We start from the raw sequence: 288,358 nt of genomic DNA, 5'->3' as shown, positions 1-288,358 counted from the left end.
ATGGCAAACGAGCCAAAGGTGGACAGCGGAAACATTACAAGGACACTGTCAAAGCCTCCCTGATAAAGTGCAACATCCCCACTGACACCTGGGAGTCCCTGGCCAAAGACCACCCTCAGTGGTGGAAGTGCATCTGGGAGGGCGCTGAGCACCTCGAGTCTCAACGCCGACAGCATGCAGAAATCAAGCGCAGGCAGTAGAAAGAGCATGCGGCAAACCTGTCCCACCCATCCTTTCCTTCAACAACTATCTGTCCCACCTGTGACAGGGAGTCTGGTTCTCATATTGGACTGTTCAGCCACCTAAGGACACATTTTAAGAGTGGAAGCAAGTCTTCCTCGATTCCGAGGGACTGCCTATGATGATTGTGTCGATTTGAGCTCCATGGTTTCTGCCGATGTGAGCTCGGTGGTTTGTGTCTGTGAGCTTGGTGGGTTGTGTCTGTGAGATCGGAGGTTTGTGTCTGTGAGTTCGGTGGTTTGTGCTATATATGAATAAAGAGTCTGACTGGATACTGTGAGCTCAAAGTAAAGTGTGACCTTAAGCTTTTATTGCAGATCTCCAAGTGCCTCTCCAGCCTGTGAGGCCTCCTTAAGTACCTGTGCTCCCAAGAGATTGTGGGAGACCTTGGACATCAGCGGATGAGCCCTCTGGTGGCTTTACAAAGTATATACAAGTTTACATACATAACAGTTTGTGTCGATGTGAGCTCAGTGGTTGGATCAATGTGAGCTTGGAGGTTCATGTCTGTGATCTCAGCATTTGGTATCTGTCAGCTCAATGGTTTGTGTCGATTTGAGCTCAGTGGTTTGTCGATGTGAGCTTGGTGGTTGGGTCGATGTCTACTCGGTGGTTTGTGTCGATTTGAGCTCAGTGGTTAGGTCAATGTGAACTCAGTGGTTTGTGTCTGTGAGTCGGAGGTTTGTGTCGATGTGAGTTCACAAGTTGATGTTGATGTGAGCTTGGTGGTTTGTGTCGATGTGAGCTCAGTGGCTGGGTCGATGTGAGCTCGGTGGCTTATGTCCGTGAGCTCGGTGTTTGGTATCTGTGAGCTTGGTGGTTTGTGTCGATGTGAGCTTGGTGGATTGTATCGATGTGGATTCGATGGTTTGTGTCAATGTGAGCTCGGTGGTTTGTGTCAATGTGAGCTCGGTGGTTTGTGTCGATGTGAGCTCAGTGGTTTGTGTCAATGTGAGCTCGGAGGTTTGTGTCGATGTGAGCTCGGTGGTTTGTGTCGATGTGAGCTCGGTGGATTGTATCGATGTGGATTCGATGGTTTGTGTCAATGTGAGCTCGGAGGTTTGTGTCGATGTGAGCTCGGTGGTTTGTGTCAGTGAGCTCGGTGGTTTATGTCTGTGAGCTCGGTGGTTTGTGTCTGTGAGCTCGGTGGTTTGTGTCAATGTGAGCTCGGTTTGTGTCAATGTGAGTTCGGTGGTTTGTGTCGATGTGAGCTCGGAGGTTTGTGTCAATGTGAGCTCGGTGGTTTGTGTCAATGTGAGCTCGGTGGTTTGTGTCGATGTGAGCTCAGTGGTTTGTGTCAATGTGAGCTCGGAGGTTTGTGTCGATGTGAGCTCAGTGGTTTGTGTCAATGTGAGCTCGGAGGTTTGTGTCGATGTGAGCTCGGTGGTTTGTGTCAGTGAGCTCGGTGGTTTATGTCTGTGAGCTCGGTGGTTTGTGTCTGTGAGCTCGGTGGTTTGTGTCAATGTGAGCTCGGTTTGTGTCAATGTGAGTTCGGTGGTTTGTGTCGATGTGAGCTCGGAGGTTTGTGTCAATGTGAGCTCGGTTTGTGTCAATGTGAGTTCGGTGGTTTGTGTCGATGTGAGCTCGGAGGTTTGTGTCAATGTGAGCTCGGTGGTTTGTGTCGATGTGAGCTCGGAGGTTTGTGTCAATGTGAGCTCGGTGGTTTGTGTCGATGTGAGCTCGGTGGTTTGTGTCGATGTGAGCTCGGTGGTTTGTGTCAATGTGAGCTCGGTGGTTTGTGTCAATGTGAGCTCGGTGGTTTGTGTCGATGTGAGCTCGGTGGTTTGTGTCGATGTGAGCTCGGTGGTTTGTGTCAATGTGAGCTCGGTGGTTTGTGTCAATGTGAGCTCGGTGGTTTGTGTCGATGTGAGCTCGGTGGTTTGTGTCGATGTGAGCTCGGAGGTTTGTGTCAATGTGAGCTCGGAGGTTTGTGTCAATGTGAGCTCGGTGGTTTGTGTCGATGTGAGCTCGGTGGTTTGTGTCGATGTGAGCTCGGAGGTTTGTGTCAATGTGAGCTCGGAGGTTTGTGTCGATGTGAGCTCGGTGGTTTGTGTCAATGTGAGCTCGGTGGTTTGTGTCAATGTGAGCTCGGTGGTTTGTGTCGATGTGAGCTCGGTGGTTTGTGTCAATGTGAGCTCGGAGGTTTGTGTCAATGTGAGCTCGGTGGTTTGTGTCAATGTGAGCTCGGTGGTTTGTGTCGATGTGAGCTCGGTGGTTTGTGTCGATGTGAGCTCGGTGGTTTGTGTCAATGTGAGCTCGGAGGTTTGTGTCAATGTGAGCTCGGTGGTTTGTGTCAATGTGAGCTCGGTGTTTTGTGTCGATGTGAGCTCGGTGGTTTGTGTCGATGTGAGCTCGGTGGTTTGTGTCGATGTGAGCTCGGTGGTTTGTGTCGATGTGAGCTCGATGGTTTGTGTCAATGTGAGCTCGGTGGTTTGTGTCGATGTGAGCTCGATGGTTTGTGTCAATGTGAGCTCGGTGGTTTGTGTCGATGTGAGCTCGGTGGTTTTGTAAGAATTTAGCCAAAACAGACTTTTGGACATTGCTTGGACACATTTTATGTTTCTGCAGAGAGCAGACAGCTCTGACTTGGGGCAGGTCCAAACGTGCCCCACAGGAATACACATCAGGTGGACAAGGAATCATTGATGGACAGGCCCTTTGTCTAGCAATCAGTGAGACGTTAAGTAAAGTGGCCCGTGTTCAGGCCATTAAAAGAGAAAGGAAAGCTATTCGACCACAGACTTGTCAGAACCACACATCGAGGTAGAGCCCAGTTGACAAAGTAACAAGCCAAAGACTTGATTTTGTTTTTCAGTTGCACCACCTCAGGGGATGAACAGTTAAACTTTTGGCGCGAGAAGAAGCATTTTTGCAAGTATAAGAGACGGCAGTTGCAGCCATCTCTCTCTCTCTCCCCTCTTCTATACCTGCTTGCCTCGTTCAATGCACAAGGACTGAACACTCTGTCTGGGACGGAGAGAAGAAACCACTATCTATGAGCAAAGAGAGCCTCGCTATTTCGACTCGGAAGCTGACCTTGAGACTAGAGTTGAATACCACAGATTGGTACAGACCCAGAAGATACGCCTCATTGGGAGAAGCAGCGAGTAAACCAGAGGGGTAATTGGTGAGCATTTATCCCAGCCCACACATCTTTAAGACCACCGCATAATGTGAAAGGGTGTCGTGTATCCCAACCAAGCCTTAGGGGTTTTAGTGGGGAGATTTTTGCAAGGATCATAAGCGTACGCACAATTCTGTTGGCCAGATTCAGTGGTACTTTTGAATCTGGGCAGGGGTGTTTTAGACATGGGTACTTCACGTTAGGGGCCTATTCAGATGCACCAGAGTTGTGTGTTGTACTGTGTTTTTTTATTTTACACTACCAGAGTGTGGGTGCAGGTGTGTGCTTTAACTTGAATAAAAGCATTGTGATGGTGGAGACCTTAAAGATCTGTCTATGACTGTACATTACTGTTCCGGTGTCAGAGGGGTGATTCGAAACCACCAAAGGACAAAACCACTTACAGTTTGTGTCTACGAGCTCGGTGGTTTGTGTCGATGTGAGCTCGATGGTTTGTGTCTGCGAGCTCCGTGGTTTGTGTCGATGTTGTAATATATGTATAGCTCCACCCAGTGTACTACTGCACCACCTTGTGGACTATTATGCCATTGCAGCCATTGCTGTTTACAACAATAAACAGTTCAGGTCACCTGACATGGCTCCCTGATGTTATCAGCCAACTTATAGCCTTTATGTTTGTGATGTCGTACTAAAAACTTAACATTTGGTGATGAGAATGGGCTAATCGGATAACAAAGCTGGAATGTTTCTTGGTGGATGATTCAGCCATTTGACAGAGAGACTTTGAGAGTTTCTCTGTTTATATTGACAGCTAAAAATCCAAGGTAAATTACAAGCACACTTGGCTGAACTGCCAGAGTCCAGATGGCCGCGCCAATGGGACTAACATGGCACTTTGGGGAGTTTCAACATGACCGTGAAAGTTTTGGTGCTTATGTGGAGCGGCTAGAAATGTCTTTCACCGCAAATAATATCATTGAAGTCCCCAGTGATGAAAACCATAACTGGGTGGAGTTAGAAAGAAAACGTGATGTATGAACCCTGAAAAATGTGCTTGTGCCTGTCAAGTCAAAGGACACATCACTTCAGCACATTACGCACTACAGTCTTGAGCCCCTGGAAATTGCTGAAAATCATCGTTTCGGAATACGAGATCAGTTAACCGACGAGAGTATCAGTGAGTACATAGTAGCATTAAAAAAGCTTTCTATTCACTGTAATTTCGGAAACTTTCAGGACCGAGCATTGCGTGACCGCTTTGTTTGTGTGATGAAAAATGAAGTAATCAGAAGAAAATGACTGACAACTCCTAACTTGACTTTTGATTTAGCTTGTCAGACAGCTATGTCAATGGACATGGCCAACAATATTCCCGAGAATTTCGTACCATTTCCAGTCATCACACAACCGAGGTGAATCGCCTGCAAGTTAAAAGTAAAAGACAGTTGGGCCCCAAGGTCTCAGTAACTGGCAATGGTAACAGAGCATTGAAGTCCTGCTATCGGTGCCTGGGAGAACACATTGCTCAAAGTTGCCAATATGTGAAGGCAGAGTGTTTTATCTGCAGGAAAACTGGGGATCTTGCGAAGGCATGCCAACTGAAGGGTAAACCAACTTTTAAAACTATAAGTAGAAATCCCCAAAGACTACATAACATGGAAGAAAATCAACAGGATGAGGAGGTTTTAGAGCTAAACATCATCAGGTACAAGAGGGTATCTAACAGCGATTCAAAAAGTATCATCATCCATGTAGGTGTTGCAGGAACCAAGGTACCCATGGAAATCGACACTGGATCATCCGTGAGTGTAGTACCGGAATTGCTATACCTCGATAAATTGCGTGATTTCCCACTGGAGATGGAGCTGCGAGGCTACTCGGGAAAGAACATTCCTGTGGTGGGTCGTATCACCGTACCGGTGAAATACAAGGATCAGTTTCAGAGCTTGCCTCTCTTAGTAGTGGCAGGAGACAAGCCTGCCTTATGAGGAATACATTGGTTGGGATCACTGAAGCTAGATTGGAGTGAGATTTTTTGTGTTGAAATGAGATTTGCTTCAAAGGATGATGTCAAGAAGTATCCAAAGGTGTTCTGAGAAACAGGCAGTCCGATCCAAGGCTTCAAGGCGAGTGTCAGGGTACAGAAGAACGCAAGACCAGTTTACTGTAAGCCATGTCCCATACCATATGCACTCTAGGAGAAAGTTGAGCAAGAACTCAAAAGACTAGAGACTGAGAACATTATCTCTAAGATAGACCTATGTAATTGGGCTACATCCATTGTTGTACCTAAGTCCGATGGTAAGGTAAGGTTGTGTGGTGATTATAAAGTAACCGTAAACCAGGTTCTCGAGGGTAATCTCCCCTCTACATTGCCAAATGTAGATTTGTTCACAACAGATGGTCAGATCTTCTCAAAGTTGGATCTTACGAATGCCTACTTACAACTTGAACTAGATGAGGAATCCAAGTCATGCTTGACTATAAATACTCATCTAGGCCTATATCAGTTTAATAGGCTACCATTTGGAGTGTTTTCCGCCCCTGCCAAATTTCAAGGGGTGATGAACCAGATTTTGCAAGGTATTGAAGGGGTAGTATATTATTTAGATGACATACTAATTTCAGCATCAAATAGGCAAATTCATAATAACATATTGAATGAAGTCCTCAAATGGTTAGAGAAGCACAGAGTACGAGTGACTCCTCGCAAGTGTGAGCTTTTTCAGAACTCAGTGGAGTACTTAGGGTACAGAGTAGACAAAGATGGTTTACATCCAAGCAAGGGAAAGCTGGATGCAATCAGAAATACACCCACTCCCAAGAATGTTACTGAACTTCGATCATTTTGGGTCTTTAGAACTATTATGGGAAGTTCCTCCCAAATTTAGCTACAGTGTTACATTCACTGAATGAACTGTTGAAAAAACAGGTTTATTGGAAGTGGTCAGAAGAATGTGACACAGCATTCAAGGAGTGTAAAAGCAAATTGGTAGAGAGCACCATGTTAGTTCACTGTGATGTATCTAAGGAGATACGTATTCATCTATATTCATAGTCGACGTATTTACTGAGGCATATGAAAGCATGGGCCTTACGCTAAACATCAGTAAGACAAAGATCCTCCACCAGCCTGTCCTCGCCACACAGCACTGTCCCTCAGTCATCAAGATCCTCGGCGTGGCTCTGGACAACGTGGACCACTTCCCTTATCTCAGGAGCCTCCTATCAACAAGAGCAGGCATTGACGACGAGATCCAACACCCCCCCAGTGAGCCAGTGCAGCCTTCGGCTGCCTGAGGATAAGAATGTTTGAAGACCATGCCCTCAAAACTGTTATCATGCTCATGGCCTACAGGGCTGTAGTAATACTCGCCCTACAGTATGGCTCAGAGACATGGACCATGTAAAGTAGACACCTCAAGTCACCAGAGAAATACCATCAACGATGTCTCTGCAAGATCCTACAAATCCCTTGGGAGGACAGACGTACCAATGTTAGTGTCCTCATCCAGGCCATCATCCCCAGCATTGAAGCACTGACCACACTTGATCAGCTCCGCTGGGCAGGCCACATAGTTCGCATGCCAGACACGAGACTCCCAAAGCAAGCGCTCTACTCTGAACTCAGCCATGACAAATGAGCCAAAGGTGGGCAGAGGAAATGTTACAAGGACACCCTCAAAGCCTCCCTGATAAAGTGTGACACCCCCACTGACACCTGGGAGTCCCTGGCCAAAGACCACCCTAAGTGGAGGAAGTGCATCCGGGAGATTGCTGAGCTCCTCGGGTCTCGTCGCCGAGAGCATGCAGCAATCAAGCGCAGGCAGCAGAAAGAGCGTGCGGCAAACCAGACTCCCTGCCCACCTTTTCCTTCAACCACTGTCCGTCCCACCTGTGGCAGAGACTGTGGTTCTCGTATTGGACTGTACAGCCACCTAAGAACTCATGCTAAGAGTGGAAGCAAGTCTTCCTCAATTCCGAGGGACTGTCTATGATGATGAGGATCTAAGGAGATCAAGCTAGCATGTGACGCCTCTCCATATGGAGTTGGGGAAGAGTGATCTCTCATGTACTATGTAGTAGGGAGCAGAGACCAATTGCTTTTGCTTCATGCACTCTCAGTGCCAGTGAGTGTAATTTTGCACAAATTGAAAGGGAAGCTTTGGCATTAATATTTGAGGTCAAGAAGTTTCACAAATACTTGTATGGTCATAAGTTTACTCTCGTTACGGACCATAAGCCCCTAACAGCAATCCTCCATCCAAAGTCCCCAGTTTGTACATTAGCTGCAGCCCGAATGCAGTGATGGGCTTTGATTTGTCAGCATATACATATGATATTGAATACAGACGATCAGCTGAGCACAGTAATGCTGATGCGATGTCTAGATTACCTTTCCCATCACAAGTTACACCCAATAGAGAAGAACTGCTCCATTTTTCATACATTGATGATCGGTCAGTCACAGCTGAAGAGATTGTTGGAGCAACTAAACATGACCCAGTTATGTCAAAGGTATATGATTACATCAGAAATTGCTGACCAAACCAGGTAACAGACAAAGATATTCATCCATTCTTCAATGGTAGGAATGATTTATCAGTCAATAAAGATTGTATCATGTGGGGTGCAAGAGTGGGTCTACCAAATAAATTCATGTCCAAATTATTAGGAGATCTCCATGACCAGCACCTGGGAATGTGCTTGACCAAGAGTTTTGAACGCAGTTACTTATGGTGGCCAGGTCTCGATAAATATATCAAGTACATTGTCTGTCAGTGTACGACATGTCAATTGGTAAGCAAGAAATCACCATCAGTACCATTACAACCACTTTGAATAGCCTCCCAGGGTGTGGCAAAGGCTACATATCGATTTTGCTGAGTTAGAAGGACCTGAATTCATTGTGATTGATAGCCATTCAAAGTGGTTGAGGTGTTTCCTGTCATGTTTGTAACCGTCACATAACTGTAACCAAACTGTAACCAATATGTCACTGTATACAACTGTGAAATACACACCTTGACCACAGGGGGTGAACTTGTGGGAGACACTCCTTACCTGGTCAGCCAGGTACTTAAAGGGAGGTTCCACGCAGGCTCAGACTCCTTGGTCTGGGGAATAAAGGCGCAGGTCATAAGTGACCTTGTCTGCAGTATATGCCTCGTATGAATATGTTCTAGAGTTGAGAACTCTACATCTGGCAACGAGAAATGGGAATCACTGAACCACAAGGATGGCCACCGGTAGCACAGAGGAACGTTACTGTGTGGGTGAGGACTGGGATGATTTTGTGGAGCGACTCCAGCAGACCTTTGTCACAGAGGACTGGCTGGGAGTGGAAGCGGCTGACAAGCGGAAGGCACATCTACTGACAAGCTGCGGGACAAAAACATATGCGCTGATGAAAGACCTGCTTGCACCTCTCAAACCGACCGACAAGTCCTTCGAAGAGTTCAGCCGGCTGATCAGCGAAAATCTGAAACCGGCGAGCAGCGTACACATGGCCCGGCACCGGTTCTACACACACCAGCGTCGGGAAGGGCAAAACATCTTGGACTTCGTTGCAGACCTGAGGTGCTTGGCCAGCTTCTGTAAGTTCACAGACATCTGCAGGGGGGAGATGTCAAAGGATTTTTTCATTGAGGGCATTAGTCATGCCGGTATTTTCAGGAAGCTTATTGAGGACAAGGACTTGATTTTGGAAAGGGCAGCTTTGATAGCTCAGACCTTCTTGGCGGGGTAAGAGGAGACCAAGATAATTTACGCAAGCAGCCCTGGGGTTAACGTTGCGATGAACTAGGGAGTTAATGTTGTAAAAGTGATAAGCACCCTGCAGGCAGGCAAGGGCAATTTGACACCGACCAGGCAGGCAGGCAAGGGCAATTCGACACCGCCCAGGCAGCAACAAACTCTAGGGTGGGACAGCAACAGAGACAATGGCAGGAGGATCGGCAATTCAAGCCATCAAGAGGAACAATGCCTCCCGTGATGGGGCAATTGACACCCACCACTAGAGTGCTTAGAAACTATCAAGGGGACAATCAGAGAGGAATGCCTGGTAACAGCCCCTTTGTGAACAACAATCTCAGCCAATGCTGGAGATGTACTGGATGACATGATTATGCATTCTATCCACTTTGAATAAGCATCCACCACCACTAAAAGCTGCAAGTTCCAGCAGTTCACCTGCAGGAATTGTAATGCCAGAGGACATTTGGCTAGAATGTGCCGAAAGGCTGCAGCGAGGCTAATCTATGAAGCAGAGGAATCAGACGAGGGGTCTGCAATGCAGGATGATGCCTGGGGCAAAGCCATGGATGCTGAGGTTCAGAGGGTTCATGTGGCTGACGTCCACAGCTCATACACCAAAACGCCACCCATGATGATGAAAGTTTTATTGAATGGCATCCCGGTGTGCATGGAGCTGGATACGGGAGCCAGCCAGTCCCTCATGAGCATCCAACAATTTGAGAGACTATGGCCACACAGAGCTAGCAGGCCCAAACTGAAACGCATTGACACGCAAGAGATCATCCCAGTGCTAGGCAGTGCAAACCTGGTGGTAACACACAATGGATCACAGAACCGCCTGCCACTCTGGATTGTTCCGGGTAATGGCCCCGCGCTTTTGGGAAGGAGCTGGCTAGCCGAGATGAACTGGAAATGGGGAGATGTGCACACCATTTTGTCTGTGGAGCGAAGTTCAAGCTCGCAGGTCCTACAAAAATTCGGGTCACTGTTTCAACCCGGTGTCGGAAAGTTCAAGGGCACCAAAGTAGTGATACACATCACCCCGAATGCCAGGTCAGTGCACCACAAAGCCAGAGCGATGCCGTATGTGATGCGTGAGAAAATTGAGAGCGACTTGGCTAGGCTGCTCATAGAGGGCATAATTTCGCCCGTTGAATTCAGTGACTGGGCAAGTCCCATCGTTCCTGTCCTTAAAGCGGATGGCTCGGTCAGGATCTGCGGCGACTACAAAGCCACCATCAACCGAGTGTCGCTGCAGGACCAATACCCGCTCCTGAGAGCGGAGGACCTTTATGCCACGTTGGCAGGTGGCAAGCTGTTCACTAAGTTGGACCTCACCTCGGCCTACATGACTCAGGAACTGGCTGAAGAATCCAAGCTTCTGACCACCATCACGACGCACAAGGGATTATTCATCTACAACAGGTGTCCGTTTGGCATTCGTTCAGCGGCCGCAATCTTCCAGAGGAACATGGAATGTTTGCTCAAATCCATTTCCGGCACAATCGTATTCCAAGACGACATCCTAATAATGGGTCAAGACACCGAGGAACACCTCCACAACCTGGAGGAGGTGCTACGCCGACTGGACTGGGTAGGCCTGCAGCTGAAAAAGGCCAAGTGTGTGTTTTTGGCCCCAGAGGTCGAGTTTTTGGGCAGGAGGGTTGCCGCAGACGGGATCCGGCCTACCGAATCCAAAATGGAGGCGATCCGTCGTGCGCCCCGGCCTGGCAACCTGCCTAACTTAAGCACATTGTTGGAGCCATTACATGTGCTCCTGCGTAAGGGTTGTGACTGGTTCTGGAGGGACTGTCAGGAACGGGCTTTCAACAGGGCATGGAACCTGCTTTGTTCTAACAAACTGTTGACTTTGTATGACCCCTGTAAAAAACTAGTTTTAACATGCGATGCATCATCATACGGGATTGGGTGTGTGTTGCAGCAGGGAAATGACGATGGCTGACTACAACCGTTGGCTTATGTCTCCAGGTCGCTCACACAGGCAGAGCGTGGGTATGGCATGGTCGAAAAGGAAGCACTCGCTTGCGTTTACGGTGTGAAAAAGATGCACCAGTATCTTTTTGGCAGACCGTTCGAGTTAGAAACAGATCACAAGCCGTTAACATCCCTGTTGTCCAGCAGCAAGGCTGTCAATGCCAATGTGTCAGCTTGCATACAACGATGGGCTCTCACACTGGCTGCATATGACTACACCATATGGCACCGGCCAGGCACCGAAAATTGCGCTGACGCACTCAGCAGGCTTCCACTGGCCACCACTGAGGGGGCAGCGGAGCAAAGCGCTGAGATGGTCATGGCCGTTGAGGTTTTTGACACCACAGGCTCCCCCATCACAGCCCGCCAGATCAAACTCTGGACCAAAAGGGACCCCCTCCTATCCATGATAAATAAATGTGTCCTGACTGGGGATTGGGCACCCACATACGGGGTGTACCCCGAGGAGGTCAGACCGTTTCAGAGATGGATGGATGAGCTCTCCAGCCAAGCCGACTACCTACCATGGGGCAGCCGGTAGTCATGCCCCAGAAAGGAAGGGAAGCATTCATCAGAGAACAACACAGCGAGCACCATGACATTGTGCTAATGAAGGCCATTGCCTGGTCACATGTATGGTGGCCGGGGATTGACTCAGACCTGGAACACTGGGTTTGCAGGTGCACGACGTGTGCCCAGCTGGGCAATGCCCCCAGGGAGGCCCCCTCAGCCCGTGGCCCTGGCCCACCAGGCCATGGTCACGCATCCACGTGGACTATGCGGGGCCGTTCATGGGAAAAATGTGCTTGATTGTAGTCGATGCATACTAGAAATGGATCGAGTGCATCATATTAAACTCGTGCACGACATCCATCACCGTGGAAAGTCTGCGCACGGCTTTTGCGACCCACTGCTTGCCGGACATTCTGGTCAGTGACAATGGCCCGTGTTTCACCAGCCATGAATTCCAGGAGTTTATGTCGGGTAATGGCATTAAACACATCCGAACGCCGCCGTTCAAGCCGGCTTCCAATGGCCAGGCGGAACGTGCGGTCCAAGTCATAAAACAGGGCATGCTCCATGTCCAGGGATCCTCTCTTCAGTACCGCCTATCGCGCCTCCTGCTGGCCTATAGGTCCTGCCCGCACTTGCTCACGGGAGCGGAACTCCTCATGAAATGCAAGCTCAAAACGCGGCTGTCCCTCATTCACCCAAGCCTGGAAGACATTGTTGAGGGCAAGCGGCAGTCCCAAACCAAGTGCCATGATCGAAACTCAAGGGGGAGGTGTATAGAAATGGATGACCTGGTATTTGTGCTTAACCATGCACTAGGACCCAAGTGGCTTGAGGGTACTGTAATTGGTAAAGAGAGAAATAGGGTCATAGTGGTCAGACTAAACAATGGGCAGAGATGCCGCAAACATCTGGACCAGGTAAAGAAAAGGTTCAGCATGGACACTGAGGAACTTGAAATAGACCATGGGATGTCAACCACACCACTGCCAGTGAACGAGCAACAAGGACAGTCAACAGCATGCAGTCTCTGCAGCCAGCCCGGAACCAACTCAGGCCACAGAGACGCAAGCCACGGCTCAAACACCAGAGCCACAACTGCGGCGCTCCACAAGAGAGCGTTGACCACCTGAAAGACTCAATCTTTGACCCAAAGACATGAGGAGGGAGGTGATGTCATGTTTGTAACCGTCACATAACTGTAATCAAACTGTAACCAATATGTACACTGTATACAACTGTGAAATACACACCTTGACCACAGTGGGTGAACTTGTGGGAGACACTCCTTACCTGGTCAGCCAGGTACTTAAAGGGAGGTTCCACACAGGCTCAGCACTCCTTGGTCTGGGGAATAAAGGTGCAGGTCATAAGTGACCTTGTCTGCAGTATATGCCTCGTGTGAATATGTTCTAGAGTTGAGAACTCTACATTTCCAATGTGGAAAATAACAACAAGTGAAACACTAGATATTTTGCGAAGATTATTTTCTTCATTTGACCTCCCAGAAGAAATCGTTTCTGATCATGGACCACAAATTTGTTCAGAAGATTTTTCACAGTTCATGAGAAAACTGGTGTGAAACATACTAAGGTTCCACCGTACCACCCTGCTTCAAATGGTGCAGTAGAGCACACTGTACAAATTATAAAATGTGCCCTCATCAAACAGACGTGGATCCAAATCCAAGGAAACGACAGTTGTCATTGGACCACAAATTGGCTAATTTTCTAATTATGTATTGTAATACTCCTCACACAACTGCTGGTAGAACACCAACAGAGTTGTTTCTCAAACGACAGCCACAAAACAAATTCTCGTTGTTAAATCCAAACTTGGCACAGTCTGTAGAAGAGAAACAATGAAGACAGAAAGAGAATCATGATAGAGATAGAGTAAAAGAGAGAAGTGTGCAATTAAATCAGAAGGTGAAAGTGAAGAACCATCACTATAAATGGGTAAAGTGGTTACCAGGAGGAGTGGTGAAGATATGTGTTCCTCACACATATTTGGTCAAGATGTTTGATCATGGACAGACGGGTGAGGTTTGTTCACATTGTTCATATTTTAACTACAGACATGGAAAGAGTTGAAGGTTGGAATGATTTGATTATTTTAACTCATCGGATAGTTTTGATACAAGTAAAGTACCAGTAGAATATCCCACATCAAATGTAATGGAATCAAGTCCAAGAGAAAGTCAGAATTTAAGTCAGAGTTCGAGTCATGCAGACAAACAGTCTGAAGTTATAGGGAGTTCAAATGTAAATCAAGGGCATCCCTTGGAGCAAAACTTTCCTTTGGATTAGTCTCAAATGAGTCTAAGTTCAACACCATGTATGGAAGGTTCCGTTCGAGAGCGAAGATATCCTCTTCGAAACAGAAAACAAATGGTTAAGCTTGATTTGTAAATACGGCAAAATAGGTCCACATCCTTTGTTATGTATAACCATGCAAGTTATGTAGGATGATTGTTTGTTAAAATTACCTCTTCATTAAGGAGGGAGAAGTGTAATATATGTATAGTTCCACCCAGTGAACTATGGCTCCACCCAGTGGACTACTGTGCCATTGCAGCCATTGTTGTTTACAACAATAAACAGTTCAGGTCACCTGACAAGACTCCCTGAAGTTGTCACCCATTTTATAGCCTGTGTGTTTGTGATGTCGCACTAAAAACATAACAGATATGAACTCGGTGTTTTGTGTCGATGTGAGCTCAGTGGTTTGTGTCTGTGAGCTCGGTGGTTTGTGTCAATGTGAGCTCGGTGGTTTGTGTCGTTGTTTGCTCGGTGCTTTGTGTCGATGAGAGATCAAAGATTTGTGTCTGTGAACTCGGTGGTTTGGGTGTGTGAGCTCGGTGGTTTATATCTGTGAACTCGGTGCATGTGTCGAAGTGAGCTCGGTGGTTTGTGTCGATGTGAGCTTAGTGGTTTGTGCCGATGTGAGCTCGGTGGTTTTTGTCTGTAAGCTGTAAGATTACTAATCTTCAGAAAAGCACAGAAGGAGACCATGAACTAAAAATTGATTAATCCAAGCTTTTGGAATTTAATCCAAGCTTTTGGAATTAAGCTGGACAATTAAGGACATTCTGTGGTCAGGAACCAAAACTGACTTCATGCATAACAACAATGGAGTTGTTACATGAGACCCTGAACTTGATTGACCAGGATGGGGAAATCAAGCCCACTGGAGACATCAAGTCTGTAAAAAGACCAGACAGCAAAGGAACCACATCAGCTGCACATTTTTGGGGAACGAGGTGTTAAGATGAGAAATCAACTTGAGCTTTGCAGACTCAGTGTGCAAATGGGAAAACAGATGAGTTCATTATTGCAGTCAGTCAACCAAGGGGATCACAAAACAATGTATCGATGCAAACACATTATCAAAACCGCAGTGGCAGGAGATCAGTCAAAACCTGGATATAAATATGCGAGCTAGAAGCAGCTTAGCAGAAGAAAGACAAGAAAAGACAGAAGAAGAAGCACACAGAAGAAGTAAAAGGAAATGCGTACAGATGGACAGAGGTCGAAAGAATGAACAGATGAACGGACAGAAGGACATGTAGCACGGAACGTACATGAAAGGAACAGCACTGCAGAGAATGGCCAGAAGAAGAACCAACCGGTCACGGAACTAATGACCATGGACCTACAATATCTATGGCCAGGAAGGGTGATTGTATGTTTTCAGTCGATTTTTCTCGAAGTGTTGTCCTGTAGTTTTAGTGGGTTTTCGTCTGTAATAAAACTGACACTGGGTTAAGCCTAAATTTTGTGCCATGTGTTGTCCTTTCCCACTATAAGTTCCGAGGTCTAAGAATCAAAGTAGAGTGAAAAACAAACAACCTACAAAGCTCGGTGGTTTGTGTCGCTGTGAACTCGAAGATTTTTGTCTGTGAGTCAGTGGTATGTGTCTGTGAGCTCGGTGGTTTAAGTCTGTGAGCTCGGTGGTTTGTGTCGATGTGAGCTCTGTGGTTTGTGTCTGTGGACTCGATGGTTTGTTTCGATCTGAGCTCAGTGGATTGTGTCATTGTGGACTTAATGGTTTGTGTCGATGTCAGCTCAAAGATTTGCGTCTGTGAGCTCAGTGGTTTGTGTCGATGTGGGATGAATGGTTTGTGTCGATGTGAGCTCGGTGGTTTATGTCAATGTGAGCTTGGTGGATTGTATCTGTGAGTTCGGTGGTTTGTTGTTATGCATGAAGTCAGACAAAAATCTTTGAGCTGACATCAACACAAATCATTGATTCCACATTGACACAAACCATCGAGCTCACAGACACAAACCACAGAGCTCACATCGACACAAACCATCAAGCTCACATTGACATAAACGACTGAGCTCACAGACACATACCACTGACTCAGAGACAAAAATCTTCGTGCTCACATCGCCACAAACCACCGAGCTTTGTAGGGTGTTTGTTTTTCACTCTTCACTGATTCTTAGACCTCGGAACGTATAGTGGCACAAAATTTAGGCTTAACCAGTGTCAGTTTTATTACGCAAGAAAACCCACTAAAACTACAGGACTAGATTTCGAGAGAAATCGACTGAAAATATACAATCACCCTACCTGGCTGTTGCTATTGTAGGTCCGTGGTCATTGGTTCCATGACCGGTTGGTTCTTTTTCTGGCCGTTCTCTGCAGTGCTGTTCTTTTCGTGTACGTTCCGTGCTACATGTCCTTCTGTCCGTTCATCTGTTCATTCTTTCGACCTCTGTCCATCTGTACGCATTTCCTTTTACTTCTTCTGTGTGCTTCGTCTTCCGTATGTTACTGTCCTTTTTCTGCTAAGCTGCTTCTAGCTCGCATATTTATATCAAGGTTTTCACTGATCTCTCGCCACTGCGGTTTTGATAATGTGTTTGCATCGATACATTGTTTTGTGATCCCCTTGGTTGACTGACTGCAATAATGAACTCATCTGTTTTCCCATTTGCACACTGAGTCTGCAAAGCTCAAGTTGATTTCTCATCTTAACACCTCGTTCCCCAAAAATGTGCAGCTGGTGTGGTTCCTTTGTTGTCCGATCTTTTTTACAGACTTGGTGTTTCCAGTGGGCTTGTTTTCCCCACCCTGGTCAATCAAGATCAGGGTCTCATCTAACAACTCCATTGTTGTTATGCATGAAGTCAGTTTTGGTTCCTGAGCACAGAATATCCTTAATTGTCCAGCTTAATTCCAAAAGCTTGGATTAAATTCCAAAAGCTTGGATTAATCAATTTTTAGTTCATGGGCTTCTTCTGTGCTTTTCTGAAGATTAGTAATCTTATAGCTTACAGACAAAAACCACCGAGCTCACATCGGCACAAACCACTGAGCTCACATTGACACAAACCACCGAGTTCACTGCGACACATACCATTACGTCCACATCATGTTCACAGATATAAACCACCAAGCTCACAGACCCAAACCACCGAGTTCACAGACACAAATCTTTGCGCTCACATCGACACAAAGCACCGAGCAAACAACGACACAAACCATCATGTCCACATCGACACAATCCATTGAGCTTACAGACACAAACCACTGAGCTCACAGACACAAACCACTGAGGTCACAGACACAAACCACTGAGCTCACAGACATAAACCACTGAGGTCACAGACACAAATCACTGAGCGCACATCGACACAAAGCACCAAGCTTACATCTATTATGTTTTCAGTATGACATCACAAACACACAGGCTATAAAATGGGTGACCACTTCAGGGAGCCTTGTCAGGTGACCTGAACTGTTTATTGTTGTAAACAGCAATGGCTGCAATGGGACAGTAGTCCACTGGGTGGAACTATACATATATTACACTTCTCCCTCCTTAATGAAGAAGTAATTATAACAAACAATCATCCTACATAACTTGCATGGTTATACATAACAAAGGATATGGACTTATCCATACATGGTATCGAACTTAGACTCATTCGAGGCTGATCCTGAGGAAAGTTTTCCTCCAAAAGATGCCCTTGATTTACATTTGAACTCTTCTGCATGACTTGGACTCCGATTTAAATTCTGACTTTCTCCTGGACTTGATTCCATTACATTTGATATAGGATATTCTACTGGTACTTTACTTGCATCAAAACTATCTGATGAGTCAGAAATAATCGAATCATTCCAACCTTCAACTCTTTCCATGTCTGTAGTTAAAATATGATCAATGTGAACAAACCTCACCTGTCTGTCCATGATCAAACATCTTGATCAAATATGCATGAGGACCACATATCTTCACCATTCCTCCTGGTAACCACTTTAACAATTTATAGTGATTGTTCTTCACTTTCACCTTCTGATTTAATTTCACACTTCTCTCTTTTACTCTACATCTATCATGATTCTCTTTCTGTCTTCATTGTTTCTCTTCTACAGACTGTGCCAAGTTTGGTTTTAACAACGAGAATCTGGTTCGTGGCTATTGTTTGAGGAACAACTCTGCTGGTGTTCTACCAGTAGTTGAATGAGGAGTAATTAGAAACTTAGCCAATTTGTGGTTTGTGTTGATGTGAGCTCGATGGTTTATGTCGATGTGAGCTCGGTTTTTGTCGATGTGAGCTCGGTTTTTGTCGATGTGAGCTCGGTTTTTGTCGATGTGCGCTCGGTGGTTTGTGTCCATGTGAGCTCGGTGGTTTGTGTCGATGTGAGCTCGAAGATTTGTGTCTTTGAGCTCGGTGGTTTGTGTCTGTGAGTTCAGTGGCTTGTGTCGATGAGAGCTTAGTGGTTTACTCCTTTAACATGAACTTCTGGACCTGGAGCGTCAGGACCCTCATGGACAACTCCAGCAGCGACAGGGCGGAACGCCACACCATCATAGTTGCCTGGGAACTTGGAAGCTTTGATATCGACATCGCCGCCTGTCATGTATGTACATGCTGTTTGTAGCCACCAGATGGTGTCATTGTTGGAGGCCACTGAGCAGCACGCACATGGTGCTGCTCTGGTATAAAAGGCCAGCCATTTTGTGAGTCAGGTCTTTTGGGCCATAAAAAAGCAGAGCCAAGGGTGCACCTTGTTCAGCTAAACAGTACTCAGTTTATAGCTTTATTGAATACATAACATTTGGTAACGAGAATAAAAGAGCCTTTGTTTGCCAAATGAGCACGATTGGATTTTTAGAGCGATTCGTGGAGGGAGCAGATTGGGAAAGCTTTGTGAGCCATTTGAACCAGTACTTCGTGGCCAACAAAATGAAGGAGGTCGGCGATGAGATCGGCGCCGGGCCGTGTTCCTCATTCCGTGCGGTTCAAAGATCTACAGTCGGATAAAGAATCTACTCATGCCTAGTGATCCATCGGAGAAAATGTACAAGAAGTTGTGTACATTGGTATGGGAGCACCTCAAGCCAGATGATGGCATCATCATCTTGAGATACAGGTTTTATACACACGTTCGATCGGAGGGCCAGAGCACGGCGGAATTTGTTGCAGACCTGAGATGTCTAGCAGGACCGTGCAAGTTCGGGACGGTGTTGCCAGACATGCTGCGGGACTTCATTGCTTTCGGTATCAACCACGAGCTGATCCTGCAGAAACTTCTGGCGGTGGAGGAGTTGAATTTAAAAAGGGCCATCCAGATCGCTCAATCATATATGACGACAGACAGGAGTTTAAAGCAAATATCGGTGAAGAACCGAACCTCGGCAAATACTGTAAATGCGATTGATTCGGCGTTCGGTAGAGCGGCACATGGCAGGGCCTATCCGGCTGTGTTCACGAAACCTGTGGTGGCCCAAAGCCCACCAGTGGGAATGTATCCGACTTCTCCGTGTTGGCATTGTGGGGGAAATCATCGGCACCAGCAGTGCGGATTTAAGCAATATAGTTGCAAAGGCTGTCTGAGAGTGGGGCATCTCCAGTGCAAGTGTCCGCAGATGAGCAAACGATCTGTCACGCCACGTGGAGGATGAGAGTCAGACTAGCGCCGATCTGGATACACAATCCGAGATGCCAGAGAAGGAAGTATATGGACTGTACTCTTTCATAACCAAGAGTAAACCAATTTTGATTAAGGTGAAGTTTAACGGGATATCGGTATCGATGGAACTGGACACAACGGCGAGTCAATCGATCATGAATGAGAGAGCATTTAATAAGCTGTGGGATACTAAGACTGTGAGGCCCAGGCTGAGCCCTATTAACGCCAAGCTGCACGCGTACACCAAAGAACTGATAAAGGTGATTGGCAGTGCACAAATTAATGCGTCGTCTAACGGTGCGGTTTACGAGTTACCGCTGTGGATTATTCCGGGCAATGGCCCAATGCTACTTGGCAGGAGCTGGTTGGAGAAAATCAGATGTGACTGCAACAACATAAAGGCGTTGTCATCGGAGGAAGGTACATGTGCCCAAGTATTGAGCAAGTTCCCCTCGCTGTTCGAACCGGGTATCGGTAACTTCACGGGAGCCAAGGTGCAGATCCACGTGGACTCAGATGCAAGACCTGTCCATCATAAAGCTCGGGCAATGCTGTATATGATGAGGGAGAAGGTCGAAATTGAACTGGATAGACTCCAGTGTGAAGGCATCATAATCACCGGTTGAATTTAATGAATGGGCCAACCACATTGTTTCTGTGCTGAAAAGTGATGGCACAATCGGAATCTTTGGAGACTACAAGGCTATGATCAACAGGTTTCAAAACAAGATCAGTACCTGTTACGGAAGGCTGATGACTTGTTTGTGATGCTAGCTGGAGGGAAGTCGTTCACAAAACTGGACTTGATGTCAGCCTATATGACGCAGGAGTCGGTCGAGACGTCGAAGAGACTTACGTGTTTTAACACGCACAAAGGACTGTTTATTTACCACAGGTGCCCATTTGGAATTCGCTTGGCTGCAGCAATATTCCAGAGGAATATGGAAAGTCTACTGAAGTCCGTTCCCAGAACCATCGTGTTCCAAGGTGGCATCCTGATCACCGGTCGTGACTCCAAAGAACATCTGAACAACCTGGAAGAGATTCTACTGCGTTTGGACAGAGTGGGATGCAGGCTTAATCACTCGAAGTGCATCTTCATGGCACCAGAGGTCGAATTTCTCGGGAGGAAAGTCGCCGCTGATGGCATCAGACCTACTGAGGTGAAAACCAAAGCCATCAAGAATGCACCCAAGCCACAGAATGTGACGGAGCTGCATTCGTTCCTGGGTCTACTCAACTACTTTGGTAACTTCCTACCTAAATTGAGCACGTTACTTGAACCACTGCACATGCTATTGAGAAAAGGCGACAACTGGGTGTGGGGCGCATCGCAAGACAGAGCTTTCGAGAAAGCCACCAATCTGCTTTGCTCGAACAAGCTGCTGGTACATTATGAACCATGTAAACATTTAGTTTTGGCCTGTGACACATCGTCATATGGAATTGGTTGCGTGTTACAACAAGCCAACGAGTCGAGGAAACTTCAACCTGTCGCGTAGGCATCCAAAAGTTTGTTGAAAGCAGAAAGAGCCTACAGTATGGTAGAAAAAGAAGCTTTAGCATGTGTGATCAGTGTTAAAAAGATGCATCAATACTTGTTCGGTCTGAGGTTCGAATTAGAGACTGATCACAAGCCGCTCATTTTGTTGTTTTCTGAGAGCAAAGGTATCAATACCAAGCGTCACCCTTCATCCAAAGGTGGGCGCTGACATTATCTGCCTATGATTATGTCATTCGCCACAGACCTGGCACAGAGAATTGTGCCGATGCTTTGAGACAGTTGCCATTGCCCACACTGGAGGTGGAAACGCCACAACCGGCAGATTTAATGTTAATCATGGATGCTTTTGCGAGTGAAGGAACCCCTGTCACGGCTCAACAAGTTAAGGACCAGCCAGGACCCGATATTATTGGTGGTAAAGGGTTGCATCCTCAAAGGGGATTGGTCTGCCATACCTAAGCAAATGTGCGAGGGAGCCAAACCGTACATTCATCGCAAGGACAAACTGTCTATTCAAGCAAATTGCATATTGTGGGGCAATCGAGTTGTAATGCCCAAGAAAGAGAGAGAGAAATTTGTGCGTGAGTTACACAGCACACATCCTGGCATAGTGATGATGAAGGCCATCGCCAGGTCCCACGTATGGTGGCCAGGAATTGATTCTGAGCTGGAAGCATGCATGCATCAGTGCAACACTTGCATGCAGCTCAGCGGATTCGCCGCTGAGTCTGTAGTCATGGCCATACAAACCTTAGTCCAGGATACATGTAGATTTTGAAGGTCCCTTCCTGGGCAAGATATTTTTAGTGGTGGTGGGTGCTTATTCGAAGTGGATAGAATGCATAATCATGTCATCCAGTACGTCCATAGCAACCATAGAGAATCTCAATGTCATGTTAGCGACACATGGTCTACCTGACATAGTGGTGAGCGACAATGGGTCGTGCTTCACCAGTCAGGAGTTTCAGGAGTTTGTAAAACTTAACGGCATAAAACATGTAAGGTCAGCACCATTCAAGCCTGCATCCAACGGGCAAGCTGAACATGCAGTACAAATTATCAAGCAAAGCATGAGGAGAGTAACCCAAGGGTTACTGCAGACCTGCTTGTCTTGCATACTGCTGAGTTACAGGACAAGACCCACACACTCACAGGGGTCTCGCCTGCTGAACTCATGAAAAAAGACGTCTTAAGACCAAGTTATCGCTTGTACACCCGGATTTAAGTAATCATGTTGAATACAGAAGACAGAGTCAACAAGGGTACCATGATCGTGCAACTGTCATGCGAGATTTCTGTGAATGATCCTGTATATGTGTTGAATTATGGCCAGGGTCCCAAATGGATCGCTGGTACGGTCATGGCCAAGGAGGGCAACAGATTATTTGTTCAAGAATGGGAAAACTTGCAGGAAACACGTAGATCAGACAAAGCTGAAGCACACAGACGAGCCAGAGCAGTCGGACAAAGAAACCGTCGACGACCAACCAACCTACCAGCAGCCTTCAGTGAACTCAAGGGTCATCAATGAATACGGAATTCCCAACACGGACTTGTTCAATAAAAATGGACTTGCAATTCCTGACATGGCCACTGCCACCCCCAACAAGTCAGCCATCCAGCCACCAGCCACATAGAAACATAGAAACATAGAAAATAGGTGCAGGAGTAGGCCATTCGGCCCTTCGAGCCTGCACCGCCATTCAATGAGTTTATGGCTGAACATGCAACTTCAGTACCCCATTCCTGCTTTCTCGCCATACCCCTTGATCCCCCGAGTAGTAAGGACGACATCTAACTACTTTTTGAATATATTTAGTGAATTGGCCTCAACAACTTTCTGTGGTAGAGAATTTCACAGGTTCACCACTCTCTGGGTGAAGAAGTTTTTCCTCACCTCGGTCCTAAATGGCTTACCCCTTATCCTTAGACTGTGACCTCTGGTTCTGGGCTTCCCCAACACTGGGAACATTCTTCCTGCATCTAACCTTTCTAAACCCGTCAGAATTTTAAACGTTTCTATGAGATCCCCTCTCATTCTTCTGAACTCCAGTGAATACAAGCCCAGTTGATCCAATCTTTCTTGATATGTCAGTCCCGCCATCCCGGGAATCAGTCTGGTGAACCTTCGCTGCACTCCCTCAATAGCAAGAATGTCCTTCCTCAAGTTAGGAAACCAAAACTGTACACAATACTCCAGGTGTGGCCTCACCAAGGCCCTGTACAACTGTAGCAACACCTCCCTGCCCCTGTACTCAAATCCCCTCGCTATGAAGGCCAACATGCCATTTGCTTTCTTAACCACCTGCTGTACCTGCATGCCAACCTTCAATGACTGATGTACCATGACACCCAGGTCTCGTTGCACCTCCCCTTTTCCTAATTTGTCACCATTCAGATAATAGTCTGTCTCTCTGTTTTTACCACCAAAGTGGATAACCTCACATTTATCCACATTATACTTCATCTGCCATGCATTTGCCCACTCACCTAACCTATCCAAGTCGCTCTGCAGCCTCATAGAATCCTCCTCGCAGCTCACACTACCACCTAACTTAGTGTCATCCGCAAATTTGGAGATACTACATTTAATCCCCTCGTTTAAATCATTAATATACAGTGTGAACAGCTGGGGCCCCAGCACAGAACCTTGCGGTACCCCACTAGTCACTGCCTGCCATTCTAAAAAGTCCCCATTTACTCCTACTCTTTGCTTCCTGTCTGACAACCAGTTCTCAATCCACGTCAGCACACTACCCCCAATCCCATGTGCTTTAACTTTGCACATTAATCTCTTGTGTGGGACCTTGTCGAAAGCCTTCTGAAAGTCCAAATATACCACATCAACTGGTTCTCCCTTGTCCACTCTACTGGAAACATCCTCAAAAAATTCCAGAAGATTTGTCAAGCATGATTTCCCTTTCACAAATCCATGCTGACTTGGACCTATCATGTCACCTCTTTCCAAATGCGCTGCTATGACATCCTTAATAATTGATTCCATCATTTTACCCATTACTGATGTCAGGCTGACCGGTCTATAATTCCATGTTTTCTCTTTCCCTCTTTTTTTAAAAAGTAGGGTTACATTGGCTATCCTCCACTCCATAGGAACTGATCTAGAGTCCATGGAATGTTGGAAAATGACTGTCAATGCATCCGCTATTTCCAAGGCCACCTCCTTAATTACTCTGGGATGCAGTCCATCAGGCCCTGGGGATTTATCGGCCTTCAATCCCATCAATTTCCCCACCACAATTTCCCGACTAATAAGGATTTCCCTCAGTTCCTCCTTCTTACTAGACCCTCTGACCCCTTTTATATCCAGAAGGTTGTTTGTGTCCTCCTTAGTGAATACCGAATCAAAGTACTTGTTCAATTGGTCTGCTATTTCTTTGTTCCCCATTATGACTTCCCCTGATTCTGACTGCAGGGGACCTACTTTTGTCTTTGCTAACCTTTTTCTCTTTACATATCTATAGAAACTTTTGCAGTCCGTCTTAATGTTCCCTGCAAGCTTCCTCTCGTACTCTATTTTCCCTGCCCTAATCAAACCCTTTGTCCTCCTCTGCTGAGTTCCAAATTTCTCCCAGTCCCCAGGTTCACTGCTATTTCTGGCCAATTTGTATGCCACTTCCTTGGCTTTAATTCTATCCCTGATTTCCCTTGATAGCCACGGTTGAGCCACCTTCGCTTTTTTATTTTTACGCCAGACAGGGATATACAATTGTTGTAGTTCATCCATGCAGTCTCTAAATGTCTGCCATTGCCCATCCACTGTCAACCCCTTAAGTATCATTCGCCAATCTATCCTAGCCAATTCATGCCTCATACCTTCAAAGTTACCCTTCTTTAAGTTCTGGACCATGGTCTCTGAATTAACTGTTTCATTTTCCATTCTAATGTAGAATTCCACCATATTATGGTCACTCTTCCCCAAGGGGCCTCGCACAACGAGATTGCTAATTAATCCTCTCTCATTACACAACACCCAATCTAAGATGGCCTCCCCCCTAGTTGGTTCCTCGACATATTGGTCTAGAAAACCATCCCTTATGCACTCCAGGAAATCCTCCTCCACCGTATTGCTCCGCACATTCACCCAAGGCCGGAATCGAACTGACGGTCAACCTGGGAACGTAAAGCACCGGACAGTCGCAATCTGTGAAAGACTGTGATAAGATCTCAGAGGAGGGTATTGTCATGTATGTACATTCTGTTTGTAGCCACCAGATGGTGTCATTGTTGGAAGCCACTGAGCAGCACGCACATGGTGCTGCTCTGGTATAAAAGGCCAGCCATTTTGTGAGTCAGGCCTTTTGGGCCGTAATAAAGCAGAGCCAAGGGTATACCTTGTTCAGCTAAACAGTACTCAGTTTGTACCTTTATTGCATACATAACACTGCCCTAAGCGAGACCCGGTGGGCAGGGGAAGATCAGCTCAAGGAACAAGGTGGAGGTTACACCTTCTTCTGGAAAGGCAAATCAGCGGAAGAATGCCGCCCCACGGAGTCGGTTTCGCCATCAAGAACTAGCTGGTCGACTGCCTCAAAGACTTCCCCTGCGGGATTAATGAATGTCCCATGACTCTCCGACTCACCATATCCCGGAATCAATGCGCCACAGTCATCAGTGCGTACGCCCTAACATTTAGTGCAACAGATGAGACCAAAGAGGGTTTTTACTCCAACCTCGAAAAATCCCTGTCCCGTGTCCCTATGGACGACAAACTGATCTTCCTCGGTGACTTCAATGCCAAGTCGGCAAGGACACAGACCTCTGGGGAGGTGTGATTGGCAGAGAGGGGGTAGGGAAAGCTAACTCCAACGGTACCCTACTCCTGACAAAATGTCGAGAACATGAACTTGTCATCACCAACACCTTGTTCGGCCAGAGGAACAAACAAAAGGCATCGTGGCAACACCCTCGCTCCAAACACAGACACCACCTGCTCGACTATGTCATCGTCCGAGTCAAGGATCGCAAGGATGTGCGCATCACCCACGCCATGATCGGAGCTGACAACTGCTGGATGGACCACCGCCTAATCCGATCAATCATTGACATCAACACAGCCCCAAAGCGGAGGGGGCAGCAGAAGCAGTGCCGCAAAAAAGTCAATGCTGGAGCACTTAAAGACCCAGCTAAGAGAGCCCTCTACAGCCAGCACCTCACAGCTAACCTGGCGTGCCCTGATGACCCCGAGACGCAGAATGCCCACAGCGCTTGGTCTGCCCTCCAGGCCTCCATAACCAGTGCCTGCGAAGAGACGCTCGGTCACTCAACCAGGAAACATCTGGACTGGTTTGATGAGAATGACCAGGAGATCCAAGAGCTAATAGATCACAAGCACAGGGCATTTCTGAGACTTAAACAACAACTCAACTTGGGAGCAGCAAGGCAGCCTTACAGACGGCTTAAGGCTGAGGTCCAACAAAACATCCAGGACCTAAAGGTGGTGGATGGAGAAAGCACAGGAGATACAGCAGCTGACCGACAGCCATGATGTGTGAGGATTCTTCAAACACCCAGGACCCCATCCCAATGCTGGCCAAGAACGGGGAAACACTCATCAACGACACCGAGGAAGTCAGGGCCCGCTGGAAGGAACACTTCGAAGATCTCCTCAATTAAGATTCTGGCTTTGACTCGAGTGTTCTCGATTCCATCCCGCAGCATGCTACCCACCACCACCTCAGTAAAACCCCAGCACTGCACGAGGTAGAAAAAGCCATAAGACAGCTTAAGAACAACAAGGCTACGGGAGCGGATGGAATCCCTGCTGAGGCACTGAAGAATGGCGGAGAGACACAATTGGCGCGAATACATGACCTCATCTCTCTCATCTGGAGGAAGGAGAGCATGCCGGGAGATCTCAGGGATGCAGTGATCATGACCATCTTTAAAAAAGGGGACAAGTCCGACTGCACCAACTACAGAGGAATCTCCCTGTTACTAGCCACTGGGAAAGTCATCGCTAGAGTCCTCCTCAACCGTCTTCTCCCTGTGGCTGAGGAGCTCCTCCCGGAGTCACAGTGTGGATTTTGTTCCCCATGGGGCACAACGGAAATGATTTTTACAGCGTGACAGCTGCAGGAAAAATGCAGTGAACAGCGCCAGCCCTTATACATGGCTTTCTTTGACCTCACAAAGGCCTTTGACATTGTCAACCGCGGGGGTCTATGGAGCATCCTCCTCCGTTTCAGATGCCCCCAAAAGTTCGACACCATCCTCCGCCTGCTCCACGATGACATGCAGGCCGTGATCCTTACCAACGGATCCATTACAGACCCAATTCATGTCCGGACCAGGGTCAAACAGGGCTGCGTCATCTTCTCAATCTTCCTCCCTGCTATGCTTCACCTCACAGTCAACAAGCTCTCCGCTGTCGTGGAACTAAACTACAGAACTACTGGGAACCTGTTCAACCTTCGTCGTCTCCAGGCCAGGTCCAAGACCATCCAAACCTCTGTCATAGAGCTACAGTACGCAGACGACGCCTGTGTCTGCACACCGACAGAGGCTGAAATCCAAGTCATACTCAACGTATTTACTGAGCATACGAAAGCACGGGCCTTATGCTAAACATCCATAAGGCAAAGGTCCTCCACCAGCCTGTCCTCGCCACTCAGCACTGCCCCTCAGTCATCAAGCTCCACGGCGCGGCCCTGGACAATGTGGACCATTTCCTGTTGTGTATGGAGAAAGAATCAGACTGAATACTGTGAGCTCAAAGTAAAGTGTGACCTTAGTCTTTTATTGCAGGTCTCCAGAGTGCCTCTTCAACCTGTGAAGCCTCCTTAAATAACTGTGCTCCCAAGGGATTGTGGAATCCCTTTGGACTCCAGGGAATGAGCCCTCTGGTGGCGGTACAGAGTAAATACAAGTCCACATATATAACATTTCCCATACCTCGGGAGCCTCTTATCAACAAGAGTAGACATTGATGACGAGATTTAACTTCGCATCCAGTGCACCATGCTGCCTTTGGTGGCCTGAGGAAAAGAGTGTTTAAGAATTAGGAACAGGAGTAGACCATCTAGCCCCTCGAGCCTGCTCTGCCATTCAACAAGATCATGGCTGATCTGGCCGTGGACTCAGCTCCACTTACCCGCCCGCTCCCCGTAATCCTTAATTCCCTTATTGGTTAAAAATCTATCTATCTGTGATTTGAATACATTCAATGAGCTAGCCTCAACTGCTTCCCTGCGCAGAGAATTCCACAGATTCACAACCCTCTGGGAGAAGAAATTCCTTCTCAACTTGGTTTTAAATTCGCTCCCCCGTATTTTGAGGCTGTGCCCCCTAGTTTTAGTCTCCCCGACCAGTGGAAACAACCTCTCTGCCTCGATCTTGTCTATCCCTTTCATTATTTTAAATGTTTCTATAAGATCACCCCTCATCCTTTGAACTCCAACGAGTAAAGACCCAGTCTGCTCAATCTATCATCATAAGGTAACCCTCTCATCTCCGGAATCAGCCTAGTGAATCGTCTCTGTACCCCCTCTAAAGCTAGTATATCCTTCCTTAAGTAAGGTGACCAAAACTGCACGCAGTACTCCAGGTGCGGCCTCACTAATACCCTATACAGTTGCAGCAGGACCTCCCTGCTTTTGTACTCCATCCCTCTCGCAATGAAGGCCAGCATTCCATTCGCCTTCCTGATTGCCTGCTGCACCTGCAAGCTAACATTTTGGGATTCATGCACAAGGACCCCCAGGTCCCTCTGCACCGCAGCATGTTGTAATTTCTCCCCATTCAAATAATATTCCCTTTTATTGTTTTTTTTCAAGGTGGATAACCTCACATTTTCCGACATTGTATTCCATCTGCCAAACCTTAGCCCATTCGCTTAAGCTATCTAAATCTCTTTGCAGCCTCTCTGTGTCCTCTACACAACCCGCTTTCCCACTAATCTTTGTGTCATCTGCAAATTTTGTTACACTACACTATGTCCCCTCTTCCAGGTTATCTATGTATATTGTAAACAGTTGTGGTCCCAGCACCGATCCCTGTGGCACACCACTAACCACCGATTTCCAACCTGAAAAGGACCCATTTATCCCGACTCTCTGCTTTCTGTTAGCCAGCCAATTCTCGATCCATGCTAATACATTTCCTCTGACTCCGCGTACCTTTATGTTCTGCAGTAACCTTTTGTGTGGCACCTTATCAAATGCCTTTTGGAAATCTAAATACACCACATCCATCGGTACACCTCTATCCACCATGCTTGTTATATCCTCAAAGAATTCCAGTAAATTAGTTAAACATGATTTCCACTTCATGAATCCATGTTGCATCTGCTTGATTGCACTAATCCTATCTAGATGTCCCGCTATGTCTTCCTTAATGATAGCTTCAAGCATTTTCCCCACTACAGATGTTAAACTAACCGGCCTATAGTTACCTGCCTTTTGTCTGCCCCCTTTTTTTAAACAGAGGCGTTACATTAGCTGCTTTCCAATCCACTGGTACCTCCCCAGAGTCCAGAGAATTTTGGTAGATTATAACGAATGCATCTGCTATAACTTCCGCCATTTCTTTTAATACCCTGGGATGCATTTCATCCGGACCAGGGGACTTGTCTACCTTGAGTCCCATTAGCCTATCCAGCACTACCTCCCTAATGATAGTGATTATCTCAAGGTCCTCCCTTCCCACATTCCCTTGACCAGCAATTTTTGGCATGGTTTTTGTGTCTTCCACTGTGAAGACCGAAGCAAAATAATTGTTTAAGGTCGCAGCCATTTCCACATTTCCCATTATTAAATCCCCCTTCTCATCTTCTACGGGACCAACATTTACTTTAGTCACTCCTTTCCGTTTTATATATCGGTAAAAGCTTTTACTATCTGTTTTTATGTTTTGCGCAAGTTTACCTTCGTAATCTATCTTTCCTTTCTTTATTGCTTTCTTAGTCATTCTTTGCTGTCGTTTAAAATTTTCCCAATCTTCTAGTTTCCCACTAACCTTGGCCACCTTATTCGAATTGGTTTTTAATTTGATACTCTCCTTTATTTCCTTGGTTATCCACGGCTGGTTGTCCCTTCTCTTACCGCCCTTCTTTTTCACTGGAATATATTTTTGTTGAGCACTATGAAAGAGCTCCTTAAAAGTCCTCCACTGTTCCTCAATTGTGCCACCGTTTAGTCTGTGGTTCCAGTCTACTTTAGCCAACTCTGCCCTCATCCCACTGTAGTCCCCTTTGTTTAAGCATAGTACGCTCGTTTGAGACACTACTTCCTCACCCTCAATCTGTATTACAAATTCAACCATACTGTGATCACTCATTCCGAGAGGATCTTTTACTAGGAGATCGTTTATTATTCCTGTCTCATTACACAGGACCAGATCTATGATAGCTTGCTCCCTTGTAGGTTCTGTAACATACTGTTCTAAGAAACAATCCCGTATGCATTTGAAGACCAGGCCCTCAAATCTGCCAGAAAGCTCATGGTCTACAGCGCTGCAGTAATACCCACCCTGCTGTATGGCTCAGAGACATGGACCACATACAATAGACACCTCAAGTCGTTGGAGAAATACCACCAACGATGTCTCCGCAAGTTCCCACAAATCCCCTGGGAGGACAGACACACCAATGTTAGCGTCCTCAACCAGACCAACATCCCCAGCATTGAAGCACTGACAACACTTGATCTGCTCCGCTGAGCAGGCCACATATTTCGCATGTCAGACACGAGACTCCCAAAACAAATGCTCTACTCCGAACTCCCTCAAGGCAAATGAGCCAAAGGTGAGCAGAGGAAACATTACAAGGACACCCTCAAAGCCTCCCTGATAAAGTGTAACATCCCCTCTGACACCTGGGAATTCCTGGCCAAAGACTGCCATAAGTGGAGGAAGTGCATCTAGGAGGGCGCTGAGCACCTCGAGTCTCAATGCTGAGAGCATGCAGAAATCAAGCGCAGGCTGCAGAAAGAGCATGCGGCAAACCTGTCCCACCAACCCTTTCCCTCAACGACTATCTGTCCCACCTGTGACAGGGACTGTGTATTGGACTGTTCAGCCACCTTAGGATTAATTTTTAGAGTGGAAGGAAGTCTTTCTTCATTCCGAGAGATTGTCTATGATGATGGATTTTGTTGATGTGAGCTCGGTGGGTTGTGTCGATGTGAGATCAGTGGTTTGTTTCGATGTGAGCTCGATGATTTGTGTCGATGTGAGCTCAGTGGTTTGTGTCGATGTGAGCTCGGAGGTTTGTGTCAATGTGAGCTCGGTGGTTTGTGTCGATGTGAGCTCAGTGGTTTGTGTCGATGTGAGCTCAGTGGTTTGTGTCTGTGAGCTCGGTGGTTTGTACCGATGTGATCTCGATGGTATGCCTCTGTGGACTCGGCTGTTTGTGTCTTTGAGCTCGGTGATTTGTATTGAAGTGAGCTCGGTGGTTTGTGTCAATGTGAGCTCGGTGGTTTGTGTCTGTGAGCTCGGTGGTTTGTGTCTGTGAGCTCGGTGGTTTGTGTCTGTGAACTCGGTGGTTTGTGTCAATGTGAGCTCGGTGATTTGTATCGAAGTGAGCTCGGTGGTTTGTGTCAATGTGAGCTCCGTGATTTGTATCGAAGTGAGCTCGGTGGTTTGTGTCTGTGAACTCGGTGGTTTGTGTCTGTGAGCTCGGTGGTTTGTGTCAATGTGAGCTCGGTGATTTGTATCGAAGTGAGTTCGGTGATTTGTGTCGATGTGAGCTCGGTGGTTTGTGTTACTGGTGTAAGTATAAATGTTCCTTCTTGGTGTGATAGGGTCCTGTGGAAATCCTACCCAGAGACATATATTCAATGTACTTCATATGGTGAGTATTCCCATTTATTATTGAAACAAATGATGCCTTTGCCGCTTGGGACAACAAAGTAAAGCTAAAAGGAATCCCCACAGTGAGCTGGCCATTCCTGCACTGGTGAACAAAGGCACATCACCTACTGAGTTTTGGAAAATGCACTGCTTCGACTTTCCAAATTTGAGCAGTGCTGCTTCTTGCACCTTTAGACACACCCAGGTCAGCTGATACTGAGAAAACATTTTACAAACATGACCACATCCAAGATTTAAAACAAACAAACACCATGTAGTCTAACACAACTGCTGCTTGTCAGAACTTTTTCAGCTGGCACTGAGGTCAATAAAAGTGAGGTTTGTGCACTATTTAAATCATTGTGGGTTATCATCGTGGGACACCCCAACCTACGAGGGGACACCACCGAAGGTTGGAGTATAAAAGAGCTGGAGCGCGGGCCCTTCAACCTCATGGGCGTGTCACTACAACTTCCAGCGCAAGCTGCTCCAAGTGTGCGATGGCTTTGAGGTGGGCGACTGGGTGACATCATCAAAACCTAGGTCGTCGTTTGGAGTATGAGCAGGAACATCAGCAGGGCCCAGGTACAGCAGAGGAATGGGAAGGTCGGGGCGGATGAATGGCGAGAGATCATGGCGGAGGTGTGACGAATGATTGAGGCAGAGAAGCGGCAAGATATCGGGGTAGAAATGTGACAGATGATCGGGGCGGAGGAGCGGTGAGGGATCGTGGCTGAGATTCGGCGAGTGATCGCGGCAGAGCTGCGGCAAATGTTTGGTGCGGAGGTGCGGTGAGAGATCGTGGCAGAGGTGCGGCGAATGTTTTGTGGCAATGGAGCTCTGAGTGATCATGGTGGAGGAGCGGTGAGAGATTGTGGCGGAGGTGTGGCGAATGTTTGTGACAGAGGAGTGGCGAGAGATCATAGAGATCATGGTGGAGGAGCGACAAATGGGGTACGGGGCCCAGAAGAACCGAGGGCCCAGGAGCAGTATGGGCCAGCCCAAACTGCAATATGTGTGCGCACTAGGTCCGTGCAGCAGAGCAGGTCTCCAGTCGTCCTGGTCAACACTTGCCATTGGATAAAGACCTAGCTCTGTCAAGACTGCGTGGTGGCTGATGTGCAACGGTTACCACACGATAAAAAAATCCACGCACAGGCATCTTCCACCTCTCGAGTTCAGGACCGGAATATCGAGTACTTCATTGAAACATCTGTGAACTCATTCCTTTTGGTGTGGAAGTAAGTCATCCTCGTTCGAAGGACCGCCTATGATGATGGTTTGTGTTGGTGGGAGCTTACTCGTTTGTGTTGCTGTGGACTCGATGGTTTATGTCGATGTGAGCATGGTGATTTGAGTCGATGTGACCTCGGTGGTTTGTGTCTGAGCTTGGTGGATTGCGTCGACGTGGACTCGATGGTTAGTGTCGATGTGAGCTCGGTGCTTTGTGTCGAAGTAAGCTCGGTGGTTTTTGTCTTTGAGCTCGGTGGTTTGTGTCTGTGAGCTCGGTGGTTTCTGTCTGTGAGCTCGGTGGTTTATGTCTGTGTGCTCGGTGGTTTCTGTCTGTGGTTTATGTCTGTGAGCTCGGTGGTTTATGTCTGTGGTTTATGTCTGTGAGCTCGGTGGTTTATGTCTGTGGTTTATGTCTGTGAGCTCGGTGGTTTATGTCTGTGAGCTCGGTGGATGTGTCGCTGTGAGCTCGCTGGATGTGTCGATGTGAGCTCAGTGGTTTGTGTCTGTGAGTTCAGTGGTTTGTATCTGAGGACTCGGTTGTTTGTGTCTGTGAGCTCGGGGGTTTGTGTCTGTGAGCTCGGTGGTTTATGTCTGTGAGCTCGCTGATGTGTCGATGTGAGCTCAGTGGTTTGTGTCTGTGAGCTCAGTGGTTTGTATCTGAGGACTCGGTTGTTTGTGTCTGTGAGCTCGGGGGTTTGTGTCTGTGAGCTCGGTGGTTTATGTCTGTGAGCTCGCTGATGTGTCGATGTGAGCTCAGTGGTTTGTGTCTGTGAGCTCAGTGGTTTGTATCTGAGGACTCGGTTGTTTGTGTCTGTGAGCTCGGGGATTTGCGTCTGTGAACTCGGTGGATGTGTCGATGTGGACTCAATGGTTTGTGTCAATGTTTGTTCAGTGGTTTGCGTCTGTGGACTTGTTTGTTTGTGTTTGTGAGCTCACGGGTTTGTGTCGATCTGAGCTCAGTGGTTTGTGTCGAAGTGAGCTCGGTGGTTTGTGTCTGTGAGCTTTGTGGTTTGTGTCGATGTGAGATCGGTGGTTTGTATCGATGTGAGCTCGGTGTTTTCTGTCTGTGAGCTTTGCGGTTTGTGTCGATGTGAGCTTGGTGGTTTGTGTTGATGTGAGCTCGTTGGTTTGTGTCAATGTTAGAGACCATGAGGGTAATCTTTGTGTGGAGGCGAAAGACGTTGGTAAGGTTCTTAATGAATACTTTGCATCTGTTTTCACAAAGGAAAGGGGCAATGCACATACTGCTATTGAGGAGAAGTGTGATATTCTGGATGAAATAAATATAGTGAGAGAGCAAGTATTAAGGGGTTTAGCAGCTTTGAAAGTAGATAAGTCCTCAGGCCCGGATGAAATGCATCCCAGGCAGTTGAGCGAAGTAAAAGTGGAAATAGCAGAGGACTTGACCATCATTTTCCAGTCCTTGTAGGATTTGAGCATGGTGCCGGAGGATTGGAGGACTGCTAATGTAGTACCCTTGTTTAAGAAGGGAGAAAGGGATAGGCCGAGTAATTACAGGCCTGTCAGCCTAACCTCAGTGGTGGGAAAATTATTGGAAAAAAATCCTGAAAGACAGGATAAATCTACATTTGGAAATGCAAGGATTAATTAGGGACAGTTAGCACAGATTTTTAAGGGAAGATCATGTTTGACTAACTTTATTGAATTTTTGGAGGAGGTAACCAAGAGGGTCGATGAGGGTAGTGTGTACGATGTAGTGTATACGGACTTTAACAAAGCTTTTGATAAGGTCCCACATGGTAGACTGGTCACGAAGGTTAAAGCCCATGGGATGCAGGGCAAAGTGGCAAGTTGGATCTAAAATTGGCTTAGAGTTAGGAAACAAAGGATAATGGTTGATGGATGTTTTTGTGACTGGAAGCATATTTCCAGTGGTGTTCCGCAGGGCTCAGTACTGGGTCCCTTGCTTTTTGTGGTACATATTAATGACTTAGATCTGAATATAGAGAGTATGATTAAGAAGTTTGCATACAACATTAAAATTGGCTGTGTGGTTGATAATAAAGAAGAAAGTCATGGACTGCAGGAGGATATCAATCTACTGGTCAGGTGGACAGAGCAATGGCAAATGGAATTTAATTCTGAGAAGTGTGAGATAATGAACTTCGGGAGGACTTATAAGGAAAGGGTATACACAGTACATGGTAGGCCATTTAATAGTGTAGATGAACAAAGGGACCTTGGAGTGCTTGTGCATAGATCCCTGAAAGTAGCAGGCCAGGTGGATAAGGTGGTTAAGAAGGCATATGGAAAGTGTAGGATGGTTGATGAACAGTGGCATACATTTAAGGAGATATTTCACAACTCTCAAGGAAAATATATTCCAGTGAGGAGAAAAGGATGTAAAAGAAAAGATAGCCATCCGTGGCTAACCAAAGAAATAAAGGATGGTATCCAATTAAAAACAAGGGCATACAAAGTGGCCAAAACTAGTGGGAGGACAGAAGATTGGGAAGCTTTTAAAAGCCAGCAAAGAATGACTAAAAAAATGATTAAGAAACGGAAGATAGACTATGAAAGTAAACTAGCACGAAATATAAAAACAGATAACAAGAGTTTCTATAGGTATATAAAAAAGAAAAGAGTGGCTAAAGTAAATGTTGATCCCTTAGAGGACGAGAACGGGGAATTAGTAATGGGGAAAATGGAGATGGCAGAAACTCTGAACAAATATTTTGTATCAGACTTTACGGGAGAGGATACAAACAATATCCCAACAATGGGCTATAGAGGGGGAAGAACTTAACACAATCACAATCGTTAAGGAGGTGATGCTCATTAAGATAATGGGATTAAAGGCGGATAAATCCCGTGGACCTGATGGCTTGCATCCTAGGGTCTTAAGAGAAGTTATGGCAGGGATAGTGGCTGCATTGGTTGTAATTTACAGCAGATTGGAAAACTGCAAATGTAACCCTCCTATTTAAAAAAGGAGGCAAACAAAAAGCAGGAAACTATAGACCAGTTAGCCTAACATCTGTGGTTGGGAAAATGTTGGAGTCCATTATTAAAGAAGCAGTAGCAGGACATTTGGAAAAGCATAATTCGGTCAGGCAGAGTCAGCATGGATTTATGAAGGGGAAGTCATGTTTGACAAATTTACTGGAATTCTTTGAGGCTGTAACGAACAGGCTGGGTAAAGGGGAACTAGTGGCTGTGGTGTACTTGGACTTCCAGAAGGCATGTGGCAAGGTGCCACATAAAAGGTTACCGCACAAGATAAAAGTTCATAGGGTTGGGGGTAATATATTAGCATGGATAGAGGATTGGCTAACTAACAGAAAACAGAGAGTTGGGATAAATGGTTCATTCATGGGTTGGCAATCAGTAACTAGTGGGGGCCGCAGGGATCAGTACTGGGACCCCAACTATTTACAATCTATATTAACGACTTAGAAGAAAGGACCGAGTGTAACGTAGCCAAGTTTGTTGATGATACAAAGATTGGAGGAAAAGCAATGTGTGAGGAGGACACAAAAAATCTGCAAAAGGACATAGGCTAACTGAGTGGGCAAAAATTTGGCAGATGGAATATAATATTTGAAAGTATGAGGTCATGCACTTTGGCAGAAAAAATCAAAGAGCAAGTTATTATTTAAATGGAAAAAAATTGCAAAGTGCTGCAGTACAGCGGGACCTGGGGGTACTTGTGCATGAAACACAAAAGGTTAGTATGCAGGTGCAGCAAGTGATCAGGAAGGCCAATGAAATCTTGGCCTTTATTGCAAAGGGGATGGAGTATAAAAACAGGGATGTCTTGCTACAGTTATACAGAGTATTGGTGAGGCCACACCTGGAATACTGCGTACAGTTTTGGTTTCCATATTTACGAAAGGATATACTTGCATTGGAGGCAGTTCAGAGAAGGTTCACTAGGTTGATTCTGGAGATGAGGGGGTTGACTTATGAGGAAAGGTTGAGTAGGTTGGGCCTCTACTCATTGGAATTCAGAAGAATGAGAGGTGATCTTATTGAAACGTATAAGATGATGAGGGGGCTTGACAAGGTGGATGCAAAGAGGATGTTTCCATTGATAGGGGAAACTAGAACTAGAGGGCATAATCTTAGAATAAGGGGCCGCCCACTTAAAACTGAGATGAGGAGGAATTTCTTCTCTCAGAGTGTTGTAAATCTGTGGAATTCGCTGCCTCAGAGAGCTGTGGAAGCCGGGACATTGAATGAATTTAAGACAGAGATAGACAGTTTCTTAACTGAAAAGGGGATTAAGAGGTTATGCGGAGCGGGCAGGGAAGTGGACCTGAGACCACTTCCCTGTGATCGGGTCAGCCATGATCATATTAAATGGCGGAGCAGGCTCGAGGGGCCGTATGGCCTACTCCTGTTCCTATTTCTTATGTTCTTATTGGTCGAGGCATAGAATATAAGATCAAGGAGGTTATGCTTAAATTGTATTATACTTTGGTTAGACCACAGCTGGAGTACTGTGTGCAGTTTTGGTCATCGTATTATAGAAAGGACGTGATTGCACTAGAGAGGGTGCAGAGATTTACTAGGATGCTGCCTGGAATGGAGAATCTTAGTTATGAGGACAGATTGGATAGGCTGGGTTTGTTCTCATTGGAACAGAGGAGGTTAAGTGGAGCCCTCATTGAGGTGAACAAAATATTGAAGGACCTGTACATAGTGAATAGTGAGGGCCTACTTCCATTGGTGGAGGGGTCTATTACGAGGGGGCATAGTTTTAAGATGGTTGGTGGAAGGTTTAGAGGGGATTTGAGGGGGGGGGCGGCTTCTTTATGCAGAGGGTTGTGGGGATCTAGAACTCACTGACTGGAAGTGGTGGATGCAGAAACCCTCACCACTTTTAAGAGTTGGTTGGATGGGCACTTAAAGTGCCGTAACCTGCAGGGTTACAGACCTCGAGCTGATAATTGGGATTAGACTGGATGACCTTTTGTTGGCCAGCACAAATATGAAGGTAAGTAGTGCAGGGAATCGAATATGGCCAGGGTGATTTCCTGGACTAGTTTCAATCGCCTGGATGGATCTGAGAGGAATTTTCCCAGATTTTGTTTTTCCTCAAATTGGCCTGGGCTTTTATCTGTTTTTTGCCTCTCCCAGGAGATCACATGGCTCCGGTTGGAGTGGAGTGTCGAATGTTTTTAGTATAGGGGGTGTCGCAGTTGTGTGGGATGGACTGGTTGGGCTGGGTGCTCTTTACCTTTCCACCATTGTCCATTGTTCATAGGTTAATATGTAATCTTCAGGGATGTTGACCAAGGGCCGTGTGGCTCTTTGTCGGCCGGCACGGACACGATGCACCGAAATGGCCTCCTTCTGCGCTGTAAATTTCTATGTTTCTATGTGAGCTCAGAGGTTTGTGTCTGTGAGCTCGGTGGTTTTTGTCTGTGAGCTCCGTGGATTGTGTCGATGTGAGCTCGGTGCTTTGTGTCGATGTGAGCTCGGTGGTCTGTGTCTGTGAGCTCGGTGGTTTATGTCGATGTGAGCTCGGTGGTTTGTGTCGATGTGAGCTCAGTGGTTTGTGTCGACGGGAGCTCGAAGATTTGTGTCTGTGAGCTCGGTGGTTTGTGTCGATGTGAGCTTGGTGGTTTGTGTCGATGTGAGCTCGGTGGTTTGTGTTGATGTGAGCTCGGTGGTTTGTGTCGATGTGAGCTCGGTGGTTTGTGTCAATGTGAGGTCGGTGGTTTGTGTCTGTGAGCTCCATGGTCGGTGTCGATGTGAGCTCGGTGGTTTGTGTCGATGTAAGCTCCATGGTCGGTGTCGATGTGAGGTCGGTGGTTTGTGTCGACGCGAGCTCGGTGGTTTGTGTCGACGCGAGCTCGGTGGTTTGTGTCGACGCGAGCTCGGTGGTTTGTGTCAATGTGAGCTCCATGGTCGGTGTCGATGTGAGCTCGGTGGTTTGTGTCGACGCGAGCTCGGTGGTTTGTGTCGATGTAAGCTCCATGGTCGGTGTCGATGTGAGCTCGGTGGTTTGTGTCGACGCGAGCTCGGTGGTTTGTGTCGACGCGAGCTCGGTGGTTTGTGTCGATGTAAGCTCCATGGTCGGTGTCGATGTGAGCTCGGTGGTTTGTGTCTGTGAGCTCCATGGTCGGTGTCGATGTGAGCTCGGTGGTTTGTGTCGATGTAAGCTCCATGGTCGGTGTCGATGTGAGCTCGGTGGTTTGTGTCTGTGAGCTCCATGGTCGGTGTCGATGTGAGCTCGGTGGTTTGTGTCGATGTAAGCTCCATGGTCGGTGTCGATGTGAGCTCGGTGGTTTGTGTCGATGTAAGCTCCATGGTCGGTGTCGATGTGAGCTCGGTGGTTTGTGTCGACGCGAGCTCGGTGGTTTGTGTCGACGCGAGCTCGGTGGTTTGTGTCGACGCGAGCTCGGTGGTTTGTGTCGATGTAAGCTCCATGGTCGGTGTCGATGTGAGCTCGGTGGTTTGTGTCAACGCGAGCTCGGTGGTTTGTGTCGACGCGAGCTCGGTGGTTTGTGTCGATGTAAGCTCCATGGTCGGTGTCGATGTGAGCTCGGTGGTTTGTGTCAACGCGAGCTCGGTGGTTTGTGTCGATGTGAGCTCGGTGGTTTGTGTCGATGTAAGCTCCATGGTCGGTGTCGATGTGAGCTCGGTGGTTTGTGTCGATGTGAGCTCGGTGGTTTGTGTCTGTGAGCTCCATGGTCGGTGTCGATGTGAGCTCGGTGGTTTGTGTCGATGTAAGCTCCATGGTCGGTGTCGATGTGAGCTCGGTGGTTTGTGTCGACGCGAGCTCGGTGGTTTGTGTCGATGTAAGCTCGTTGGTTTGCATCTGTGGACAAGGTTGGTTGCGTCTGTGAGCTTGGTAGTTCGTGTTGTACGGTTACATAATTTCATGATCGAGGCACAGCAAAAGGCTATGGACTAAAATGGTTTAAAAGATACCTTTGGAACTTTTGGACTGGAAAAAGCTGCCAGCCTGGGGCAGGTGATGACTCATCACCGATTAATGCAATTTCTGCAGTCAGGAGCGAGACCTGATTAAACATCGAGACAAACTCCCACTAGCATTTTCTGCCCTTTGATATTCCGTAGCTCCACTCATACCGATTCCACATTATCCAAGCTAATGTCCTTCCTTACTATTGCATTAATTCCTCTTTAACAAGCAACGCCCCCCCATCTCCTTTTCCTTTCTGTCTGTTGAATATCCCTGGATGTTGAGTTCCCAGCCTTGGTCACCATGGAGCCATGTCTCCATGATGCCAATTATATCATATCTGTTAACTGCTATCTGCGCAGTTAATTTGTCCACCTTATTTCAAATGCTCCTCGCATTGAGGCATAGAGCCTTCAGGCTTGTCTTTTTAACACACTTTGTCCTTGAGAATTTTGCTCTAATTTGGCCCTTTTTGCTTTTTGCCTTGAGTTTCTCTGCCCACCACTTTTACTTTTCTTCTTTCTATCGCTTGCTTCTGTCCCCATCCTACTTCCCTCTGTCTCTCTGCATAGGTTTCCATCCCCCTTCCATATTAGTTTAACTCCTCCCCAACAGCATTAGCAAACACTCCCCCTAGGACATTGGTTCTGGTCCTGCCCAGGTGCAGACCGTCCGGTTTGTACTGGCCCCCCCTCCCCCAGAACTAGTTCCAATGTCCCAGGATTTGAATCTCTCCCTGCTGCACCACTCTTCAAGCCATGTATTCATCTGAGTTATCCTGCAATTCCTACTCTGACTAGCATATGGCACTGGTAGCAATCCTGAGAGTACTACTTTTGAGGTCCTACTTTTTAATTTAGCTCCTAGCTCCTGAAATTCATCTTATAGGACCTCATCCCATTTTTTACCGATATCATTGGTACCTATATGCACCACGACAACTGGCTGTTCACCCTCCCCCTTCAAAATGTCCTGCACCCGCTCCGAGACGTCCTTGACCCTTGCATCAGAGAGGCAACATACCATCCTGGAGTCTTGGTTGCGGCCAGAGAAACGTCTACCTATTCCCCTTACAATAGAATCCCCTATCACTCTAGCTCTCCCACTCTTTTTCCTGCCCTCCTGTGCAGCAGAGCCACCCACGATGCCATAAACTTGGCAGCTGCTGCTCTCCCCTGATGAGTCATCCCCCTCAACAGTACCCAAAGCGGCGTATCTGTTTTGCAGGGGGATGACCACAGGGGACCCGTGCACTACCTTCCTTCCACTGCTCTTCCTGTTGGTCACCCATCTCCTATCAGGTTGTGTACTCTTTACCTGCAGTGTGGCCAATTCACTAAACGTGCTATTCACGTCATTCTCAGCATCGTGGATGCTCCAGAGTAAATCCACCCACAGCTCCAGTGCGGCAACACGGTCTGTCAGGTGCTGCAGATGGATGCACTTCCCGTACATTTAGTCGTCAGGGACTCTGGAAGCATCCCTGACTTCCCACATAGCACAGGTGGAGCATAACACTTGTCCGAGCTCTCCTGCCATGACTTAACCCTTAGATTGACTTAATTTGGCAACAATAATGCTAAAGGTTACTTACTGATAAAGAAAAGAAAAAGAAAAAGTACTCACCAATCACCAGCCAATCACTTACCCCCTTGGCTATGGCATCGCCTTTCGATTTCTTTCTACTTCTTTTTTGCCTCCCTGCTGCAGCTGCACCAGTTGGCCTCTTGTCGACCTCACCACGTTGCCGCTCCGCCTCCTCGACATCCCACTGGCTCCCGACACTGCTCCCCGACTGTTGGGCCTCTTGCAGGCCTCATCGCGCTGCCGCTCCGCCTCCTCGATGTCCTGCTGGCTCCCAATGCTGCTCCGCGATGGTTGGGCCTCTTGTAGGCCTCACCATGCTGCCGAATAATGTCTCTGGGTTTATATTAAACAGACATTAAAGGAGGGAGTGTAAGGTTACAAATTTTCCAGAAAGCACAGAACGACGCCACGAACCTGTTTACGGCGATGTTACAGCAAACGTTTCAGGGAGGTCTTACTGCAGTTGTACAGAGTCTTAGTGAGGCCTCACCTAGAATATTGTGTTCAGTTTTGGTCTCCTAATCTGAGGAAGGATGCTCTTGCTATTGAGGGAGTGTAGCAAAAGTTCACCAGACTGATTCCCGGGATGGCTGGACTGTCCTATGAGGAGAGACTGGATCAACTGGGCCTTTATTCACTGGAGTTTAGGAGGATGAGAGGGAATCTCATAGAAACGTATAGATTCTGACTGGGCTGGACAGGTTAGATGCGGGAAGAATGTTCCCGATGTTGGGGAAGTCCAGAACCAGAGGACATAGTCTTAGGATCAGGGGTAGGCCATTTAGGACTGAGATGAGGAGAAACTTCTTCATTCAGAGAGTGGTTAACCTATGGAATTCTCTGCCGCAGAGAGTTGTTGATGGCAGTTCATTGGATATATTCAAGCGGGAGTTAGATATGGCCCTTACGGCTAAGGGGATCAAGGGGTATGGAGAGAAAGCAGGAAAGGGGTACTGAGGGAATGATCAGCCATGATCTTATTGAATGGCGGTGCAGGCTCGGAGGGCCAAATGGCCTACTCCTGCACTTATTTTCTATGTTTCTATGTTTCTATGAACTAAAGGTTGATAAATTGATTTGATACAAGCTTTTGGACTTAGCTGGAGAAAGGGAGCAAAAGGGCACCAGCCTAGGGGCAGGTGGTGACTCACCACCAATTAAGGACAATCTCTGTGGTCACATACCAGACTGGTTTTATGCATAACAACAATGTGGTTGTTACATTTTCATAAACTAACTGATTGGCTAGAGGGGGGAAAAACAAATTTCGCTGCCGATATCAAGTCCGCAAGAAGACCAGAACAACAAAGGGATCCCATCCGGTGTACATTTTTGGAGAATGAGGTACTTCGGATGAGGAGTCACCTTTTGCCTGGTAGACTCTAACTGCAAATTGGAAACATTCGGGTCCATTATTGCAGTCAATTAAACAAAATCACCGGAAACAACATATTGATTTAAACACGCTTTATCGAAAACTGCAGCAGTGGGGGATTATTCATAACATGGATATAAATATGCAAGCTAGAAGCAGCTCAGAAGAGAAGAGAAGCGAAGCTAAGAGTGGTACTGAAGCGAAGTATGGAATGAACACGGAAGGTACAGAACTGAGAAGAACGGCCAGAAGAGGAAACATCCGGGCAAGGAACCAACCACCACGAACCTATGATCCACGATTACAGCGATAAAGTGGACAGGTGATTGTATGTCTTCAGTCAATTCTCTCAGGAATCTAGTTGTGTAGTTTTAGTTTGTTTTTGCTTAATAAAACTGACACTGGGTTAAGCCTAAATTTTGTGCCATGTGTTGTCCTTTTTCCTATAATTCCCGAATTCAAACGAATCAAGGTAGCGTGTAAAAACAAACACCCTATAGCTCGATGGTTTGTGTCAATGTGAACTCGGGGTTTGTGTGTGTAAGCTCGATGGTTTGTGTCAATGTGAACTCGGGGTTTGTGTGTGTAAGCTCGGTGGTTTGTGTTGCTGTGGACTCGGTGATTTGTGATGAGAGCCCGGTGGTTTTCTCCTTAACACCTATCTTTTCGAGCTTTTGGTCATATGCCCCAACTTCACCTTCTATGGTTCAGTGTTAAATTTTGTTTTCTTTTGATAATGCTCCTGTCAAGTAGCTTGGGACCTTTTAGTATTTTAATGTAAGTAGTCGTTGTTGATCTTTTTGATCCCGATGCTCTCTACCAATTGTTAAGGAAAGCTTAACCTAGGTACGCAAACTGTCCTTGCTGGTTCCTCATGGAATGGCAAGTATTACATTGAACAAGAACCCCAGAAATGAGAGTTTTCCGACAAAATACCAGACGCTAACTTGTTTACCATTCTGTCCTAACGTCCCACTTCCTATCTTCAGACTGTCTTGGTTATCTCATTTCACACTGTGGTGACCGGCACGAGTCACACATCCTGCACTTTGCATTTTGTGTCACGCACGCCCAGGTGAGATTCTGGCAAAATTTATAGAGAAGTTAAGTTCTCGTCAATCGCCCTTCCAAGGCTGAGCCTTATTGCAGCTGTTAATCAACTCTGAGTAGCTGACTCTTGCCATGGCCAAATCCTGACTGAACAGATTCTTAGTAGAGTTCCTCACCTTTCCAATCATTGTTGAAGCTTTCTTTGTTTATCCCGTCTTTGACACTGGGGGTCATGGTCCCACTAAATCTACATTGTGATCCCAGCCACAGTTATGCATTTCCAGATAGTGTAGTGATTCAATTTTTCTCTCTCTCTCTCTCTCTCTCTCCACCTTCATGCAATAATACTCGCTCCAGGAACTTATCAACAGAAAAATGATTCGTTAAGTCTACAATTTGTAACTGGATTACAATGAGCCCATTTTTGTGACTTTCATTATATGTAATTTGAATATAATTACAATTAATGACATTTATTAAATTACATACTCAATAGTAAATTGTTCTTTTCATTCCTTTGCCCCAGTTATCGGGGCTAAACTCACTCCAGTGTCAGCTGTCACTCCAGCTCCACCCACAGTGATATCTCACTGATGATGTGTAACCAGGGGCACAAACCTGTCTCAAGGTGACATCACAAAGGAGTCAGGAACCAATCACACAGCAGTCAGGAATGATGTCACAAAGCAGCCTTAGCCCCTCATACATGAAATGTTACAGGGTCACATAACCAGGCTCTGCTTCTGATGTGCAGCTTTACTGGGCATGAACACAGGTAGTACAATCAGTCCTGTCTCTGACCCCACTTTCATGTACCAAGAGACTTCAGGCAGGGAACATATCCTCCCAAAATTACTCCTCATAGATCAGCCCTCCCATCCACATAATGTGAGGACCCACTATTCAATGGCCCCCATGTCCACCTCTTGCTTTATACAGCCCAAATTCTCCCTCTTTATATATCAGGCAATGTGTCTCCCTCTTGTTTTGGAAGTTTGAGCAAATGATGTTGGGATAAGGCAGGGATATTACATCTAGGATCATAGCATATTATAGCACAGAAGAAGGCCCTTCAACCTATCGAGTCTGTGCTGGCTCTTTGGAAGAGAAATCCAGTTAGTCTCACTCCCCCGCTTTTTCCCATACCCATAGAATGTTTTCTCCTTCAAGTATTTATCCAATTCACGTTTGAAGGCTACTATTGAATTTATATCCACCATCCTATGAGGCAATGCATTCCAAATCCTTGTGTAAAAATGTTTTCCCTCATGCCATCTCTGGTTCTTTTGCCAATCATCTTAAATCTGTGCCCTCTCGTGATTGATTCTTCAGCCGTTGGAAGCAGTTTCTCCTATTTACTCTATCTAAACTTTTCATTATTTTGAACACCTCTATCAAATCTCCTCTACTCTAAGGAGAACAACCCCAGCTTTTCCAATCTATCCACATAACTATAATCCCGCATCCCTGGAACCATTCTGGTAAATCTCTTCTGTACGCTTTCCAAAGCCTTCACATCCTTCCTAAAGTGTGGTGCACAGAATTGGACACGATACTCCAGCTGGGGCCAAACTAGTGTTTTATATAGGTTTAGCATAACTTTCTGGCTTTTGCACTCTATGCTCCCATTTATAAAGCCTAGGAGCCCATATTCTTTATTAACTGTTTTATTAACCTGTCCTGCCACCTTCAAAGATTTGTGCACAAGCAACTCCAGGACTCTCTGTTCTTGCACTCCCTTTTAAAATTGTATCATTTAGCATGTATTGTCTCTGCTCATTATTCCTACCAAATATATTCATCTTTTCTGTGTTCTGAAACCAGTCTGTTCCAAGCAACAGGAAAGGACGTCAAGAGGCAATAAGTGGAGGGAGCATCAGAGTTATCAAGTGGTAGGACAATCGGAGCATTAAGTGGACGGGATATCATGGGCAATAATGGGGTAAAGCTCCTCTACACTGTCCCATCAAACACTCCCCTACCAGATACAGCATTGGTTAGATACAGAGTAAAGCTCTCTCTACACTGCCCCATTTAAACACAAGGCAGGTACAGCTTAGGTTAGATACAGAGTAAAGCTCTTGCTACAGTGTTCCATCAAATATTCCCAGGCCAGATACAGCATGTGTTAGATGCAGAGTAAAACTCCCTCGACACTCTCTCATCAAACACTGCCAGGCCACATGCAACACTGGTTAAATGCAGAGTAAAGCTCCACTTCATTGGCCGTCAAACATTCCCATAATAGATGCGGAGTAAAACACTGAAGACTCTAATAATTCTAATAACCTCATTAAATATTTCTCAATATTAAAACATATTGGGCTAAAAATTAGCCAGCCTAATGCAAGCTTTAATGTGATTTTTTGGCGTTAAAAGTGCTTTTTTTGTTGTTAAAAGAAACATAACAAAATTCCCCAAAGGTTAAGAATGGCAGTTTCGAAATATCGCCAAAAAGCGGATCGCCATGCGTAAAAAATAGGACCGCCTAAATTTGGCTGTTTGCCGAACCAGTACGAGGGTAAAAAACACCAGAAACGTCGGTGAGTAGGAAGACCTATAAAAAAGGTAAGTTGATGGTTTTTTAAAATTCTTTTTTAGCGATTGATTACTTAAGGGTATTGTTAATGTTTTCTGATTTTTAATTTTATTATTTTTGGAAAGAAAATGTGTTTTCTCCCCTGTATTTTTGGCGATATCGGCCTTGCGGTAAAGTTAGCGAGGATGACGGTTTCCAACATGAATCCTCCAGCAACGCTGATTTTTATTGATGGCCGTATTTTTGGCCAAATTTACCCCGTTAAAAAATAGCAAAATTTTAATTCTTATTTTTGAACAAAAATGACATTAAAAAAAACAAATATCGACAGGCTGGCAAATTTCCATCCCATTAAAATTAAGATTCTGCAATATCAGCATGATTTCAGAACTCATATTCAGGAGAAGATGAGAATCTGAACAAACTATACCAATAATCTACATACACAAGTGTGGTATGTTCTAGGCTCTGAGCCAGATAGTCAGAAGACTGACTAACTACGAGAGATTAAAAGTAAAGTTATCAGAGAAGATGAGATAGTGAGGTACAACCCGTTTAATTAACAATGGACAAAGACTAGACAACGTCGCAGAGACTCATAGAATGAAATAATTTACAAGATGATTTAATGAGTTAATGTGTTACACATTAACTCAAAATGGAGCAGATCTGATGGAACTAGGAACCTCAGTGTCGTATTAATCCAGTAACATGGATTGTAGTAGCAGCTCATGTGGCTGGAGGATTTTTCAATGTTAGACTCAAGAATCGATCTGTGTACACATTTTTAAAAGTGGCTCCATTTACATAGGAAACAGGGATTGGCACAAAACAGGTTCTACTAAGATTGGAGCTCAGAGCGCTGGATTCAGAGTCCAGAGTGCTCACCATTACACCATGGACCCACAGAGGGATTGCATTGAGCACCATCATTCAAAGAAAATTGTCTCAGGAACATAAGAAATAGGAGCAGGAGTAGGCCATTTGGCCTCTTGAGCCTGCTCCGCCATTTAATAAGATTGTGGCTGATCTGATCATGTCCTCAGCTCCATTTATCCAAAGTGGATAAATGTGAGGTTATCCACTTTGGTGGCAAAAACACGAAGGCAGAATATTATCTGAATGGCGGCAGATTAGGAAAAGGGGAGGTGCAACAAGACCTGGGTGTCATAGTACATCAGTTATTGAAAGTTGGCATTGCAGGTACAGCAGGCGGTGAAGAAGGCAAATGGTATGTTGGTATTCATAGCTAGGGGATTTGAGTATAGGAGCAGGGAGGTCTTACTGCAATTGTACAGGGCCTTAGTGAAGCCTCACCTGGAATATTGTGTTCAGTTTTGGTCTTCTAATCTGAGGAAGGACGTTCTTGCTATTGAGGGAGTGCAGCGAAGGTTCACCACTGATTCCCGGGATGGCAGGACTGACATATGAGGAGAGACTGGATCGACTGGGCCTGTATTCACTGGAGTTTAGAAGGATGAGATGGGATCTCATTGAAACATATAAAATTCTGACGACACTGGACAGGTTAGATGCAGGAAGAATGTTTCCGATTTTGGGGAAGTCCAGAACCAGGGGACATAGTCTAAGGATAAGGGGTAAGCTATTTAAGACTGAGGAGAAACTTCTTCGCTCAGAGAGTTGTTAATCTGTGGAATTCCCTACCGCAGAGAGTTGTTGATGCCAGTTCATTGGATATATTCAAGAGGAAGTTAGATATGGCCCTTATGGCTAAAGGGATCAAGGGGTATGGAGAGAAAGCAGGAAAGGGGTACTGAGGTGAATGATCAGCCATGATCTTATTGAATGCTGATGCAGGCTTGAAGGGCCGAATGGCCTACTCCTGCAACTATTTTCTATGTTTCTAGGTTTCTATTCCCCTGTCCACTCCCCATAACCCTTTATTCCCTTATCACTCAAAAATCTGTCGATCTCTGCCATAAATATATTCAGTGACCCAGCCTCCACAGCTCTCTGGGGCAGAGAATGCCACAGATTTACAACCCTCTGAGAGAAGAAATCCTTCCTCATCTCAGTTTTAAATGGGCGGCCCTTTATTCTGAGACTATGCCTCCTAGCTTTAATTTCCCCTCTGAGTGTAAATATTCTCTCTCCATCCACCTTGTCAAACCCCCTCATTATCTTATATGTTTCGATAAGATCACCTCTCATTCTTTTGAACTCTTAGAAGTATAGGCCCACCCTACTCAATCTATCTTCATATGTCAACCCCCTCATCTCTGGAATCAACCTAATGAACCTTCTCTGAACAGCCTCCAATGCAAGTATATCCTTCCTTAAATATGGAGAACAAAACTGTACTCAGTACTCTAGGTGTGGCCTTACCAATAGCCTATACAGTTGGAGCAGGACTTCTCTGTTTTTATACTCCATCCCCCTTGCAATAAAAGTAATCATTCTATTTGCCTTCCTGATTATTTGCTGTACCTGCATACTAACTTTTTGTGTTTCATGCACAAGGAGCCCCAGATCCCTCTGTACTGCAGCACATGCAATTTTTCTCCATTTAAATTATAATTTGCTTTTCTATTTTTTATGTCAAAGTGGATAACCTCACATTTTCCCACATTATGCTCCATCTGCCAAATTTTTGCCCATTCACTTAGCCTGTCTATATCCCTTTATAGATTTTTTGTGTCCTCACAATTTGCTTTCCCACCCATCTTTGTATCATCAGCAAACTTGGCTACATTACACTCGATCCCTTCATCCAAGTCATTGATATAGATTGTAAATAGTTGAGGTCTCAGCACCTATCCCTGCAGCGCACTATTAGGCACTTTTTACCAACCGGAAAATGATCCATTTATCCCGACTCTCTGTTTTCTGGGGTTGGTTAACCAATCCTCTACCCATGCGAATATATTACCCCAACCCCGTGAACTTTTATCTTGTGCAGTAACCTTTTATGTGGGACCTTATCGACTGCCTTCTGGAAATCCAAATACACCACATCCACTGGTTCCCCTTTCTCCATCCTGCTCGTTACATCCTCAAAGAACTCCAGCAAATTTGTCAAACATGATTTCCCTTTCATAAATCCATGCTGGCTCTGCCTGACCGAATTTTTGTTATGCAAATGTCCTGCTATTGCTTCTTTAATAATGGGCTCCAGCATTTTCCCAACAACAGATATTAGGCTAACTGTTCTATAGTTTCCTGCTTTTTGTCTGCCTCCTTTTTTAAATTGGGGCATTACATTTGCAGTTTTCCAATCGACTGGGACTTCCCCAGAATCCAGTGAATTTTGGTAAATTACTATCAATGCATCCGGTATCTCTGCAACCATTTCTTTTAAGACCCTAGGATGCAAGCCATCCGGTCCAGGGGATTTGTCCGCCTTTAGTCCCATTATTTTACCGAGTACTACTTCTTTAGTGATAGTGATTGTATCCCTCCCTATAGCCCCTTGATTATCCCCTATTGGGATGTTTTTAATGTATTGTACCATGAAGACCAATACAAAATATTTGTTCAAAGTCTCTGCCATTTCCTTGTTCCCCATTATTAATTCTCCAGTCTCATTCTCTAAGGGACCAACATTTACTTTAGCCACTCTTTTCCTTTCTATGTACCTGTAGAAACTCTTTCTATCTGTTTTTAGATTTCGTGCTAGTTTATTTTCATAATCTATCTTCCCTCTCTTTATTATTTCTTTAGTCGTTCTTTGCTGGCTTTTAAAAGTTTCCCAATCCTCTGGCTTCCCACTAGTCTTGGCCACTTTGTATGCCCTTGTTTTCAATTTGATACCATCCCTTATTTCCTTAGTTAGCCAGGGACGGTTATCACTTCTCTTACAGTCTTTCCTTCTCATTGTAATATATTTTTGTTGAGTGTTATGAAATATCTCCTTAAATGTCTGCCATTATTTAATCTATTTTCCCAGTCCACTTTAGCCAACTCTGCTTTCATACCTTTACTTAAGCTTAGGACACTGGTTTGAGATCTAACTTTCTCACCCTCCAACTGAGGGGGTCCAGCTAGGGATCAGGTGATAGAGGATTGGCTGGGGGGTCGGAGGATCAGGATTGCCACTGGAGGATAGTGGCCGGGCTCATCATCATCGTTAGGGAAGGGAGGCCTGGGAATGTGATCAGTCGCTGCATGGTGGGGTCTGCGATCATGGTGGGATGAGAGGTGAGGTATGGTAGGGACCCTGGAATGAGGAGATAGGTATAAAGCTACTGAACTCAGCACTGCAATGGCGCTACAGTGCTGAACCCTCAAGCCTACTTGTAATCCTCTCCCACTAGTAACACTGCAAGCACTGGACAATTTTATCTCCACCATTGCACTTTGGCTTGGCCCTTTAGAGTCATAGAATATAATCATATGATATAATCATAGAATCTTACAGCACAGAAGGAAGCCATTTCCCCCAGAACCGTAAATCAGTCCAAGTACATATCCGAATGCCTTTTGAATGTTCTTGAGGAACTTGCTTCTTCCATCCTTTTAGGTAGTGTGTTCCAGATCATAACAATCTACTGTGTGATGAAATCTATCCTCATGTCCCAACTGGATCCTTTAACAATTATTTTAAATCTATGATCCCTGTTTGCTCTATCAAAAGAGGTAAGTAGGCAATGGAGACTTTATGGGTAGAATTAAGAAATAGTAAAGTATTTAAGACTGTAGTGAGAGTACTGTATAAGCCCCTGGTAGCAGCTGTGAAGTGCTAGATTGTATAAATCCAGAGATTAGACAGGCACAGTGTTTTAATGGGGGATTTTAAATTTATAGATTGGGATAAGCAGACTTGCACATGTCAGAAAGGTACTGAATTTCTTGAGTGTGTCCAGGATAGTTTTCTGACATAATATGTCCTAGAACCAACAAAGGTGCATGCCATATTAAATTTAGTAATCAGTAATGAGCCAGATTGAGTTAACAGCCCAATAGTGCATGATCATAACATAATCGCGTTCAAGGGAGAAACGTGAAACAGCTACTAAGGCCGGAATTTTTTTCAGGGAGGTTGGTTTGGGGCGGAGCGGGTGGTCCGAGGTGGGTGGGAAACCAGAGAGGCCAGATTTCCCGCAAGCCCCGCTGACTTTACCGGCAGTGCATCATTTGAATATGAGGCCTCGGTTTCTCGCTGGCAGACTGGCTGACTGCGGGTGGGTGGGGCTCAGTTGTGACGGGTTGGTCCGGGGAGAGGGAGAGAGGATCGACGGGGGGGTTGCAGAATGGGCAGGGGATCAGCAGGTGATGTGGGCTGGTCAGGGATCACCAGGTGATGGAGGGGATCGTTAATCGCGGTGGGCCAGCCAGGGGTCGGAGGATTGGTTGGGGGGCCGGAGGATCGGGGTCGCCACCGGAAGATAGTGGCTGGGCTCATTATCATCGTTGGGGGAGGGAGGCCTGGGAATGCGATCAGACGCCTCATGGTGGGGTTTCCAATCATGGTTGGGGGGTGGAGGGGGGGGAGTGGTTTTGGTAGGGATCCTGGAACGAGGAGCTAGGTATAAAACTACCTGGATGCAGCAGTCCCCATCTCTGTTAAGCTGCCGGGTTTCAAGAATTCTGTGAAACTTGTTCCAGGCAGTTAACTTCAATATGGAGAGGAAAAAGAGAGTTATAGCCTCATTACTTCTCAACCTTCTTGCTGTAATGCTCCATCTCACCCTCAGTAAGCTCCCTGCTGGAGTGGAGCTAATCTACAGAACAAACGGGAAACTGTTCAAACTCCGTCGTTCAATTTGTTGCCCGACGACTTTCGAGAGAGATCCGCCATGAATACCCCGCCCAAAGTACCGTCCGGCACCCCAAAGCTTTGGAGATGTACCACCAACTCTGCCTCCGCAAGATACTGCAAATCCATTGGCAGGATAGGCACCCCAACATCAGTGTTCTCACTCAGGCCAACATCCCAAGCATCGAAGCATTGACCACGCTCGATCAGCTCCGATGGATGGGCCACATCGTCCACATGCCCAATACGAGACTCCCAAAACAAGCGCCCTACTCAGAGCTCGGACATGGCAAGCGAGCTCAAGGTGGGCAGAGGAAATGCTTCAAGAACACCCACAAAGCCTCCTTGAAAAAGTGCAACATCCCCACCGACACTTGGGAATCCCTGGCCCAAGACCGCTCAAAGTGGAGGAGAATTGTCCGGAGAGGTGCCGAACACCTCGAGTCTCTTCACCGGGAGCAAGCAGAGGCCAAGCGTAAACAGCGGAAGGAGCGCACCCAACCCACCCATCCCTTCAACCACCGTCTTCCCCACCTGTGACAGAGACTGTAGGTCCCGCATTGGACTCATCAGTCACCTGAGAACTCATTTTTAGTGTGGAAGCAAGTCATCCTCGACTCCAAGGGACTGCCTAAGAAGAAGAAGCGCTAGACTAGACAATAAACCAGTTTCCGAGGGGCTAAATGTGTGCTCAAAGTAGATACATCGATGGATCAAATGAAGGATTCTGAGTGGCAGGTAGCCATGGAAACAACACCTGTGAAAAGGCAGGGACAAAGCACACAGACGACGGAACAGCAGCCCGCAGTCATCAGAAAGGGGTAACATGGTCAGTCATCAGAAGTTGTGCTCCACAAACCCGTCAGACCACCGGGTTGATCGTGAGTGCGCAGGGAAACTGAGACAGAGACTCAGAAAAGACGAGTAGGAACATGGCTGCCGTTAAGGAGGGGTGCCCCATTCAGTCATCATAAGACAAGTCAGTGCACCCACTGGGACAATCGTGAGCATGCAGGGAACTGAAGAACTAGTAACTATAATGTAGCTCAGCAGCACAAGGGACAGACTGATTGATGTAATGTTGATAACAAATTGATCAATCCTCAGTAAAGGCCACGCACAGTGGGAACTATATTTATTGGTGTCTTGTCATTATTTTGCAGAGTCGAACTCTGAGAAGTAATCGGTAGTGTTAACTAATTGTTCTTACCCGCTACAAATTAATCCGGGACGAAATCATCATCCTACACTTTTCAGTTTCCTATTTTGTAGCATTTACTATCTGTTTTGTCACCTTTTGTTGTTCTTTGTATCGCTCCCAGTTGCCAGGATCTGTGCTATTTTTTGCATTTTTGTATGCTTTTTCTTTTAATTTTATAGAAACATAGAAACATAGAAAATAGGTGCAGGAGTAGGCCATTCGGCCCTTCTAGCCTGCACCGCCATTCAATGAGTTCATGGCTGAACATTCAACTTCAGTACCCCATTCCTGCTTTCTCGCCATACCCCTTGATCCCCCTAGCAGTAAGGACCTCATCTAACTCCTTTTTGAATATATTTAGTGAATTGGCCTCAACAACTTTCTGTGGTAGAGAATTCCACAGGTTCACCACTCTCTGGGTGAAGAAGTTCCTCCGCATCTCGGTCCTAAATGGCTTACCCCTTATCCTTAGACTGTGACCCCTGGTTCTGGACTTCCCCAACATTGGGAACATTCTTCCTGCATCTAACCTGTCTAACCCCGTCAGAATTTTATATGTTTCTATGAGGTCCCCTCTCATTCTTCTGAACTCCAGTGAATACAAGCCCAGTTGATCCAGTCTTTCTTGATAGGTCAGTCCCGCCATCCCGGGAATCAGTCTGGTGAACCTTCGCTGCACTCCCTCAATAGCAAGAATGTCCTTCCTCAGGTTAGGAGACCAAAACTGTACACAATACTTCAGGTGTGGCCTCACCAATGCCCTGTACAACTGTAGCAACACCTCCCTGCCCCTGTACTCAAATCCCCTTGCTATGAAGGCCAACATGCCATTTGCTTTCTTAACCGCCTGCTGCACCTGCATGCCAACCTTCAATGACTGATGTACCATGACACCCAGGTCTCTTTGCACCTCCCCTTTTCCTAATCTGTCACCATTCAGATAATAGTCTGTCTCTCTGTTTTTACCACCAAAGTGGATAACCTCACATTTATCCACATTATACTTCATCTGCCATGCATTTGCCCACTCACCCAACCTATCCAAGTCGCTCTGCAGCCTCACAGCATCCTCCTCGCAGCTCACACTGCCACCCAACTTAGTGTCATCCGCAAATTTGGAGATACTACATTTAATCCCCTCATCTAAATCATTAATGTACAGTGTAAACAGCTGGGGCCCCAGCACAGAACTTTGCGGTACCCCACTAGTCACTGCCTGCCATTCTGAAAAGTACCCATTTACTCCTACTCTTTGCTTCCTGTCTGACAACCAGTTCTCAATCCATGTCAGTACACTACCCCCAATCCCATGTGCTCTAACTTTGCACATCAATCTCTTGTGTGGGACCTTGTCGAACGCCTTCTGAAAGTCCAAATATACCACATCAACTGGTTCTCCCTTATCCACTCTACTGGAAACATCCTCAAAAAATTCCAGAAGATTTGTCAAGCATGATTTCCCTTTCACAAATCCATGTTGACTTGGACCTATCATGTCACCTCTTTCCAAATGCACTGCTATGACATCCTTAATAATTGATTCCATCATTTTACCCACTACCGATGTCAGGCTGACCGGTCTATAATTCCCTGTTTTCTCTCTCCCTCCTTTTTTAAAAAGTGGGGTTACATTGGCTACCCTCCACTCCATAGGAACTGATCCAGAGTCAATGGAATGTTGGAAAATGACTGTCAACGCATCCACTATTTCCAAGGCCACCTCCTTAAGTACTCTGGGATGCAGTCCATCAGGCCCTGGGGATTTATCGGCCTTCAATCCCATCAATTTCCCCAACACAATTTCCCGGCTAATAAGGATTTCCCTCAGTTCCTCCTCCTTACTAGACCCCCCGACCCCTTTTATAACCGGAAGGTTGTTCGTGTCCTCCTTCGTGAATACCGAACCAAAGTACTTGTTCAATTGGTCCGCCATTTCTTTGTTCCCCGTTATGACTTCCCCTGATTCTGACTGCAGGGGACCTACATTTGTCTTTACTAACCTTTTTCTCTTTACATATCTATAGAAACTTTTGCAATCCGTCTTGTCCCTTACCTCATTTGGCATCCATGGCTGGGTTTTTTTGCCACGTAGAGCTCTTGCCCCTTCGGGGGACAATATAGTTCTGCATCACGTTAAATGCTTTTTAGAACACCTCCTACTGATCTCCTGTTGATTTATCTACTCATTTTAGTTAAACTAATCTCACATGTCAGGAAAGAAACTGAATTCATAAATCTGCCTGATTCCAAATGAAATATTCCAACCTTACACCCACATGAAATGCTATGCATAGTTGCAGTCGTATCTCAGTGGTAGCTATATTTCCAGAGAGCCCACAGCGCACACAGCTTTTAAGATGGCAGAAGCTTCATTGAAACATAGAAACATAGAAAATAGATGCAGGAGTAGGCCATTCGGCCCTTCGAGCCTGCACCACCATTCAATAAGATCATGACTGATCATTCACCTCAGTACCCCTTTCCTGCTTTCTCTCCATACTCCTAGATCCCTTTAGCCGTCAGGGCCATATCTAACTCCCTCTTGAATATATCCAACGAACTGGCATCAACAACTCTCTGCGGTAGGGAATTCCAGAGGTTAACAACTTTCTGAGTGAAGAAGTTTCTCCTCATCTCAGTCCTAACTGGCTTGCCGCTTATCCTTAGACTGTTACCCCTGGTTCTGGACTTCCCCAACATCAGGATCATTCCAAAAGTCGCTTTATTATAAACAGCACTGGCTGCAGTAACACAGCAGTCCACAGTGTGGAGCTACAGACATTACACTTCTCCCTCCTTAATGAAAAAATAATTATAACAAACAATCATCATACATAACAAAAGATATGGACTTATTTTGCCATATTTACAAATCAAGCTTAACCACTTGTTTTCTGTTTCGAAGAGGATACTTTCGCTCTCGAACAGAACCTTCCAAACATGGTGTCAAATTTAAACTCATTCGAGTCTGATCCTGAGGGAAGTTTTTCTCCAAGGTAGGACCTTGATTTCCAATTGAACTCTCTCTAACTTCAGACTGTTTGTCTGCCTGACACGGACTCAGAATTAAATTCTGATTTTCTCTTGGATTTGTTTTTAGTACATTGGATGTAGGATATGATACAGGTGTATCAAAACTATCTGATGAGTCAGAAATAATTGAATCATTCCCACATTCAACTACTTCCACATCTGCAGGTAAAATATGATCAATGTGAACAAACCTAACCTGTCCATGATCAAACATCTTGACCAAATATGTGACCACATATCTTCACCATTCTTCCTAGTAACCACTTTACCCATTTATGGTGATGGTTCTTCACTCTCACCTCCTGATTTAATTTCACACTTCTCTCTTTTACTCTACCTCTATCATGATTCTCTTTCTGTCATAATTGTGTCTCTTCTACGGACTGTGCCAAGTTTGGTTTTAACAATGAGAATCTGGTTCGTAGCTGTCGTTTAAGAAGCAACTCCGCTGATGTTCTGCCAGTTGTTGTGTGAGAAGTTTTACGATATGTAATTAGAAAATTAGCCAATTTGTGGTCCAATGACAACTGTCGCTTCTTTGGATTTGGCTCCAACATCTGTTTAATGAGGACACGTTTTACAATTTGTACAGTGTGCTCTGCTGCACTATTCGAAGCAGGGTGGTACGGTGGAACCTTGGTATGTTTCACACCAGTTTTGCTTGTGAACTGTGCAAATTCTTCTGAACTAAATTGTGGTCCATTATCAGAAACAATTTCTTCTCGGAGGCCAAGTGAAGAAAATAAACTTCGCAATGTTTTACTTGTTGTTATTTTTCACATTGGAAACACCTCGACCCACTTCGAATGGCTATCAATCACAATGAACAATTGTTGTCCTTCTACCTCAGCAAAATCGATATGTAGCCTTTGCCACACCCTGGGAGGCCATTTCCATGGCTATAATGGTACTGATGGTGGTTGCTAACTGACCGATTGACATGTCGTATACTGACTGATGATGTACTCTATATCTTTATCAAGACATGGCCACGATAAGTAACTGCGTGCAAAACCCTTGGTCAAGCACATTCCCAGATGCTGGTCATGGAGGTCTCCTAATAATTTGGACCTGAATTTATTTGGTATAACCACTCTTGCACTCCACATGATACAATCTTTATCGACTGATAATTCATTCCTACAAATTAAGAATGGATGAATATATTTGTCTGTTACTTGGTTTGGCCTTCCATTTGCAATATAATCATACACCTTTGACATAACTGGATCACGTTTAGTTGCTCTACCAATCTCTGCAACTGTGACTGGCAGTTTTTCAATTAATGAAAAATAAAACACTTCTTCCCTATCTGGTGTAACTTGTGATGGGGAAGGCAATCTAGACATAACATCAGCATTACTGTGATCAGCTGATCGTCTGTATTCAATATCATATGTATATGCTGACAAAATCAAAGCCCATCTCTGCATTCGGGCTGCAGCTATTGTTGGAACTGGGGACTTTGGATGGAGGATTGCTGTCAAGGGGTTATGGTCTGTAATGATGGTAAACTTACGACCATGCAAGTATTTGTGGAACTTCTTGACCCCAAAAGTTACTGCCAAAGCTTCCTTTTCGATTTGCGCATAATTACGCTCACTGGCACTGAGAGTTTGTGAAGCAAAAGCAATTGGTCTCTCCTCCTCATTATGTAATACATGAGAGATCACTGCCCCAACTCCATATGGAGAGGTATCAAATGCTAGCTTGATCTCCTTAGATATGTCATAGTGAACTAACATGGTGCTCTCTAGCAATTTTCTTTTACACTCCTTGAATGCTGTGTTATATTCTTCTGATCACTTCGAATGGACCTGTTTTTTCAATAGTTCAGTCAGTGGATGTAATACTGTAGCCAAATTTGGTAGGAACTTCCCATAATAGTTCAAAAGACTCAAAAATGATCGAAGTTCAGTGACATTCTTGGGAGTGGGTGCATTTCTAATTGCATCCAGCTTTCCCTTGGTTGGATGTAAACCATCGTTGTCTACTCTGTACCCTAAGTACTCCACTGAGTTTTGAAATAACTCACACTTGCAAGCAGACACTCGTACTCTGTGCTTCTCTAGCCGTTTGAGGACTTCATTCAATATGTTATTATGAATTTGCCTATTTGGAGCTGAAATTAGTATATCATCTAAATAACATACTGTAGAGTTGCAAAATTTGTGGGAAAACCCCCTAGTGTTTGGACTCATTGGGAAAGAAATTTAATTTGGAACTATCAACCAGAAAGTTTGAGATCCCAAAATGCACATGGAAGAAACTATGAGTTTTAATCGAATTTGGGATTTTACAAGGCAGATTGGGTCCATGTGGGAAGTGCTGAAAACTAAAGGAGAACTATCCTTCAAATGAAACCAGTTTTGAGTATTGAAACTGTCTGGGTATTGAAGCTAAAACAAATTGTCTGGGGAATTGTGTAAATTCGAAAACCCTTCTCCCCAGGAGGCATTAACATAGCAACAATCAACCCAGAGATAGCCAGCCATCACCCTGAGCAAGAAACCAATCCAGCATATACGTAATGAGACTGGCACATCCAGCCCGCATGGAAAACCCAGGCCTAGGCAGACATTGCAAATACCAAAGCTAATTTTTCTCCATCAAGAAACAAATTTAAAAGATCGACACATCTGAGACAGGTTAACATTAATGAGCCAGCCAAAATATAACCAAGAGATATCAAGCCCGCCAAAAATTAAACAAAGAATCAGGGCTGATTTGGCGCGAAGATTAGAACAGCTCCCAAAGTATAACTGGGGCCCTGTTTAAATAAGAGATGGCATCCACATGCATAGCATCATAGAGCATCAAGAAGGGAGGAGAGAGAGACCATCGCAGCAGTTTTAACAAGCCTCTCCAGCCTCGGCAACACTACCAGGGCCACACTGCCCTGCTATCGAGAAGGAAGGAAAAACATCACCACAGCAGAGAAAGCAGCCCCAGAACCTCTGGCATCACCATCGCGGCAGTAACTGACCACAGCCAATGTGGTACCATTGAAAACACCGTGATCGACCAATTCCGAAACAAAACTCCTCAAAGAAGAAACCGGAGATTCGAAAATTTCCACTCTACAATCTAGTCCTGACTACCAACAGGTGAAGCATTAACTAAAGAGACTTTTGAAACCTATTTCTAACGAAAGAAAGTGGGTAATCATCCCATAAGTCCATTACACGCATGACTTGGACTCCTCATCGAGTTCAAGCTGTAAGTAGGCATTCGTAAGATCCAACTTTGAAAAGACCTGACCACCTGTCACTGTTGTGAACAAATCTTCTACATTTGGCAATGTATTGGGGACATTACCCTCTGGAACCTGGTTTACAGTTACTTTATAATCACCACACAATCTTACCTTGCCATCAGACTTAGGTACAACATGGGTGTGGCCCAATTACATAGATCTATCTTAGAGATAATGTTCTCAGTCTCTAGTCTTTTGAGTTCTTGCTCAACTTTCCCCTTGATTGCATATGGTACGGAACGTGGCTTGCAGTAAACCAATCTAGCGTTCTTCTGTACCCTGATATTTGCCTTGAAGCATTGGATCAGACTGCCCGTTTCACAGAACACCTTCGGATAATTCTTGATGACCTCATCCTTTGATGCAAATCTCGTTTCAACACGAAAAATCTCACTCCAATCCAGCTTCAGTGATCCCAACCAATTTTCCCCTAGTATGGCAGGCTTGTCTCCTGCCACTACTACTAGAGGCAAGCTCTGAAATTGATCCTTGTATTTCACCAGTACAGTGATACGACCTACCTCTGGAATTTTCTCTCCCGAGTAGCCTCGCAGCTCTGTTTTGGATTTCTCCAATGGGAAATCACGCAATTTGTCGAGGTATAGCGACTCCGGTACTACACTTATGGATGCACCAGTGTCGATTTCCATGGATATCTTGATTCCTGCAACTTCTATGTGGATTATGATACTTTTCGAATCGCTGTCTGTCACCTCGTGCTCCTGATGATGTTTAGCTCTAACATCTCCTCATCCTGTTGTTTTTCTTCCATGCTATGTCGTCTCTGGGAATTTCTACTCATTTATTTGAAAGTTGGTTTACCCTTCAGTCAGCATACCTTCGCAAGATGCCCAGTTTTCTTGCAGAAGAAACACTCTGCCTTCACATATGGACAACTTTGAGCAATGTGTTGTCCCAGGCACCAATAGCAGGACTTCAATGCTCTGTTACCCTTGCCAGTTTCTGAGACTTTGGGGCCCAACCGCCTTTTACTTTGAACCTGCAGGTGATTCACCTCGGTTGTCTGACAACTGAAAATAGTATGATAGTATAGTATAATATTCTCGGGAATATTGGTCGGCCATGCTCATTGACATAGCTGTCTGACAAGCTAAATCAAACGTCAAGTTCGGCGTTGTCAATAACTTTCTTCTGATCGCATCATTTTTCATCCCACAAACAAAGTGGACATGCAATGCTCGGTCCTGAAAGTCTCCGAAATTGCAATGAATAGAAAGCTTTTTTAAGGCTACAATGTACTCACTGATATTTTCTTTGACCTTCTGATTTCGTATTCCGAAGCAATAACTTTCAGCAATTTCCAAGGACACGGGGCTGTAGTGCTGTTCTAACTTAGTTAGAATCTGCTTCAGAGTTGTGTCCCTTGGCTTGTCAGACACAAGCCAATTTATGACGGTTTCAGACACCTCGGGCCCTGTTTCAGTTAAGAAAATAGCCCTTTTTCGTTCCAACACCACCCGGTTATTGTCTTCATCATCGGAGACTTCGATGATATTATTTGCTGTGGAAAAACATTTCTAGCCAATCCACATATGCTCTGAAACTTTCACGGTCGCATTGAAACTCCCCCAAATGCCCTATTACTCCCATAGGCGCAACCATCTGGACTCTGGCAGTTCAAACAAGTGTGCTTCTAATTTACCTCGGATTTGTGCTGTTAATCAAAACAGAGAAGCTCTCAAAGTCTCTGTCGGCTGGCTGAATCCTTCACCAATAAAATTTCAGCTTTGTTTTATCCGCTTAATCCCATCGTTGTCGCCTTTGTGATATTTCCAGAGAGCACACAGCACACACAGCTTTTAAGATGGCAGAAGCTTGCAGAAGGCTCTTTATTATAAACAGCACTAGCTGCAGTAACACAGGAGTCCACAGTGTGGAGCTACAGACATTACAGTCGCAAACTCATCTCTCTATGGTTGTAGGTACAAGTCACACTCCAGAGACTTGAGCGCATAATCTAGGGCGACACTTCAGTGTACTGTCTACGGTATCGTCTTTCAAATGTGATATTAAACCAAGGCCTTGTCTGTTCTCTCAGGTGGATGTAAAAGATCCCATGGCACTATTCGAAGAGCAGGGGAGTTATCCCTGGTGTCCTGGACAATATTTATCCCTCAACCAAAATCCCTAAAAAACAATTATCTCGTCATTTGTTTTATTGCTGTTTGTGGGAGCTTGCTGTGCACAAATTGGCTGCCATGTTTCCATGATTATAACAATGCCTATGGAGGGAATTTTAACCCCCAAAAATGGGTGGGTTTGGGTCAGGTGGCATGTAAAAATATAACAAATCTGAAACCCACCCCCAACCTGCCCATTTCTGGTTTTAACGGAGGCGGGAGAGGGTCAGGAAACCAAACTGGTCGCAGGAGGTAGATTTCAATGTCATTTAAATATTATGTCATTTAAATATTATCATGAGGTGGCGTGCCTCAGAATTAACCACCATTTTAAATTTTACCCTGTCCGGTCACGTTGCCCAGGTTTCGAGAAACCTGTCAGCTAAAGGGAGGCGAGGACTGCCTCACCCACCCTGTGATTGGACATACCCCGACCTTTCTAATCTCACTCCCTGACCCTTCTGATCTCCCCTCCGACTCTTCAGATCTTCTCCGACCCTTCCAATCTCCCCTTCAACTCTTCCGATCTACCCCCTGATCCTTCCAATCTCCCTCCCGACCCATCTGATCTACCCCTCGACCCTTCCGATCTCCTCCCCAACTCTTCCAATCTGCACCCTGAGGCCCTTCTGTTCTCTCCTCCCGACCCTTCCGATCTCCCCCTGACACTGACTCTTCTGATCTGCCCCTGAGGCCCTTCTGATCTCTGCCCAACACCAAATCTTCCGATCTCCCCCGAGACCTTTGCAACCACTTCCCCCCAGCCTTCCGATCACTGCTCTACACCGATTCATCTGATCTCCCCCGTGAGGCCGTTCTGATCTCTCCGTCTGACTCTTCCGATCTCCCTTTGAGGCCTTCTGATCTGCCCTTGACACTGACTCTTTCAATCTCCCCCTGAGGCTCCCCACACCCCAAGGCCAATCTACACCTGACACCGACCCAATCTCCCCCCTGAGACCCTTCCGATCTCTCCGCCTGTCTCTTCCCCCCATGAGGCCCTTCTGATCTGCCCCCCCCCCCCCCCCCAAGATCCTCCAATCTCCCTCCACCACCAACACTTCCAATTTCCCTTTCAGGACTCTTTCAACCTACCCCTGACACTGATCCTTCCAATCTCCCCCCCCTGAGGCCCCCAATTTCCCCCCGAGGCCTCCGATCCCTCCCTCCTCTCTGCTCCCTGGCTACGGCCAATCCTGAAGGCCTAGCAGTCTGACAGCCAGCCAGCCTCTCAAGCTTGTTGGCTGTGGCCGGGAAATGGAAATTAAACTTGTTAATCTGGTCCCGCCATTAAATTTGGCAGGACCTGACTTCAAAACAGACCTCCCGCTCCCTCCCTATCTCCTATATTTCAAAAGTACTTAATTGGCTGTAATGCACTTTGGAACATCCTGAGATCATAAAGGGCTCTATAGAAATGCAATTTCTTTCTTTGAATTATCCACCATATCTCATTGAAACGTACAAAATTCTTACAGGGCTTGACAGCATAGATGCAGAGAGGATGTTTCCCCAGGATGGGGAGTCTAAGAACCACGGGCCACAGTCTCAGAATAAGGGGTCAGCCATTTAGGACTGAGATGAGGAGAAATTTCTTCACAAGAACGTTGGGGAATCTTTGTAATTCTCTACCCCAAAGGACAGTGGATACTCAGTCATTGAGTATATTCAAGACAGAGATCGAGTAGATTTTTGAATATTAAGGGACTCAAGAGAAATGGGGATAGTGCAGGAAGGTGGAGTTGAGGTAGAAAATCAGCCATGGTCTTATTGAATGGTGAAGCAGGCTTGAGGGGCCGAATGGCCTACACCTGCTCCTCTTATGTTCTTATGCCAGTCTCCTATTATCATTCCTACTATCTATTCCCATTAGCTGAATTCACTCTTAAACCCACCTATTTCAGTTCCCCGCATCACCCCCTCACAGCAAACAGATGCCTACCGGCCCCCAACACAGCAAAAAGAATTTACTTTTGCCATTGGAGGTATACAAAAAATGAATTCAAGCTGCTATGGACTACAACTTTTAATCAGTCCAAGTTACAAATCTAATGGTCTTTTCATTTTCATTTTAGGATATATTACTGCTAGCTCAAAAAATAATCAGCATTGCCTTTGTTTGATAATGGATTGTTCTGGCTTAGTTGGGATGCCCTGGGGATAGAGTTTATTGTTTTGTGTTTCCTCAGAGGAACGCTTTACTGAAAGAGGCACATGTGTGCCCACATTGTGAAGGATAGAGCAGGCCAGGACAATTAACCTTTTAGTGGGATGATGTCAGTGAGTAGATTAATGGATGGAAACATCTGAAGAACATCTTGAACAAATGGTCAGTCACGACTTATACACCATTATACACACCACTCCATTCTTTGTTTCTTGGTCAATAATGGGTTAGTAAACAAGGGTTAGATGTTACAAAGACTTCAGCCCCAATCTTCTAGGATACCTTCTTGATTACCTTCTTGATACTAGTGTTTAAAGTAGAACTGTGCTATATAAAAGTATGCTGCATGGCTACTAAGAATCACATTTAAAATTTCCTTTTGAGTACTGCACATTTTCTTCACCCCATGATAATGAAGAAAATATCAGTAGAAAATGGTAACTATTTATTTAGTGTTGCACATTAACTTAAAAATAAGTTTCAGTACTAAGTCTAGAAGCTTTTCATGTAATTCATTTCTTCAATGTCATGACGTACATTCATTGGAAGGTTAATTTTTTTTCCTCCCCACAGCATATGGTACCTATAATGTAATTTGCCTACAAGTTATTTGTCATTATGTGCACTCCATAATCAGACCAGTGCTTTAGCTCCTTTCAAATATGGTGAAATATTCAGAATGTGCGTATACAACCTTCACTAAACACATTAGAAATTCAAGATAAAGATCCAGTCACTGCTAGGTGAACAGCAACATGGAAAATGTAGGTGTGCGGTGTGACACAGACTGTGGGACAGTTGAGATTTGAAAATAACATTCCATTTTTTCCAAGTACCTCGTGGTTAACCCAAACATTCTATAAACTGAATACTAATTACAAAAAGGGATGCTGTATTGCAACAATGAAATAATAACATGTTCAATAGAAAGAAAACAAACACTAACAGTTAAATCATCTAACTTTGTTGTAAATGTAATCTTGCGTTTAATGGAAACACCATGAGCTGGAAAGATTCAGACCACCCAAACTGGAATTTTTGTTATTACTGCTGGATGATCTGGATTGAAAACAAATTAATTCACGTACCAAGTAACTGGATGATAGGAGGTGCTGTATAATGGGGAGCAATGAAATAAACACCATCACTGTCACAATATTTAGACTTGGATAAAAGGTTTCTTAGATTGCATTACTGTGCCACGTTGGAGTACTTAATCTATGCTTGTCTTCTCCAGCTCTTTTTAGATTTTCATCATAAACTATCAGATGACAACCTGAGAAGTTAGTGACTTAATCAGCTCAAGCTGGTCCAAGCCAAGCATAATTGTACAGAAATTATTGTGCTTTGTTTTACCATTTACATCTGTGCAAGAGTCGACCTAAAGAAATATTTCCTTATCAGCACTTCCCAGACAAACCTGCTATCCTTTAAATAATATCTAGCCTGGGTTGTCAGTATAATCACACTCCTGAGGCATGCTTTAGGGATGAGAGTTCAATTTTCCAATGTCAAATTATTATAAAACAGAGGATAAGTATCATGAATATTCAACCAGTTTGTTTTTGCTGGACCCTGATTCATGTCCATTTGTAAACATCTTCCTCTCTTAGTTGTTCATCTGGACACCTCCTGGGGCAGAGTTACAGACAATATAATACAGGTAACTCAGTGATGCACTTTACTTCTCATCGCAGTCTAATTAATTGCTAATGTTTTCTTGTGTTCTCGCAACTAAACCTAGTCCTGTGGACAGAAATCATCTTTAACATTTTAGACAAGAATCACCTTTCAAAGTTCTATTTAGTTGTTTAAAGCTTTAACTTCATTCAGCGGCATAGCACATGGCTGCATTCTTATTTATGCTGACTGTGTGTTGAAATAAATGTTCCACTCATCAATACATAAGCTATTGTGCCTATTTTGATGTTTGATTTGTCCAGCACAAGGACCTGGAGTTTCAGTGTCGTTCTCCCGAAATTGGCCGAACGAGTGCAAAAGATAGTGGAATTTCAAGCGCAAATTACATTCAGCGCAAATCGAGTTTCGGTGATCTTTTGTGCTAGTTTAAAAATAATTGCACTAGAAGCTGGCCCTTCCCACATAACTAGCCACGTCTCCAGATCAAATTAATCACCATTGTGAGTTTTCGCTAATTGCACTCGTTTCCAGGCCTTCGAGGAGGCTCTTAAAATTAAGCTGTTTCTTTTGGGTTCAAAGACATTAATGTGCATTTTTTAAAAGCTTTTATATAGATATATATATATTTTAATTTACTAAGAAACTGACTACACTAATATAACTGGCAAATGATCCTGTCTAGTTTTTTTTTTAAGTCATCTTCAATTAATTAAAATTGAGTTACTCACAGCTGGTGGACCAGACACCCTGATTGAAAATGCTTTTTATTTGTGATAAACCCACTTTCAGCTGTATTAATAAAATGATATCAAGTTACCGCTCTTAAAGATATCAAAGAATATATTTTAAAGCAAAACATTTTTTTAAATGATGTTCTAAAACACTTCCCAATTGCGCTGGTTTGTGGCAGATTTGATGTTTGGTGATATGCAAATGAGTTTGAGCAGAAACTTGAGGAAAAAGACACTTCTCAAAACGAAAGCAATTTGAGGCGCAATTTGCACCTGGATTGCCGATTGGGCCCAAAACAGAAATTCTATCGTATTAGTGCTGGCTTAATCTTCTGATTAAAATGAAAATAACAAAAGTAACTTTGAAATGAAAAATGTATATATCATCAATGTACATGTGAAGTTAGGCATTCAGATAAGGAAAATCCAAACCTGATTGGGAACAACTCATGCACGCTGGTTGGCTCAGACTCAAGTCTAAATACATGAGCCACAGTGTTGTTGTTCTCTTACAAGATGACAACGTTTATTTTGTTATTATTCGACACTGTGAGAGTAATTTTCTGTGTGCTGGGCATTAAACACAGGAAATTTTAGGAACAAGAAAAGTCCATTTAGCTCAACGAGCCTGTTTCTTTTAATTGGCAAGTGAGCTAAATAGTTATCCATGTGGGAATTTGATGTTTTCCTTTCAGTATCAATGTGGCTATCAATCAGAATGTATCCATTATCACAGCCTAGCAACTTAAGTGATTTCTATAAAACACAATACGGACAATAATCCTGTTGTACTGTTTGGAAAGTTAATAGTTAGAAAAACTCTTGCATTTATATAGCAGCTTAATACATTGAAACATCTAAAAAGTGTAATGATGCAGAAAACATAGGAGCTGCAATTGCTAATTCAGAGGTACTGGGTGGAAATCTGCAACTGGGAGTGCACATACCTGGATAGGTCTGGGAGGAAATAACAAGATAGTTGAATGTCATTTTCCCAATCAAAAAACCTGCCAGGGGTCTGTAAATTATTTACTGATGTAAAGATTACCAAAGACAAAGAAGGGCCTCTAAGGGAAGGCTACCGCAAAGTATTCCCAGACCCAGAAAATGCTGTGCTTTAAATCTTTGGTTGAGAGAATGGAGAGGATGATGCAGGTTAATCTGCCCTTGAGTCCAGTAGGAGCTTGTAATGTAATGTTGTCAGCCATACATCCGTTAACATGAAGATTAGTCTGTAATAATAGGTAGAAAATAAGCTCTTCCTATGATTGCATGTTTATGTGCAACACTATCAGTCTTTGAGTACCAAAACAGTGTCAGCATAAATAACTTTTACAGTGTTTGCATTTAAGAACACAATGGTTTGTGATAACACCTGTAGCTTCCCTACTTCACAGATAGTCAGTTTTATCATGTAATAATACTACAGATTCTTATGATGTTTCATTAAGGTTAAAACGCAATAGTACAGAGCCATACAGTGCAATTAGCGTGTTTGCTGAGAAACTGATATTGTAGAATCATAGAATGGTTACAGCATGGAAAAAAGCCATTCGAGCGTGCCGGCTCTCTGCAAGAGTCGCCCTGTGTCCCCATAGCCTTGCAATTTTATTTATTTCAGGTACTTATCCAACTCCCTTGTGAAAGCCATGATTGAGTCTGCCTCCACCACCCTTTCAGGCAGTGCATTCCAGATCCTAACCACTCGCTGTGTAAAATAGTTTTTTTTTATGTCGTCTTTGGTTCTTTTGCTAATCACCCTAAATCTGCGTCCTCTGGTTCTCGACCCTTCAGCCAATAGAAAGAGTTTCTCTCGATATACTCTGTCCTGACCCCTCATGATTTTGAACACCTCTATCAAATTTCCTCTCAATTTTCTCTGCTCTAAGAAGAACAACCCCAGCTCCTGCAGTCTATCCACGTAACTGAAGGCCCTCATCCCGGAAATGATTTAGATGAGGGGATTAAATGTAGTATCTCCAAATTTGCGGATGTCACTAAGTTGGGTGGCAGTGTGAGCTGCGAGGAGGATGCTGTGAGGCTGCAGAGCGACTTGGATAGGTTAGGTGAGTGGGCAAATGCATGGCAGATGAAGTATAATGTGGATAAATGTGAGGTTATCCACTTTGGTGGTAAAAACAGAGAGACAGACTATTATCTGAATGGTGATAGATTAGGAAAAGGGGAGGTGCAAAGAGACCTGGGTGTCATGGTACATCAGTCATTGAAGGTTGGCATGCAGGTGCAGCAGGCGGTTAAGAAAGCAAATGGCATGTTGGCCTTCATAGCAAGGGGATTTGAGTACAGGGGCAGGGAGGTGTTGCTACAGTTGTACAGGGCATTGGTGAGGCCACACCTGGAGTATTGTGTACAGTTTTGGTCTCCTAACCTGAGGAAGGACATTCTTGCTATTGAGGGAGTGCAGCGAAGGTTCACCAGACTGATTCCCGGGATGGCGGGACTGACCTATCAAGAAAGACTGGATCAACTGGGCTTGTATTCACTGGTGTTCAGAAGAATGAGAGGGGACCTCATAGAAACATTTAAAATTCTGACGGGGTTAGACAGGTTAGATGCAGGAAGAATGTTCCCAATGTTGGGGAAGTCCAGAACCAGAGGTCACAGTCTAAGGATAAGGGGTAAGCCATTTAGGACCGAGATGCGGAGGAACTTCTTCACCCAGAGAGTGGTGAACCTGTGGAATTCTCTACCACAGAAAGTTGTTGAGGCCAATTCACTAAATATATTCAAAAAGGAGTTAGATGAGGTCCTTACTACTAGGGGGATCAAGGGGTATGGCGAGAAAGCAGGAATGGGGTACTGAAGTTGAATGTTCAGCCATGAACTCATTGAATGGCGGTGCAGGCTAGAAGGGCCGAATGGCCTACTCCTGCACCTATTTTCTATGTTTCTATGTTTCTATGTAACTCTTTTCCGTACTCTCTCTAAGGCCTTCACATCCTTCCTAACGTATGGTGTCCAAATGGACATAGTACTCCAGTTGAGGTCAAAGCAGTAATTTATACAGGTTTATCATAATTTCCATGCTTTTGTACCCTATAGAAGTACAACGTCTGAAGTCTGGAATCCTCAGGACCGACTCTGTAGTGTACAAATAAAGAGTCTGACCAAATACTGTGAGCTCAAAGTAAAGTGTGACCGTAGTCTTTTATTGCAGGTCTCCAGAGTGTGCCTCCAGCCTGTGAGGCCACCTTAAGTACAGGTGCTCCCAAGGGATTGTGGGATCCCTTGGGGCTCCAGGGGATGAGCCCTCTGATGGTTAAACAAGGTATTTACAGGTTAACAATTATAACAACACTCCCCGCTAAAGTCAATAGTGTAACTATTTACAAGGTGAGTCGATCTCGGGCCTTTCTTTCCCTGGTTGATTGTCTCGGTGCAAATGCTGGTTTTGGTGAGTCATTTATTGGGCCCTCGCTGGGCTGCTGTGCAGCTGGCCTTGCTGGGCTACCTGGTGTGGTGAGTCCTGCTGGGCTGCTGCGGGTGATGGGTTCTGCTTCGTGGTCAACCGCTGTGTCGGTTGCCACTGGTGTGTGTGTTGGGGGGTCAAAAAAGGTAGGGTCTAATGTTGGTTGCTCTGGATAGTCAGTGAATCTGAGTTTGGTTTGGTCCGAGTGTTTCCGGTGAATGAATCCATTTGAAAGTATGACCACAAACACCCTATTCCCCTCTTTGGCCTGACAGTGCCGGGAAGCCACTTGGGACCTTGTCCATAGTCAACACAAATACAGGATCATTAATATCAATTTCGCATGACACATTTGCGTTATCATGATATGTACTTTGTTGAAGCAGCTCATTAGTCCACCCTGTTCTTGTAGGGTGGACTAACGAGAACCTTGTCTTAAGTGCCCTTTTCATGAGCAGTTCAGCGGGTGGAATCCCAGTGAGCGAGTAGGGTCTCGTGCGGTAACTAAGCAGGACTCGGGATAGGCGAGTCTGCAGTGAGCCTTCAGTTACCCTCTTCAAGCTCTGCTTGATTGTTTGCACTGCTTTCTCTGCCTGACCTTTGGATGCTGGTTTGAATGGGGCAGATGTAACATGTTTGATCCTATTGCGGGTCATGAACTCTTTGAACTCGGCACTGGTGAAACACACCCGTTGTCACTCACAAGGACATCAGGCAGGCCGTGCGTGGCAAACATCGCCCGCAGGCTTTCAGTGGTGACAGCGGATCTTATCTCACATTCAATCCATTTGGAGTACACATCTACAACCACTAGGAACATTTTCCCCAAGAACGGGCCTGCATAGTTGACATGGACCCTAGACCAAGGTTTGGAGGGCCAAGACTATAAACTTAGTGGCGCCTCCCTGGGTGCATTGCTTAACTGTGAACATGTGTTACATTTTGCACACATCGATACCGGGCCACCACACGTGGGATCTGGCTATCGCTTTCATAATTACAATGCCTGGGTGGTACTGTGGAGATCACTAATGAAAGTGTCCCTGCCCTTTTTTGGTACCATTACCCGATTACCCCACAGAAGGCAGTCTGCCTGTATAGACATTTCACCTTTGTGCCACTGGTACAGCTTTATTTCTTCTTTCTTTCTAATGGGACACTGGACCAGCTCCCGTGAAGCACACAGTTTTTTTTACTAAGGACAGTAAGGGGTCCTGGCTCGTCCAGGTTCGAATCTGTCGGGCTGTGACGGGTGATTGCTCATTCTCGAATGCTTCCATTACCATGACTAAATCTGCGGGCTGTGCCATTTCCACCCCCATGGTGGGCAATGGCAGCCTACTGAGAGTATCGGCACAGTTTTCTGTGCCTGGCCTGTGGCGGATGGCGTAGTTGTATGTGGACAACGTGAGCACCCATGTGGGCCGATGCATTCATATTTATCCCCTTAGGTTCAGAAAAGAGGGATACCAGTGACTTATGGACAGTTTCCAATTCAAATTTGAGCCCAAACAGATATTGATGCATTTTCTTTACCCCATAAACACATGCTAATGCTTCTTTTTCAATCATGCTGTAGGCCCTCTCAACCTTAGACAGACATCTGGATGCATAAGCAACCGGTTGCAATTTCCCAGATTCATTAGCTTGTTGCAATACACACCCGACATCGTAGGACGACGCATCACATGCAAGTACCAAATGCTTACATAGAAACATAGAAACATAGAAAATAGGTGCAGGAGTAGGCCATTCGGCCCTTCGAGCCTGCACCACCATTCAATAAGATCATGGCTGAATCACGCCGCTCCTCCACTCCTTGCTCTTCGCCGATCCTCCACTCCTCGCCGTTTCATGCCGATCTTCCGCTCCTCACCGATTTACCGCACTCCTCCACTCCTCGCCGCTCGCCGTTCCTCTGCTCCTCGCCGCCCGCTGGTTCCCGCCACCCGTGGCCCCCTGGTGCTGCATTTTTTATTGGTTTCCTCATCCCTCGCTGCCCAATGTCGCCATCTTGGCCACCTCAAAAATGTATGATTTTCGGACAATAATTCTGGATTCCGTTCGACTCCATCTGGGATGTGCAAAATGTCCGGTTTTCGGAATTCCGGATTCGGGAGGTTGCACCTGTATTTCTATTCATGAAGCCCAGGATCACGTGAGCTTTTTTAACTGCTTTTTCAACCTTCCCTGCCACCTTCAAAGATTTGTGCACATAATATACCCCTAGGTCTCTCTGTTCATGCACCTCATTTAGGATTGTACTCTTCAGCTTATATGTCCTCTCCTCATTCTTTCGAACAAAATGTATCATTTTGCACTTTTCTGCATTAAATTTCATCTGCCACGTGTCGGCCCATTTCACCAGCCTGTCTATGTCCTCTTGAAGTCTATCACTATCCTCCTGTTCACTATACTTCCAAGTTTTGATTCCTGCAAATTTTGAAATTGTGCCCTGTACACCCAAATCTAAGTCATTAATATATCAAGAAAAGCAGTGGTCCTGGTTCCGACCCCTGGGGAACACCACTGTATATTTTCCTCCAGTCCGAAAAACAACCGTTCACCACTACTCTCTGTTTCCTGTCACTTAGCCAATTTCGGATCCATGCTGCCACTGTCCCTTTTATTCCATGGGCTTCAACTTTGCTGGCAAGCCTATTATGTGGCACTTTGACGAACGCCTTTTGGAAATCCATGTACATCACCATGTACATTAACCGCATTGCCCGGCCCAACGATGCACTCCAGGTCTCTTTGTCCATCCGGCCCGGCTCAACGACGCACTCTGGGTCCCTTCAGCCAGCCGGTCCGACCCAACTACACACTCCAGGTCCCTTCAGCCAGCTGGTCTGACCCAACTACACACTCCAGGTCCCTTCAGCCAGCCGGTCTGACCCAACTACACACTCCAGGTCCCTTCAGCCAGCCGGTCTGACCCAGCCTCGCACTCTGGGTCCCTTTGGCCAGAGGACCTGACCCAGCGACGCACTCTGGGTCCCTTCGGCTAGCGGGCCCTGCCCAGCCTTGCACACCGGGTCTGTTCAGCCAGCCAGCCTGCCGGCCCGGCCCATTGACGGGCTGTACCTACCCTAGGTCATTAGCGGTGAACACTGACTGGGCTGTAGACTACTGATTTACATTTTAGACTTTTAATTAACTTTTAATCTACTTTTAAACTTTTAATCAATGTGAGAAACTTTTTAAACAATTTGGGAACAATTTTTAACTGTTAAATAACTTGGAGAATTTTTCTTTTGAAACCTCCGAAGAAACTTTCAAATAACTTTGGAAAACTTTGGAAAAAACTTTTAAAACACCCCTTGGAACTCCAGCAGACAACTGACCCTCCTAATGCCTGCCCCCAACCAGGCCTTAGGCCACCTACCGTCAAGGGCGCTACTTGGCGCCGAGCTTGCGGCCAACATTGCGCCGTAGGCAATTAGGCTCATATAGCAGTGCTTGGTCTCCAGTCGTCTTGGACACCCTTGCCACTGGACCAAGACCTAGCTCTGTCAAGCCCGTGTGGTTGCCAGTGTGCAGCGGCCACCCTACGTTAAAAGAACTCACGCACAGGTATCTTCTACTTCATTGACATGAAGTTCGGGACCTGGAACGTCAGGACCCTCATGGACAACTGCAACAGCGACAGGCCGGAATGCCGCACCACCATAGTCGCCCGGGAACTTAGACGCTTTGACATCAACATCGCCGCCCTAAGCGAAACCCGACGGGCAGGGGAAGGCCAGCTCAAGGAACATGGTGGAGATTACATCTTTTTCTGGAAAGGAAAACCAAAGGAAGAACGCCTCCTTCACGGAGTCGGCTTCGCCATCAAAAATTAGCTAGTCGCCCGCCTCAAAGACTCCCCCTGTGGGGTTAATGAATGCCTCATGACTCTTCAACTCAACCTATCCTGGAACCAATGCGCCACAGTCATCAGTGCATATGCCCCAACACTCGATGCAATAGATGAGACCAAAGAGGGTTTTTATTCGAACCTTGAAACATCCTTGTCCCCCCTGGCAACAAATTGATCCTCCTAGGTGACTTCAATGCCAGGGTCGGCAAAGACACAGCCCTCTGGGGAGATGTGATTGGCAGAGAGAGGGTAGGGAAAGCCAACACCAGTGGTACCCTACTCCTGACAAAATATCTAGAACATGAACTCCTCATCACCAACACTTGTTCCGCCAGGGGGACAAATACAAGGCATTGTGGCAACACCCTCGCTCGAAACACTGGCACTTACTCGACTATGTCATCATCCGAGCCAGGGATCGCAAGGATGTGCGCATCACCTGTGCCATGACAGGAGCTGACGACTAATCTGATCCATCATCGACATTAACATAGCCCCAAAGCAGAGGGGAGAGCAGAAGCAGTGCTGCAAAAAAGTCAATTTCTGGGCACTTAAGAAACCTATACAGCCAGTGCCTCACAGCTAACCTGGCGTGCCTTGATGACCCTGAGATGCTGAATATCACAGCGCTTGGTCTGCCCTCCAGGCCTCCATAACCAGTGCCTGCGAAGAGACGCTTGGTTACTCAACCAGAAAACACCAGGATTGGTTTGATGAAAATGATCAGGAGATCCAAGAACTAATAGATCGCAAGTGCAGAGCATTTCTGAGCCTCAGACAACAACTCAACTCGGGAACAGCAAAGCAACATTACAGATGGCTCAAGGCTGAGGTCCAACAAAAAATCCGGGACCTAAAGAACAGGTGGTGGATGGAGAAAGCACAGGAGATACTGTCATGTATGTAACCACAATGTAACACCACTGTATTACTGTATACACTCAACCTAGATGCACATCTTGACCACAAGGGGTGAACTTGTGGGAGACACTCCTTATCTGATCACACAGGTATAAAAAGGGAGGCCCCATGCAGGGTCATCGTCTTTGGAGTCCTGTGATTAAAGAGTTAAGGTCACAGAGTGACCTTGTCCCCAGAATGCGCCTCGTGTGGTTTCATACTGTAGAGTAAGGACTTTACATTGGTGACGAGAAACGGGAATTCATGACTCACTAGAATGGTCACTGGTAGCACAGAGGAATGGTACTGTGTTGGGAAAGACTGGGACGATTTTGTCGAGAGGCTTCAGCAAAGCTTCGCTATGAAAGAATGACTAGGGGATGCAGCGGCTGACAAGCGAAGGGCTCATCTTTTGACCAGCTGCGGACCAGACTTACGTGCTCATGAAGGACTTAGTAGCACCCGAAAAGCCGATGGACAAAACTTTTGAAGAACTTAGCAAATTGATCGGGGAGCACCTCAAACCGGCGAGTAGCATACATATGGCCTGACAAAGATTCTACACCCACCGACGTCGTGAAGGACAGAGCATACCGGACTTCGTAGCGGACCTCCACCGTTTGGTCAGCCTCTGTAAGTTCACAGACGCCTGCAGAGGGGAGATGATAAGGGACTTCTTTATCGAGGGTATCGGTCATACGGGAATTTTACGCAAATTAATTGAGAACAAGGATTTGACCTCGGAAGCGGCGGTGTTGATTGCTCAAACTTTCATGGCGGGGGAAGAAAGAGACCAAAATAATATACGCGCGCAATTCTGCCTCTAACGCGGCGATGGATCAGGGAGTCAACATCATCAATGCGACTCAGAGCCACGCAGGCAGGCAGGGGCAGCCTGACACTCCCCAGGCAGCAATAGACCCCAGAGTAGGACTTCAACAGAGACAATGGCAGGCTGAACGGACATTCACGCCATCACAGTGGACAATGCAGCCCGGGATGAGGCCATTGGCACCCACGAATAGGGTACTTAAAAGCAGTCAAAGGGACAGTCAGCGCGGAATGCCTGGCCATAGTCCCTTTGTTCCCAACAATGGAAACTTTAACTCATGCTGGAGGTGTGGGGGAAAACACTCAGCCAGATCTTGCAGATTTCAACAGGTTGTCTGTAGAAAGTGCAATCTCAGTGGCCACTTAGCTCGAATGTGCAGGAAGCCTGCAACCAGACTAATATATGAGGCAGATGGACCAGAAGAGGGTTCTTTGAGGCAGGTTGACTTTTGGGGCAAATCGATGGACGCCAAGGTTCAGCGGATCCATGTGGCGAATATTCACAGTTCATACACCAAAATGCCACCAATGATGATGAGGGTTTTATTAAACAGTATCCCAGTACACATGGAGCTGAACACTGGGGCCAGCCAGTCACTCATGTGCGTTCAGCAATTTGAGAAGCTATGGCCACTTAAAGCCAGTAGACCCAAATTAGCACGCATTGAGACACAATTACAGACTTACACTAAAGAAATCATTCCGGTACTAGGCAGTGCAATGTTGGCTTCACACACAATGGGTTAGTGAATTGGCTGCCGCTCTGGATTGTCCCAGGCAATGGTCCCGCACTGTTGGGGAGGAGCTGGTTAGCTGAGATGAACTGGAAATGGGGGGATGCTCACGCAATGTCATCTGTGGAGCAAAGTTCGTGCTCACAAGTCCTACAACAATTCGATTCACTATTCCAACCTGGCGTCGGGACTTTCAAAGGCACTAAAGTAGTGATACACATCACACCGGACGCCAGGCCTGTGCACCACAAAGCTAGAGCGGTGCCGTATGTGATGCGGGAAAAGATCGAGAGCGAATTGGACCGGCTGTTGAGAGAGGGCATCATCTCGCCTGCTGAATTCAGCGAATGGGCGAGCCCCATCGTTCCCGTCCTAAAAGCGGATGGCTCTGTCAGGATCTGTGGCGACTACAAGGCCACCATCAATCGGGTGTCCCTACAAGATCAATACCCGCTCCCGAGAGTGGAGGAACTCTTCGCCACGCTGGCAGGTGGCAAGCTGATCACCAAGTTGGACCTCACTTCAGCCTATATGACCCAGGAACTGGCCGACGAACCTAAACTACTGACCACCATCACCACGCACAAGGGACCGTCCGTTTATAACGGGTGACCATTTAGCATTCGATTACCGGCCGCGATTTTTCAACGAAACATGGAAAGCCTGCTCAAATCCATTCCTGGAACAATCGTATTTCAGGTCGACATCCTCATCATGGGTCGAGACACCGAGGAACACTTCCACAACCTGGAGGAGGTGCTACGCCGACTGGGCCAGGTAGGCCTGCGACTCAAGAAGTCTAAATGTGTGTTCTTTGCTCCTGAGGTTGTGTTTCTGGACAAGAGGGTTGCTGCAGATGGGATTTGGCCCACCGAATCCAAAAAAGAGGCGATTCGACGAGCACCCAGGCCCTGCAACACATCGGAGTTGCGTTAATTCCTGGGATTGTTGAACTATTTCGGGAACTTTCTGCCGAACTTGGGCACGTTGTTGGAGCCGCTACATGTGCTCCTGCGTAAGGGTTGCGATTGGTTTTGGGGGGACTGTCAGGAACGGGCTTTTGATCGGGCGCAAAACCTACTTTGTTCAAACAAGTTGTTGACCCTGTACGACCCCTGTAAAAAATTTGGTTCTGACATGTGATGCATTGTCCTATGGGGTTGGGTACGTGTTGCAGCAGGGCAATGCTGAGGGTCAACTACAACCTGTGGGATGTGGAATGGTCGAGAAAGAAGTGCTTGCATGTGTCTATGGTGTAAAAGAAAATGCATCAGTACCTCTTTGGTAGGAAGTTTGAATTAGAGACGGACCACAAGTCATTAACATCCCTGTTGTCAGACAGCAAGGTTATCAATGCCAACGCATCAGCTCGCATGTAGCGATGGGCTCTCACACTGGCACCGTATGACTACTCCATCCGTCACCAGCCCGGCACTGAAAATTGCGCTGATGCACTCAGCAGGCTTCCACTGGCCACCACTGAGGGGGCAGCGGAGCAAAGCGCTGAGATGGTCATGGCTGTCAATGCGTTTGACAGCGTAGGCTACCCCATCACAGCCCGCCAAATCAAAATCTGGACAAACAGATATCCCCTCCTATCCCTGATTAAGAAATGTGTCCTGACTGGGGATTGGGTGCCCGCACACGGAGCATGCCCTGAGGAGGTCAGACCGTTCCACAGACGGATGGATGAGCTCTCCATCCAAGCCGATTGCCTACTATGGGGCAGCCGAGTAGTTATGTCCCAGAAGAGCAGGGAGGCATTCATCAGGGAACTCCACAGCGAGCACCCAGGCATTGTGCTGATGAAGGCCATTGCCCGGTCACACGTTTGGTGGCCTGGAATTGATTCAGACCTGGAACACTGTGTTCGCAGGTGCACAACGTGTGCCCAGCTGGGTAATGCCCCCAGGGAGGCCCCGCTCAGCCCGTGGCCCTGGCCCACCAGGCCATGGTCACGCATTCATGTTGACTACACAGGCCCGCTCATGGGAAAGACGTTCCTTATTGTGGTCGATGCGTACTCGAAATGGATCGAGTGCATCATTCTGAATTCATGCACGTCATCCACCACCATGGAAAGCCTACGTGTGATCTTTGCAACCCATGGCTTGCCGGACATCCTCATTAGTGATAATGGCCCATGTTTCACAAGCTACGAATTCCAAGAGTTTATGTCGGATAATGGCATCAACCACGTCAGGACTACGCCGTTCAAACCGGCTTCCAATGGCCAGGCGGAACGTGCGGTCCAAATCATTAAGCAAGGTATGCTCAGGATTCAAGGACCCTCCCTACAATGCCGCCTATCACGCCTCCTGCTGGCCTATAGATCCCGACTGCACTCGCTCATGGGGGTCCCGCCCACAGAGCTACTAATGAAGCGGACACTCAAAACTCGGTTGTCCCTCATTCACCCAGTCCTGACCGACATAGTTGAGGGCAAGCGCAAGTCACAAAACGAGTACCATGACCGTAATTCGAGGAGGAGATGTATAGAAATAAATGATCCTGTATTTGTCCTCAATCACGCCATGGGGCCCAAATGGCTTGAGGGCACTGTAATTGACAAAGAGGGGAATAGGGTCCTCTTGGTAAAACTCAAAAATGGTCAGATATGCCGTAAGCATTTGGACCAAGTAAAAAAAAGATTCAGCTTCGATGCGGAGGAACCTGAAGAAGACCATGAGATGGAGCTCACAACACTGCCAGTGAACGAGCAACAAGAGCAATTAAAAGAATGCACAGTCCCTGCAGTCAGCCCGGACAGGCCGGAATCACCACAGGTGACAAACACTTACGACAGTGTCCAACAACCAGAGCCCCAACTGCGGAGCCCCACAAGGGAGCGTAGACCACCTGAAAGACTAAACCTATGATCCCAATAAGACTTGGGGAGGGGGGGAGAGAGGGGAGGTGATGTCATGTATGTAACCACAATGTAACACCACTGTATTACAGTATACACTCAACCTAGATGCACAACTTGATCACAAGGGGTGAACTTGTGGGAGACACTCCTTACCTGATCACACTGGTATAAAAAGGGAGGTCCCATGCAGGGCCAGCATCTTTGGCATCCTGTGAATAAAGAGTAAAGGTCACAGAGTGTCCTTGTCCCCAGAATGTGCCTCGTGTGGTTTCATACTGTAGAGTAAGGACTTTACAGGTACAACAACTGGCTGACAGCCACAATATGCAAGGATTCTTCATCGCAGTCAAGGTCATCTACGGTCCAAACTCTGAAGACCCCACCCCACTGCTGGCCAAGAATGGGGAAACACTCATCAAGGACACCGAGGCTGTCAGAGCCCGCTGGAAGGAGCACTTCGAAGATCTCCTCAATTGAGACTCTGCCTTTGACTCTAGTGTTCTCGACTCCATCCCACTGTATGCAATCCGCCACCACCTCAGTGAAACCCCAGCATTGCATGACGTAGGAAAAGCCATAAAACAGCTCAAGAACAACAACGCTACGGGAGTGGATGGAATCCCTGCTGAGGCACAAAAGTATGGCGGAGAGGCGCTGTTGGCGCGGATACATGACCTCATCTCTCTCATTTGGAGGGAGGAGAGCATGCTGGGAGGTCTCAAAGATGCAGTGATCATGACCATCTTTAAAAAAGGGGACAAGTCCGACTGCGGCAACTACAGGGGAGTCGGCGAGAGGCGGGAGTTCCGGCGGCAGCGTTGGTGAGGCCGACAAAAGACCAGTGCGACCAGGAGCTCGGGGAGTTGGTGAGAGACGGGAGTTCCAGCGGCAGCTTTGGTGAGGCCTACAAAAGGCCAGTGCGAGGCCTCTTGGGGAAGAGTGACCATAATATGGTAGAATTCTTTATTAAGATGGAGAGTGACAAAGTTAATAGAGAAACTAGGGTCCTGAACTTAAGGAAAGGTAACTTTGATGGTATGAGGCGCGAATTGGCTAAATTAGACTGGCAAATTATACTTAAAGGGTTGACAGTGGATAGGCAATGGCAAACCTTTAAAGTTCATATTGACAAACTTCAACAATTGTACACCCCTGTCTGGAGTAAAAATAAAACGGGAAAGGTGGCTCAACCGTGGCTAACAAAGGAAGTTAAGGATAGTGTTAAATCCAAGGAAGAGGCATACAAATTAGCCAGAAAAAGCAGCAAACCGGAGGACTGGGAGAAATTTAGGATTCAGCAGAGGAGGACAAAGGGTTTAATTAAGAGGGGGAAAATAGAGTACGAGAGGAAGCTTGTTGGAAACATAAAAACTGACTGCAAAAGCTTCCATAGATATGTGAAGAGAAAAAGATTGGTGAAGACAAACGTAGGTCCCTTGCAGTCAGATTCGGGTCAATTTATAATGGGGAACAAAGAAATGGCAGACCAATTGAACAAGTACTTTGGTTATGTCTTCACAAAGGAAGACACAAATAACCTTCTGGATGTACTAGGGGGCTGAGAGTGTAGTGAGAAGAAGGAACTGAAGGATATGCTTATTAGGCGGGAAATTGTGTTAGGGAAATTGACGGGATTGAAGGCCGATAAATCCCCAGGGCCGAATAGTCTACATCCCAGGGTACTTAAGGAAGTGGCTCCAGAAATAGTGGATGCATTGGTGATCATTTTTCAGCAGTCTATCGATTCTGGATCAGTTCCTATGGACTGGAGGGTTAATATAACACCACTTTTTAAAAAAGGAGGGAGAGAGAAAACGAGTAATTATAGACCGGTTAACCTGACATCAGTAGTGGGGAAAATGTTGGAATCAATCATTAAGGATGAAATAGCAGTGCATTTGGAAAGCAGTGATAGGATTGGTCCAAGTCAGCATGGAGTTATGAAAGGGAAATCATGCTTGACAAATCTTCTGGAATTTTTTGAGGATGTAACTAGTCGAGTGGACAAGGGAGAACCAGTGGATGTGGTGTATTTGGACTTTCAAAAGGCTTTTGACAAGGTCTCACACAAGAGATTGGCGTGCAAAATCAAAGCACATGGTATTGGTGGTAATGTACTGACGTGGATAGAGAACTGGTTGGCAGACAGGAAGCATAGAGTTGGGATAAACTGGTTCTTTTCAGAATGTCAGGCAATGACTAGTGCCGCAGGGCTCGGTGCTGGGACCCCAGCTATTTACAATATATATTAATGATTTGGATGATAGAATTGAGTGTAATATCTCCAAGTTTGCAGATGACACTAAACTGGGTGGCGGTGTGAGCTGTGAGGAGGACGCTAAGAGGCTGCAGGGTGACTTGGACAGGTTAAGCGAATGGGCAAATACATGGCAGATGCAGTATAATGTGGATAAATGTGAGGTTATCCACTTTGGGGGCAAAAACACGAAGGCAGAATATTATCTGAATGGCAGCAGATTAGAAAAAGGGGAGGTGCAACGAGACCTGGGTGTCATGGTACATCAGTCATTGAAAGTTGGCATGCAGTTACAGCAGGCGGTGAAGAAGGCAAATGGCATGTTGGCCTTCATAGCTAGGGGATTTGAGTATAGGAGCAGGGAGGTCTTACTGCAGTTGTACAGGGCCTTGGTGAGGCCTCACCTGGGATATTGTGTTCAGTTTTGGTCTCCTAATCTGAGGAAGGACTTTCTTGCTATCGAGGGAGTGCAGCGAAGGTTCACCAGACTGATTCCCGGGATGGCAGGACTGACATATGAAGAGAGACTGGATTGACTAGGCCTGGAGTTTAAAAAGATGAGAGGAGATCTCATAGAAACAATGAAAATCCCCATGTACCTGCCATTGATGGTAGGGGAGACGTGTTAGAAATCAGATGCCTAAAAATGTATAAAACTGATATGAATGCTGTGTTTAAATTGTTGTTTTGAACTGGAGATGGAGTGTCTATTCAAGATGCTCAGAAATGCTAATGTCTTGGGACCCTGCTGAGATGTTATAGTATTTTGCACTATGACAACCATTATCTGTGGTTTTCAAGTTAAAGCTTCAGTTTGTTTATGTATCTTTAAGACAATTTATTTCAGGAAGACATTGAAAGGATGGAAGTTAAGAGAGTCAACATAAACCTGTTGCTACGTCATAAAAGAGATAACAAGCAATTTTCTGGTTTGGCTTCTTGAGGTCAAAGTAATTCTACAGAAAAGCGACTATGAAAAGGTATAAATGATGACAAGTGACCAAAATCATAAGACATCTTTAAGGCAGGTTTTTAAAACAAGAATCAAGACAAAGAACTATAATCCTTATTGAATATTAAGTTTTTAGGGAAACCTCTATAGGTCAAAAGATCTTGTCAACATCCAGGGTCAGGCCCACCTCTAAAAAGAGAATAAAAGTAACACTTTTTACCATAAAATGGCAAGGATCTGTTTACCATAGACGGTGTGAGGGGAGAGCGGAACAGAAGTCGAGCTGGTTGAACACTTCTCGAGTGATCCCATGCTTTACTAAAGGAAGCTTTAAACAGAGAAAGAGAATGTAAGCCAGAGAACTGCTCACGTGCAGCAGTCGTTTGTCTGATCGGGATGGGTATTAACTATCTATTACGGTTGTATGTTTTTGCTTTATAACTAATGTGTTATATTCCATCTTAAACACTGATTAAACACAATATATCCACCAAATTGGTTTACAGTCGATCCTGATTATTAAAGTTAGGCCGCTCTCCTCACTGGTTAGATCACTTGCATCCATCTGAAGGTCAGATTGCCTCATCGCACTAGGCATACTAGCCTCCAATTTTACTGTGGGTCCTGACTGAGCCAGGGAGTAGGGAGCTTCCACCCAGACTCTACTCTTGGGACCATCTGATATCATTGGCAGGCAGACATTTTACCCCTTGCAGGAATTACTGAAAAATCCTGCAATCAGCTGCAACTTACTGCAGTTGTGTCCTTGCCATTTTCTGGTGGCTTCCACTGGATTCTCATCAAAGTTATGGCAGGTATCTTTTTAAAAAATTCATTCATGGAATGTGGACATCGCTGGCAAGGCCAGCATTTATTGTCCATCCCTAATTGCCCTCGAGCCGCTTTCTTGAAGAAACTAATTGGCTTGCTAGGCCATTTCAGAGGGCAGTTAAGAGTAAACCACATAGCTTAGGTATGGAGTTACATATAGGACAGACTGGGTAAGGACAGCAGATTTCCTTCCCTAAACGACATTAGTAAACCAGATGGGTTTTTATGACAAACTGCTAATTTCATGGTCATCATTACTGCTACTAGCTTTTTTCTAAATTCAAGATTTTCATTATTTAATTGAATTCAAATTCCCCAGCTGACATCTCCAGATCATTAGCCCAAGCCTCTGGATTACTAGTCCAGTAACATAACCATTATACTTCCGCACCCACAGAAACCGCAAGGAAATTCGATGTTAGTTGCTCCCATTGAAGAGAACTTCCATCTTGACTAATATTTGAGCAAAGAATTCTGGGCCTATGTAATGGACAAATTATTGTTGAGCAGCCATTTCAGTTTTTAATAAACTAAAATGGAGTCCATCTAACAGCTGGATGACTGCAACTTCTAAAAGATATGTATGTATATGACATACAAGCCTAACAGTACTGAAATTCACAGTGTCGTTGCCTACCTGTTTCTGCATATGGACTTAGAGACAACTACATTCTTCTGGCTGTCATTGAATGTTGGGGTAAAAAGGAGACTTCTCTTCTTCATGGTGGACCCCCTGATATAAGGAATTGACACCCGCCCGTATCCCCGCCTGTATAGTGACCACGGAATCACTCAGATGAAACCTCGGTTCAACCGTTTTTTATTCAAGCATGCAGGGGAAGTGTTCACAGATGAACCTTCTAAGAAGAAAGATTTTACATCTACAGTTATACAGTTTCTGAGGTGTGCGACCCTCCTACAAAACCACCGAATGGCCTATTGCTATCAGCGAAGTTACATCAGACTGGCTCTGAGTGGTTCCCCCCACCTGTCCATTTCCCATCACATGTCACCCTTCCGGAATATGTTATTCAGTGGTGTCAACTTTGCCTCAGTTCCTCATGATGTGTGAATTAACCTTGCTTCCCAGGATTTGCTATCTATGTGCGCAAACATCCCTTCAGATGTTGCAACAATAGACTGTTGACTCCCTCCTATCCTTGGTGGATGTGTTATTCAGTACTGAATCAGTCTGTATTAAGGTTAATACAACGAATGGTTCATTAACCATCAAGCTTTGCTGTGTAGCAAGCTTTGCTGCTTCCCCTGCTTAAAACCCATTGTAAGCGAGTGTATAAACGTGCTTTACATACAATCAGTCAATTTATGATATTACAATCCCTACCGTAAGATAGAGGAACTCCTGATTCCTTAGAACCTCCTAATACTGATAAGCCCTTCAACCTGGACCATGTGTCAGATCAATTCATTACCTTCAGTATCCACTTTAGTGACCATCTGTCTGTCTGTCTACTTCCACTTTAGTGACTGTACTTTATCCCCTTACATTGAGCCTACCTCATGCTCATTTTCTGCATCATTAGACGGACAGAGTTAAATAGCACTGACATTTCTGCTGGCCTCTATCACTAAGAAAACAATTGTCCTTTGAGTTCTCTCGGAGAGTTGGAACAGTTCAACAAAAGAGATGCTTCCCAAATGGAAAACACTCCCATTCTACTCCTACATGCCCAGAAAGGGGAATCTTAATTAGCAACTTTAGTCACTACCCTAAATTGTCTCATCCTTGGCTCCAAGGCGAGGAAGGAATTGTACAATTGTATTGTTCTCAGCTGCCATTAGTGGGAAAATCATGCAGGTTTCATTATTCCAGCTTTAATAATGATCACAAAGTAATTACAATATTTTCTTTAACTTTCTCATAAAATTCCAGTTGCTAGTGGACCCCTTTTATAGCATGACCCTTGGGAGACAAATGAAAAACATTTTATAAATGGCAGATTATAAAGGAGATATTTTATATAGCAATATAACCATAAACAGTGTGTTTGTAATATTTTTGCATTTGATGGATCAGCAGAAAGCATGCTGGCTTTTTAACCCTTTCACTGATCAGTTTCGCTCATGTAGATGCTAATGTTGTAATGGTACATCTTGCTTAATGTCACAACAGAATTACAATGCATGTGCAATTATGTATGTCTCTTACATCACTATCTACTATCACTATCATTAAAGATGGTGTATGAAGTTTGTAAATAGGAACAGAAATTCAATGGCACCACATCTGCTTTTTGGGCACTAAAAGGTCACCTAAGTCTCCAATATGGAGGGCAGGAAGTGCACGCACATTACGAGCTGAAGTGTGCCCAATTGGTATAGGCAAAAAATAGGCATCCAGGGCTCGCGCCTGAAACAGCTGTTAGACTCTTTGCATGCTGAGAGTGCGGCGCCCGGTTAGCGCCCCGTTACCGCCCGGTTAGTGCTACCCATTGGTCAGTTGGTGAGCCGGGGGCAATGGTGTCCTGCCTGTCCATCACCCGCACTGAGGGCTCAGACTGAGGGCCCAGCCTGCACTCGCTCACCTGCGACCCATCTCCCAGTCTCCCCACACCCAGCCCGTGTCTCCCAGTCCCCCATCTCCCAGTCCCTGTCTCCCTGCCCCAGTCCCCCATCTCCCAGTCCCTGTCTCCCTGCCCCAGTCCCCCATCTCCCAGCCCCAGTCCTCCACACCCAGCCCCCATCTCCCAACACCCAGCCCGTGTCTCCCAGCCCCTGTCTCCCTGCCCCACTCCCCCACACCCAGCCCCCATCTCCCAGCCCCAGTCCCCCACACCCAGCCCCTGTCTCCCTGCCCCAGGTCCCCCACACCCAGCCCCAGTTCCCCGCACCCAGCCCCTGTCTCCCAGTCTCCAGGTCCCCCAGCCCCAGTCCCCCACACCCAGCCCCCATCTCCCAGTCCCAAGGTCCCCCAGCCCGAATCCTGTCTCTCAGTCCCCAAGTCCCCCAGCCCCAATCCTGTCTCTCAGTCCCCAAGTCCCCCAGCTCCAATCCCTGTCTCCCTGCCCCAGCCCTCCCACACTCAGCCCCCATCTCCCCAGTCCCCAGGTCCCCCACACCCAACTCCTGTCTCCTTGCCCCAGTCCCCCCACCCCAAGCTCCCAGTCTCCCAGCCATGGCCCTGCGGCTGCTGTTCGCCACACTGCTCAATCTGCCATTGCTGATGTGCGAGGGGAAAACAGTGCATAGATTTTTCAGCAGTCACACCACAAGACAGAGTGGAAGGCAGCAAGTTGCTAAGTTTGTGTTTCATGGTGTGAATACTTTACTAAGTTGTCAAATAGGCAACAAAACTGTGGCTGCTGAGAAAGATGCCAAGCTTTACCTCTTCCATGAGCTGGACTGGTTGAAGCTACAGGAGAAAACCGAAGAAGTCAACTGTTTACTGAAGTTCTCTGAAGCCCAACTGACAATTTCATTGGATGACGTAGAAAGCAATCAAACTATTTCCCAGTTCCTGCACCCTCAGACTTGGTACATTGTGTATGCAGATAAGTACACCTGTCCAGAAGATGAGCAACAGAGAAGAAGCAGTGAGGGCTTTGCTGCAAAGGCGATCAAGTTTAAACTTATGTTACTGAACCCAGATGCAGCTAACAATCCACTGGATCATTTCAGTGCAGAGGAGTCTGGGTTACATGATTTCTACTTCCTACTAGTATTGGCTTACTTCATAGCAGCCTGCATATATGCTCAACCAATCTGGCACTCCATTAAGAAAGGTGGACCTATGCACGCTGTACTGAAGGTTTTGTCTATTGGATTGCTGCTGCAGGCTGGTGCAGCATTCACTAACTATATATGCATCTGTCTAGGTACTCAGTGGATGGAATTGGAGCTCCTTTGCTGAGTTATGTGACATGGTCACCCAGATTCAGATGCTCTACATGCTTTTGAGTTTATGCATGGGATGGACTCTGAGTAGAATGGGAAGAACTCAGACTAGGCTTCTACAGTGGGACTCAACCCCAACATTGACTGCCATCGCGGTTGTAGCTGTTATTACTCAGGGTATTTTATTGCTTTGGGAACAGTTTGAAGGTACTGATCACCATAACTACTACCATGCACATCATAGCATGCCAGCTCTGCTGCTCATGTTTTATGGGTCTGTCTGGCCCTGTTCTTAGCCTCAAGTCTCTACCAGATCATTACCATGGAAAGAAGTGCATTTAAGAGGGATTTCTACATCAGCTTTGCAAAGGGCTGCATCCTTTGGTTTCTCTGCCATCCAGTCCTTATAGCTGCATCTATGGTATTTGCTGAATACCAGCGTGAGAAGATTATCGTTATTGCTGTTATTCTCTGTCAATCCATCTCCATGGTCATCTTGTACAGACTCTTCATCTCTCGGAGTCTTTACTGGGAGGTTTCATCGCTGTCCTCAGTTACATTACCACTCACTGTGTCATCTGGATACAGAAGTCGCTACTCGTCCTAGTGATGGAACTATGCGGCTAAGAAGGACTTGCTATTTGCTGTATGTAGTGAATTATAATCAGCAACGCTGTACTCTTGGCAATATTTTGTTGCAAGTGGATCTGCAGCCCCTGATTGTTTAAAACAGTCGAGGCTATGTCATTTGCAATTGCACATTGCTGTCAAATGTACTTGAATCACTGAATTCAGGAACTGAACATAGAACTCTTTCTTAAAACACACTCTTTTGGAATGAACAGGTAATGAGTTGAAGCTTTTGATGTACAAGAACAACAATCTGTAGTCTAGCCCAATGGCAGGAAGAACATATTGTGCTGCCGTTAATGTTGCAAATAGGATGCAATAATATGCTTTTTAACTTTAATCATGTTTACATTTACATCAGAATTGCTTTCTGTACATAGCTTGGTGTCATGCAGAAGTTATTTGAAATTAATGTAGGAATGTTTTTGATTTGTTAGCACCTGTGTCTTTTGTCCTTGCGAATGTATGTTTGTTATGTTGTATTATTAAAGCTGAAAACATTAATTATGGCATAAACATGTTATCACCTCAGTTCCTAAAACATTAATACAGTAATAAAATATGGTATTGCTTATCAGAAGAAGTACTTTTAACTGGTGAGATTCATGGACACTTGTTCTTATAAGTCCTTTGATCAATGTGGCGCACCCTCAGTATTGCACTGAATTGAGGCCAATTCACTAAATATATTCAAAAAGGAGTTAGATGTAGTCCTTACTACTAGGGGGATCAAGGGGTATGGCTAGAAAGCAGGAATGGGGTACTGAAGTTGCATGTTCAGCCATGAACTCATTGAATGGTGGTGCAGGCTCGAAGGGCCGAATGGCCTACTCCTGCATCTATTTTCTATGTTTCTATGTGCAAATAAGGTGCTTAACGCTTGTTCGAGGCCCTGTCTGAAATATTGGTTTGCCCTGAGGTAGCCGCACTGTCTGCATTCAGGAAAACCAGGTCTATATGCAGCCTAACAGGCGATCCTTAAAGGGACAATGGCATGCCACACCAAAAAGTTAAGTTTCTTAAAAATACTTTCCTAAATGTGGAGCCAGAAGGAGCAGGAGTGCTCCTCCTGATCCCTTGTTAAATCTGTGGACCGCAGTCAGCTACCACTCATGACCTCAACCCTCCTTCCCACTGATCATCAACAATACCCTCATCCCAGTCACCCCTACCCTCCCTAATCCTACCCACCTCTACCCTCCATCCTAGTCTCCTCCCTCTACTGGTCACCCAGCTGCCCATATCTCACTTCACATTAAGTCTTACCTGAGGGCCAAAGCCGGCTTCGGAGTGACCCAATCTTTGAAATTACTTCTCTGGTGAGCTGCCTGCAGCACTCATTGCGTGTCCACAGCTCGTATTAGGTGCACCTTGGGCTTACCACCCATTCAGACGCAGGGATCGTATTTGGGCATAAACAACTATTTTCTCCATAGTGACTGAGCTGAGATGGTTTTATTTTAAATTAAACATCTCATCACATTTCTTGAAGTTTGAACGGTGCACACCAGATATTTTTGTTCTGTACATTTGAAGATATAGGCCTAGAAATTGCGGTCGGAGGCTTCCTGCAGGCGGATGCCTCCGTCCAAAATGTTTTTACGAACGTACCTGGTGGTCTCGGAGAAACGTAGACTTGTGCTCCAATGCCTGCATTTTCAGCCCAGCGTAGGGGCCCACGTATTCCGGGAGCGTATCTGCAGCCTGGGCTGAACCAACTAATGAAAATGGTATATCCCCATTCACAGTGATGGTGAGTTCCAGTTGTGCGGAGATCACTAGTTCTATGAATGGGGATAGCCAACAAAGCACATAACATTTTAAATAAATAAGAAAAACACGTCACATATTTAAAATTAATTGAAATTGAATGTTTTAAACAAAAAATAATTTTTTTGAATTTTTTAAAATATGTTTTAATAGGGGTAAACATAAACTTACCTTAATGGACAGGGTTTTTAATATAACAAATATTGATAAAATTTTATTTTTCTATCTTTTAAAACTCTTGCACTGAAAAAAGCAGGCCTTATGTCTGCTTTAACCAGGCGTAAGAGTTTGAAGGACATTCGCTGGGCAAGAGTTGGGCAAATAGCCCAAATGTCTGCCCACGAAGGCCCTGCTCCTGCATTGGAACTGTTAAATAGCATTTTGACAGTTTGAAAGTGTTGGTTTGCGGTGCATGCACATCGCACACCAAGAACCTGGCACTTGTAGGGTCTCTGCCCTAGAGACTGCAATTTATGGCGCATAGTATAGCAAAGAATTAGTTTGGGTAAAGTCAGATCTGGGCAATGAACAACAATACATTAGTCAAACAATTAGGCAGGAATTCATCTCTGGGGTATAACTCTTGGTTAAGGTTTACAGTAATTCAACTATTCTGCCTACATTTTTCTCAGCAATACTTTCTGATGACACCATTGAGTTCTGGTTGCTGATTAGTTTCATGTTAATATTTTTATTTATAAAGCAATATATCCTTTATATTCCATGCAAATAACTAAACACAGTTAAGTGAGTTGGGGCTATATAAGAAATGATGGGAGAGAAATTAAACGGGTACAGTGCTTAGATTTTGCATTTTTAAAGAGGGCAGGTAACTGGTCGGTTTGTGTTGGTGTGAGAGTCAAATTAGAGTCATTAAAAAAAATATATCCTCTCAGTCTATTGTAAGTTTATTGTAGTCTCGTACTATTGTAAGAACATTTCCACAAACAAAATAAGCTGCCCGAAGTTACTGTAAAGGAGGTATAGAGGCTATAGACATTATAATGTTAACAGGTTAGAGTGGAGTGAACATGTTGTGTAACAGTTTTATGGGAGAATGACAGTCCATGATATTGAAATAAACATCTTCTTCAATGATTATTCGGTCTCCTGAGTTCTATGAACATCTAGGAAGCACATGTGGGTTGACAATAAGCTTATAGATTTCAGATAGATTTTGCATTTTTAAAGACAATCTTTAACTATATCACTTTTAAGCAGCAATACAGAACACTGAACTATTTGAGAACTTATACACAATGCGTAAGACACACAGATGTGTTATGCTTTACATGTTGAAGGATATTACAGTCTAGTCCCAAGTTATTTTCTAGTTGGTTTACATTTTGAACTCAACTACTTCACTGACATACCTGCTAAAATGCATCAAACTCACTAAGACATGTATACACAATAATATTTTCCAAACCTGGGCAAAAGCCTAAAATACCACAGAGCTGCAGATCTGAAGAAATTTAAACCAGCTGATTAAATAAAATATTTATTGATATAAAGCAGTGCTCCAAGTTCTCCAATGTTACTGTGAAGCTATTTCTCTATTTCTCTCCTTTTTTCTAAACTTGGGCATTGGTTTAAGTTAAGAGCCTTGGTACAGATTAAAAACTATACATAGATAATTTGATAATTCAAAATTTGAAAACCTAATCAGTTAACTTAAATATAATAGAGATGGCAGGGCAGGCGATGTGTTGCAGCTGCAGCATTTGGGAGCTAATAGACACCAGTGTGATCCATGGTGACCACATCTGCAGTAAATGTTGGCGGCTCGAGGAACTTTGGCTCAGAGTTGATGAGCTGGAGTCCGAGCTTCAGACACTGCGATACATCAGGGAGAGGGAGAGTTACCTGGACGCTGTGTTCCAGGAGGCAGTCACACCCCTTAGGTTAAATATTTCAAATTTTTGGACCGTGGTCAGGGACAGGAGGGTGTGACTAACAGTGAGGCCGGTATGAGGATCTAGAAGGTAGAATTGGAGGAGCCCCAGCCCTTGCACTCGTCCAACAGGTATGAGGTTTTTGCTCCCTGTGTGGACAAGAGCAGGAACTGCAGGGAGAATGAGCAAACTGACCACAGCATCGTGGTACAGGGGGCCATTCAAGTTGGGGGAGTAAAAAGAAATATAGTAGTGGTGGGGGACAGTATAGTTAGGGGGATAGATACTGTCCTCTGCAGCCGGGAGTGTGAGTCCCGAAGGCTGTGTTGCCTGCCCGGTGACAGGTTTAAAGACATCTCCTCTGGGCCAGAGGAGAACTTGGAATGGGAGGGGAAAGATCCGGTTGTCATGGTCCATGTAGATACCAACGACATAGGTAGAATAAAGAAAAAGGTTCTTTAGGAGTATGAGCAGCTAGGGACTAAATTAAAAAGCCGAATCACAAAGCTAATAATTTCTGGATTACTACCTGAGCCATGAGCAAATTGGCATAGAGTCAATAAGATCAGAGAGCTGAATGCATGGCTCAAAGATTGGTGTGGGAGAAATGGGTTTCGATTCATGGGGCACTGGCACCAGGATTGGGTAAAGAGGGAGCTGTTCTGTTGGGATGGGTTTCACTTGAGCCATGCGGGGACCAGTGTCCTGGCAAATTGAATTCCTAGTGCTGTAGATAGGGCTTTAAACTAAATAATGGCAGCGGGTGGGGGGGGGGGGGGGCGGTGGAGGGTTCAGGGGAGGGAAAATTTAGGTGAGGGCAAAGTCAATGAGCAAGGAGAAGGCAATAGTGCAGGGTAGTGATAGAGGTAATGATAACCAGAGTGTGACAGGAAGGGGAAGAACGTATAGACATAAGAGTGCATCAGGACATAGAGTCAGAGTAGGGAAAAATGGTAAAAAGACAAAATTAAAAGCTCTTTATCTGAATGCACGCAGCAATTGTAACAAGACAGATGAGTTGACGGTAAAATAGAAATAAATGGGTATCATCAGATAGCCATTACAGAGACATGGTTGCAATGTGACCAATGCTGGAAACTGAATAATCAGGAGTATTTGTCATTTCGGAAGGATAGGCAGAAAGGAAAAGGAGGTGGGGTAACTCTGTTACTAAAGGATGAGATCAGTGCAGTAGTGAGAACTGATATTGGCTCAGACGATCAAGATATAGAATCAGTTTGGGTGAAGATAAGAAACAATAAGGGAAAAAAGTCACTGGTGCGAGTAGTCTATAGGCCCCCTAACAGTAGCTACATTATACGACAGAGTATAAATCAAGAAATAATGGAGGCTTGTAAAAAAGCAATAATCATGGACAATTTTAATCTTCATATTGATTGGACAAATCAAATTGGTAAAGGTAGCCTTAAGGACGAGTTCATAGAGTATATTCAGGATGGTTACTTAGAACAATACGTTGTGGAACCAACCAGGGAGCAGGCTACTTTAGATCTGGTAATGTGTAATGAGATAAGATTAATTAATGATCTCATAGTAAAGAATCCAAAGGGAGGCGTGATCAGAGCATGTTAGAATTCAAATTCAGTTTGAGGGTGAGAAACCTTGGTCTCAAACTAGTGTCCTGAACTTAAATAAAGGTAATTACAAAGGTATGAAGACAGAGTTGGCTAAAGTGGACTGGGAAAATAGATTAAAGGATAAGACGGTAGTTAAGCAGTGGCAGACATTTAAGGAGATATTTCATAACTCTCAGCAAATATATATTCCGGTGAGAAAGAAAGACTCTAAGAGAAGTGTTATGTCTTGAATAAAGAGTCAGGCTAGATATTGCAAGCTCAAAGTAAGGTGTGATCGTAGTCCTTTATTACAGATCTCAGAGTGCCTCTCCAGCCTGTGAGGCCTCCTTATATACAGGTACTCCCAAGGGATTGTGGGATCCCTTGGGACGCCAGAGGATAAGCCCTTTGGTGGTTAGACATGGTAATTACAGGTTTACATACATAACAACACTCCCCCCCCCCTCCCCAAAGTTAATAGTGTAACTATTTACAATGTGAGTCGATCTGGGGCGTTTATTTCCCTGGTTGATCATCTCAGTGCAAATGCTGGTGTTGGTGAGTCGTTTGTTGGGCCCTCGCTGGGCTGCTGTGCAGCTGGCCTTGCTGGACTACTGGGGGTGGTGAGTCTTGTTGGGCTGCTGTGGGTGATGGGTTCAGCTTCGTGGTCAACTGCTGGGTCGGTTGCCACTTGTGTGTGTGTTGGAGGGTCGAAAAAGGTATTGTCAATTGTGGGTTGTTCGGGATAGTCCATAAATCTGAGTTTGGTTTGGTCCAAATGTTTTCTGCAGGTGAATCCATTTGCGAGTTTGACCACAAACACTCTACTCCCCTCTTTGGCCAAAACAGTGCCAGCATTCCACTTGGGACCTTGTCCATAGTTCAACACAAATACATGATCATTTACTGCAATTTCGTGTGATACATTTGCACGATCATGATATGTATTCTGTTGAAGCCGCCAGTTCTCTACCTGCTCGTGTAGATCATGGTGGACTAACGAGAGCCTTGTCGTAAGTGCCCTTTTCATGAGCAGCTCAGCGGGAGGGACCCCAGTGAGCGAGTGGGGTCTTGTGCGGTAACTAAGCAGGACTCGGGATAAGCGAGTCTGCTGTGAGCCTTCAGTTACCTTTTGCAAGCTCTGCTTGATTGTTTGAACTGCTCGTTCTGCCTGACCGTTGGACACTGGCGTAACATGTTTGACCCCATTGTGAGTCATGAATTCCTTGAATTCAGCACTGGTAAAGCGTGGCCCATTGTCACTTACAAGGACATCAGGCAGGCCGTGCACGGCAAACATGGCCCTTAGGCTTTCAATGGTGGCAGCAGACGTGCTTGCCGACATTATTACATATTCAATCCACTTGGAGTACGCATCTACAACCACTAAAAACATTTTTCCCAAGAATGGGCCTGCATAGTCGACAAGAACCCTAGACCACAGTTTGGAGGGCCAAGACCATAAACTTAGTGGCGCCTCCCTGGGTACATTGCTTAACTGGGAACATGTATTACATTTGTGCACACAGGTCTCTAAGTCTGCATCGATACCGGGCCACCAAACGTGGGATCTGGCTATTGCTTTCATCATTACAATGCCTGGGTGGGTACTGTGGAGATCACTAATGAAAGTGTCCCTGCCCTTTTTTGGCACAACTATCCGATTTACCATAGGAGACAGTCTGCCTGTATAGACATTTCATCTTTGCGCTGCTGGTATGGTTTTATTTCATCCTGCATCTCTAACGGGACACTAGACCAACTCCTGTGGAGCATACAGTTTTTTACTGGGGACAGTAAGGGGTCCTGGCTCATCCAGGTTCTAATCTGTCGGGCGGTAACAGGTGATTGCTCACTCTCGAATGCTTCCATTACCATAACTAAATCTTGTAGGCTGTGCCATCTCCACCCCGGTGGTGGGCAATGGTAGCCTACTGAGAGCACCGGCACAGTTTTCTGTGCCTGGTCTGTGGCGGATGGTGTAGTTGTAGTTGTATGTGGACAACGTGAGCGCCCATCTCTGGATACGGCCCGACGCATTGGTATTTATTCCCTTATTTTCAGAAAAGAAGGATATAAGCAGCTTATGGTTGGTTTCCAATTCAAATTTGAGCCCGAACAGATATTGACGCATTTCCCTTACCCTGTAAACATACGCTAGTGCTTCTTTTTCGATCATACTGTTGGCCCTCTCGGCCTTAGACAGACTTCTGGATGCATAAGCAACCGGTTACAATTTCCCAAATTCATTAGCTTGTTGCAATACACACCCGACCCCGTACGACGATGCATCACAAGCTACTACCAAACATTTACATGGATCGTACAATACAAGTAATTTGTTTGAACATAACAGCTTCCTAGATTTCTCAAAAACATTTTCTTAGCTTTTACCTCATACCCATTCATCTCCTTTACGCAGTAAAGAGAGCAGGGGCCCTAATAATGTGCTAAGACCCGGTAAGAAGTTACCAAAGTAGTTCAGGAGTCCTAGAAACGACCGCAGCTCCGTCACGTTCTGTGGTCTTGATGCGTTTTTGATTGCCTCTGTCTTCGAATCGGTGGGTCTGATGCCATCCATCGCGATTCTTCTCCCCAGGAACTCCACTTCAGGCACCAGGAAAATGCACTTCGAGCATTTTAGCCTGAGCCCCACACGATTAAGCCGAATAATAACCTCCTCCAGATTCTGCAGGTGCTCGACAGTGTCCCGACCTGTAACCAAGATGTCGTCCTGGAAGATCACGGTGCACGGAACCGACTTCAGCAAGCTTCCCATGTTCCTCTGGAATATTGCCATGGCCGATCGAATCCCAAATGGGCATCTGTTGTAAACGAAAAGACCTTTGTGCGTGTTGATGCAGGTGAGGCTTTTCGAAGATTCCTCCAGTTCCTGCGTCATGTAGGCCAAGGTCAAGTCCAGCTTCGTGAATGTTTTCCCTCCCGTCAGCATTGCAAATAGCTCGTTTGCCTTTGGTAGCAGGTATTGATCCTGCAATGAGAAACGATTGATAGTTACTTTGTACTCACCATAGATTCTGATGGTGCCATCTTCCTTGAGGACTGGAACAATCGGACTGACCCACTCATTGAATTCGATCGGCGAAATGAAGACTTCTCGTTGCAGCCTGTCCAGCTCTATCTCCACCCTCTCTCTCATCATGTAAGTTACTGCTCTTGCCTTGTGATGGATGGGTTGCGCCCCCGGAATCAAATGGATCTGCTCTTTTGCTCCTTGGAACTTCCCGATGCCTGGTTCAGACAGCGAGGAGAACTTGCTTAGGACCTGGGCACATGAGGTGTCGTCGACAGAAGAAAGTGCTCGGACGTCGTCCCAGTTCCAGTATATCTTTCCCAGCCAGCTCCTGCCGAACAGCGTGGGGCCATCGCCCGTTACAACCCAGAGTGGTAAATCGTGCACCGCTCCATCGTAGGAGACCTTTACGGTAGCACTGCCAATTACGGGAATCAGTTCCTTTGTGTACGTTCTAAGTTTGGCACGAATGGGAGTCAGCACTGGCCTTGAAACCTTGTTACACCACAATTTATCGAAAGTCTTCTTACTCATTATGGACTGGCTTGTACCCGTGTCCAGCTACATGGACACCGGGAGTACATTTAATTCAACCTTCAGCATTATCGGGGAACACTTTGTGGTAAATGTGTGCACACCATATACCTCTGCCTCCTTGGTCTGAGGCTCTGGTTCATCATGTTCCACCATGAATCTGTCCTCCGCTGCAACATGGTGGTTTGCAGGATTAGCAGGGTTTGCAGCTCGCCTGCACATACATTGGAGGTGTCCCATTGTTCCACAGCCCTTGCAAATATATCCTTTGAAGCGGCATGAATGGAATCGATGATCACCCCTGCAGCGTCAACAAGGTGTCAATTGTTTTGTATTCACCACCCTTGATGGCGGACTCTGAATCATCTGCGGATGTGCAGCTACAGGCCATGTACATTTAGATTTGAAAACAACGTTACTTTGTTCACAGTACTTGCAGCAGCAGTAGTGTGCTGGGAAATTTGTTTGGTATTGTCACTGGTGGAGATAAATGCCTGGGCTTTCGCTATGGCTTTACTCAAGGTTGGGGTCTCTACACCAAAAGTTTGCGAAGTATTACTTCATGGCTATTGCCAAGTATATAGAAGTCCCTGAGCATATGCTCCAAGTGTCCAAATTCGCAATGTCCTGCAAGGCACCTTAGCTCGGCAATGTAGCTTGCCACTTCCTGGCCTTCAGACTTCTTGTACGTGTAGAACTGATGCCTCCCCATCAGAATGTTTTCCTTTGGGTTTAGATGCTCCTGGACCAGTGTGTACAACTCATCGTATGACTTGTCTGTGGGTTTTGCTGGAACGAGCAGGCTTTTCATGAGGCCATATGTTGGTGCCCCGCAAATGGTGAGGAGGATCGCCCTTCGTTTGGCAGCATTCCCTTATCCTTCCAGCTTATTGGCCACGAAGTATTGGTCAAGTCGCTCCTCGAAGGTTTCCCAATCATCTCCCTCCAAAAATTTCTCCAGGATGCCCACAGTTCTCTGCATTGTTGCATTGGGGTTCGTCATCTGTATCTCGTCGCTAGGTGTTATGTCTTGGATAAAGAGTCAGACTAGATACTGCAAGCTCAAATTCAGTGTGACTGTAGTCCTTTATTACAGATCACAGAGCGCCTCTCCAGCCTGTGAGGACTCCTTATAGACAGGTGCTCTCAAGGGATTGTGGGATCTCTTGGGACTCCAGGGGATAGGCCCTCTGGTGGTTAGATATGGTAATTACAGGTTTACATACATAACAAGAAGGATGAACCATCCGCGGCTAACTAAGGAAGTTAAGGATGATATCAAATTGAAAACAAAGGCATACAATGTTGTGAAGATTAGTGGCAGGCCAGAGGATTGGGAAATTTTGAGAAATCAGCAAAGGTTGACTAAAAAAATAATAAAGAGAGAGAAGATAGATTATGAGAGTAAACGAGCAAGAAATATAAAAACAGATAGTAAGAGCTTCTACAGGTATATAAAAAGGAAGAGAATAGCTAAAGTAAACATTGGTCCCTTAGAGGATAAGACTGGGGAATTAATAATGAGAAACAGGGAAATGGCAGAGACTTTGAACAAATATTGTGTATTGGTTTTCAGGGTAGAAGACACTAAAAGCATCCCAATAATAGATAATCAATGGGCTATGGGGGGGGGGGGACTTGAAGCAATCACTATCACTAAAGAAAAACTACAAGGCAAACTAATAGGACTAAAGGTGGACAAGTCCCATGGACCCAGTGGCCTGCATCCTATGGTCTTAAAAGAAGTGGCTGCGGAAATAATGGATGCATTGCTGGTAATCTTCCAAAATTTCCTGGATCCTGGAGATGTCCCAGCGGATTGGGAAACTGCAAATATAATACACCTATTTAAGAAAGGATAGAGACAGAAAGCAGGAAACTATAGACCAGTTAGCCTAACATCTGTCATTGGGAAAATGCTGGAGTCCATTATTAAGGAAGCAGTAGCAGGACATTTGGAAAATCATAATACAGTGAAGCAGAGTCAGCATGGTTTTATGAAAGAGAAATCATGTTTGACAAATTTGCTGTAATTATTTGATGATGTACTGAGCAGGATGGATACGGGGGAACCAGTGGATGTGGTGTATTTGGATTTCCAGAAGGCATTCGATAAGGTGCCACATAAAAGCTCACGGAGTTGGGGGTAATATATTAGCATGGATAGAGGATTGGCTAACTACCAGAAAACAGAGAGTCAGGATAACTGGGTCATTTTAAGGTTGGCAAACTGTAACTAGTGGGGTGCCGCAGGGATTGGTGCTGGGGCCTCAATTATTTACAATCTATATTAATGACTTGGATGAAGGGACCGAGTGTAATGTAGCCAAATTTGCTGATGATACAAAGATAGGTGGGAAAGCAAGTTGTGAAGAGGATACAAAGAATCTGCAAAGGGATATAGATAGGCTAAGTGAGTGGGCAAAAATTTGGCAGATGGAGTATAATATGGGAAAATGTGAGGTTATCTACTTTGGTAGGAAAAATAAGAAAGCAAATTATTATTTAAATGGGGTGAGATTACAAAATGCTGTGATACAGAGGGACCTGGGGATACTTGTATATGAAACACAAAAAGTTAGCATGCAGGTACAGCAAGCAATTAGGAAGGCAAATGGAATGTTGGCATTTATTGCAACGGGTGGGTGGAGTATAAAAGTAGGGAAGTCTTGCTACAACTGTACAGGGTGTTGGTGAGACCACACCTGAAGTACTGTGTACAGTTTTGGTCTTCTTATTTAAGGAGGGATATACTTGCATTGGAGGCATTTCAGAGAAGGTTCACTGAGATGAAGAGGATGTCTTATGAAGAAAGGTTGAGCAGGTTGGGCCTATACTCACTGGAGTTTAGAAGAATGAGAGGTGCTCTTATTGAAATGGATAAGATTCTGAGGGGGCTTGACAGTGTAGATGCAGAGAGGATGTTTCCCAGAGTAGGGGAATCTAGAACTAGGGGGCATAGTTTCAGAATAATGGGTCGCACATTTAAAGCTGAGATGAGAAGGAATTTCTTCTCTCAGAAGGTCGTGAATCTTTGGAATTCTCTATCCCAGAGAGCTGTTGAGGCTGGGACATTGAATATACTTAAGGTGGAGATAGTCAAATTTTTGAATGATAGTGGAGTCAAGGGTTATGGGGAGCGTGGAATGTGGAGTTGAGGCCAAGATCAGATCAGCTATGATCTTATTGAATGGCGGAGCAGGCTCGAGGGGCCAAATGGCCTACTCCTGCTCCTATTCTTTATGTTCTTATGTTCTTATATAATCTGAGTTCAAATCCATGTTAGTGGAACCCTAATGGAGGTTAATCTACTCTCATTTTCATGACATGTGCCAATCACCCTTACAAATCTAAAATCAAACATCAATAAGAGTTTGTTTGAGCATTGTTATTTGAGGGTGTCTCTAGTTATACAGTTTGGTTCTCATGCCTGATCGAGGATATGTTGATCACAAAATAATTATAGATGTGGCAGGCCATTTGGACAATCTTGGCTCATCTATGTAAAAAAACCTGCTGCCCCTCCCCACCCCCATCAAAGCACAGGGATGAATTTTGTACGTTTTAGGCCAGGAATGGGGTGCTTGTGCTCTGAAAATTGTGGGGTGTAACTTACCACCCTCTTCCTGCTCCCAATCCCCCCACTGTTTTTGTTTGGACTTTCACAGGGGCGACCCAAGCACTCGCCTGTTTCAGGCAGCCAGTGGTCTTTAAAGGGACCACTGCCAGCCGCTACAAAACCAATGAGCTTTCTGAATTTTTACACATTCTTGTAGGGCCAGGAGGAGCATGAATGATCCCGCTGGCCCTGCAAAAATCTTCTGTACTACAGGTAGCTTCATAGTTGCCTCCCCCCATTAAGACTGAGTCTTTGGCTGAGCTCTGCGATGGAGCTGACAGATTACAACCCTCACACCAAGCTGCCTGTGAACTTTGGTTCAGTGCTCGTTGCTTTACACAGATGGGGATTAGCTATCAAAATGGTCTGGGCCTCTTGCTGAGGACATCAGGTGGGTGAAGCAATTGGGCTGCGTGTTGCATGCCTGATGTCCACCCAAAGGTAAAAACCATCCCCATGTCTGTTATATAATTCCACCATCACTCTCCCACTCAGTCGCCAATTTGCTGATGAAACACTTTATGGAATGGATTTGTTAAAATGTTTTAAATGGTAAAATTGAAGTCAGCATTATGTTTGATAGCTGAACTTACAAACACTGAGGCCGGAATGTTGTGAAGGAAGGCTGGTTAGGGACTGGGGGACACACAGGCAGGGCCTGATTCAGAGGTGGGCTGGCTACAGGTGGGTAGGCCTTTGGCTGAACAGAGATGGGAAGGGAGGGTTTCTGTGAGGACTGCACCATTAAGTGGCCATTAATCGGGGTGTGGAGGGTAGAGAAAGGATTGGGACCTGGGCAGACGATCAGGGAGGAGAGGGGAGGGAGAGAGGATCAGGGAATGTGCTGGGCTGACGATCATTGGGGGCCGGGGGTGGGGGTGGGGGTGAATGGTTGGCCAGCGATCGGAGGCCGAGCTGTGCCATTAAAAGGATGGGAGATATTGGCTAGCGATCGGGGCCGGATGATTGGGGTAAGTGAAGAGAAGAGCAGGGCCGGCCACCGGAGGATCATGGCTGACCTCAGCTTCATCGTTGGCAGGTGAGGGGTGGGGGAGAGAGGGAAGGTTGGGGGAGGCAATCGGAGGCCTTGTGGGGGTGGTCTCCGATCGGGGGAAGGGAGAGGGGGGGGGGGGTGGTTCAGCAGGGACCCTGGATCTAGGAGGTCGGTAAAAAGCCACTCACCTCCTGGATGCAGCAGACCCCGTCTTGTTTTAACTGCCGGGTTTCATGAATTGTGTGAAACCCTTCCACTGGCAGTTAAAACAAAATGGAAGTTAAAAAGAGGCTTCCAGCCTCACTATAATATTTAAATTGGCATTCCGCCCAGGGAATTGGATTGGTTGCTCGTCCCCGTCCCATCCCCATCCCACAACCTTCGTTCCACCTGCGTTAAAACTGGAAGTGGGCAGGTTAAAGGCGGGATCAGATCGAGAATCCCATTTTTAACAATTTACCTACCCCCCATGCTCCGAACCCACCCGTTTTTCTGGGTTACAGATCCCCCTGACTGTCAGCTGGGAACTTAACTGAGTTGACCTCCCTCCATATCATTCTATTGTTCAGCTAAGTTATCTCTCATCCATGAATTGTTCAGCTCTGTTCCCTAATACTCATGTATGTACTTCATAGCTTCAATTTGAATCACCAACATTGTGTCCACGATTTCCCTGACATCGGTTGGTCCAGCCCGCTCTGTAGAAATGATTTTCAGTTGATTGGGCTTGTTAAGCCCGCCCAGCGCGTTTGCTGGCCAATTGAAGGAAGTGGGTCTGATGGAGTCATTTGATGACGTGTCATCAGCCGATTTCTTTAAAGGGACCATGGGCAAATTGATGTACTGCAAACACTGACAAGCACTGCACAGCTGCACCCACGCTCTCTCATGACTCCCTCCATCTGTTAATGGAGGGAGTCACAGCATGCAGGGAAGTCATCTTCCCTTCTAATGGGTGGAAGAGACTTCCCCAGGACACCAACAAAGTCTGGCTGCATATTGCACAGGAGGGCATAAGCAGGGATGTGGTCTCAGGACCAGGGTGCAGTGACTTTCAATGATCTCAGTATATCACAAAATGTTATTGCAAAGCCGCACTCAACCTTATCCTGCTATGCTACTCATCACATCCCCATCATTCTGAGTTCCCTACCAAAATCCTGCACATCCTTACTCACACCGACTTACCTTCCACTTCCATCCATCCCTCCCTACCCACATTATCACCTCCCCATCTCACTAGCCACCCCTCATACTTACCCTCATCTTAGTCCAATCAGACCAACTAACACCACACAAGAGTAGGCTTGGGTGTTTTAGCCAATGTTCAGTATCAAGGGAAGTAAATCTGACCATGGTGAATGTCATGTATGTAACCACAATGTAACACCATTGTATTACCGTATACATACAACCGAGATGCACACCTTGACCACAAGGGGTGAACTTGTGGGAGACACTCCTTACTTGATCTCCCAGGTATATAAAAGGAGGTCCCATGCAGGGCCATCACTTGAGGAGTGCAGTGAATAAAGAGTTAAGGCCACAGAGTGACCTTGTCCCCAGAATGTGCCTCGTGTGGTTTCATGCTGTAGAATAAGGACTTTACATTGGCGACGAGAAACGGGAACTCACCACCCATGAGAATGGCCACAGGTAGCACAGAGGAACGGTACTGTGTTGGGGAAGACTGGGATGATTTTGTCGAGAGGCTTCAGCAAAGCTTCATTATGAAAGAATGGCTGGGGATGCAGCGGCCGACAAGCGAAGGGCTCACCTTTTGACTAGCTGCGGACCAAAGACTTACGCTCTCATGAAGGACTTACTAGCACCCGAAACGCCGTCGGACAAAACCTTTGAAGAACTTAGCAAACTGATCGGGGAGCACCTCAAACCAGCGAGTATCATACATATGGCCCGACACAGATTCGACATCCACCGTCGTCATGAAGGACAGAGCATACCGGATTTCGTAGCGGACCTCCGGCGTTTGGCCAGCCTCTGTAAGTTCACAGACACCTGCAGGGGGGAGATGCTAAGGGACTTTTTTATCGAGGGCATCGGTCATGTGGGGATTTTCCACAAATTAATTGAGACCAAGGATTTGAACTTGGAAGCGGCGGCGTTGTTAGCTCAAACTTTCATGGCGGGGAAGGAAGAGACGAAAATAATATACGCGCGCTGGGTCAGGGAGTCAACATCAGCAATGCGACTCAGAGCCCCACAGGCTGGCAGGGGCAGTCCAACATTCCCCAGGCAGCAATAGATCCCAGAGTAGGACTCCAACAGAGACAATGGCAGGCTGAACGGGCATTTTCGCCATCACAGCGGACAATGCGGCCCGGGATGGGGCCATTGACACCCACTAATAGGGTACTTAAGAGTAGTCAAAGAGACAGTCAGCATGGAATGCCTAGCCATAGTCCCTTTGTCCCAACAATGGAAACTTTAACACATGCTGGAAGTGTGGGGGAAAACACTCAGCCAGACCTTGGAGATTTCAACAGTTTTTCTGCAGAAACTGCAATCTCAGTGGCCATTTAGCTCAAATGTGCAGGAAGCCTGCAACCAGACTAATATATAAGGTGGAGTGACCAGAAGAGGGTCCTTTGAGGCAGGATGACTTTTGGGGCAAATCGATGGACGCCGAGATTCAGCGGGTCCATGCGGCAAACAATTCATAGACCAAAACACCACCAATGATGATGAGGGTTTTATTAAACGACATTCTAGTACGCATGCAGCTGGACACTGGGGCCAGCCAGTCACAATTTGAGAAGCTATGGCCACTTAAAGCCAGTAGACCCAAGTTAGCATGTATTGAGTCACAATTACGGACTTACACTAAAGAAATCATTCTGGGGCTAGGCAGTGCAATGTTGGCTGTCACACACAATGGGTTAGTGGATCAGCTGCCGCTCTGGATTGTCCCGGGTAATGGTCCCGTACTGTTGGGGAGGAGCTGGTTAGCAGAGATGAACTGGAAATGGTGAAATGTTCACGCAATGTCATCTGTGGAGCAAAGTTCGTGCTCACAAGTCCTACAACAATTCGATTCACTATTCCAACCTGGCGTCGGGACTTTCAAAGGGACCAAAATAGTAATACACATCACCCCGGACGCCAGGCCAGTGCACCACAAAGCCAGAGCGGTGCCGTATGTGTTGCGGGAAAAGATCGAGAGCGAATTGGACCGGCTGTTGAGAGAGGGCATCATCTTGCCTGTTGAATTCAGCGACTGGGCGAGCCCCATCATTCCCGTCTTCAAAGCGGATGGCTCTGTCAGGATCTGTGACGACTACAAGGAAACCATCAATCGGGTGTCACTACAAGATCAATACCTGCTCCCGAGAGTGGAGGACCTTTTCGCCACGCTGGAAGGCGGCAAGCTGTTCATCAAGTTGGACCTCACCTCAGCCTATACGACCCAGGAACTGGCCGACGAATCTAAACTACTGACCACCATCACCACGCACAAGGGACTGTTCGTTTATAACATGTGCCCGCTTGGCATTCGATCAGCGGCCGTGATTTTTCAACGAAACATGGAAAGCCTGCTTAAATCAATTCCTGGAACAATCGTATTCCAGGACGACATCTTCATCACGGGTCGAGACACCGAGGAACACCTCCACCACCTAGAGGAGGTGCTACGTCGACTGGACCGGGTAGGCCTGCGACTCAAGAAGTTTAAATGTGTGTTTTTAGCTCCCTAGGTTGAGATTATGGGCAGGAGGGTTGCTGCAGATGGGATTCGGCCCACCGAATCCAAAACAGAGGCGGTTCGACGAGCACCCAGGCCCTGCAACACATCGGAGTTGCGTTCATTCCTGGGACTGTTGAACTATTTCGGGAACTTTCTGCCGAACTTGAGCACGTTGTTGGAGCCGCTACATGTGCTCCTGCGTAAGTGTTGCGATTGGTTTTGCAGGGACTGTCAGGAACGGGCTTTTGATCGGGTGCGAAACCTACTTTGTTCAAACAAGTTGTTGACCCTGTACGACCCCTGTAAAAAATTGGTTCTGACATGTGATGCATCGTCCTATGGGGTTGGGTGCGTGTTGCATGTTGCAGCAGGGCAATGCTGAGGGTCAACTACAACCTGTGGCTTATGCCTCGAGGTCGCTCTCTCAAGCAGAACGGGATATGGGATGGTCGAAAAAGAAGCGCTTACATGTGTCTATGGTGTAAAAAAAATGCATCAGTACCTCTTTGGTAGGAAGTTTGAATTAGAGACGGACCACAAGCCATTAACATCCCTGTTGTCAGACAGCAAGGCTGTCAATGCCAATGCATTAGCCCACTTACAGCGATGGGCTCTCACGCTGGCTGCTTATGACTACTCCATCCCGCACCGGCCCGGCACTGAAAATTGCGCTGACGTGCTCAGCAGGCTTCCACTGGTCACCACTGAGGGTGCAGAGGAGCACAGTGCTGAGATGGTCATGGCTGTCGATGCCTTTGACAGCGCAGGCTCCCTCATCACAGCCCACCAGATCAAAATCTGGACGAACAGAGATTCCCTCCTATCCCTGATTAAGAAATGTGTCCTGACTGGGGATTGGGCGCCCGCACACTGAGCATGCCCTGAGGAGGTCAGACCATTCCACAGACGGATGGATTAGCTCTCCATCCAATCCGGCTGCTTACTATGGGGCAGCCGGGTAGTTATGCCCCAGAAGGGCAGGGAGGCATTCATCAGGGAACTCCACAGTGAGCACCCAGGCATTGTGCTGATGAAGGCCATTGCCCGGTCACAAGTTTGGTGGCCTGGAATTGATTCAGACCTGAAACACTGTATTCACAGGTGCACAACATGTGCCCAGATGGGTAATGCCCCCAGGGAGGCCCTGCTCAGCCTGTGGCCCTGGCCTACCAGGCCATGGTCACGCATTCATGTTGACTACATGGGCCTGTTCATGGGAAAGATGTTCCTTGTTGTGGTAGATGCGTACTCGAAATGGATCGAGTGCATCATTCTGAATTCATGCACGTCATCCACCACCATGGAAAGCTTATGTGCGATCTTTGTAACCCATGGCTTGCCGGACATCCTGGTTAGTGATAATGGCCCATGCTTCACAAGCTACGAATTCCGGGAGTTTATGTCGGGCAATGGCATCAACCACGTCAGGACTGCGCCATTCAAGCCGGCCTCCAACGGCCAGGCGGAACGTGCGGTCCAAATCATTAAGCAAGTTATGCTCAGGATTCAAGGACCTCCCTATAATGCCGCCTAGCGCGCCTCCTGCTGGCCTATAGATCCCGACTGCACTCGCTCACGGGAGTCCCGCCCGCAGAGCTACTTATGAAGTGGACACTCAAAATCCGGTTGTCCCTCATTCACCCAGTGCTAACTGACATAGGTGAGGGCAAGCGCAAGTCACAACACGAGTACCATGACCGTAATTCGAGCGGGACATGTATGGAAATAAATGATCCTGTATTCATCCTTAATCATGAAATGGGCCCCAAATGGCTTGAGGGCATTGTAATTGACAAAGAGAGGAATAGGGTCCTCATGGTAAAACTCAACAATGGTCAGATATGCCGTATGCTGGACCAAGTAAAAAATAGGTTCAACATCGATATGTAGGAACCTGAAGAAGACCATGAGAAGGAACTCACACCACCGCCAGTGAACGAGCAACAAGAGCAATCAGAAGAATGCACAGTCCCTGCGGTCAGCCCGGACAGGCCGGAATCACCACAGGTGACAGACACTCACATCAGCGTCCAACAACCAGAGCCCCAATTGCGGCGCTCCACGAGGGAGCGTAGACTACCTGAAAGACTAAACCTATGATCCTAACAAGACTTTGGGGCGGGGAAGGTGATGTCATGTATGTAACCACAATGTAACACCACTCTATTACTGTATACACACAACCTAGATGCACACCTTGACCACAAGGGATGAACTTGTGGGAGACATTCCTTACCTGATCTCCCAGGTATATAAAGAGAAGTCCCACGCAGCGTCATGACTTGTGGAGTGCTGTGAATAAATTGTTGAGGTCACAGAGTGACCTTGTCCCCAGAATGTGCCTCGTGTGGTTTCATGCTGTCAAGTAAGGACTTTACAGTGAAAACATCCCTGACTTCCCAGGCAGCAATGTGCTCAGGTGCTGATGCCCTCTGCCCTGTGCAGCATCAGTTGATTGTGGAACAGCTTGGTTTTGTTGTTAGTGTTGCTGGTGTACCCGGTACTGCTGGAGTTGGGGCTGATCATGGTGGGATTCTGAGGACCAAGGTGAGATAGTTTCAAGGACACTGATGTTAATATAATAGATGGCAGGTGAACTTGAGATGACAGAAGTGATCTGTAAATGGTGAGAGAGGTTGTTCCAATGAGATGACACTGGATAGAGAGATTGCTCCAAACATTTGCAACCTGCATGAAGCTCAATATGTATTCCAACTGCAGTAAGTAGGAGCTTTTGATGTTGGAAAGTAAACAGCTGCGAAATGGGAGCTTTTACAGCATGTGCAGCTGTCAAATAAAGAAATGAATTTATGGTTACGCTATTCCTGACGTCCTTACCTGATGTGATCCCCAAGCAGTGGGAACCTTGTGAACTCATAAAATGGTAAGTTCAGCTCAAAATTGTCTTTAATAGCCTCTTAACAAGGACTTAATTACCTAAATTGCCTCCCCCATCGCTGCGTGTCAAGTCTGTTCAGCGTTGACAGACCCGACATCTGGGAAAGTAGCCAGCGGCGAGTTGACAGCACGGTCCCGACTCGCTGTCAATCATTTTAAATTTCACAGCTGACCCGCCACTGATCCTGTCCTGTGAGCACCGGCAACATTCTGGCCGAGGAATCTAAATGGAGAAGAGAAGCAAAGGGATCTGGGAGTATAAATACACAAATCACTAAAAGTAGCAATACAGCTTAACAAGGCCACAAAAAAAGCAAACTAAGCACGAGGGTTTATTTCTAGAGGATAGAATTGTGAATTGGAGAAGTTATTCTGAACTTGTATCAAACCTTGGTTAGACCACACTTTGGAGTACTGTGTATAGTTCTGGTCATCATATTATTAAAAAGTACATAGAGGCACTGGAGAGAGTGTAAAAAAGATTTACAAGGATGAACAGGCTGGGTCTCTCTTCTCTTGAAAAGAGAAGGCTGAGGGGTGACCTAATAGAGGTCTTTAAAGTTATGAAAGGTTTTGATAGGGTAGATACAGAGAGAGTGTTTCCACTTGTGGGGAAGAGCAAAACTAGAGACTTTCAATATAAAATAGTCACCAAGAAATCAAATAGGTAACTCAGAAGAAACTTCTTTACCCAGAGAGTGTTGAGAATGTGGGACTCACTACCATAGGGAGTAATTGAGACGAATAAAATAGATGCATTTAAGGGGAAGCTAGATAAACATATGAAGGAGAAGGATTATGCTGGTAGAGTTAGATCAGGAAGGGTGGGAGGAGGTTCGAATGGAGCATGGACTGGTTGGGCCGAATGGCCTGTTTCTGTGCTGTGTTCTCTATGTAATTCTATATATTGCTATTTGTGGGAGTTTGCTGTGCGCAAATTGTCTGCCGCAATTTCTACATTACAAAAGGGACTACATTTCAAAAGTACTTCATTGGCTGTAAATGCTTTGGGATGTCCTGAGGTCATGAAAGGTGCTATATAAATGCAAGTCTTTCTCTTTAGGAGTACAGACGTTAAGTGTAACTCAGGTTGGGTAACATTGGTTGATACTTATGTATGTGTTTACCCTCGATGCTTCCATTTCATGACAGCGATTGGTGGGTATCTTCTACATTCCTAGCAGGAGGAGGAAGTGAGATGGATTGCACAGGGATGCAGCTGCTCCAGTATCCCCTTGTGCTGGACCAGTAGATTTTTTTTTTATTCGTTCATGGGATGTGGGCATCACTGTCAATGTCAGCCTTTATTGCCCATCCCTAATTGCCCTTGAAAAGGTGGTGGTGAACCGCCTTCTCTAACTGCTGCAGTCCGTGTGGTGAAGATACTCCCATAGTGCTGTTAGGGAAGGAGTTCCAGGATTTTGACCCAGCGACGATAAAGGCCGAGATCAATGCCAGGTGGTCCGTCCGGTTTTATTTTTAGTGTTATGTTCAGAATAACTCCACAAGACTGTATACTGTAAGCTCAAACTGATGTGACCTTAGTCTCTTTAATAAAACTCCAGAGTGCCAAAGCAGCATGGCAGACAGCCTTTTATATTTGCTTGCATGTGTTGTGCAGGTGACCCTTGGGTCTCCAACAGGTGCGCCCTCTGGTGGCAAGTCTTACACAATTATAAAGTTTACATGCATAACATCACACCCCCCCCAAAGTTTTAGATACAAGTTCTTTACAAGTTGAGGCGATCCAGGGCCCTTCGCTCTCGGGTTGATCACCTGAGTTGAAGTCCTGGCATGGGCGAGTTGGTCGGATCATTGCAGCGCGGCTGGTCTGATCGGACTGTTGGGCAAGGTGGGTTCATCCTCGTGATTGACAGCGAGGTTAATTGCTGGTCGGGTGTGTACTGGTGGATCAATGATGGTAATGTCCTCTTCAATCTGTTCTTGGTTGTCAGTGAATCACAGTTTGGTCTGATCCAAGTGCTTTCTGCACGTTTGTCAATTCAAAAGTTTAACAACAAATACTTTATTCCCCTCCTTGGTTAAGACAGTGCCAGCAACCCATTTGGGACCATGACCATAACTAAGAACAAACACGGGGTCATTAACCTCAATGTCACGCGATACAGCCGTGCGATCGTGGTACATGTTATGCCGGTGACGCCGGGTTTCTACATGATCATTGAGATCCGGATGGACTAAAGAGAGCCTGGTTTTGAGTGCTCTCTTCATTAACAATTCTGCTGGGGCAACCCCGGTAAGCGAGTGAGGTCACGTCCGGTAGCTGAGAAGAAACCGAGATAACCGGGTCTGCAGGGAACCGTCCGTCACATGTTTCAAGCTCTGCTTGATAGTTTGGACTGCCTGTTCTGCTTGACCGTTGGATGCGGGCTTAAACGGGGCAGAGCTGACATGTTTGATGCCATTGCGGGTCATTGAATTCCGAGCTGGTGAAACATGGTCCATTGTCACTAACAAGGACGTCGGGCAAACCATGGGTGGCAAACATGGCTCGGAGACTTTCAATGGTGCCGGTGGACGTACATGATGACATTATTGCACATTCAATCCATTTAGAGTAAGCGTCCACTGCTACTAAGAACATCTTTCCTAGAAAGGAGCCAGCGAATACTACATGGACCTTGGACCACGGTTTGGAGGGTCATGACCACAGGCGTGGTGGGGCCTCCCTTGGTGCATTGCTCAACTGTGAGCAAGTGTTACATTGGTGTACGCATGACTCCAATTCCGAGTCAATGCCTGGCCACCAAACGTGCGACCTGATGATAGCCTTTATCATGACTATGTCTGGGTGGGTACTGTGTAGGTCGCGTATAAACATTTCCCTGCCTTTTTTTGGCAAAACCATGCAATTCCCCCATAGGAGACAATCCGATTAAATAGACATTTCATCCTGGCGTCAATAAAACGGCTTGATTTCGTCTTGCATTTCCCCGGGAACAGCCGACCAGCTCCCATTATGGATGCAGTTTTTTACTAGTGATAGCACAGGGTCCTGGGTAGTCCAGGTCCTCATCTGGTGAGCCATGACAGGTGACCCCTCGCTCTCAAAAACATCCATTACAAGAAGCAAGTCTGCGGGTTGCGCTATTTCCACCCCGTGGTGGGCCATGGTAGCCGACTCAGGGCATCAGCACAGTTCTCAGTGCCTGGTCTGTAGCGGATTACATAGTCATATGCAGATAATGTTAGTGCCCATCTTTGGATGCGGGATGAAGCATTGGTTTTAAAACCTTTGCTTTCTTAAAACAGCGAAATGAGCGCTTTGTGGTCGGTTTCAAGCTCGAACTGGAGTCCAAATAGGTATTGGTGCATTTTCTTAACCCCGTATACGCATGCTAATGCTTCTTTCTCAACCATACTGTAGGCTCTTTCAGCCTTAGATAAACTTCTGGACACATCTGCAACAGGTTGAAGTTTGCCTGACACATTGGCTTGCTGTAACACACAACCGACCCCGTACGAAAATGCATCACTAGCTAGCACTAAATGTTTACACGGGTCATACAATACAAGTAACTCGTTAGAACACAGCAGGTTTCTGGCCTTCTCAAAGGCTGTATCTTGAAATTTACCCCCAACCCAGTCATCACCCTTACGTACAATAAATGCAAAGGTTCCAGCAAAGTGCTCAACCCGGGTAGAAAGTTACCAAAATAGTTGAAGAGGCCCAGGAAAGAACGCAGCCCCGTCACATTCTATGGTCTGGGTGCATTCTTGATAGCCTCCATCTTAGAGTCCGTGGGTCTGATGAATACCAATGGCAGCCATAACCGTGTGAAAGTTCATGATCTGTTACTCGTCGCCAATTGTTATGTTCAGAATAACTCCACAAGACTTTATACTGTTAGCTCAAACTGATGTGACCTTAGTCTCTTTAATAAAACTCCAGAGTGCCAAAACAGCATGGCAGACATCCTTTTATGCTTGCTTGCACGTGTTGTGCAGGTGGCCCTTGGGTCTCCAATAAATGCACCCTCTGGTGGCAAGTCTTACACAATTATAATGTGTACATATATAACACTTAGTATACTTCTTTGTAGCGGTTGGGTAAACTGAGTGGCTTGCTAGACCATTTCAAAGGGCAGTTAAGAGCCAACTACATTGATGGCCTGAAACTACCTTCACCACAGGTATCGATGCACTGGCTGCCTACGCATAACCTAACACATCTGCAGTCTTTTGAGTGGGGCAGCTTAGTTTTACGGATGTGGCGTCAGCCAGGGAGACATCTCCATAATCTGTGCCAGCTGCTGCCATTTCGCTGCTGCTGAGCACTCTCTCAACAGGGTCAGAAATCTGTGTCAGAGTAGGCTGCTGAGTAGCAATGAAGTTGCGGAGAATCAGGTTAAGACTGCCATGACACGTCCGATTCATCCATCGATGCCTCCCAACTGTGCAGGCTCCTCGGCACACTCCCAAATGACTGTATGGACTGCTGGCGCTGAGCTACCAAACTGTATTTATAGGCAGATCCTATGAAATCAGATTCTCTTGGCTCAGCAGCTGGAGGTGGTTTCGTATAGCTGTATTTATGCTCATGTTTGCCATTCTAGGAGTGATTGAGTCATGGTGACGTAAAGTGTTGGGTTGAGTCTGCACATTGGGTTCTGCCACCTTTTGCTCTTGTGTGCCTACAGAACAAGTAGAGCATCCTTTGAAACTGAGATTAAATGACCAACATTGTAGTAAGTTATGTTGTAGCACTGCAGTGTAGGCTTGTGTTTGAGGGAGTAAATGAATGAGTAAGCAAGGAGATAAGAAATGAAAAACAACGGCTGTAACTAGTCACGAGCTTGGGGGATACCTCCAACCTTGTCTCATCCACTTACTCTATTGGTTCCAGCTCCAGAACCTCCATGGCCCTCTTCTTGTAAGGATTCAATGACCTTCCTTCTCACCGGCATGCATTGTGCCTGTTCTGTTTGGCCATTTCCTGCAAGCAGATAGAAAAGGAATATGTAATTGAATAAATAATATGAGGGAAGGTATGTGTCCAGAGCTGCTGCAACCTTATGCTAATATCTTGTGTTGAAACAATGCTTGGCATTTTCTGGGGAGCACACTTCTCACTTGCAGCTCACCTAATGCACTTTATTGAGGGCAACCTGGTCCCTTGCAGACTTCTCTGGGCTGCTGCTACTCTTGCCCTACCCATTGCCCATCTGTTTACTGCTGGGACATGAAAATCCCCCCATTATAACTCAGCTGAGAGCTCGAAGGTATTATATCCCTGACTAACTATCTATGCAATGACATAATGTGGTCATAAACACAGCACTAATAACTTGGTATTCATTTCTGGGAGATAAAATGAATTATTTAACCTGTATCACTACAGTTGTAGCACCGTATTATTTGGAAAGGGCAGCTGTGCAAAATGTGCTTGTGAAAATCCATGGTAATGACAAATGTCGGAGCACTTGTGAATTTATACAATTTAAACCAGATGCTTCATTAATATGTAAATGATGAAGTCAGGACACAGAATAAAAGAGGGCCACACACTAACTTGACCTTAATATATAAACACTTGCCATAAATAAAATATAAATTGTGACATCTGGCGATCCAGATGTAGTAGACTCCAGAAAGCTCAGTTTCTTCTTTTGTGCCAAACACTTCTTTTCCCCTCAACAACCTTTGGATCTGTAATGCTGTTCAAGATTTGAATACTGCTCCCATAATTAGGGAGGCTCTATTTGCACTCTCTGAAACTCATGGTAAGGATACTGTACAAGATACTAGGCTCCAATCATTCTCTTTGGCACAGTTTTTCTTGCCTTTCTGTCCATACCTCATCAGATTTGATACACCTTTCTGTATCAGCCTTGACTCAGTGGTAGGACTCTCGCCTCCAGGTTGAAAGTTTGTGGGTTCATTGTAGAGACTTGAGCACTTCAGTGCAGTACTGAGGAAGCTCTGGACCGTCGGAGGTACCATTAAAGATGAGACATTAAACCAGTAAAAGATCCCATGGTGCTCTTTGAAGAAGGGCAGGGGAGTTGTTAATATGTTAACATTCATGCCTCAACCAACACTACCAAAACAGAATAACTAGTCATTTAACACATTGCCATTTGTGGGACCTGGCTGTGCTGCATTTCACTACATTACAACAGTAACTACATTTCAAAAGAACTTCATTGGCTGTGAAGTGCTTTGGGACCTCCTGAGGTTGTAAAAGGGTTATATAAATGCAAGTCCTTCCTTTATTGCATTTCATCTGGCCACTGCTTCTTTGTAAATTACTCTCTTGTTTCTCATGAGTTGTAAATATGCTGACCTACTCTTTTAGTCCTCCCTACATTCTCATTATATAGAAGTCAATATTTATTGTAGTTTCTTAATCATTCTGCATGGCATCTCAGTGCTAGGGAACACTTGCCCTTCCTCATTCTTTCCTTCCTCCTTCAACCTCAGGCTTTTAAAACACAATCTTGGCTTCATCCAATTGCTACTTTCTGACTTACCTCATTCCTTTATTCTTTTTAACCTTGGTAGAATCCTGCACTATGAGCCCTGACCCTTTACATTGGTTTCTGAATAGAAATAGTTGTTCTAGTATAATTATACTTTCTATGGTTTGTTTCACTCATGACAATTGTCTGGAGTATTTATGTGCACTGCAGGCTGCAGGGTGACTTGGACAGGTTAGGTGAGTGGGCAAATGCATGGCAGATGCAGTATCATGTGGATAAGTGTGAGGTTATCCACTTTGGTGGCAAAAACACGAAGGCAGAATATTATCTGAATGGCAGCAGATTAAGAAAAGGGGAAGTGTGTAAGGTCCTGTCCCTGCAGTACAGATTCACACGAGGCACATGCTGAAGTCAAGGTCACTCAGTACCTGCACCTTTATTACACAACTCTCGAATGCCACACTTGCCTGAGACCTGTCCTTATATACCTGTCTGGGACAGGTATCCAGTGTCTCCTGCAAGTGCACCCCTGGTGGTAAGGTAAACTTGTGGTTACAGGTCATCTGTAGTTACAGTCATGTATAGCATGGTAAGATACAGTTATATACAGTAGTGTGAGATACATGACATCACCCTCCCCCAAGATCTTATTGTCTTTATAGGTTCAGTCTCTCAGGTGGTCTACACTCTCGCGTGGAGTGTCCTTGTTATGGTTCGATTGTTTGCCTTGGTACCTGTTTTTCTTTCGATGTGATTGCTGGCACCTCGCCTGGGCTGTCTGTTTCGTTCAGTATGATTGTTGGTGTCTCGCCTGGGCTGTCTGTTGGGATTGCCCTTTCCTCAGGTTGTTCCCTCTGTCTGTCCATCAGCTGTGGTGTGAGTTCCACATTGTAGTCTGCCTCTGGTTCAGCAGTGTTGTTGGTAAATTTACTTTTGACTTGGTCTACATGCCTCCGGTAGGTTTGGCCATTGTCCATTTGTACCACCAGTAGCCTGTTTTCTTCCTTGTCTATTACTGTCCCTGCAAGCCATTTGGGACCCCTGCCATAGTTTAGCACAAACACTTTGTCCCCTATCTCATTCCACCTCCCCTTTGAATTTCGGTCATGGTACTCGGATAGCTTGCGGCGCTTGGCCTCAACGATTTCATGCATGTCTGGGAGGATTAATGAGATTCTTGTCTTTAAGGTCCATTTCATTAATAGTTGCGTGGGGGGAACTCCAGTCAATGAATGCGGACGAGATCTGTATGCCAGCAGCAGTCGCGACAGGCGGCCCTGCAGCGTGGGACCTTGGATTTTGAGCATGCCTTGTTTAATGATCTGCACTGCTCCCTCCGCCTGGCCGTTGGAGGCCGGCTTGAACGGTGACATCTTAACGTGATTTATGACGTGGTCACTTATAAAATCTTGGAATTCTGCGCTGGTGAAGCACGGACCATTATCACGGACCAATATGTCAGGAATGCCGTGCGTTGCGAAAATGGTTCCAAGGTTCTCCACAGTGGTGGAGGTGGTGCTCGAGTTTAAAATGGTGCATTCGATCCATTTAGAAATGGCATCTACAACTACGAGGAACATTTTGCCCATGAATGGGCCCGCATAGTCGATGTACACCCGCGAGCACGGTTTGATGGGCCAGGGGCTCAGGGGGCCTCCCTGGGGGCATTACTGAATTGGGCACAAATGGTGCACCGCCGGATGCAGAGCTCCAAGTCTGCGTCAATGCCAGGCCACCAGACGTGGGATCTGGCTATGGCCTTCATGAGAATGATCCCCGGGTGCTCGCGCTGGAGCTCCCGGACAAATGCCTCTCTGCCTCGCAGAGGCATAACTACTTGGCTGCCCCACATCAGGCAGTCTGCTTGTCGTGACAGCTCATGCATGAGCCTATGGAAAGGTTTGATCTCCTCGGGGCAGGCATCGCGAGCCTCTGCCCAGTCACCAGTTAAGACACACCTTTTTACTAGGGATAACGTGGGGTCGCTGGTCATCCAGGCTCTGATTTGTTGAGCTGTCATGGGCGAACCTGTGGACTCAAAGGCATTGATTGCCATGACTATCTCACAGTCCTGTTCATCAGACCCTTCCGTGGTCACCAAGGGTAGCCTGCTAAGCGCGTCGGCACAGTTGTCTGTGCCTGATGGTGTAATCGTAAGACACCAGCGTGAGTGCCCACTGTTGAATGCGCGCCGAGGCGTTGGCGTTTATTGCCTTGCTCTCGGATAGGAGGGACGTGAGGGGCTTGTGGTTGGTTTCTAACGCTAACTTGGCCCCGAAAAGGTATTGGTGCATCTTTTTGACACCGTACACGCACGCGAGTGCCTCCTTCCCCACCATTCCGTACCCGCGCTCCGCCCGCGAAAGTGACCTGGAGGCATAAGCTATGAGTTGTAATTTACCCGCACTATTGACATGTTGTAAAATGCACCTGATCCCGTACGCTAACGCATCACATGTAAGAACTAGCTTTTTACCTGGATCAAAGAAAGCCAAAACACTGTTGGAACACAGAAGGTTGCGTGCCTTATTGAAGGCGCGTTCCTGGATGTCCCTCTGAAACCAATCGCACCCCTTTCTGAGTAGCACGTGGAGAGGCTCCAGCAGCGTGCTTAAGTTCTGCATAAAGTTCCCAAAATAATTGAGTAGCCCGAGAAAGGCGCGCAGTTCTGAGACATTCCGGGGCCTGGGTGCCAGGCGAATTGTTTCGGTTTTGGACTCTGTTGGGCGGATTCCATCAGTGCCAATCCTTCTGCACAAAAATTCAACCTCAGGCGCGAGAAACAGGCACTTGGATTTCTTAACTCTTTGGCGTACCCGATCCAACCGCTTTGGTACTTCCTCCAAATTGCGGAGATGGGAGTCGGTGTCCCTGCCCGTGATAAGTATGTCGTCTTGAAATACAACCCTCCCCGGGATGGACTTGAGCAGACTCTCCATGTTGCACTGGAATATAGCAGCTGCCGACCTGATGCCGAATGGGCATCGATTGTACATGAAAAGGCTTCGATGTGTGTTGATGGAGGTGAGTAGCTTGGACTCGTCGGTCAATCCTTGCGTTATATACGCAGATTTGAGATCCAGTTTTGAGAAAAGTTTTCCTCCAGCCAATGTGGCAAATAAGTCCTCCGCTCTGGGCAGGGGGTATTGGTCCTGTAGGGAGACTCTGCTTATGGTAGATTTGTAGTCCCCACAGATTCGTACTTATCCATCAGGCTTCATGACTGGGACGATGGGACTTGCCCAGTCACTAAATTCCACGGGTGAGATAATGCCTTCCCGCAGAAGCCTGTCCAGTTCATGTTCAATCTTTTCCCTCATCACATAGGGCACAGCTCTAGCCTTGTGATGGACCGGTCTAGCATCCTGTGTGATATAGATTTTGACTTTAGCCCTTTTGAAGGTGCCCACACCTGGCTGAAAGAGATGTTCAAATCGACTTAGAACTGTTGAGCAGGAGGTCCGTTCCTCTGACGACATGGCATGAACATCATCCCATTTACAATTTAGTTTTGCCAGCCAACTTCTCTCCAGCAGTGCTGGGAGATCTCCGGGGACAATCCACAGGGGAAGCCGGTTCACTGTCCCTTTGTGTGTGACTGAGAGCATGGCGCTGCTGAGGACTGCGACGATTTCTTTGGTATCGGTCCTTAGTTTGGTGTCGACCCTTGTGAGTTTTGGTCTGTCTCTTATGTGCGGCCACACTGTTCAAATTGTTGAGCGCTCATGAGAGATTGACTCGCTCCCGTATCCAGCTCCATGTTGACGGGTATCCCGTTGAGTAGGACCCTCATCATTATTGGAGGCGTCTTGTTGTAGGAGCAGTGGCCATTGATCGTGTTGACCCGCTGTACATCGATGTCCCGGGTACTGTCCCCACCGTCTTCTGGTCCGCTTTCCGACCCTTACGATTCGTAAAGCAGCCGAGCTGCCGTTTTTTTGCACATGCGGGCCAGATGCCCTGTATAGTCGCAGTTTCTACAAACAGCATGCTGAAATCGACACTCCCTTGATGAGTGCCTTCCCCCACATCTCCAGCACAGACCGCTTCCATTGTTTCCAAAGGATGAGCTGCGTCTGGTTGATCTCTCTTGAGCTTCTCTCAGTTTGTAGTTGATTGCTCGCATTGTGGGTTAATGAGGTGTGAACGGCCCTTGAGGTATGAGATACATGACAAGGTGCAATGAGACCTGGGTGTCATGGTACATCAGTCATTGAAAGTTGGCATGCAGGTACAGCAGGCGGTGAAGAAGACAAATGGTATGTTGGCCTTCATAGCTAGGGGATTTGAGTATAGGAGCAGGGAGGTCTTACTGCAGTTTTACAGGGCCTTGGTGAGGCCTCACCTGGAATATTGTGTTCAGTTTTGGTCTCCTAATCTGAGGAAGGACGTTCTTGCTATTGAGGGAGTGCAGCGAAGGTTCATCAGACTGATTCCCGGGATGGCAGGACTGACATATGAGGAGAGACTGGATCAACTGGGCCTGTATTCACTGGAGTTTAGAAGAATGAGTGGGGATCTCATAGAAATATATAAAATTCTGATGGGACTGGATAGGTTAGATGCAGGAAGAATGTTCCCGATGTTGGGGAAGTCCAGAACCAGGGGACGCAGTCTAAGGATAAGGGGTAAGCCATTTAGAATTGAGATGAGGAGAAACTTCTTCACTCAGAGAGTTGTTAACCTGTGGAATTCCCTACCGCAGAGAGTTGTTGATGCCAGTTCATTGGATATATTCAAGAGGGAGTTAGATATGGCCCTTATGGCTAAAGGGATCAAGGGGTATGGAGAGAAAGCAGGAAAATGGTACTGAGGTGAATGATCAGCCATGATTTTATTGAATGGTGGTGCAGGCTTAAAGGGCCAAATGGCCTACTCCTGCACCTATTTTCTATGTTTCTATGTTTCTATGACTTATTTTTAAGAGATACTGCTGGAAAAATTCGGTCGAGTCTCCTTTGGGGCGGTAAACGAGGCGGAGCGGTAATTTTAGCACCTTGAAAAATCCGCCAAGAAATTCGTCAGATTAGGTTGAAGAGCTGACATGGGCGCTGAATCAGCCATTGCAAACTATAACTGGGGGAGCGATAACGAAAGTTTAATCGGTAAATTTGGCAGACCCATTGCACATCCAGGAACAGCCAAGTCTTAAAGGCATAGCAACTCAAGTTTGCACATGCGCAGTTCCAGCTCCACAGTGTCTTCAGAGCACAAAGGTAGAGGAGCAAGGAGGAAGCCAGCTTTCTATCCGCTTCCTGCCAACCGCCCTTGATGCCTTGCTCGAGGCAGTGGAGAGTCGCTGGAGTGCCCTCCAGCCTGGAGAGGGATGAAGGACATAGCCTAGGGGTTTGACAAGGCTCTGAAGGGAGGTGGCTGAGCATGTTACAACCTGGAGCGCGGGGCCCACAACAGTGACCCAATGTTGCCATAGATTCACGACCTTACTAAGGTCATCAGGCTGAGTACCCTTTCCTTTCAATGTCTTTATGTGAACCACACTCTCTCACACAATGTAAAGACTTTGCAGTGCCTACCTTTCCTCTATGTCTACCAGGCCATGCTCCTCCTTGCTGAAGCCAACCTGAGACCTCTCCATCACCTCACCAGACATGCCCTGCCCATCCAAGCCTCTCTCACCTTCTAGCTCCTTACTCAGCCTGAACCCACCTAGCAGTACCTTTCAACTGTTCATATGTGGTCCCAGTCCTGAGCCTCATACTTACTGGTAGTTGCTTGTGTCCCAGACCCACCGTTGACACATCCACTGTGCAATGCCATGCAGGATGAAATACCGATTGGCACACTCACCATATAACTCGTGAGTACCACACTGCACAGAAATGACACACCAGCACCTACACAACTACTAACACTTTTTGCTTTTGTCATTGCAGGTCAAACTCACGCACAATATGCGGTCGAAATGGAAGGTGAGATCATTTGGTCTCCCAACACTGCCATTCCGCCTTTGTACCTGCCATGGTCTGTACCCCAGCAATGCCACACTTCTGCCACCCATTCTCAGGCGGTGCTGTCAGCAGCCGGGCCTTCTAGGTCCAGAGCTGGTCCAGGGAGTCGTGCTAGACCATCTATCCTGTCTCCCTCAGACGCAGAGCAGCCCTCATGCAGCCTTGCTGCAGGAACTGAGGAGGAGCAATAGGCGAGGGAGTGGCGTAAGGCAGAGGAGTGGGAAATGCCTACGTTAAGACCCATTGATGAAAGCTATGACCATCGGCTCTATGTAGAAAAGATGTCAATGTTATTCATCTATTTGAAGGGGCGAGTGCCCCATTTGGTTTTCTTTGCAGAGGTGGGGTCTGTGTACATATATTGTAATGGCGGTAAACGAGAGTGAAAAGTGGTTCAGGTTCAGGTCCCCAGCAAGGTAAGTGAGGAGACGGGGTTGGGGAGGGGTTGGGGGCAGTTGTGGTGGTTGGGGGCGGGCGGGGAGGAGGAGAGGAGTATCAGAAAAGCTAGCAATTGGGACACCCAAAATAGCCTTGTGGAGTCAGGAGGACCGTTCCTGCTCCTCCCGGCCCACCAGGAACCTTTAAAAAAATAAAAAAGATAAACGTATCTGAGTGTCCAGCGGCTTTCGACGCTGCCTGCCATCAGCTTTCATTGGCGAGTCTCAGAATGTACGGGCTTTAGTTGGCCCACAGTTAAAATGGCAGGTGTGTCCTGATGACCTAATCAGAACACGGCTTCACAACCTAATTTACTTTCGCTCCTCGAGGGCGGGCAGCCTGATTTCAGGGAAGTGAACATGGTGGGGGTGGAAAAACACATCAGGAATGCTGTGTGGCTCTTCCGCCATCTTTTCCCCTCACACGCACTGTTCCCGCAGATTGGGGGAGGGATGGGGGGCTAAAATCAGGGCTTATCTTTTTGAAATTAATGCAAAGGTTCTTGTGATGTATCAATATTAATAAGGGTTTCCTGGCAGTATGGCAATTTTCAATTGGACTCCCCACAAACAAAAGTTTGAAAACCGCTGATGTGGTCAAAAGGAACACAGCCTTGGTCAATATTAGATTTAAGTAATTGAAAGCTAAATTACACAATGAAAAATTGTTGTCTTCACGTTGGCTTTTTAAAAATATTGTCAGCAGTGAAGGATTGTTGTTGGGATTTTCGTAAAATGATTTTCCTGCATGACAACATTTGTATTTCAGAATTAAGGAAAAAGAATCTCCTCAGGGATTGACATTAGAGAGCAATAAGCAATGATTGATGTTGATAACTAAGAGTATTACCCACTAAGGTATTCCTAGAAGTTCATTCACTATGCAATAGTTGCTATCTATGGGGATAATAAAATGTGCAGTGCAGTGACTTCAGATATTAGCATTAGTGCTAAAACATTTGTTCTGTAGGATTAACCTTTCCTATGCAACAATACTCTGGACTCCTGCTGGCTCTGGACATTATAAGATATGACCGGCTATTCACACAGCTTTTGAATAATATATTTATTCATATTTCCTTTGTAAAATGGTTACACTTTGGCCAACATGACAGCCTGAATTTTTGACATATGATGGCGTGGGATTCTACGAATACTGACCTTGACTTCAGCATGATGGGTGCAGTAGTGCAGTGGTTATTTTACTGGACTAATAATCCCAAGGCCTCTATTAATAATCTAGTATGTCGGGGAAAAATTGGATACCTCCCCAGCGCGAATGGGAGACTCAAGTGACCCGAATTTCTTTTGTGTTTAAATCTCACTAACGCAGTTTGAGGATTTGAATTCAGTTTAAAAAAATCTGAAAATATAAAGTTGAAATCAATAAAAATGACCATTGTCATGTATCTTACATTATCATATATAACTGTATTCTAACATGCTATACATGACTGTAATAAGATATGACCTGTAACCACAAGCATACCTTACCAGCAGGGGTGCACTTGCAAGAGACAGATATATAAGGACAGGTCTCAGGCAAGTGCAGCATTCCAGAGCTGTGAAATAAAGGTGCAGGTCCAGAGTGACCTTCACTTCACTACATGCCTCGTGTGAATCTGTACTGAGGGGACAGGACTTTACAGTGGCGACGAGGATGGGATTACAGAATCCACAGAATGGCGAACAACGGATCAGATGAAAAGTACAATGTGGGAGACAATTGGGAGGACTTTATAGAAAGGCTCCAGCAAAGCTGTGTAACCAAAGACCAGTTAGGCGACAATAAGGCAGACAAGAAAAGAGCCCATCTCTTGACTAGCTGTGGCTTGAAAACATACACTTTAATGAAGAATCTGTTGGCACCCGAGAAACCAGCAAGCAAGTGGTTTGAAGAATTGAGCACACTGGTAAGAGACCACCTGAAGCCAGTGAGCAACCTACACATGGCCAGACACAGGTTCTACAACTACAGACGCTGTGTGGGCCAGAGCATACCCAACTTCGTGGCGGAACTTCGGAGGTTGGCTAGTTTATGTGAATTCTCCGATGAACTGAGGAGAGAAATGCTGAGAGACTTTTTCAGTGAAGGAATAGGCCACACAGGCATATTGCGAAAGCTCATAGAGACCAAGAACCTGACCTTAGAGGCAGCAGCACTGGTTGCACAGACATTCTTGGTAGGGGAAGAAGAAACGAGGTTGATTTACAATGCAGGTACGACAACTAACGAAATATTAGAACAAGAAGTTCACAGCACTAAACAAGCTGCTACCCCCACACACAGACAAAACCGGGAGAACAGGCTCTCGACAGCAGGCAGAAGCCATCAAGGGCCACAGGAACGGCCGTTCACACCTCATCAACCCACAATGCGAGCAATCAACTACAAACTGAGAGAAGCTCAAGCGAGATCAGCCAGACGCAGCTCATTCTTTGGGAACACTTTGAACAATGGAACAGGTCAGTGCTGGAGGTGTGGGGGTGGGCACTCATCAAGGGGATGTCGATTTCAGCAGGCTGTTTGCAGAAATTGTGAAAATACAGGGCATTTGGCCCGCATGTGCAAAAAAACGGCAGCTCGGCTAGTATACGAATTGGATGGGTCGGAAAGCGGACCAGAAGATGGTGGGGACAGTACCAGCGACACCGATGTACAGCGGGTCAACACGATCAATGACCGCTGCTCCTACAACAGGACATCTCCTATAATGATAAGGGTCCTACTCAACGGGATATCTGTCAACATGGAGCTGGATACGGGAGCGAGTCAATCTCTCATGGGCGCTCAACAATTTGAACAACTGTGACCGCATAAAAGAGACAGACCAAAACTCACAAGAGTCGACACCAAACTAAGGACCTATACCAAAGAAATCGTACCAGTCCTCGGCAGCGGCATGCTCTCTGTCACACGCAAAGGGACAGTGAACCGACTTCCCCTGTGGATTGTCCCCAGAGACCCCCCAGCATTGCTGGGGAAAAGCTGTCTGGCAAAACTAAACTGGAAATGGGATGATGTCCATGCCATGTCATTAGAGGAATGGACCTCCTGCTCAACAGTTATAAAGCGATTTGAACATCTCTTTCTGCCAGGTGTGGGCACTTTCAAAGGGGCCAAAGTCAAAATCTACATCACACAGGATTCTAGACCGGTCCATCAAAAGGCCAGAGCTGTATCCTATGTGATGAGGGAAAAGATTGAACATGAACTAGACAGGCTTCTGCAGGAAGGCATTATATCACCTGTGGAATTTAGCGACTGGGCAAGTCCCATCGTCCCAGTCATGAAGCCTGATGGATCCGTATGAATCTGTCGGTCTACAAATCTACCATAAACAGAGTCTCCCTACAGGACCAGTACCCGCTGCCCAGAGTGGAGGACGTATTTGCCACATTGGCTGGAGGTAAACTTTTCTCAAAATTAGACCTCACATCTGCGTATATGATGCAAGAATTGACCGAGGAATCCAAGCTACTCACCACCATCAACACACATCGAGGCCTTTTCATCTACAATCGATGCCCATTCGGCATCAGCTCGGCAGCTGCCATATTCCAGCGCAACATGGACAGTCTGCTCAAGTCCATCCCGGGGACGGTTGTATTTCAAGACGACATACTTATTACGGCAGGGACACCGACTCCCATCTCCATAATTTGGAGGAAGTACTAAAGCGGTTGGATCGGGTAGGCCTTACGAGTCAAGAAATCCAAGTGCCTATTTCTCACACCCGAGGTTGAATTTTTGGGCAGAAGGATTGCCGCTGATGGAATCAGCCCAACAGAGTCCAAAACAGAAGCAATTCGCCTGGCACCCAGGCCCTGGAATGTCTCAGAACTGCGCGCATTTCTCGGGCTACTCAATTACTTTGGGAACTTTATGCAGAACTTAAGCACGCTGCTGGAGCCTCTCCATGTGCTACTCAGAAAGGGGTGCGATTGGTTTTGGGGGGATGCCCAGGAACGCGCCTTCAATAAGGCACGCAACCTTCTGTGTTCCAACAGTGTTTTGACTTTCTTTGATCCAGGTAAAAAGCTAGTTCTCACATGCAATGCATCAGCGTATGGAGTCGGGTGCGTTTTGCAACATGTCAATAGTGCAGACAAATTACAACCCATAGCTAATGCCTCCAGGTCACTTTCGCGGGCGGAGCGCGGGTACGGAATGGTAGAGAAGGAGGTGCTCACGTGCGTGTACGGTGTCAAAAAGATGCACCAATATCTTTTCGGGGCCAAGTTCGTGTTAGAAACTGACCACAAGCCCCTCACGTCCCTCCTATCCGAGAGCAAGGCAATAACCGGCAACGCCTCAGTGCGAATTCAACGGTGGGCACTCATGCTGGCGTCCTACGACTATACCATAAGGCACAGACCAGGCACAGACAACTGTGCCGACGCGCTCAGCAGGCTACCCCTGGCGACCACGGAAGGGTCTGACGAACAGGACTGTGAGATAGTCATGGCAATCAATGCCTTTGAGTCCACAGGTTCGCCCATGACAACTAGCCAAATCAGAGCCTGGACGGCCAGCGACCCCACGTTATCCTTCGTAAAAAGATGTGTCCTAACCGGTGACTGGGCAGAGACTCGCGATGCCTGTCCCGAGGAATTAAAACCCTTTCACAGGCGCATGCATGAGCTATCACTACAAGCAGACTGCCTGATGTGGGGCAGCCGAGTAGTCATGCCTCTGCGAGGCAGAGAGGCATTTGTCCGGGAGCTCCACCGCGAGCACCCGGGGATCGTTCTCATGAAGGCCATAGCCAGATCCCACGTCTGGTGGCCTGGTATTGACGCGGACTTGGAGCTCTGCGTCCGAAGGTGCACCATTTGTGCCCAACTCAGCAATGCCCCCAGGGAGGCTCCACTGAGGCCCTGGCCTACCAAACCGTGGTCACGGGTGCACGTAGACTATGCGGGCCCATTCATGGGCAAAATGTTCCTCGTAGTTGTAGATGCATTTTCAAAGTGGATCGAATGCACCATTTTAAACTCGAGCACAACCTCCACCACTGTGGAGAGCCTCGCAACCATGTTTGCAACGCACGGAATCCCTGACATATTGGTCAGTGACAATGGTCTGTGCTTCACCAGCGCAGAATTCCAAGATTTTATAATTGACCACGGCATAAATCACGTCAAGACGGCACCGCTCAAGCCGGCCTCCAACGGCCAGGCGGAGAGAGCAGTGCAAATCATTAAACAAGACATGCTTAAAATCCAAGGTCCCATGCTGCAGGGTCACCTGTCGCGACTGCTGCTGGCACACAGATCTCGTCCGCAATCATTGACTGGGATCCCCACCGCGCAACTGTTGATGAAAAGGACTTTAAAAACAAGGCTCTCATTAATCCTCCCAGACATGCACGAAATCGTTGAGGCAAAGCGCCGTAAGCTGACTGAGTACCATGACAGAAGTTCGAGGGGGAGATGGAATGTGATAGGGGACAAAGTGTTTGTGCTAAATTATGGCAGGGGTCCCAAATGGCTTGCAGGGACAGTAACTGGCAAGGAAGGAAACAGGCTACTGGTAGTACAAATGGACAATGGCAAAACATGCCGGCGGCATGTTGACCAAGTCAAAAGCAGACCAACAACACTGCGGAACCAGAGGCAGACTACAATGTGGAACTCGCACCACACCTGGTGGACAGACAGAGCGCTCCTGAACTCAGTTGAATCAAAATACTTGTGCTTCAAGAAGGCAGCCCACCAACTTCTCAGAGCTACTAAAGATGGGCAATAAATGCTAGCCTTACCAGCGTTACCCACATCCCAACAATTAATAAAAAATACATATATTCCGAGGTCAGCTGAATTTGAATACTATTGATTTCAGGCATGATAAGCACTTCTGATTGGAATCTCACCCATTCAGAGGGAGGTTTGGAAAGTAGTGTGCTATTGGAGGATTTAACGGTCTGTAGCAGATTAATGGGGCAATCCTATAAAACTTAATTTTGAATGTAGTTAAGAAATTTCATCTTGTAATAATGGCCTGGAATTTCCTGGAAAGTTTCAGTACAACTATTGCATAATTCATTCTTCTAAACTCTGGAGAATATAGATTGAATCTACTCAATCTTTCCTCATAGGACAATCCCTCCATCCCAAGAATCAATCTGGTGAACGTTCGTTACACTCCCTCTTTGGCAAATATACAAATATATCTATTCTTAGGTAAGGAGACCCAAACTGCACAAAACCCCAGGTGCGGTCTCACCAGGACCCTATATAATTGCAGTAAGAGGTCTTTACTCATACACAAATCCTCTTGTAATGAAGGCCAACATCCCATTTGCTTCCTTAATTGTTTGTTGTACCTGCATGTTAACTTTTAGTGATTTGTGTACAAGGACTCCCAGGTCCCTCTGAACACCAACATTTCCTCATCTCTCACCATTTAAAAAATACTCTGCTTTTCTATTTTTCCTACCAAAGTAGATAACTTCACATTTTTCCGCATTATATTCCATTTGCCCTGTTCTTGCCCACTCACTCAGCCTGTCTATATCCCCTTGAAGCCTCTTTGCATCCTCCTCCCAACTTACCTTTCTACCTAGCTTTGTATAATCAGCAAACTTGGCTATGTTACATTTGGTCTCCTCATCCAAATCATTGATATGGATTATAAATAGCTGAGGCCCAAGCACTGATCCTTGCGGTACCCCACTAGTTACATTCTGCCAACCCGAAAATGACCCGTTTATTCCTACTCTCTGTTTTCTCTCCATTAACCAATCCTCAATCCATGCTAGTGTATAACCCCCCAATCCCATGAGCCCTAATTTTGTTTGATAACCTCTTGTGTGGCACCTTATCGAATGCCATCTGAACATCTAAATACACCACACCCACTGGTTCCCTCTTACCTATTCTTCTGGTTACAACCTCAAAGAACTCTACAGATCTGTGAAACATGATTTCCCTTTCATAAAAGGACTCTGCCCAATCCTATTATTATTTTCGAAGTGCCATTACCACGTTATTAATAATGGGTGATGGGCGGCATTTGAGCCCAGCGAGAGGCGGTGTTCGAGTCCAACGAGGGGCAATGTTCGAGTCCAGTGAGGGGCGGCGTTCGAGCCTGGCGGGGGGTGGAGGTCAAGCCCAGCGATGGGCGGCGCAGCATTTAATATCGGCAAGATTGTGACCCAGGAGTGGTACAGCATATAACAGCAGAGGGGCCGTGACCCAGGAGCAGTGCAGCATTTAACAGCAGAGGGGCCGTGACCCAGGAGCAGTGCAGCATTTAACAGCAGAGGGGCCGTGACCCAGGAGCAGTGCAGCATTTAACAGCAGAGGGGCCGTGACCCAGGAGCAGTGCAGCATATAATAGCAGAGGGGCCGTGGCTCGAGAGCTGCAGCATATAATAGCAGAGGGGCCGTGGCACGAGAGCTGCAGCATATAATAGCAGAGGGGCCGTGGCTCGAGAGCTGCAGCATATAACAACAGAGGGTTCGTGGCCCAGGAGCGACGCAGCATTTAACAGCAGTAGGGTTGGGGCCCAGGGGAGGCGCAACAGAGCAGGTCCCCAGTCCTCTTGGTCAATCCTCGCCACTGGATAAAGACCCAGCTCTGTTAATCCCATGTGGTGGTTGGTGTGCAACAGTCACCACACCTTAAAAAAATCCACGCACAGGCATCTTCCACCCCTTTAAGATGTAACTCATTGTAACACCTGTCAGCCCATCTTTTTTGGTGTGGAGCATCATTCTCGTCATGAGGGACTGCCTAGTAATAATAATAAATTCTAGCATTTTCCCTACTACTGAAGTCAGGCTAACTGGTCTGCAGTTCCCCGTTTTCTCTCTCCCTCCTTTCTTAAATAGTGGGGTTACATTTGCTACCTTCCAATCCACGGGAACCATTCTAGAATCTATGGAATTTTAGAAGATGCATCCGCTATCTTTATAGCAACCTCTTTCAAAACCCTAGGATGTAGGTCATCAGGTCCAGGGGATTTATTGACTTTCAATCCCATTAATTTCTTTCAGTTCCTCATTCACGCTAGACCCTTGGTTTTTGACTATTTCCAGGAGGTTTTTAACGTGACTTCTGGAGTTTGATAGTGATTTTTTTTTTGAGAATGTTTTGAATTTTTTTTATTGCAATCTACACCAAACTTAACCAAAATGCTGTCCATCTCGGTGCAGAAGATATTTTTCAAAAACCCACCTTCATTACGCATTCAGTAGGTCTAAGCAGTTGGAATGGCCCTCTTAATCGGCATAACAGAGGAAGAGGAGCAGCAGAGGCTGTAAGAGAGAGGCGCCAAAGCAGAAGGCAGTGACAGATTGAAATCACTAGCTCAGCAACAGAATCATCGGGAAATTCCTCACAGGTGCTCCCACTCAGCCGGCGATAATTCAGCGTAAAGGTGATGGAAACTTTTTACGCTGCCTTTCAGTTGCATGTAGAAATGAGAGCTCAACCAGAAATAAATTCCTCTCCGGTAGGCTTGATGGTAAAGTCTTGGGGATCTCAACTGGATAACTGTGAGTTGAAGCCCAGATGTAACTGAAAGTCACTCCTTCTCCTCATTATGTAGGTTTTGGTGCTTCTTGCCAGACCATTAAATAATGCAGCACTGCTTCTATGAAGCATCAGAGTGCTTTATTTGACCTTCCATCCTTGCAAGCTTAATGATTTGACAAAGTAAGTCCACTAAACACCAATACAGTCACACTGTTTGGAAAATCCTTGAGTTTCCTTCCATTTATTTAATGGATGGAAAACCTGGACTGCAGGTCCCTGATTTCCTAGCCAGTGCTCTTGGTGAGTGTTAGTCCTATCCAGGAGCACCAGTCCTGTAATTGCTTGTTGCATGCAACTGTCCGCACACCTATTATGGTCTCTCTGCCGAGACCTGAATTTTACTTTATGTCGTTTGAACAAAAGGTCGTTCTTGCTTTTTGCAGTCGAAGAAGATGCCCCATAACAGCTGGGACAGATTGGCAACAGCTGGTGGGGCCCCCAAATCTTTGTTCTCTCATCTCGCATGTGGAGAAAACCATGCAGATCCTCGGGAGTGAGGTTATCGAGGGAGATGTTGACTAGGAGGGCATGTGGCAACTGAGAATTCATGATGGCATTTTGCTTCTCTTGCTCCTCTTATTGCAGCCTGCATTGTCAATGAACCACAACATTTTCTGCCGAAGACTGTGAACTCCATCCCCGAGGAAACCATTCCTTTTCCTTTTTTCTCCTGATAGATGTTTCTGGGGAATGTGAGAGAGGTCCCAGTGCATCTGGTCAGCATGTCAAAGGATGCAACATCAATCACTTTCTCCCTCCTAAGCATCTACCCATGGAGAGTTAAGAAACTTAGCATAAGTGAGGCACCAAAGCTAGAAAATGTCTCAGACACGTCCACCATATCATTATCACATCATTTCAATAAACTGCTCATTTAGGAGTGGGTACATCTGCCATCCATTGGAATTTTACAACAATAATAACAACTTGTATTTATATAGTGCCTGCAATGTAGTGAAATGTCCCAAGACGCTTCACAGGAGTACTATGAGATTTTAAAAAATTGACACCGAGCTGCATAAGGAGAAATTAGGGCAGGTGACCAAAAGCTTGGTCAAACAGGTAGATTTTAAGGAGCATCTTGAAGGAGAAAAGAGAGGTAGAGAGGTGGAGAGGTTTAGGCAGGGAACTCCAGAGCTTGGGGCCTAGGCAACAAAAAGCATGGCCACCAATGGTTAAACGATTATGATCAGGGATGCTCAAGAGGGCAGAATTAGAGGAGCGCAGACATCTTGGGGCTGTGGGGCTGGAGGAGACTGCAGAGATAGGGAGGAGCGAGATCATGGAGGGATTTGAAAATAATAATGAGAATTTTAGATGAAAAACTAGATGAGGGCCAAAATAGGCGGGAATCTGGTTTAACAAATCCTTGCCCCATTTCCTGCCTCACTCGCCTATCCAAATACCAATGACAAATCAGGCGGCATACATAAAAGTATTTGGGTTAAAGTGTATACTAACAGCAATTTAATACCTAAAAACTAAAATCAGCTTGGAATAATTCAGAAAATGAACTCTGAATCAAAACGGGTCTGAACAGGACTAAATTACAAACAGCCAGAAAAACCCGAATTCTGCCCTAATTTAGATTGGAAATGTTTCTTTCCCTTAAAAAAACATTCAGCCGCCCATTCACGGAGCAACATTTTGTTGTCTCTGCCCCTTCTACACATGGAGGTCTCTCCAATTTTTTGTGGGCTGTTATCTGTGGTGGTTGGAAGAGATTAATAGTAAACAGGATATAAAAGGCTGGTTTCGATTATAACTTTTTTTAGTACATTTAACATTTTCCATCTGTTTTCCCTGATAATGTAATGGATCTAATGTGTGCACGTGGGCTACGGGAGGGTGATGGTATGTGTTAGAGTTTTGCTTTTGGTGGATGAGTCAGTTTCCTGGTATTGAGGTCCAAGTTGACTGATCCAAGTTGTGTAATAAAGGTAGTGATGGAGGGGATAGATCCAAGTTTCTTCACAATATTGTGTTGGGATATCTTCTATTGCCTTTGTGGTTGCTGTGGGAGGACGTGGCTGACTTCCCTTGCAGACTCGTGGTGGGAGTTTATTCGTCTGGAGAGATTGTTACCCCGCCAGGTTTTTGCAGACCTCAGATACAGATTTGTAGCATCTGAATTTCGGGTAACTCAAATCCAAATGCAAAATATTCTTCCAGTTGTTCATTCCTATATCCGTGTCATATTTCAGAGCCCTTCCAACTTGAGAAAATATTTATGAGGGTTTGGTGCCAAAAACACAATGGGTAGCCAAATTCATCAGGGATTCAGAGGTTGCGTTAGGTCCCCAGGAGCTTCTGGCTGTCACAAACCCTTCAATTATTCTGCTTGATATAAATTATAACAGTAAATTAAACGTGGAATTAAAGGAAGAATATGGGTGAATGATTAAAAGTGAGGGTTTCAGCCTCAACATGAGGGTACATTTGAAGGACTACATTTTAACACCTTCTTTGGCCTCATAAAAAAAAGATTGAATTTTGTTGCAGTCATACGATATTGCTGTTAAAGTATAGGCACTGGCTTAAGACAAGTAGCTGCTGAGGGGAAACCTGAGTTATACTACTGACTCTTAAAAGACTGGTGTACTTAAACAGGTGCTTCACTGTTTCTGGTGGAGGCTAACAGTTGGGTAAAGATTAATGGAGGAGCTTCAAGAACCATCCCATTCACAGAGCAGAGTCTGGAGGCCCTGTTAAAGAAAGTGGTGCACAGGAAAGTGGCCATTTTTGATGCAGTGGGGAAATGGGAATCCCTTTTAACAGAACTACTTTGCAGGAGGCATGCCAAGAGATGGCCGATCATTTGTATGCTATTTCCTCTATGCACCACTCCTGGAAGCAAATAGGAAAATATTCTCCACACTACAACAACAATAACAACAACAACTTGTATTTATATAGCACCTTTAACGTAGCAAAACATCCCAAGGTGTTTTATATGTGCGTTATCAAACAAAATTTGACATCAAGCCACATAAGGAGATATTAGGGCAGACAACCAAAAGCTTGGTCAAAAAGGAAGGTTTGAAGGAGTGTCTTAAAGGAGGAAAGAGGGGTAGAGAGGCAGAGAGGTTTAGGGAGGGAAATTCCGAGCTTCGGGCCTAGGATGCTGAAAGCATGGCTGCCAATGGTGGAACGATTAAAATTGGGGATACTCAAGAGGCCAGAACTGGAGGAGCACAGATATATCGAAGGGTTGTAGGGCTGGAGGAGATTACAGAGATAGGGAGGGGCGATGTCGTGGATGCTCCCCCAAATCACCTGCTCCATAAGGCCCTCCCATTGACCCCACCAACTTTGGCAGGGTTAGCTGTGAGCGCAATCCTATCTTAATTGCCAGCATCTTGCCTCCTTGATTTTCTGGCCTACTGTATCTCCCGCCATTGGGACCTTATGCTCTAACTTACAGGAGGCTCTTAGTACTTGGGGATCAACTTATGAGCAGCTTGATGGCTCACTCTCGCTCTTTTGCAGTAACCAAGGATCTATCCCCACACAGATCCCTGATCATATGTAAGGGGCAGCCAGCTGCTGGGGGATGGTAGGAATAGAGACGAATGTATGCTTCACCTAATGGGGTGATGACCTACCCACCCCTCCCAGATAGGCCACTCAGAGGGCTGTAGATGAGACAGTAGGGGAAGGGAGCAATCAGCCAGCCCAAATGTTGAGGTGCTCGGAGTCATCTTGTAAACCGAGGCAAACAAGATATTCATCACAGGGGAGTCATAAAATTCCCAATGAGTAACAGCAGCTCATCACCACATTTGCTCCCTGCATTTAGAAGCACTTAGAAGAAGCACAAGATAGGATAGGAGTTGACAACACACACTTTAGCTCTATTGCCGAGGGCAAGCACGAGAAAAACAAACATTAATGCGGTGATACAAACGGGGAGAATGGCAATGATCTGGTTGCATCTTCGTTGGAATGTTCTGTGATGATTTGTTAGTGTGGGGGGTGCAAAACTGCAGGGATGATTGTGAAGCCAGGCATGATTTGACCCAGCAGCCTAGTAAGGTGTAAATGAAGCTTAGGAAGTACAATAGGATGTTCATGTAACAGCTCAAATGCTGCTTGTAACTGCAAGCCTTACCAAGCATTCATTGACGCACCAGTTGACATCCTTGCACAACTTCTCGCTTCCGCCCACTGGCCACCTGGTGAATCTTGAAGGGTTCGGGTGGGAGTCCGACATCCAACATGCAGATGAGGCCTGGGAGTTAAAGGGCCCTGGCCTCACACTGGCACCGGTTCGTCACCTGCCTTGTCTCTCCACTCCCCTCACCCCATGCCATCTCACCACAGGCCACACACCTCCCCCGCCATCTCACCACAGGCTACTCCCCTCCCCACCCCCGCCATCTCACCACAGGCCACTCCCCCCCTACACCATCTCACCACAGGCCACTCCCCTCCCTCCCGCCATCTCACCACAGGCCACTCCCCTCCCTCCCGCCATCTCACCACAGGCCACTCCCCCCCTACACCATCTCACCACAGGCCACTCCCCTCCCTCCCGCCATCTCACCACAGGTCACTCCCCCCGCCTCCGCGATCTCACCTCAGGCCACTCCCCTCCCCACCCGCCATCTCACCACAGGACACTCCCCCCTACACCATCTCACCACAGGCCACTCCCCTCCCTCCCGCCATCTCACCACAGGCCACACACCTCCCCCGCCATCTCACCACAGGCTACTCCCCTCCCCACCCCCGCCATCTCACCACAGGCCACTCCCCCCCTACACCATCTCACCACAGGCCACTCCCCTCCCTCCCGCCATCTCACCACAGGCCACTCCCCTCCCTCCCGCCATCTCACCACAGGCCACTCCCCCCCTACACCATCTCACCACAGGCCACTCCCCTCCCTCCCGCCATCTCACCACAGGTCACTCCCCCCGCCTCCGCGATCTCACCTCAGGCCACTCCCCTCCCCACCCGCCATCTCACCACAGGACACTCCCCCCTACACCATCTCACCACAGGCCACTCCCCTCCCTCCCGCCATCTCACCACAGGTCACTCCCCCCCTACACCATCTCACCACAGGCCACTCCCCTCCCTCCCGCCATCTCACCACAGGCCACTCCCCCCCTACACCATCTCACCACAGGCCACTCCCCTCCCTCCCGCCATCTCACCACAGGCCACTCCCCTCCCTCCCGCCATCTCACCACAGGCCACTCCCCCCCTACACCATCTCACCACAGGCCACTCCCCTCCCTCCCGCCATCTCACCACAGGTCACTCCCCCCGCCTCCGCGATCTCACCTCAGGCCACTCCCCTCCCCACCCGCCATCTCACCACAGGACACTCCCCCCTACACCATCTCACCACAGGCCACTCCCCTCCCTCCCGCCATCTCACCACAGGTCACTCCCCCCCTACACCATCTCACCACAGGCCACTCCCCTCCCTCCCGCCATCTCACCACAGGTCACTCCCCCCGCCTCCGCCATCTCACCACAGGCCACTCCCCTCCCCCTGCCATCTCACCACAGGTCACTCCCCCCGCCTCCGCCATCTCACCACAGGCCACTCCCCTCCCCCCTGCCATCTCACCACAGTTCACTCCCCCCGCCTCCACCATCTCACCACAGGTCACTCCCCCCGCCTCCGCCATCTCACCACAGGCCACTCCCCCCCTAAACCATCTCACCACAGGCCACTCCCCTCCCCACCGCCATCTCACCACAGGCCACTCCCCTCCCTCCCGCCATCTCACCACAGGCCACTCCCCTCCCTCCCGCCATCTCACCACAGGCCACTCCCCTCCCCCCTGCCATCTCACCACAGGTCACTCCCCCCGCCTCCGCCATCTCACCACAGGTCACTCCCCCCGCCTCCGCCATCTCACCACAGGTCACTTCCCCCCCCCCGCCATCTCACCACAGGCCACTCCCCTCCCCACCGCCATCTCACCACAGGCCACTCACCTCCCCACCCGCCATCTCACCACAGGCCACTCCCCTCCCTCCCGCCATCTCACCACAGGCCACTCCCCTCCCTCCCGCCATCTCACCACAGGCCACTCCCCTCCCCCCTGCCATCTCACCACAGGTCACTCCCCCCGCCTCCGCCATCTCACCACAGGTCACTCCCCCCGCCTCCGCCATCTCACCACAGGTCACTTCCCCCCCCCCGCCATCTCACCACAGGCCACTCCCCTCCCCACCCGCCATCTCACCACAGGCCACTCCCCTTCCTCCCGCCATCTCACCACAGGCCACTCCCCTCCCTCCCGCCATCTCACCACAGGCCACTACCCGCCCCCCCCCCCCGCAATCTCACCTCAGGCCACTCCCCTCCCTCCCGTCATCTCACCTCAGGCCACTCCCCTCCCCCCTGCCATCTCACCACAGGTCACTCCTCCCGCCTCCGCGATCTCACCTCAGGCCACTCCCCTCCCCACCCGCCATCTCACCACAGGCCACTACCCCCCCCACCCCCAACAATCTCACCTCAGGCCACTCTCGAGCCCCGAGTTGAAATCAAGGCTCATATATTTACATAATTTCTGAGCCAGCAATAAGGCCAGCAAAAGTAAATAGTGTGGCCTCTGCAACAGAGAAACCATTTGCTCTCATGCAATCAAGAGCTCAGCACTGAGCGTGCTGAGACCTAAACCAACTGATCCCGCAGCCTGCCAGTGAGGGCCCTCTTCCCTAGTGCTGCATCTGGGAATTAGCCCTGTCGGACTGAAATGGATATTGCAAAACATGGCTGTCCCTCATTTGGCAATCACATTTGTTGGATCCTCAACGCATCCATTGGCAACTGATGAGCACACTGCAGGAACTAAAGGACTTGTCACAGCTTGCACTGTAAAGCATTCTGATTGGAACCATTTGTTTGCTGTAGCCACTGTGTACAGTTTAGTGGCTTTCTCACTTTCTATGCATTTCACACAGGCTGCGTTTTTGGGTATAACATTGGTAATTTGACCACTCAGTTGCCACAAGATGTAGTAATCCACTCAGTATGTTAACAGCACATTTATTGGTGTTTACACCAAACTGCATTTTAGCACAGATTTAAAACAACAATAAATGACTAATGTTGAGGAATAAAAAACAGCAATTTAACTACTTATCAAGGGTGAATCTGATTAAACATAATTGGATGCAAATGACTGGTACATCTCCGGTATGATATATCATGGTTGGACCAGACTTAAGGGGGCCGAAATTCTCCGTCCCCGAAGGGACGGCTACCGTGGGGTTTGGGCGGTCGATCAAAAAAAATCGATCGACTTCCATGGTCGGGTGTTTTTCCCTCCCCGAGCCATATTCAGCTCACGGGGGCTTTGAGCAATGCGCACTTCTGCCGGAAACGGCGGTGTGAAGCCACGGTAAAGGAAGGTTTGCAGTGGTGACCTTAGCAGCTTGAGGGCTGCTGAAAAGCAGCCACGACAACGACAGCGATATTCAGGGATAAAAAGGTAGGCTGTTTCCCAGCAGTGCTCCGCGAGGTTTTCCAGTCGGTGCACAAACGCGACACCGCTGGAGTTTTGCCGCGATCAGGTCCATTTGCCTTTTGAAGGAGTAAGTCCCAGATTTCCACTATGTAAGAGACTGCCCTTGAGGGCCATGTGTGATGTGCTATAGTAAGGGTGAAAGTTAAAAAGTTCTCTCTATGAATGAGCTGTAAACAATACAGTTATATCACAAAATGTTGCAGTACAGCGTTATTGTGACAGTACAGAATGCTAGCATATTGACTTTGTTAAAGCCACTCTGCTACATAAGTAGTAGTATTTGTGATGAAATATGACCACAGAAAATCCCTCACAAATGATTAGCCAAACAATTGGGTATACATTTTCTATTAAAGCACTCACGCTACTCACATATTGCTAATGGTTGCATTTTATGCTTCAGCATGTAGATCATTCTTGTTCTTTGCTGCTGGGGTGTTTTTGGGTGAAATTTGAATATAGCATCGGCAAGATCAGACCACTGAGAAAGCCATGTATCTCTATGGAATGTAGATCCATTGAAATGGAAGTATGATGATGCAATTCTGCCTAGCTGGAGCTGTGAAAGAAATGTTTCTGGCCGTGGAATTTGGGGCCAAGTTTGTGTTCCTCTCAGAAATGCCAGGCACATAATACTCCTGCCCACAAATGGGAAGGCATATTATGATGCTATGCAAAAGAAGGTGGTAATATGTCACATGACGTATATCCCTCCATTTGCACCCGAGCAATGCTGGACACAAGGGATGCCTCTGAGGCCCTCGCATATAACATTGCTAAGGCCCTGGGAGGGAAGAATTTAAAATATCTAGTGAGCTCAGTTTTGAAAATGTCAATTGACCCCCAGCATCCATAGCCTTTTCTTGTCCTCCACACCATCTATCGGTGTCTCCAGCTGTTAGCTCTCCTTGCACCTCTTGCACCAGCCATCCTTCCAAACCCTTTCCCTCCTCAGGGCCTTGCTGCAAACCCAGCTGGCTTGTTAGAAACCCTAAGCTGCATGCTGAATTTCTCAGTGGTAATAACGCTCAAATTAAGACAGCAACGCCGCTGAAAAATCCACTTTGGAAGGGTTCATTAACGCCGGAACCCATTTTTTCACTTTTGTAGCTGAATATGGGGTGGCCCAGCCACGAAAAAATTTTGCACAAATGGCCCCAAAATGATGGGGGGAGCACCAGCTTTCCAGCGATACTGAATTTCGGGCCCAAGATCTTAATCCTTACTACTTAACCCTTACTGCACCACATAAGAGTTTATTCATCTATGGATTCTGGGGGTGCCAATGAGCTTATTCATTAGATGGCAGGCCTTCCTATTTTATAGATCGAAGATGCACTAGGTCAATTATACAAATGCCAGTCTTTGGACTTTTGATTAATCACCAAGTTGGCCTTTGGAGCAAGTTTCCAGCCATTAAAAGCCATAACCCTGTATTTCCATAGGGGTTGGCAGTCACCTGCTGTAACTGATTTTTCAGACGTTCCTCCGGTCTCAACCCTAGCGGAATTTGAAGGCCCCTGTTTATTGGAGGTTGCTTCCATTTCCTAAATGCAATTTATGGAATCAGATGAAAGAAGAAAGCAGATAGGGAAAATTCATGGACTTGGCCTTCAGCCCTATTCTTCAATTCGTGTGCATTAGCCAGGGTATATCATCACCCCAGCTGCAGATGAATATTTAATCTTATGGAGTTTGTTGACAGGTGGTTGGAGCTAATCCAACTTGCTGTTTGTTTGTTAGTTGTTTTGAAATGTTCCTATGTTGTTGAGAAAGTTTGTACGTGCCAGTTCTGTTCTTTGATCAGCAGGAGCATATATTTTGACAAATAGCAGACGGTCTGTTTAAATTGGATTCAGAGTGTGAATGTTGTACAGCTGAGTTTCAAGTCAATTCTTATTTTTTCTAAGGCAGGCATATCATTTCCATTAGGGATGTTTGTATTCGGATTTAGATGGTCAAAATTTGGATATAATGAAAATAAAAACAGGCTTTCACTTTACTTGGGGAGTACCTGCATTCGACTGTGGCACTTAGTTATGTAAAGGAAAAATGTTTGTAGCTCAGTCTGTGCTGATCCCACCTGCGACAATTTTAGGGGTGCTGTAATTTTCTTTGTTCCATTAACCAGTCCAGGCAGCGGGCGGTCAAGGGGGTCATTCAGCCCAACTGCCTGCCTCTCTTCCATGGCTACGTTCACGCCAGGGTGTCCCTGGAGATGGAGCACGCGGTGTCCACTGGTATGCTCATGGCCTTACACGAGAGATGGGCACCAGAGGGACTGGAGAGCATCATCTCAACAGGGAACAAATTTTAATTTAATTGGATTTGATGTGTTTCCCTTTAATGGTTAATTGTTAATTTGTGGTTTTTGGTGCCCTCAAAAAAAAGGAGGCACTTGATTGAAAGTTACTTTTAAAATAATTTGCTTTGACAGCCCTGAGCTGAAGAAGGGGAAAATTGGTTAGGATTCTTACCCTTGATCACCAACCAGTGAACCCTCTTGGAAAATTAGCATTGTAGCTGTCAAATCAAAATTTAGGAGAGTCATGGGGAGCTGACAATGCACATGGAAAAATAACTCACTGAGAATGACAGACTTTAGAAGGGGAGAAAAGAAAAGAAAGTTGGGGAAAAAAATAGAGATTTATCTTTCAGAGACTTTCAGGCTAGTTGAAAACCTGGTGATTCTTTTACAAATTTCAGGTCAGCAGTAGATATTCTATCATGTTCATAATCGTATAAGTAGACCCGATGCATGGGCTAGAGTTTCCTCTCAAATCGTCCATTTACCGCCCACTTACCGCCTGGTGGTAAATTCCACAGTCATCACCGCCGGGCGGTATGCAATACTGTCTGCCCATATATTACCCCCCAAATACCGCCCAAAATGGAAGTTTCATCATTAAGATCTGTTTACCACCGGACCTTAATACCATCCTGAAAAAGCAGGTCTTACTGGATCTTAAGTGGATCTTAAGTGGGTGGTATAGACACAGTTCTGACAGGTTTGTTTGATATTACACAGATCTTTATAGTTTGATGCATTTTTAAATGGATTGTAGTATTTTCTAGTGTTAGGCAATAATATAAATTGTCTAATAAAGCCTTATTTACTCCTTTAGTCTCTCTCACTCACCAGTCTCACTCACATTAGTTTCTTTTTCCTCCCAGTCTCTCTCACCCCCCCCAGTCTCTCTCACCCCCCAGTCTCTCTCACCCCCCAGTCTCTCTTATCCCCCAGTCTCTCTCACCCCCAGTCTCTCTCACTCCCCAGTCTCTCTCACTCCCCAGTCTCTCTCACCCCCCAGTCTCTCTCACCCCCCAGTCTCTCTCACCCCCCAGTCTCTCTCACCCCCCAGTCTCTCTCACCCCCCAGTCTCTCTCACCCCCCAGTCTCTCTCACCCCCCAGTCTCTCTCACCCCCCAGTCTCTCTCACCCCCCAGTCTCTCTCATCTCCCAGTCTCTCTCATCTCCCAGTCTCTCTCACCCCCCAGTCTCTCTCACCCCCCAGTCTCTCTCACCCCCCAGTCTCTCTCACCCCCCAGTCTCTCTCACCCCCCAGTCTCTCTCACCCCAAGTCTCTATCACCCCCAGTCTCTCTCCCCCCTTTCACAACCCAGTCTCTCTCACCCCCAGACTCTCTCACCCCCCCAGTCTCTCTCCCCCCTTTCACCCCCCTGTCTCTCTCATCCCCCAGTCTCTCTCATCCCCCAGTCTCTCTCAACCCAGACTCTCTCACCCCCCAGTCTCTCTCCCCCCTTTCACCCCCCGTCTCTCTCATCCCCCCGTCTCTCTCATCCCCCAGTCTCTCTCACCCCCAGTCTCTCTCACCCCCAGTCTCTCTCAACCCAGTCTCTCTCAACCCCAGTCTCTCTCATCCCTAGTCTCTCTCCCCCCCCACCAGTTTCTCTTCCTCCCAGTCTCTCCTCCCCCAGTCTCTCTTGCAACCCCAGTCTCTTTTACCCCCAGTCTCTTCCACCCCCAGTCTATCTCACCTCCCAATCTGCCTCACCCCGCCACTCCCCCCCACAGCGATCTCCCCCCTCCCCCAGTGATCTCACTCTCTCCGCCCCCCCCCCCAGTGATCTCACTCTCCCCCCCCCCCACAGTGATCTCACTCTCCCCCCCCCCACAGCAATCTCACTCTCCCCCCCCCACAGCGATCTCATTCATCCCCCCCTCACAGCGATCTCACTCCCCCCCCCACAGTGATCGCACTCTCTCCCCCCCACAGTGATCGCACTCTCCCCCCCCCCACAGCGATCTCACTCTCCCCCCCCCTCCACAGCGATCTCACTCTCCCCCCCCCACAGCGATCTCACTCACCCCCCCCCACAGCGATCTCACTCTCCCCCCCCCACAGTGATCGCACTCTCTCCCCCCCACAGCGATCTCACTCACCCCCCCCCACAGCGATCTCACTCTCCCCCCCCCCCCACAGTGATCGCACTCTCTCGCCCCCTCACAGCGATCTCACTCTCCCCCCAACCCCCCCCCCACAGCGATCTCACTCTCCCCCCCCCCACAGCGATCTCACTCTCTCCCCCCCTACAGCGATCTCACTCTCTCCCCCCCCCCACAGCGATCGCATTCTCTCCACTCTCTCCCCCCCCCCTCACAGCGATCTCGCTCTCTCCCCCCCCACAGCGATCTCACTCACCCCCCTCCCCCACAGCGATCGCCCTCTCTTTCCCCCCCCCACAGCGATCTCACTCTCCCCCCCCCCCCCCCCCCGCCACAGCGATCTCACTCACCATCCCCCCCACAGCAGTCTCACTCTTCCCCCCCCCCCACAGCGATCTCACTCTCCCCCCCCCCCCCCACCCCCCTGGCACAACGATCTCACTCTCTCCCCCCCCCCCCCCACAGTGATCTCACTCCCCCCCCCCCTTCACAGCGATCTCACTCTCCACCCCCCCCCCCCCCCCCACAGCGATCTCACTCTCTTCCCCCCCACCTCCCCCCGGCACAGCGATCTCACTCTCCCCCCCCCCCCACAGCGATCTCACTCTCCCCCCACAGCGATCTCACTCACCCCCCCCTCCCCCACAGCGATCTCACTCTCCCCCCTCCCCCCCCCGGCACAGCGATCTCACTCTTCCCCCCCCCCCACAGCGATCTCACTCTCTCCTCCACCCCACAGCGATCTCACTCACCCCCCCCCTCCCCCACAGCGATCTCACTCTCCCCCCTCCCCCCCCCTGCCACAGCGATCTCACTCACCCCCCCCCCACAGCGATCTCACTCTCTCCTCCACCCCACAGCGATCTCACTCACCCCCCCCCACAGCGATCTCACTCTCTCCTCCACCCCACAGCGATCTCACTCTCTCCTCCACCCCACAGCGATCTCACTCTCTCCTCCACCCCACAGCGATCTCACTCTCTCCTCCACCCCACAGCGATCTCACTCTCTCCTCCACCCCACAGCGATCTCACTCTCTCCTCCACCCCACAGCGATCTCACTCTCCCCCCCCCCGCCGCCACAGCGATCTCACTCTCTCCTCCACCCCACAGCGATCTCACTCTCTCCTCCACCCCACAGCGATCTCACTCTCTCCTCCACCCCACAGCGATCTCACTCTCCCCCCCCCCCGCCGCCGCAGCGATCTCACTCTCCCCCCCCCCCCACCACAGCGATCTCACTCTCCCCCCCCCGCCGCCGCAGCGATCTCACTCTCCCCCCCGCCACAGCGATCTCACTCTCCCCCCCCCCCGCCGCCGCAGCGATCTCACTCTCCCCCCCCCCCCACCACAGCGATCTCACTCTCTCCTCCACCCCACAGCGATCTCACTCTCTCCTCCACCCCACAGCGATCTCACTCTCCACCCCCCCCCACAGCGATCTCACTCTCCCCCCCGCCACAGCGATCTCACTCACCCCCCCCCCCACAGCGATCTCACTCTCTCCTCCACCCCACAGCGATCTCACTCTCCCCCCCCCCGCCACAGCGATCTCACTCACCCCCCCCCCACAGCAATCTCACTCTCTCCTCCACCCCACAGCGATCTCACTCTCCCCCCCCCCCCCCGCCACAGCGATCTCACTCACCCCCCCCCCCACAACGATCGCACTCTCTCCCCCCCCCCCCCCCACAGCGATCTCAGGCCTCTCGTCGGTGCCTCTCGGGGGGGCAGAGCTTGACAGCCACGCGTGCGTTCACACAACTTGGGTGCTGAAGATTCCCGAGTCGATCGGCCTCCTCTGCTGCAGACCGCCTGCTCCACTTCGCTCCTGTAACGCTTTGCCACCGCCGACATGGAGCAGCCGAAAACCGCAGGAGTGCGCACCAGTTGAAAAAGACGCAACCGCCAGAACACCACTAAAGATCGGGCTGAGGGCGATTTAAATGGAAAATCCAGCCCAAGATATCCCTTACAATCAGGAGTTGATCTTACTGCCCAATATTTAAACCTGCAACAGAATGACCCAGGGTTGTAGCAATGAACCCATTGTTATATGAATTGGGTAATATAATCCCGCATGTGTGACCACATGCACTCTTCAATCTTCTAAAAAGTGTTCTGATGAACACTTTATTGGGAAGAGGCCAATTATAAAGCAACAGGCTGATTTAATTTGAAAACAGTGGGATGAAAAATCCTGGGAGAGGGGATGAATCCCAAGTTAAGTGCAGAGATTAACTTACCCTGTACCTTTGCTATCCGACTGTCAAATTTGTGGGGGCCAGGGGGAGGTCCCCATTTTTCTTTTACTGGTGGGCAGCCATGCCACTAGAAGCATATTTGAGGCACCCACCAGTTCCAGGAGGCCAGAAAACCAGGCCGAAATTAATTTGCTCTGTTAGATGCTAGTAGACCCCTCCCAGAAAGAAGTGAGAGATGCGCCCGCAGATCCCTTTGAAAAGAAAAATTGCTGCCATTGTTCTTCTATTTTCAGGGGTCCAGGGTACGATCCAGGCCTGGGCCCCGGGTTGGCCCAACGTCCATCTCTTGGCAGCCTGGTTTCACCAGAGCACTGAGAAGAGCTGTACATGACTGAACTACAGTAGATAAATGAAAAGTAAAAATTAAATATAAATGTAAGGATGACTGTCCAGCAGAATGCAATTCAAAGATCACCAGTGGGTAAAGACATGAGTCTTTCAGATCCATTATTTGCTACCACAATTTTAAATTCCCTGGATGTCATTCAAGGAAGCTGCTGAGACTTGGTATGGGGCAGCTGGAAACACTCCACCTGTCCGCCATTATAATCATTGGGGAGAGAACATTGGTCGGAGTTTCCTGTGGTTTAATTAGAGAGAGCATTTTTATCTTTCTAACCTTGCCATCCTTCAGAGCAGCTGGATTGAAGCAAGAGACAATTACAGGCATGGCTGGGATATGCCTTTGAGCTGTATGAAGCTGAACACCAATGAAACAGCTCCTTTGATATATAAGGTCTCCCCAAGGAGCCATATCAGGAAATAAAGTGGATTTAGATCTGTCGTAATCATTTGTAACTTCGGATAATTTGTCATCATACCCATTATAATGTTACCACATCAAATATTCCAGTGCTGAAATTCAAGATCAAATATCATAAGTCATGCCTATTTGGTCCAGTCATAGCCTAAAACCAGTTGTCTCATATGTTGTAAGAATTAGGAATAGATATTAGAAGGACATTTCGACACGTGCTGGTGGATTGACAAGGAGCAGAATTGCTGTGCTCCTTTAATCTACAGCCTGAAAATATATTTTGTAGTTTGGGTTATTAGCAGTACGTTTTCAAGTAGAAACACTACTTGGAAAAGCTTATCACTTCATATGTTTATGAAATATAATATTATAACCTCCAAAACATAGCATGCACATTCAATCATATTAAAATATGGCACTCTAGAGGTTTAGTATTTATTGCATTCAAAATTCAGTAAATAAAATTCGACTGTAAAGATTCCATGAAGATTTAATAATTCCATGACAGGCAAGGATTTTATTCACAAACAGGCTTCTGGCCCTTGATTTCTCTCTTTTTCAACCTCCTTATATATATATTTTAAAACAGATAATGCTAAAAATGCAATGTGGTAATTATTTGAATTTGCCTACTGCCCTGTTTCTTGGCATGAACAGGGCAGTATCAGGTTGAATTTTTTAAAAACTTTGCACCAATTGCATATCTGAGGGAACCATAGATTTAGCTGGCCGGCGCCCCTGCCCGAAACAGTTGAGAGTCTAGTAAATTTATGCAAATGAGGGTCCTACAGCTGTTTTAGGACCCGGATGCCATTTTTGTTGCCACTCACTTTGCTATCTAAAATTCCTCAACCCACCCACCAACTATAGATGGCACAAGTCGGATGGTGCCATTTTTAGTTCTCAGTAAAACATTGGAAGTTTTTGGGAGACACTTTTCTTGTCCTAGATAGTGGTTTTTGGCTACATTTTGAAGTGCTAGTAATGCCTGTGCAATGTTCTCAACTCACTTCTGAAACTCACTTTTTTCATTATGGAGATCTTTCTGGCAATAACATTCCAACTAGAGGAGGAGGAGGATCAGGAGAAAGGAGCACACACAGCTGTAGGGACAGAAGATAGCAGGAGGCATGCTCACCCTCGCTGTGTTTGGGCCTTGGATAATGTGTTTGCAATAACTCAATAGAACTCCGAACAGGTACAAACCTGGCTCTACTTTATTAGGGCCCAACGTGATTACATTACAAGATGGCTGACCTTTTATACCTGGGCTGCACACACGTGCGCACAGCCCAATGACCTCCGACAGTGGCGCCACCTGGTGGTTAGTAAACCCAAGCATGCATACGTGACAATATCCACCTTTAAGATATTAGTTACGGTCTTTTTACAAATTGAGATGGTCCGGGGCTTTCCACTCCTTAGTTGAAAGTCTCAGTTCAACTCCAGCATTGGGCAAGTGTTCTGAGTCTGTTATGACTGGGGGCTGGGTAGCCAATCTGATGGGAGTGGCAATGACCACATCAGGGATTGAAAGTCCAGATTCATTGACCATGTTACTGATTGAAAGTTCAGATTCATTGATGACAGCGGAGTCCTCTGATGATTGAGGGTAGGTTGGTTGTGTCTTCCTCAGATTGTTCTGGTTCATCCGTGTGCCGCAGCCTTATCTGATCGACATGTTTCCTGCATGTCTGCCCATTCTTGAGTTTAACAATAAACACTCTGTTACCCTACTTGGCCGTAACAGTACCGGCGATCCATTTGGGACCTTGACCATAATTCAGTACATACACAGGATCATGATACCCTTGCTGACTTTGATGTCTGTATTAAACACAATTATTCAAGTCAGGCTGGACAAGAGAGAGCCTGGTCTTGAGACCTCTCTTCATCAATAGTTCAGCAGGGGAGATCCCGGTAAGCATATGGGGTCTTGTCCTGTAACTAAGCAATATGCATGACAAGCGAGTTTGCAGTGAACCGTGAGTTACAGGTTTCATACTCCGCTTGATGGTTTAGACCACAAGCTCTGCTTATCCATTGGATGCGGGTTTGAATGGCAGACCATGCGTAACAAACATGACACGAAGGCTCTCAATCGTAGCTGTGGATGTGCTGGATGACATGATTGTACACTCTATCTACTTGGAATAAGCATCCAGCACAACTAAGAACATCTTTCCCAGGAAGGGACCTGCAAAGTCGATGTGGATCCTGGACCATGGTTTAGATCGCCACGACCACAGACTCAGCGGCAATTCTGCTGGTGCTTTACTAAGCTGCATGCAAGTGTTGCACTGATGCACACATGATTCCAGATCAGAGTCAATTCCAGGCCACCATACATGAGATCTGGCAATGGCTTTCATCATGACAATACCGGGATGTGTGCTATGTAGATCTTGCACAAATTTCTCTCTGCCTTTCTTGGACATAACAACACAATTGCCCCACAGTATACAATCTGATTGAATGGATAGTTCGTCTTTGCGACAGATGTAAGGTTTGGTATCCTCACAAATATACTTGGGTATGGCAGACCAATCATCACTAAGGATACAATGTTTCACAACCGATAATATCGGGTCCTGGCTGAGCCAGGTCTTAACTTGTTGAACCGTGTCAGGGTTCCTTCACTTTCAAAAGCATCCATGACTAACAGTAGGTCTGCCGGTTATGGCGTTTCCACCTCCGGTGTGGGCAACGACAGACGGCTCAATGCATCGGCACAATTTTCAGTGCCAGGCGTATGGCGAATTACATAATCATAGGCAGATAATGTCAGCGCCCACCTCTAGATGCGGGACGATGCACTGGTATTGATACCTTTGTTTTCCAAAAACAATGAAATGAGTGGCTTGTAATCTATTTCCAGTTTAAACTGAAGACCAAACAGGTACTGATGCATCTTTTTAATCCCATACACACAGGATAATGCTTCTTTCTCTACCATGCTGTAGACTCTTTCCGCCTTTGACAAACTTTTTGAAGCATACGCGACAGGTTGTAATTTGCCTGACTCATTAGCTTTTTGGAGCACGCACCCACTCCATATGACGAAGAATCACAGGCCAATACTAGATGCTTACACGGATCATAATGTACCAGCAGCTTGTTAGAGCAAAGTAGATTAGTAGCTTTTTCAAACGCTCTATCTTGAGACGCACCCCAAACCCAGTTGTGCAGTGGTTTTAATAAGGTGCTCAATCTAGGTAAGAAATTACCGAAGTAGTTGAGTACACCAACAAGGAACGAACGCAGCTCCGTCACATTCTAAGGCTTGGGTGGATTTTTGATGGCCTTGGTTTTCAAGTTTGTAGGCCTGATACCAAGGAATTCGACTTCTGGTGCTATGAAGACATAAGAACATAAGAACATAAGAATTAGGAACAGGAGTAGGCCATCTAGCCGCTCGAGCCTGCTCCGCCACTCAACAAGATCATGGCTGATCTGGCCGTGGGCTCAGCTCCACTTACCCGCCCGCTCCCCATAACCCTTAATTCCCTTATTGGTTAAAAATCTATCAATCTGTGATTTGAATATATTCAATGAGCTAGCCTCAACTGCTTCCCTGGGCAGAGAATTCCACAGATTCATAACCCTCTGGGAGAAGAAATTCCTTCTCAACTCAGTTTTAAATTGGCTCCTCTGTATTTTGAGGCTGTGCCCCCTAGTTCTAGTCTCCCCGACCAGTGGAAACAACCTCTCTGCCTCTATCTTGTCTATCCCTTTCATTATTTTAAATGTTTCTATCAGATCACCCCTCATCCTTCTGAACTCCAAGGAGTAAAGACCCAGTCTACTCAATCTATCATCATAAGGTAACCCCCTCATCTCTGGAATCAGCTGAGTGAATCGTCTCTGTACCCCCTCCAAAGCTAGTATATCCTTCCTTAAGTAAGGTGACCAAAACTGCATGCAGTACTCCAGGTGCGGCCTCACCAATACCCTATACAGTTGCAGCAGGACCTCCCTGCTTTTGTACTCCATCCCTCTCGCAATGAAGGCCAACATTCCATTCGCCTTCCTGATTACCTGCTGCACCTGCAAACTAACTTTTTGGGATTCATGCACAAGGACCCCCAGGTCCCTCTGCACCGCAGCATGTTGTAATTTCTCCCCATTCAAATAATATTCCCTTTTACTGTTTTTTTTCCCAAGTTGAATGACCTCACATTTTCCGACATTGTATTCCATCTGCCAAACCTTAGCCCATTCACTTAACCTATCTAAATCTCTTTGCAGCCTCTCTGTGTCCTCTGCACAACCTGCTTTCCCACTAATCTTTGTGTTGTCTGCAAATTTTGTTACACTACACTCTGTCCCCTCTTCCAGGTCATCTATGTATATTCTAAACAGTTGTGGTCCCAGCACCGATCCCTGTGGCACACCACTAACCACCACTTTTCAACCCGAAAAGGACCCATTTATCCCAACTCTCTGCTTTCTGTTAGCCAGCCAATTCTCGATCCACGCTAATACATTTCCTCTGACTCCGCGTACCTTTATCTTCTGAAGTAACCTTTTGTGTGGCACCTTATCGAATGCCTTTTGGAAATCTAAATACACCACATCCATCGGTACACCTCTATCCACCATGCGCATTATATCCTCAAAGAATTTCAGTAAATTAGTTAAATATGATTTCCCCTTCATGAATCCATGTTGCGTCTGCTTGATTGCACTATTCCTTTCTAGATGTCCTGCTATTTCTTCCTTAATGATAGCTTCAAGCATTTCCCCCACTACAGATGTTAAACTAACCGGCCTATAGTTACCTGCCTTTTGTCTGTCCCCTTTTTTAAACAGAGGCGTTACATTAGCTGCTTTCCAATCCGATGGTACCTCCCCAGAGTCCAGAGTATTTTGGTAGATTATAATGAATGCATCTGCTATAACTTCCGCCATCTCTTTTAATACCCTGGGACGCATTACATCAGGACCAGGGGACATGTCTACCTTGAGATCCATTAGCCTGTCCAGCACTACCCCCTAGTGATATGATTGTCTCAAGGTCCTCCCTTCCCACATTCCCGTGACCAGCAATTTTTGGCATGGTTTTTGTGTCTTCCACTGTGAAGACCGAAGCAAAATAATTGTTTAAGGTCTCAGCCATTTCCACATTTCCCATTATGAAATCCCCCTTCTCATCTTCTCAGGGACCAACATTTACTTTAGTCACTCTTTTCCGTTTTATATATCGATAAAAGCTTTTACTATCTGTTTTTATGTTTTACGCAAGTTTACTTTCGTAATCTATCTTTCCTTTCTTTATTGCTTTCTTAGTCATTCTTTGCTGTCGTTTAAAATTTTCCCAATCTTCTAGTTTCCCACTAACCTTGGCCACCTTATACACATTGGTTTTTAATTTGATACTCTCCTTTATTTCCTTGGTTATCCACGGCTGGTTATCCCTTCTCTTACCGCCCTTCTTTTTCACTGGAATATATTTTTGTTGAGCACTATGAAAGAGCTCCTTAAAAGTCCTCCACTGTTCTTCGATTGTGCCACTGTTTAGTCTGTATTCCCAGTCTACTTTAGCACTTCAAGCATTTCAGTCTGTGTCCCACTTTGTCCAGACGATATAGAACCTCTTCCAGGTTGTTCAGATGTTTGGCAGAGTCATGACCTGTGATTAATATGTCATCTTGGAACACGACAGTTCTGGGGATGGACTTCGTAGACTCTCCATGTTCCTCTGAAATATGGCTGCAGCTGAGCGAATTCCAAAAGGGCACCTGTTGTAGATAAATAGTCCATTATGAGTGTTGATGCACGTAAGTTTATTCGACATGTCGACCAGCTCTTGTGTCATGTAGGCCAACATCAGATCCAGTTTTGTGAATGACTTCCCCCTGGCTAGCATTGCAAACAGGTCATCAGCCTTTGGTAACAGGTATTGATCCTGTTTCGAAACTTGGTTGATTGTAACCTTGTAGTCTCCACAAATCCTGACAGTGCCATCACTTTTCAACATGGGAACAATGGGGCTGGCCCTCTCGTTAAATTCAACCGCTGATATGATCCCTTCATGCTGGAGTCTATCCAGTTCGATTTCAACCTTCTTCCTCTTCATGTCTGGAACTACCCAAGCTTTATGATGGACAGGTCTTGCATCTGAATCCACGTGAATCTGCACCTTGGCTCCCATGAAATTGCCGATGCCTAGTTCATACAGCGAGGGGAAATTGCTCAGCACTTGAGCACATGGAGTATCCTTCGAAGACGACAATGCTTTGATCTCGTTCCAGTTCCATTTGATTTTTTCTAACCAGTTCCTGCCGAACAGCGTTGGATCATTGCCTGGAACAATCCATAGCAGTAAATCCTGAATCACACCATCATACGACACCTTGATTACTGCACTGCCAATCACCATTATGATTTCTTTAATGTATGTATGCAACTTGGCATCGACTGGACTCAGCTTAGGCCTCACAGCCTTAGTATCCCACAGCCTGTCGAATGTCCTCTGGCTCATTATTGATTGACTCGCACCCGTGTCCAATTCCATCGATACCGGCTCACCATTAAGTTTTACATTAATCGTTATCGGTTGGCTCTTTGTTAGGAACGAATACAGTCCATATACTTCCTTCTCTGGTATCTCGAATTGCATATCCGGATCCACGCTAGACTGGTCATCATCCTCCACCTGGTGTGTCACAGCACGCTTGCTCAGTTGCGGACATATGCGTTGGAGATGCCCCACTCTCGAACAGCCTTTACAAATATACTGTATAAACCGACACTGATGATACCGATGATTTCCCCCACAATGCCAACACGGTGATATCGGATTCATTCCCATTGGCGGACTTTGAGCAGCCACAAGTTTTGCGTATGCAGTCGGGTAGGCCCTGCCATATGTAACTCTGCCAATCGACAATACTATCTTGTTCACAGTACTTGCCGAGTTCTGATTTTTCAATGATATCTGCTTTATGCTTTTGTCTATCATCATGCATGATTGGGCAATTGTGATGGCCTTGCTCAAATCCAGTGTCTCCACCGCCAGTAGCTTACGCAGGATCACCTCATGGTTGATGCCGATTACAAAGAAGCCCCGCAGCATATCTGCCAACGCAGTTTCGAATTTACACGGTCCAGCTCGATGTCTTAGGTCGGCAACGAATTCCGATACATCTTGGCCCTCAGAACGAACGTGCGTATACAATCGATATCTTGAGATGATGATGCCTTCATCTGGTTTGAGATGGTCACATACCAGAGCACACAATGTTTCATAGTCGTTGTACATTGGATTTAAGGGTGAGAGGAGATTCTTTATGAGTCCATAGATTTTCGGACCGCAAACCGTGAGGAGGACCGCCCGCGCAGAACCGCGTCTGCCTCTTTCTCCATTTTATTGGCCACGAAGTACTGGTTCAAGCGGGCTACAAAGTCTGCCCAATCTTCTACCTCCACAAATCATTCCAGAATTCCAATTGTTCTCATTTTTGCATGCAAAGATTCTTGTTACCTCATCACCAAATGTTGTGTATGCAATAACTCAATAGACTGAATACTGTAAACTCCGAACAGGTACAAACCTGGCTCTACTTTATTAGGGCCCAAAGTAATTACATCACAAGATGGCTGGCCTTTTATACCTGGGCCGCACACACATGCGCATAGCCCAATGACCTCCGACAGTGGCGCCACCTGGTGGCTAGTAAACCCAAGCATACATACATGACAGTTAACATACCTGCACTTCTCTAAGGAGTTGTGTCTAAGGAGATTGCGCCTCTCTAGGGAGGCTGTCACAGAGTTTTGTCAACCCCTGCAATAAGATCCCGAGCAACCAATTGCCAGAGCACAGCATTGCCTGGTGCAGTCAAAGTCAATACAGCCCTGATCTTTGTTTCCGACACCTTCCAGGCTGCCACAGGGAATATGTCGGTCTGCAGTTCCTGCCTGCATTAGGGAAGTGATAGATGGCAGATTTTCAAGCAAATAGAAACATAGAAAATAGGTGCAGGTGTAGGCCATTCGGCCCTTAAAGCCTGCACCACTATTCAATAAGATCATGGCTGATCATTCCCTCAGTACCCCTTTCCTGCTTTCTCTCCATACCCCTTGATCCCTTTAGCCGTAAGGGCCATATCTAACTCCCTCTTAAATATATCCAATGAACTGGCATCAACAACTCTCTGCGTAGGGAATTCCACAGGTTAACAACTCTCTGAGTGAAGAAGTTTCTCCTCATCTCAGTCCTAAATGGCCTACCCCTTATCCTTAGACTGTGTCCCCTGGTTCTGGACTTCCCCATCATCGGGAACATTCTTCCCGCATCTAACCTGTCCAGTCCCATCAGAATCTTGTAAGTTTCTATGAGATCCCCTCTCATCCTTCTAAACTCCAGTGTATAAAGGCCAAGTCGATCCAGTCTCTCCTCATATGTCAGTCCTGCCATTCTGGGAATTAGTCTGGTGAACCTTCGCTGCACTCCCTCAATAGCAAGAACGTCCTTCCTCAGATTAGGAGACCAAAACTGAACACAATATTCCAGGTGAGGCCTCACCAAGGCCTTGTACAGCTGCAGTAAGACCTCCCTGCTCCAATACTCAAATCCCCTAGCTATGAAGGCCAACATACCAATTGCCTTCTTCACCGCCTGATGTACCTGCATGCCAACTTTCAATGACTGATGAACCATGAACCCAGGTCTCATTGCACCTCCCCCTTTCCTAATCTGCCGCCATTCAGATAATATTCTGCCTTCGTGTTTTTGCCCCCAAAATGGATAACCTCACATTTATCCACATTATACTGCATCTGCCATGCATTTGCCCACTAATCTAATCTTTCCCATTCACCCTGCAGCCTTTTAGCGTCCTCCTCACAGCTCACATCACCACCCAGTTTAGTGTCATCTGCAAACTTGGAGATATTACACTCAATTCCTTCATCTAAATCATTAATGTATATTGTAAAGAGCTGGGGTCCCAGCACTGAGCCCTGTGGTACTCCACTAGTCACTGCCTGCCATTCTGAAAAGGACCCGCTTATCCCGACTCTCTGCTTCCTGACTGCCAACCAGTTCTCTATCCACATCAGTACATTACCCCCAATACCATGTGCTTTGATTTTGCACACCAATCTCTTGTGTGGGACCTTGTCAAAAGCTTTTTGAAAGTCCAAATATGCCACATCCACTGGTTCTCCCTTGTCCACTCTAGGAGTTACATCCTCAAAAAATTCCAGAAGATTTGTCAAGCATGATTTCCCTTTCATAAATCCATGCTGACTTGGACCGATCCTGTCATTGCTTTCCAAATGCGCTGTTATTTCATCTTTAATAATTGATTCCAACATTTTCCCCACTACTGATGTCAGGCTAACCAGTCTATAATTACCCATTTTATCTCTTCCTCCTTTTTTAAACAGTGGTGTCACATTAGCTACCCTCCAGTCCATAGGAATTGATCCAGATTCGATAGATTGTTGGAAAATGATCACCAATGCATCCACTATTTCTAGGGCCACTTCCTTAAGTAAGCTGGGATGCAGACTATCAGGCCCTGGGGATTTATTGGCCTTCAATCCCATCAATTTCCCAAACACAATTTCCCACTTTATAAGGATATCCTTCTCACTAGACCCTCGGTCCTCTAGTGTTTCCGGAAGGTTATTTGTGTCTTTCTTCGTGAAAACAGAACCAAAGTATTTGTTTAACTGGTCCGCCATTTCTTTGTTCCCCATGATAAATTCACCTGAATCTGACTTCAAGGGACCTACGTTTGTTTTCACTCATCTTTTTCTCTTCACATACCTATATGCTTTCATCATGTTCTCCATGGACATGCAGTGGAGCAGGATAGGGTTTTGATCAGATTGCAGTATTCCCCCAATTCTAGAGCATTATTGACTACATCCATTTTACCTTGCAGGCTCCTTCAGAGGAGCCCATTGTCTTCATGAATCGTAAGGGCTTCCACTCCATTAATGTGCAATTGGTGTGTGATGATCAGCAGCGCTATCCTCGCAGTTGCCATGACGCTTTCAATATATGGCAATCCTTCAACCCCTCTATTCTTTGGCTGCTTGTGGACAAAGGATATCCCTTGCACATTTGGCTCATGACTCGTCTCAGAAACCCACATTCACTGGCATTACAAGCAAAGCTACGGCTCAACTAGAGCCCTCATTGAGTAGACCATTGGACTCCTCAAGCAATGATTCTGCTGCCTGAATGGGTGGCTTCTTACAATACAACCCACAGAGTGAGTCCTGTTTGATAATGGTTTTCTGTATACTGCATAACTTTGCTGTGCAGTAGGAACAACAGTTGGAGCCATCATTCGATAGGAATCTTCAGCATGATGAGGGAGGTAACACTGGTGATATAGGGGATGGTGAGGAAGCAGGATGGGTCCAACAGTCATCAGCAGCGAGAGCTCTTTGGCAGCAGCTCATTGAAGATCTCTTCAGCTGAACAATCCCCAGTTGAACATCTCTTGCATAACAGTCATGTCCAATATCTGTCCCATTCCTTCCAGACTCCAATAAACAACATCTGTCCAAAGACCAACATTGGTGTTAATCTCAACTACTATTACAGGGTTACCTGCTACTTCTGGAACACTTTCTGCTACAAAGGTTTCAAAAGCATTATAATTTTATAATTCTCCTAACAAGCCATAATAGAAAGAAAGAAAAGAAATGCAGACTTCTATTTTATATTGCCTTTCATGACCTCAGATGTCCCAAAGCGCTTTATGGCCAATGTCGTAATTTTGAAGTGTAGTACCTGTTATAATGTCGGAAACACAGCAACCAATTAACACACAGCAAGGTCTCACAAATGGCAATGTGATAATGACCAGATACATTTTTTAATAGTGATGTTGGTTGAGGCATATATATTGGCCAGGACATGAGGGAGAACTCATCTACTCTTCTTTGAAGAGTACAGTGGGATCTTTTATGTCAGCCTGAGAAAGCAGATGGGATTCATCTGAAATTTGGCATCTCCATCAGCAGAACATTCCCTCAATACTCCACAGGATTGTTAGCCTAGATTTTGTGCTCCAGTCTCTGAAGTGGAGCTATGAACCCACAACCTTCGGACTCAAAGGCAAGAGAGCTACCACATGAGCTACACCTGACACCTAATACTAATGGTCACCCTTGATGTGAGCCTGTAGTGCCTATGTAAAGTGCTCTCTTATCTACTCTGATACGAGGTGCTCCCCCCACGGCTGCAGTATGAGTAGTGGTTGGCTGTTGTGGCTCAGTCAAGGGCTTATGAGATATTTGTAGTTGGTGATCTGCAGTAGGTCAGTCTTCATAGAGCCCAAATGAAAGCTGCAATATCTCACTGACAGCTGGGTTAGTTTGACCCAACTGGTTTTCTGGCACTATGGCTGGCTTTAGTTGAGAGGACGAGCGCGTTGTCATTGTGAGTAAGGGTAATATGTGCTTCTTTCATTGCACCACTGCCACTGCCAGAGGGTTGTGACTCAGCACTCCCACTGATCTGCAGGACTAGGAAATCCATAATCCATGATTCAATTGAAGCCCCTATCTATTTGGTCTCCCAGGCTGACCAAGGTAGAGGAGATGGTTGAGCCTAGAGCTTGCATGGCGCCAGTATGAGCATCTCTGCGAGATGCTATTACTGGTATCCAGAGATGCTTGTATGGAGCACCTAACTACCATGTTCATTGAGGTGGCCACACACTCCATTGCTGACTGCAGAGCTTTAATGCCATGCACCAGAACCCCACACAAATTAGCAATACACTCCTCCAGACACCTGCGTGGTGCAGAAGCTCTGCAGCAGGCAGTCTATTTTGTTGAACAGGAGGAATTTTAATAAACTGGACCCCAGTAGTCTTCGTCTCTGTTCTCTTCAGCAAAGCTAGGATGCAAGCTTGCCCTCCACTGAGTTGTTTCTTGGGTTGTCCATTCCACCAGTCCCTGCTCACGTGCTCGATGATTCACCCAGTGAAGATTCCAGTAATTCACAAGTAGAGTGTTGATTTCTGCGTTAGTGATTGAAAGGGTGAAAGTGAGTGATGATTGATGATGCATCCTCGGGAGGGTCCCTTTCCTCAGCGGCTGCTGAAGCAATATGCAAAACTTCTAATGGATCTAGAAACATGGGAGGGGATCAAGGGTTAGCACTCAGTGGCAAGGGTGACCAGTAGCAGATGAGTGGCAGTGCTATGCACCACCAGGTTATCATGCTGAGTATGTGAGTGAGAGAGTTAAGTGTAAAGAGAGAAATAAGGGAAGATTGCCACAACCCTGCTGTGTGTGGCCTCCAGCCTTCTTATCTGCAATGTCGCATGTTGGTGTTAGTACTCGCATCAATGCCAGACCTCCTCCTGATCTTGTCACCTCACTCCCGTTGGGTTAGTGTGTGCCCTGTTGAAGGGCTCTGAAGATGTGTGAGACAGCTTAGTATAGTGTGCATGCTGAGAAGAAGAAGCAGCAGGTGTGGGTAAGAGGAGGAAATACTTATGAGGACAGTATCAGGTCCTGTGCAAACAGAGGGAGGTGCAGTAAAGTGTCCTGTTGTGCTTGTAGAAGAGCCATGAGAAGCAGAAGAGGGTGTTTGGATTAAAATATGTGGTGCAGGGCTGTGCTGGTGGGATCCTTTTCTTTCTGAGTTGCTGCCAGGATCTTGGAACAATGCTACCGGTTCATCTACATTGTGGCTGAGAAATTTGTCTAGGCTCTGGGTGCCCATCACTATGGAAGAGGACCTTCTTCCTGCTGCTCACATGCTCTTCGAGCATTTCCATGGCACCATCCACAATTGTAGGATTCCTGGCTCCAATCACCTTATCAGTAGACAGTTAAAAAGTGCGCACTAGAAGGTGCAGGCTGCCTTTAAATTCTATCAGATTTCCTGCCCTCCCAATGGGTGAACTGCCTATCGGGAGTACGATTAGTGCTTGCAATTCGCCTTGAATATTAAAATGAGGCCCTACCACAAATGTGGATGTGATCCACCATCAACATCATCGGGTGGGCAGAACAAAACAGATACCCTTCATACTGCTTGCCTAATTCACACAATAATTGAAAATCCTCCTCCCCCCACCCCAAGGTTGGTTGATGAGAAGTTTCAGGAGAAAGACAGAGACACTTAGAACTCATTCTCCCCCCATTTTGTGCAGTTTTCCCTTCCCACTTGTGTCAGCTCCTTTTCCGTGTAACACATTCTCCAACTTTACAAATAACCCAGATCCTGCAATATCTTATTCTGCTTGAGTTTCCAAAGTAACTATCAGGGTATTTGAACCCTATGATGACCTGGTGGAGATTACAGTAAATTTATAAAAAGCATTTGTGTCTGGAATTATAACAAAACCTTATCAGTAGAAACTGCAGATTTTACATTATTGCAATGTTTTTGTTTCTTCCTGAAACCGCACTGTTGATGAGCCAATGAGACATCTGGGTTCAAATCACTGATGAGCCAATGAGACATCTGGGTTCAAATCACTGAACCCGCAGCATGAGACTTCAAAGCCTCTTAGATCTCGGCATCAAAAATCCCTAGTATTTAGTGGGATTAGCTCTCGGTTGAACATACTGTAAACTGGATTCACATCTTTGTGCTTTAAACATTTTGAATATTACATATTCAGCCTTTTCTGTTCATTTGAGCTAGTGACGCAGTGCTGTTTTAAAAAGTTAGCATTTTCTCCGTTAATAATAATTCAAGATTCAGAGAAAAAAAAACAGTCACTGTTTCATTAAGTCACAATTTCTATCAAAGTTTTTTTTCCATCAATATTAGAAGAGGAAATCATTTCAAAAGGGAAAAATAAATGTATTGGTTTAGTTGGTTAACAACGTAAGTCAAATTCAACAGTGCTCGAAGCCATGTTGACAGATTATTTCTAATGCAAATGTAAGCAATATTGTTGCAACACAACTGTGGTATTTGTGGCTTACTCAGCATTTGCGATATGGTTACAGTTTACCGCAGATCCACCAGGATAAAATAATGAAATTTCAAGCAGGCGCATAAAGCTTCAGTAGCAGTCAAATGACCTGAAATGAATTCAATGTATTGTCAAAGCACTGTCTGCAAAGCCAGGAAACATAAATTTGAAAACATAAATGAGATAAATGGTGAATTATAACATTGGAATATTTAATCACAGTCCAAATTGTATTTTTAGCCAGCGAATGATGATCATCTGAAGCAGAGAGGATAAATATTAACGGCAATAGTTCCAAAGTAGCTATTCGACATTGGCAAAAGTAGTAGAGCATTAAGCAGATCTCCTTCACAGGAAAAAGAACAGATACATTTTACAGAAATGGAAAACAAATGTTTGATATAAAGGAATGCTCGAATATGTTTTGATGACAGGTGTCATTGACACTTCATAAAGCTAATTTATAGTCAACATCTGAAAGAAAAGAAAATTAGGGGGCCTAGTTTTGTTTCAAAATTCATCCCAGGGCCAAGTTCTTACAAATCACCAAATGATATTGCGTGACTTCATTTGATTGTCAACAGAGTTGCTTCAAGGGAAAAAAATTGGCACATGTATTTTTGGGCCGAGCATAGAAGTTTCCAGTTGAAACTCTTTCCAAAACTGAACTGGTGATGATGGGGCGGGAACTAAAACAGTGTTGTTTAATTCAGCCACTGAGCTTTTCATCTTTGTCCTTAGATTAAGACTAGTATGAGGAGATGAAGATTCCCCACAAAGGGGGCCACGGGGGGCAGTATATTTTTATTTCCTGAGTGACCTGACTGCCCACCCTCCCAGCATGACAACCTCTGCTCGACTTTCTGACCTCTTTCCAACTGTTATATATGTGGACTTGTATTTACTCTGTACAGGCACCAGAGGGCTCATCCCCTGGAGTCCCAAGGGATCCCATAATCCCTTGGGAGCACAGGTATTTAAGGAGGCTTCACAGATTGGAGAGGCACTCTGGAGACCTACAATAAAAGACTAAGGTCACACTTTACTTTGAGCTCACAGTGCTCAGTCTGACTCTTTCTCCATACATAACAACTGGCGATGAGATACAGCCCGTGAACCCAAAGATGCAGAGAACAGTGGGCATCCTGGAGAAATTCTCCGAGGGAGATGATTGGGAAACTTTTGTGGAGCAACTCGACCAATACTTCGTGGCCAACGAGCTAGATGGGGAAGAGAGCGCTGCCAAATGAAGGGCGATCCTCCTCACCGTCTGTGGGGCACCAACGTATGGCCTCATGAAGAATCTGCTCACTCCAGCGAAACCCACAGAGAAATTGTACGACGATTTGTGCACACTGGTCTGAGAGCATTTGAACCCAAAGGAAAGCGTTCTGATGGCAAGGTACCGGTTCTACACCTACAAAAGATCTGAAGGTCAGGAAGTGGCGAGTTATGTCACCGTGCTAAGACGCCTTGCAGGACATTGCAAATTTGAAGGACATTTGGAGCACATTATCAGAGACTTTTTCGTACTTGACATTGGCCATGAAACCATACTTCACAAACTGTAGAGACCCTAACCTTGAGTAAGGCCATAGCGATAGCCCAGGCGTTCATTGCCACCAGTGACAATACGAAGCAAATCTCTCAGCACACAAGTGCTGCTACAAGTAATGTGAACAAAGTGATTTTGTTTTTGAATTGTAACGTACAGGGCAGGTCACACAAACCTGCAGCTGCACGTCTGCAGGTGACTCAGAGTCCACCATCAAGGGTGATGAATGCAAGGCCATTAACACCTTGTTGGCGCTGCGAGGGTGATCATCATTTCCATTCATGCCGATTCAAAGAGTACGTTTGCAAGGACTGTGGAACAATGGGACACCTCCAACGAGTGTGCAGGCGAGCTGCAAAGCCTGGTAAACCTGCAAACCACCATGTTGCAGAGTAGGACAGATCCATGGAGGGTCACGATGAACCAGAGCCTCAGATAGAGGAGACAGAGGTACATGGAGTGCACGCATTCACCACGAATTGTCCCCCGATACTGCTGAATGTTGAACAAAATGGACTCCCCGTGCCAATGGAGCTGGACACGGGCGCGAGCCAGTCTATTATGGGCAAAAAGACTTTCGAAAGGACAGTCTTAACTCCAGTTCACACAAAACTAAGAACTTACACTAAAGAACTGATTCCTGTAATCGGCAGTGCTACCGTAAAGGTCTCCTGCGATGGAGCAGTGCTCAAGCTACCATTCTGCATGGTACCGGGCGATGGTCCTGTCATGTGTGTAACCTTCATGTAACTGTAACCTTCATAACAACATTGCATACTGTATACACCTAAAAAATGCACACCTTGACCATAGGGGGTGAACTTGTGGGAGACACTCCTCACCTGGTCATCCAGGTATATAAAGGAAGGTCTCACGCAGGGTCATCACTTCTTGGTCCTGTGAATAAAGGTTCAGGTCACAGAGTGACCTTATCTGCAGAATGTGCCTCATGTGAACTTATAGTAGTGTGTAAGACATTACATTTGGCGACGAGAAACGTGAATCAACGACTCACGAGAATGGTCACCGGTAGCACAGAGGAACAGTACTGTTTTGGTGAGGACTGGGACGATTTCGTTGAGAGGCTCCACCAGAGCTTTGTCACGAAGGACTGGCTGAGAGCAGCAGTGGCTGACAAGCGAAGGGCGCATCTACTGACCAGCTGTGGACCTAAGACGTACACGCTGAAGAAAGACCTGCTCGCACCCGAGAAGCCGGCGGACAAAACCTTTGAAAAGCTCAGCAAACTGATCGGTGAGCACCTCAAACCGGTGAGCAGTATACACATGGCCCGACACTGATTCGAGACACACCGACGTCGGGAAGGACAGAGCATACCGGACTTCGTTGTAGACCTTCGGCGCTTGGACAGCCTCTGTAAGTTCACAGACATCTGCAGGGGGGAGATGTTAACGGATTTCTTTATTGAGGGCATTGGTTATACCAGGATTTTCAGAAAGCTAATTGAGACCAAGGACTTGACCTTGGAAGCAGCGGCGTTGATGGCTCAGATCTTCATGGTGGGGGAGGAGGAAACCAAGATAATATACGCACGCAACTCTGCTTCCAATGTGGTGATGGATCAGGGAGTTAACATTGTAAACGCGACTCAGAACCCCGCAGGCAGGCAAGGGCAATTCGACACCACCCAGGCAGCAACTCTAGAGTGGGTCCTCAACAGAGACAATGGCAGGTTGAACAGACATTTACGCTATCACGGTGGACAATGCGTCCCGGGATGGGGCCATTGACACCCATTAACAGAGTGCTCAAGAGTAATCAAAGAGACAATCAGAGAGGAATGCCTGATAACAACCCTTTTGTTCACACCGATCTCGGCTCATGCTAGAGGTGCGGGGGGCAGACATGCTGCAAAAACCTGTCGGTTTTAACAATTTATCTGTAGAAATTGTAACTTCAGTGGACATTTAGCCAGAATGTGCAGGAAGCCCACAGGGAGGCTAATTTACGAGTCAGATGAACCAGAAGAGGGGTATGCAAGGCAGGTTGATGCTTGGGACAAAGAAATGGATGCTGAAGTTCAGCGGGTTCATGTGGCAAACATCCACAGCTCATATACCAAAACGCCACCTATGATGATGAAAGTCCTATTAAACGGCATCCCGGTATGCATGGAGCTGGACATAGGGACCAGCCAGTCACTTATGAGTGTCCAACAATTCGAGAAACTATGGCCACTCAGAGCTAGCAGACCCAAACTAGAACGCATTGACACGCAACTAAGGACGTACACCAAAGAGATCATCCCAGTGCTAGGCAGTGCAATGTTGGTGGTCATACATAATGGATCAGAGAACCAGCTGCCACTCTGGATTGTCCCGGAAACGGTCCCGCGCTTTTGGGGAGGAGCTGGCTAGCTGAGATGCACTGGAAATGGGGGGCATGTGCACGCCATTTCATCTGTGGAGCGAAGTTCATGCTCACAGGTCCTACAGAAATTTGAGTCACTATTTCAATCTGGTGTCGGGACTTTCAAAGGTACCAAAGTAGTGATACGCATCACCCCGGACGCCAGACCAGTGCACCACAAAGCCAGAGCTGTGCCGTATGTGATGCGGGAGAAAATTGAGAGTGAGTTGGACAGGTTGCTAAGAGAGGGCATAATTTCACCCATTTAATTCAGTGACTGGGCAAGCCCCATCATCCCTGTCCTAAGAACGGATGGCTTGGTCAGGATCTGTGGCGACTACAAGGCCACTATCAACAGAGTGTCACTACAAGACCAATACCCGTTTCCGAGAGCGGAGGATCTTTTTGCCATGCTGGCAGGTGGCAAGCTGTTCACCAAGTTGGACCTCACTTCAGCCTACATGACCCAGGAACTGGCCGAAGAATCCAAGCTACTGACCACCATCACCATGCACAAGGGGCTGTTTGTCTACAACAAGTGTCCATTTGGCATTCGATCAGCGGCTGCTATCTTTCAAAGGAACATGGAAAGCCTGCTCAAATCCATCCCTGGAACAATCGTATTTCAGGAAGACAACCTTATCATGGGTCGAGACACCGAGGAACACCTCCACAACCTGGAGGAGGTGCTACGCCGACTGGACCAGGTAGGCCGCGACTAAAGAAGTCCGGCCCCAGAGGTCGAGGTTTTGGGCAGGAGGGTTGCTGCAGATGGGATCCGGCCTACCGAATCCAAAATGGAGGCGATTCGTCGTGCGCCCAGGCCCGGCAACACGTCGGAGTTGCGTTCATTTCTGGGACTCTTGAACTATTTTGGGAACTTTCTGCCGAATTTAAGCACATTGTTGGAGTCGCTACATGTGCTCCTGCGTAAGGGTTGCGATTGGTTTTGGGGGGAATGTCAGGAACGGGCTTTCAATCAGGCGCAGAACCTGCTTTGTTCTAATAGGCTGTTGACTCTGTACAACCCCTGTAAGAAATTGTTTTTGACATGTGATGCACCATCCTATGGGGTTGGGTGCGTGTTGCAGCAGAGTAATGATGAGGGCCAACTCAAAGCTGTGGCTTATGCCTCCAGGTCGCTCTCCCAGGCAGAACGGGGATATGGGATGGTTGAAAAGGAAGCACTCGCATGTGTCTATGGGGTGAAAAAGATGCACCAGTACCTTTTTGGCAGAAGGTTCGAGTTAGAAATGGACTACAAGCCATTAACATTCCTGTTGTCAGAGAGCAAAGCTGTCAATGCCAATACATCAGTTCGCATACAGCGATGGGCTCTCATGCTGGCTGAGTATGACTACACCATTCAGCACCGGCCAGGCACCGAAAATTGTGCTAACGCGCTCAGCAGGCTTCCATTGGCCACCACTGAGGGGGCAGCGGAGCAAAGCGCTGAGATGGTCATGGCCATTGAAGCCTTTGACAGCGCAGGCTCCCCCATCACAGCCCGGCAGATCAAAATCTGGAGCAACAGAGATCCCCTCCTATCCTTGATTAAGAAATGTGTCTTGACTGGGGATTGCGCGCCCGCACACGGAGCATGCCCTGAGGAGGTCAGACCGTTTCACAGACGGATGGATGAGCTCTCCATCCAAGCCGACTGCCTACTATGGGGCAGCTGGGTAGTCATGGCCCAGAAGGGAAGGGAAACATTCATCAGGGAACTCCACAGCGAGCACCCAGGCATGGTGCTAATGAAAGCCATTGCCCGGTCACATGTATGGTGGCCGGGAATTGACTCAGACCTGGAACACTGTGTTCGCAGGTGCACGTACTGTGCCCAGCTCGGCAATGCCCCCAGGGAGGCCCCACTCAGCCCGTGGCCCTGGCCCACCAGGCCATGGTCACGTATTCACGTAGACTACGCGGGCCCGTTCATGGGAAAGATGTTCCTCATTGTTGTTGATGCGTACTCGAAATGGATCGAGTGCATCATATTGAATTCGTGCACGACATCCACCACTGTGGAGAGTCTGCGTGCGGTCTTTGCGACCAATGGCTTGCCAGACATCCTGGTTAGCGACAACGACCCATGTTTCACTAGCTATGAATTCCGGGAGTTCATGTCGGGTAATGGCATCAAACATGTCAGGACGGCACTGTTCAAGCCGGCTTCCAATGGCCAGACGGAACATGCGGCCCAAATCATAAAACAGGGCATGCTCTGGATTCAAGGACCCTCCCTTCAATGCCGCCTATCGCGCCTCCTGCTGGCCTATGGGTCCCGACTGCAGTCGCTCATGGGAGTCCCGCCCGTGGAACTACTCATGAAACGTACACTTAAAACTCGGCTGTCCCTCATTCATCCTATCCTGACAGACATTGTTGAGGGCAAACGCCAGTCCCAAAATGAGTGCCATGACCGTAACTCAAAGGGTAGATGTATAGAAATCGATGACCCTGTATTTGTTCTTAATCACGCTTTGGGGCCCAAGTGGCTCGAGGGTACTGTCATTGGCAAAGAGGGAAATAGGGTCATAGTGGTGAGACTTAACAATGGACAGATATGCCGCAAGCATCTGGACCAAGTAAAAAAAAGGTTCAGCATGGACACTAAGGAACCTGAGGAAGATCATGAGATGTTGCCCACACCACCGCCAATGAACGAGCAACAAGAACATTCAGCAGCATGCACAGTCCCTGCGGCAAGCCCGGACAAGCCGGAATCACTACAGGTGACAGAGACGCATGCCAAGGCTCAACAACCAGAGCCCCAACTGCAGCGCCCCACAAGAGAGCGTCGACAGCCTGAAAGACTTAATCTTTGGGGTGGAGGTGATGTCATGTATGTAACCTTCATATAACTGTAACCTTCATAACTACACTGCATACTGTATACACCTAAGAAATGCACACCTTGACCACAGAGGGTGAATTTGTGGGAGACACTTCTCACCTGGTCATCCAGGTATATAAAAGGAGGTCCCATGCAGGGTCATCACTTCTTGTGAATAAAGGTTCAGGTCACAGAGTGATCTTGTCTGCAGAATGTGCCTCATGTGAATTTATAGTCGTGTGTAAGGACATTACAGGTCCCACGCTGCTCATCAGCAGCTGGCTGGGAAAGATACACTGGAACTGGGACGGCGTCCAAGCGCTATCGCCTGCTGACGACACTTCGTGTGCTCAGGTCTTAAACAAATTTCCTTCACTGTTCGAACCAGGCATCGGGAATTTCCCAAGGAGCAAAAGTGCAGATCCACCTAATTCTGGGGGCGCGACCCATCTGTCACAAGGCGAGAGCAGTACCGTACATGATGAGAGAAAGGGTAGAGATCGCGCTAGACCGGTTGCAAAGGTAGGGCATCTTTTCACCGATCGAGTTCAGCGAGTGGGCCAGTCCTATTGTCCTAGTCCTCAAGGGAGATGGCACCGTCAGAATTTGTGGCGATTAGAAAGTAACTATCAATCGTTTCTCCCTGCAGGACCAATACCCACTACCAAAAGCCGATGACCTCTTTCCAACACTGGCGGGAGGAAAGACGTTCACGTCTGACTTCAGCCTACATGACGTAGGAACTGGAAGAATCATCGAAGGCTCTCACCTGCATCAACACGCACAAAGGTCTTGTTGTTTATAACAGATGCCCGTTTGGAATCCGATCAGCGTCGGCGATATTCCAGAGAAACATGGAAAGTTTACTGAAGTCGGTCCAGCACACTGTGGTCTTCCAGGACGACATCTTGGTCACAGGTCGGAACACAGTCGAGCACCTGCAGAACCTGGAGGAGGTTCTTAGTCGACTCAACTGCGTGGGGCTCAGGTTGAAACACTCGAAGTGCATTTTCCTGGCGCCTGTAGTGGAGTGCTTGAGAAGGAGGATTGCGGCGGATGGCATCAGGCCCACTAACGGGAAGACAGAGGCAATCGAGAACGCACAGAGGCCACAGAACGTGACAGAGCTGTGGTCATTTCTGGGACTCTTGAACTAGTGCTGAGTTCAAATAATTCATGACCCGTAACGGGATCAAACATGTCACATCTGCCCCGTTTAAACCAGCGTCCAATAGTCAGGCAGAGAGAGCAGTGCAAACCATCAAGCAAGGCTTGAAGAGGGTAACTGAAGGCTCACTGCAGACTCACCTATCCCGAATCCTGCTTAGCTACTGCATGAGACCCCACTCACTCACTGGGATCCCACCTGCTGAACTGCTCGTGAAAAGAGCACTTAAGACAAGGCTCTCATTAGTTCACCCTGATCTACATGAACAGGTAGAGAGCAGGCGGCTTCAACAAATTGCATACCATGATGGCGCAAATGTGTCACACAAGATTGACATCAATGATCCTGTATTTTTTAAAATTATGGACAAGGTCCCGAGTGGCTTCCCGGCACTGTCGTGGCCAAAGTGGGGAGCAGGGTGTTTCGGGTCAAACTTTCAAATGGACTCATTCACTGGAAACACTTGGACCAAATCAAACTCAGATTCACGGACTATCCTGAGCAACCCACCTTGGACCCTACCTTTTTTGATCCCCCAACATACACACCAGTGGCAACCGGCACCACGGTTGACCACGAAGCAGAACCCATCATCCACAGCAGCCCTGCAGGGCGCAACACACCAGGCAGCCCAGCAAGGCCAGCTGCCCAGCAGCCCAGCGAGGGCCCAACAAATGATTTAACAACACCAGCTTTCACACCAAGACGATCAACCAGGGCAAGAAGGGCCCCAGATCGACTCACATTGTAAATAGTTACACTATTGACTTTGGCGGGGGGGAGTGTTGTTATATATGTGGACTTGTATTTACTCTGTACAGCCACCAGAGGGCTCATCCCCTGGAATCCCAAGGGATCCCATAATCCCTTGGGAGCACAGGTATTTAAGGAGGCTTCACAGGTTGGAGAGGCACTCTGGAGACCTGCAATAAAAGACTAAAGTCACACTTTACTTTGAGCTCACAGTGTTCAGTCTGACTCTTTCTCCATACACAACACCTACGGCAGACGCCCTAGATGTGCCTCTCGTGTGCATGTGCCCGCCATTGGTATGTAAAATAGTGAACCTACTGGTGACCTTGCAAGCATTGGTCCTCGGAGGGTCCTCCCGGCATTTCTGCTGAAACCCACCCCTCGTTTGTGGATGTTGCAGTTGTGAAAAAAGTAAATAAATGAAAACAAATACAAAAAATTGTACTTAAATACTAAAATAAATGTAGGATGAATGACTATTTTAGAGATTGGTTTCCTCTGGATGTGGGTAAGGTCATCCCATCCTCTGTCATCGAACTACAGTACCTGGATGACGCTTGCATCTGTGCACACTCAGAGGCTAAACTCCAAGCCATCGTCAATACCTTCACCAAGGCGTACGAAAGCTTGGGCCTTACACTAAACATCCGTAAGACAAAGCGTCCTCCACCAACTTGACCCTGCCACACAGCACTGCCCTCCTGGTCATCAAAATCCACGGCTCGGCCTTGGACAATGTGGACCATTTTCCATACCTCGGAAGCCTACTATCAACAAGGGCAGACATTGATGACGAGGTCCAACACTGTCTCCATTGTACCTGCGCAGCCTTCAGTCGCCTGAGGAAGAGTGTTTGAAGACCAGGCCCTCAAATCTGGCACCTAGATTATAGTCTGCAGGGCAGTAGTGATACCTGCCCTCCTCTCTGTCTCAGAGACGTGGACTATATACAACAGACACCTCAAAGTGCTGGAGAAATACCACCAGCGCTGCCTCCGCAAGACCCTGCAAATCCACTGGGAGGATAGACACACCAACGCCCGTGTCCTCGCCCAAGCCAACATCCCCCTCAGCGCATCAAAGCGCTGAGCATACTCCACCAGCTCCGTTGGGTGGGCCACATCGTCCGCATGCTCGAAACGAGTCTCCCTAAGCAACTGTTCCACTCGGAAATCTTACACGCCTCAGGCGGGCAGAGGAAATGTTTCAAGGACACCCTCAAAGCCTTCTTGATAAACTGTAACTTCCCCACTGGCACCTGGGAATCCCTGGCCCAAGACCGTCCAAAGTGGAGGATGAGCATCTGAGAAGGCATTTAGCACCTCGAGTCTCGTCGCCGAGAGCAAGCGCAGACATCGTAAGGAGTGTGCGGCAAACCAGGCTCCTCACCCACCTTTTCCTTCAACCACTGTCTGTCCCACCTGTTGCAGAGACTGTCATTCCTGCATTGAACTGTAGAGCCACCTGAGAACTCACTTTTAGCGTGGAAGCAAGCCTTCCTCGACTTCGAGGGACTGCCTATGATGATGATGACTGATGAAGGAGCAGCTTAGGATGATCGGGAGAAATACACTAAAAAATACAAGCTCAATATCTGATTTTGTCGTTTTAAGATACAGCTGATTTTGCTACTTTCCTCGGAATTATTGAGGTTTAGTCCTCAGTGAGGAAGGACTCCAGTAACTGTTTCTAATTAAATTCTAGGTATGGGAAAGGTGCCATAAGGAAGATTTTCCATCAGAAAGATTCTCCTTTCTATTGCAGTCAGCAACAAAAATAATTGCCATCTGGAAGAAAATTACAGGAAGACTTGTCAGAAGATGGATATGGATAAGATTGGAAAAAAAATGTGGATTTGACATCGTTTTTTAAATTAAAGAACCAGTCTTTACAGATAATACAGTACAGCAAACAATAATAACAAAGACCATTTATCTGACTATATTGAGCATCCAAACGAATGTTTAAACCAATGTCTGTTAGAAAACCCATTTTTGCTTGGAGCTTATATTCAGGTGTTCAATTAATTTATGATAAGCCATGTATTCTAGGTCCACTTCTCAACAGTCAGCGCAAAGCACAATGTGGCAAAGAGATGTGCCTTACAGGTCCCTAGCCAATGGCTTACAGGATACGCATAACACGAGTAAAATATTGTGAATGCTGGGAATCTGAAAACAAAAACAGAAAATGCTGGAAATACTTAGCAGGTCAGGCCGAATCTGTGGAGAGAAAAACAGTCCTTTCGTAAGGATATGCGTAAGTTGTTTCTCATCCTTGTTTTCAAATCTCTCCATGGCCTTGTCCCTATCTCTATACTTTCCTCTAGCCCTACAGCCCTACAACCCTCCAAGATATCTGCGACACTTACATTTTGTCCTCTTGCGCATCACGGGTTTTAATTGTTCCACCATTGGTGGTCGTGCTGAGGCCCAAAACTCTGGAATTACTTCCCTCAACCTCTCTGCCTCTCTCCAAATCTCTCCTCCTTTAAGATGCTTCTTAAAACCTACCTCTCATCTCAAAAGTCCTTGAACATGTTGTATCCTCCCAAATCCATGCCCATCTTTCCCGCAACTCCATGTTTGAAATCCACCAATCAGGTTTGCACCCCTGCCACAGCGCTGAAACGGCCCTAGTCAAAGTCACAAATTACATTGTATGTGACTGTGATGGTGGTGCACTATCCCTCCTCATCTTTCTCGACCTGTCCGCAGCCTTTGACACGGTTGACCACACCATCCTCTTCCAACATCTTTCCTCTGATGTCCAGCTGAGCGGGACTTCCCTTGATGGTTTAATTCCTTTCTGTTCATTCATAGACAAAGAATCTCTTATAATGGCTTCTCTTCCCGCTTCCTTACCGTTACCTCTGGAGTCCTCCAAGGATCTATCCTTGACCCTCTCGTATGTATCATCTACATGTTGTCTCCAGCGACATCATCCTAATACACATCTACGCTGACGACACTCAGCTCTACCTCACCGCTAACTCTCTCGATCCCTCCACTGCCTCTGTTTATCCGACATCCAGCATTGGATGCTCCGACCATTCCTGGGGAGGGGAGAGACAATGCTCTGTGAAAAGAAAGGATGGGGGTTCGAAAGAATGTGCGGGTGAATTTCAACTGCCGACCGCCCGTTTCTCATATGGAAAATGGGAGGCCAGCAATTGAAAATCAATTGGGTGTGGGGTTGGTAACTCGGCAGCCTTATTGACGCCCTAGGTCCACTGATGCAATTTTCAGGCATGCTTGTAAATGGCCAAGCAATTCACCCAGATTTGTCCAATGGGAGCCTCTTAAATATGCCAATTAAGGACCACAATTGTAACTTTCAGGTACAATCAGGTGGAACGTGCACCGGGCATGATGAAAGAGTTGTCCTATGAGGGAGAAATGGATAGAATGGGCCTATACACTCTGGACTTTAGAAGAATGAGAGGTGATCTCATTGAAACATGTAAGATTTTGAGAGGGTTTGAAAGGGTAGATGCTGTTTCTCCTGGCTGGGGAGCTTAGAACTCGGGGGCATAGTCTCAGAATAAGGGGTCAGCCATTGAGGACTGAGATGAGAAGAAATTTCTTCAATCAGAGGGTTGCAAATCTTTGGAATTCTCTACCCCAGAGGACTGTGGTTGTTCAGTTGTTTAGTGTATTCAAGGCTGAGATCGATAGATTTTTGGACTCTAAGGGTATCAAGGGATATGGAGATTGAACGGAAAGTGGAGTGGAGGTTGAAGATCAGCCATGATCTTATTTGTAGTTTTTTTTTTCACTCTATTCTGATTCTTAGACCTTGGAACTTATAGTGGGAAAGGACAACACATGGCACAAAATTTTAGGCTTAAGCAGTGTCAGTTTTATTACGCAACAAAAACCGACTAAAACTACAGGACTAGACTTCTGAGAGAAATTTGACTTCAGACATACAATCACCAGAGATTCGTGGTCCTTGATTCCGTAACCTGCTGCTTCTTCTTTCGGCTGTTCTCAACAGCTTCTGTTCCTTTTCTGCTACTTCTTCTTGTGTTGCCTGTCCTTCTTCTGTTGCCTCCTTGTGTGCCTCTGTGTCCAAATATTTATATCCATAGTATGAATAAGTGTCTTGCTTCCAAGATCTGATTACCGAGGTGGTGATCTGTTTAACTGGCTGTGGTGATGAGTTTGAATGGCTACTAATTTGCACACTGAGTCAACAATGCAAAAGATATTTCCTTATGCTGAATGCTGTTATCCATAAATTTGTATTCCTGGGGTCCTTTGATGTCCGGTCTTTTTACAGACTCGATATCTCCAGTGGCTGTTTTCCCCACCCTGGTCGATCAAGTTCGAAGCCTCATGTAACACCTCCATTGTTGTTATGCATGAAGTCAGTTTTATGACTTTAGCCACAGAAAGTCCTTAATTGTCCCGATTCCAAAAGCTTGGATTAATCAATTTTTAGTTCATGGTCTGCGTTTTTCTGAAGATTGGTAACCTTACATATTGAATGGTGGTGCAGGCTCGAGGGGCGGTATGGCCTACTCCAGCTACTATTTCTTATGTTCTTATGCATATCATTTGTAGCAGGCATTGAGCAGCCTAACCAGTGATCATTAAAGGGACCTCTGGAAACCTCACAAAAAATAGCCAAGGAAATTTTTCATTTTTATTTCATGGGGGCCACAGCTGAGCAGCTGCATTTAAAAGAAGCCCGAACCCGTCCCGATATGCGACTTTCAGACATTGTCTTTGGGCAGGTGGCATGGCCGATCTGCCAACTTCACACCCTTTTTGATGCAAGTTGAAGATCACCCCCAATGAGAGAAGAGATGAAAGAGGAAGCAGTAAATTTTGTTGCAGTTACTAACTTGTATGACAGTTACCATTTATTATTAAATACTCTCTGTTCTAAATACATTACCATGTCTGGAGTTTTGTCCAAAAGAGCTAAGATCCTGTTATTTGGCGTTTAAGTGGACCCTCACAATACACATGAATATCAAGTCCAATGTTGTTTATTTACAAATGATTTGCTCATCCTATTTGGTGTATTAAAGAGGAATTTTCACTGGAAACAGGTTTTAGCCAGGGGAACGGAGCAAGCATCAAACTCCCCAATCATCAGTGTCATCAATTTGAGGCATAGACTATTTTAACTCAAGCCACATTTACAGCCTGCCTGCAAAACGCCCTCCCCCCTCACCACCCCACCCCCCCCCCCGCCCACTCTTCAAAACAGGCGCAAAGAGGGAGCTAGCTGGCCGTTGGAAGATGAAGATTGCTTAGGCCAGAGCTCAACCCCTCGGATCTCAGTTAAATTACAAATGTGGTTTGGGATGGGTCTTGTGGATGGTGAGGGGGTGAACCTGGGGCAGCAGAGATCCAAATTTCCTGTGGGGCCCAGAGGAGCACTCTCACTCCACCAGGCCCCTGAAAGAAAACCTCTGCTTCTTCCCCAACAGGTTTTATGCTCAGTTGGTAGTTAAAATGCCATCCAGGTCCTAATGCCATCACCAGGAGTTCAATTTTCATGTATTAACGAGGCTCCCGCCTGAGTCAGGCAGGTCCCTTGGCAGCCTAAAATAAGGACTCAGTTAAAGTGGCAGTGGGCAGGAATGGAACGGCAAAGAGTAAGAGGTTTTCAGAGGCAATTCCCACTGGGCAGGGTGAGTTAAAATTGCCCTTCGTGTACTGATCCCATAAGATCCTGGTACAAAAGCAAAATACTACGGATGCTGGAAATCTGAAATTAAAACAGAAAATGCTGGAAATACTCAGCAGGTTAGGCAGCATCTGTTGAGAGAGAAACCGGCCCAGAATTTTCCCCTTAAAAAAAACAGGTGGGTTTGGAGCGTGGTGGCAGTTAGAGTGTTAAAGAGGAGATTCCTGACCTGATCCCGCCTCCAACCCATTCACTTCCATTTTTATCGGAGGCGGGATAGGGGGCAGGCGACCAACCCACTCCCAGGGGGGGGCGGAACCTCAATTTAAATATTGTAATGAGGCTGGAAGCCGCTTTCTCCCCCCTCCGTTTTGTGTTTAACTGCCTGTGTACGGGTTTCACACAATTCGTGAAACCCGACAGATTAACCCGGGGCGGGGACCGTTACATTCAGGAGATAAGTGGCTTTATATCTAATTCCTGGATCCAGAGTCCTGACCTTACCCACCCCATCACAATCGAAGACCTCTCCACGAGATCTCCAATCAACCCCCACACCTCCCCCTCCTCCCCAGGCCACCCCTCGCGCCATTTCCGCCGTTTCCCCCCCAATGATGATGACGAGGCCTGCCACGATCCTCCAGTTGCTGGCCCTGATCCTCTCTCCTGCCCCGCCCCCCCCCCCCCCCCGTCGATCCCTAACCCCTGCCGAAGCTCTCTCCCCCTCTCAATCCCCAACCCCAGCCGATCCTCTCTCCCCTCCCGATCCCCGAACCCCGCCGATCTTGCGAAGGCCTGTGATAGGATGGAAGGCAGGAGAGATTAAATGACAAAAGCGATGATAGTGTCAGGTGGAAGGAGATGGTAATTGAACAAGTAAAGAAACAGAAGATGGTTCTAGAGGAGGTGTAAATGGCAATATCAGAATCATCAGCAATAGCTGCCATCTAAAAAAATGGGGGCAGAGGTTATGATCTGAAATTATTGAGCTCCCACAGCTAACCCACAGCCAGGAGGAGGGTCCGGCAATTTAAATATTGATAATGAGGCGTGAAGCCTCTACTTTAACCTCCTATTTCTCATCTATATGTTGCCCCTTGGCGATATCATCCGAAAACACGGAGTCAGTTTCCACATGTACGCTGACGACACCCAGCTCCACCTCTCCACCACTTCTCTTGACCCCTCCATGGTCTCTAAATTGTCAGACTGCTTGACCGACATCCAGTACTAGATGAACAGAAATTTTTTCCAATTAAATATTGGGAAGACCGAAGCCATTGTCTTTGGTCCCCGCCACAAACTGCGTTCCCTAACCATTGACTCCATCCCTCTACCTAGCATCTATCTGAGGCTAAACTAGACTGTTCGCAACCCAGGCGTCATATTTGACCCTGAAATGAGTTTCCAGCCGCATATCCGCTGCATAACTAAAACCGTCTATTTCCACCGCCACAACATTGCCCGGCTCTGCCCCTGACTCAGCTCTTCTGCCGCTGAAACCCTCATCCATGCCTTTGTTACTTCTAGAACTAACTATTCCAACGCACTCCTGCTAGCCTCCCACATTCTATACATTCTAAACTTGAGGTCATCCAAAACGGCAGCCGGTGTCCTAACTCTCACCACGTCACGATCATCTATCACCCCTGTGCTCGCTGACCTACATTGCCTCCTGGTTAAATAACGCCTAAATTTCAAAATTATCATCCTTGTTTACAAATCCCTCCATGGCCTCGCCCCTTCCTATCTATGTAAGCTATTTCAGCCTCACAACCCCACACGATTCAAATTCTGCCCTCTTGAGCATCCCTGATTATAACTGCTCAACCATCAGTGGCTGCGCCTTCAGCTGCTTGGGCCCTAAGCTCTGGAACTCCCTCCCTAAACCTCTCCACCTTTCTACCTCTTTTTCCTCCTATAAGACACTCCTTAAAACCTACCTCTTTAACAAAGCTTTTGGTTATCCGTGGTAATTTTTTCTTATGTGGCTCAGTATCAAATTTACCTCTTTTGTCTTATATCACTGCTGTGACGTGCCTTGGGACGTTTTACTACGTTAAAGGTGCTATATAAATAAAAGTTGTTGTTGCTGCTATGCAGGTTTAACTGCAGGCAGCCAGGGATCCCGGGGCTCGAGATTCCCGGCAGTTGCAACGAGACGGCCTCAACCTCGGGGAACAATCCTTGTGGGCCGGGAGGAGCGGCAGTGCTTCCTGCCGGCCCCCAAAGGTCTGCCACCATCAGCCCGCATCCCCCAGGGTCGAGGATCAGATCCCCCCCCCCCCCCCCCCCCGGGGATCGCAACTCCCCACCCCGAGGACAGGGATTGGACCCCTTCTGGGGATCGGACCTGAAGTGGAGATTAAATAATTAATCTCTAGGAATTAGGAATCAAACACACATAAGTTTATTTTACTTGCAAGGGAGAAAACAGGCCATAGTCAGTCCCCACTGAACTCTCCGTACCTGTTTCTCTACGAACAAAGATCACGTCGGGTTTTTATACATTTACTCGGCCTATAATGGCCGGACATTCAATACATGAGACATACATTGATTTGAATGGACACAGCCCCTTGTCACTCAAGATGAAGAAGGTTTCCATTCCGCCTATGCCTAGGACCTTTCCCCCACTGTGTTTGTGGGTTGTTTATGCAGCCATGCTCTTGCCCTGCTTTGACCTTTGCTCTGCTGGGTGCCAGTTTTTCTGACGTGTCGGTTTGAAAACAACTATCCCTGAGTTATCTCTTCTGTAGAGACATCAAGGATCTGACGAGGCCTTAAGACAGTGCAGATGTACATTTTGTTTCTTGGCTTAGGTTTTGCAAAGGCTGCTTCTATCGAACACACTTTAACCCTCTATTCCATGTCTGATTTGTCCAGTGTGACTTATTGCCCCACTTCAGTCCCCCCTTTTGGTGATCTTGGCTATGCTAACTATCTGTCTTGGGTCTGCTGTCCCCACATTGGTGATCAGCCGAAAAGTTTGGGAGGTCCAGTGCCTTGGGGTTAGATTCACTAATGCTTTAGCTTGCAGCCGGTTCTTTCACGTGGCACAAGCCTTGCATGTTGTAGTCAGCCAGCCTATCACCAGTATTAACTGTACAATCTCAAATATGTGTGATATTATATGAATCCAAGAGTAGGGTGTATGTTAACATTCATTCCCCAATCCCAGGCTGACACATACCACGGGACCTTTTGAAGGTCCCGGTTAACCTTGACTCCTAATTTTTTTAATTCTTGTTCTAGAAGGTGGTATTGCCGCACATTTTCCCACAGGGTATCTTTAATATCACTTAGATCCTCCGCAAGATGTGGGATTGGGGCTGCCATGTCCTCCTCCTATGACTCCAGGTCTGCCTTTAAATCATCAGTTACACTTAGAGTCACCTCATTTCTTGTGTGGACATCTATCAATCTGGCCCAGCCAATGCTAACTGGTACCCGTGAGGTGAAGCAGAAGTTAGGTTTTGGGATGGGGCATATCAGGTTCCCATAGTTGTAAGCCTGTTGGTTAGTCACCACACAGTACTCACCTCTGCCCCTATATACAGAGTGTGTTGGCTCGCTCCAGGCTGGGCTAGATTCTAGTACACAGCCTGCAGTTCGGTTGAACCCACAACCGTTCATGCTATCTCTTCCTACTGGGTGTGGAAATATAGTCAGACTCCCTACCCGGCGACAACCAGAGAGGGAGACTCCTCGCATGCTCCCATTCATTCTACTGGCATACTGGTCCATGGGGTGTTACCGGAGGTATTTGTTTCCTCGGATTAGCCCCAAGTTTTTTATCTCATGGGCCTTCTGTTCCGGTCATCACTGGGATCACAAATACCAGCCCACCAATGTTAAATGGGAGTCCACACACGATTACCAGGAAGGGGTCATCCCCTTCAATGTACATGCGTCTATGTTTCCGGGATGCTGGGCGAGGGAAAGCTAGTGTGTGCTGTTTACCTAATTTGGGACCTTTCCTTGATTGACTTGTTCCAGGTTATGGCGGATCTGCCTCACCACCCAGTCTCCGTATGCATGGCACACATCTCGTTTTACCCCGTCAACTCTATCCTTGTATTCCCTGTCAATTAGTTTATTGATAGTAGCTGCATGCCCTTCTGGACTGTTATTCCCTTCAATAGCTGTTCAGTTGTCACCTTCCCCAACTGTCCCCCCCACTCCACCACCCCCCACCCCATGGGCAGATTGTGTGTAGAGTTGTAACAATCCCTGCATCGTCTCCCGGAGACTCTCAGAGCGTGCATTTACCAGTCCCCTTTACTTACGATAAATGTTTAATTTCACCCTGGCCTGTGATGCTCCATCTGTGTCCATTGCCTCTCTTAATAATATATCTAGCAGGCGGTTGTATAGTGCCCTTACTTTGGCGTTACATTCTTCCGGCAGACCCAGATCAGTGAGGTTCACAATTACTGAGAGCATTCCATTGAACGTAACTTTTCACGCACTGTACTTGCACACTGTCCGCCGGCACACACCCGACTCTCTGATTGCATACCATGTGCACATCCATCCACATAACAGTTATTCCCACTGTATTACTCCCCAGCCATCCTTTCCCTAGTGTTGTTTCCCAGACAACTGAGACATCCGTTATTCCGGAGCTACAATTTAAATGCACAGTTTTGCCAATTGTCACAGTCAATGTCTCTTGCTCTTGATCACAACTGACATCACCCAAGTCCTTCTAATACAGGCCTTGTTGTTGCTTTCAGGTGGCCTACACAGCTCTTTGTGAACGCAGTACAGTCTCTCCGTTCCTCGCTAGCGGGGTGCAGTAAACCGTCATGATCGTGATTCCCACTAGGGCTATCCGCATCCTGGCGCAGCTTATCATGGTACCTGTGGGTCATAAAGAGCAGATGCCCTGACGTTGTCTGCTTATTGATTGGTGAGTTTCTTCAACTGTGACCAGTGTCTCCACCGTCCTTGTCCACGTATCTCCACGCATGCGCATGTATCTACCTGGACCGGTATTCCCCACTGGGGAAAGACTTTCTCGGCCAATATCTTGGTAACAGTTGTTGCGGTGCAGTCGCGAGTGGTGAATGCTTCCACCCACCTAGTGAACTGATCCACTATAACTAGGCAGTATTTCTTACCATTATGTGCTGTGATGAGTGGCCCAGTGAAGTCAATCTGAAAGTTTTCCCATGAACCTCGTGGTCGGGGCTGGAGGCTCATCGTTATCTTTACTGCCCTTCCCGGGTTGTGCTGCATGCATGTAATATATAACTGACAGTTCTTGGCCACCTGGCATCCCAGTGCTGGCCACCTCCATTCTTTCTGTAAGCTCGTGATCATGGCATTGCGCTCCCGGTGGTCTATGCCGTAGTGTAGTTCCATCAGCATTCTTCTAATACACTCGGGGGCTATGACTCATTGATCACGCCTGCATACATCATCTGCACCCAGGATTCCTCCCAGGCACTCCCATTCTACCTTTTCCTTCTCATCTGTATTGGCGTGTAATTGTTTAATGTCCACGTCCTTCTCCCCAATTGCTAGCGCACAAACGGATTCTGGGACTGGGTCCAGGGACTCAGCTGCTTCATGAGCAGCTATGTCCGTGGCCTCATTCTCTTTTTCTATTTCGTCAATCACTTTCTGGTGAGCTTTCACCTTCACCACCGCCGCTTGGGCGGGTTTTGTAGAGGCGTGCAGCAGTAGTTTAATTCTTCCTTCATGTATAATAGCCTCTCTGCGCGAGGTGACAAACCCTCATCTTCCCCAAGCCGTCAAATAATCATATACTACCCCGAAGGCATAGCGACTGTCTATATATATATATTTGCTCTTTTTCCTTCGGCTAGTTTGAGAGCTTCTGTCAGGGCCGTAAGTTCGGTCACTTGGGCAGACAGTCCTCCTTCTAAAGCCCTGCTAAGTACAGTTTCCAAATTGACGTTAACAACCGCCCACCCAGTATGGGGTGATCCACTTACACACTTTCTAGACCCGTCCACGTATAGGGTCAGATCGGGGTCCTCCTGTGGAGTTTCACTGATATTGCCTGGGGAGTCCTCCCATTCCAGCGCGTTAAAACTGTGGGGTTCCGCTTCCTCCAGAAGTCCTTCTGCACTATTTTGTGCCTCGCACTATTTTGAGAGACTCGTCTTTAGGCAATAGAACAGCTTCCCATTTTGCCCGTTTTACGTTTGAGATGGCCCTTAATTTCCCTGTATTCAACATTTCTACCAGGATGATAGCTCCTGTCATCACTAGCAGTTCACTAGCTTTTACTACAGAACTGCCACGCATCTGGACAGCCCGGTGGCTACTGATGACTGCTGGGTTGGAAAGTAAGCTACGGGTCAGTGTCTGTCGCTGTGATCCTGCGTGACGACCCGCCCCGTAAAAGTTCCCGACATTGTCACAGTGAATGTGGAACGGCAATTCCATGTTTGGTAGACCGAGCATGGCGCGCTCATTAGAGCCTCTTTTAGCTTGACGTACACCTCCTCTTGCTCTGTTCCCCATTCTATGGCCTCTAAGGACGGCTTTCTGCCTTTTACAAGTTTTTGGATGGGCACCGCTGGAGCCGCGAAATTCGGGATAACATTTCTGCAATAGTTAAACAAGCCCGGGACTTTCCTTATGTCCTTTATAGTAGTTGGGTGCGGCATCACCCGAATGACATCCCGTCTCTCATTGGACATGGCCCGGAACCCTTGTGAGATTTTGTGCCCCAAGTACTGTACTTTGGCAAGTCCTATTTGGGCTTTTTTGCGACTCACCTTAAATCCGGCCTCGATCAAGGCCTCCAAGATGACTACCAGGCTCCCTTGGACTCTTAGAGGCGATGAGTAAGTCATCAACGTACTGTAGGACCATAATTATATGGGGCCAGGTTTACATTTTCGAATGCTCGGATCATCGTCTGGTGGAAGATGGCCAGGCTATTGTGGAACCCCTGTGGCAGTCTTGTCCACGTGTACTGTCGTTCTCCAAAGCTGAATGCAAATTTGGGCTGTGATTCTTTGGCTATTGATATGGACCAAAATCCATTGGCAATATCTAGGACCGTGAAGACCTTGTGCTCAGGTTTAAGACCATTAAAAATGGTGGAGGGACTAGCAACTATAGGGTGTTCCCAGGGAGTCACCATATTCAGTGCTGTGTAGTCGATGGTGAGATGATGTGACCCATCTGGTTTTTTTACTGGCCACACAGGGGAATTGGTACTGGCTACAACCTCCTTCAAAATCCATTCTGTCACCAACTCCTGTATTATCTGGGCTACTGCTTCACATGCCTCAGGGCATATCGGGTATTGTTGGTGCACTTTGTGTTCTGGCCCCAGGACTTTAATGGGTTCCATTCTCACAAGACCACTGTCCTGTTTCATCCTAGCCCATGCCTCAGGCAGGCTGGCACATTACCCCCCACTGGCCGGTCTTGGCCCAATCCCTGGCCAAAACCTGTACCCTTATCTCGGGGCACTTTGCTCATACTAGTTGGTGAACATCTCATTCATGCATGTTTGGATGTTATACATCTCTCTGATGAGTCTCCAAAAGTCGGCATTGCCATGTCGGGGTCTTAAGGTGGGCAAATCTTTAGTAATGTCTGTTTTTCACCGGAGGTAAAAGGCTCATATCTTGTTCCAAGGTTTCTCCCGCATGGACCGGCAACAATTACTACTGGTGCCACTGCAACCTCCTCTCCATATGCGTCAAATTCGGGAGCAGTTGCCCGTACTTCGCTATAGGAGGGAGGTCTGTTTTTATTGTCGGGGCGGCTGCACGATTGTTTTGTTTCAATTACCTCATTCAATTCCTGGTCTGGGTCATGCCAGTGACTGAACAGACTTTCTTTCCTTACGCAATTGACTCAATTCTACTAACTTTGGTTTTGTTTTTTCATGATAACGCAGACATTGCCTTGTTATTAAAACTCCGGCTTTGTCAGTTTTGTATTTGGTTTGTGTCTCCCACCACAACTTGTGTTTGGCGGGCTCATCTGATGGGTCCCACCCATTCTTCTTCATTCCTCAAAATTAGTTTCATGCGCTTGTCTGTAAAAAAATCTTGCCAACGATTCCCTCCAGACTCCATTCGTCAGTCTTTGCATTAGTAGACATTCTACCCAAACTAAATGCTTACTCCAAACTTACTTGTTTTCGATCGCTAACAATTACTTTATTTGCTCTGATATCCCGCTTGACTTGCACTTAATGTCTGGAACACATCGGATTTGAGAGTAGTAATTTTAAAATCATCATCAGAGGCAGTCCCTCGAAACGAGGATGACTTGCTTCCACGCCAAAAAGGGATGAGTTCACAGGTGTTTCAATGAAGGACCTATTATTCCAGATCCCGAACTACATCTTGGAGGATGGAAGATCCCAGTGCTTGGATTTTTTTAACATGTGGTGGCCGTTGCACACCAGCCACCACACGGGCTTGACAGAGCTAGGTCTTGGTCCAGTGGCAAGGATTACCCAAGACGAACTGGAGACCAACTGTGCTGCACCGACCGAGTGTGCACACATATCGCAGTGTGGGCTGGCCCGTGTTGCCCTGGGTTCTCACCTCTTCTGGGCCCCAGACTCACGCCTCTTCTTGGCCCCGGTCACTTCCATCTATAAACTCTTGCCGCTCCTTCGCCCTTCCTGCTGTGCCAGCCCGCACTGCAATCAGCGACCTGGCTTCACAGCCGTCGCCCTCCTGCAGCAGCACGCGCTGCTCCCTGCAGTGGTATGCCGCCGCACGCTGCTCACTCCAATGGCCCCGGCCTGCTGATGTTCCGGGCGGGCCGCCGCATGCTGCTCCCTGTTCGACCCACTCAGTGATGGTCTGGTACGATCGGTGTCTCGTCCCCTGGGGATATCCTGCCGACTTTCCCTAAACTTCCCAGCTCTTCTTTCAGATATGGCATGGGATCTTTTGCATCCAGTTGAGATGGCAGATGGTCTCTGAGTTTAACTTCTCATCTGAAAGACGCCACCTCTGATAGTGCAGGAGTCCCTCAGTAATGCATTGAAGTGACAGCCTAGATTATGTGCTCACATTGCTGGAGTGGGGCATTGGCCCCCATCACAAATCGTAAGGACAGGATCATTGTCATAGTCAAGTTGGGTAGTCTTTGCTGGTAGAGTTGAAACGGATGCACCTATTCCAATGAACTGATGTTAGGAGGCCCAGGAAGGGTGAAATAATTTTCTTAAGGGAAAAGATAAGTCAGCACTTTAAAGATAATTGATCAGGAATCTTGGGGCCTTCCGAAGGCCCAATTTGGGACCTACAAGCATGGGTTCTGCTGGATTGCTTAGTGGGTGGAATTCCTTGGGCAAGCCCACAGACATGTCCTCCAAAGTTGGCGATGGAGGTAAGTAACACTCCCTGCCTTTCTTAGAACCTGGGACAGCTCACAAATGGGCCGGAAACCTGGCCGATCGGGATCTGCCCCAGATTGCTGGCATCATGCGGCCAACCCACCTGAGTTATGCCCTCCTGCACCCCATAAATTTGAGCCTCTTAATATTTCAAACAATTTCGAAACATGTAAGAAAGGCTACTTTAATAAAAATAATTCTAAGAAAATCTGATTTAGGAAACATACATCCCAAGTAAATCCACACAGTGAAGCTATTGAAAAGCTTTTCAATTTGCCATAAATAACATTTTTACACTTGTCATCTGATACTAAAAGCAGTCACAGTTGTTTTTTGTACCAATGCTACTGAGGAATGTCATTATTTTCAGCTGTTCAGAGGGTGCAATGGGGCAGTCCTGGCAGATGGAGGAAAAGTTTTGTATTGAGAACTGGCAGTCAAAGCAGTAATTTATTTTTCTGATAACCAAAAGCCCTGTGGGACAGAAGCAGAGACAGTTTGCTGCTGTTATAATTTAAACAATTTATGTAATGGCTCACTAACTTAAAAATAAAAGATTGCTGCGCTGTTTCCACTGTAATGATGTAAAAATAAAAATACGAAATACCTAAACCAGCATCCCGCAAATTCGGTATTATTGCACCTGGGGTAGAAAATGCTGACCAGACTTTAAAGCTGTAGTTATAATTGATGGGATTGATGCAACACGCTTGGGCTCTGCTCCGAGTTGTTAAATCTTAATTGTGAGTACAGGCGGGAAAAGTCCGCTTTTTAAAAATATTGAAAAAAGACTCTGCTTAATTTTATATATAAAATGTCATCCATGTACTTTATGGAGCCGGCTTGACACCTCACATGTGCACTAAACCTCCAGGTAGAGTCATCATCATCATAGGCAGTCCCTCGGAATTGAGGAAGACTTGCTTCCAATCTTAGAATGAGTCCTTAGGTGGTTGTACAGTCCAATACACAGCCACAGTCCCTGCCACATGTGGGACAGACAGTCTTCGAGGGTAAGGGAGGGTGGGACAGGTTTGCCGCATGTTCTTTCCGCTGCCTGCACTTGTTTTCTGCATGTACTCGGCGATGAGACTCGAGGCGGTCAGCGCCCTCCAGGATGCACTTCCTCCACTTAGGGCGGTCTTTGGCCAGGGACTCCCAGGTGTCGGTGGGGATGTTGCACTTTATCAGGGAGGCTTTGAGTGTGTCACAGAAACACAGAAAATAGGTGGAGGCGGAGACCATTCGGCCCTTCGAGCCTGCACCACCATTCAATAAGAACATGGCTGAGCATTTACCTCAGTACCCCTTTCCTGCTTTCTTTCCATACCCCTTGATCCCTTTAGCCGCAGGGGCCATATCTAACTCCCTTTTGAATATATCCAATGAACTGGCGTCAACAACTCTCTACGGTAGAGAATTCCACAGGTTAACAACTCTCTGAGTGAAGAAGCTTCTCCTCATCTCAGTCCTAAATGGCTTACCCCTTATCCTTAGACTGTGTTCCCTGGTTCTGGACTTCCCCAACATCGGGAACATTTTTCCTGCATCGAACCTGTCCAGTCCCGTCAGAATTTTATATGTTTCCATGAGATCCCTTCTCATCCTTCTAAACTCCAGTGAATACAGGCCCAGTCGATTCAGTCTCTCCTCATATGTCAGTCCAGCAATCCTGGGAATCAGTCTGGTGAACCTTTGCTGCACTCCCTCAATAGCAAAAATGTCCTTCCTCAGATTAGGAGACCAAAACTGAACACAATATTCCAGGTGAGGCCTCATTAAGGCCCTGTACAACTGTAGTAAGACCTCCCTGCTCCTATACTCAAATTCCCTAGCAATGAAGGCCAACATGCCATTTGCCTTCTTCACCGCCTGCTGTACCTGCATGCCAACTTTCAATGACTGATGTACCATGATGTACCAGGTCTCGTTGCAACTCCCCTTTTCCTAATCTGCCGCCATTCAGATAATATTCTGCCTTCGTGTTTTTTCCATCAAAGTGGATAACGTCACATTTATCCACATTATGCTGCAGCTGGCATGCATTTGCCCACTCGCCTAAACTGTCCAAGTCATCCTGTAGCCTCTTAGCGTCCTCCTCACAGCTCACACCACCACCCAGCTTAGTGTCATCCACAAACTTGGAGATATGGCATATTATATTTTAAATAGCTGGGGTCCCAGCACTGAGCCCTGCGGCACTCCACTAGTCACTGCCTGCCATTCTGAAAAGGACCAGTTTATCCCAACTCTATGCTTCCTGTCTGCCAACCAGTTCTCTATCCATGTCAGTACATTACCCCCAATACTATGTGCTTTAATTTTGCACACCAATCTCTTGTGTGGGACCTTGTCAAAAGCCTTTTGAAAGTCCAAATACACCACATCCACTGGTTCTCCCTTGTCCACTCTACTAGTTACATCCTCAAAAAATTCCAGAAGATTTGTCAAGCATGATTTCCCCTTCATAAATCCATGCTGACTTGGACTAATCCTGTCACTGCTTTCCAAATGCGCTGCTATTTCATCTTAAATAATTGATTCCAACATTTTCCCCACTACTGCTGTCAGGCTAACTGGTCTATAATTACCCGTTTTCTCTCTCCCTCCTTTTTAAAAAAGTGGTGTTACATTAGCTACCCTCCAGTACGTTTCCTCTGTCCACCTTTGGCTCGTTTGCCATGAAGGAGTTCCGAATTGAGCCCTTGCTTTAGGAGTCTCGTGTCTGGCATGTGGACAATGTGGCCTGCACAGCGGAGCTGATCAAGTGTGGTCAGTACTTCAATGCTGGGGTTGTTGGCCTGGTTGATGACACTAACGTTGGTGCGTCTGTCCTCCCAGGGGATTTTGATTTGTAGGATCTTGCGGTGGCATCATTGGTGGTATTTCTCCAACGACTTGAGGTGTCTACTGTATAGGTAGAGTACTGGAGGTACAAACCTTGCAATCATTAAAGAAACAAGTGGACGTAACAATTGGGGGACATTTGAATCTCTCCAGGGTGGATGAATTAAGATGGACCGTATGGCCTTCCTCACTTGTAATTATGTTGTAATGTTGTGATTTTGTACGGGGGCGATTTTCAACTTTGACCCAAAACTGGCACAAAGCAGGCGGGGCATCCAACCTACCCAATGGTTACCATGAGAAACCTAAACTGTTTTCATGGTCATGCCTCATTTTCACATTTTGGACAAGCTGCCAAACCTCAGCGAGTGTGTACAGTGAATGGCGGTGGGGGGAGCGGAGGCAGGCAGGAAATTGGGAGATTCCTTCATGGATCCGAATATCAGGCCAGTGGGAGGGAGGCAATCTGGGAAAGGTTGGAACTGAGCAGCCCTGAAGAATTAAATCTTAAATACCCCCGATATATCTTTTCAGAAGCAGCCTCCAGCCACCCCTTTAAAGACAGATGGTTAGGCCGCTCCGTGCTTGGTACCCTTTGCGCTACACGCTCTGCCCATTGGTACCTGAAAATTGCATTGCGGTCCCACATCCAAAGTAGGACCCAAATGAAATACTTAAGTAGGCTCCCATCAGAATTGGCTAAAGTAGACTGGGAACACAGACTAAACGATGGCACAATTGAGGAAGAGTGGAGAACTTATAAGGAGCTCTTTCATAGTGCTCAACAAAAATATATTCCAGTGAAAAAGAAGGGCGGTAAGAGAAGGGATAACTAGCCGTGGATAACCAAGGAAATAAAGGAGAGTATCAAATTAAAAACCAATGCGTATAAGGTGGCCAAGGTTAGTGGAAACTAGAAGATTGGGAAAATTTTAAACGACAGCAAAGAATGACTAAGAAAGCAATAACGAAAGGAAAGATAGATTACGGAAGTAAACTTGCGCAAAACATAAAAACAGATAGTAAAAGCTTTTACCGATATATAAAACGGAAAAGAGTGACTAAAGTAAATATTGGTCCCTTAGAAGATGAGAAGGGGAATTTAATAATGGGAAATGTCTAAATGGCTGAGACCTTAAACAATTATTTTGCTTCGGTCTTCACAGTGGAAGACACAAAAACCATGTCAAAAATTGCTGGTCACGGGAATGTGGGAAGGGAGGACCTTGAGACAATCACTATCACTTGGGGGGTAGTGCTGGACAGGCTAATGGGACTCAAGGTAGACTGCATCCCAGAGTACTTAAGGAGGTGGCCTTGGAAATAGTGGATGCATTGACAGTCATTTTCCAACATTCCATTGACTCTGGATCAGTTCCTATGGAGTGGAGGGTAGCCAATGTAACCCCACTTTTTAAAAAAGCAGGGGGAGAGAAAACAGGGAATTACAGACCGGTCAGCCTGACATCGGTAGTGGGTAAAATGATGGAATCAATTATTAAGGATGTCATCGCAGTGCATTTGGAAAGAGGTAATATGATAGGTCCAAGTCAGCATGGATTTGTGAAAGGGAAATCATGCTTGACAAATCTTCTGGAATTTTTTGAGGATGTTTCCAGTAGAGTGGACAAGGGAGAACCAGTTGATGTGGTATATTTGGACTTTCAGAAGGCTTTCGACAAGGTCCCACACAAGAGATTAATGTGCAAAGTTAAAGCACATGGGATTGGGGGTAGTGTGCTGACATGGATTGAGAACTGGTTGTCAGACAGGAAGCAAAGAGTAGGAGTAAATGGGGACTTTTCAGAATGGCAGGCAGTGACTAGTGGGGTAACGCAAGGTTCTGTGCTGTGGCCCCAGCTGTTTACACTGTACATTAATGATTTAGACGAGGGGATTAAATGTAGTATCTCCAAATTTGCGGATGACACTAAGTTGGGTGGCAGTGTGAGCTGCAAGGAGGATTCTATGAGGCTGCAGAGCGACTTGGATAGGTTAGGTGAGTGGGCAAATGCATGGCAGATGAAGTATAATGTGGATAAATGTGAGGTTATCCACTTTGGTGGTAAAAACAGAGAGACAGACTATTATCTGAATGGTGACAGATTAGGAAAAGGGCAGGTGCAAAGAGACCTGGGTGTCATGGTACATCAGTCATTGAAGGTTGGCATGCAGGTACAGCAGGCGGTTAAGAAAGCAAATGGCATGTTGGCCTTCATAGCGAGGGGATTTGAGTACAAGGGCAGGGAGGTGTTGCTACAATTGTACAGGGCCTTGGTGAGGCCACACCTGGAGTATTGTGTACAGTTTTGGTCTCCTAACCTGAGGAAGGACATTCTTGCTATTGAGGGAGTGCAGCGAAGGTTCACCAGACTGATTCCCGGGATGGCGGGACTGACCTATCAAGAAAGACTGGATCAACTGGGCTTGTATTCACTGGAGTTCAGAAGAATGAGAGGGGACCTCATAGAAACGTTTAAAATTCTGACAGGGTTAGACACGTTAGATGCAGGAAGAATGTTCCCAATGTTGGGGAAGTCCAGAACCAGGGGACACAGTCTAAGGATAAGGGGGAAGCCATTTAGGACCGAGATGAGGAGGAATTTCTTCACCCAGAGAGTGGTGAACCTGTGGAATTCTCTACCACAGAAAGTTGTTGAGGCCAATTCACTAAATATATTCAAAAAGGAGTTAGATGAAGTCCTTACTACTTGGGGAATCAAGGGGTATGGTGAGAAAGCAGGAATGGGGTACTGAAGTTGCATGTTCAGCCATGAACTCATTGAATGGCGGTGCAGGCTAGAAGGGCCGAATGGCCTACTCCTGCACATATTTTCTATGTTTCTATTTTCTATGTTTCTAAGTCCCCTGGTCCTGATGAAATGCATCCCAGGGTATTAAAAGAGATGGCGGAAGTTATAGCAGATGCATTCGTTATAATCTACCAAAATTCTCTGGACTCTGGGGAGGTACCATCGGATTGGAAAGCCGCTGATGTAATGTCTCTGTTTAAAAAAAGGGGGCAGACAAAAGGCAGGTAATTATAGGCCAGTTAGTTTAACATCTGTAGTGGGGAAAATGCTTGAAACTATCATTGAGGAAGAAATAGCGGGACATCTCGATAGGAATAGTGCAATCAAGCAGACGCAACATGGATTCATGAAGGGGAAATCATGTGTAACTAATTTACTGAAATTCTTTGAGGATACAATGAGCATGGTGGATAGAGGTGTACCGATGGATGTGGTGTATTTAGATTTCCAAAAGGCATTCGATAAGGTGCCACACAAAAGGTTACTGCAGAAGATAAAGATACGCGGAGTCAGAGGAAATGTATTAGCATGGATCGAGAATTGGCTGGCGAACAGAAAGCAGAGAGTCGGGATAAATGGGTCCTTTTCAGGTTGGAAATCGGTGGTTAGTGGTGTGCCACAGGGATCGGTGCTGGGACCACAACTGTTTACATAGATGACCTGGAAGAGGGGACAGAGTGTAGTGTAACAAAATTTGCAGATGACACAAAGATTAGTGGGAAAGTGGGTTGTGTAGAGGACACAGGGATACTGCAAAGAGATTTAGATAGATTAAGCGAATGGGCTAAGGTTTGGCAGATGGAATACAATGTCGGAAAATGTGAGGTCATCCACCTTGGAAAAAAAAACAGTAAAAAGGAATACTATTTGAATGGGGAGAAATTACAACATGCTGCGGTGCAGAGGGACCTGGGGGTCCTTGTGCATGAATCCCAAAAAGTTAGTTTGCAGGTACAGCAGGTAATCAGGAAGGCGAATGGAATGTTGGCCTTCATTGCGACAGGGATGGAGTACAAAAGCAGGGAGGTCCTGCTGCAACTGTACAGGGTATTGGTGAGGCCGCACCTGGAGTACTGCATGCAGTTTTGGTCACCTTACTTAAGGAAGGATATACTAGCTTTGGAAGGGGTACAGAGACGATTCACTAGGCTGATTCCGGAGATGAGGGGGTTACCTTATGATGATAGATTGAGTAGATTGGGTCTTTACTCGTTGGAGTTCAGAAGGATGAGGGGTGATCTTATCGAAACATTTAAAATAATGAAAGGGATAAACAAGATAGAGGCAGAGAGGTTGTTTCCACTGGTCGGGGAAACTAGAACTAGGGGGCACAGCCTCAAAATACGGGGGAGCCAATTTAAAACCGAGTTGAGAAGGAATTTCTTCTCTCAGAGGGTTGTGAATCTGTGGAATTCTCTGCCCAAGGAAGAAGTTGAGGCTTGCTCATTGAATGTATTCAAATCACAGACTGATAGATTTTTAACCAATAAGGGAATTAAGGGTTACGGGGAGCGGGCGGGTAAGTGGAGCTGAGTCCACGGCCAGATCAGCCATGATCTTGTTGAATGGCGGAGCAGGCTCGAGGGGCTAGATGGCCTACTCCTGTTTCTAATTCTTATGTTCTTATGTTCATCTGTTTCGGGCAGGAGCACGAGTCGCCCATTTGAAGCCCATCTGAAAACTTTATCAGTTGGGCCTCTGGCAGTCAATAGGCAGATAATTGTTTTTTAAATTTTTAACTGCCTGCTGACATGTTTTCCGACAAAAGCAGCTGAAAATTGCTCCTAAGGGGTCTTGGAGCGTTTCATTCTGGGTAATATCAAGACCTGTGTGTGGAGTTATAGGGACTGACAAGGTGGCCTGAGTGCACATCCCTGGATAAAGGGAGATCAGCCAAAGTGCATAATTTAGTAACACTTGGGCTATGTCTCTCAGGGCACACCGCGAGCACTTGGGCTGCATTGACAGACACCAACAGATCTAAAGGGCTGCTGACTGTTCATTGTGCAGAATGCATTTCCTAACAAAAGGGCCATTCGGCACTTGCCTGGGCCTCAGTGCATCTGGGGGAGCTGTGCATAGGGCTTTAAAAATTACAGGTTTTCAAGAACAAATTGCTGGGTTATGCTGGGAAATAATTGTGATGACATATATAAGAAATGCCATTTCTGTTTTTTTCTCATTAAAGTCACATTAAGAAGGAATCTGACCTTTTGGGGCTAAAATTCTGAACACCCCATTCTGCCAATGGAAGTACAGTGGAAGAGGCCGTAACTGCGCTGATGTCCATGTCCATGGACTCTGTCCTAAATTGCAATGAAAGAGTCATGACCTTAGTCAGGATGGGGGCTGGGGTGGCCTGTAGTATTAGGGTGTTTTAGCCATGCCTGACCTAAACTCGCATCATAAATGGAAGCAGTATACAGTCACTTGCTGAGGAACCATGAAGCCTTCCCAGGCTGAAGATGGAGATAAGTTTAATAAACCTTCAGATCCTAAGGGAGCCATTTGAAAACATAACAAAGGCAATCTATCTCCATTGGAATTGATTACCTTACAAACATACAAACAATGACGGAACGGTGAAGACCATCTGGTCCATCAAGCCTGTCCCACATAAATGTGATACCTTGTGTATCACAACATATACATTCCACCCCACCCAAACCATGTGATCTCCTGGGAGAAGCAAAAAAACAGATTAAAAAACCCAGGCCAATTTGGGGAAAAAAATCTGGGAAATTCCTCTTAGTCTGGGAGATTCTGGGATCCTTCCAAGTGCCTCAACAGCTAGTAAGAGTTCCATTGAGGCTTTATAAAAATCTACTAGGTGGGATTCTCAGGGTAGCCCAGATATGCCCCCTTGATGTGGGGAAGCTGGTTAGTGCAAGACCAAGAATCCTGATGTGACTGGGTTCCATTCCATTTTCTAGACCCCCATGTAACAGTCCTCCATGAGAAGTGTCAGAAGTGATTGGAATTTCAGGCCCAATGTTTTTCTCATTCTCAGTCCACTGCCTCGGGAGTTACTCCGTTGCATATTCTCTGACAGATTAAACGTGCAAAGCAACCAATATGACTTTGGATAAACTGCTTTAAGCCTCTCTCTCTCTCTCTCTCTCTCTCTAAACACTTGTATAATTATAACTATTGATTATGTTCAGTTGAATGGATGATGTTAAGTATTCATCATAAGGACTGATTGGAGAGATTTTGCAAAAGTTACTGATTTTCTTTGATAGAAGCCACTTTGGACAGATTTTCTTGTAAATGGCTACAATTTCCTTGCTGGAAAATTGGATGTTTAAACTGAGTCCCTTTGAAACACAGTTGATACTTTAACATTTAAAATGTGTCTGTGTGGTAAAGCCCTTAGCTGTGACTAATTCGTCCAAACAGTTAGCAAGGTATCTGACACCTTTTCTACCAGATCCAGCAGCAAAGGCAACCTCCACATTCCTGAAGTTAATTTCAATTCAGGTAAAAGGTCACTATTTGGAACTCATTTAGTTCCTATATGAGCTACTTCAGTCGCTGGTTTTCATTGTGAAAATTAATGACTGTGCTTGTCTGAATGCTTGACTGTTTATTGAACATGGCTATGCTGCTGTGATACTAACCCTGTGCTACATGAGCTTTGGTCGTAATGCTGCCACTGTACCAGTAGTGCCATTCAGTACTGCCACCATTTGTGGACTTGTGCACAGTCTAGTGAGCCCACTTGTACTGCTGCAGGGGTGGCGTGGAGGGTAAGGGTGGCAGAGCTTTTTGTGGGGCGAGTTTCCACGGGGGTTCCACTGCTCGCCCACAGGATGTTTGGTGGAAGAGCTGTGGAAAGCCCGGAAAAGTGGGGTGAGCAAGTGTTTGGGTCTAGGGTTTGTCCGGGGTTTCTGCGGTACCTCAGCAGAAATGAAAGTGGACGAGTGGGAGAACCCTTGCAGCAATTCAGCACCCCCTCGCCCCATGTTTCCATAGGAACCTACGTTGTACTAAACATGGCAGTGCACTGTTGGATATGGTCAGCTCGTTTCAGTCAGTGGAAAGTTGGAGGAATGTTTTTTTAAACTGAAACGTGGGCTTGTATCTATTACTGCTATACTGCAGCTGGTGTGAAATAACTTGACTAATAAGATCAGGCTGGCTGTGGAAGCATTCATATTGTATTACAGTGCCAACATGACACACAGCTTGATGCAACAAAATGGGGTGGAAATTCGGTTTGATGCTGCCTCTGTTCACACAGTAATGGTGGCGAGAATAATTTCTGGGTGGGCAGCTAGTTTCCAGTGCCTCACTGGGACAGTCAGTGCCAGTTTGCGGGGGCGTGGAACAATACAGCCTGGGAGAGGCGAGCCGGTATGTAACGACCCTGGTTCCGACACCGTTTTGAAACTTGGTTTCTGGGGGACCCGTAGTGCCTCGCAGCGCGCCCTAGTGGGACTGCCTGGGAAAGCGGGTGATCCGAGCTGTCTTGGCGGCAGTGAGGGAAGGAATGTCGACCTGAAGTAAGTTTGACTGTTTTTTATTTTTTTATTTTTTTATTTTTGCGAATTATGTTTATGTGGCGTCAGTAAGGTATTGGAAATGTTTTTGCTGGTTTTTTTTGCGGATTTTTTCTTTCCCAAGGAAACCTCTCTTAGGGCGCTCCGAGACCGGCTCTTTAGCTCGGGATTTTCAGTTGCTCAGCCAGCCTAGCACCCTAAGAGAGATGTGGAATGACTCCTTTAGCACTCTGCTCCACACTCAAAGCCCAACTGATGAATTTTGCGGCTGCAGATTCAAACCATTTCCTGGAGCAAAATTTACTGCCCCATCACCATTAGTGCCTCAAAATGGGTGGTACCAAATTTCCACCCAATAAATTTAGTGTAATGATACCATAAGATTACTCACCAGAATTTCTTTGATACTGATAGGTGGGATGATGCTTGGAGTGTTGGTGACATTACATAGCTACCAGTTTTAAAAATGTCCCTTTTTTGCCTGCACTCTCAGTAGTAGATATCTCTGGAAAGCAGCTGTCAAACCCATTAACCAAATTTCCTCTTTCTATGTCAGTGTGCCTAATGGTGGGGTTAAACTCTGATGGAGGCTGCTTTATTCAGGTATGTATTGGGTTGTCTCTGAACTTACACATTGGTATCTACTCATTGCGGCACACACTTACAATATCCAGCATGGTGTTACTGTCACTTTAAGAATGTTCATGCTGCTATCTTGGTTGAGTTACTATGGAAATGTGAAATTAAGTTATTGCAGAAGTATAGTGTCAAGGATACAAACTTCAAAACTTACAGTGGCGTTGACTGGATATTCACATACACCACGGAGGATTGAAAGACTGCATTAGAGGGAGCAGGTGCGGCGGTCCGGCCCACAAATCGGCACGGTCCCGGCCTGCAAGATCATCAGCAGGCCGGGGCGATCAGAGGGAACAACGTGTGGCGGCATACCACTGCAGGAGGCAATGGCTGTGAAGTCAGGTTGCTCATTGCAGTGTGAGCAGGCACAGCAGGAGGGGCAAAGAAACGGCAAGAGTTTGTAGAGGGAACTGACCCGGGAGAGGCCTGAGTCTGGGGCCCAGAAGAGGCGAGGACGCAGGGGCAGCACAGGCCAGCCCACACTGCAATATGTGTGCGCGCTCGGTCCGTGCAGCAGAGCTGTCTCCAGTCGTCTTGGGTAATCCTTGCCACTGGACCAAGACCTAGCTCTGTCAAGCCCGTGTGGTGGCTGGTGTGCAATGGCCACCACACGTTAAAAAAATCCAAGCACAGGCATCTTCCACCCTCCAAGATGAAGTTCGGGATCTGGAATATTAGGTCCTTCATTGAAACACCTGTCAACTCATTTCTTTTTGGCGTGAAAACAAGTCATCCTCGCTTTGAGGGACTGGCTATGATGGGGTAGAAATTACTCTAGGCCCAAAGCTGGCCTGAAATAAACATTATATGGGCGAGACATCGGCACCTCTCGCTCTCCAGAGGCAGCTTGCCAATTGGAGGAGGGTCAATGTCTGGCAGCATACCTCACTGGCAGCAGTTGTAGGTAAGTCCTGGGTGATAGGGGGGGTGGTTAGCGACTATTGGGGGGCGGGGTGCTGATGGGCATTAATGTGCAGTCGGAAGAGCACTCCTGTCCTTCCTGGCTCCACAAGAACAATTTTTTTTTTCTTTTAATAAACAAAACTTACCTTTTGTTGGCCGCTGAAGATTCCTGAGTGAGCAGGCCCAACTCCTGCTCCAGTCATCAATATCCATTACTTGTAAGGGAGCTGAAAAGGGCATGAGGCCCTTCATTGATAAGGGGCCTAATGTAAGTGTTAGGTAGTCACCAGGGATGCATGAAAAATAGCAGGACTCAATGGCGGGTCTTTCAGCCGTACTTTGAGTGTTGGAGATTGATTGTTGAAATTGGTCCTTGTTGGGTCTATTTTATGCTCAGAAGCAAGATCCAATTTCTATCCAAATTTGTTTTTGAGTACTGGAGAATGCAGATTTGCACACACATATATAGGTAAAGACAACAACCCCAACTAACATGACTGCTTAGAAGGGAGGCTTTTTCAGTCCACCTCATAAGGAACCTCAGAGACCAAGAACAAATAACTTCAACCGTTAAACCTGCACTGATCCAAGCATAACCACAGTTATCTCAATAGAACTCAAGTGCCATTGAATCAAAGTGTATAGAGGCTTCACAAAGTACATAAAGATGATTGTAAATTCTTAAAATTTAATTGAACAAATCGAAGGAAAATAATAAAATTGGTGGTTTTTATCACTGATGCTATCCACAATGAGTCTATCAGTGCCCAGGATTTACAACCAATTTGTGGATGACATGTTACAGTTGTTAGATACATAATGAGATTCATTTTATTGGCTTTGCACAAACTGGACACGAAATTAGCTTAATCCTGTCTTTCATAGCATGAATATTACTTTATAGTGAGCAAATATGTAGGACAGCCTTCATCTTTAATATTGGGATGTGATATTTAGAAATATAGAAACATAGAAACATGGAAAATAGGTGCAGGAGTAGGCCATTCGACCCTTCGAGCCTGCACCACCATTCAATAAGATCATGGCTTATCATTCCCTCAGTAGCCCTTTCCTGCTTTCTCTCCATACCCCTTGATCCCCTTAGCCGCAAGGGCCATATCTTACTCCCTCTTGAATATATCCAATGAACTGGCATCAACAACTCTCTGCGGCAGGGAATTCCACAGATTAACAACTCTCTGAGTTAAGAAGTTTCTCCTCATCTCAATCCTAAATGGCCTACCCCTTATCCTAAGACTGTGTCCTGGTTCTGGACTTCCCCAACATTGGGAACATTCTTCCCGCATCTAACCTGTCCCGTCCCGTCAGAATCTTATATGTTTCTATGAGATCCCCTCTCATCCTTCTAAACTCCAATGTATAAAGGCCCAGTTGATCCAGTCTCTCCTCATATGTCAGCCCAGCCATCCCTGGAATCAGTCTGGTGAATCTTCGCTGCACTCCCTCAATGGCAAGAACATCCTTCCTCAGATTAGGAGACCAAAACTGAACACAATATTCCAGGTGAGGCCTCACCAAGGTGCTGTACAACTGCTGTAAGACCTCCCTGCTCCTGTAATCAAATCCCCTAGCTATGAAGGCCAACATACCATTACCCTTCTTCACCGCCTGCTGTACCTGTATGCCAACTTTCAATGACTGGTGAACCATGACACCCAGGTCTCGTTACACCTCTCCTTTTCCTAATCTGCTGCCATTCAGATAATATTCTGTCTTCGCGTTTTTGCCCCCAAAGTGGATAACCTCACATTTATCCACATTATACTGCATCTGCCATGCATTTGCCCACTCACCTAACCTGTCCAAATCACCCTGTAGCCTCTTAGCGTCCCCCTCACAGCTCACACCACCACCCACTTTAGTGTCATCTGCAAACTTGGTGATATTACACTCAATTCCTTCATCTAAATCATTGATGTATATTGTAAAGAGCTGGGGTCCCAGCACTGAGCCCTGCGGCACTCCACTAGTCACTGCCTGCCATTCTGAAAAGGATCCATTTATCCCGACTCTCTGCTTCCTGTCTGCCAGCCAGTTCTCTATCCACATCAGTACATTACACCCAATACCATGTGCTTTGATTTTGCACACCAATCTCTTGTGTGGGACCTTGTCAAAAGCCTTTTGAAAGTCCAAATACACCACATCCACTGATTCTCCCTTGTCCACCCTACTAGGTATATCCTCAAAAAATTCCAGAAGATTTGTCAAGCATGATTTTCCCTTCATAAATCCACGCTGTCATAGCAGCACATTTGGAAAGAGGTGAGATGATAGGTCCAAGTCAGCATGGATTTGTGAAAGGGAAATCATGCTTGACAAATCTTCTGGAATTTTTTGAGGATGTTTCCAATAGAGTGGACAAGGGAGAACTAGTTGATGTGGTATATTTGGACTTTCAGAAGGCTTTCGACAAGATCCCACACAAGAGATTAATGTGCAAAGTTAAAGCACATGGGATTGATGGTAGTGTGCTGACATGGATTGAGAACTGGTTGTCAGACAGGAAGCAAAGAGTAGGAGTAAATGGGGACTTTTCAGAATGGCAGGCAGTGACTAGTGGGGTGCCGCAAGGTTCTGTGCTGGGGCCCCAGCTGTTTACACTGAACATTAATGATTTAGACGAGGGGATTAAATGTAGTATATCCAAATTTGCGGATGACACTAAGTTGGGTGGCAGTGTGAGCTGCGAGGAGGATGCTATGAGGCTGCAGAGTGACTTGGATAGGTTAGGTGAGTGGGCAAATGCATGGCAGATGAAGTATAATGTGGATAAATGTGAGGTTATCCACTTTGGTGGTAAAAACAGAGAGACAGACTATTATCTGAATGATGATAGATTAGGAAAAGGGGAGGTGCAACGAGACCTGGGTGTCATGGTACATCAGTCATTGAAGGTTGGTATGCAGGTACAGCAGGCGGTTGAGAAAGCAAATGGCATGTTGGCCTTCATAGCGAGGGGATTTGAGTATAGGGGCAGGGAGGTGTTGCTACAGTTGTACAGGGCCTTGGTGAGGCCACACCTGGAGTATTGTGTACAGTTTTGGTCTTCTAACTTGAGGAAGGATATTCTTGCTATTGAGGGAGTGCAGCGAAGGTTCACCAGACTGATTCCCGGGATGGTGGGACTGACCTATTAAGAAAGACTGGATCAACTGGGCTTGTATTCACTGGAGTTCAGAAGAATGAGAGGGGACCTCATAGAAGCGTTTAAAATTCTGATGGGTTCAGACAGGTTAGATGCAGGAAGAATGTTCCTAATGTTGGGGAAGTCCAGAACCAGGGGTCACAGTCTAAGGATAAGAGGTAAGCCATTTAGGACTGAGATGAGGAGAAACTTCTTCACCCAGAGAGTGGTGAACCGATGGAATTCTCTACCACAGAAAGTTGTTGAGGCCAATTCACTAAATATATTCAAAAAGGAGTTAGATGAAGTCCTTACTACTAGGGGGATCAAGGGATATGGCGAGAAAGCAGGAATGGGGTACTGAAGTTGCATGTTCAGCCATGAACTCATTGAATGGTGGTGCAGGCTAGAAGGGCCAAATGGCCTACTCCTGCACCTATTTTCTATGTTTCTATGCTGACTTGGACCGATCCTGTCACTGCTTTCCAAATGCGCTGCTATTTCATCCTTAATAATTGATTCCAACATTTTCCCCACTACTGATGTCAGGCTAACCAGTCTATAATTACCCGCTTTCTCCCTCCCTCCCTTTTTAAAAAGTGGTGTTACATTAGCTACCCTCCAGTCCATTGGAACTGATCCAGAGTTGATAGACTGTTGGAAAATGATCACCAATGCATCCACTATTTCTAGGGCCACTTCCTTAATTACTCTGGGATGCAGACTATCAGGCCCCGGGGATTTATCGGCCTTCAATCCCATCAATTTCCCTAACACAATTTCCCACCTAATAAGGATATCCTTCAGTTCCTCCTTCTCACTGGACCCTCGGTCCTCTAGTACTTCCGGAAGGTTATTTGTGTCTTCCTTCATGAAGACAGAACCAAAGTATTTGTTCAATTGGTCTGCCATTTCTTTGTTCCCCATTATAAATTCACCTGAATCCGACTGCAAGGGACGTACGTTTGTCTTCACTAATCTTTTTCGCTTCACATATCTATTGAAGCTTTTGCAGTCAGTTTTTATGTTCTTGGCAAGCTTCTTCTCGTACTCTATTTTCCCCCTCTTAATTAAACCCTTTGTCCTCCTCTGCTGAATTCTAAATTTCTCCCAGTCCTCAGGTTTGCTGCTTTTTCTGGTCAATTTATATGCCTCTTCCTTGGATTTAACACTATCCTTAATTTCCTTTGTTAGCCACGGTTGAGCCACCTTCCCCGTTTTATTTTTACTCCAGACAGAGATGTACAATTGCTGAAGTTCATTCATGTGATCTTTAAATGTTTGCCATTACCTATCCACCGTCAACCCTTTAAGTATCATTTGCCAGTCTATTCTAGCCAATTCATGCGTCAAACCATCAAAGTTATCTTTCCTTAAGTTCAGGACCCTAGTTCCTGAATTAACTGTGTCACTCTCCATCTTAATATAGAATTCTACCATTTGCAATATGTCAGCACTGAGCGGGCATGGTTGTATCAATATCGTACCACCAATGTAATTTTAATAATTTTTAGGGGCCTCACCTTACTCCTTAGGCCTTACACCTTATGCTTGGAATTGGCGTAGAAGTGTTACAGAGTTGTTAATTAGTTTAAATATTTTTAGCTTATAGATTCCTGACCTCAACAAATCAAGGGTTCCAAATGGCCTCCCAAAGCCCATGGTGCTGATTTGCTCCTTTTGAAAAAGAATCTTGGTGCCAGACATGGCCAGAAATGGCCCCTTCCTTACTGTGAGGCCACTTCCTCGTGGCAGACACAAAATTATGACAGAAACACAATGAGATTTACCGTTGAATAATAGTTATATTAAACTGCCCATTACATCACTCAGCAGAATTATTTTTTGCTATGGAATGTGGAGTTGGCGCTTCATCAGGCACATGGATAAAATTTAACTCACTGTATTGCTTGTAATTATATATGTATCGTGCTGCAGTATTTCTCTCAAAACTCACTTTACGTTAAACGTGTTGAATGTTACCTGGTTAACATAGTTTTACGTGGACAAAAAATACTGGGATAAACTTACTCCAGTTTATCTATTGCATTGTAGACACACTAGGGATAACGTAAAACATCCTTGGGTATTTATTGATGTTTATTACTATTTGAGTTGGGCTAGCTTTGAGACAGATATGAGTTGTGACACCCTGCAACATTAGAATAATTGGCAGCAAAGTGTTTTGTTTTCATTGTAAAACTGGTAGCTTGAGGTGAGGTAACATTATAGTTATTTTTTTACCTTTACTGTTGAAAGATTATTCCTGTTATGGTACTTCATTATACCTATGAATTCACTTCATTCACAGTTTATTTAATTTGGATTAAATGTCACATGCAATGAATGGAATTTTTATTCCAAAACTGTAGCTGATGATTGAGAAGAAGCATTATGGTGACTATAAATTTCATCTGTGTTAAAATCTGACTCTGTTTTCTTTCAGCAGTGCTGATTTTCCTCTTCCATAGGGAGGTGAACTTTGGGGGAAGGATATTGCCCCCATATTATTCCGTGAACATGATGGATACATGTGATAAAACAATAAAAGATAACCTCTTGGACTCCAGTGGAGAAGGATTAGCTACTTGCCTTCCAAAGCGACTTCTCCCACCACCTCCCTCACCTCCTTCGCCCCCATGTTTGAGTACATGCCTTGATTCACTCGGAATCGATTTCCTTTAAGCAGGCAAATAAGACAATTTGTGAACAGATATTCTTTAAAGGTATGCCTTGAGCGTTGCACAGCCCCAAACTATTTGTGGAAAAAGCAGCATATGAAAATAAAGCTTGAATTTCCCAATTTGATCCCTTGCCCTTGACTAGAAATTCCAGTTTCTTAGTCAGTGCATTAGGACCTGATCTGGTTGAAGTATTGTTAAATGAATAAAAATTATACACAGACAAGTCAAAATAATGACAACAGTTTAGCATTTGTGTTATAGTGTAGAAATACCAGAACAAAAAAATTGCTTTCATGTTTCCCTTTTGCAGTTGTAATTGCTCTTCCCACTGAGGAACTAAATCATGGAGGCTAGGAAGGACTTAAGATCCATCTCTAGTCTGCACTGCTCGCAGTCACAGTTGTTGTAAGTGGGCAATAATTGGCCTTAGTGCCCCGGGATGAAAAGAAAGCATCACTGCCCACTATCCCCTGCTGGACATTGGGTGAGAGTAAGAGTGGGCCCAGCCTTGACGATAGAATACCCTGCCACCACTCTCTGTTTAAGCTCACTCATGGAGAATGGTCACATGGAGAAGCGTCGGTAGGCCCTGAGGTCAGCGAGTCGGTAGGCCCTGAGGTCGGCGAGTCGGGAGTTCAGAGGCCGGGAGTTCGAAGGCCTCGGAGGTCGTTGAGGTGAGTTGGTAAGTAGTCCTCTTTTCTCTATTTCTTTTTAAGTGTGTCGGGAGTTCGAATGCCGAGAGGTCGGGAGGCCACAGAGGTCGGTGAGGTGAGTTGGTGAGTAGCTCTCTTTTTTCTATTTCTTTTTAAGTAGATTTTAAACTAGATAAGGCTAACTAGAGGGATGCCAGTGCAGCTCAGTCCCGTGGAGTACACATCCTGTGGCATGTGGGAAGTCCTGGACGCTTCATGCAGTGTAGACAACCATGTGTGCAGGAGATGTCTCCAGCTTCAACTGCTCGAGCTCCACGTTTTGGAGCTGGAGCAACGGGTGGAGTCAATACAATGCATTCGCGAGGCTGAGAGCTACGTAGATAGCATGTTTCAGGAGGTGGTCACCCCGCAGCTTAAAGGCATGCAGGTAGAGGGGAAGTGGGTGACCACTAGACATAGTAAGTGTGTTAGGCAGGTAGCTCAGGAGTCCCTCCATGAGTCCATCCCGCTTTCAAACCGATATTCACTTCTGAGTATCGGTAAGGACAATGGTGCCTCCGGGGAGTGCAGCCAGAGCCAATTCCAAGGCACCACGGGTGGCTCAGCTGCACAGGGGAGAGGGACGAAGAACAAAAGAGCACTAGTGATAGGGGATTCTATAGTTAGGGGAACAGACAGGCGTTTCTGCGGCCGTAGATGTGACTCCCGAATGGTTTTGTGCCTCCCTGGTGCCAGGGTCAAGGATGTCACAGAGTGGACCCAGGGCATCCTGGGGGGGAGGGTAAACAGCTAGAGGTCGTGGTTCATATCAGGACCAATGACATAGGTAAAATGAGGGATGAGGTCCTACAGGGAGAATTCCGGGAGCTTGGAAGAAAATTAAAGGGTAGGACCTCAAAGGTAATAATCTCCGGGTTACTACCAGTACCATGTGCTAATTAGTATTAGAATAGAAGGATAGGGAGGATGAACACATGGCTGGAAAGTTGGTGTAGGAGGGAGGGCTTTAAATTCTTGAGGCATTGGGACCGCTTCTGGGGGAGATGGGACCTGTACAAACTGGACGTTGCACCTCAACAGCACCAGGACCAACATCCTCGCGGGGAGTTTTGCTCGTGCTGTTGGGGAGAGTTTAAATTAGCTTGGTAGGGGCATGGGAACCTGAGAACGAATTCAAAAGGGAAGGAAGTAAAGCAGAAATTGGATAGCAAGAATCTAGAAAGCGAATCTGTAAGACAGAGGAAACAGGGCTTAGTATATAGTAAGCAAGGAGGTCTTCCTGTGCTGAATAGTATATACTTTAATGCAAGGAGTGTAGCGAATAAGGCGGATGAGCTAAGAGCACAGGTAGACACTTAGAAGTATGACATTATAGCCATTACAGAAGCATGGCTGAAAGAGGGGCAGGTTTGGCAGATCAATATTCCTGGCTACATGATTTTTAGACAAGATAGAGAGGGGGATAAAAAGGGGGAGAGGGTTTTGCGGTACTGATTAAAGAAACTATTACAGCGGTGAGGAGGTATGATATGTTAGAGGGATCATCAAATGAGGCCACATGGGTAGAATTGAAAGATAAAAAAGGGGCGATCTCACTGCTGGGCGTGTATTATAGGCCCCCAAACAGTGGGAGGGAGATAGAGGAGCAAATATGTAGGCAAATTGCTGTGAAGCCTAAAAACCATAGGGTAGTAATAGTCGGGGATTTTAACTATCCAAATATTGATTGGGACAAGTTTCGTGTGAAGGGTAAGGAGGATGCAGAATTCTTGAAATGCATTCAAGAGAACTTTTTTAGTCAGTATGTAGCAAACCCAACACGAGAAGGGGCGGTCTGATTTAGTTTTGACAAATGAAGCTGGGCAGGTTGAAGGGGTATTAGTGGGGGAGCACTTGGGTGCCAATGACCATAATTCAGTCAGATTCAAGTTTGTTATGGATAAGGACAAGACTGGAATAAAAGTTCCGAATTGGAAAAAAGCTAATTTTGCTTAGTTAAGGAGTGATTTGGCCATAGTGGACTAGAAACAGCTACTTGTGGGTAAATCAGAATCGGAACAGTGGCAGGCATTCAAGGAGGAGATCCGGAAGGTTCAGGCCAAACATGTGCCCTTAAAGAAAAAGGCTGGGAAAAATAATTCTAGAGCCCCTTGGATGTCTAGGGACTTACAGGGGAGGATTAAAAAAAAAGGGATGTTTCTGTCATATACCAACGGCTAAATACTTTAGAATCTTTCAAGGAACATAGAAAGTTAAGAGGATATTAGGAACGCTAAGAGAGAGCATGAGAAATTCTTGGCCAGTAAAATTAAGGAATACCCTAAGATGTTCTATAAATATATTAACAGTAAGAGGGTAACTAAAGAAAGAGTCGGGCCTATTAGAGACCATGAGGGTAAACTTTGTGAGGAGGCGGAAGATATTGGTAGGGTTCTTAACGAATACTTTGCATCTGTTTTCACAAAGGAAAGGGGTAATGCAGATACTGCTATCGAGGAGGTGTGTGATATTCTGGATGAAATAAATATAGTGAGAGAGGAAGTATTAAGGGGTTTAGCAGTTTTGAAAGTAGATAAGTCCTCAGGCCGGATGAAATGCATCCCAGGCTGTTGAGCGAAGTAAAGGAGGAAATAGCAGAGGCCTTGAACATCATTTGCCAGTCCTCTTTGGATCTGGGCATGGTGCCAGAGGAGTGGAGGACTGCTAATGTAGTACCCTTGTTTAAGAAGGGAAAAAGGGATAGGCCAAGTAATTACAGGCCTGTTATCCTAACCTCAGTGGTGGGAAAATTATTGGAAAAAATCCTGAAAGACATTAGGGATAGTCAACACGGATTTGTTAAGGGAAGATCGTGTTTGACTAACCTGATTGAATTTTTTGAGGAGGTAACTAAGAGGGTCGATGAGAGTAGTGCATAAGATGTAGTATATATGGACTTTAGCAAGGCTTTTGATAAGGTCCCACATGGTAGACTGGTCATGAAGGTTAAAGCCCATGGGATGCAGGACAAAGTGACAAGTTGGATCCAAAATTGGCTTGGAGCAGGAAGCAAAGGGTAATGATTGATGGATAGAAACATAGAAACATAGAAAATAGGTGCAGGAGTAGGCCATTCAGCCCTTCTAGCCTGCACCGCCATTCAATGAGTTCATGGCTGAACATGAAACTTCAGTACCCCCTTCCTGCTTTCTCGCCATAACCCTTGATCCCCCGAGTAGTAAGGACTTCATCTAACTCCCTTTTGAATATATTTAGTGAATTGGCCTCAACTACTTTCTGTGGTAGAGAATTCCACAGGTTCACCACTCTCTGGGTGAAGAAGTTTCTCCTCATCTCGGTCCTAAATGGCTTACCCCTTATCCTCAGACTGTGACCCCTGGTTCTGGACTTCCCCAACATTGGGAACATTCTTTCTGCATCTAACCTGTCTAAACCCGTCAGAATTTTAAACGTTTCTATGAGATCCCCTCTCATTCTTCTGAACTCCAGTGAATACAAGCCCAGTTGATCCAATCTTTCTTGATAGGTCAGTCCCGCCATCCCGGGAATCAGTCTGGTGAACCTTCGCTGCACTCCCTCAATAGCAAGAATGTCCTTCCTCAAGTTAGGAGACCAAAACTGTACACAATACTCCAGGTGTGGCCTCACCAAGGCCCTGTACAACTGTAGCAACACCTCCCTGCCCCTGTATTCAAATCCCCTCGCTATGAAGGCCAACATGCCATTTGCTTTCTTAACCGCCTGCTGTACCTGCATGCCAACCTTCAATGACTGATGTACCATGACACCCAGGTCTCGTTGCACCTTCCCTTTTCCTAATCTGTCACCATTCAGATAATAGTCTGTCTCTCTGTTTTTACCACCAAAGTGGATAACCTCACATTTATCCACATTATACTTCATCTGCCATGCATTTGCCCACTCACCTAACCTATCCAAGTCACTCTGCAGCCTAATAGCATCCTCCTCGCAGCTCACACTGCCACCCAACTTAGTATCATCTGCAAATTTGGAGATACTGCATTTAATCCCCTCGTCTAAATCATGGATGTTTTTGTGATTGGAAGGATGTTTCCAATGGGGTTCCGCAGGGCTCAGTACTGGGTCCCTTGCTTTTTGTGGTATATATCAACGATTTAGATTTGAATACAGGGAGTATGATTAAGAAGTTTGCAGACGACACTAAAATTGGCTGTGTGGTTGATAATGAAGAGGAAAGTCATGGACTGCAGGAGGATATCAATCTACTGGTCAGGTGGGCAGAGCAGTGGCAAATGGAATTTAATTCCGAGAAGTGTGAGGTGATGCACTTTGAGAGGGCTAATAAGGAAAGGGTATACACATTAAGCGGTAGGCCACTTAATAATGTAGATGAACAAAGTGGAGTGCTTGTCCACAGAACTCTTTTGGGAGAAAATTAAAACATGAAATCATTAAATCGTGTCCCCCCGATCTGGGGGGCGCACCAACATTTCCAAGGCCCTTTTTTTTGTGTTTTTTTTTTGTTTTTATGGGTTTTTTTTAAAGTTTTTTTTTGGGCACTAAAATCATATATTTTTCCTCCAAGTGCCCCCTATAAAAGGGGAGGGGGACACTAAAAACACCAGCAATTAAAACAAATTAAACTTTAAAACATAAAATCAAATTAAAATTTGGTTGCCGGGCGTGATGATGCACTCCAGTCCCTCCGGTGCCCACCTCTCGTGGAAGGCCGCGAGCGTACCGGTGGACACCGCGTGCTCCATCTCCAAGAACACCCTGGCGCGGATGTACGCGCGGAAGAGAGGCAGGCAGTCAGGTTGAATGACCCCCTCGACCGCCCGCTGCCTGGACCGGCTGATGGCACCCTTGGCCATGCCCAGGAGCAGTCCTACGAGGAGGCCCTCAGACCTACCCGCTCCCCTCCGTACAGGGTGCCCAAAGATCAGGAGTGTGGGACTGAAGTGCAGCCAGAATTTCAGGAGCAGCCCCTTTAAATAACAAAACAGGGGCTGCAACCTCGTGCATTCAATAAAAACATGGAACACGGACTCTTCCAGACCGCAGAAATTGCAGGCGGCCTGGGAGCCCGTGAACCGGCTTAAAAATTTATTGCACGGCACTGCTCCGTGCACCACCCTCCAGGCCAAGTCCCCGATAAATACTGGGAGGACTCCCGCGTAGAGTACCCTCCATCAGGGACCCCCGCCTCCTCCGGATGGCAAGATGGTACGCCATGGTGTGTCTGGACGGCAGGTGAGGATGGCAAAGTTGAGAGTGTGCAGGAGCAGCCCGTACAGGAAACCCCTCCGCGCGGAACTGAAAGGCACGGAGGGGATTTCCTTGAGGCGGCTCAAGTTGTGAGGCACCGGCTCCCGAGGGAGGTTCCGGGGTTTGGCGCCGATGAGGAATTCCGTCCGGACGGGGGTCAGTTCGGACGGGATCTCCCCACGTGCTTGAGCCTCCTCGATGCACCTAACAGAGTCAGGGCCCAGAGCTGTTTTTAGCGACTCGATGGCATCGGCCGCACGGAGGACGTTGGCGGAATTTAGGCGCTGCGCCAGCATGTCTGGCGCCATCCAGCCCGCTCCTCCGTCATCGAGCAGGTCCCTGACCCTGGTCACCTCACCAGCCACAGCCCTCTCGTCCGACCGCCACCTAAAACCTCGGTCGTGGAGGTACGGATTCCCGAGCAGCAGCTCGTGCAGGACAGCCGCCACTCCAGCTGGTGGAGAGCTGCGCTTGGTGGAGACTTTGTTCCAGACCCTGGTGAGTTCCTTGTAAAAGACAGGCAGCTCCTGGAAGGCGGTCCTCACGCCCCCCAAGCTCACAAACAGGAGATGCGTGTCGAAGTTGAGGCCGTGCTGCTGGCGGAAGAAATACGTCGCCAGAGCACGCCACCTGGGAGGGAGCTCGACGTAAAGATATCTCTGCAGGGTCTGAAGACGGAAAGTCGCGAGCTGGGTGCTGACGCACATCAACGACTGACCGCCCTCCCCAAGCGGGAGACTCAAGACCGCGGCAGAGACCCAGTGCTTCCTGTTGTTCCAGAAGAAGTCCACCAGCTTCTTCTGTATCTTGGTGACAAACGCAGGGGGAGGGGTCAAAGTGACCAGCCGGTACCACAACATGGCGGCCACCAGTTGGTTTATAACTAGCGCTCGACCCCTGTAGGACAGCACTCGGAGCAGTCCTGTCCAGTGCCCTAGGCGAGCGGTGACCTTGGCCTCCAGCTCTTGCCAGTTCGCCGGCCAGGCTTCCTCGTCGGGGCTAAGGTAGACTCCCAGATAGAGGAGATGGGTCGTGCTCCAGGCAAAAGGCCTGAGCTCCTCCGGCAGGGAGTCCACCCGCCACTGACCCACCAGGAGTCCGGAACATTTCTCCCAGTTGATCCTGGCAGAGGATGCGGCCGAGTAAATCTCCTGACACTCACGCATCCTCCGCAGGTCAGCGGGATCCTCTACCGCGAGGAGCACGTCATCGGCGTAAGCCGAGAGGACGACCTCCACGCCCGGCCCTTGCAGAGCCAGTCCCGTCAACCTCGTCCGCAGGAGGCGCAGGAAAGGCTCCACGCAGATGGCATATAACTGGTCGGACATGGGGCATCCCTGGCGCACCCCTCTCCCAAAGCGAAGGGGCGCCGTCAAGGACCCGTTAACCTTTATTAGACACTCCGCGGCGGCGTACAAAAGTCGGATCCGGGCGACGAAATGCGTCCCGAATCCGAAAGCGCGCAGAGTTCCGAACAGATAATCGTGATCCACCCTGTCGAACGCCTTCTCTTGGTCGAGAGATAGGAAGGCGACCGACAGACCAGCCTCCTGGGAACAATGGATGAGGTCCCGGACCAGATGGATGTTATCGTGGATTGTCCGTCCCGGGACCGTGTAGGACAGGTCGGGGTGGATCATGTGGTCCAGCATGGCGCCAAGGCGAGCAGACATCGCCCTGGCGAAGATTTTGTAGTCCGTGCTGAGGAGGGAGACCGGGCACCAGTTCTTAAGGAGGCGGAGATCGCCCTTCTTAGGCAGCAGGACGATGACTGCCCTGCGCCAAGAGAGGGGCATCTCCCCGGTCGCCAGACCTTCCCCCAGGACCCGCGCGTAGTCGCCCCCCAGGACGTCCCAGAACGCCCTGTGGAACTCCACGGTCAGCCCGTCCAGCCCTGGGGCTGTTCCCCTTGAGAGCCGGGCGAGGGCGTCGGTCAGCTCTGCCAGGCTTAGGGAGCTTCCAGATTTTCGGCGCCCTCCGGGCTGACCTTCGGCAGGTCCTCCCACAAAACTCTACACGCTTCCTCACTGGACGGCTCCGGAGAGAACAGAGCCCCGTAATATTCACGGGCCCTGTTGTTGATGCCCTCCGGATCCGAGACGAGAGAGCCGTCGTCGGCCTGCAGCGTCAAGAGCTGCTTACGGACACTCTGTCTTTTTTCCAGCGAATCGAAGAAGGGAGAGCCGCAGTCCAGATCCCGCAGGAACCGGATCCGCGACCTCACGAACGCGCCTCGGGACCCGACGAGCTGCAGGTCCTTCAGCGCGGCCTTCTTCGCTTCGTACACCGTCCGCAGGGTCGGGTCCTCGACGACTTGACCGAGACGGGACTCCAGTTCGAGCACCTCTTTTTCTAGGTGCCCGACCCTGGCCGCCCGCCTCTTGGTCGACCCCCTTGCGTACTCTTGACAGAAGACGCGGACGTGAGCCTTGCCCACGTCCCACCATAGCCTCAAGGAGGGTAAGCTCCCCTGCTTCCTTCTCCAGTCGGCCCAGAAACGACGGAACGAGTCCTGGAACCGGCCCGTCAACCACACGAGGTACGGCAAATGGCCTAGCCGCTCCATCCGGCCCTGGCTCTACCCCGATCCCACCCCCAGGATCGTCGGCAGAGGAGTCCCCACTGGGCTCTTTTAAAAGCGGTGCTGGGTCAGGAAGCGACAGCGGAAGGGGTTCCTCCTCCGCCCCAGGAGCCGGGGAAGGCGGAGAGACCTGGTCAAAGAAATGTACCAGGTCCTCCAAGTACCCCAGCTCCAAAGTAGGGGGCGAGGGTTGTTGTTCTTCCCCCTCCCCGCTGCCAACCCCCGGCCCAGCGTGTGGATGTTCTGTGAAATTATTGTCATTTTCAGTTTCTGCCGAGTCGAGCAAATCCCGGGGGAAGTTGGATATTGGCTCGGCGGGCTCTTTTTCGGCCCCGTCCGCCTCAGTCCCCGGGACGCTCGATCCAGCGGCTACGCATTCCTCCGCTGGCCCCACGCCCCCCACGACAGGCAGATCTTCCACGCCATCCCCGGGAGGCAGAGGCTGGGCAGCCTCGACTGTCTCACCTTCCCCGGGGACAGATTCCTCCTGCCTACGGCGCAGTTTGGGGGCGCTGGTGGGGGACGCGGGACACGCGGCGGGCACCGACTCCTCCGCGGATGGATGTTGTTCCCCCTCCGCCTCATTGGGGCGGTGCCTCCTTTTGTTCCTGGGGTGGCGCGGAGGCAGGGAGACCTCCATGTTTGCCGAGGCCTCCCGCTCCACTCCCCCCTTTTTCTTATCTTGCCCGCGCCCGAGCCCCTCTGTGATATTGGTCAAGGACTCGGGCATGGGCTCAGGGCACCCCGCGCTCGCCGGTGACAGGGTTGGGCTGAGCGCGGTGGTCAGACTGTCTGGCGCACTGAGGGGACCCGCCTCAAGATGTTTCGCCTTCCTCCGCGCCTTCTTTCCGATCGGACGTTCTCCCTCCCCCCCGCCGGAGGCCGTGAAAACAAAGGCCCCCGACGATGCCCGCGCACTGACAGCTCCCGGCACGCGGACGCAAATAGGGGGAGGGGTGGCGGCGGCGCCAGCCTTGGCCGCCTTCGGTGGTTTGGCGGCCTTGGAGGCGGGGCAGTTCTTGCGAACATGCCCCACCTCCCTGCAGGCATGGCACCGCACGCCGTCCGACGTCCAGAAGACGCGGTAGGCAGTCCCCTCGTGCACCACATTAAAATTGCCCTCCGTCGTCTCCTCCCGCGCCAGCCGGACAAAGAGCTGGCGGCGGAAGGAGAACACATGGCGCAGGCTGTTCTCCCTGAGGCCGAGCGGTATGGGGTTGATCTCCGACCTTACCTCCCCCAGTTGGTGTAGGTGAGGGAGGAGGAACTCAGCGGGAACAAAGGGCGGGACGTTTGAAATGATGACCCTCTGCGTGGTGGCCTCGAGAGGGTCCACCAGCAGGAACGTCCCGCCCACTGTGAGCCCCTTTTCAAGGGCCAGGGACACCGCCCGCTCCGACCCCAGGAAGAATACCACCTTCCCAGACATCTTGGAGGCTGCGACAATGGCCGAGGGGCCGACTACCCCAGCCATCGCCCGCACGCACTCCTCGATGCTCATTATGGGGTGAGTGTAGCTCTTGACCCCGTGTTTTTTGGTTATAAGTCTGAATGGTGGCAGGGCAGCAGGAGGCTCAGGAGGCGCTGTGGATGTGGACGCCACCTACACATATGTCCTAGCTGGCCCTGCCACCGGCGTGGATGGGGTCGCCATCACGGGGTCTCTTTAAGGGCTACACCCACCCCAAAGTCACAGGTCTTAATGGTCTTTAATTGGCCTCGTTGGTGTTTTGTGCAGAGGGAGCTCTTAATGGGGCACACCTCTCCCCTAGTTAACGAATGGGGAAGGGCCTTGCTCCCTCTGCTCAGTTGTCTTAATTGTTTTACAATTGGGAGGAAAGGGCTCTCAGAGAGAGAGGGGAGAGACAGAGAGTGAGAGAAAGAAAGGGGGGGGTGGGAAAGAGGGAAGCTGTGAGGGCAGGTCTCCCCTCACAGCGATGGGTGGGTGTTTCTTGGGGTGCACTCCCCAGATGGCAAAAAAACACAGTCTTTGTAGAATGGTCTTCGGGTGGGGGGAGAAGATGTCTTCACCTGGGGTAGCTGGAGCCACCCAGGCACACACTCCCAACGATGTTTAATAGGGCAATTAGTACTACTTCAGCCAGGTAGCTCCAGCTATCCCAGGCTAGGCAATGGGGGAGGGGTGCTTCAGTGGTGTGTGGGGCCTAGCTGTAAGCAAGACCCCCACACACACTTCCACACACACACACCCGCCGTGATGTTCTGGCCCTCAAGTTGTCTTCTTTCCTCCCCCCACCGATACAACAAAGTCTTTCGGGGAATGCACCAAAACACACCCACCTGTCGAAGATTGTCGAAATGGCTCTCCCTCCTTCCACACTGGATGGTGTTTTCTCAGGATGTTCTTTTCCCCCTCTCTCCAACTCTCTGTAGTAGCAATAAATGATACATTTTCTGCTCTCCTCCTCTCCCTCTGGACATTGAATGTGTAGTAAGCCAGCCCTCTCCTCCTCTTCCTGGGCTGTTCTCAGGATTCACTCCAGGCTTTCCAGACAGGAGCTTCAGCAGGGAGTTCCTTCTCTCTCAGCAGCACAGCTCCAACTGAATAGGCCACACCTCCAAGGCTCCATCATTGGTCCACAGATTCCCTGAAAGTAGCAGGCTAGGTGGATAAGATGGTTAAGAAGGCATACGGAATGCTTGCCAAGGCATAGAATATAAGAGCAGGGAAATTATGCTTAAATTGTATAATTCTTTGGTTAGGCCTCAGCTGGAGTGTTCCGGTCGCCATATTATAGGAAGGACGTGATTGCACTAGAGAGGGTACAGAGGAGATTTATTAGGATGCTGCCTGGAATGGAGAATCTTAGTTATGAGGACAGATTGGATAGGCTGTGTTTGTTCTCATTGGAACAGAGGAGGTTGAGAGGAGACCTCATCGAGGTGTACAAAATATTGTGGGATCTGGGTGTAGTGGAGAGTAAGGGTCTATTTCTATTGGTGGAGGGGTCTATTACGAGGGGGCATAGTTTTAAGGTTTAGAGGAGATTTGGTGGGGGCTTCTTCATGTAGAGGGTTGTGGGGATCTGAAACTCGCTGCCTTGAAGAGTGGTGGATGCAGAAACCCTCACCACTTTTAAGAGATGGTTGGATGGCACTTAAAGTGCAGTAACCTACAGGGTTACGGACCTCGAGCTAGTAATTGGGATTAGACTTGATGACCTTTTGTTGGACGGCGCAGATATAATGGTAAGTACTGCAGGGAATAGAATGCGGCCAGGGTGATCTCCTTGACTAGTGCCGATTGCCTGGATGAGTCGGAGAGGAATTTTCCCAGATTTTTTCTCTCTAAATTGGCCTGGGTTTTTATCTGTTTTTTTCCTCTCCCAGGAGATCACATAACTCCGGTTTGGGTGGAGTGTAGATGTTTTCAGTATAAGGGGTGTCACAGTTGTGTGAGGCGGACTGCTTGGGCTGGGTGCTCTATGCCTTTCCATTATTGTTCATAGGTTTATATGTAACCTTTAGGGCTACTGATCAAGGGCCGTGCGGTTCTTTGTCAGCCGGTACAGACACGATGGGCCGAAATGGCCTCCTTCTGCGCTGTAAATTTCTACGTTTCTATGTTTGGGCATAATACTGGAACCATGCCAACACCCACATTTAGCTGCACACATCATGAGTTGGCACCTTCAGCAAGGGAGAGGAAGGGGATAGAAGGAGAAAACAAACAAAAACTCATGATTGACTATTTCATGATATGGCCACATTTTAAGACTGTGGAATAAATTTATCCAGCTGTACGGTAAAGGAAGTAAATCTTAATGCATTTAACATAAAGGCAGTTTTCAGAAAAGCTCTTGGCATCAGTGCAAATACAATTACCAGCAATAAGATGAATTAAATTTTACCCACGTGCCTTATGAGGCTCCAATTCCATGTGTTATAGCCAAAAATATGAATTCAGCTGGGTGACATAATGGGCAATTTAGTATTACTGAATTATTATTTCTCATTCATTTTAATTTAAATAGTTTATTTGCCTCCTTAAGGGGGGGGGGGCGGTGTGGGGGAGGTAACAGATTACAAGTCTTTTGTTTGTGGGATTTCAGGGACTTAACCACAGTTAGAAAATGTAAGATAAAATGTCACATTTAAAATATATATGTGTGTATGTGTGACTCCATGGGCTGGATATGGCACGGGGTCAGTGAGCGATTGGTGGCAGGTCAGGTGGGAAAGTGTTTTTTCCCCAGTGGGACGGGACCCCGCTGTGAACCCGCCGCCACACACCTTTACCAAACGTTGGAATATGTCAGCGCTGAGCAGACCTGACATGTATGGGCGGGGAAGGCCATTCAAATCATTAGTGACTTGTTTACAGCCACTTCTCAATGGTTTTGCCCCAGTATTTTGGATTTGACTGGTCGCCTACTGGTTTCCTGCTGTGCCTAGACCTCGTCTGTGAAGCTGAGGTGGGAGATCAGTGGCCATTGAATCAGCTGATGAATTGACAGCTTCAAATGTCAAGTCAAAGCTTCCCGCTGATTGAGAAATGTTCCCTTAGCCACTAACTTCATGAAACTGCATTTCCATTACAGATTCAGGATGTTGCAAGTCTCCATCCAGTCTGACCTCTTCATCTCTCCCACCATTGACAGATCGCTTCTGTCATCTATACTTCACCTGCCATCTGTTCCATCAGCATGGGTGCCCTTGAAACAATCTCACATTAACAGAAACTTTACATGAACATTGCATAAAACACCCAAGTGCTTACTCTTGTGTGTTGTTAGTTGGTATGATTGCACTAGGATGAGGGTAAGGGATGGCTAGTGAGATGGGGATGTGATAATATAGATAGAGAGGGATGGATGGAAGTGCAAGGTAAGTTACTGAGAGTAAGGATGTGCAGGAGTAGGGTAGGGAAGGCAGAATGATGGGGATGTGATGAGAGGCACAGCAGGATGAGGTTGAGTGTGGCTTTGCAGTAATATTTCATGATCTACTGAGATCATTGAAATGTTTGTGCCATTGCACCCAGGTCCTCCTGACCACATCCTGGCTTGTGCCCTCCTCTGCAATGTGGAAGGGAAGAGGACCTCCCTGCATACTGTAACCCCCTTCATAAGCTTATGGAAGGACTCATGGGAGAGCTTGGGTGCAGCTGTTCACCTCTGTGCAGTGCTTGTCAGTGTTTGCGCCTATGGCCACACTAGTCTGAAAACGCCAGATTTTGTCTGATCTCGGAAATTAAGCAGAGTCAGGCCTGGTTAGTACTTGGATGGGAGACTGCCTGGGAATACCAGGTGCAGTAGGACCCCAAAAGAGTTGTCAGTGTTTGCAGCACCGCAATGCTGTAGAACACTGACAGCATAAATGTCAAACTAAAGTTGGCCATGGTCCCTTCAAGGAAACTGGCTGATGACGTGTTATCAAATGACATCACCAGACTCACATCCTCTAATTGGCTGGAAAATGCGGTGGGCGGGCTTAACAAGCCCAATCAGGGGATATTCATTCTACCCAATGGCTGGAGCCAACAGCAGGGTCGGGATCCGCCACCGATGTCGCTCATCACATACCTGCCGAGGTTCGTAAAATCCAGCCCACATGTGTGAGATGCAAAAGTTTATTTTATCTTCAAGAGTATGAAAAGTATCCTGAATCAGACCAACACATCCTCTATATAGCCTAGTTCCACAGCTTGTGAATAGTGTTCTGACAGAACTACATTTGTTGGTGGGGGGAAGGGGACAGTTGAAATTTCTCCGATCTATCATTTTACAGACAAAAATTGGCATTATTTCAAAACAGGAATTAACATCTTTGCTAAAGGGAGAATTTTACCCTCTTGTAGTTTTAAAGTAACACATGTTTTATTTGAAAAAATAAACACCTTCTTGCAGCTTGTTAACTGTATCCAAGTTATATAATGTAATAGAAGGATAAAACAAACGGACAAAATGAATCACATATAGGACTAGACTTTCCATTCAGATCGCTAGGGCCCAAAAACTGGGTGATGTTCCAACCTTGGTGAGATATCAGCCTTGAGGATCACTGGAACATCGCCCATTTTTGGGATCGCGACTTTTGGCTCAGCGATAGCTCAGCAATGTGAACTGGGCCCAGCGATATCCCAGCGATGCAAAACATGCCTCAGAAATGTGGAAGATAAAGCTTCCCAAGCAACGGACTTCTGCGCATGTGTTTTCTTTTGGTAAACAAGTTTTCCTGTGTTTCGGGAGGTCAGGGGTCATCCACACATGTGCAGAAGGCAAAGGGGGGGGGGGAGAGACAGAGAGAGAGGAAGGAGAGGAAGAAGAGTGTGGAGTAGAGAGAAAATAAGTGATGAGAGTAAAAAAATGTCATCCTCGGATGAAAGTCCTCATGATGTGGAGGAGAGACGGAAAAGAGCTAAGCCCTTTTCAGATGAGACGAATGAGGCCCTGGTCAGTGAGGTGGATTCAAGGTGGGCCCAATTAACCCTGGGCCTACAGAAAGATCTGGGCCGAGACCATGGACGTGGTCTCCTCGGCATTCCGTAAGGCGAGGGGGTCTGACCAGTGCCGGAAGTGCTGGAACAGCCTGGTTACTTCGGCAAGCGTAAGTATAGATTTTATATTGTAATGATGCAAATTGTAATTATAATTATAAATATCCTGGATTGAATTTAAGCTTGTTATTCTTAGATATATTACATATATTCCCTGCTAAGATCTGGACAGGGCTATGAACCTGTGCCCTTTTTAAGTCTCTCTGGCTGCTATCGCTTACACAGTGACCCAGCATGGACTAGGGCAGAGCTGCCCTTGCTCATTGTCTGCCCTGGGACACTTTGGGACATTAACTCCTGTCATTGCTGAGTTCAATAGAGATTGCAGTCGAGAGAGATATTTGTGTGAAGCATTAGCTCCTAAACACGATCTTTGTTGTAGCTGTGCATCAATTGTGGATAAACACCCTATTAGCACCCTATGTGGAAACAGAGGAGGATGCCCCTACCATCCCCATGCTTGATGTACCTGATGGACCTGTGAGACCTGCGGCACAACGTCGTATTCGACTGACAAGGTAGTGGGACAAAGCGTCGTCCAGCCGGTGATGCCAAGGCATTTAATAGTGCTCACAGCGACTCCACGGAGGTCAGGTCAGCGAGGTCAGCACACGCCTTCTCTGGCCGATCAGATTGAGGGCTTGACCAGACTGTGCGAGGAGAGTGTCGTGAATAGTCGCAAGCATCTCCAGGCATTCGTGGTATTCACGACGGACATCTCCCTGGTGTGTGCTCACAATTCGGAGGATTTGCAGCAGATGATCCGGCAGATGTGTGCAATGACTGCCTCCATCGATGCCTTGTGGCATGCGATAGTGGCGGGGCATGGCACTGAACCCCAAGGTGCCATCATCCAACATGCCACCAGCACACAAGCGAGTCAGGAGGAAGCACTTCCTTCTGACATGGAAGGCGATTCCCCGGATTCATCTTCCCCTCCAACACCCCCCCATCGCGCCACCATCACTTCCACCGCGGCAGGAAGTCTTGCCGTTGCCTACTACACACCAGCTTTGTCTCGGTACTCGGGGACCAAAATGGGTGGGTGGAGCTAGAACATGGGCGGGGGTCCAGGATTTGGAGGGAAACGTGGCCTCAGGTAGGAAGGGGAGAGCAATGTTTTTTTATATTGTTGATATTGTTCATTGTTTATTGTTGTTGTTTTTATTGTTGTTTCACTGTTGGGGTTGGGTTGGGGGCGGGGTTGGGTGTGTGGGTGGTTGGGTGTTATTTTAAAATAATTAATAGATTTTGTTAATATAATTTTTAAAATATATTTCATTTTACAATTGTTCTGCAGTGTCGTCTAATAATGTAAGTTAAGGTAAAATTAGCAACTGTTTAAAACAATGACCAGGCCAGGCAACATGAAATATAACTCAACGCAAACACAACTGTTGTCTTTTCATAACCGTAACTGTAACTGTGACTGTCCCCAATGTACGTTCATGCGAAGCATTCATTTATGAGCTGCTGGCGCAATTGCTTTGCAGCTGCGTAACTCCCACGGGGTTTTTGCAGTCTTGCTGGGGGGTTTAGGACCACGGATCCATCGCCAGGCTGATTGTCCTTCCTGAGGTCCTCACCAGCCTCCTCCTCCTCCTCCTCCTCCTCCTCTTCGTCTGCCTCTTCCGCCTCCACTCCTTCCTGAGGTGGACCAGTAGCCCCATCTGGCAATTGTTGTACTCTCCTTATAGCAAGGTTATGCAACATGCAGCACACCGCAATAAACTCAGCGACCTGGTCAGGGTAGTACTGTAGGCTGCCTCCAGAGTGGTCCAGGCATCTGAGTGCTTGAGCACTCCAATTGTCTTTTCGTCGATATTGCATGTAAGTATGTGGCTTTTGTTGTAATGCATCTCGGCTTCTGTCAGGGGATTACACAGGGAGATCATGAGCCAACTGGCAAGGCCATATTCTTTATCCCCAGCATCCAACCATGACTTCGTGGCTGACTGTCAAACAGGTCAAAGACAGCACTCTCACGCAGGATGTGTGCATTATGGATGCTGCCTGAAAGTTAGCATTAACTGGCATGATTATTTGGTTGTAGTCGACAACGAGCTGCATATTCAGGGAGTGGAATCCCTTTTGGTTACGAAACAACTCCGTGTTCTGTAAAGGTGCTGTCAGGACGATGTGCGTGCAGTCTATTGCTCCTTGCACCTTGGGGAAGTTTGCTATTCTCGAGAAACCCAAAGGCCTCCCGGTTTGTGCCTCCCTGATCATAGGGAAGTTTATAAAGTCTATCCTGTGAGCGTAAAGGGCTTCAGTCACCTGTGGAATGCAGCAGTGCGTGGCGTGCTGAGAGATACCACAGATGTCACCAGCTGAAGCCTGAAAGGAGCCAGATGCGTAGAAGGATAGTGCTGCAGTAACCTTTACCTCAATGGGCAGTGTGGTCCTGATGGTGCTGGTAGGCTGCAGATTCCCCCTTGATGAGCTGGCATATCTCATCGATGACCCCCTTTCAGAAGCACAACCTCCTAAGGCACGTGTTATCAGACAAGTTGAGGTAAGATTGCTTTTTCCTCTAAGTTCGTCAGCTGTACTTTCTCCTCCTCTGCATCCACATTAGTCTGCCACCTTTTCAATTGACCCCTTCACTAAATCCAACTTAACTCAACTTCAGACTCCAGCATATGAGCATTTACAAGTAATGGAAGAGAAGCTACAGACCCCATCACTATCACTATTATCACTATCACTGTTGTCATACATGCCCTTTGTCTGAAAATAAATACAAATATAAGTATAAGTATAAATGTGAGTGGATCTATCAGTAAAAGGCCCTTAAATAACTCACAAATTATAAGCCCCTTGTTTAAGCAGCCTCCTCACTTCCTCCGACGTTCAAAATGGCGTCCGTAGTGCCGAGTTCTGTGAGTAAGACCAGGTAAAAGCAACTTTTGTCCAGCGATGTCCAGTGATCTTCTCGGCGAGCGATCAGCCCGACGATGTGTGGGCAATGTGCCGAAAGTTGCACTGGGTGATCACCTCAGTGATCACTTCGGCAATGCGACACGAAAGTTGGGCTGGCAATTTTCCGACGATGTTCTGGCCCAACTTTCCACTTTTGAAGCAAAATGGGCGATAGCCTGCCTTTTTTAGGCGATATATGGGCACTAGCCTAGTGATCCGAAGTGAAAAGTCTAGTCCTACAGTCTTAGATAAAAAGGCACTAGATCTTATTATGACATCTTAAAGGGCTAACCAAACATGAAAGGGGGAATTATAGTCTAAAAAAAAATGGGTGGTTTTGGAGCTTTTTAAAAATTCGTTCATGCAATGTGGGCATCGCTGGCAAGGCCAGTATTTATTGACCATCCTTAATTGTCCATGAGAAGATGTTGGATAGATGCAAGTTAGGTGTGTGATGGATGAGTGCAGATCCAACAACACTCAAGAGGCTCGAAACCATCCAGGAGAAAGCAGACTGCTTGATTGGCACCCCATCCACCATGTTAAACATTCACTTCCTCCATCACCGACATACCGTGGCTGCAGTGTGTACCATCAATAAGATGCACTGCCGCAACTCGTTAAGGCATCTTTGGCAGGACCTCCCAAACCTGTGACCTTTACCACCTAGAAGGACAAGGGCAGCAGGCGGCGCATGGGAACACCATCACCTCCACATTCCCCTCCATGTCACACACCATCCTGACTTGGAAGTATATCGCCGTTCCTTCATCATTGCTGGGTCAACATCCTGGAACTCCCTCCCTAACAGCACTATGGGAGTACCTTCGCCACACGGACTGCAGCGGTTGAAGAAGGTGGTTCGTCAGCATCTTCAAAAGGGCAATTAGGGATGGGCAATAAATGCTGGCCTTGCCACCAATGCCCACATCCCATGAAAGAATTTAAAAAAAAACCTGTACCTTGTAGTTGGTGAAAAGGCTGTGGGGAGTCAGGAGGTGAGACATTCACAGCAGATCGCCCAGTTTCTGACCTGCTCTTGTTGCCACAGTATATACATGAGTGGTCCAGTTTAGTTTCTGGTCAAGGGTGACCCCCAGGTTATTGATGGTGGGGGATTCGGTGATGGTATTGCCATTGAATGTCAAGGGGTGGTGGTTAGACTTTCGCTTATTGGAGATAGTCATTGCCTGGCACTTGTGTGGCGCGAATGTTACTTGCCACTTATTAGCCAAAGCCTGAATGTGGCCCAGGTCTTGCCTCATATGAGCATGGACTGCTCCATTATCTGAGGAGTTGCGAATGTGCAGTCATCAGCGAACATCCCCTCTGACCTTATGATGGAGGAAAGGTCATTGATGAAACAGTTGATGATGGTTGGGCTTAGGACACTGCCCTGAGGAACTCCTGCAGCAATGTGCTGTGACGATTGACCTCCAGCAACCAAAAGCATCTTCCTTTGTGCTCGGTATGACTCCAGACAGTGGAGAGTTTTCACCCTAATTCCCATTGATTTCAGTTTTACTAGGGCTCCTTGTTGCCACACTCGGTCAAATGCTGCCTTGATGTCAAGGACCGTTACTCTTACCTCACCACTGTAATTTAGCTCTTTTGTCCATGTTTGGACCAAGGCTGTAATGAGGTCTGGAGCCGAGTGGTCCTGGGGGGGCCAAAACTGAGCATCGGTGAGCAGGTTATTGGTGGGTAAGTGCCACTTGATAGCATTGTTGACAAAACCTTTCATCACTTTGCTGATGATTGAGAGTAGACTGATGGGGCGGTAATTTGCTGAATTGGATTTGTCCTGCTTTTTGTGGATAGGACATACCCGGGCAGCTTTCCATGTTGTTGTATAAATGCCAGTATTGTAGCTGCACTGGAATAGTTTGACTAGAGCGCGGCTAGTTCATGAGCACGATAGCTTTTGCTGTATCCAGTGTGCTCATCTGCTTCTTAATATCACCATAGAGTGAATTGAATTGTCTGAAGACTGGCTGCTGTGATGGTGGGGAGCTCAGGAGGAGGCAGATATGGATTATCCACTCGGCACTTCTAGCTGAAGATGGTTGCAAAAACTTCAGCCTTGACTTTTGCACTCACATGCTGGGTTCCGCCATCATTGGGATATTCATGGAGCATCTTCCTCCCGTTAATTGTTTAATGGTCCACCACCAGTCATGACTGGATGTGTCAGGACCGCGGATCTTTGATCTGATCCGTTGATTGTGGGATCGCTTAGCCCTTTCTATGACGTGCTGCTTCCACTTTTTAGCATGCACCTAGTCCTGTGTTGCAGCTTCCCCGGGTTGGCACCTCATTTTTAGATATGCCTGGTGCTGCTCCTAGCATGCTTTTCTACACTCCGAATTGAGCCAGGGTTGGTCCCCTGGCTTGATGGTAATGGTAGAGTGAGGGATATGCCGGGCCATGAGGTTACAGATTGTGGTGGAATACAATCTGCCGCTGCTGATGGCCCATAGCACCTCATGGATGCCCAGTTTTGAGTTGTTAGATCTGTCCTGAACCTATCCCATTTAGCACGGTGGTAGTGCCACACAACATGTGGGGTGGGGTGGTGGGGGGGGGGGGGGCAGGGGAAGTTAAAGTGTTAAAAATGTGGATCCTGATCTGATCCTGCCTCCAACCCGCCCACTTCCAGTTTTAACAGGGGCAGGAAGGGGGGCTGCGGGCAGCCGCTGACAGAGACAAGCGGTCTATTTAATTATTATAATGAGGCTGGAAGCCTCTTCTTTAACCTCCATTTTGTTTGTAGCTGTAGCTGGTCAGGTTTTACACACCCCGTAAAATCCAACAGCTGCAGCAAGGCAAGGACTGCTGCTTCCAGGAGGTAAGTGCCTTTAAACCTACTTCCTGGATCCAGCACCCCTATCTAATTCACCACCCCCATGATTGGAGACCCTCTCCCCACCAGGCCAGGCCTCCGATCGCCTTCCCAGATTTGTCCTCCACTGCCCACCCCCTCCCCCCACCCCCATGATCCCCAGGCCAGCCCCATGCCTCTCCCCACCGCGCCCCCCCGCCCCCACCATAGATAATCCTCAGACTGGCCCCATTCCTCTCCATCCCCACTCTCCCCACCCTATCGATGAGGCCCTGGTCCTCTCTCTCGCTCCCCCCCTCCCCCGGTGATCCTGAGGCCAGCCCCAATGCTTCTCCCGCCGCCTGATCCTCCAGCTCCAATCTTCTCTCCCCTGCCCCCCAATCCTCCAGCCCCGATCTTTTCTCTCTCCCACCAATCCTCAGGCCCCTGGGACCATGGTGCGCATCTATGGTGCACATCCCTGTGGCAGGCAACAGTAAGCCGGTTCTGACCTGCAGAGTGCAGCTTCTGGTTGGGACTGATGTCAGCGTGGAACTGCTGGTTTGGGGTTCCATCTGGAGAGGGCATTTGATGAAAAAAAAGCCCAAGCCCTGTGGGTCACAGATATCACACTAGTTGCGGAAGTATTTGTGGTTCAGTCTTCTCTCCCCAACCCTCACCTCCGGCCAACCCTGGCCCCACCCTATTCCTCCTCTCTGTGGCCTAGTGCCACAGGCTTCCCACCTGCAGGCCAGTCAGCCGCTCCATCTGTTGGCTGCGGGCGGGAAACAGAGGCTTCGCATGCAAATCAGGTCCTGCCGTTAAAGTCGACAAGGCCTGCGGGAAACCCCTTCTCCCGGGTTTCCCGACTGCCTTGGAGGCCCCAATCCACCTTCCCCATTAAAATTCAGCCTGAACTGTTTGTCCATTTTTTGTTCTTATACGGCAGGATTAGGAACAGATCACAATCAGGTACTCTGCATTATTAAGCACAGATTTGAGATTGAATCTTGTGTTTGTCAAATTGAGAGCTATTAGTGCTGAGGAATGGAATATTTATTCTTTTTGCTACATCCAGCATCGACATTAAACATTTTCACAGCAGCTATAACCTGGGTTAGGCACAGCTTGTTGCCCCAGTTTAGTTGCACCAAGACGTACAGTATCTGCTTCAATTTAGAAGTGAGGTGAGCAGATGCCAGCTGAAATCACCAGGAAAGGGAGCAAAGACCCCCTGCCCCCCGCCCCCCCCACCATGCATACGGAAATGTGTATACGGGGCTCTGATCACTGTTCTTTGTCATTGGGAACAGCAATGTGTTTCAGTCATTAGAAATGGAAAGGATGTACTGAGGATTGCTGAACTCAAAAAGCCCATTGGACATACTAGCTGCAGTTTTCTAGCAACCGATACACACTGCTTGCAGCTCAGGCAGACGTTTTTTGAGCAAAGTCCTCAGTGATGCCGGATCAGCAGTAATAGTGCAGGCCTTTCACTGGAGGATGTGAAAAACTGCGTTGCTCTGCTGCAAGTCCTGAAGAACAACGGGGGGATAAAATTCTCCTCTAATGTTCTTCAAAGGCGTACTAAAAATGAATCACAGAAGTGCGCCCTTGTGTGAATTTTCTGTTTCCCACACACCAGCCTTTTGGGATCTTCTCTGTGTATGCTTGCCAGTTTAGTGCCAATTAGTGCTGAGCTAGGCAGTTTTGTGCCATGGACTTGCTTCCATGCGGAATTGATTTGAGACTGCCCAAACTCATTTTGCTCGGGACCTTTGTAGCATTTAGAGAAGAGATTTTCATTTCACTGGTTGGCGTGGATTTGAATTCAGGTCCTATAGAGGGATAAAAAACAATGATTTAACCCCACTGCATATTCCAGTATCATTACCATTTAACATTTGCCTGTTCACAGTACTGGCCAGTTACTTTCATAATCAAGTGATTGTCAGAGGCTCTGCTCAGTAAATAAAATTTAACATTGCAATTACGACATTTCCTAAGCAATGACTCCTTTCATTCACCAGTTCACATTCATCTTTACTCTCTTCCACATTATCCTCTGACATACCCCAAATGCCACAATCTAATTTGCCCGAAAATATAGTTTAGAAAGTCATTTTGATGTAAATTTGAAACAAAATTAAAAATTAGAAATGGTAATACAAATCTTGTAGCTATAGAGAAGATGCAACATATTTCAAATGTACAACTTGAAAAGATTTTTATTCCCCAGCATTGTTTGAAGCCACATCAGTTGTAGTATCCAAGTGGTTTTCGGACTCTGAGGAATTGCACACTTTCTCTTCTGTCAATGCCTGCCCTACATCAAGTTTAATTTAAAATAACTGAGCAAATATACAATTAATTTTTTGATATATAGTTATGCACTTGGAGTAAATCCCCAATCTAATTATTAGTGGCAAACATTGTTAATTCTGACAAGTAATGTTGACATTGCAAAGTTTAATTTTAATATAATTTTTGTCCTTGCTGAGTTTTAAAAGTTTCTTTTCATGATTTTTAAGTTATTTTTGACACCATCAGAGTTTCTGACTTGGAGGAGCTCCTGATGCAGATTGTAGCTCGAATTTTGTGGTTGTAATGATGGCGAAATTGTCAGCATTCGCCGTCATTACCCTGCAAAACCGGCAGCAACTCCTGGCATCCGCACTTACGCAGTTAAACATGGAAATCCAGAAGTTGCCGTCAGTGATTTCCTGCTCCTCCACAGGGTGTGCTGTTGAAGACCCTGCTGACGACCGTTTTAAAAAAAAATCACTGAACTGACGAGAGCTTCCCATTTTGCGCTGTAATTGCTGTTAAAAAAACCCCGACAAAGTTAAACCTTGTTCAATGAGGTGTAACTGCATTTTTGATGGCATACTAAGTCCTAATTATTGCTGAACAACCTCTCTGGCCCTGCAAAACTAATTTTATAGTTGTGGATTTCAAATGTTCATATTTTTTTAATATAATAATTTTTTTAGAAGTTTTATAATGATATTTCAGCTTCTAACAGAATCCCATGTGAATGTACCATTTTTATTTTGCTCTCTAAAGAAAATAAGAAAGACTTGCATTTATATAGCGCTTTTCATGACCACCGGACGTCTCAAAGCGCTTTACAGCCAATTAAGTCATTTTGGAATGTCGTCACTGTTGTAATGTCTCTGTAAAATTTATAAAAAGTGAAGGATAATCAGTATATTTTACTTCTTGGTTTACTGTCTGTGAAAATGCTCCACTGTGTTTGGCTGCTTAGCCTGCTTGATGACATCACTGTTGCTGTCTGGGGCCATCCCCTAGATTTGGCGTCAGAATCAAATTAACGTGAGGAAAGATGAAATTGATGCCACAGAGATCGCTAGATTTATGTGGGCAGCTTGCTTCAAGGTCAGCGGCGAGCACTTCACCGCTGACCGCAAAATCCGGGCCATAATATGTTAATTAACAACAGAGTTACAATCATTAATGCAGCTTCTTTTCACTTTTAGGCCGGAATTTTCTGTACCTGGGCTGGTCGGGAGTGGACAGTCGCTGTGGCAGGTCACGGTGCCGGTGCCGGTCTGATGATATCATCGGTGACGTGTTTTCAGCCAGGATATTTAAAGGAGCCATGGCCACATTGCATATGAAGACTCATCTAGGATTGTGCATTGGAGAGTTCCAAACACTTGCAAACATGACTGCACAGAGGCAGCGGGCTGCAACCAGCTTCTCAGATGACTCTCCTACATATGCTTGTGGAGGGAATGAGGGCACACAGGGAGGTCCTCTTCCCTTCAGATGGGCGCAAGAGACCTCCCCAGCAAATCAAAAGAGCCTGGCTCCATATAGGAGGGGAGGTCAACAGCAGGGATGTGTTCAGGAGGACCAGTGCCGCAAATGCTTCATTGATCTCATTAGATAAGGAAAGGTGAGTGCAAAGCCACACTCAACTTCATCCTGCTGTGCCTCTCATTACATCCCCATCACACTGCCTTTCCAGCCCTACTGCTGCACATCATTACTTATGACAACATACCTTGCACACACGCCCATCCCTCTCTCTCTATCTACATTATCACATCCCCTTCTGACCAACCACCCATCACACTCATCCTCATCCTAATGCAATCATACCAACGAACAAAACACAAGGAGGCCACTTGGCATTGGCACGACACTCCCTCATAGTCACCCTCTAAAGATGTTAACCATCCATTCCTTACACTCATTCCATCACTCTCATTCAAACTTCAATTCTTTGCCTCCTTGCAGGAGAAGAGAGCCGACAATAAGAGGAAGAGGGAGAGGGAGAAAACTGGAGGTGAACCTCCCTCATTGGCCACCATAACTGCAGCAGAGGAGGTCACCCTGGAATTCTCAGGAGTCGCAGAGCTGGAGGTGAGAGATGGAGAGAGGGGGCATTTCAGCAACATGGTGACAGAATTAGATTTCACAAAACCACATGGCATATAGCAATCACTTATATTGGGACTGATGTCAGCAGCCAGTGAATGTTCATCATTTGCATAATGGCATTGTTACCCATTGTTAATGAAAGTAAATCATCTCATTATTCTCACACAGTTCCATCAAGAGCCCTCCCCCCACCACTGTCCTGGCGGATGAGGAAGATGACTCCTCAGAGGAGCTTCTAGCCTTTGAGGGTGCACCATCAGCAGACATAAGCACACCCAGCACCGGCGCAGCGCACCTATTTTAATTATTGTTTGTGTGACATTTACATTAATGTAATGTCACAGAAAAAAATCTTATTTTCATCACTTTCCAATCATGGCCAATTGTGTCTGCAACTTTAGAAATGGCTTTGTGAGTTGGAGTGAATGGTGAGACATAACGTTACCTCTAGCAATGGTAGTCAATGTGAAAGGAATGGCCTTGTCATGGTAGGGATGCTTTATGGTGTTGCTGTGGGGTGTTGGGAGCCTGGTGCAGCATATGGCAGCCATATGGGTGTTATGTCTGAACTTATGTAAATCTGACCATGATGAGGCCATCCCTGGCCTCCCAAGCAGGTTCCTTATGCTCCTCCTCCATGTCTTCCAGCTAATGCTCCTTCTCCTCTGAAGAGACTGTGCGCTCCTTATGTCGCGCTAATCCTTGCTACTGCACTATGTTGTGCAGGGCATAGCAGACCATGATGATTCTGGCTGGCGCGTACTGAAGGGCTCCTCCAGATCTGTCAAGGCATCGGAAGCGCATTTTCAGCATGCCTATTGTCTGCCCTATGACACATCTGATGGAAATGTAGCTTTTATTATATCTCTCCTCGGCATCAGTTCTTGGCCTTCGACATAAGAACATAAGAACATAAGAATTAGGAACAGGAGTAGGCCATCTAGCCCCTCGAGCCTGCTCCGCCATTCAAAAAGATCATGGCTGATCTGGTCGTGGACTCGGCTCCACTTACCCGCCCGCTCCCCATAATCCTTAATTCCCTTATTGGTTAAAAATCTATCTATCTGTGATTTGAATACATTCAATGAGCTAGCCTCAACTGCTTCCTTGGGCAGAGAATTCCACAGATTCACAACCCTCTGGGAGAAGAAATTCCTTCTCAACTCGGTTTTAAATTGGTTCCCCCGTATTTTGAAGCTGTGCCCCCTAGTTCTAGTCTCCCCGACCAGTGGAAACAACCTCTCTGCCTCTATCTTGTCTATCCCTTTCATTATTTTAAATGTTTCTATAAGATCACCCCTCATCCTTCTGAACTCCAACGAGTAAAGACCCAGTCTACTCAGTCTATCATTATAAGGTAACCCCCCCTCATCTCCGGAATCAGCCTAGTGAATCGTCTCTGCACCCCCTCCAAGGCTAGTATATCCTTCCTTAAGTAAGGTGACCAAAACTGCACGCAGTACTCCAGGTGCGGCCTCACCAATACCCTGTACAATTGCAGCAGGACCTCCCTGCTTTTGTACTCCATCCCTCTCGCAATGAAGGCCAGCATTCCATTCGCCTTCCTGATTACCTGCTGCACCTGCAAACTAACTTTTTGGGATTCATGCACAAGGACCCCCAGGTCCCTCTGCACTGCAGCATGTTGTAATTTCTCCCCATTCAAATAATATTCCCTTTTACTGTTTTTTTTTCCAAGGTGGATGACCTCACATTTTCCAACTTTGTATTCCATCTGCCAAACCTTAGCCCATTCGCTTAACTATCGAAATCTCTTTGCAGCCTCTCTGTGTCCTCTACACAACCCGCTTTCCCACTAATCTTTGTGTCATCTGCAAATTTTGTTACACTACACTCTGTCCCCCCCTTCTAGGTCATCTATGTATATTGTAAACAGTTGTGGTCCCAGCACCGATCCCTGTGGCGCACCACTAACCACCGATTTCCAACCCGAAAAGGACCCATTTATCCCGACTCTCTGCTTTCTGTTAGCCAGCCAATTCTCGATCCATACTAATACATTTCCTCTGACTCCACGTACCTTTATCTCCTCAAGTGTGTCTTCAGTGAATGGCCCAGGTCTCCAAGAAGGCAGCCAGAAAGTCTGTTTGGAGGAGCGAAGAGCTGAGGGAGGGTGGACTGGCAAAGGACAAAAGAGTAATGGCAACAGCCAGAGAATTTGGCACACACATGCATGATGATTTTCCTATGGTTGGAGACAAGTTGCACATTGAAGGAGTGGAAGCCCTTGCGGTTGACAAAGACTCCTGGGTGATTATGGAGTGCCCTGTTAGCCACATAGAAACATAGAAAACATAGAAACATAGGAACTAGGTGCAGGAGTAGGCCATTCGGCCCTTCTAGCTTGCACCGCCATTCAATGAGTTCATGGCTGAACATGCAACTTCAGTACCCCATTCCTGCTTTCTCACCATACCCCTTGATTCTCCTAGTAGTAAGGACTTCATCTAACTCCTTTTTGAATATATTTAGTGAATTGGCCTCAACAACTTTCTGTGGTAGAGAATTCCACAGGTTCACCACTCTCTGGGTGAAGAAATTCCTCCTCATCTCGGTCCTAAATGGCTTCCCCCTTATCCTTAGACTGTGTCCCCTGGTTCTGGACTTCCCCAACATTGGGAACATTCTTCCTGCATCTAACCTGTCTAACCCCGTCAGAATTTTAAACGTTTCTATGAGGTCCCCTCTCATTCTTCTGAACTCCAGTGAATACAAGCCCAGTTGATCCAGTCTTTCTTGATAGGTCAGTCCCGCATCCCGGGAATCAGTCTGGTGAACCTTTGCTGCACTCCCTCAATAGCAAGAATGTCCTTCCTCAAGTTAGGAGACCAAAACTGTACACAATACTCCAGGTGTGGCCTCACCAAGGCCCTGTACAATTGTAGCAACACCTCCCTGCCCCTGTACTCAAATCCCCTCGCTATGAAGGCCAACATGCCATTTGCTTTCTTAACGGCCTGCTGTACCTGCATGCCAACCTTCAATGACTGATGTACCATGACACCAGGTCTCTTTGCACCTCCCCTTTTCCTAATCTGTCACCATTCAGATAATAGTCTGTCTCTCTGTTTTTACCACCAAAGTGGATAACCTCACATTTATCCACATTATACTTCATCTGCCATGCATTTGCCCACTCACCTAACCTATCCAAGTCGCTCTGCAGCCTCATAGCATCCTCCTCGCAGCTCACACTGCCACCCAACTTAGTGTCATCCGCAAATTTGGAGATACTACATTTAATCCCCTCGTCTAAATCATTAATGTACAGTGTAAACAGCTGGGGCCCCAGCACAGAACCTTGCGGTACCCCACTAGTCACTGCCTGCCATTCTTGCAGTCGATGCCAGCCAGAGCAGCAAAGCTGAGTGCCTTCTCAGTAACACTGGCTTCATCAGTGGTAAAGTTGATAGAATTAGCTGACTTGTCAAAGAGGGCATCAGTGACGTGTCTTCTCTTCTTAGGCATGCTGTCGGAATTGAGGATGACTTGCTTCCACACGAAAAATGAGTTCTCAGGTGACTGATGAGTCTGATGCGGGATCTACAGTCTCTGTCAAAGGTGGGGCAGACGGTGGTTGAAGGAACGGGTGAGAGGGTTACTTGGGTTGTCGTCCGCTGTTTATGCTTTGCTTCAGCTTGTTCTGATGAAGCGACTCAAGGTGTCCGACGCCTTCCCGGATGTTTCTCCTCCACTTTGAGTGGTCTTGGGCCAGGGATTCCCAGGTGTCGGTGGAGATGTTGCACTTTTTCAAGGAGGCTTTGAGGGTGTCCTTGAAGCATTTCCTCTGCCCACCTAAGGCCTGCTTGCTGCATCGGAGCTCCGAGTAGAGCACTTGTGTTTTGGGAGTCTCATATCGGGCATGCGGACAATGTGGCATGCCCAACGGACCTGATCGAGTGATGCATCTGTGGACGGCCGACTGCTAGAGATAGCAAATGTTTGAGGCAAATACTTGGAAAAATCGAAGATATAACTACGAGGCTACTCAGGAGAGCAAATCCCTGTGGTAGGACATACCGGTGAAATACAAGGATCAGTTTCAGAGATTGTCTCTCTTAGTAGTAGCAGGAGACAAGCCTGCCTTAATAGGTAGAAATTGGTTGGGATCACTGTAGCTGGATTGGAGTAAGATTTTTCATGTTGAAATGAGATTTGCATTGAAGGGTGATGTCATCAAGCAGTATCCAAAGGTGTTCCATGAAGCAGGCAGTCCGATCCAAAGCTTCAAGGTGAGTGTCAGGGTACAGAAAGACACTAGATCAGTTTACTGCAAGCCACAGTCCATACCATAACATACGCACTCAAGGAGAAAGTTGAGCAAGAACTCAAAAGACTAGAAACTGAGAGCATTGGGCTACAACCTCCACTTTTGTGCTTATCGGCCCAAAATGGGCATTATTTCAGGCGTGGGCGCTAAAAAAGGTTTTCAGATCGCTGCCTTCTCGCCCATTCTCAAAACACCTAGTTTACATTTTTGAAAATGGGCGTTACTGTGAGCGATATCAAATGGGCGGTAGCGTTAAATATTTTTGACCTTCTGCCGTAAAGTGTAGCCGTCCTTAGCAACAGCATGGCAACCCTCAATTCCTGTGACTCAGGAGGTCAAGGGTCACCATTTTCATGCACAGAAGAGGAGACAGAGAGAGAGGGAGCTCAGAGGGACTGAAGGCGTGGCTGGGTGTGGTGTGGCTGCTTTGGAGGAAGGAGGGAGACTTTAGAGCTTCACAGCAAGTAGGCAAACAAAAATTAGCTGTTACTAGCCATATATTTGACCGAATTTGCCCTATAATGGAGAGAGAGGAGGAGGTGACACAGCACGCTGTGGAGATTGACGCTGGAGAGAGCAGTGAGGTGGGAGAGGAACACATCGGAGGCCACAAAAGAGCCAGGAGGTTCTCAGACAAGGCAAATGCCTCCCTCCTGCAGGAGGTCAAGTTATGCTGGGGTGATTTGACACAGGGAGGGTGTGGGAAGCCCACCCCAAAGGCCTACCAGAGGATATGGATCAAGATAGCAGAGGTGGTCTCGTCGGTGACCAACGAGCTGCGTGAGGGCAACCAATGCCGCAAACGATGGAACGATCTTGTGGGATCCGCAAGAGTAAGTATTACATTGATTTAGATGTACTTATGTAAATATATAATTTGATTTGTAACAGTCATGAGTGAGTAACTGCAGATGTGAGGTATTGGATTTTAACCGGGAATGTTTTACTCAAAGCCTGCGGTCACGATGTACATCTTTCGGTAAAGAATGATAATAATCATAATAATCATGATTACATCTGTTGGTTATGTGTTGTATCAGTCTCTGTGACAGTACCTGTCAATGATATCATGCAATGATCTCATGCCATGTCATCCTGTCACCTTTTACAGAAGAAGCTTTCGACGATGAGGTCCGTGCAGAGGTGAACGAGTGGGGGGCCACCAGTCCCCAGCAACATCACTGAGATGGAGGAGTGGGTGCTCGCACTCATGGGGAAGCACACCCGGACAGCCACGGATGCATCTACAGACCCTAAAGTGATGCCATATGAGTAAAGCTTACAACATTGCATGATATAAAGTCAAATAGATGACACACCAACTCATATCCGAACAATCATATATGATAGATGATTTCTAAAAGTGTCATAGAAATAATGCTGGCCTAATGATAATCATTGCAATGCACAATGTGTTGATGGTCATGAAATGTGATGTCTGCGATGATTTTGAGAATGGTGGTGCTTTTGTCGAGCATATGTTGTGTGTAGCGCTAGACTCACCTTGTCACCCTAGCACCACCATCTCCTCTAATAACCTCATTTGTGTCTTGCAGCTCAGCCAGCAGCACGGCCCCAGGCAAGACCACAAATGACAGAAGGTGGTGATGTGGGGCAGGAGTCGGCGGACGATCCTACTACATCTGGTGCTGAGGAGTTCCGATTGTCACCCATCAATCCACTGGGTCTGTTCTCGATGGATGAGACCACGGACTTCGAAGAACCTGCATCGGCACGCTCCAGAAGCCATTTCACCCCAACGCCATCTAGTGGTCCTCCAGTCATTCACGCCTCCACTCTGGAGGTGCCGGCCCCAAGCACCTCTCCACAGGGCATCCCATTTGACCCCAGGATAGCGCTGATCCCGCGGAGGCCTCGTGCACGCAGCAGGTCTGTTCCACAAGCGCGACATGACAGCGGAGAGATGGTACAGTTGTCCAGGAGGACTGTAGACATTAGTGACCAGCTCATCGAAGCATTGGGGGGCATATTCCGACAGCTGGCCACCATGACCGATTTCATTCCACACATGGCGGAATCCCTGGATGCGATAGTCAGGAACACTGCTGCCACAGGCCTCACAGTGGTCCCCAAGTGTGGCACTCCACCCCTAGGTTCCGTACCAATACTCCGAACGACTGATGAGAGCAAGGACCAAGATTCCCTCTGCATCAGGGAATGTTGGCCCCTTGGCACCCCCCACTCCTGTAACTGTGCAACCAATGCATCTGTCTTCATCCCCCCCATTGAGGCACCCCCTGAGGAGCTCCATTGCCACTAGTTTGGGTAAATATGCTCTTTACGACAAAAAACAGTGAGCAGACGTTAATACTGAACCTCGACGGTAATTCCGTGCGGAAAGTAACGCTGGGCGATATTATGGGCATTGAATTTGCCCATTCTGCTGATTCCACCCAAAAAAAGTGGGCGGGTGGTAATATTTTTTCTCGCCGTTAAGCCCATTGGGAAAATAATGCTCAGCGATAAGTCTCCTAAAAAAAGCCCGTCAGTTTCCATTTTGTGCCAAGATGGGCGATATCTGGGCGTTATACATCATTTCAGTGGTAAAATGGGCGTTAAGTAAGTGTTAAGCATGCAAAAAAAGTGCAGCTTCTAGCCTATTATCTAAGATAGGTCTAATTAATTGGGCTACATCCATTGTTGTCCGAAGATAATGCTGATGTTATGCCCAGGTTGCCATCCCGATCACAAGTTACACCCAATAGGGAAGAAGCGTTCTATTTCTCATACATTGATGAACTGCTAGTCACAGCTGAAGAGATTGGTAGAGCAACCAATCGTGACCCAGTTGTGTCAAAAGGGTATGATTACATAGCAAATGGCTAGCCAAACCAGGTATCAGAGAAAGATATTCATCTGTACTTCATTCGTAGGAATGAATTATCAGTGGATAAAGATTGTATCATGTGGGGTGCAAGAGTAGTTATTCCAAATAAGTTCAGGTCCAAATTTTAGGAGATCTTCATGACCAGCACCTGGGAATGTGCTTGACCAAGAGTTTTGCATGCAGTTACTTATGGTGGCCAGGTCTAGATAAAGATATAGGGGCCGAACTTGGTGGACTCACCACCCACTGCCGCCTTTGATTTTTCTGGGCGGTCTCCCCTCTGAGCAAGTTTGGTGGAGGCCTTCTGCCGGCAGGGAGGAAAGACCGCTGGGAACTGTCCGCTGATGCCAGTGAGCACGCAACTCACGTAAGTGTCCTCCCGCCTGCCAAGCTGCCCGTTAGATACGGGTGGGAGACTGCTGCAGCAGGGGGAAGGACCGTCGCGTGGAGGCAGGTCTAACCTCAATGGTAAGTAAGAAGGCCTGCAAAAAAAGGTTGGTAAACTTCTTTTCTTTATTTTTTTCCAGCGATTCAGGTGGATGGGGTCCCCTGAAGGTTTTCCAGTGTTTTTTTTTTGAAAAATTTTTATTTTATATGTTCCCCCCCCACCCCTCTCTGTGGGCCTGTCTCAATCCTCGACGGTACTTTGCCGAGGATTGCATTTGCCACCGAGATTGGGTGCTCCTGCCTGTTGCCGCCCAGATTCAGGGCGTAAGTCGCATTTTTGCTGCCGGGCGTTCTTTCCAAGACTTTTCCATGAAACTCCCCCCAAAGTACCGTCAGGTATCTCAGTGGTCCTTTGGGCGGCACTTGGGCGGAACATAGCTTCCACCAAGTTCGGGGCCATTGAGTACATCGTTAGTCAGTGTACAACATGTCAATCGATAAGCAAGAAACCACCATCAGTACCATTACATCCATGGAAATAGCCTCCCAGGGTGTGGCAAAGGTTACATGTAGATTTTGCTGAGTGAGAAGGACAACAATTGTTCACTATGATTGATAGCCATTTGAAATGGGTAGAGGAGTTTCCAATGCAGAAAATAATAAGTAAAACACTAGACAATTTGCAACGATTGTTTTCTTCATATGGCCTCCCAGAAGAGATTGCGTCTGATAATGGGCCACAATTTTGTTCAGAAGAATGTACACAGTTCATGAGTAGAAAAGGTGTGAAAAATACCAAAGTTCTACCATACCACCCTGCTTCAAATGGTGCAGCAGAGCACACAGTACAAATTGTAAAATGTGCTATCAAGCAAATGTTTGATTCAAATCAAAAGAAACGGCAGTTGTCTTTGGACCACAAATTGGCACATTTTCTGATTACTTATCATAATACTCCTCATACAACTACTGGTAGAACACCAACAAAGTTGTTTCTCAAACAACAGCCACCAACCATGTTCTTATTGTTAAAGCCAAACTTGGTATAATCAGTAGAAGAGAAACAATTAAGATAGAAAGAGAATCATGATAGAGGTAGAGTAAGAGGTGTGGAATTGAATCAGAAGTTTAGAGTGAAGATCCATCACCATAAATGGTTAAAGTGGTTAGCAGAAAGAATAGTGAATATATGTGGCCCTTGCACATATTTGGTCAAGATGTTGGTTTATGGACAGGTTAAGTTTGTTCACATTGATCATATTTTACCTACAGATGTTGAAGGAGTTGAAAATTGAATAATTCAATTATTTCTGATGAGTCAGATAGTCTTGTTACAAGTAGAGTACCTGTAGCAAGTCCTACATTAGAAACAAGTCCAAGAGAAAGTCAGAATTTAAATCTGAGTCCAAGTCAGGGAGACAAACAGTCTGAAGTTGTAGAGAGTCAAAATGTAGGTCAAGGGTTGCCCTTAGAGAAATACTTTTCTCAGGATCAGCCTGGAATGAGTCTAAGTTCGACACCATGTTTGGAAAGTTCTGTTCGAGAGTGAAGGTATCCTTTTCGAAACAGAAAACAAGTAGTTAAGTTTGATTTGTAAATATGGCAAAATAATTCCATGGGCTGGAATTTGTAATGGCTTACCGCCCGGTTTCTGGGCGGTTTTGGCCATTATGGACAGTAATCAGGTAAGCGAGAAATTCCTTACCCGAGTTATGCCGGTGGTTTCGAGGTACTGCTAGGGAGCGGACCGCTGGCGTGCACCATCCTGACATCGCCCTGACGTAATATTTGGGTCAGCTGTGACCTGTAGTTAAGTTTTTTAAAAAACGGTCACGAAGATCAGCAGAGCTGGGCGGTAGGTGAGTAGCTCTCCAAGAAAGAGGTTAGTGATTGGTTTTTTACTAATTATTTTTAAAAATCCGTTGTTGTTATTTAGCTTAAAAATGTCTTGGTAATGTTTTTTTGATTTTTTAGGTGATGTATTTTGAAAATTATTTTTATTGTTTTTCTGCTGTTAGGCCCAACCCGCAGCTTTGGGGTAAATTTTTATTGATTTTTTTAATTTATCGCCCATTTTGCTTAGGAACCGCTCAATCAGCCCTAAATTGCACATTTTCGTCCAGAATGGGGGTGCAAGGCCCACGTTTTTCGCTCGGCGGATTTTTTTATTTTTTGGGGGGAAGTTTTCTACGGCGATAATCTTCCCAGTCTTAGCGGTCTTTTGGGCAGCGATCGGGCACTGGCGGGCTGATGGGAAATTCTAGCCCCATATCTTTTGTTATATATAAACATGCAAGTTATGTATGATGATTATTTTGTTATGATTACTTCTTCATTAGGAGGGAGAAGTGTAATATAGAGCTCCACCTAGTGGACTACTGTGGTATTGCAGCTGCTGATGTAAATACAATAGGAGCATCATGTGACAGGTCACATGATGACAAGTTCCTGTGTAATGGCGCCTTCTTGCTGAGTGTGTTATTAGTGATGTTGTAAAGAATATATCACAGTGTCCTTAGGAAAAAGTTGTGACATTATTGCTGAATCTGTGTTAAGCTTCATTATCACAGTGTAAAAGACCAAGGAAAGTGAAGTCAGATTGGGTATCAGAGCACATGGGATTCAGGGTTATACTTGTGGAGTGACTGCAGGTGTCTGGCAAAGCATTCATCGAATCTGAATTTGATCTCCCCACTGCAATGTGAGTAGTGAATACAATATATTATTTTCCAGAAAGTACTAGCAAATTGTTGTCTCACAAGGAAAGAGTGTTTGGAGCTTTGGACAGCAGTGTGGGAGGAAGTAAATAAGCAAATGCAGCTCCTCTGGTGGCATGGGGAAGAACAGCTGGAAGTTGGAATGGTGGAAGAGTGAACCGGGAATGAAAATTTTGTCTTCACTGTCCGGGCGACAATCTGGTTGAGCTGATCGTCCACTCTTTATAGAACTCTCCTGATTTCAATTTAATTTAACTCAATAGAATGAAAATCAGGCTGGCTCTATAAAGGCAAGTAATCCTCTCTGCTAAATTACTGCCAGACTGTGGAGAGCAAAATCTACCCCAGGATGTTGTGGAGGGAATGGTCCACCTGGCTACAAATAAATTGCATTTACACAGTACCTTTCACATCTTCATGACTTCCTAACGTGCTTCATAACCAAAGTACATCTGAAGTGTAGTCGCTGCTGCAATGTTCGGAAACGTGGCAGCCAACAAGGGAAAAGGTTATTTGAAGGATGGTTACTAGGATACCAAGGTTACCCTTTTCCATCTGCGGCTAATTACAGTCCTAAAAGTACCATGTTTAGAAGCTGATGTGCTAGCTTGTTTGGTGTTATTGCCACTTTGGTCTCGTTCTTGGTGATGCCTATAGAAACGGAAGGGATATGTTAGAATGCTGGTAGTCATTCAGATAATGGCAATCTACTGTGTGCCATGGTATTATTCTTGTCTGTGGGACAGTGAATGGGTGGAGAGGAAATAAGAGTAAGATGGTACTAGCCTTGAGCTTAGCAGTATTTGTGACTTCTCTCTCCCTCACCCCCTTCAGGTTTTCCGTCCCAATGATTTTACGCATGACCTCTAAGTGCATTCAGTAACTTGAAATTCCTGGGCCCTCTTTGTGTGCAGGTTTGGTCTCTTTTGTCCTGCTCTACCTTGTCCTATAAGCAGAGAAACTGGAATATGCCAGGAGCACAGACTTCCCAACATTTGTAATTACATTAACATGCATCATGCTGCTAAGAATTGTTCTTCTGTACACCTGTTTCCCACATTACAACAGTGAATACAATCCAAAAGTACTTCATTGACTGTAAAGCGCTTTGAGACATCTGGTGGTCGTGAAAAGCGCAATATAAATGAATGTCTTTCTTTCTTCCTTCCTTTCTTTTACAGCTGTAAGTGTGACCAAAGTTGCAGTTTTAAATTGCAGCTACAAAGTCTGCCCTGCTGGAGGATGATCCAGCAGTTAAATAGTTGTAAGGCTATCTGTGTGTTTGCATGAGCAGCAGTTAATGTGTAACAGGTTGAGAGGAAATACTTTGCAGCAAGCACAGGCCAATATATTCGATGGGTAGTCTCATCTTGGCAGATTTTCTCAAGTTGGCAAACTTTTTTCACAACTGCCTCAGAATTCTGAAGCCAGCATTGAACCTGCTACCTTTTATGCTTTTAGTCAGATATTTCTCTTGTGTTTGGAACCAACAACCAATCCCACAATTCGGCGCTCGCTGAATTAAACATCAGATATTTGGTAATGTGGGACTCAATTTTCCCCGATCATTTGCACTGCTTTTTTGGCGCATGCCGCTTTTCTTGGCGTAAGTTTTTAAATTGAGATAGTTACGATTTTTTTAGGTTAGTTTTTTTTTACGTCATAAGGGGAGTTACCTCGTGTCTGCGTCAGTTTTTATCATTTTTCAAAGTTTGTCCCCTAAAAATTTATCCAAGGTCGGCGTATCTGGCCACTCCCGAAAAATCTTCTGGTGAATTAAGAGAAAGCAGCGCACATTGAAAAATTGGCGCAGTAAGACGCCATTGTTTCTCATCGAAGTTTTGGAGGGAGATAAGAACATTTTAAGAGCTGAATTTTCCCCATTCATCTGCGCTATTTTTTTGGCGTGCGCCGTTTTTTTTTGCCGTATTTATTTTTTTCCAAGTTTCTCCCTGCAATCTGCGCCGCGTAACTGACTTAGTTACGATTTTTCTAGGCCAGTTTTTTTATATGTCATGTTTGCACCGGTTTTTTCAATTGCTCACAGTTTGGCCAACAGTTTTTCTCTGAGGTTGGCGTATCTGGCCACTCCCAAAAAACCTTCTGGTGAGTTGAGAAAACCAACGCACATTCACAAATCTGCACTGAAAGACGCCATTGTTTTTAAATCGAAGATTTTGGAGGGAGTCAAGAACACTGTCAAAATCAATAATAAATTTTAACTTTTTTTTTACCTGTCAACATAGCAGTGTAAATTTGTTGGATTTCAGAAGATCTCTCATTTTTTTACTCACTTACACGCCACCACCGAACGTCTTGAAGCAGGACTTGAGGGTCGTAGGTTTGGCTGGCAGAATCAACCCCGCACTCGGACACAGGGGCTTGGGGCTTGGCTACAAAACAAGCCGTGGGGTCGGGTGGAGGGGGGTGGTGGAGGAGCGAGAGAGAGCGAGGTGCCAATTGGAAGGCTTGGAGCCCGGGGAAGGGGAGGGAGAGAGAGAAGTCACAAGACTCCAATTAATAAAGGGGGGGGGGTGGGATGGAAGAGAGGAGAAGTCACAAGACCTTTAGGTGTGGTCCATCTATACAGACCTGGAGAGAGACAACTGCGAACCTGTGCTGCCTGCTTTCCTGCCATTTTGAGCTTCTTTCAAAGGCAAAGTTTAAATATGTGGGCAATACTGACAATGCCATACCTTGTGCAAGCCTTCTGCATCATGGTGCTACATAGGAGACAATTGATTCAACTTCATCGCATCAGGAACATCAGAGCCTGTAGGGTGCTGGGCAGGAGAAATTACCCACTTCGGGTATATCGAGCCAGGTGTTCGTACCTCCAACTGAGTGATGCAGACTGTGTCAGAAGGCTGCATTTCTGCAAAGAAGTTGTAAGTGAGATCTGTGAGTTGGTCAAAGCAGACCTGCAACCGAGAAGCATCAGGAGGACTGCTTTGTCAGCTGAAGTGAAGGTTACAGCTGCACTTTCATTCTATGCCTCCAGATCGTTTCAAGCTACAACTGGGGATGTGTGCGCCATCTCTCAACATGCAACACATGTCTCCATTCGTCAGGTCACAGCTGCACTGTACGCGCGTAGGAATGACTTCATAACGTTCCCCATGACCGCCCAAGCAATCCATAACAGGGCTGTCGGCCTCTCCAGGATTGCTGGCTTCCCAAAGTTACAGGCCTGCATTGATTGTACCCACATCGCCTTGCGATCACCTTTGAAGTATTCCGTGATGTACAGGAGCAGAAAAGGCTTCCACTTCATTAATGTGCAGCTCGTGTGTGACGACATGCATCACATCATGTCAGTCGATGCAAGATACCCTGGCAACACCCATGATGCGTTCATCCTACGCGACAGCGTTAAGTCTGCCATGGTTCAGCAGCAGCAGCCAGAAGGGCACAGCTGGATACTGGGAGACAAAGGGTATGGCCTCGCCACCTGGCTCATGACACCTCTACACGTAGCCCGGACGGAACCTGACCGTCAATACAACATGTCGCAAATTGCGGTGCGCAGCATCATTGAAAGGACCATTGGCATATTGAAACAGCGTTTCCGATGCCTGCTCCATTCTGGAGACTACTTGCTGTACTCCACTGAGATTGTCGGTCAGTTCACTGTTGTGTGCTGCATGCTGCATAAGTTAGCCATCATGAGGCAGCAGCAGCTGGTAGTGTAAGATCCACTTGCGGTGAGAGTGGCTGATAATAATGATGAGGAAGACAAGGATGAGGAAGCCATGCAAGTACCTGAACCCGGAGCATGACAGCGGAGGAGGCTGGGCCATCGTGCCCCTTTAACAGTTGCTCAAGCCTTGCGCCAGCAGTTCTTCCGTGAATGCATTGCTGCCTGATGGCTCAGCGGCAACTATTCCACATGGACCATGTTTACTGTTTGCACCTGTTCCGTGTTGTGCTAATGGAACAAAAATGTAAATGATTCAGTTATAATTTAAAATATATTTTATTCTAAAGTTTAACAAACATTTGTACTTAACTTAAATAAAAATATTCTTGTATCAAACTTTAAATTTATCAGTTAAGATCACTTACAAACTCTAAGATCACTTACAAACATTAAATGTGTAAATTTACATAACTTACAAAAAACTTTTAATTTGAGATCAACAGTTACAACAGTTACAACAATAATAATAACAACAACAACAGCAGCAACAAAGAAAGGCTGCACCCATCTCACCTCCACCTTATTCTCAGACCGCCCGCCGCGCTTGGTGACTCCACCAGTCCTGCCCGGAAGCGGTGGCGCAGCGTTTCTGGGGTTGGTACCAAGCTTATTCTTTCTAACATCTTGGGTAATGCGAACCTGTTGATGTGGGGGATGGGGGTGGGGTGGCAGGTGGCAATGTGAAAGGCCCGGCTTGGGCCTCTTCAGAGGCTGGTCTGGAGATTGGAGTGGGAGTGGCAGTTGATTCGGTCAATGTTCCCTTATTGCAGCAGCTCACTCCAACATGCCGTCCCTCATGTACCCTGACAGTGTCTCAACGATCTCCAACATTCCCTCCCTCATGTTGAGCAAAAGTGTCTGAACTACCTGCAATATTCCCTCCCTCATGTTCACTGAGAGTGTCTGAACTATCTGTGACATTCCCTCCCTCATGTTCACTGAGAGTGTCTGAACTATCTGTGACATTCCCTCCCTCATGTTCACTGAGAGTGTCTGAACTATCTGTGACATTCCCTCCCTCATGTTCACTGAGAGTGTCTGAACTATCTGTGACATTCCCTCGCTCATGTTCAATGACATGGTTTCATCTGACTGAGATATTCCATCACTCATGATTCCGGACATCGTTCCCATTTCTCCCGACAGTCCCGATACCTCATCACCCACCCCAATGATGGTGTCCAGGAGTGATCGCGTAAGGTCAATGCTCTCTGCACTCATTGCCATCATGTGAACCACATCTGTTAGATCCTGCACCTCAGGAGAGCGCGGTCGAGCTCTCCTTCCCCTCCTCACCCTGGGTGTGGCTTGGAGCGTCCCAGTGGGACCTGCAGCTTTGGACAGTGGGGCTCGGGGTGTGCTTTGCTGCACCCCACCACTGGGATCTACAGCCTTGGACTGTCGGGCTCGGGGTGTGCCTCGCTGCACTCCACCACTGGGACCACCTCGGACGGTGGGAAACCATGAAATGTCCAACCAACACTCAAATCACTAGTCAGGGAAGGGGCTAGCAACTCAATGGGTGGCACCTGCACCTCCTCCAAAGTGAGTACAAGAGATGGGGCTTCATCCATCCCCTCCACCTGCCCCTCCCCCTCAACCCATGCTCTTGGTCTGGAAGGGTGGTCCTTGTCTGAATATTCTTCTGCATCGTCAGGGTTGGCCTGAAGTTCTGCAAAATATTACAGAACACAGGCAAATGGTTAGCAGCAGCGGAGGTGGCAAGGTGGGTGGCATGTGTAGGCTCAAACAGCGCAGGCCAGGCATCAGGCTGATTTGAAAGACCACGATGAATGATAGCACATTGCATCAACCGAAGCGTAGCTGATGGAGACATCCCCATGAACCGAAGCATGGCTAGCCCACGCAGTACTTAACATTTAGCAAAGTCAGACTGTGGAATTTGTAGGACTTAGCCTCTCCCTCGAGTGTGGGCCCAGCTTGTGCAGTGGTGGTTAGTTTTCTCCAGGCAGGACCCATCATCGCAGCAACCCTCTCTTCCAGGGGTGTCAGTGGGTTCAGATTTGCCGGGCCTCCTCCTGTTCGGGTTCTTTCCCTTTTGTTATGTGCCACCTTCCTCTGCAAAGATAAAAATACAACTTTTTAGAGAGGGTATCTTTCTATTGGGTGGGACATATACAGCTGGTCACATTTACATTACAATTGCAATTGCATTGAATAAATGAAAATATTACTTACACTAACTACTTGACCAAGGTTCTGCCACTTCTTTTTGCACTGGCCTCCAGACCTCGGGGTGGTCACCATTGCACAGTAATCTTCTGCAAGTTGGTTCCAGCATTTAGTCATCGCTTCAGGTGGAACTTTTATGTGACTTCTGCTGGTGTCCAGCTCCTGCCATCTGGCCTCAATCACAGTAACTAGTGCCTCCACTTCATCGACTCTGGATCAGTTCCTATGGACTGGAGGGTAGCTAATGCAACACCACTTTTTAAAAAAGGAGGGAGAGAGAAAACGGATAATTATAGACTGGTAGCCTGACATCAGTAGTGAGGAAAATGTTAGAATCGATCATTAAGGATGAAATAGCAATGCATTTGGAAAGCAGTGACAGGATCAGACCAAGTCAGCATGGATTTATGAACGGGAAATCATGCTTGATGAATCTTCTGGAAGTTTTTGAGGATATAACCAGCAGAGTGGATAGGGGAGAACCAGTGGATGTAGTGTATTTGGACTTTCAAAAGGCTTTTGACAAGGTCCCACACAAGAGATTGGTGTGCAAAATTAAAGCACATGGGATTGGGGGTAATGTACTGACGTGGATAGAGAATTGGTTGGCAGACAGGAAGCAGAGAGTCCGGATAAACGGGTCCTTTTCAGAATGGCAGGCAGTGACTAGTGGAGTGCCGCAGGGCTCAGTGCTGGGACCCCAGCTCTTTACAATATACATTCACGATTCAGATGAAGAAATTGAGTGTAATATCTCCAAGTTTGCAGATGACACTAAACTGGGTGGCGGTGTGAGCTGTGAGGAGGACGCTAAGAGGCTGCAGGGTGATTTGGACATGTGACGTTATCCAATTTGGTGGCAAAAACTCGAAAGCAGAATATTATCTGAATGGTGACAGATTAGGAAAAGGGGAAGTGCAACGGGACCTGGGTGTCATGGTACATCAGTCATTGAAAGTTGGCATGCAGATACAGCAGACAGTGAAGAAGGCAAATGGCATGTTGGCCTTCATAGCGAGAGGATTTGAGTAAAGGAGCAGCGAGGTCTTACTGCAGTTGTACAGGGCCTTGATGAGGCCACACCTTGAGTATTATGTGCCGTTTTGGTCTCCTAATCTGAGGAAGGACATTCTTGCAATTGAGGGAATGCAGTGAAGGTTCACCAGACTGATTCCCAGGATGGCAGGACTGATATATGAAGAAAGACTGGATCGACTAGACTTATATTCACTGGAATTTAGAAGAATGAGAGGGGATCTCATAGAAACATAGAAAATTCTGACGGGATTGTACAAGTTCGATGCAGGAAGAATGTTCCCGATGTTGGGGAAGTCCAGAACCAAGGGTCACAGTCTAAGGATAAGTGTAAGACATTTAGGACCGAGATGAGGAGAAACTTCTTCACTCAGAGAGTGGTGAACCTGTGGAATTCTCTACCACAGAAAGTTGTTGAGGCCCGTTTTTTAGATATATTCAAAAGGGAGTTAGTTGTTGCCCTTATGGTTAAAGGGATCATGGGTTATGGAGAGAAAGCAGGAAAGAGGTACTGAGGTGAATGATCAGCCATGATCATATTGAATGGTGGTGCAGGCTCGAATGGCCGAATGGCCTTCTCCTGCACTTATTTTCTATGTTTCTATGTTTCTATTTGTATATAAACAGTTTATCAGACTGTAGTTGAGCTATAAACTACAGAACATGTTTGTAAATAATAACAGATAATCAGTAGCAAAAACAATGCAATGGATTCCTGTAAATTAGAGAACATTCCTCCTTGGTTATACAAAATAATAAACAGATGGGACCTTTTGCTAATAATTTTATTAATACTGGACAAAAGCAAAATACCGTGGATGCAGGAAATCTGACATAAAAGCAGAAAATGCTGTAAATATTCAATAGTTCAGGCAGCATCTATGGCTAGAGAAATAGAGTTAACATTTCAGGTCAATGACCTTTCATCAGACGTTCTGAGGAAGGTTCTTCGACATGAAACGCTAACTCTGTTTCTCTCGCCACAGATGCTGCCTGATGTGCTGTGTATTTCCAGCATGTTCTGCATTTATTATTAATAGTGGAGCTGAGACAATTTCCTTTAATACTAACTTTACATTAGCGTCTTTACTAATTCCCCCAAAGAGTTTGCTACCCTTCTCGTGATCATATAATCATAGAAAAATCACAACACAGAAGGAGTCCATTCGGCCCATCATGTCTGTGCCGGTCGAAAAAGAGATACACAGTCTAATCCCATCTTCCAACTCTTGGTCTATAGCCCTGTAGGCCATGGCTCTTTAAGTACACATCCAAGTACTTTTTAAATGTGATGAGGGTTTCTGCCTCTACCACCCTTTCAGATAGTGAGTTCCAGACTCCCATGTTTATGAAGAAATAGAAACATAGAAAATAGGTGCAGCAGTAGGCCATTCGGCCCTTCGAGCCTGCACCGCCATTCAATGAGTTCATGGCTGAACATGCAACTTCAGTACCCCATTCCTGCTTTCTCGCCATACCCCTTGATCCCCCTAGTAGTAAGAACTTCATCCAACTCCTTTTTGAATATATTTAGTGAATTGGCCTCAACAACTTTCTGTGGTAGAGAATTCCACAGGTTCACCACTCTCTGGGTGAAGAAGTTTCTCCTCATCTCGGTCCTAAATGGCTTACCCCGTTTCCTTAGACTGTGACCCCTGGTTCTGGACTTCCCCAACATTGGGAACATTCTTCCTGCATCTAACCTGTCTGAACCCATCAGAATTTTAAACATTACTATGAGGTCCCCTCTCATTCTTCTGAACTCCAGTGAATACAAGCCCAGTTGATCCAGTCTTTCTTGATAGGTCAGTCCCGCCATCCCGGGAATCAGTCTGGTGAACCTTCGCTGCACTCCCTCAATAGCAAGAATGTCCTTCCTCAAGTTAGGAGACCAAAACTGTACACAATACTCCAAGTGTGGCCTCACCAAGGCCCTGTACAACTGTAGCAACACCTCCCTGCCCCTGTACTCAAATCCCTTCACTAAGTAGGCCAACATGCCATTTGCTTTCTTAACCGCCTGCTGTACCTACATGCCAACCTTCAATGACTGATGTACCATGACACCCAGGTCTCGTTGCACCTCCCCTTTTCCTAATCTGTCACCACTCAGATAATAGTTTGTCTCTCTGTTTTTACCACCAAAGTGGATAACCTCACATTTATCCACATTATACTTCATCTGCCATGCATTTGCCCACTCACCTAACCTATCCAAGTCACTCTGCAGCCTCATAGCATTCTCCTCGCAGCTCACACTGCCACCCAACTTAGTGTCATCCGCAAATTTGGAGATACTACATTTAATCCCCTCGTCTAAATCATTAATGTACAATGTAAACAGCTGGGGCCCCAGCACAGAACCTTGCGGTACCCCACTAGTCACTGCCTGCCATTCTGAAAAGTACCCATGTCCTCCTGCTCTTTGCTTCCTATCTGACAACCAGTTCTCAATCCATGTCAGCACACTACCCCCAATCCCATGTGCTTTAACTTTGCACATTAATCTCTTGTGTGGGACCTTGTCGAAAGCCTTCTGAAAGTCCAAATACACCACATCAACTGGCTCTCCCTTGTCCACTCTACTGGAAACATCCTCAAAAAATTCCAGAAGATTTGTCAAGCATGATTTCCCTTTCACAAATCCATGCTGACTTGGACCTATCATGTCACCTCTTTCCAAATGCGCTGCTATGACATCCTTAATAATTGATTCCATCATTTTATCCAGTACTGAGGTCTGGCTGACCAGTCTATAATTCCCTGTTTTCTCTCCCTCCTTTTTTAAAAAGTGGGGTTACATTGGCTACCCTCCACTCGATAGGAACTGATCCAGAGTCAATGGAATGTTGGAAAATGACTGTCAATGCATCCGCTATTTCCAAGGCCACCTCCTTAAGTACTCTGGGATGCAGTCCATCAGGCCCTGGGGATTTATCGGCCTTCAATCCCATCAATTTCCCCAACACAATTTCCCGACTAATAAGGATTTCCCTCAGTTCCTCCTCCTTACTAGACCCTCTGACCCCTTTTATATCCGGAAGGTTGTTTGTGTCCTCCTTAGTGAATACCGAACCAAAGTACTTATTCAATTGGTCTGCCATTTCTTTGTTCCCCGTTATGACTTCCCCCTGCAGGGGACCTACGTTTGTCTTTACTAACCTTTTTCTCTTTACATATCTATAGAAACTTTTGCAATCTGTCTTAATGTTCCCTGCAAGCTTCTTCTCATACTCCATTTTCCCTGCCCTAATCAAACCCTTTGTCCTCCTCTGCTGCGTTCTAAATTTCTCCCAGTCCCCGGGTTCGCTGCTATTTCTGGCCAATTTGTATGCCACTTCCTTGGCTTTAATACTATCCCTGATTTCCCTTGATAGCCACGGTTGAGCCACCTTCCCTTTTTTATTTTTACGCCAGACAGGAATGTACAATTGTTGTAATTCATCCATGCGGTCTCTAAATGTCTGCCATTGCCCATCCACAGTCAACCCCTTAAGTATCATTCGCCAATCTATCCCAGCCAATTCACGCCTCATACCTTCAACGTTACCCTTCTTTAAGTTCTGGACCATGGTCTCTGAATTAACTGTTTCATTCTCCATCCTAATGCAGAATTCCACCATATTATGGTCACTCTTCCCCAAGGGGCCTCGCACAATGAGATTGCTAATTAATCCTCTCTCATTACACAACACCCAGTCTAAGATGGCCTCCCCCCTAGTTGGTTCCTCAACATATTGTTCTAGAAAACCATCCCTTATGCACTCCAGGAAATCCTCCTCCACCTTATTGCTTCCAGTTTGGTTAGCCCAATCTATGTCACCCATTATAACTGCTGCACCTTTATTGCATGCACCCCTAATTTCCTGTTTGCTGCCCTCCCCAACATCACTACTACTGTTTGGAGGTCTGTACACAACTCCCACTAACGTTTTTTGCCCTTTGGTGTTCTGCAGCTCTACCCATATAGATTCCACATCATCCAAGCTAATGTCCTTCCTAACTATTGCATTAATCTCCTCCTTAACCAGCAATGCTACCCCACCTCCTTTTCCTTTTATTCTATCCTTCCTGAATGTTGAATACCCCTGGATGTTGAGTTCCCAGCCCTGATCATCCTGGAGCCACGTCTCTGTAATCCCAATCACATCGTATTTGTTAACATCTATTTGCACAGTTAATTCATCCACCTTATTACGGATACTCCTTGTATTAAGACACAAAGCCTTCCAGGCTTGTTTTCTTAACACCCTTTGTCCTTTTAGAATTTTGCTGTACAGTGGCCCTTTTTGTTCTTTGCCTTGGGTTTCTCTGCCCTCCACTTTTCCTCATCTCCTTTCTGTCTTTTGCTTTTGTCTCCTTTTTGTTTCCCTCTGTCTCCCTGCATTGGTTCCCACCCCCCTGCCATATTAGTATAACTCCTCCCCAACAGCACTAGCAAACACTCCCCTGAGGACATTGGTTCCGGTCCTGTCCAGGTGCAGACCGTCCGGTTTGTACTGGTCCCACCTCCCCCAGAACCGGTTCCAATGCCCCAGGAATTTGAATCCCTCCCTGCTGCACCACTGCTCAAGCCACGTATTCATCTGCGCTATCCTGCGATTCCTACTCTGACTAGCACGTGGCACTGGTAGCAATCCCGAGATTACTACTTTTGAGGTCCTACTTTTCAATTTAGCTCCTAGCTCCTTAAATTCGTTTCGTAGGACCTCATCCCTTTTTTTACCTATGTCGTTGGTACCAATGTGCACCACGACAACTGGCTGTTCTCCCTCCCTTTTTAGAATGTCCTGCACCCGCTCCGAGACATCCTTGACCCTTGCACCAGGGAGGCAACATACCATCCTGGAGTCTTGGTTGCGGCCGCAGAAGCGCCTATCTAATCCCCTCACAATTGAATCCCCTATCACTATCCCTCTCCCACTCTTTTTCCTGCCCTCCTGTGCAGCAGAGCCAGCCACGGTGCCATGAACTTGGCTGCTGCTGCCCTCCCCTGATGATTCATCCCCCTCAACAGTACTCAAAGCAGTGTATCTGATTTGCAGGGGGATGACCACAGGGGACCCCTGCACTACCTTCCTTGCACTACTCTTCCTGCTGGTCTTCCATTCCCTAGCTGGCTGTGGACCCTTCTCCTGCGGTAAGACCAACTCGCTACACGTGCTACTCACGTCATTCTCAGCATCGTGGATGCTCTAGAGTGAATCCACCCTCAGCTCCAATTCCACAACGCGGTCCATCAGGAGCTGGAGGCGGATACACTTCCCGCAGATGTAGTTGTCAGGGACACCGGAAGTGTCCCTGAGTTCCCACATGGTACAGGAGGAGCATATCATGTGACCGAGCTCTCCTGCCATGACTTAACCCTTAGATACACTTGAATTGGCAACAACAATGTTAAGTTACTCACTGTTATAGAAGAGAAAAAAGAAAAACTACTCACCAATCACAAGCCAATCACTTACCTCCTTGGCTGTGACGTCACCTTTTTATTTCTTTCTACTTCTTTTTGCCTTCTCCCTGTCGCTGTACAAGTACGCCTCTCCATGCACCTCCTCGACGCTGGGCCCCGGACTCCCTGCTGTGCCTTTTATAGGCCTCTCACCAAAGTCCCGACTGCCTCTCCATGCACCTCCTCGACGCTGGGCCCCGGATTCCCTGCTGTGCCTTTTATAGGCCTCTCACCGAAGTCCCGACTGCCTCTCCACGCACCTCCTCGACCCCTCTCCACGCACCTCCTCGACCTTTTCCTCATTTCCTCATCTCCCCTCTAATCCGTCTCCCAACTACTTTAAATCTATGCCCCCTGGTAATTGACCCCTCTGCTGAGGGATGGCCTTTTGATGGCCTCAGAAGAACCAGAGAACTGGGACAGTGCTCCCTAAGCATACGAACATTGCAATATATGAAAAGAAGGACAGGAAAACAGCATCAGCCCATCCAGTCAAACTTTACGCTCCACTGACCCACATTCCTAGCATTGCAATCGTCTGGGAGAAGCAAGAATAAGCAGGGAAAAACACTTGCGGCCAATTCAGGAAAGCTTTGGGTAGTTTATCTCCAACTCCATAAGGCAATCAAGCAAGGCTCACAGAAATCATAGTAACCCATAACTCCAAATAATCACACCTAGATCGCAACTGTCTACCTATAACTGGAAACATCCTATTTACTCAGCAATTTGGATCATTCCTTTTTAAAGTAATTACCTCCGTGTGTTTTGGTATCAGTTTTGGAGGCCAATGACTCTCTGGGAAAATAAATCTTTCCTGGCATTTAAATTAATTCTGTCCATTAATTTTATCATTCCTATATATCTCAAATAACAAACCCAACAGAACTGAGTCCAATCCCTCCATTCTTTTTAAAAACATCAATCATGTACCCTCTTAAGCCGCCTTTCTCCACAATAAATACTGCTTACTTTTCAAGTGTGCACTCATAACTATGAGTTCTGAAGCTAGATATTATCCAAGCCATACTACTTTGCACTTTCTTTAGAGCCTTGAGCCTAGCGAATTTATTGCGCCTTAAAATAAGTACACTGCTAGAGGAGTGTGGGGTGCACACTGCATGCGTCTGTTAAAGTTATCTCAGGCCACACATAATATCAGTTATTGCTCCTCAGTAAAGTTCATGTAGGAGATGCACTCCTTGAATACTCGCTGTAGATATGGTCTCTTGCACAGTGTCCTCCTCCCTCTTGTGGTAGTTGCTCCTGCTATTTATGAGGCAGCCAACAACAGTGCAACTCCAGCAAAATCGTGTTCTCAGCAGATAAACGTAACTTTCCAAACTGATAAAACACACCAAAAAATGCCCAGAAGTTAACCAGCAGCTTGAATTGATGAACCAGCAACTAACCAGTAATTTCTGTATGATACCTTTAAGTAGTGCTCGTGAAAGGGTCCTTCCTGCCAGTTAGCACCACATGTTACTTGGTGAGTTCAGCATGCAGCGAAACAGGCACTGGGGCAGACCAAAATCACAATGGGCCCTGCAAGAAGCGCAGGATTTAATTGAAGTAACTTGTTCAGCATTTTAAATAATTATGGTGTGTACTGATCCCAACTGAAGAGCCGATCCACTATGGCGGGTAACGTACTTTCAGTTGGAAATATGCACGCGCTTCCTGCCCACCATATTAGAAGCTTAGGCGTCTGTTTAACGCCTGAAAAATGGGCACGGCACATTGACTTTCTGAGGCTTGATATCCTTCGCTGTGTGTGGGAACCAAAATACACAATACTCCAAGTGCAGGTACACCAGAACTTAAAAGGACAATTTTAACCCTGCCCGGCTGGGATATCCCAGGTGGGTTAAAATGTTAAAATTGCCCAGGAGACATACCCGTCCATCTCCTGCTCCTTTCCCTCAGTCTTCCAGTTTAACCTGTGCTTAGTATGCAGGAAAGAGACCTGCTGGAGACCTTTAAATATGCAGATTTTGCTTCAGTGGTCAACTGCTATTTTAACCAGTCGCCTAAACAGGGCGGCGGTTGTAGATTTCTCGCCGGTTGAAGCTAGTGGGAAGAAGATTCAGGGACAGAAAGGCCCAAACAGTTGAACTTTTTTTTAACTCTCCTTGTGGTACCAGGAGGAGGAGCCCACATGGAAAGTTAAGGATCCACCAGCCCCAGGCATCCCCCTTTTCTGATTGTAAAGCACCTCTCAAAACCTCCTCCCCCTGACCTACCTGAGTACTGGGGACCATTCATTCTGTCCTTATTGGTGGTCTCCTTGCCACCCAACATTTTGCTTCTTCTCACCGGCCAGCTGACCCTTTCTGATGATTTTAGGCAGGTAAATGAATGCAGAGCAGGCTCGGGAGTATCATCTGGAATTCATGCTGCCGAGGTCAGAATGGTTTGCCATTCATCTCCATTCCCATCCACCCAAATCCCACACGTGTAAAAGGTAACCTGGTACTCTTTTGAGTTCTACCAGGAACAAAGGAAATCAAAAATGCATTTATCAAAATCAAATAAAGCTGCTAATCATAGATATCGTTAAAGACATGGAGAATACCTACAGTTCCAGGGTCTACTGCAGTACTGAGGGAGCGCTGCACTATCGGAGGTGCTGTCTTTCAGATGAGATGTTAAACCGAGGCCCTGTCTGCCCTCTCAGGTTGATGTAAAATATTGCATGACATATTTCAAAGAAGGGCAGAGGAGATCTTGCCGTTGTCCTATCCAATATTTATTCCTTAACCAACATCACTAAAACAGATCATCTGGTCATTATCTCATTGCTATTTGTGGGACCTTACTGTGTGCATATTGGCTGCTGTGTTTCCTACATTACAACAGTGACTACACTTTGAATGAACTTCATCGGCTGTGAAAGTCGTCGTGACAGGTGCTATATAAATGCAAGTTCTTTCTTTCCTTCAATTGGATTAATTACCTGATTGGATGATTTTTGACTGTGAGTGAAACTGCCTTTTCTTCCATCTCCAATATTTTTATAACTAATAAATGAAAGTAATATTTTATAATACCCTTTAAGTTTTCTCCTAGATTGCTTGCAGTCGTGTCCTGGATGTTAATCTATAATTGCTGGGGACTCCAGGACAATTTTATAGGGTTGGCAACCCTAAAGTAGAGAGAGGAAGTAGTACTCATTGCTAGGCCCTCTCCTTTCAATGGTGTCCCTTGTGGGGACTTTCTGCCACTCCTCCAACATCGACTGCCACCCCTCTCCTGCTTGCAGTTAGGATTGGCAGTACTTTAGGCGGGATGAAGGGAACTCAATCAGTTTTCCTGACACATACCCCCAATTTAAATGCAACAGGCAATCAAGGTGGATGAGGAAAGTTTCCAATAAAAGGCTTGCTTGCTCCACTTTCCTCTATTTTCTCCTACTATGCTACAAATTTTATGGTATAGTGCAGAAGAAATCAGAATTAAATATCAATAGACTGTTTAACTGTGGTGGCATCACAACAGAACTGAATCCTGCCCGCACACAGGCCGTAATTTCGCAGGCGGATCTGGGGCGGCCGGGGTCGGTGGCGGGTTGCGACCCCACTCCTGGCTCCAGCCCATACTGTAAAAATAAACTTCTTTAGATTGGGCTTGTTAAACCCGCCTTGCAAGGTTCCCAGGCAATTAAAGGAAACAGGTCTGATGACGTCAATGGATGATGCGTCTTCAGCTGGTTTCCTTAAAGGGACCACGGCCATATTGATTTTGACAGTTGCGCTGTCAGAGTTCTACAAAATTGAGGCGCTGCAAACACCGACAAGCATTGCACAAAGGTGCACGGCTGTACCAGGCTCTCTCATGACTCCTTCCAGATGCTTATGGAAGGAGTCACATCACGCAGGGGGAGACCTCCCCAGGAGACCAACGCAGCCTGGTTATACATTACCAAGGAGAGCACAAGCAGGGATGTCATCAGGAGGAGCTGGCTGCATGGTGCAAACCTTTCAATGATCTCAATGAATCACGAAACGTTACTGCAAAGCACACTCAAGCTCATCCTGCTGTGCCACTCATCACATCCCCATCAATCTGCCTTTCCTACCCTATTCCTACACATCCTTACTCACACCAACTTATCTTGCACCTCCACCCATCCCTCTCTATCTACATTATCGCATGCTCATCTCACTAGCCACACCTCACACTCAGTCATCCTTGTCCAATCATACCAACTAGCAACACACAAGGGTAGGCACTTGGGTCAGTTTGCCAATGTTCCTGTAAAGTTTCTGTTAATGTGTTGTCGAACTCTGAAGTCTTTATTTTGAGCACTTTGAGTTCTTGGACAGATTTGTGTGCTGCTTTGGAAGTGGCTTAGTGAGTTGTATTGAATGGTGAGATATAAGGGTACCCCACACAATAGTGATGAGTGGGACAGGAATAGATTGGGCATTGCAGGGTTGCTTTATGGTGCTGGTGTGGGGTGGTGCCAATCTGGTGCATCATGTGGCAGCCAGAGTGTATAGCGTCAAGTGAAGTAAATCTGGCCATGGTGAGGCCGTCCCTGGCATCCCGGGCAGCAATGTGGTTGGGTGCTGATGCCCTGTGTTCTGTGCAGCATCAGGTGATTGCAGAGAAGGTTGGTGTTGTTGTCGGTGATGCTGGTGTGTTTAGTGATGTTGGTGTGGGGGTTAACGTGATGGGATTCTGACGAACAAGGTGAGATTTTTTCGGTGATGCTGATGGAATAGATGACAGCTGAAGTTGAGATGACAGAAGTAATCTGTCAATGGTGAGAGAGGTTGCTCTACGGAGGTAACAGTGGATAGAGAGTTCACTGCAAACACTGCATACAACTCAAAAGTGTCTTTCAAATCCTGAAAACTCCAGCTTCGAAGGTTGGAACGTGAACAGCTGTGAAATAGTAGCTTTTATACCACTTCTGCAGCTGTCAACTAGTCAAAGCAATGGAGAGTCATTAAGAACCCAATACACTTACCTGATGTGCTCCCCAATGGACATGCACCTCCTAAAAAACTAATACCTTTAAAGTACCTCTTAATGATGTTAAATGGCCATTTTGACAGCTTACCTGCCTCCAAACCCGCACTCGCATGCATGGTAAGATTCCGGCCTTAATGTCCACATTCTTGCAGGGGTCATTCGGAGGAGAACCCCTGGCTAACTTTTTCTGGCTCTTCCTAGCCCAAAGACACTCCAGTTACACTGAAACAGCCACATCCTCAGTGCTGGCATGCTTACCACTGAGTCAGAATGTAGTGGATTCAAGTTCTTGAGCACAAAAACTAGGCTGATACTTCTGTGCTGCATTGAGGGAATGCCGCATGATTGTGGGTGCTGCCTTTTGGAGAAGACATTAAACCAAAGCCCCGTCTTACACGGACATAATGGGAGTGAAATTCACTATCGATCTGTTTGGGGGCGGTAACAATTATGAGGCACGAGACTTAGTGCCAGGCGCTGAAGTCTCGCTCTTCTCCAAAAATGTGGGTTACTTCCCCCAGAAGGAAGTGGAGCACTAAATCAAGTGTCCCACTTCCTGGGACACAAGCTGGGCACACCTTGCCATGCAGCGCTGCCGACTCAGCAAATGTAAAAGGGACCTACCTGGACCATCATGGAGTGGGGATGTCGTGCAATTAGCCTGGCACTCAAGTAGAGTGTCGGGCTGAGCGATCGCCGCCAGGACTCCGCGAAGAAAGTGGATCAGCAGCAGGAAAACCAAGGTAAGTTCTTTTCCTAATTTCCAATGGCCAGCTTGCCTTTAATTTTTGCCCCGGTAGCGGCCGGCCACCCAATCCCGCCTCCTGCAGCTGTCGGTGCTTTCGCCCGGCATTTAAGCAGGGGCCGGGGCACTAATGGGACAATGCATGCAGCGATGACCTCGCGATATCCGGGCGCAGGAGATCGGGGCGCAAAGCCATAGCGCCACCGCTGAACCCCTGCCCAATATGGCAGGAGTCGCTGCCCGGGCGGTATGTTTTTGCACCCAGGGCACTAACGGGAGGTGCAAATGCACCGAATTTCTAGCCCACTATATCCTATGACATATTTCAAAGAAGAGCAAAGAGGTGTCTTGGACAATATTTAACCCTCAACCAACATCACCAAAACAGATTATCTGGTCGTTATCTCATTGCTGTTTGTGGGACTTTGGCTGCCATGTTTCCTACATTATATCGGGTAACTACATTTCAAAAGTATTTCATTGGCTGTGAATTGCTTTGGGCCATTCTGCAGTCGCAAAAGGCACAGTATGTATATAAGTCTTTCTTTTTTCTTTCTTTTTCCATTTATGATGAGAGAACTTAGTTCATCCGATTCAGGGGTCAAAATAGGGATATTCCCAACCTGTACGTGTCAGTGCCGCATCATTGAGCATTAGAAGAAGCAACCTTACATGACCTATTTTAGTCACTTAACATTTGGAAATCAGTTCAGCTTTTGTCCCGAAACTATCACTAAATTATCTTGACAGAATGAAGGTGAATACTGGCACAGTACCAGGGTTGTGCAAGAAGCCCATTTCTTTTCAGCAGGGGTAAATGCTCTATGAGACTTTAAAAAGAGAGAAGTAATAAATCTTCACAATATTTTTCAGGAAGAAAATTCCAAAAGGTTTCTCTTGCCTCCATACCTAAAGTATGGTTCTGTAAATTTAAATTATGTTGTCTCCTATGGTGGCTCAGCAGGACAAATTTGGCCATGTACATGAGGAAGTGAAGTCATTCACTTGATTCCCCTTCTCCCTGAGACATCATTACAAACCTAGAATTGCAATGTTAGTCATTTAACCCTCTGTCTGGCCTGATACTTTTCTTAGAGGATGGATTGGACTGCTAGAAATGAGCCAGTTGGCCATTTTGCATTTTGTTTTACTTTTTCTGTTTTCACCTGATATCTATACACAAATACTTTCCAGTCGAGCTTACCAGATACCAACGGATAGCAGGATCCAGGCAGATTATTCTTCTCCCTAGCTCAAGAATAGGGAGCCAAACATAAGAATATTTAGGAACAAGTAAAAGCCTGACTGAGGCTTATGCCTGAGGTACCTTAACTCTCCCATCACAGCATTCAATTCTGTTTTGAAGAATCTCGGTGTTTTTGTTCCTACCACCTGTCTGACAAACTGTTCCAAACATTTATCACTCTTAAAAATAAAGATGTTTTCCATCAAATTAATTTCTCATTCTTTTTTAATTATGTTCTCTGGTGCTATGTTACTGCCTTATATTAAAGTTATATTCTGGGTTATCTTCTCTCTCGCATTTGATTTTTTAAATCTCTTAATGATTATTCCTTATAACTGGCTTCCTTCCAGATTGCAAAGTACAAGTTTCTCCAGTCTTTCCTCACAGCTCAGAACCTTTTCATTTTAGATAATTCTTGTTCTTTATTAGGTACCCTTTTGAGTATATTTTATCATAGGGTGTGAAAAACGGAACACAATATTCTAAATGTTGTCTGTCCAATGAACTGTGAAGCCTGAGTAATTCTTTGGACTTGCATTCTACTGTTCTGGGTAAACATGGCATTCTATACAATATTTTCACATATATAACAGCACAGAAGGAGGCCATTCAGCCCATCATACCTGTGCTGGTTGTTAGAAAGAGCAGTCCAATTAGTCACACTCTCCTGCTCTTTCCCCATAGCCCTGCATTTTTTTTTCTTTTTGAGTATTTATTCAATTCCCTTTTGAAAGTTATTATTGAATTTGCTTCCACGACCATTTCAGGCAGCACATTCTAGATCATAATAACTTGTTGCGTATTTTTTTCCCCTCATGTCGCCTCGGGTCAATTACCTTAAATCTGTGCCTCCCGATTACCAATCCTTCTGCCACTGGAAACAACTTCTCCTTACTTATTCTAACAAAACTTTTCAAGATTTTTAACACCTCTATCAAACCTTCTGTTCTCTAAGGAGAACAACCCGTTTCTCCAGTAACTTAAGTCTTTCATCCCTGGTACCATTCTAGTAAATCTCCTCTGCACCCTGATACAATATAAATGCACACGAGGCCCATACTGTAGAGAAGGTCACTTTGTGACCAGTTACCTTTATTACCAAGATCTCAAGTGATGAAGATGGGTGGAGCTTCCCCTTTTACACCTGAAAGTCCAGGTTAGGAATGTCTCCCACAAGTTCACCCCCTGTGGTTAGTGTTCTCAAGGTGTACAACTTAGGTCAGCTTATACAATAATAATTGAATACATGACAAAACCTCCCCCGCCCCCCCCCAAAGTCTTATTGGGATCACAGGTTAAGTCTCTCTGATGGTTTACGCTCCCTTGTAGAGCGCCTGAGTTGGGACTCTGGGGTTGTTGGGCGTGGCCTGAGTGTCTGCTGTTTGCGGTGCCTCAGGCCTGTCCAGACTGCCCACAGTGACTGGGCTCTCCTCCACTTGGTTCCGGTGTTCGGTCACCTCTGGTGGAGTAAACTCTACATCGTGTTCTTTCTCTGCTTCTTCTATGTGGTTGCTGAACCTCCTTTTAGGTTGATCCACATGTTTGCGGCAGATTTGTCCATTGGTAAGTTTAACTACCAAAACCCTATTCCCCTCTTTGGCAATCACAGTGCCTGCAAGCCATTTGGGCCCTGCAGTGTAATTAAGGACAAAAACAGGGTCATTGACATCAACACATCGCGCCCTCGCATTCCTGTCATGGTAGTCACATTGTGACTGATGCCTCCTCTCAACAATTTATTTCATAGTGGGGTGTATAAGGGATAACCTGGTTTTGAGCGTCCTTTTCATTAACAGCTCTGCGGGTGGAACCCCTGTGAGCGAGTGTGGTCGGGATCTATTGGCCAACAGGAGGCGTGATAAGCGGCTTTGTAGGAAACACCCTTGGATTCTGAGCATCCCCTGTTTGATTATCTGCACTGCTCGTTCCACCTGGCCGTTTGAGGCCGGCTTGAACGGTGCTGTTCTGACATGGTTGATTCCATTGCCTGCCATGAAGTCCTGGAATTCAGTGCTTGTGAAGCACAGACCATTGTCGCTGACCAAGACATCCGGTAGACCATGGGCGGCGAACATTGCCCATAGACTTTCTACCATGGCAGAGGATGTGCTTGAATTTAAAATGGCACACTCAATCCATTTGGAGTAGGCGTCTACTACAACCAAAAACATTTTTCCCATGAAAGGACCTGCGTGGTCCACATGGATGCTTGACCATGGCTTGGCGGGCCAGGACCAGAGGCTAAGGGGGGCTTCCCTGGGTGCGTTGCCCAGCTAAGCACATGTGTTGCACCTGCGAACACAAAGTTCAAGGTCTGCATCTATCCCTGGCCACCAAACATGTGACCTGGCAATTGCCTTCATTATGACAATGCCCGGGTGCTCATTGTGAAGTTCTCTGATAAACACCTCTCTGCCCATCTGGGGCATGACTACTCGGTTTCCCCACAGTAGGCAATCGGCCTGAATCGAGAGTTCATCCTTGCGCCTATGAAATGGTTTAAATTCCTCAGGGCATGCCCCATACGTGGCTGCCCAGTCCCCATTCGGACACATTTCTTAACGAAAGACAGTAGAAGGGCTTTATTTGTCCAGACTTTAATCTGACAGGCTGTCACAGGTGAGCCTTCGCTTTCAGAAGCTTCAACAGCCATTACCATCTCAGCATCATGCTCAGTTGCCCCCTCAGTGGTGGCTAGTGGGAGCCTGCTGAGTGCATCGGCGCAGTTTTCGGTGCCCGGTCTGTGCCGAATTGTGTAGTCATAGGTGGCTAACGTAAGTGCCCACCTCTGTATGCGGGCCGATGCATTTGCATTTATGACCTCGTTGTCAGCCAAAAGGGACGTTAGGGGTTAGTGATCTGTCTCCAGCTCAAATTTCCTGCCAAACATGTACTGGTGCATTTTTTTTACTGAATATACACATGCTAGTGCTTCCTTTTCTACCATCCCGTAGCCCCTTTCTGTCTGGGACAGACTTCTGGAGGCATATGCTGCAACACACACCCAACCCCATAGGACGACGCATCGCATGTTAGAACAAGTTTCTTACACGGGTCATATAACGTTAACAGTTTGTTGGAGCATAACAAGTTGCGTGCTCTATCAAAAGCCCTCTCCTGGCTGTCACCCCAGACTCAATCACGACCTTTGCGTAGGAGCACATGTAGCGGCTCTAACAGCGTGCTCCATTTGGGAAGAAAGTTACCAAAATAGTTCAAGAGCCCCAGGAACGAACGCAGCACCATCGTGTTACGGGGTCTGGGTGCTCTCTGGATCGCTTCTGTTTTGGACGCAGTGGGTCTGATCCCATCTGCTGCTACCCTCCTCCCTAGGAATTTTACCTCTGGAGCTAAGAAGATGCACTTCGCCTTTTTCAGTCACAGCCCTACCCGGTCCAGTCTGCGTAACACCTCCTCCAGGTTGTGGAGATGTTCTTCAGTATCACGACCCGTGATGAGGATGTCGTCTTGAAAAACCACCGTCCTTGGAATCGACTTGAGAAGGCTTTCCATATTTTGCTGAAAGATCACGACGGCCGAACGAATCCCGAACGGACATCTGTTATACTCAAACAACCCCTTGTGTGACGTGATGGTGGTCAGCTTCTTCGACTCACTCGCCAGCTCCTGGATCATGTAAGCTGAGGTCAGGTCCAATTTTGAAAAAAGTTTGCCACCAGATAGCGTCGCAAAGAGGTCCTCCACTCTCGGTAGCAGGTACTGGTCTTGCAGTGACACCCGATTGATGATGGCCTTGTAATCACCACATATCCTGACCGACCCATCCGCCTTGAGCACCGGCACAGTCGGGCTCGCCCAGTCACTGAATTCGACTGGCGAGATGATGCCTTCCTCAGCAGACGGTCCAATTCGCATTTTATCTTTTCCCGCATCACGTACGGCACCGCTCTGGCCTTGTGGTGTACTGGCCTAGCGTCCAGGTTTATGTGAATCCCTACCTTGGCCCCCATGAAAGTGCCGATGCCGGGTTGAAATAATGAGTCAAATTTGTCCAGGACCTGTGAGCATGATACTCGCTCCACAGAAGAAATTGCATTGACAAAGCCCCATTTCCAGTTCATGACAGCAAGCCAACTCCTCCCCAGTAGTGCTGGACCGTCCCCCGGGACAATCCAGAGTGGCAACCTGTTCTCCGAATCTTTTGGGTCATGACTACTGTGGCGCTGCCTAGCACCGGAATGATCTCCTTTGTATATGTCTGTAGCTGTGTGTCAATCGGCAATAATTTTGGCCTCCTGGCCTTGGACACCCACAACCTTTCGAACTGTTTGATACTCATCAGGCACTGGCTGGCCCCCGTGTCTAGCTCCATTAATACTGGGATGGCATTGAGGAGCACTTTCATCATTATCGGTGGCATCCTGGTATATGAACTGTATATGTGCTCCACATGAACTCGCTGAACTTAAGCTTCCAGCGATTTCCCCCAGTATTCATTTAGCCTCGTACGGCTTACATTGGGCCCATCCTCCTCGTACATCAGCCTGGCTGCAGGCTTTCTGCACATACGTGCCAAGTGACCGCTGACGTTGCAGTTTCTGCAGATGTATTGCTGATACCTGCGAGCTCTGGCTGGGTGTTTGCCTCCACACCTCCAGCATGAGCTGGAGGCCCCGTTGTTGGAAACAAAAGATCCATTACAAGTTGATTGTCTCCAACTGTCTCTGTAACTGTTCTTAAGTGCACCATTAACAGGTGTTGATGGCCACATTGCCCATTGTGATGGCATGAATCGCCGTTCAGCTAGCCATTGTCTCTGTTGAATTTCCCCTTTCCGTTCGACTGCATGCTGGGGCATATCCGATTGCCCTTGTCTGCCTAGAGAACTGTGTGCCGCGTTAACAATGTTGATTCCTGGTCATTTGCCACATTTGAGCCAAGATTTTTGCCATAAATCATTCTGGTCTCTTCCTCCCCGAGATAATTGTCTGGGCTATCAGAGCCACCGCTTCCAAGGTCAAGTCTTTGGTCTCAATCAGTCTCCTGAAAACCCCAGCATGCCCGATGCCCTCAATAAAAAAGTCTCACAGCATCTCCGCTCTGCATGCATCTGGGAACTTACATCGGCTCGCCAGTCACCGGAGATCTGCCACAAAGTCTGGAACGCTTTTCCCTTCTCGCCGCTGGTGCGTGTAAAACCGGTGTCTCGCCATGTGCATGCTGCTCGTCGGTTTAAGGTGTTCCCCGATCAACTTACTGAGCTCTTTGAACAGCTTGTCCGCCGGCTTCTCTGGCATCAGGAAGTACGTTCTGGATCCACAAACCATCAGGAGATGAGCCCTGCGTTTGTCGGCCGAATCCTGTCCCAACCATTCCTTAGTGACAAAACTTTGCTGTAGTCTCTCAATAAAGTCGTCCCAATTATCACCAACACAGTACCTCTCTTCTGTGCTGCTAGTGGCCATGCTCGCGTGGTTTAAATCCCAGTTTCTCGTCGCCAATGATATGTCCTTACTATACAGTATAAATGCAGATGAGGCCCATACTTGAGAGAAGGTCACTCTGTGACCAGTTACCTTTATTACCAAGACCTCAAGTGAGCTTCCCCTTTTATACCTGAAAGTCCAGGTTAGGAGTGTCTCCCACAAGTTCACCACCTTGTGGTCAATGTTCTCAAGGTGTACAACTTAGGTCAGCTTATACATGGGTTACATTATAGTTGAATACATGACACACCCTCCCCAAGTTCATAACATCCTTCCTAAATTGTGGTGCGCAGAATTGGTCACAATACTCCAGCAAGGGCCTAATCAATGTTTTCTAAAGGTTTAGCATAACCTCCCTGCTTTTGTATCCTCTAAAGCCGAGGATCCCAAATGCCTCTTTAACACACACCATGGAGCCCATCATTGCCAGTGTGCAGGCGATGGTGGACTCCCAGAGTGACCGTGCGGATCCAGCTCTGGGCCGCAACTCTTTGGTGATGTGGCAGCTGACATTACAGCACAGGTGCAAGTGAACGAGTGTATCAGTGCTGCTTTGGAGAGGATGGCCGTGGCCCTGGAAGCTCAGGATGCTCTTATGCACTCTGGGCAATAGGCCACGGAATGTTTTACTGCTGTCATGTCTGGCGGGTTTGACATTGGCTGCTCTCATGCAGTCTCAGCTGGATGCCACATGAGACCTCAGTTTTGCCTTCGCAGCTGAGTCCACCAAGGGCCATGTGGGACTTTCCGGTGAGGCGCCACAACACCGACCTGTGCTCCCTCAGATTGGTGCCGGTGGTAATGTGCCGCCCCCGGGGAGTGTTGTAGGCTTCTCGGACCAGGATGAAGATGATGTGCTGTCTAAAGATCACACCATTCCTGGCCCCAGACCTGTCACTCTGCCATTGCCACCAAGCATGGAGTCGCCTGAGCCAAGGCCAACTGAACCCTCCGAGGAGGGTACTGACCTGTCGACAGCCGGCCCTTCCAGAGCCAGAGCTGGTCGAGGGCATCCTAGAAGGACATCTGTAGCTTTTACACAGGAAATACAGCAGCCTTCCCAGACTCATGAGGCCACCACAGGGGAGACACTGCAGAATAATAGTAGAATAGGTTTGCATAAGAGGGGTTATAACGAGATGCACAAAGGTGAGAAATGATTATGTGTATGTTTTTTGCACCTTTCTTTATTCTGCAATTATTCTTTATTTTGTGTTCCCGTATCTGGGCAGGTGTATCAGTTGACTGTGAGCAATGATGACTGAAAGGACTCATTGGGATGGCCATGGAAATGCATAGATGAAGGGTCATGTGGGCATTAACTCATCGAAAATGAGCAGCTATGAAACGGGTCTGCACTTCCCTTGCAGGGTTGGGATGGCAACGAAGCCCCCTGGATTGCTGATGACACACATCCTGGTCCTCCTCCTCCTCCTCCTCCTCCTGCAGCTCCTCCTCCTCCTGTGCCTCCTCCGGAGGTGCTACGGCTGGATCGATCTCCAGTGGCTGGCCCCTCATGATTGCCAGGTTGTAAAGCATGCAGCAGATGACTACAAAAAGGGAGACCCACTCAGACGAGTACTGCAACACTCCACCAGAGTGGTCCAGGCAACGGAATCTCTGCTTAAGGCTCCCAATGCACTGCTCAAGTATGTACGTGGTGGCTGAATGAGAGTCGTTGTAGGCATGTTGCACAGCAGTCCTGGGGTTGTGAAGTGGAGTCAGGAGCCAAGTGCACAGTGAATATCCCTTGTCACCAAGCAGCCAACCTCAATCTTGATTTGGGCCCGAGAACATGACGGGCACACTGCTCTGGCACAGGATGACGGCATTGTGGCTGCTGCCAGGATACTGGGCATCAACTGTCATGATCCTGCGCTGGTGGTCGCACACTAGCTGCACATTGAGGGATTGGAATCCCTTTCGATTCATGGACTTCTCCGCATGGGTTTGTGGCGCTCTCAGTGCAACTTGTGTGCAGTTGATGGAACCATGAACCATGGGGAACCCTGCAATCCGCACAAACCCAGTCTGTCACTCCATCTGTTTCTCCCTGCTCATCGAGAAAGAAATGTATTCGAGCCTTCTCTTGTAGAGAACATGGGCTAGAACCTCCACTTTTGTGGTTATCGCTCCGATATTTCCAGCGTGGCCAGTAAAAAAAGGTTTTCACATCGTTGGCTTCTCGCCCATTCTCAAACCACTTAGTCTCCACTTTTGAAAATAGGCATTACTGCGAGCGATATAAAATGGGCGGTAGCATTACATTTTTCTGACCTTCTGCCGTAAAGTATGGCCGTCCTTAGCAACGGCATGGCAACGCACGATTCCTGCAATTTGGGATGTCAAGGGTCACCATGACATGTGCAGAAGAGGAGACAGAGAGAGAGGGAGCTCAGAGGGTCTGAAGGCGTAGCTGGGTGTGGTGTGGCTGCTTTGGGAGGAAGGAGGGAGATTTTAGAGCTTCACAGCAAGTAGGCAAACAAAAGGTAGGTGTTACCAGCCACATATTTGACCGAATTTGGCCTATAACAGAGAGAGAGGAGGAGGCATCACAGCACACTGTGGAAACTGACGCTGGAGAGAGCAGTGAGCTGAGAGAGGAGCACATTGGAGGGCGCAAAAGAGCCAGGAGGCTCTCGGACGAGGCAAATGCCTCCCTCCTGCAGGAGGTCAAGTTATGCTGGGGTGATTTGACACAGGAGGGTGTGAGAAGCACACCCCAAAGACGTACCATAAGATATGGACCGAGATAGCAGAGGTGGTCTCGTCGGCGACCAACGAGGTGCGTGAGGGCAACCAATGCCGCAAATGATGGAACGACCTTGTGGGAATCGCAAGAGTAAGTATTACATTGATTTACATGTACTTATGTATTTATATAACTTGATTTGTAACAGTCATGAGTGACTATCAGCAGATGTGAGGCCTTGCACTTATACCAGGAATGTTTTACTCAAAGCCAGAGGTCACGGTGTAGGTCTTTAGGTAAAGAATGATAATTATCATAATAATCATGATTATATCGGTCGGTTATATCAGTCTCTGTGACAGTATCAGTCTCTGTGACAGTACCTAGCAATGATATCACGCAATGATCTCATGCTATGTCGTTCTGTCACCTTTTACAGAAGAAGCTATCGACGATGAGGTCCGTGCAGAGGCGAGCGGGTGGAAGCCACCTGTCCCCAGCGACATCACAGACATGGAGGAGCGTATGCTCGCACTCATGGGGAAGCACCCCCGGACAGCCACGGACACATCTGCAGACCCTGAAGTGAGTAAAGCTTACACCATTGCATGATGTAAAGTCTATAGATGCCACACCCACTCATATCCGAACAATCATATATGATAGATGATTTCTAAAAGCTTCGTAGAAATAATGCTGGCCTAATGAAAATCATTGCAATGCACAATGTGTTGATGGTCATGAAATGTGATGTCTGTGATGATTTTGATAGGGGGTGCTTTTGTCGTGTATATGTTGTGTGTAGCGCTGGACTCACCTTATCACCCTAGCACCTGCTTCACCTATAATAACCTCATGTATTTTTCAGCTCAGCCAGTAGCACGGCCCCAGGCAAGACCACAGAGGCCAGAAGCTGGGGGCGTGGGGCAGGAGTCGGCAGACGATCCTACTACATCTGGTGCTGAGGAGCTCCGATTGTCACCCGTCAATCCGCTAGGTCTGTTCTCCACAGATGAGAGCGCGAACTTCGAAGAATCTGCATTGCTACGCTCCAGAAGCCATTTCACTCCAAGGCCATCTAGTGGTCCTCCGGTCATTCCCGCCTCCAATCTGGAGGTGTCGGCTGCAAGCACCTCGCCACAGGGCACCCCATTTGTCCCCAGGATGGCACCGATCCTGTGAAGGCCTCGTGGACGCGGCAGGTCTGTTCCATGAGCGCGACATGAGAGATGGCACAGTTGTCCAGGAGGACATTGGTGACCAGCTCATCGAGGCATTGGCGGGCATATCCCGACAGCTGGCCACCATGACCGAGTACATTCCATGCATGGTGGAGACTCTGGATGTGATAGCCAGGAACACTGCTGCCACAGGCCTCCCAGTGGTCCCCGAGCGTGGCACTCCACCGCTAGGTTCCGCGCCACCTCTGCGAAAGACAGATGAGCGCAAAGACCAAGATCCTGCTTCTGCATCAGAGAATGTTGCCAACTCAGTATCCCCCACTCCCGTACCCGTGCAATCAACGCATATGCCTTTATCCCCCCCCAATGAGGCACTGCCTGAGGAGCTCCTCAGACAGGCACCGTAGAGCGAGGAGAGGAAGGGGTAGAGGTAGGCAGAATAAGGGGAGGGGGAAAGGAAAGTGAAGTTCATGTCCGCATGTGATGGTTGTGTTATATCTCCATCTGGGTGTATGCAATTTGTTGCAATGTATGGGGGCTGGGGACCACGCATGTGCTTTACCTTTGTATTCTGTGTTGCTGGACATGTTGAACATGTGATTTATGTCAATGGTAGAAAAAGTGGGGTGTGGGCGGGGGTTGGGAGTTATTGGCAGTGATACTTAATGATTTCAGACCAATGTTGGTGTTACATTTTTGTTATCGAACATAACCTTGTTGCGCATTGTCTCAGATAGCTGGACCATTACACACATAGAAATATAGAAACATAGAAAATAGTGCAGGAGTAGGCAATTCGGCCCTTCGAGCCTGCACCACCATTCAATAAGATCATGGCTGATCATTCACCTCAGTACCCCTTTCCTGCTTTTTCTCCATACCCTTGATCCCTTTAGCCATAAGGGCCATATCCAATTTCCTCTTGAATATACCAAACAAACTGGCATCAACAACTCTCTGCGGTAGAGAATTCTACAGGTTAACAACTCTCTGAGTGAAGAGGTTCCTTCTTATCTCGGTCCTAAATAGCTTACCCCTTATCCTTAGACTGTGACCCTTGGTTCTGGACTTCCCCAACATCGGGAACATTCTTCCTGCATCTAACCTGTCCAGGCACATCAGAATTTTATATGTTAATATGAGATCCGCTCTCATCCTTCTAAACACCAGTGAATACAGGCCCAGTCGATCCAGTCTCTCCTCATATGTCAGTTCTGCCATCCCGGGAATCAGTCTGGTGAACCTTTGGTGCACTCCCTCAATAGCAAGAACGTCCTTCCTCAAATTAGGAGAACAAAACTGAATATTCCAGGTGAGGCCTCACCAAGGCCCTGTACAACTGCAGTAAAGCCTCCCTGCTCCTATACTCAAATCCCCTAGCAATGAAGGCCAACATGCCATTTGCCTTCTTCACCACTTGCTGTACCTGCATGCCAACTTTCAATGACTGATGTATCATGACACCCAGGTCTCGTTGCACCTCCCCTTTTCCAAATCTGCTGCCATTCAGATACTCTGCCTTTATGTTTTTGCCCCCAAAGTGGATAACCTCACATTTATCCACATTATACTGCATCTGCCTTGCCCACTCACCTAACCAGACCAAGTCACCCTGCAGCCTCTTAGCATTCTCCTCACAGCAGCTCACACCGCCACCCAGCTTAGTGTCATCTTCAAACTTGGAGATATTACACTCAGTTCCTTCATCTAAATCATTGATGTATATTGAGCCCTGCAGCACCCCAGTAGTCATTGCCTGCCATTCTGAAAAGGACCCGTTTATCCCGACGCTCTGCTTCCTGTCTGTCAATCAGTTCTCTATCCACGTCAATACATTACCCCCAATATCCTGTGCTTTAATTTTGCACAACAATCTCTTGTGTGGGACCTTGTCAAAAGCTTTTTGAAAGTCGAAATACACTACATCCACAGATTCGCCCTTGTCCACTCTACTAGTTACATCCCAAAAAAATTCTAGAAGATTTGTCAAGCTTGATTTCACTTTCATAAATCTATGCTGACTTGGACCGATCCTGTCACTGCTTTCCAAATGCGTTGCTATTTCATCTTTTAATAATTGATTCCAACATTTTCCCCGCTACCAATGTCAGGCTAACTGGTCTATAACTCCCCGTTTTCTCTCTCCCTCCTTTTTTAAAAAGTGGTGTTGCATTAGCTACCCTCCAGTCCATAGGAACTGATCCAGAGTCGATAGACTGTTGGAAAATGATCACCAATGCATCCACTATTTCTAGGGCCACTTCCTTAAGTACTCCCTTGTGAGCCACGGTTGAGCCATCTTCCACGTTTTATTTTTACTCCAGGCAGGGATGTACAATTGTTGAAGTTCATCCATGTGATATTTAAATGTTTGCCTTTGCCTATCCACCGTCAACCCGTTAAGTATCATTCGCCAGTCTATTCTAGCCAATTCACGTCTCATACCATTGAAGTTACTGTTCCTTAATCTCAGGATCTAGTCTCTGAATTAACTGTGTCACTCTCCATCTGAATAAAGAATTCAACCATGTTATGGTCACTCTTCCCCAAGGGGCCTCGCGCAACAAGATTCCTAATTAGTCCTTTCTCATTACACATCACCCAGTCTAGGATGTCCAGCCACCTAGTTGGTTCCTCGACATATTGGTCTAGAAAACCATCCCGAATACACTCAAGGAAATCCTCCTCCACTGTATTGCTACCAGTTTGGTTAGCCCAAACTATATGTAGATTAAAGTCGCCCATGATAACTGCAGTACCTTTATTGCACACATCCCTAATTTCTTGTTTGATGCTATCCTCAACCTCACTACTACTGTTCGGTGGTCTGTACACAACTCCCACTAGCGTTTTCTGCCCTTTGGTATTCCGCAGCTCTACCCATACCGATTCCACATCATCCAAGCTAATGTCCTTCCTTACTATTTTGTTAATTTCCTCTTTAACCAGCAATGCTACCCCACCTCCTTTTCCTTTCTGTCTATCCTTCCTGAATGTTGAATACACCTGGATGTTGAGTTCCCAGCCTTGGTCACCCTGGAGCCATGTCTCCGTAATCCCAATTGTATCAGATTCGTTAATAGTTGCGTGCGCAGTTAATTCGTCCACCTTATTACGAATGCTCCTCGCATTGAGGCACAGAGCCGTCAGGCTTGTCTTTTTAACACACTTTGTCCCTTTAGAATTTTACTGTAATGTGGCCTGTTGTTTATCTGTAAAGCATGCACTCCCATGTTCCGCCACCAGGGAGTGCATCCCCTGAAGTCCCAAGCATCCCAGCATCCCTTGGGAGCACTGTATACAAGCTGGCCCCTAAGGCCTGTTGCTCACTCGGAAGTCACTGTTACTTTAACCTCCCTGTGTGCAGTCTCATCTGTGTTTGGAACACAACAACTGGCGACGAGTATACAAATCCAACACAAAGATGCAGCAAACTGTGGGCATCCTGGAGAAGTTCTCGGAGGGTGAGGACTGGGAAGCCTATGTTGAACAGCTAGATCAGTACTTTGTAGCCAACGAGCTGGACGGAGAAGGAAGCGCTGCAAAAAGGAGAGTGGTCCTCCTCACGGTCTGCGGGGCAACAACCTACAACCTCATGAAGAATCTTCTGGCTCTGGTGAAACCCACAGACTGGTTCGGGAGCATCTTAACCCGAGGGAGAGCGTGCTGATGGCGAGGTATCGGTTCTACACGTGCCAGCGATCTGAAGGTCAGGAAGTGGCAAGCTATTTCGCCGAGCTAACATGACTTGCAGGACAATGTGAGTTTGATGGCTACCTGGAGCAAATGTTCAGAGACTTTTTTGTACTGGGCATTGGCCACGAGATCATCCTACGAAAACATTTGACTGTAGAGACACCGACTCTCAGAAAGGCCATTGCGATAACACAGGTGTTTATGTCCACCAGTGATAACACCAAACAAATCTCTCAGCACACAAGTGCTAGCAATGTTCATAAATTAACTGGAACTGTGTTTACGAGCAGAAATGTACAGGGCAGAAACCACGAGTCTGCAACTGCAAAGACCTCAGGTAACCCAGATGACTAAGAGTCCCCAACAAAGGATGAATGCAAGGCAATTCGCACCTTGTTAGCGTTGTGGAGGATTCCATTCAGCCTATTCATGCCGCTTCAAAGGGTATATTTGCAAGAGCTGTGGAACAATGGGGCACCTCCAATGAGCTTGCAGACGAGCTGCAAGCTCTGCAAAACCTGCTAACCACCATGTGGCAGAGGAAGATCGGTCCATGGTGGATCAAAGCAATTTTGAGCCTCAGAGAGAGGAGGCAGATGCTGAAGTACACGGGGTGCACAAATTTTCGACAAAATGTCCACCTATAATGCTAAACATAAAATTGAATGGCTTACCCGTAGCCATGGAACTGGACATTGGCGCTAGCCAATCCAGTATGAGTAAAAAGATGTTTGAGAGACTGTGGTGCGACAAGGCACTCAGACCAGCCCTGAGCTCCATCCACACGAAACTGAGAATGCATGCCAAAGAGCTTATCACTGTCCTGGGCAGGGCCAAGGTCACCTACGAGGGCATGGTGCATGAACTGCCACTCTGGATTGTCCCGGGCGATGGCCCCACACTGCTTGGAAGGAGCTGGCTGGGCAAAATCCGCTGGAACTGGGATGACATCCGAGTGCTATCACATGTCGATGAGGCCTCATGTACCCAGGTTCTGAACATGTTTCCTTCCCTTTTTGAGCCAGGCATTGGAAACTTTTCCGGGGCGAAACTGCGGATCCACTTGGGTCTGAGAGGCATGACCCATTCACCACAAGGCGCGAGTGGTACCTCACATGCTGAGGGAGAGAGTGGAAATCGAGCTGGACAGGCTGCAATGCGAGGGTATCATCTCCCCAGTGGAATTCAGTGAGTGGGCCAACCAGATTTTTCCAGTACTCAAAGGTGATGGCACGGTTAGGGTTTGCGGCGATTATAAAGTAATTATTAATTGTTTCTCGCTACAGGACCAATACCCACTACCGAAGGCAGACGACCTATTTGCGACGCTGGCAGGAGGCAAGAAGTTCACCAAGCTCGACCTGACTTTGGCCTACATGACGCAGGAGCTGGAGGAGTCTTCGAAGGGCCTCACCTGCATCAACACGCACAAGGGACTGTTCATCTACAACAGATGCCCGTTTGGAATTCGGTCGGCTGCAGCGATCTTCCAGAGAATCATGGAGAGCCTACTCAAGTCGGGACCACGCACGGTGGTTTTTCAGGACAACATATTGGTCATGGGTTGGAACACCACCGAGCACCTACAAAACCTGGAGGAGGTCCTCCAGCAATTGGATCGCGTAGGGCTGTGGCTGAAGAGGTCGAAATGCGTCTTCATGGCAACAGAAGTGGAGTTTTTGGGAGAAGGATCACGGCGGACGGCATTCGGCCCATATACGCCAAGACAGAGGCTATCAGGAACGCGCCCAGGCCGCAGAATGTCACGGAGCTGCGGTTGTTCCTGGGACTCCTCAACTATTTTGGTATCTTCCTACCGGGGTTAAGCACCCTCTTAGAGCCCCTACATGTGTTATTGCGTAAAGGTGAGAACTGGATATGGGGAAAAAAACAAGTAATTGCTTTTGAGAAAGCCAGAAACATTTTATGCTCCAACAAGCTGCTTGTATTGTATAACCCATGTAAAAGGCTTGTGCTAGCATGTGATGCATCGTCGTACGGAGTCGGGTGTGTATTACAACAAGTTGCGGGGAAGTTGTAACCTGTCGGTTATGCCTCCAGGAGCTTGTCTAAGGCCGAGAGGGCCTACAGCATGATCGAGAAAGAGCCATTAGCGTGTGTGTTCGGGGTAAAGAAAATGCATCAGGACCTGTTTGGCCTCAAATTTGAGCTGGAAACTGATCACAAGCCCCTCATATCCCTGTTCGCTGAAAACAAGGGGATAAATACTAATGCCTCAGCCCCCATACAAATGTGGGCACTCGCGCTATCAGCGTATAACTGTACCATCCGCCATAGGCCAGGCACCGAGAACTGTGCGGATGCTCTCAGTCGGCTACCATTGCCCACCACGGGGGTGGGTATGGCACAGCCTGCAAACTTGTTGATGGTGGCGCAGCCCGCAGACTTGTTGATGGTCATGGAAGCATTGGAAAATAATAAATCACCTGTCACGGCCACCAGATTATGACTTGGACCAGCCAAGATCCTCTACTGTCCCTAGTAAAAAACTGTGTACAGCATGGGAGCTGAGCCTGCATCCCCGCTGAAATGCAAGTGCTAATTAAGCCGTTCCAGCAGCGAAAGGACGAGCTGTCCATTCAGGCAGACTGCCTGTTGTGGGGTAACTGCGTAGTGCTACCCAAAAAGCGCAGGGAGATGTTCATCTCGGATCTCCACAGCACACACCCGGGCATAGTAATGATGAAAATGATAGCCAGATCCCACGTGTGGTGGCCCGGTATCGACTCTGACTTAGAGTCCTGTGTACAGCAATGCAGCGTGTGTGCTCAGTTGAGCAACGTGCCCAGAGAGGCACCACTAAGTTTGTAGTCCTGGCCCTCCAGACCATGGTCAAGGATCCATCTCGACTATGTGGGCCCGTTTCTCGGTAAAATATTCCTGGTGGTGGTGGATGCTTTTTCAAAATGGATTGAATGTGGACTAATGTCGGGAAGCACCACCACCGCCACCATTGAAATCCTGAGGACCATGTTTGCCACCCACGGCCTGCCTGACATACTGGTCAGTGACAACGGGCCATGTTTCACCAGTGCCAAATTTAAAGAATTCATGACCCGCAATGGGATCAAACATGTCACCTCGGCCCTGTTTGAACCAGCCTCCAATGGGCAGGCAGAGCGGGCAGTACAAACAATCAAACAGAGCCTTAAGTGAGTCTCAGAAGACTCACTCCAAACCCGCCTGTCCCGAGTACTGCTCAGCTACCGCACGAGACCCCACTTGCTCACAGGGGTGCCCCCAGCTGAGCTACTCATGAAAAGCACATTTTAAACCAAACTCTCGCTGGTTCACCCCAACCTGCATGATTAGGTAGAGAGCAGGCGGCAGCAACAAAATGTAAACAATGGTTGCGCCACTGTGTCACGGGAAATTGATCTAAATGACCCTGTGTATGTGCTAAACTATGGACATGGTCCCAAATGGATCGTGGGCACCGGGATAGCTGAAGAAGACAATAGGGTGTTTGTAGTCAAACTAGACAATGGACAAATTTGCAGAAAGCACCTGGACCAAACGAGGCTGCGGTTCACAGACTGCCCTGAACAACCCACAGCAGACACCACCTTTTTCGAGCCCACAACACACACCCAAAGGATCAACGACACCACCCCAGGAAATCAAACCCATCACAACCAACAGCCCAGCAAGGCCAGGCTCACCCAGCAGCCCTGCAGGGCCAACAACATGCCAGCCCAGTGAGGGCACAGCCAACACATCAGAACAGACATTTTTACCAAGGCGGTCCACCAGGGAAAGAAAGGCTCCCGACCACCTCACCTTGTTTTCACTTTGACTTTGAGGGGGAGTCATTTTGTGTATCTGTAAAGCATGCACTCCCATGTTCCGCCACTAGGGAGCTCATCCCCTGAAGTCCCAAGGGATCCCAGCATTCCTTGGGAGCACTGTACATAAGCCGGCCCCTAAGGCCTGTTCCTCACTCTGGAGTGTCTTAATAAAGACTGAGGTCACTGTTACTTTGACCTTCCTGTGTGCAGTCTGTGTTCGGAACACAACATGGCCCTTTTTGATTTTTGCCTTGGGTTTCTCTGCCCTCCACTTTCACTTTTCTTCTTTCTATCTTTTGTTTCTGCCCCCATTTTACTTCCCTCTGTCTCCCTGCATAGGTTCCTATCCTCCTGCCATATTAGTTTAACCCCTCCCCAAAAGCATGAGCAAACACTCCCCCTAGGACATTGGTTCCGGTCCTGCCCAGGTGCAGACCGTCCGGTTTGTACTGATTCCACCTCCCCCAAAGCTGGCTCCAATGTCCCAGGAATTTGAATCCCTCTCTCCTGCACCACTCCTAAAACCACGTATTCATCTTAGCTATCCTGCTATTTCTGCTCTGAATAGCATGTGGCACTGTTAGCAATCCTGAGATTACTACCTTTGATGTCCTGCACTTTAATTTAACTCCTTGTTTCCTAAATTTAGCTTGTAGGACCTCATCCAGTTTTTTACCTATATCGTTGGTACCTATATACACCACGTCAACTGGCTGATCACCCTCCCCCTCCAAAATGTCCTGCAGCTGCTCCGAGACATCCTTGACCCTTGCACCAGGGAGGCAACATACTAACCTGTAGTCTCGATTGCGGCCGCAGAAACGTCTATCTATTCCCCTTACAATAGAATCCCCTACCACTATAACTCTCCCACTCATTTTCCTGCCCTCCTGTGCAGCAGAGTCACCCATGGTGCCATGAACTTGGTTACTGCTGCCCTCCCCTGATGAATCAACCCCCCAACAGTACCCAAAACGGTGTATCTGTTTTGGAGGGGGATGACCGCAGCGGACCTCTGCACTACCTTCCTTCCACGGCTCTTCCTGCAAGTCACCCATTCCCTCTCTGCCTGAGTAACCTTTGCCTGCGGTGTGACCAACTCACTAAAAGTGCTATTCATGACATCCTCTGCATCGCGGATGCATCAGAGTGAATCCATGCTCCATGCTTCATGCTCCATGCTCCATGCCGCAATGCAGTCTATCAGGAGCTTCAGCTGGTCACATTTGCCGCACATGTAATTGTCAGGGACGCTGTGCTCCACAGGCAGGACTTAACCCTTAAATTACTATAATTTACTTCATTTGGCAACAATGACAAAGGTTTCCTAATGATGAGAAAAAGAAAAAAAATAAAGAAAAAAGAAAAATTACTCACCAATCAGCCAGCCAATCACTTACCCTCTTGGCTGTGACATCACACCTCGATTACTTTTTACTTCTTTGTTTACTACCCACCTCTGCTGCAGCTTAACATGAAAGGGTTAAATACAACTTAACATCAATCAACATTAACTTTAACTGGCACCAAGGTGATGGGCACCATTGATGTCTGAGCTGCACATACACAGTGGTGTGTCAGCGTTATCGCTCACATCAGCGCTCTTTCACGCAAATCTTTCAGATATCAGCTCCTCACATAAGAGTGGGATTTAACAAATGCCAGCCACATTGCTGGCATTCGTTCCGGTTAGTTCCACTTTTTGTTGGCGGTTTTTTGGGCGAGCGATATTGTGGGCGATATGTGTGTGAGGTGGTGAAATTGACGCTGAGCGATTTCATGGCCGCTTGTTTGGGTAAATATACTCTTTACAACAAAAAACAGTGGGCGGGCATTAATATTGAATCTCGGCGTTAATTCCACACAGAAAGTAAGGCTGAGCGATATTATGGGCGTTGATTTCGCCCATTCTGCTGAATCTGCCCCAAAAAAGTGGGCGGGCAGTAATATTTTCTCCCGGCATTAACACATGGGGAAAGTAACGCTCGGCGATAAATTTCCTAAAAATGCCCGTCAGTTTCCATTTTGTGCCAAAATTGGCGATATATGGGCGTTATACATCATTTCAGTGGTAAAATGGGCGTTAATGGATGTTGAGCATTCAAAAAAAGTGGAGGTTCTAGCCCCAACTCTCACTTGACAGACGGAGAGATGGGCGGAGAATTGAGAAATGTTAGTGATGTCGCAGTTGCAGATTGGAAAGAGCCAGTTGCATAAAAGTTTAGTGAAATACTCACTTTGGTTGCCACACTCAGAGCTGTACTCAGCCTTGTCTGAGGCTGCAGATCTGGCCGCATGAGATTGCACAGCACCCTCAGGATGTCCTTCCTGAATCAGAGCCTGCAGAGTCATTGGTCATCTGTCAGCTCCATTAATGAAAACTGATGCCTGTAGACCTTGCACGATATGGCCTTCTTCCCTTAACTCTCTGCTGGGCTCCTCCAGTGGCAGCTGACTGATTGCCTTCTCCCTCTTCCTCTTCATGCTCCTCAGCCTCTTCAGGCTGCTGCTGGCAAGCTTCTGCCTCATCGCCCACTATCTGGTGCAGGGTGTCAACGTAGCTGACCCTCCTCCTCACGCCAGCTCCTTCCTGGCCAACTTCTCTGCCTTGAGGTCTGTCGCTATTTCCAGGCTCTTCTCTATGTTGGGCAGCCATGTCTGCTGCCTCCCTTGCCCACTGCCTCTGGAGCAGTTGCTGACGGTGCCGTCTTTTCTTGCATGCCTCCCTGGCACGCACAATGTGCACAAGGCATTCCCCTGCCAGCATTGAGCCCATTGCCTCTGCAGGCTCAACCTTCACTATGAGGCCTCTGTGGAGTACAGATTGAAGCCCTCAGGCCACTGGTATTCAATGCCGCTCTCAAAATGACGAGTGAGAACATTTTCACAAGTCCTATAAAGTTTTCAAAAGTCCAAAAAAAAGTTTTGGCAGGTCCGTAAAGGTTTTGACCAAAAATATTGCGATTCACGCAACAATCCTCTCACCTCTCACTGCTCCGACACAAAAAACTGTTGGGGGCACCGTCAGGCAGCAGGTCGATTTTTTTATAATGAATATAGATTTTGGGGCGGAGAGGCAGCGGTGCACGTTCTGATGACACCTTTAAGGCCGCGTCCACAAGACCGTGGCGGATGTGGGGGGAGCGGGGCGGAAGTGAACCTTGGCCGCCGCTTTTGAGCGATAAGAGGCCTTTTCAGGCGGCTGAATTTCGGCCCCTCTTAGTCTTAAAACCTCTTAATGAAATCAAATACCTCTGTCAACGTGACTTCAAAGTGCTCCAAGAAACTCCGTGTACTCAGAAACTGAATTGCAAATTAATATTATATTCTCCATTGAATATTTTCAGAAAATATTAAATTATTACACCCATTTTATCCTTGATAATTTTACTTCTACTTATATCCTTCAGAGTTCTACTTCTCTCTCTCTCCAATATTTGTGCCACTTTTTGGGTTCCGATTATGATCTTCACTGTGCCTCTTATCACGTTTAACTGGTTTTAACAGAAAAGGATATTCTTCAGCCCATAGTGCCTGTGCTAGCTCTTTGAAAGAGCTACCCACTTATTAGCACTGCACTGCTCTTTTCTTGTATTTGGTACAATTTTTCTTTTCCAAATATTTATCTACTTGCCTTTTAAAAGCTAACAAGAAAATTGTTTTTGTCACTGTTTCCGATAGGGCATTCCTCTGCATAATAAAAAACATTTTTTTGGTGTTAATTTTAATTTTTTAGGGTGTTAAGATGTATTACCAGAACAATTAAATGCAAAATAGGAAACCCTGTGGGCTAAATTGGAAAGTCCCCGTAAACGGACGCGGGGCTTGTGATGTGCGATTCTCCGCGCCTGTTCAATGTGATGCAGGCAGCACACCAACTTCATGCTGCTTGTTCATTACTATGATTGTAGCGTGCAGCCAGTGCTAACCATGCTGGTTAGGCCTCAGCAGGGGGCCTAAAATCGTTAGAGGTTAGCACAAGTTAAAGCTAGCCTGCACTACTGAAAACCAGACTGCACCTCTTAAAGGGGAGGTGCATTATGGCTGACACGGAAAAAGACTGAAATGGCAAAACATGGGAGAGAGCGTGCTCCATGGTTCTCAGACACTAAACTGGAGGCCTTGGTGGAGGAGGTGGAAAGGAGGAGAGAAGTGTTGGATCCACAGTAGGCTTGGTGGCCCACCAGATAAATGTTCAGAAGGCAGTGGGACCAGATAGCTGTGATGGTCAATCCCAGGAGTCAAGCCCCAAGGACGTAGATGCAGTGACGCATAAAGTTCAATGATCTCACATGAGTGGTTGTCAGTGAATTACCTTCAAATGCCATATCCCACCAACTGCACCACTAGCCTCAGATACTGCCAACAAAAACATCTCTATCAATCAGTGCTCATACCTAACATTCATAACTACACCTTGCCCTCACACACTTAGCACTGCTGCAAGCCTAACACCCACATCTCACACATTGCCAGCTATTCAACCACATTACCCAAACAGATTGCATGACACTCACTGACACACATCCCTCTTGCAGGACAAGGTAGCGCACAACCAGAGGCAACAGGAGCTAACCAGCGGGGATCAATTGTGCCTGTATGTCCTTACCCCCATGAAAAAGATGGTGGTCGCCATCATTGGAGTGGCTATTGCAGAGGCCGTGGTCCAGTAGCACCATCGAAGGTGACGGCATCCTCATACCTCATCCTCCTTCTCACATCCCACGTCCCCCCTTTTCCCACAACCTCTTCTGATTTACAAGCTACAAATGGTGTAAGCATGCACCTCTTGCTTCCCCCGCTCCCCTCAACACAACCTTACCCTTGGGCCTTTCTCCTTTCAGATACCCAAAAATTGCCGCTTTGCCAGGCAGTGATGGAAGAGCGACAGGGGGAAGAGGAAAAATACACTGATGATGAAGAAACACCATCACTCGATTTCACACTTGCAGCCACTAGTTCAGATACTGATATTGCGCATAATTTAGAGGATAGCATAGAGGCAGGATCTGCACATGGTAGACACCGAGCACGAGTGGCCAAGCAGACATTGTGCTGGTCAGTGACAGAAGGAAGGTAAGGTGTGGGACTGTTGGTGAATGGGAAATTGGGGTTGTGTTTACTGGTATCACAGTCGCATGAGTTGTTCACGGACAGCTTGGCCAGAAAGAGGCTGTCTAGGTTGCCTCCTCCTTTCCTCCTCCTTCTGAACCTGCTCCTCCTTCTCCTGCTCCTCAGCTGCTCACCGTATAGCTGGTGGCAAGGGCTGTGCTTTCATGGTGGCCACTTTGTGGAGCATGCAGCAGAACACGATGAATAATGACATCTGCTCTGCTGACTACTGCAGGGCTCCTCCAGAGCGGTCCAGGTAGTGGAAGTGTTGTTTCAGCATGCCAATGGTCTGCTGTATTACATTTTGTGTGGCAGCATAGCTTTTATTGTATGAATACTGCGCACATGTGCGTGAGTAGCATGCTGGAGCCATGAGCCATGTTGTCAGTGGATAGCCCTTGTCGCCCAGTAGTCACCCTTTGGATGGCTCAAATGCAGATGGCACAGCGAACTGTCACAGAATAAAGGCACCAAAACTCTTGTCAGGGTGCAGGGCATTGGCCTACATGATTCGCTGCCTGTGGTTGCATACCAGCTGGATGTTGAAGGAGTGGAATCGCTTTCAGTTGCGGTAAATCCCAGACTTGACTTGCGGTGCCTGAAAAGCAACGTGTGTGCAGTCGAGTACATATAGGACATTGAACAATGGTGTCCCACAACATACTGCCCTGGCACCCATGTTATTCAACGTTTACACCAGTGACCTGCCCGAAACACGACCTGTCTCGATCATGCATAACATGAATCTGTCCATCACCGAGGAGACCCTGACCAGTGATTTACAGAGGATGGAGGCCTACTTCCACTGATGGCGACTTCGGCCAAACCCGCAAAAGACCGTCACCTCGACATTCCACCTCAACACCCATCAAGCAAACCGAGCTTTGAAAATCTCCTTTTGCGGCGGAGAGGCAAACCATGCCAAAAAATCCCCCTATGTAGGATCACACACTGTCGTATAGAAAGCATCTCCGGAACCTCGGAAAGAAATGAAAGAGTAGGGTCAACTTGATCCAGAAACTTGCTGGATCCACATATGGCAGACGCTCAAACCCTCCATATGGCAGCACTCACCCTGATGTACTCTACACGAAGTACTGCTCTCCGACATGGCTATCAAGTCTGCATTTCAATCTGTTGATGTCCAGCTGAACTCTATTATGAGAATTATCACTGGCACGCTTTATTGACACCAACACCTTGGCTGCCCGTTATTGCAAACATTGCACCACCTCACCGACACCACGAATATGCAGTCTTCAGAGAATACAACTGCTACACCAGCAAAGACATGCCGATCCAGTCCAACATGAACAACCTATCACCAAACCGTCTCAAATCTAGGAGGCCATTTTGGACCGTTGCCGAAGCCATTCAGCAATTTCCTGTCAACCTTGATGACCGATGACGAAATGCTTGGAAGAACTGTGACTTATGGAATGGATTCCTTATAGAGAACCCCACAGTATAACCTGAAGGATAAAACCTTCCTCGGCAACAGTGGACAACCATCAATCACGGTAGATGTTGCCACCTTCTCCATGGATGGAAGATTAAAGCATCCCCATCATGCGACTGTGGAGCTCCGAATCAGACCCGGGAGCACATCATAGAGTTCCATGCTGTTACACTTGAAGCTTTGGCCTGGATATCTGACTTAGGCATTGACATTTGATTTTTATTTGCTACTACCATATGAAAGAAGAAGCATAGGGAAGCCTGCAATCCTCACGAAGCCGTGTGCTCGTACCACTGGCTGCTCTCTGGCAAGAGACAATGAAATGTAGTTAGCTCTATTGGAATACAGAACCTCAGTGACCCCCCCTTATGCAACAGTAGGTGGCAAACAGCAAGATGTTGCAAATATCTCCAGCTCTAGCCTAGAAGGAGCCTGATGCATAACGGTTGATGACCACAGTCACTGGCAATGCTGTCCTCGCTCTGCTCTGTGGTCGCAGTTGTGGCCGCAGCAGGTGGCAGATTACAATGAGGATATCCTTACTGAAGCACAGATGTCTCGCACACTGTTCCTCACTGAGGTTCATGTAGGAGAATTGCTCCTTGAACACCCTGAGCAGTTATAGCCTCCTGCTGAGAGCCCTTCTCCTATTCCTCCTCCTCCCCCTTCTAGCACTGCTCTGTGTTGCCTCTGATCATTTTTCCAATCATGCTGTATTCCAAGGAGAATGTCTACTACTGCACCAATGTCTGGAAACAAGTGGTTTGTGCCGAAGCCTTGAAGTCAGGACAACGTTCATCAGCACCTGCCATACCATACCCTGTAGACTTTAGCAAATTTAAAGAACTCTAGTAGGCACCATATTGTAGCAACAGCCAATAGAAACCACCAAACATTTCTACAATCACAGTAACAGCCAGTAGAAATCAATAAGCAACTAATCTGAAAGTAGTTGATGATCCCTTCAAATAGTGCTGGTGGAGGGTCCTTCCTGCTGCTGAACACGTGTTTAACAGTGCGAACTTAAGAGCTGGCATTAGCTGGAGTGCAGAGCTCCAAAATGGCAGCGCTCATGAAATCAGTGTAGTACGCTGATTGATGTCATGATCTTCCTACTCTGCATAGCAGATGATCACTGCGCGCGTACTAATGCTCTCGCCAATATGGTGTCCCACAGATCTCCCACCAGAAATGTGAGTTCGCACGCAGACGCCATTTTGGGCCTGTAAGGGTACTCGTGGTGGGGCGCTACAGATCCAAATTTTGCACCCTCTATCTTTTCTTTGTATAAAGCCACATCTAGACACTCTGTTCAGTTTTGGTCCCCTTCATATAGTGGGGGATATAAAGGCCCTGAAAACGGTTGAGAGGAGGGCCATTTGATCGATAATTTAAGGACTCATAGTTACCAGAACAGGCTTAGAGAGCACATTACTTTGGAGAAATGTAGGCTTTGAGGAAATATAATTAAGGTCTTTAACGTACTGGAAAGCTTAGCTGTGTTTCAAGTGGATAAACTTTTCGAACTAGATCGGTTCAGGAAGATCAGAGGACATAAGTACAAGTTACAAAAGTTACAAGTTACTAGAAGTAGGTTAGATGCTAGGAGGTTCTTCTTTTCACAGAGTAGTCGACCTCTGAAATAAGTAGGCAACATGTGCAGTGAGTATGGATTTGCTGCTTTGGTTGTGTCACCCACTCATCATTGGCTTCTGGAGCTTGCTTGGTTGGCTTCAGGAGCGGGAGAAAAATTTTCAGAGTTTTTTTCCTAAAAAAAATTCTGGTACTTTGCTTCTATCAGGAGAATATGGGGGAGAAATTGATTAATGCCCTGTTTGGAGGCGGTAACTTTTGAGAGGCGGGGAACTTAGCGCAATGCCATAACACCGCCACTAAACTCCTGCCCAATATGATGGGAGTTGTTATCAGCACCACGCCCAGTCGCTAACACATTTTTGCCCTGTTAGCACCCTCCATCAAATGCGCTGAATTTCTAGGCCTTTGTGCCTGTGTGGGGAGGGAGAGGAGGGACGTGGTGTGTGGAAGTTATACAATTCTGGGACGGGATAAGCTTGTTGGGTCAGCCAGACTTTTCCTGTCCTTTTTTTGTATTTTATATTTTATGGTCTCTATTTACTGACTCACCAATGACTTCTTTGCTTTTAATCTCCCTTCCTTTTCTCCTATAGGCTTTCTGTAATTTTGTTTCTCTGTTTCATTCCCATTTGATTTTGCTAATTCATCCATTGTAGAGATTGCATCCTTGAAAATCTGTTGGCCTTTACAGCACACTCACAGCATAAATCCACTGGGAGTGCAGCTGAAGGCCTGGGAATTAGACCAGGACCTGGATATGCCAGGCCAATCGTAATGGCCACAGCGATAGAGGAAATGGGGCGGTAAGATATTCCCCACCAAATTCACTACCATCCCATATCTGCTGAGCAAGTGGTCTCAAAATCTCCCCCATTGGGTCAAAAAGCAATCTTGTACTGCATTCAATTAGTTCTGATTCTGTTGCCTTATTTTCATTCAGGGATTTATGATTTATATATTAGGTTGATTGAAGTTACCCATTATTACAGCATTATTATCTTAAGTTACTGTTCTTATCTCATCAGATAATATATTGTCATTATCCTTGTCCTGCCCAGGGGTTTTATAACAGGCCTCTATTGTTAACTGTGTCCCCTGCCTGCTTGCTAACTCAAGCCAGATTATTTTGATTTGTGTCTTCCTCTGGGACATCAATTCACCTTCCTTAATTTTCAAATTCTGCTGAACATATGATGCTACCCTTCCTCCTCTCCTGTCTTTTTTTTTTAATCCCTCTGGAACTTCCTATACCCCTGCATATTGAATTAATTCCCCTTTTCTTGACTAAGCCATGCTTCGAAAACAGCATCATTTTTCTTGCTCAGACATCTTCTCCTGAATAGTTTCAACATTCAGATATAGGTATTTAATTACAGTTTTTATTATTTTTCTAAGACTGTTTAAGGATTGTTTTCTTACCTGTATGGGCCCTAGACTGTGGAATTTCCTCGCTCAACCTCTCCACCTCTTTACCTCTCTCTCCTCCTTTAAGACACTCCTTTAAACCTACCGAACATCGCCTTATATGACCGATATCAAATTTTGTTTGATAACGTTTCTGTGAAGTACTTGGAACTTTTTACTCTGTTAAAAACATTATAAAAATGCAATTTGTTGTTGTTGTTAGATTTACTTTCTGCTTTATGTTCTTCTCACCCTCCTCTTGCCCAGTCTCCAAAGAGTGCTTATCTATGTTTAAAACCTTAGCCTTCATCTTACATATGAGGTTTAAACAAGCTTCAATTTCTACCTCTGAATCTGCCTGTTCGATAAACAGCCCATTTATGCCATCCAGCCTGCTTTACCCCAGAACCGGTCACAGTTATTTATAAATCTAAATTTGTTTCATTTGCTCCAATTCTATGTGTGAACTCCTTGCAAATAGATCGAGCACAGAGCTTTACAGTCTCTCTGTTTTTCATGCTTAAATCTCTTTTAAGTACCTCTGACTGCCTTCCCTTTGTTGCTAATTCCTTCATGAGCCACCTGCTTGAACTAACTATCCACTAATGCATCTACCCTCTCCTCCATATCCACAATCTTAAAACAGTTAGCTATTTGACCAGAAAAAGAGCTCCCTACCAATCACACCATTGAATTTCCTATTACTACAATTTTTGAAAAGTATTATGGGGCTAGACTTTCCACTATGATCGCTTGGGCGATATTTCCAGACTCAGCGTTTTTTTATTTTTCAGGATTGCTGGAATATCGGCCATTTTAAAAACTGCTAGTTTCGCCTTTTTCATTTGGCCGATAGCCTTAGCGATGTGAAATGGATCTTAGCGATGTATTGAGTCGTGCAAGGCTGACATACATAGCGACGGCTGTTCTGCATATGCGTGCTTTTTTTTCAGCGAATAACTTTTCCTGCGACTCAGGCGTTTAGGGTTCATCTGCGCATGCTCAGAAGTCTGGAAGAGAGGGAGAGAGAGAAGGAGAGAGAATGAAGCTGAAAATAAATCTGTGGAGGGTGAAAAATGTCAAACTAATCGAGCGATAGTAGCATGCAGCAGGAGCTGTCAGGGAGAAGGAGGGCGAAAGCCTTCTCTGATGAGGCCAATGAGGCTCTGGTTAATGAGGTCGAAAATTGGTGGGGTCAATTAACCCAGGGTAGGCATGGGAAACCTACCCCCCCTGCATATATCAAAAAATATGGGACGATATCGCCGCCATGGTCTTATTGGTGGCCCACGGTAGGTGTGAGGCAGACCAGTGCCACAAGCGGTGGAACAGTCTGGTTGCATCGGCAAGAGCAAGTATTAAATTATTACATTTTAAATTGTAATAATGCACTGACTCATTAATTAGAGTGTAAATCTGCCAGATTGTAATTAAGCTGGGTAATCTTGGGTAGCTTCCCTGCTAAGATTTGGACTGGGGTCGGAACCTGCGCCCTTTGGGCCCAAGTTTCGAGCCGCGCCTAGAACGGCGCAGTCGCGACCTGGATGCCCGTTTTTCGCGAGACAAAGTGCGCCTAAAAAAACCCTCCAGATTCTTCACCTCCCTGCAGGTCCTCTGGCCCTCGGCGCAGCGCAGCAGGACCTGTAGGGGGCGGAGCCAGGTCACTGCGCTGAAAACAGTGCCGGGACCTCTGCACATGTGCGCTACAGTGGGCACGCAAGTGCAGTAGCTCCAGGCGCCCGAAACTGTGTGGGAGGGGCCCGAAGCACGCAGCCCCTAGCCCTGGCCGAATGGCCTCACTGGGGCTGTGTGCATAAGGCTCCTCCCACGGCTAGCTCCTGCTTCCTCCCGACCCGACTCGACTCCCACTTCCCGCCTCCGGACCGGACCCGACACCCGCTCCCCCCCCCCCCGCCCCCGGACCGGACCCGACCTGACCTCCCTCCCCCTGACCTGACCTCCCTTTCCCTCCCTCCCTCCCCCCGACCCGAACCGAACCGACCTCCCTCCCACCACCCACCCGACCCGACCCAACGCCACCTACCTGTAAATCTGGTGCGGGGATGGGCCCTGCCCGAAGTCTCGGGCCCGGCCCGTTCAGCCTCCCTCCCCCTTCTCCTTCCCCCCCACCCCAATCTCCTTCCCCCCCCAATCTCCTTCCCCCCAATCTCCTTCCCCCCCACAAATCTCCTTCTTCTCCCCCCATCTCCTTTCCCCCCCATCTCCTTTCCCCCCCATCTCCTTTCTCCCCCTTCTCCCCTTTATCCCCTTCTCCCCCCTCCCTCCCTCCCTCCCCCTTCTCCCCATCCCTCCCGCTTCTCCCCCATCCCTCCCCCTTCTCCCCCATCCCTCCCCCTTCTCCCCCTGCTCCCCCCCTCCCCCTTCTCCCCATCCCTCCCCTTCCCTCCCTCTGCTCCCCCCCTCTCTCCCTCTACCCCCCTCCTCCCCCTCCCCTCGCTGTCAGAAACACAGACACTGACAGACAGAGAATGAGAGACACACAGACAGACAGACAGAGAGATAGAGACACTGACAGAGACACAGTGAGGGGGGCATCCCAGCACGCTGTTGGAGGGCTCCCGGTGCTGCAGTCGGTAAGTAGAAAATGTTTTATTTATTGATTTTTAAAAAAAAATTCTTATTAATTTTTTTTTATTGATTTATTGGTTGATTTATTGATGTATTTATCATTTATTATTGATGATGGCTCTTTATTTGTAAAACTGAAGTGTTTAATGTTTGTAAACTTCCCTTTAAACACCGCCCCCCCCCATTCCCTACGCCTGATTTGTAACCTACGCCTGATTTTCTAAAGTGTAAACAAGGTTTTTCCGAGCGTACAAAAATCTTCACTTACTCCATTCTAAGTTAGTTTGGAGTAAGTTTTCACCGATGAAACTTTGAAAACAGGCGTAAGTGGCCGGACACGCCCCCTTTTGAAAAAAAAATTCTGTTCCAAAGTGAAACTGTTCTAACTGACTAGAACTGGAGCAAACTAAATGACGAGAATTCCGATTTCTAAGATACTCCGTTCTACACCAGTTGCTCCTAAAAATCAGGAGCAAATCATGTGGAAACTTGGGGCCTATAAGTCTAATTTTCCTGAGATGCCTTACATCTAATCAACAGTATTAATTATTATTTAAAGGAATGATTAGAAACAGATAGGCCTCAAACATTCGGCATTTCTACCACTTTAATTTAGAAGGAGAATTCTTGTGTGCTGTGAGCAAGTCTTTAACTTGGGCACCGTATCCTTTTTGGTTACGTTGGTGGATGGGGCATGACTGAGCATTGAGGGGTCCGGTCAGCTTTACCCAGACTGTGTGAGTCTCTCCAGCTGCTGTCACTCACACAGTGACCCAGCCAGGACTAGGGGAGAGCTGCCCTGGCTCACTGTTTGTCCTGGGACACTTTGGGACATTAGCTCCGGCCACACGGAAGTCTCCGAGCACAGCTCATGGACCCATGGACATGGTGCCCCCTCCCATTATAGTCTTGTCATTGCCGAGCTCACCAGTGGTCCGGATTCCACCCCCCCCCCACTCCCCCCCTCCGCCCAGGGAACCTTCATCGATTCAAATAAACCGCCTACCTCCCCTCAGACACTGAATGGCATGGCCCGTGGATGGGTCATTTCCTGGAGATTGTACGCAAGATGTTTAGTGTCAAGCATTAGTTCATAAACACGATCTTATTAAATATTTTCTCTGAACATAGATGTTATAACAAACTGTGGAAATAAACTGTATTAGCATATAATGTTAACGTTAATGATGAATAGCATGTGGGGTGACTAATTGTGGATTACAATATCTGTTGTGTTTCTGTAGTATTATCTAGTCGATTAGCTTATGCCATGCTCTTGTCACGTTTGCAGAGGAAGATATCTAAGAATCATGCCGAGCAGAGGCGGACGTGAGGAGGGCCTGCTGTGCTGCACCCTCTGATGGACCTGGAAGAACGTGCTGCAGCATTAGTGGGCACCCATAATCGTTCTGTCACCCGTGGTGGTGCACAGCCCGTTGTTGTGCCACGTGAGTAATGTGTAAAGCAGTGGTAAACCAGTGGTAATTTAAAGTAATTTAATGGCATTTCAATATAATATATGAATGATGTAATGTTATGCATGCAGTTTCTGTACTCTTCTGTACTCTCATGTTAATCATATGTAACGTCTCTTGTTCACATTTATTGCAGTGGTGTTGCTCCTTGAACATATGCCAATGCAGCGCAAGCATTCTCATGTCTCCCCTTCTCTTCTAATAACCTCAACTATGTTTTCCAGCTCCCCAGCCTCCCCAGGCGCAAAGGGAGGCCCCTATACCTGTACTGCTGAAAGTTGTCATCACCATGGGTGACGAACACCAAAGTGAGGAGGAGGAGCAGGAGGAGGACAAATCCGAGCCTGATTTTTCATCTGTGCTACCTACGGCCTCGCCATCCTCAATGGATGAAGTAGCGGGGGCCAAGTGGCTTGCAGCAGGCCACTCCAAATCGTCCGACCCCGGCGAGGTAGGCACGCACTGCGACGGATAGATGTCAATGAGGACATGATGTCACTGTCGAGAGCGAGCGCGACATGGGTTGAGAGCTCCTCCAGGCACTTGGTGGGTTGACCAGCAACATTGCCACACTGTCTGCCAGAATAATGGAGGACATGGAGCAGATAGTTGCGGCAATGGGGCGAACGACCGACCCTGTTGATGCCTTGTGGCATGCGATAGTTTTGGGATATGACACTGCACCCCAAGGTGTCATACCACCAACAACCACAATGGGTACAAGACAGGAGGAAGAACTTCCTGCTGACTCGGAAGACATTTGTTCGCAAACGTCTTCACTTCCATCCACCGAGGTCATTCTCCCACCTCCCCCCTCCCACCCCCACAGCAGCAGCCCTTGAGATGCAAGACGTCTTGGTCCCGTTACTTGGGGAGTACGTGGGAAATGGAGGGTTACAACAAGGGGGGGATCAAGTTACAGGAGGGAAGCATGACCGCAGGTAGGGAGGGGGAGCCATATATTATTGTTATTAAAAAAAATTGTTGAATGTTGATTGTTGGGGATGGTGGTTGTTATAATGTTCTGTTAAAAAATGCATTCACTGTCGGGTGTTGGGGAGGCAGTGGGGTGTTATATACGTTGTTAAAAAAAATTGTAACTGCCTGTTAAATTATTAAAAATGTTTATTTAAGTTTACAATTGTGTGAAGTGTCTTCTAATAATGTAAGGTAAAACATCAATACAATAGTTGGAAACAATGGCCAGGCCAGGCAAGGATGGAACGTAACGCAACTGTAACTGTCACCAACGTAACTTCACCGAAAGCGTTCATTTATGAGCTGCTGACGCAAGAGTTTTGCAGTTGCGAAACTACCACGGGGCTTTTCCAGTGGTGTGGGGGATGTGGGGGCATGGGTTCATCGTCAGGCTGATTCTTCTCCCCGAGGTCCTCGTCCTCCTCCATGTCCTCCTCCCCTCTCTCCTGGTGAGCCAGTCCCATCAGGTAATTGTTGTCCTCTCCTGATAGCTAGATTATGCAGCATGCAGCACACCATAGTGAACTCAGCGACCTGCTCAGGGTGGTATGGTAGGTTGCCTCTTGAGTGGTCCAGGCATCTGAAGCGCTGCTTCAGCACTCCAATTGACTTTTCGTCGATATTGCGTGTGACTATGTGACTTTTATTGTCGCGCTTCTCGACTTCTGTCTGGGGCTTATGCAGGGGGTTCATGAACCAGCTGGCAAGGCCATATACTTTATCCCCCAGCATCCAACCGTGCCTTGTGGCTGACTCTTAAACAGGTCAGAGATAGTGCTCTCACGCAAGATGTGCTCCCTAGAATATTTGCATTTACTGCCATGATTATTTGGTTGTGGTCGACAATGAGCTGCACATTCAGGGAGTGGAATCCCTTTCAGTTCCAAAACTGTAAAGTTGCTCGCAGAGCAATGTGTGTACAGTCTATTGCTCCCTGCGCCTTGGGTAAGTTTGCTCTTCTCGAGAAACCCAAAGCCCTCTCAGTCTGTGCCTCCCTGGTCATAGGGAAGTTTATAAAGTGCATCCTATGTGTGTACAGGGCTTCAGTCACCTATCGAATGCAGCAATGCATGGCGTGCTGAGAGATACTGCAAATGTCGGCAGCTGAGGCCTGAAAGGAGCCCGGTGCATAGAAGGAAAGTGCCGCAGTGTAAGCATCAGCGCATATTAAAGGATATTGGACATATTGGGGCAGAATTTTTGAAGTCCCGGGCCCGTACGAAATTCCTACAGACCCGTGAAGGCATCGGAAAACTGGTTTTCAGCACGCAATGAAAACCGGCTTTTCCGATCTGTCAAGCTCCAGATCGAGGACATCCGCAGATCGGAAGCAAGGACATTTGTATGTGGAAGTTTGGGCTATTTACCCATATCTTGCACAGCAAATGTCTTCAACACTCTTGCACCTGAAAAAGCAGGTGCATAGCCTACTTTTACAGGCATGAGTTTGAAAACATAGAAAAAACATGATTAAAATAAAAATTAAAAATACACATTTATGTTAAAACCATGCGCATTGTGTGCTGAAAACCGACTTTTCCGATGCCTTCTCGGGTCTGTAGAAACTTCGTATGGGCCCGGGACTTCAGATAATGTTATTTTAAACCCTAACCCTAACTTTTTAAAAAATTGCCAATTTTTTTTCTTTAAAAAACATGTGTAACATTTTTAATTTCTATTAGTTTATTGTGTGAGGTCTTTTTTAAATATTTTATGTATTTTTTTGAGTTTGGGGGTTTTTCTCATTCATTGTAATAGGAGTTTCGCTTACAATGAATGAGAAAATACTTACCTGTGCTTGGGTGTCCAGGCACACGTGACTCCTGCGGACATCCCGACATGCACGCGCTGCACGTCACAGGGAGAGGAGGCCTGTGGATCGGGAGTTCAAGAGGGCGCAGCAGCTTCAGGTAAGTGCACATTTTGGGCCCAAGTTTCCACATGATTTGCGCCTGATTTTTAGGAGCAACTGGTGGAGAACGGACTATCTTAGAAATCGCAATTCTCCACATTTTTTTTTCTGCAGTTCTAGTCAGGTAGAACAGTTCTACTTTGGAACAGAATTTTTTCTTCAAAAGGGGGCGTGTCCGGCCACTGACGCCTGATTTCAAAGTTTCCACAGTGAAAACGTACTCCAAACTAAAGTAGAATGGAGCAAGTGAAGATTTTGTAGAACTGAAAAAACCTGTTCTACACATTAAAAAATCAGGCGCAGGTTACAAATCAGGCGTCCAGAACGAGGTGGGGGGGAGGGGGGGGAAGAGGGGGGGGGGAGGGAAGTCATTAAATTTTACAATAAATCCTTATTTATACTTATACAAATATTATACAAATAAATCCAACCTGAATAAACATTTCTAAGCAAAGAAAAGATTAAATAAACCATCTTCCTACCTGTGTGAAAGTGCTTCAGCGTCACAAAACGAGACAGCCGTTACCGAATGCGGGGGAGGGAGGGAGCCGACCGAACGCGGGAGGGAGGGAGGGAGGGGGGGAACCGACCGAACGCGGCGGGGGGGGGAGCCGACTGAACGCGGGGGGGGGGGGGGGGAGCCGACTGAACGCGGGGGGGTGGGGGGAGCCGACTGAACGCGGGGGGGGGGAGCCGACTGCACGTGGGGGGGGAGCCGACCGAACGCGGGAGGGGGGGGAGCCAACAACGCGGGGGGGGAGGGGGGGAGCCGACTGAACGCGTGGGGGGGGGTGGGAAGCCGACCGAACGCGGGCGGGAGGGAGCCGACTGAACGCGGGGGGGGTGGAGCCGACTGAACGTGGGGGAGGGGGAACCGACCGAACGCGGGCGGGAGGGAGCCGACTGAACGCGGGGGGGGTGGAGCCGACTGAACGTGGGGGAGGGGGAACCGACCAAACGCGGGGCGGGGGGTGGGGGAGCCGACTGAACGCGGGGGGGGGGGAGCCGACTGAACGCGGGGGGGGAGCCGACTGAATGCGGGGGGGAGGGGGAGCCGACTGAACGCGGGGGGGGGGGGAGGGGAGCCGACTGAACGCGGGGGGGGGGGGAAGCCGACTGAACGTGGGGTGGGGGAACCGACCGAACGCGGGGCGGGGGGGGGGGAGCCGTCTGAACGCGGGGGGGGCGGAGCCGTCTGAACGCGGGGGGGAGGGGG

At 46.9% G+C, this 288,358-nt stretch overlaps 1 protein-coding gene, 1 long non-coding RNA gene and 2 pseudogenes across 2 annotated transcripts; 3 read left to right on the top strand and 1 right to left on the bottom strand.

Annotated features, from left to right (window-relative positions):
* Positions 1–986: 986 nt before the first annotated feature.
* LOC139231269 (uncharacterized) lies at positions 987–2,780 on the bottom strand. The gene has a single exon (XM_070862500.1). The coding sequence runs from the start codon at positions 2,778–2,780 to the stop codon at positions 987–989; it is 1,794 nt and encodes a 597-aa protein (XP_070718601.1).
* Positions 2,781–65,642: 62,862 nt separating this feature from the next.
* LOC139234649 (uncharacterized) lies at positions 65,643–285,105 on the top strand. The gene is made up of 3 exons (XR_011588321.1): positions 65,643–65,694; positions 284,069–284,225; positions 284,477–285,105. It is a non-coding gene; the product is annotated as an uncharacterized lncRNA (long non-coding RNA).
* On the top strand, positions 86,209–87,534 carry LOC139228217 (integral membrane protein GPR180 pseudogene; annotated as a pseudogene).
* On the top strand, positions 212,689–212,807 carry LOC139251398 (5S ribosomal RNA; annotated as a pseudogene).
* Positions 285,106–288,358: the final 3,253 nt, after the last annotated feature.

Source organism: Pristiophorus japonicus, chromosome 2, assembly GCF_044704955.1.
Source record: "Pristiophorus japonicus isolate sPriJap1 chromosome 2, sPriJap1.hap1, whole genome shotgun sequence".
NCBI classification, from domain to species: domain Eukaryota; kingdom Metazoa; phylum Chordata; class Chondrichthyes; family Pristiophoridae; genus Pristiophorus; species Pristiophorus japonicus.
This window is presented reverse-complemented; position numbering and strand designations above follow the sequence as displayed.

Coding starts and splice junctions, on each gene's coding strand:
- LOC139231269 (XM_070862500.1), bottom strand. CDS start 2,780: ATGTCCAAAAGTCTGTTTTGGCTAAATTCTTACAAAACCACCGAGCTC.